The 251,305-nt window shown below is 47.2% G+C and overlaps 4 protein-coding genes and 1 long non-coding RNA gene across 7 annotated transcripts; 3 read left to right on the forward strand and 2 right to left on the reverse strand.

Moving 5' to 3' along the window:
* Window positions 1–324: 324 nt before the first annotated feature.
* On the reverse strand, window positions 325–23,403 carry LOC126528244 (minor histocompatibility antigen H13). The gene is made up of 11 exons (XM_050176131.3): window positions 23,188–23,403; window positions 22,484–22,582; window positions 21,018–21,100; window positions 19,024–19,133; window positions 15,686–15,771; window positions 13,756–13,881; window positions 13,542–13,599; window positions 11,680–11,800; window positions 10,838–10,940; window positions 7,765–7,850; window positions 325–1,492 (listed from the first exon to the last, which is right to left on the reverse strand). The coding sequence occupies exons 1-11, from the start codon at window positions 23,377–23,379 to the stop codon at window positions 1,354–1,356; spliced, it is 1,203 nt and encodes a 400-aa protein (XP_050032088.1). The 5' UTR covers window positions 23,380–23,403; the 3' UTR covers window positions 325–1,353.
* Window positions 23,404–23,680: 277 nt separating this feature from the next.
* LOC129384094 (uncharacterized) lies at window positions 23,681–34,360 on the forward strand. Of its 2 annotated transcripts, XR_011890027.1 has the most exons (3): window positions 23,692–24,143; window positions 31,752–31,937; window positions 33,422–34,360. It is a non-coding gene; the product is annotated as an uncharacterized lncRNA (long non-coding RNA). The 2 variants fall into 2 exon arrangements; XR_008611868.1 differs by lacking the exon at window positions 31,752–31,937 and having other exon boundaries at window positions 23,681–24,143.
* Window positions 24,138–28,067, forward strand: LOC126528246 (protein FRA10AC1 homolog). The gene has a single exon (XM_050176135.3). It carries the CDS (start codon window positions 24,365–24,367, stop codon window positions 25,316–25,318), a length of 954 nt encoding a protein of 317 aa, XP_050032092.1. The 5' UTR covers window positions 24,138–24,364; the 3' UTR covers window positions 25,319–28,067.
* A 90,462-nt stretch (window positions 34,361–124,822) lies between the features above and the next one.
* On the forward strand, window positions 124,823–209,785 carry LOC126528239 (solute carrier family 2, facilitated glucose transporter member 10-like). Of its 2 annotated transcripts, none has more exons than XM_055069216.2 (13): window positions 124,823–125,046; window positions 181,022–181,249; window positions 188,395–188,511; window positions 190,499–190,689; window positions 192,345–192,448; window positions 193,671–193,779; window positions 199,144–199,230; window positions 200,787–200,867; window positions 201,541–201,651; window positions 202,724–203,735; window positions 204,399–204,521; window positions 205,459–205,591; window positions 207,932–209,785. In XM_055069216.2, the coding sequence occupies exons 1-13, from the start codon at window positions 124,995–124,997 to the stop codon at window positions 208,005–208,007; spliced, it is 2,424 nt and encodes an 807-aa protein (XP_054925191.1). In that variant the 5' UTR covers window positions 124,823–124,994; the 3' UTR covers window positions 208,008–209,785. The 2 variants fall into 2 exon arrangements, with proteins under 2 accessions (XP_054925191.1, XP_050032081.1); XM_050176124.3 differs by lacking the exon at window positions 124,823–125,046 and adding an exon at window positions 172,764–174,988.
* An 8,034-nt stretch (window positions 209,786–217,819) lies between these two features.
* LOC126528252 (uncharacterized) lies at window positions 217,820–240,067 on the reverse strand. The gene is made up of 4 exons (XM_050176143.3): window positions 238,661–240,067; window positions 236,079–236,172; window positions 219,844–219,988; window positions 217,820–218,285 (listed from the first exon to the last, which is right to left on the reverse strand). Exons 1-4 carry the CDS (start codon window positions 238,872–238,874, stop codon window positions 218,169–218,171), a joined length of 570 nt encoding a protein of 189 aa, XP_050032100.1. The 5' UTR covers window positions 238,875–240,067; the 3' UTR covers window positions 217,820–218,168.
* Between the last annotated feature and the right edge of the window lie 11,238 nt (window positions 240,068–251,305).

Consider the following 251,305-nt stretch of genomic DNA (forward strand, 5'->3'; position numbering starts at 1 on the left):
TACTGCCTGTAACCGACTTTACGGCAGCATGCACGACCTTCCCGTGAAGCCACACTTCCGGAACTTGTCACTCGGGTGTTTCCTCATTGTACATGCGCTGCCTAATGCAGCATTGCACTCAGGTCCTCCATTCAATAAGCTTCATTTAATTTGGACTCCATTTAATCTGAATAAATTTATCGGCCCCTTCTAGTTCAAGCTAGCGAAATTCAATTGTATAAGGACAAGCTACTCTTATAAGTGTAAAACTCTTCCTGGTGCATTTCACATGTTCATTTTCTAAGTCAAAGAAACAAATGCCTCACTGACATGCAAAGTCGCCAACAGGTGTGAAAGATCTTTTATTCTCTTTGGCCGGAAAGCACACAACCAAAAAAGACAAGTGGTACCATCACCCTCTTTTTTTCTTACAAAATCAAGTAATAAGACAACAATGTCCATCAATTATTCCAACCTCTGGTTTCATTTAGACTCTGGACTGAGGTACAAAAATATTCTGTTCCACAACGAAATCGTATTTTATTTATGAACGGTAAACACAATGCACCGAGAACACAAATTCGACCTAGAGATGACGGACTTGTCGAAATACTCATGTTTCGATGGAACACATATTGTTTATGAAATGAATGCTTTCACAGACATGTGGACAAGCCAAATTCATCATGGAATTTATTTTCACTGAGCCTGAATGTCTTAATAAATTATCTTATGAGCCAAATGCATATTTAGCAGTGTTCAGGCTTTGAGACCTGTCTCCTTAGCTTCAGATATGGCTCTGCTTATAACAGCCTCTCATCAGCTGCTAGGTCAACAGAATGGCGTAAAACAGAACACACAAACAGTTGTCGAGACCGGGCCTTACAAAGCGTAGAATCTTCCAGAACGCGAAAAAAAAAAAGAATGCAAATAAGGATACAACTAACTAAGGCAAAGATTGCCACACGTTTCCAATCATTTAACCAAATGCCAGGACCTTTCAGCTAAAACAAACCCCTCTTAAGGGCAATTTCAGCTTCACAAGTTGGTTCCACAACCAATGATTTCACAAAACTGCCATGCACAGGGACACTTGCTGCACGTGGCATCCTGTCTGCATCGAAGCACATGCTCCCACGTGTCGATGGAAACAAACCTGGTCGAACGAACTGAATCCCCAAAATATTCCTACTGCAACCGCTCAGCAAACTTTAGTCTCGATTCCCTTTCCTCTGTGATTTGAAATGTGTCAGCACAACAACTTGCGGTGGCCACACTTCCTGCACCGCTGAAACTTTGAAAAGAGTGTCCTCAATTAAATACAGCTTCCAAAGCGTTTTCCATGGCCCTGTTTTCCTAGTTCGATGATCCACTTTACTTGTCTTTCCTAGTATTTTTTTTTGCAGACACTGGCGAAGCCTTGGGTGTTTTCTGGTCACTGTCACTTTCAGTTTCGTGCTCCCGCCGCTCATCAGTGCCCGAGGCCTTTTCCTCAGCAGGGTGGTCTTCATACCTGCCACGAAAAAAAAAAAAAAAAATCAAACTTCAGGGCATTTAGGACTAAAGATAGTAGCCGGCTGGCAGTAGCACAATTAGGCCTAAGTGTAACAGGCTGTGTAAATCGAAATATGGGTGCCAATGCTATAAAGCGAATAAAAAAGGAAAACTGTCAGAGAAAAACGAGGAACATAATTTTCAGACTGCCAGCACAACAGTTACGGCTGTGTTTGGAGTAGGTAAACCAGGGGTCACTTCACCGGGCGGCAGGTCACACGCCTAAGTGAAACCTGACTACCGTATTTACTCGCATAATGATCGCACTCGCGTAATGATCGCACCCCTGAATTTTGTCGTCAAAATTCGATTTTTTTTATTTCCCATGTAATGATCGCACCCCGAACTTGCCGCAGCGATATGTCGTGTGCCAAGTCTAGCTAATAATGATCGCGCTTACCATCTGTCGAAAGCTACACGAACGACTCGTCTGCACGCACCAAACATTCTTAAGTAGATGCCTCATTTCATTACTTTCATCCCTTTCCGCACTTCCATGACAAAAAGAGGTACAACCAAACTTTCCTTTATTATGGGTAGGCTTTATAATGGTTGTGGTCAACAAAAACAAAAAAGGCGCCTTTCGATTCTTTTCACCTGCATTCGTGAGCACGCAACAAATCGCGCGCGGCAATGATAGTAGCCACGTTTACACTGATACATTAAAACTGTACCCTATTCATACGTTGACACTTGTAACACAGCTAAGATATTTGCCCAGCCTTAGTGGAAACGTGCCGTGTTAGGATAGTAGTGAAGACAGATGCCGCAGTTTCCGCAACACGCCGGCCATGCGTTTCTGTCACTGGCAGCTAAGTGCGCCCATCTGTTTCTGTCCCCTCAAAGTGGACATGGCTACGTTATTGCCGCAAACTTGCCGATATTAATGATATTATGCATCACTGATACGGAAGAAACTGTTTCAATGCACGTAATGTACTCACGAGAAGAAAAAAAAAAATCGCGTTCGGGTGCTCAGCTCGGCCCCCGAAGACCAACTTCTGGCTGTCCAGCAGGCCGAGGATGCCGCTAGAGCTCAAGGGCTTCTAGCCGCCATCTAGGCGGGGTTGGCCCCCCCACCAATCTGCCGGCTATATAAATAAATGTTATTTCTCTCTCTCGGCGCGTTCGGCTTGCTCCGCCGGCCGCCATTTTTGTTTTGGTGTCCCGCACCCGCATCCCGCAGCAAACGCGGGACGAAAAAAAAATTTTTTTTTTTGCGGGAAATTTAACCCGCGTAATGATCGCACCCCTGAATTTGCGGCAATTTTTCTGACAAAAAAGTGCGATCATTATGCGAGTAAATACGGTACTATACCAAATCCAGTTAAATAGAATTACCTCCTGTGTCAAACAACTTTTGAACAGTTTGCGAAGCTGCAGCAAAAATACACATTGTATGAAATGCTTGGCTACATCGAATGAAAAAAGTAGGGGTGTGTGAATACTGAACAGTAGATTTTGAATCAAATATAGAATCGAATCAAGAAAAAAAAAAAGCCGAATATCAAATTGAATATCAGTAAACTTGACACAAACTTTAATGCTTCCAAATTTTGTGCAAGAAGACTGCCCCGGTTGGTTGGCGGAAGATTTGAATTTCGAAAAGGGTATTCGGACCCTTCAGATGCTATTTTACTCGTAAACTAAGTCGTTTCTTGGCACGAAACAAGCTTTGAGCAGTTTCTGGAATGGTATCTAAACATTCCGTGTCGACTTAGTATTTGCCTTTGGTGTCCCTTTAATTGTGACGAGACAGGCCTATTCTTCATAATGCTGCCGGATCGTTCACTTTCCTTTTCTAATGAGGTCTTACCGCTGAATACAAAGAGCGTGCTCCAGCCGATGGACCAAGGGGTCATTAAAAACCTCAAGATGCACCACTGGGCCTGTTTACTTGGCCGCGCACTCGCATGCTTTCATGACGCGAAGACGTACTCCGTTAACCCGTTCTCAGCACTCTGCATGCTAGCGGATGCCTGGAAGGCTGGTCAGCCTTCAACGATTGGAAATTGTTTTAGGCATGCTGGATTTTACAACTCCGAAGAGACCGCGACCGAAGAGGCAAATGGCACCACTGAAGACATCAACACCGGCGAGCCGCTGATTGCCGACTTGTGCAACAGGGGGATAGACCTTCCCGGTGCTGTTACTTTTCACGAGTTTGCCGCGATCGACAACAACAGAGTTGTGCACGAAGCTTACGGACGATGAGATTGTGTGCCAAGTGACCGCACCGCCGCAAAGCGACTCGGACTCCGACGACGACACCTCTGGCCGCCCGCAACCATCAATGCAAGACATTGTCAATCCTCTAATATTGCTGTCTAGTGCATATGACGAGAACATGACGCTTGCACAGATGCAAGATGTCGTTACAAAAAGCAGGAACTTAAAACAAGAGACCATCCGCGACTTTCTCCAGTCCAGTTTAGCTGGAATAAAGTTCGGTTTTGCGACTCACGGATTTTTCGGACTGTTCTTTTATACTGACTATTTTTCGGTCCCCTCCAGGTCTGGAAAATCAGTCGGCTACTGTACAACGATCCCAAATATAACGATCTATGATTTATAACAACCGCATTTCAGTGCATTTATGATTTTCCGACTCTCCCCATGGAAACTGCTACCAGATTTAACTAATCTTTTTCTTTAAATTGCCGTATTGCCACAACGAATGCTTCAAATCTGGTCACAGTAAAAAGAGCACACGCAAAGTGCCAAAGTGAGAACACTGCATGACGCGCTGCCTCCATGCAATGTTGCAAAGGGTCAGCAGTTATTACGTCATTATCAGGAGACTGCGGCTCAGTGGCACTTCGTTTACGCATTTGCCGATTACTGATAAAGGTTTGTGGTGACGTTTTACCTTTTGAACATCGAATTTTTCTTTTTCTCGCCAGAAGCGACATATATAGGGCAATTTCACGGCGCTTGTTCGGTTGACGCATAGTCGTAATGCCGAGACCATGTCAAAGACCTTCGCAGAATGGCTGCATGCTGCAGTAGTTTCCGAAGTTTATGCTTCCAGCCAACTAGAATGCTTCGCTCTCATGTGCCAGTCATGTTCTGCTGGTAGTAAAATATATCGCAAGCTCTGAAAAAAATGGCAGCTGCCCTTGCAGTTTTGAAACGACAGGTGATCGGAATCGGGCGCTGTCCTAAAAGAGCTACACGATGCCGAATTTCATTCTTTGGATGGTCGTTTCTAATGGACGTTTGCAGCCAGGTGCCGGAATGCACTGGGAACAAATATGACACTGAAAATTTGGTATTCGGACCACAGTGCTGGTGAACTGCAGCTACTGACATCAGCTTCAGTGCGGTTAATTTTCGAGCACCTTGAAGGGCAAGTTGATAGAGGACGAACTACAGATATAATGCCCAGTTTTCGAGGAACAATCGAGTTCGTTATAAACGGGTTCGACTGTATAACGAATGCTTGCAGCCGGCTCAGTCATGCATGTTTTACCTTACATCGGGTGAATCAGCATTTTCCTGCATGCGCATTAAGAATGATGTACACTAATCCCCGAGATTATTCAAGATTAGAGTGATATATCCTTCAATTAGAGTGATAATTTGAATAGAAACTTCATTGTAATGAAGCTTTACTGTACATTAGCATTTTTCTTAGTCACTGTACTGAGAGACATGAAGTCTTACGTATTCATCTTACCCGAAGTCGTGGACAAAGCTGCAGAAAAGAGCACTCCAAATTATGTCTTCCTCTAGGTATACGTAACTCACAGGACCTCTATTAAAAAAAAATTAAACATTACGCTATCTGTCATTGCCAGGGGCTTCAAAAGAGCGTGTTCAGTTCATGATATAGCATTGGACACTAACACCCTTGGCAAGTACCATTATCATGACGCCACTTGGACCCATGAGGACACAGTCGGACAATAATGTTAGCATTCCACCTCTTAACATACTGTACTGTAGACTCAGGCAGCCTACATCGGAACAAAGATATGAAATAACTTTCCAAAGATGAGAAAAGAGAGCCTAAATTTTCACATGTTCTCAAAGCGGTATTAACACGACGGACTTCTTTCAAGGACAATGGGCAGGGCCGTTCATAACATAGTTTCCGGCGAGCTGCATCTCCCTCCCCTGCGTGCACCAAGGCTGGGCGCTTCCCCCCAGCCCCCCCTCCCCCTTCGCCCCTCCTATGTGGGGATGGGGGAGCATTTGTAGCGCTCAAACAAACGCTCCCCTGCCGTCGAGGGGAGCTTCGAGGGCCGCACCGCGCTGTGAAGGCATGATGCAGTGGTCACATGGTGAGCTCTCCTTACAGTGGCAAGGCAGATTTCTCTCTCGTGTGAATACCGCAAGCTACAATTCACAAGAAACATGCTTCAATGGTGTAACGCTTGTGATTTTGCTATTTGCTGGTTTCTTTCCTTTGTGGAATAACAACTTTGTGCCATTCGAATCTGTGCTTTCAACTCATACTGCCTTTCAACCTGAGTTGCATCATGTTTTGTATTAATTGCATAGGCCCAGAACAAACGGTATTGCTGAGGGCCCAGGCAGTTTTGCAGCAATGCTTTTGTAAACATATCGAAATAAACTGAACTGATTTGATTTAGACATGGGACTAAAACCTTTCCGCAGCAGTCGCTCTATCATCTGATTTAACCAGGGGGCCAGCAGATTGCAAAGCGAGGCCGAACTATTCAAGAACTCTGAATGCAGGGATGCTGAAATATGGCGAATAAGTTCTGCGGTAATCCACAAGGTGAAGAAGTTTCATGAAATCATAATAAAATAAAATTACGGTGCTTATTATGCCCCAAAGCAACAAGTAGACTATGAGCAACGCCATAATGGAGGGAGGGGGTTCTGTAACAATTTTGATCACCTGGGGGTTCTTTAATGTGCATCTAAAAGCACGCCAGCATTTCTGTATTCTGTCCAAATCTGCTCCAAATTTGGCCGTGACGGTATGAAGTTTAACCCGTGACTACATGCTCAGAGCAGAAGGCCACAGACACAGCCACTTGTCTACCGTGGAAGGTAAAAGGAAAGACAGTCAGCTCCTCAAGAGTAGTATTAGGCTATGTCCTTTCTCCACCTTGCGTATTCCCGCAGTGCTGGTTTATCGTATTTGTATGAAAGTACCGTTTCAACTACAGTGGACTTCCGTTAATTCGTCTCCAGTTACTTCTATTTTTCAGTTGATACGATCCTGACCAGAGGCCCCCTAGTGCTCATGCGTTTCTATGGGCCTAAACATCCACTATTTTGTTCCTAAAACTGACATTAGCCGGATAATTTGAACTTGACCAGTACGCACACACGTGCTTAACACCGTATGGTGACCGCAATAACAACCCATTAAGTGGCAGAGTCTTTCTCGATGGAGCTTATAGGACAGTGAATGTGTTGAACAAACATCTGTCAAAAACACCTATTTTTGGCCCGCCCTAGGAATATTTTCAAGCAATAACAGTAGCTCACAATTGTCCTTAAGGTATTTACCCAATTCCAACGGGCGCCTTTTGTTCTCCAAAGAAAATGGGCCTAAAATTGCCTGCGCTATGCAATCGGATAAGGAACCAAAACCACCTTCGCAGCTTTCGTATGCTTTACTGATTTGCGTGGCTGTATAACGGCAAAGGCACATTATAAGCCGTGCAGTGAAGCAGACTTTAGAAACCCGGCTATCATACTCAAAAAAATCTAGTGCGAGATTTCATTTATTTTTTATTCATGTACCCTAAGGCCCTTTTACAGGCATTACTTAGGGGGTTACATAACATTACATGACTTATCCAGGTGAATAAATAATGAAAATATAGAAGCAAAACAAGCGCCATGTGACGAGAACATTTGACGGAAAAAGTATAACTACGAGGTAGTGACAACAAGAGAGAAAAATACAATTCTAAGCAGTCAGCACAATACAATTCGAACAGTTGGCACGCAATAAGCACTTCAGTTTGCCACTTTGCTTTAAGCTTTTTTTACATTACTTTTCTACTTTGGACACACAGAAATCTGGCGCACGTTTGATTTAGAAGTGTGTTAAGTACGAGCAAATACTGCAAAATGAATCATTGGTGTGTTCTGGCATTTTTTTCTGCACCTTCTTTGATTGGAGCAGCCGTGTAATTTGATCACTTTCGACAGCGCTGTCAGGGTCGAAGTAATGGAAGTCGACTGTATAAAATATACCAGCTGAGTGTGGTTGCAGTCGACGAGTCGCCTCAAAATACTCACTTGAACATGGCCGTGATGTCACCCATGACGAGTGCAACGCTCAGTGGCACGCCTATGCACGCTGGTACCAGGTACAGGAGAGCTGGCTGTAAGCAACAGGCAACCAGGTAAGTCCTCACCCGCAGTGTAGTACCATACCTTCAACCACGTGGGGGTCGAGTTAGACGAGGTTACAAAATCTCTGCGGACACAACAGCACAACAAAAGCAGTCTTTGGAGTTAAATCGAGGGGAACACAGCTCAAGCTGGGGTGGCATTCTTGGACAATTACTTAAAAGAAATACGTTTGATTTTGTGTGGCTTGCACCAGACGAAATCGATGTGCAACAGCTTTCCCGGCACTGTGATAAAGATGGTCTCTGCTTGGCACTGTGCTATTGTAGCTTGTAGACGCTTGTACCAGTCATGCAAAAATATTGTGCGACACTATCCCCGAAAGTGATTATCAGAGAATATGACCTCTGTATTCATACGATGAAGCAAATTGCTGATTCACTGCATGGACAAGCACGACGTGCCTCAGTGCCACCGAATTCTGTGCAAAAGAGCAGCGGAGGCTAGCCACTTTCAGGGCAGTTTGCTGCCGTTCAGCCGTGCCAGGCTTGTTCGTGAAGTGAAAGAATGGCGGAAATGCAGAAAGAGGTGGTAAACGAACCATTTTCACATATTCAGGTCTATTCATTACGCCCAGCTAGTACTGACAAGGGACCCAAGATTTATCTGGAACTACAGTCGAACACTGCAATAATGAAATTAGCAACGAAAAATTTCACTTTCGCAAGAATTTCGTTGCTATGAAAAGAGACAGCACAGATAGGGAATGAGCTGAAAAGCGAAAGCTTAGCGAAAAAATTTCGTTAGCCTACTTTAGTGAGCCTTGCTCAAGGCTACCATGAAACGCATTGTTGGTAGCACAATGCACACGCCGTGTGTCAGTTGGCGAATGCAGCACTAGCATAGAGTGGCATTCTGAATCACTTTCGGGGATACAACCACTTTTGCAAGAGTTCACATGACTCTGCCCCGGCAGTGTCGACATCTTAATAAAGCTCCTGCAGTGCTAAGTACGTTGGCCCTAGCATCCAGAGCGCTGTTGCCCGTGTCCGTGGAACACTGTCACTCAGGCACTGATGCGTCAAGTGAACGCACATCCAAGTTTCACAGCTTGCACGCACTACACATGGTATACAAATCGTCACATGTCAGTACAAGTCGATGGTGATGCGGCCATGCCGTTTGAAATGGGCAGTCAAACAGGAAGGTAGCCACAATGTGTTTCTGGCAGTTGCAATCACTTCCAGTGTGCAGCTGTGTTTGTAAACAAAAATGGCAGTGGCCACGCAAGCGTGCTGCGACATTTGTGCAATTTAGGTGGGCAGGAAATGCACTTGAGCACTTTTTCGGACTCTGTTAGCATCACGTAGGTGGATAAGATGGGGACTACTATTGCAGCAAGTTTCGTTAATGCAGCATTGCAGCACAGTGATGGTTCATCTTCAAATGATACGTGCTGCATTGAATTCTATAGATGTTCACCGGGAATACGAAAATATTTCATTGCGGTTAGAATCTCTAACTTGGGCTTTAGTTATGACTGGGTTCAACTGTTCCGTCACGCGAGGAGGAAAAAAAAAAAGCTGTGGTTGCCATGGTGGTACCACTGTGTGCTACAAGCAGCTTCTGTACTCGAATAAACTAATCACATTATGCACAGCAATCTTGGGGATATAAAATATAATTATTAGTGAAATCTCTATACACACACTTAAAGGGACTGCGGCAAATAGTTTGTTATTCTGAAAGGTCGTTACAGTGAAAGCTGCAAAATTGACCATTTCGCCCATCAACAGTTTATCAGTTGTCACCTTATGAGCTATCCACGAAAACGTTCCTGTTGGCTCTCAACCCACGCTGTTGCTATTTTCCGCAGATTCTGCTGCCATGCATCACCGAAGCACTGCACTGTATAGAGAGTGGAGCCAACACCAACGAAACCACTGACACAGCAGCAGCTCCATGTCACCTATAAAGCGTAATGTTTCTTTAATGTTTCTTTTTGTTTGTTTTCACATTCCTTGCCGTGGACACCACAGCTGTCTCGCTCAAAGCAGACACCTGAACCATTCCAAAGTCCAAGAGCGCATAAACAACAACGTGGGACATCCCCTTATGCATGTAGGCTGCATTTCTCCGTGCAGACGCAGAAAGAAATTCGACAGAAACAAGAAGAAAAGAAGGGGCGGGGGCAGAAAGAAGGGCAAAAGAAGGAAGAGACGTGCCTACGTTGGTAGGCAACAATTGTTTGGGTGGAGCGTGAACTTGCAAAACCCGATGAGTCGTCGCCTCCGCGATAAAGAAAAAAAAGAGTTCCCTCCTGCCGTGTTTTTTCCTCCGGTGCAATCTCAAGTTTTCCGAACCCATGCACTGTGGCATCTGCTTTTTCTCTTGTCCGCTAGCCTACTGTTCCGGCTGCTGTGAAGGATACACTGAAATCTTAAGAATGGCCAGATTTCGGAATATTAGTTTGTCGTACTGAGGCATTGTTAACATGACACAGAAGCTGAACAATGATCATTATTCTGAAAAGTTCGGTATTCTGAAATTTGTAGTAGTGAAATATTCTTAAATTGGAAACTATAAGCAGTCAGCAGGGGATTTCGGAAGAGTTTGTTAAAGTGGTGTCCATAGCAACAAGGTTTCACTGTACATCATTTGCGCTTTTTAAATGACAGTTCCACAACAATGTACTTAGCCCCCTAAACTGGCAGAGCGCATTCCATGCAAAAATTAAAGCATACTAACACTGATGATGTACAGAAGCCAAACAGAAAAAAAAAAAAAGACTTGTAACAATTATGTGGACATGGTAAGCAAGATGCAGAGGTTTCAGAAATGGTCTTAAATTCTCAGCCAGCTCTTTACCTCTACTGCTGCAATTGTACCACCTCCGACATAGAAAAAGTGTTCTCAAAGAGTTCGGCACCTTACACAAGTGAGAACGGTTGCTTGAGCTGGCTTGCACAATAAAAATAACAAGTACACTGGTGTTTTCATGAACCGTAGTAACCCTCACCTGCGCATGGTTGAAATAGATCATGATGAAGATGGTCAACGCCAGACCCAGCACGTACGCGACGAAGCTGCTCACAAAGTAAAGATTCCTTTGCCTTTTGAGGCTGCAAAAGAAAGAAGAGATTGAGGCACCCAAATCTCCAGAGGATGGCACAGCAAAGCTGGCACTACATTACCGAAAGGAAAGCTGTCACCCAACTTCAAGTAGCACAAACATACAACGTATAAACACGTTCTGGATTAACTCAGAAAGACTTGGAGTCAAAATAGAATTCATTCTCAAGGCATTTAATAAGGAAATGGGCTCTGCAGAAATCGACGATACAGAGGACAATTCCTGAAAGAAGTACAAAGCTACAAAGAAAAGCCAGGTTATAAGTTCAACCTTATAACCTGGCTATAGCCTGCTAGTGTGGCAGGTTGTATTGACACCCAAACTGCTTTCCTGGTGGTAATGCAAGCAAGTGACCCACACCAACTCAAACTCCTTGGGCTCGCAAATTTCCATCTGAACTGCATGAGAACGGTTTCACAGACGAGTGTTGACAAAGAAATCGGGCAGTGAAGATTAATCTGATGAGCTGCACTACGGCGTCCATCATGGCCCACTCTTCGGCAGTTCTGGGGCCTAAAACCTAACCAATTAGTAAGGTTTTACAGAGAATTTGCAGCCACGAGCACCCAACACTCGACTGTGCAAACAACACTGTCCTTTTGCAATGCACGCCTCGGCTGAAGGAGAAAAACGGAAAGGTAAACAGGGGCCACACTGGAAGCGGATAGTACAGGAGTAAGAAACTCCACGCAAACACAAACTTCACTGAAACTCTTCCTCAAGCACACCTGTAGTCAAACCGCAACAGCAGGGCAATGAAGATGCCAGGAATGACGATGTCGCCCAGGCCAAGCATGGCAAAGTGTCTGCCTGCAAACCCACTCTCCAAGAAATCTTGGGGGAACACCACTGGAAGTGAACAGATACAAAAACGTCGGTTATTTTCACATAAAAGATACTCCTGCACAAGAACTGGGCCCCCTTTTCCACAATGAACCTTGTACCAGTAAGCAACCCCTCTAGCGGCTGCCACTTCACCTAAATTTGACGAGAAAAATGTGCAGTATCCTGCCCCTACCCACTTTTCCACAGTAGTAGTGTCTGACCAAGCAGTCTCTCACGACGTCATTGCATTTGCTAATCTTGTGTCAGGTGGGTCGTCCAACTAGCTTCTCACCGTACCTGCTCTAGCGCAGGCGTATTTTCTCACGTGTAGCAATAACACGCTTGCCACGTACCGACGCGAAGGCAGCATGACAAATGCAACGTTCGAGTCATTCCTCTCCAGTGGCATATCCAGGGGGTGGCACCCTGGGCCTTCCCCCTACCTGAAATTTCAGCGCTGATATGCAACTTTCCCAGACTCCTCTCTCTCTTTGTCCCCAGTTAAGTGGGTGGAACTTTCTTCAGGACAAGCTTGTCCCTCTTTTGGAGTGGCTCGACGCGCCCAAATGCGGCAAGTGCTTGCCCTCAGTGAGCAGCAGGTTCTACAAGCAGCTCATCATGCTGAACAAACAACCTGCACAATTTGTGCGTGCACCGCCGCCAGCGCACAGCACGGTAAGTGATGTCTTTCTCTCGAGATGTAACATACGGCATGATATGATAACATAGGGCATGATATGAAGGGGAATGGACGCAGCACATTTTTCAGGCACGTAAAGCATCATCTGCCTGCCAAATAAAGCTCCGTATAATGCGACACCGCGTGTGTGTCACTCTGGTTTCGCACAATGCATTCCGATCGGCTGTGTTGCGACTCTTTTTGGTTTGGCCGAAAGTGACCGTGCCGCTACTTCCGCCGTGCACGTGGTAACAAGTTTGTTAGCCCATGGTCTGAACCCAGCAATATACATATGGGTAGATCAAAATAAAACCGTGATACCCGAGGCTGCCGTCTTGCTGGGTGACTGGGATGCCATTGCTACAAGCATGCCCTAGCAGTCTCACTTTTGGAGGCGATCAAAATTCACACTAAGGAGAACAAAAAAATTTCGCTTAATTTTTATTCCTGCTGTCAGTCAATTTATTGAAGCCACACAACACTAGCAAACGGAGGAGGTGTCCGTTAAACAAGCTCTCAACTCACATACAGAGACAGCACTTCTTCCTCACACTGCTTTCAATTTTAACACCGAGGTAGCATTTAGGGCAACTTTAGAGCCAGACAACAGTGAAACGAACAAGGCTAACGTGAAATTGAACACATGCACAGTATGTGGGTCTCCTTGCCATTTCTACACAGCGAGCCTACATGTAGGCGACTTTCAAATCATCAAGTGGACATATTGCGAGGGACACTTTATACCGCATGTAGACACTCTAGAACAGCTTTGCTGTCGTACCGTGTAGGTATGAGAAGCCAATGCCGAGCTGGTGACGCCACAATGATTTCACTTGTTCTCAGTTTTGGGGGGTGAGATTAGAAAAAAGTAATGCACACCTTTCACTTTCTCAGCTGATAAATGCCACTTCTTGGCACGAAAATACCGCTATTGGGTGATTTATTTGTCTTTCTGCTTTAGCATATGTTTAAGAGATGACGTTCTAACAACTGTGATGTTCTATCTTTCTACAAGCACCATAACCTCGCTCAACGTTGCAATCACGCAGTCATTCCCTCTAATAGTGGAGCCAAAAGGTAACTCACATTTGATGGGTGCTTCGAAAGACTTGGCAACGGTTACCATGACGTCAGTGCCAAAGACCTGCGCATGAAGAGAAGCCCACGAAAAAAAGAAAGAAAGAGAGAAAAAGGTTTTAGCAAGCGCACGTGGCAGCCAAATGAGCACACAGGGAGGAGACGACCCCGACCTTCACAGAGGCAAGGTCTTTCCCGGTCTCCCGGCCCAGAGCCCGCTCACCCAGAAGATGTCGTAGACAAAGAGGCCGCCCAGCAATGTGCAGCCAGTGGACACTGTGTTGATGTGCAGCAGCTCGACGCCGTTGATGGCAAAGGCCAGGCCGAAGAGGTTGTTGGCCACCCAGTGCTGCAAGGTTGGGTGGATGGGCAACAAGGAAAATGTTGCTGAGCAAAGCTTGCCAAGTGGCAGTGCGTATTCCTCGCCAGCCCGTAATGCCCGTAATGACAAACATATGATCAAAAAAGTAGTAACCGAAGGCCTGGCATATATATGACGGGATGGAAATCTCCCTTGGATTTGCCCCATAAACACTATATACGTACTATAGAAGCAACCAGGTTCATTTTCAGACTCGACCTGAATGCAGAAAACAGTGCAAGAAAGACATGGATAAGGGAGCAGACAACCCAAATGCCTGCGTCATTTGCTGATTTGTCTGTGTCTTCTGAGCCGTTTCCAGCATGGAACACATCCAACTAGCCCAAGTCAGTGCCTTGAAGTTCGTTTTCCTTTATTTGTTGACAGCAGCTCCTCGAGATTGAAAGTCCATTATGTACCGCACATCCCTCAGTGCCCTCGCTCACTGCTGTGAAGTTTTTTTAGGCATAAATTTCTCAATTTTCTCTAAATTTTCGTTGCAGTTTCATTCGTTATGACGTGCCATCGGGTGGGGTTTTATTTTACCAGTGTCTGGATGACTATAATAGTATTTAAGCCCTCACATGCTCTCCAACTTGGTAGGATTTCTTCTTGAAACCGGCTGCATAAGCAAAGCAGCGAATGCGAAGCCGGAGTACTCCTTAAGCATGTCCATGTGCAAGCAGCTAACATCATAAATGCTTGACATCGGAAGCATGTACTCGTATCCGTGACAATGCTTCCAGCATCTGCACTAGTTGTGAATAAGGTTGCATGGTGGGAGTAAAACACTGGTTCTATTTCAGGGTGTCTACCAAGTTGACCTTTCCAAATTCCCCGAGTTTTCCAGGCTTTCCCCTGAGTGCCTTTGTAATATTCCCTGAGTGACACAGAACATTGTCTTATGTCAAGACAGGCTCCCTACATCATGTCACCCAATGGTGTCACTCTCTAGTAAGCATGTTAAAAAATAAAAGAACAACTTAATCCAGTTTGTGGTGTCGGTGCCATCGCTGACAGCGGCGAATTCTTTCAATGAAAAACACGGCACAGAACGGCAAGGAGCTTAATGCCGAACCTCAAAGCAGCTAGGCCTAGCATTGCCACGGTGAAGGCTACGGCTACCAGCGGATCTGCGTGCGAAGCGTGCTGGTTCGAGGTGGCGAGGTTATCAAAATGGCGGCGATTGTGGTTTTTATTAATGCCGTTTCGGACTTGCGGTCATGGTAAAAAGTCCAGAAAATCGGACGGCGAATGGTTTTTATGTCAGAAATTTCAGACGTTCTTATACATTGATTTTTAAGGCAGAAAGCTGGGCTAGTTGGCAGACTAGCGTTCGGTGTGTGCGTTTTTTTTTTTCATGTTCCTGTCCGTGTCCCTTTTTACGCGCAATTGCAATGTCCCCTTATACATTGACCCAATGGGGTACGTAGTGGTGCTGCGAAGCCGTCCGTCTGGAAAGTCGCTTGTTGACTGTACTCTGGCAACTCCTCCAGCCAACAACACAGCGTCAAAGATCATTCGTTATGATTCCTCGATTACTCGAGCCATCGTTACCAGGACTTTCGTTCCCTTTCAATAAAATTACAGCAAATTTTCCCTGATAGAAGCATAAATTCCCCGAGTTTTCCCCGAGTCTTTCCATACTACTCAAAATCCCTGAGAATTCCCAGTTTTCCCGGTTGGTAGACACCCTGTATTTGCAACATTGCTTGCCTAGACCTCAATCCTCTCTAAGTAAGCACCACTTCCACCTGAAACTATCATATCTCCCAGAGTGGTGAATGCCTACCTTTTTCCAGAGATACCAGACTCCAAATAAGCAGCAGAAGATCCAACAGGCTATGTCGTCGTAGCTGAAGCGGTAGTCAAAGTACTCTGCGCAACGTCAACAGAGATGGCACCAGCTAACACTTAGTAATTGAAATTGATTTATTCATTATAGATTACAGGTTATACAAAAGAATAATATACCGAAGGAAAACAACGCAATGCTGGAAAACAACACAATGTCAAAAACGACTGCCAATGCTAACATTTTCCGGCAAGTTCATAGTAGATTATGACGATTGGCTTTAACTCAACTATAGTCAACTGATGATTACCAACTGGAAAAAGCAAAACAACAACATAGCAAAGAAAAAAATTGTAAATGAGCCTTATGAACCTTTAATGCAATAAGAAGCCTGAAATCAGAGAAGACTGATGCAAAATTGAGATATTACATAATGACATCTTTGGTGCCCCAGGCCAGGGTTAGACAAATTTTTATGGAGGGAAGTTTTTTGCTTCAACTGTTATTTCTTTTATTGGTAAAATTGCACTATATAACACCAACACAGGATGAGATGACATATGGAAAGCATGCTTCACAATACTATCGTATTTACTCGCATAATAGGCGCACTCGCATAATAGGCGCACCCCAGTTTGGTCGCGGAAAATCAGATTTTTTTTATTTCCGCGCATAATAGGCGCACCCCGAACTTGGCACTGTGATCAGTACCACATTTACATGATTGCAAGCCGACGCCCTGCTCCCCCTCCATCTCGGGTGAAAAAAAAAATGCACGCACATTCCACAACCCAAGCTCATTAACGTATTTGCTGTACTAGTTCTCATTAGTGTTGCTGCCGTCGCAGCTGCTGAGAACCCACAGCACATACAACATCGCGAAAACCAGTTCTTCCGTTAACCATCATTAACTACCGACACCCCCCTCCCCGAACCGCCGCGAAGCCAGCAAGCACTACGACCTAACGTGGCCATAGAAACGTAAAAAGAGAGAAAGAAAAAAAACGCATTAACGAGCGAAAAACAGTTCTTCCCATCAACTATCGATAACACCCCCCTCCCCTCCAAACCGCCGATGTGTAAGCTTTTCACTGCCTTCGCTGAGGCAGCTCGGAAAGCTGGGCGACTCGACACAAGCGACAGTGCCATCGCCATCAATGCTCCACACAGGCTGACACAGGCAAAGAAAAGACAAAACGCCACATTTCGCCATTTTGCAAGCGGCATGCAGTTCATGTGGTCGCGCGTTTCGCAATGGGGAAGTATGCCAGCTACACGGCTGCATTCAAAATGAAAGCTGTGCAGTATGCACTCGAGCATGGGAACCGTGCTACAGGCGGACATTTCAGTGTTGGAGAAACAAGCATTCGCTACTGGCGAGGTCAGCAAGAAAAACTGCAGGCCACAAGAAAGTCACGACAGGCCTTCTGCGGTGCAAAGTCCGGAAAGTATCCGCAAGTGGAAGAGCAACTCATTCAACACATACGGGGCCTTCGACAGGACGGTTGTGCAGTGTCTGTCAACATAGTGCAGACTGAGGCGCACAGAATTGCCCGAGCGCAGGGCATCGAAGCGAAAGATTTCAAAGCAAGCTCCCGATGGACAACGCACTTCATGCGACGCCATGGACTTACCCTGAGAAGGTGCACAACGTTGTGCCAGCGCTTGCCCTCAGCATACGAGGACAAGGTACTGGAGTTTCACCATTTTGTTATATGGCTCCGGCAGCAAAAAAACTTCACTTTGTCCCAACGCAGATAAGACCCCTCTCTGTTTCAACATGCTGAGGAATACAACTGTAGAGGAGAAAGGTGCACGAAGCGTGCTTATTCGAACATCTGGCGCAGAAAAACAAAAGGTGTACTGTCATGTCGGCAGTGAATGCGGATGGGCACAAACTACCGCCTTACGTTATTTTTAAGAGAAAGACGCTCCCAAAGAGAAATTTCCCTCGAGACATCTACGTCAGGGTCCAGGAGAAAGGTTGAATGTCCGCAGAGTTGATGGTGGACTGGATCAAGACCGTCTGGGGCCGGCGGTTGGGCGGCCTGTTGTATCCGGCCATGCTCGTTTTGGACAGTTTTTGCGGGCACCTTGTAGAATGTGTACGAGAGAAGTTGTTAGAGCTGCGTACAGATATTGCCGTGATTCCAGGAGGCCTCACTTCCGTGTTGCAACCGTTGGACGCGTCCTTAAATAAGCCCTTTAAGGACAACGTTCGAAGGCTGTACACTAACTGGATGGCTGGAGGACAGCGTGAACTAACTCCAGGTGGCAAAATTAAGAGGCCGCCTATGTAAATGTTGTGCGGATGGATTGTGGAAGCTTGGCGAGAGATCTCCGATAACATCGTCAGGAAATGTTTCACGAAAACTGGGATCTCCAACGCACTGGATGCGAGCTCAGACGACATGTTGTGGAGCTCAGACAAAGAATACTAGTCTCCACCCGACGGTGATGAGTATGTTCTCTCCTACTCGGACTCGGAATAGTCTTAATAAATTTTGTGTGTGTGTGCAGTCGACATCTCTCGCCTGTTCATTAAAAGGTAAGTAGGTAGCTTTTATTTTTACTTTTATACTAGATTTATTGGTAAATTATGTGAGAGTAGCCATATTCCTGACATATGTTCAAGTTTAAAGTGCAAGAATGCGAGTTAAAAATATTTCATAAATTTTACCCCGCGTATAGGTGCACCCCGAACTTTGAGCCGGATTTTCTGAAAAAAAAAAAAGTGTGTATTATGCAAGTAAATACGGTAACCTGCCCTTTTGGTGCAGCAGAGGAATTTTATTTGTTAACGATGCCTCTGCAATAGCAAAGCAGCCACACTTAATGTGAGAAGAGGCTTCCCAAGCTAGAAAAAGAAATTCAAGAAGGAAGGGCTAGAGACTACATCACTCCGAAGCTCATGTGCCAGTACCTCTTGATGTCAGGCATTTGAGGCATCTGGTCAGGTCTAGTTAACTGTTTATCGTCGATGAACTACTACTTTTCGTTCTAAAGGAATCATAGAGTCAGCCTTTTGAAACGTTAAGTGCACCAAAGAAGCCAAAATACTAAAAAAAACATTACTTGTAGGCACGCGACATCACACCTACGTACCGATGATGAGGCTTCAGAGCAATGTTCAACAAAGTTAAGTTTGGTCTTCGTTTTCTTCCGTAATAGTGAATGCAAACCTAAAGTGAATGAAAGGAGTTCTGAAAGATTGAATAGCCAATGTAAACTGATGTAGTACAACTCTTTAGCATCCATTTGACCTGCTACTTCTTCAGCCGGAATAAAAGGTAAAACCCTTCTGCACTTTCTCACAGCCCTCAATCACGTCTCACCTTCGCACTCATCAGTCTGTGTCGTCGACCACCGCTGGAAGGAGATCCTGTACTCCCAGCGATAAAAGTGACTGGGCAGCAGACTTCGCAGGACGCGGCTGAACGCCGGGCTGCACAAGCAAGAAGTCCAAAGTTAACAAGAACGCATGGAAAATACGTGGACACCAGGTGACACCGCCTACAGAAAAACTGCTTCGGTGCTGCAAGCACACATTCTGAAATCTCTGTACCCACATCAACTCGGGACTTTGAGCAAGATTCTGGCTTGTTTAGATTGCCTCGAGTGTACAGATCCAAAACAATTGATCCATATTCAGGGCGAACTGAAGTTTTATATGCTATTAAACAACGATTTCATTGTGGAGCTAAACAAAGCCAGATCAAATGACCAAGCCGGATACACCACTTTATTGCTTTGCTTGTTGGTTCACACCACAGCCGCTGTGGCTCAATCTGCAAGCCCTGGTCGCTAGAAGTGCCTAATGGAAAGTAAGTTTCAGCCACTTTGCTTTAACACAAGTACGTTTGGCTTGAAGTCTGACACTTCTAACCATGGGGGCACATCAGCTGGCCTTCGGTCAGCTCAGTCTCAAACCCGTTCACGTTTCTTGTACAGGTTAGTACACCTACTTCCACCTTTAAATCCAGCAATCCCTACTTGTTCCAGCTGACATGCCCCAAGTGTATGTGTGCATTGTGTACCACTGTTTCCAGCTTTGTTTATTCGTTACTCATGCTTTGCAGCGATGTCGAGCCTAACACGGGCCCATCACCTGAGCAGCTACTAGGCGAACTGCTACAGGGGCAGAAAGAGATAAAAACTAGGCTAGATGACATTGAATCATGGTTTAAAATGTTTGAAGACTCTGCTTCAGCTATAACTGGAGCGTGTTCTATAGCTCGCAGCTTGGAGAAGAAGGTGCAGAACTTATAACTTAAACTTGCCAATTTAGAAGACTGCAGCCGGCGTAATAACCTTCCTGTGTTTGGTGTTGAGGAGAAAGCAAATGAGACACATAAAGATCCCAAAGAATCTGCCCTCAAAGGTATTTCGATAGAAATGCTGGGTGCACATGCCAGCTCGGCTGAACAGATACAAAGAACTAGATGGAAACAAACTGACAAAGTGTGACCAGTAATCGTAAAATTATATGATCACAGAGAAAATTAATGCTCTATATAACTGCTTCAAGATAAAAACAAAAACATATCTATTTCTGAGGATTTTTCCATAAGCACAAGAAAGAGAAGGAAGCAACTGTGGGACAGTGCCGCTTCTAACAAAAGGAATGGCCAAAAAGTCAACGTAAAATAAGACAATGACATGTTTGAATAGGATGAGGAATGAAACGTTCGGGTTCCACATCACCGGCAAGATAAAAGCTGTCCGTGAATTACACCCCGCGAGAATAAGCTGTTCGTGTGCATTCAGTTAAATGTGCCGAACATCATTAAAATAGCTGACCTGGAACGTACTTTGCTCACACACAAGCCACGTATCATGTGCTTAAACAAGCCTGTCATTTGTGGCTGTGGACATGCCACATTGCACTTGTTTAGCGACACTCTCGAAAGAAAATATGTAGGATTGTTTGCTTACAGACAGTGCTTGTAGCATAGCCATTATGCAGAGTTTGTTACTTTGAATGTTGAAATGTCTCCCCCAACCCCAGTTTTCATGGATTTCAAGGAGCACACGTATTTAGAGGAGTGTTAAAGGACCTTGAACCTCCTTTTCCAAACTCAAGGGTTTTCAAGGCTTTAAGGAGGTGTACAAACCCTGACTCATGACATGGCCAACAATGTTGATGACGCCAGGTGTGGTGGATCAAGACCAACTTGAAATAAAACTATCTTATGAGGCTAATTTTCGTACTTGCACAGTGCCATTTATTTACATGCAAGAGGAGTTTAGTAAAGTTTCTATAACTTCAAGAAGGTGCTTCAGTACTCCTTTAAAGAAAATAAACTTAGACAAAATGACCAACACTCACCTCAATATGTGAGCGAGAGCTAATACTCCAAGTAAAAAGAAGTATCCCGTGAGCAGGAGGTTGATGTATTCTTTTGAGAACAGCTGCACACAAAAAGATCCACAAAAATAGTGCTTGTTACGTGAACACCCCACATATTGCCTTACAGAAGAGAAGATAAAAGCACTGCTTAAAAGACAAATGAAAACATCTCACAGAAGTTTTAACTAGTCATACTCACTCAGCAGCTGCATGTCCTTCACAGCCAAATGCAGAGCGCTGCAATGCATTTAGCAGTGCATGCACCGTAGTTATGTAAACTTGTGCATTGAACCTCAATGCCAGCAGGAACATTAGCCAACCAACAGAGCATACCATCAATGGCTTTCTTTTTTTTTTTTTTTGCATTCTGCTACCAGGTGTCCCAGTTTACACAGGGCAAGTTTTAAAAGAAAGGTGAAGCATTCAGTGCAGGTGAAACCAACAGCATACTGTAAGACAGTTTTATACCACAGAAGTTTAGAAAAGGAAAAAAACCAGTGAATGGAAAGAGCTCATAGAAGACACCCACTACTACTACTACTAGTATAGTAGTAGTAGTGCTTGTCTTTCTGTCCGCTCTTTCACTCTCTTTTCCTTTTCAAAATTTTTGCGCTACGAAATCGTGTCTCCCAGTAAGCACCAACTCCCCCCAACATAGGTTATCTTGCAAACCTACTGTATGTTGTGCTCTCAGAAACTTCCTGGATAAGCCTGCAGTAAATGTCTGTTCTTGTTAATAGAGTAATCAGTACTAATTAACAAACTTTAGCTGCTGTCCTTATAATTTCGAATTGTTTGCAGCTGTTATTTCCTGCATTTAAAGGGAAGCCACAAGTGTGCGCAAACTATGGACCGCATGATCTGTCTAAAGGCATTGCAGGCTTTCCTTTAAGCACAGGAAAACAAGGTACATGCACAGCAATTTAATTTGCTGTTTGCTGTTGTGTGCAGCTGCGTTAATCCCAAGAGTGGCACGCATTCGTCCACATGGCTGCATACGAAAACTACCTCTAGGCTGCCGTTCTCGCTAATAGGCACAGGGTATACTGTTTCGCAGGCACAGCTCATGGGGAGTGCTTTACAAGAAATGAGCATGTTTTGTAAACTCCCACACTACTGGAAAGCAGTCGTGAAGCAGACAAGCTGACTTACGTGTGCACCTAAAGCATTGAAGATTGAAGTGATGAAATTACTGTTAACTAGCTGGCTGTGTACATGGGGCAGAAACTGTTACACGAATAGATATGTGTTAACTTGTGTCAACTAAGGCAAGAGTCGAATTTATTCATAAAATTCACCACATACCTGTCAATCCGTATCAGCTATTGGAAAATCAACATCGCACAATATAGAATTCGGCACCTCGAGGCACAAGAAACGGCCCCAATTACACGGCTATTCAAGGTCTAAAGGTGCAATTGAGTACTCGAACGCCTTCATCGTACCTTGAAGAATATGTACAAGCCAAACAGTGCTCCGCTGGCTATGACTGGAAACATGGCAGCATCCTTCCTCGTCATGGTTTCGGGCTTTTCGCCAGACTCCTGTAAAATAGAAAGATGTTGCGAAAGGCCCCAACGTGACCGACGGGAGAGCTTCAACGTTTCATTCAAGAGACGATGAATGTACAGAAACAAGAGAACGTTTCGTGTAACGGGAAGCGAGTTCGCATTGACGTAAGACCGCACGAACATTTAAAGCAATTTCAACTTGCCAAAGAGAAAAGCGGCAATGTTTTCTGCGTGCCGTTCAGTCGTTTACTGTGCGTCACATGTTTCAGTTTTCGCACATGGTATCATTTAGAGTGTGTTCGTGTGTGAACAAGCAATTGAATTCGGCAGAAGACTGTTTTGCCGACAGTTCTATCAACTATTGAAAACAGTGAAAGCAATAAGAAACCCGTAACGATGTGTCGCAAGGCATGAGCCCAACTGACACGTCTCCTTAGCACCACGACAGGTATTTGGAGTACGGCGCGCTATTACTAGCGGAAAACCCTGACCGATGTCAGAGCCACGCGAGAGAAAACGTATCAAGTTCAAGCGCATACAGACGCTGTCGCCGGCGCCAAATGACGCCAGTTTCGCTGCTTACGTGTAACACACGGCGCTGACATATGTTGCGGAGAGCAAGGGGCGAGCATACTGGCCTTTTGTTTCCGCTGGTGTGTGACGGATTTGAAAGCGCCCAAGACGATGGGGAAGAAAGCCATAAGCATGATGCTGGTGTAGGCGACTGCCTGACCTGCGGGAGTCGGCTGGAACTTGGTAGTTTCATTTTTGACGGCTTCTTTGAGCGTCTCGTTGACCTGAGCTATCACGTCGTCCGCTGCGCCCGCCATGTCTGCACTAGAGAGGTCGCTACCAGCGCGACCAATGTTCAAGAAGCGCGCAAACTAATGGAGTGAAAAATTAGTGATGTCATGGTGACGACTTATTGCATGAAGTTGTTCCTCTTATACCGCCATCATCGGCCACTTGGAAAATATTTTTATTAAACAAGATTCTTGGTGCATTTTTTTTATGTTCTTGCATATGCACTCAAGTGCACTTCATTTAACTTTGTCGTAATCACAAGAGTGTACAAACAGAAAGAACCGACAGAGTCTTGCTCATCCGCCTTTATATACCGTCTTTTGCGGTCATAGGGTTAATATCATAGAAACTCAATGGTTAATATAAACAACTCTATGCATAGCTCTATCCCCAGTATTTCCCAATCTTCCCTGTCCCCTCTCGCTTTACCTCACGCATGCGCGATTGGTTCTTACTTCGCGCTGCGGCCGCGGCCACCAGCACCACGGAGCTAACAGAGCCAGCGCCTCCTAACCCCATTAGCCCTATGTCCTGCCCTCGGCCTCTTGCTGGCGTCTAGTCATGGGCTGGCCAACGTTGCGTCGTGCAGACCGCTTTTGCTCGCTGTTTACTTGATGCAGTACTTTCGGTGCTTCTAAATTGATTTGCAAACTAGTCATCTGCGTGTCGTCCTTGTGGAAGTGAGTAGTGCCGGCTCCGGGATTTCGTTTTTGGTACAGTACTGCTGGTGTGGAGCGTCGTCACTGGGAAGCAAGTGCGGTTTGTCGCGTTGTGTCCTGCTGATGCCAGAGTAAGCGCACATTCGACACCCAGCCAACCTGCGTTTCTCATTTAGAGCACCTCTGCACGTTGGTGATCAGCACGCACCTGTGGCACTGCGCGCTTTCATGAATGACTTTTAAAGAAACGCACATGGCGTCTCGTTGACCCTTTTTTGTGCCGCGCGCGTTCCCCTGGTGCGCTTCGCGTAGCGGTCTGTCATTTCGCTCGAGCTCTGTGCAACCGCAGGCCATGGAGAACGACGGACGCGACGCGGACGCCGACAGCGTCGTCGATTTCGCTCGCCACCGAGGAAGCAACGAGTACGACTCCAACTTTGAGACTGACTCGGAGTCGGTGGTCGCGGGCGACGAACGCTCTCGCAAGGACCTGCTGGTCGCGGCGTCTCCGCCGCGACGCGAGCCCAAGGCTCACCGGGATGTCGTGGTCAAGGAATACAGCCTCGAGGAGAAGCGACGTGAGCGCAACTGCTTCCTGGCGCTGGACGCCTACACGAGGCACAAGAAGCTCATCAACGACTACCTGCTCTGCTACCCGGGCGCTACGTCCAAGCTGAAACGAGACACGAGCCGCGATCGCACCGACTTTGACATCATCCGCGAGAACCACCAGTTCCTGTGGGACGAGTCGGACGACGAGGAGCCGCCGACGTGGGAGAAGCAGCTGGCGAAGCGCTACTACGACAAACTGTTCAAGGAGTACTGCATCTGCGACCTGACGTACTACCAGGCAAACAAGATCGCCATGCGCTGGCGCACAGAGCAGGAGGTGATCACGGGCAAGGGGCAGTTCAGCTGCGGCGACCGGCAGTGCAAAGAGCCCTCGGGGCTGCGTACGTGGGAAGTGAACTTCGCTTACTTCGAGAAGAACGAAAAGAAAAATGCCCTGGTGAAGCTCAGGCTGTGTGCGGAGTGCTCGTTCAAGCTCAACTATCGGTTCCAGAGGAAGGAGCTCACCAAGAATGCGACGAAGAGGTCGTCATCTAAGCATGACGGTGGCTCGGAGAGGAAGAAGGGCAAGATGGACCAGACTGAGGGTGAGAAAGCCGGCGGAGAACCCACAGTAGATGAGAAAGAAACAGCCAAAGATGCAGAAGAGTCCATCTGGAGCAAGCCGAGCACTGCCGAAGAAGAAAAGAGCCAGGAGGAAGAGTTTGATTCCTACTTGGCCGACATGTTCCTTTAAGAAAATGATCTTGATGGATTGCTCTTTTGAGCTCCCTGCTCTTTTTACTTCATCCCTGAATGTTGCTCGCTTACCTGTGATGATGCCAACAGGACAACCTGAGAGTATGCCTTTTTGCCACGCTGGTAGGCAGTGGAAGGACAAGTGTAACAACGTTTGTGCTTGTTGGGACGTGGTGGCGCGAACCGTTGCTGCTGACTGGTTGTCATTCAGTGGCTTGGGACCATGAGGATAATGATAAGCAGTTTTGCTCAATTACCAAGTGCTCAGTGAATTGTTTCAGACTAGCGTATGCAATGGCAAGATTGTCGTTTCTTTCTAAAAACATTTTTTGATTTCCCTCTATAATAGCATGAGCAAAGGGAGGGATTGCGAGGCATAAGCAATGTTGCTCCATTATCAAGTCCTCTGCAAAAGGCTTGGTGCGAATAGTTTCAAACTAGCATTTGCAACAGCAGTTGCGTCCATGAAGTTTTTTTTTTTTTTTTCTACGATGCCACCAAATGGCGTGACACAAAAAGTAGAGGATTGTGAGACAATTAAGCAGCATCAAGTAGCACAAGGTGCTCTGTGAAAGGATACGTGGATTGTTTCATTCTAGAATTTACAGTAGCAAGTGTTTTGTTTATTTCTATAGGTTTTCCCAAAATGTCACCAAACAGCATGATAGAAATAGTGGTTTGTATAATTTTACACTTGCAGGGTGCCCTAGAGGATGCTGCAACAGCAAATTGAATTTGGAGAGTTAACTTGTTTATAAGGAGTGGAATTGCAGTGGGGTAGCCATGTTCCTTGTGGTGGATGGAGTGTGTTAATATGCAAAACCTGCCAGGGCACTTTCACAGGGGTAGAAAATGGGCTGGAATTGACAATTTAAAAAATAGTGAGCACCCTCCACTTGGTGTTTTCCAATCAAGAACTCTCATCAGAGACTGCATCTCACCCTTGAAGTGTGCCCCCCTCCCCCTTAGTCCAGTTCTCCAATGACCATGGCGATGTTGCAGGTTCACCGGACCAGCACTTGCTGAACCTGCATGCTTACATTTCTTGGTAAAGCCTCCTAGCTCTTCCAAGAAGGAAGTGTGAGCACAAAGGCTTTTCAAAAATTACTGCAAGAGTTCCATGCTCTCATAATTATTCCATATCCTATGGCTGGTCACCAAGTATATGCTGCTATTCAATAGGCACAGCCAAACTCTGGCAGAGTATATATATATATATATATATAAAAATTAAAAGAAGGGCAGCGAGGTTTTTGCCAGCTTAGAGGTGCATAAGGGGTTTGGCAGAAGTAAAGGCAAGCTGTTAAGTGGGAAGAATAGTTTATTCTGCTATCCTGTAGTTGAGGTTATTGGTTGGAAAATGCCCTTGCTCATGCATGCGCAGTGCCATTATTAAAACTGGCCAAATATGTGTTATGCCCTTGAAAGGCATAACAATGGGAAGTCATACGAAATGTAAGGATCAGTGCAGTTGGTTGGAGACTGGCCACAATTCAAGTTGGGGCAGTGCTATACACTTGTTTCTAGCAAGAGTGCTAAGCTGCCCACACTTCTCAAATTTAGGAGTACTACATCGCACAGGTGCCATGTTTCAGCTGGGTCACTTTCAGCGAGTGCTGATTGGTTGAGCCGGCGGACGGAATGCCCATTGCTTTGGCCTCTACGCCAAGCAAAAGCGAAGTGTCCTCGAAAGTGATCAGTCAAGGCGATGATCACTGTTTCAATGTGCAAAGAGCTTTCCTTTTTTCTTTTTTTCAAGTGGCTCGCATCTCATGGTGAATAATCAAGCTCACTACTACTTATTGGTGTGCGCACTGTCTTCGGAAACATCCTGAAGATTGAAGGCTGGCAAAGGCCTGGTGCTCGTTTGCTGCATGTGGCTTAATTAACTACAGTACATTATGTTCTTGGCTGCTTCAGTCATTGGTTGCCTGTGCCATAGATTTTAGCACTGCCTGTTCTGTTTTACATCTAAAGAGAATGGATCCCTCCTGCAAGCGTTATTTAAATACACGTGTCCAGGCTTTCAATTTGGCCGTTCAGGCATTGCTGAAGTGCAAAGGCTGGTACTGCCTTTGGTACAAGAGGTGTTTATGTCGGTACTGATTTTAAACAGCCAAGAGGAGATGTTCATTTGTTTATTTTTTTCATACAATCGTTCATGTGCATTGCATGGCAGCCTATCAGACATGTTGGTAAAGTTGGTGCGTGAAGCATTTGATGCTAGCGTGGTGAAATTGCGCTTGTATGTTTGTGTACGTCCACATGGCAGCAGCAGCTTCGGTGTTGTCTGATGCCATTGATTGCGCATTTTAAGTTTGTGCCCAACTTCAGCTGCACTTCGGGAGAAAGCAGCCATACGTGACGCATTGCTTTTCGATTATTATTTACCTCTGTGAAGCAAGAGCACTTATGCAAGTGTGGATGCACTTTACCTGTTTTATTTATTCTTGTAAAGGTGTTTTAATTTTATTTTAGCATTCTGAGGTGATGTGCCAGGCTCATTGTGAGCCTCTATTTTTCAGTTTTTAGTAATCGCCATTTTTCTCGGCAGTAGAAGATAAGCACAAGCAAGTCAGGTGGCAGAGTTTATCATGTTTTCATTTGCTCATTGTGCTCTGTAGCAGCATGCGTTGCATGAAAGCTGCTATGTTTAATTTTAATCTTTTCACAAAGTTGCGAAGCTCTATGTGTATTAAGTGACAATTTTGTGTACTTTTTGCATTGCATTAAACTTGTCATTATGATCCAGTTATCTTTGTTCTGCTAGTGCATGTGAAATGATCAAAGAACAAAATGTAGGTTTGGGCTAGTTTGCAGTCCATTTTGCTATTCATAACAGCATAACCAGCACAAAAGTAACGGGGGCCTAGCTGATGCCATCACAAAGTCAAGCATTGATATTGATGTGAATTATATTTAACACTGAAGACATACTTAAAATGTCATTTGGCAAACTGTACAGTCGGAAGCAAAAAGGAACACAAGAAAGCATAGGAAAGATGGAACTTGTCAAGGAAACTCCGCAGTCATGGTTCCTGTGAAATCTATCTTGGCTCCTTGTTTAAGCAATGATGAAGCAATCATCATAGAGGCTTAAGCTTTCACCTAGTTCCTTCATGTCTGGTACAGTGTAAAAGTGAAGAGTAGTTGCTGCACCTATTTGCCTCCGTTTCTGAAGGCATTCTGAAGACTATAAAGGAGGCTAACAGATCTAGGTAGGATCACGTGTGGCTTAGGAGAAAAAGAAAAGGTGACATTCACTTTAGCATGCACAAAAGAGGATGAAGGTGGAAGCCTGCATGCTGGCGAGACATTCATTAAATTGACATTCTCATTCATAAGCATTGTTCCTATTGTTTCCTCCCACCAAATGTTGTGGGTTCAAGTTCCTTATTTACCTCGATCTTAATTCGCCTTAACAGCAAAGGTCGTGGGTTCTACCATCAATGGTGGCGCCATCAGTTTCGTTGCCATTGTATTTTGGTCCCACCAAATGTTGAGGGTTCAACTCCCTTCGAATGCCGTGGGTTCGACTCCCCCCAATGGTCGCAGGTTCAACCATCAATGGTGGCACCATGAATTTTGGTGCCCTATAAATTTGACGTCACCCAAGTTCAAGGGTTTGACTCCCACCAAGGTCATGGGTTCGAGTGCCTTATTCGCCTTAGCACCAAGGGTAATGTGTTCGACTCTCAACAATGGTGGCACCATCAACTTTGGTGCCATTGAATTTTGGTCCCATCAAAGGTTAAAGGTTCGACTCCTACCAAAGATCGTGAGTTCGAGAGCCTTAATTCGCCTTAACACCAATGGTCGTGGCTTCGACCGTCAATTTAGTGCCACTGAATTTCGGTCTCAGCAAAGGTCAAGGGTTTGACTGCCACCAAAGGTCTTAGATTAGAGAGTCTTAATTCGCGTTAACTCCAAGGGTTGTGTGTTCGACTCCCATCGAAACTCGTGGGCTCGACCATCAATGGTGGCACCATCAATTTTGCTGCAATTGAATTTTGGTCCCACCAAAGGTCAAAGGTTCGACACCCACCAAAGGTGGTGGGTTCGACCATTAATGGTGGCCCGATCAATTTTGGTCCCGCCAAACGTCGATCGTGGGTTCGAGTCCCACAATGGTCGTGGGTGGCACCATCAATTATGGTGCCATAACGCCAGACAGTAAATTTTTCGATAACACCGGACAACAGATTTTTCGATGCATGAACCACTTAAGGCTTTCACTTTAAAAAAGTGGCCATAATCTTATATCTGTATACCTACTCACAAAGGCTCAAAAGTTTTGGGCAGAATACAATCATATATATACGTGGGAGTCTTGGCCCTTGTGAAGCTTTCACGCCTGTGGTAGGGCTATCAAACATTTGATGCAGTTACTGGACATGTCCCGACGATAAATCCTCGCCGTATTTACACCGCCCCTGCCTTCTGGCCCATTTTTTGCCTTTTATGGACATGTTTGACCACTTGACCCAAACACAAGCCAATCCTCTGAAAACTCATGGACTTTCCGAACCCCAACGTACCACATGACTTGTTACAAGTGCCGACAGCTTGGACTACAATGCATTGGTGCCATTGGGACCACGGCTTGGCGCGACGATGATCGAGTTTACTTGGCGAGATGCATATCTTTCCGGTGTATGTCAGATTTGTCCCTTCAGCCACATTATTTTTGCTATACTCATGGAAAGCTTTATCTGGCAATGTTGCGAAAACTGCGGAGGCAAAAAATGCTCGTGAAACAATGCAGACATTCTCATCCACACTAGCTCAAGCTGGGAAGCAAAAACATAAACAAGTTGTTTAAGCTACAATACAAGACAAAATACATTACTCAGTGTTAAACTCCGTTAAATTTTATGCTTTCCGATTCCGCGATTGTGCAAATTCGCAATCGTCGCACATGCATGTAATCTACGCTGATTCTGTATCTGTTCCAACTAAACCCAAAGCGCTTTCAAATGCTGCCGAAATATTTGGCACAGTAACACGTGCTCAAGCTATACGCTCTGTAGCTTTCTCTTCACTGCCAGCGGTGGCAATAGGAACGCGTGCAAGAACTTGTAATAATATTCATTTGACAGTCGGCACTTCTCCATGCTACAGAACATATCTTTTGACCCTATTGTTAGCCGGTAAGCTATGGCTAGTATATCGCTCCAGAAGGTTAACTCGTGTACCGGTTTACATGCTAGGAATGCATTTGAACGTTGCAGTGGTCTACCAATCCGAAACGCTAAACTTTCTAATGTAATCAGAATTATGCCCTGGATTTCTGCTCCATATCACACTATGGCTGCTACAGTACCGAGGCCAACGGCGCATACAGTGCCGGGACGTCACGTACCGCCACTGCTGTTTCAGCGCGATATTTAAGGAGCAAATATTTTGCTTTCAGTTTCTCCGCTAATAACCAAACCTTTTCCACCAAATAAAGGAAACCAAAATAATGTTGAAAGCATTCTTGAAGGAGCGCTAAAGAGAAAAGTTATTTGAATTAGACTTATATTAAACTAAAAAAGGTGCCACTCTTACCTCGAGAAAACGGTTCGTAAGCCAGAAAAGACGCAAAAGGGGTTGGATGGATGGGTGCTATGAGCATCCCGTTTGGAACGTAGCGGCGGGTTGCGCCACCAAAAGATTGTTCTTACTTAGTCTATTAATGTCCCGCCTATCTTAAAAAACTCACACGCTAACAAACCATTCCCAGCATCAAACTTTCTAAACCACTACTGGGAACTGTTTTTTTTTTTTTGCGCCTTCGTTGTTTGTGGTGCCCCTACTATTCTGCCACCAAACCTCCAATTGCGAGATGGGTGACGACGCCATATTGAATTTCCTGCACCGACTTGCTGTGACGTCATAGGTTTTGACGGCATCTGCTTGGTCCGACTCAGTTCTTTACAATTGAAAATGGACTTCATTGTGTAAAAAAAAAATATGGGGTTTTACGTGCCAAAACCACGATCTGGTTATGAGGCACGCCGCAGTGGGAGACTCCGAAAATTTGGACCACCTGTGGTTCTTTAACGTGCACCCAAATCTAAGTACACGGGTGTTTTCGCTCTCATCGATATGTGGCCGTGGCCGGGATTCGATCCCGCGACCGCGTGCTTGGCAGCCCAACACCATAGCCACTAGGCAACCACGACGGATAGTTCGCTCTAAAACCAAAGACTGAACTGCAGAAAAGCTTAATTTTGGCCACAAAGACACAAATGAAAAAAAAAAAGCAAATGAAATCCGCAATGTCACACTGACATACCATTCCTAGGATTCCGGTGCGAAATCTGATAAAGCGGAACTTCTACCTTCACTTTCTCTACTAACATTCAACCTATATACCGCGAAATCAACACAAAATGAGTGTCTTAAATGATTCATTATCAGTTAAACTGATTTGTGTTTCATCTTAGTGTCCGGCTGACGTACGTCCAAAAGCAGGGTACACGGACCGTGCTTGCATTCCGCCCCCCATCGAAATGGGGCCGCCTCGATCGGGAATCGAACCCGGGACCTCGTGCCCAGCAGTGCCACGCCATGAGCCACGCTTCCCCAGCGGCGGGTTTACAATTATATTCAGCCACTGGGGCTTACCGTAGGTACAGTGCGCTGTATTTTTTCTTTGATTTGGCGTTTGCGGCTTAATACTAAACTCAGAGAAATTATTTTCCAATATATTTTTCGGCAACTCGTTTTTTTCTGTCCGCTTGTGCGCTAATTGAATTTTACAATAAACGGTAAGACATGGTATAGGAAAACAACAACAAGAAATAGGTAAGAAAGGTTATGCATAATTGCGTGAGTGCGGAAACTTTTCGTTGGTAATTAGTAATCACTAAGGTAAAAAACACGTGACGGGCCTGCAAGTGCTCTGAGTACCTGCGAACATTGTAGAAGAGGCTATTATGTCGGTTTCCGCTGTATAAACATTTAGTCGTAATTGCCCGTCGTCTCTGCAGCGCTGTCATAATTATAATCTGCTGATCATGATAATATAATTGGGATAGTGACGCTTACAAAGTCTTATAGTCGATAACCATGCCCCATTACAAACGGCTGTATACTGCTTTTTTCATAGTTAAAAACTTTACTAATGCTACCTTTACTAACTGCTGTTGCGAACGCATTGCCGGCATACGAGACAAGCTTTTCCTGCGCCCAATTTATCAGCCCAATTTATCTTACAATGGCAGTGACCGCCAGGTTTACCGATGTGGCTGGCCCTACGTTGGTGGTCAAACGTTGGCAAACGCTAAGATAATGCCAGCGGCCCACGCTTGGTCCTCGCATGGCAGCTGACTTTGAGCCAAGTCCGATAAAGTCAGGCAGCAACTTGCTCACAACACGGTGTTGTGCAGCAACACGGTGTTGCTGCGAACGTTTCTTGTGCCTGGAAGTTCATGATATTGCTGCAGATACAGTGCAAGATATTTTTCAGACAATGACTGATGAGGGCCTGCATTTGTCCCTTGCGTAGATGGACAGTGTTAAACGGATGGTCCCTCATACTCACTCACCAACATTTTTGCAGGCTATGTAATCACTCACGTGTACCCACACTCGTCGGAACCTCGCTCACGTTCCCGCTAGAGCCCATTCGTATTCACCAACACTCACTTGCGTTCATCGTCACTTTAATTCACACTTACAGGCACCAATAACTGACGCTCATGTACTAGCCTCCATACTGCCGCTCACCGGCACTCTCTCAAATACGTACTCACACTCGCCGACAGTCGCTAGCGTCCGGTCAACCTCACTCCCGTGGATAGTGCTGTCCATAACTCACACCCTTTCTCGCCCACTCACGCCTGTGAAGTGACAGTGGAGCAAGAACGAGTCGCAGTGCACTTAACTATGACGTGCCTCGAAAGCTGCCCTGGTTGTCGGCTCTCCCCGAAGCTGGTTTCCCCACAATAAGACGCTTTGAGGGGGAAAGCCCGCCTAAGTGATTGCATCTGTTCATGCTAAAGCGTGTGTTTCATCAATTGCGGGTTAATGCGCACGTCACTCATACTGTTAACTAGATGAGAGTGATTCGTAAATTAAACCACCCGGCGTTCTTTCTTTTTTTTTTTTTCAGAGCGAAGGCAAGGCAGCCTTTTTTGCGAAACCTCCCGGCCTTTCCTGACCATGGCTGCTGGGTGCTGCTATAGTCGGTGTCAACCTAAGAATTACGAAGATGCCACCAACAAAAATCCAACAAAAATGTAGCGCTCCTGCTCTTCACCTGTGAAAGAGAGCTGAACCACCTGGTGCTCGCTCACAGCTTAATAGCGTTGGTCGGCTAATGCAAATGCTACGCTATTTATAAAATAAGAGCTAATTGTTTCGAGCTACACTATTTTCTCCAGCTGAGCACTGACATGAGGATGCCCTATAAAATATGTCTAGACGTTAAGGTTTCAACCTGAAACAAGTGACACAATGATCGATTTGTACGGAGAAAACAGTTGTTTCAAGCGCGCAAAACTGCTTGATGTCGGCTAAATAAGCAAATCTAATTGGCTGGTACATCTCTGAAAATTTTGCTTTAGTTGGACAGTGTACAGTGCTCACGGAATGAAACGCGTCAATTTAGGGCTAAGTAGTGCGCATACTTTCGTTTCAACCGGCTGCAGTTCGTGTCACATCGACGTAATTTTGGCGCGAACGCTTACACCGGAGTCCTCGTCACGTTTGGTGACCAAATTCCTAGCGACATGACATGGTGCTCTCGCGTACTTTGCACATATGTATAGGGTTGTACTAAATGCACCGTGTCCTATTTCATTCCGTGAGCACTGTACATATAACCCTGCAATTCCTTTTGTTGTCACTGAGTACAGGTTTCTTACCCAATACGTCCTGTGCAGGACAGCACTACTATCTTTACTACCCTTAAAGATGTCGTGGTTGCTGGCCTTGTTTTCTACGGAATAACTCCGGGATGAAACAAATGGCACCTAAATATTTTCACTGCAGTCAGTATGCGTAATCAAAAACACAATTCCTTTAATAAAGCAAACCCTTCTTATGCCTATTTTTCTATGGTTTGCGGTTTCACGCACTTCTCGGTTTGGTGGTGTGATCAGTGACAAAGCGCTATGCAATCGTACGCACCTGTGTCTATGTCATCTGTTTTGTGTTAGAACGGCGGTGGCATTTGTACACCGGCGAAGAAACGTTAAGACGTAATCAACCTGGATCGGTCATCAAGACGGTAAACGTCACACAGTTTCTGCATAGCGTTACTTGCTACTAGGAGAGAACTGAGAACTGGGAAATGTGGGCCGATCCCTAAGACGGTTGCAACCTAACACGACCTCTCAACACGATGAGCTGTCACGAGGAAAGAACATGATAAACAGGCACGGGACACACGCGCCAAAAGTGTCAAGGAGCTGTACTGCATTTCAGACACCAGCTGCATCAATGTGGCAGCTACGCAAGAAGTTCGGTCATAAAATATATCACTCCGCTCGCTCCGTCCATGCTTCGCTGCTCGCAAACAGCGTTTACTCGTTTGAGCATGGACGTGAGGCCACCCGCGACAGCTGGAAGTAAAAAAAAAATTTAAACAAGCTAAAAACAACCAAAAGCAAAATGATCTAAAACAACGCATTAGCAGTTGTCTACTACAGTTTGCAATGTGTGTTTCTGGAGATTAAAATGGTTAAAATTCAACTTCATTCACAATTGCGGTCAAGAAACAAGGGACTATTTACGAGCGCGAACACAGCCACTGCAAAAAGTCCCTCGAGCTTACGCACTTGATGTCTGCAACAGATAGTATGCTTTGGAGCGAGAGCAATATTTTTGCGATCGAGGCCTAGTGGTTTGTGAAATGGGCTCTTAATTGTGCTTCAAGGCACGGGTTTGATTCCAATACCACCTATCTTGCCTAAAATTATACAAAGAATGATTCGAAATAGTATTTAACAGCGGAGAAACGTCACACAGCGCCACCACCGACCTCAGCATCTAAACCTCCACATTTCACAAAGCTCTTGCGTAAAAGCATGCCCGTCTTCTCGGCGTTCAGCGATGTACGCGTTCAGCGATGAACGACAATCTTATGGGCATCATTAAGGACTGTCCAATAGAAGTCGGTGGTAACTTCGTTAAACAGGATACCAGTAAGCTATCGCAGGAGACGAAAGATCTGATCAAGAAACGGCAATGTATGAAAGCCTCTAACCCTACAGCTAGAATAGAACTGGCAGAACTGTTAAAGTTAATCAACAAGCGCAAGACAGCTGACATAAGGAACTATAATATGGATAGAATTGAACATGCTCTCAGGAACGGATGAAGATTAAAAGTAGTGAAGAAGAAACTAGGAATTGGCAAGGATCAGATGTATGCGTTAAGAGACAAAGCCGGCAATATCATTACTAATATGAATGAGATAGTTCAAGTGGCGGAGGAGTTCTATAGAGATTTATACAGTACCAGTGGCACCCACGACCATAATGGAAGAGAGAATAGTCTAGAGGAATTTGACATCCCACAAGTAACGCCGGAAGAAGTAAAGAAACCTTTGGGAGCTATGCAAAGGGGGAAGGCAGCTGGGGAGGATCTGGTAACAGCAGATTTGTTGAAGGATGGGGGGCAGATTGTTCTAGAAAAACTGGCCACCCTATATATGCAATGCCTCATGACCTCGAGCGTACCGGAATCTTGGGAGAACGCTAACATAATCCTAATCCACAAGAAAGGGGACACCAAAGACTTGAAAAATTATAGACCGTTCAGCTTACTGTCAGTTACCTACAAACTATTTACCATAGAGCACCCCTTTTCTGCCGCAAGGCTTGGCCTATTAAACGCAGAAATAAAGACGTATTAAAAAAAAAAAACTATTTACTAAGGTAATCGCAAATATAATCAGAAACACCTTAGACTTCTGTCAAACAAAGGACCAGGCAGGATTCCGTAAAGGGTACTCAACAATAGACCATATTCACACTATCAATCAGGTGATAGAGAAATGTGCGGAATATAACCAACCCTTATATATAGCTTTCATTGATTACGAGAAAGCATTTGATTCTGTCGAAACCTCAGCAGTCATGGAGGCATTACGGAATGAGGGTGTAGACGAGCCGTATGTAAAAATACTGAAAGATATCTATAGCGGCTCCACAGCCACCGTAGTCCTCCATAAAGAAAGCAACAAAATCCCAATAAAGAAAGGCGTCAGGCAGGGAGATACGATCTCTCCTATGCTAATCACAGCGTGTTTACAGGAGGTATTCAGAGACCTGGATTGGGAAGAATTGGGGATAAGAGTTAATGGAGAATACCTTAGTAACTTACGATTCGCTGATGATATTGCCTTGCTTAGTAACTCAGGAGACCAATTGCAAGGCATGCTCACTGACCTGGAGAGGCAAAGCAGAAGGGTGGGTCTAAAAATTAATCTGCAGTAAACTAAAGTGATGTTTAACAGTCTCGGAAGAGAACAGCAGTTTACGATAGGTAGCGAGGCACTGGAAGTGGTAAGGGAATACATTTACTTAGGGCAGTTATATAGTGACCGCGGATAGTGATGGTGACAGTGATAATGATGATAGTAACAGTGACAGTGATGATAGTAATAGTGATAGGATAGGTAGTGACCGCGGATCCGGATCATGAGACTGGAATAGTCAGTAGAATAAGAATGGGCTGGGGTGCGTTTGGCAGGCATTCTCAGATCATGAACAGCTGGTTGCCATTATTGCTCAAGAGAAAAGTGTATAACAGCTGTGTCTTACCAGTACTTACGTACGGGGCAGAAACCTGGAGGTTTACGAAAAGGGTTCTACTCAAATTGAGGACGACGCAACGAGCTATGGGAAGAAGAATGATGGGTGTAACGTTAAGGGATAAGAAAAGAGCAGATTGGGGGAGGGAACAAACGCGAGTGAATGACATCTTAGTTGAAATCAAGAAAATGAAATGGGCATGGGCAGGACATGTAATGAGGAGGGAAGATAACCGATGGTCATTAAGGGTTACGGACTGGATTCCAAGGGAATGGGAAGCGTAGCAAGTGGCGGCAGAAAGTTAGGTGGGCGGGTGAGATTAAGAAGTTTGCAGGGACGACATGGCCACAATTTGTACATGACTGGGGTAGTTGGAGAAGTATGGGAGAGGCCTTTGCCCTGCAGTAGGTTTAACCAGGCTGATGATGCTGCTGCTGCTGATGATGATGATATGCAGGAACACTAGACGGTATCGCCCCGCGCTCCACCGTCGATCTTCGCGGTACACCTTGGCGCGCACTGCGCACTCGTGTCGTGTTCTAGGGAGCATACATACGATGCCCGTATTTAGGATCTCTGTCGTGTTCGCCTCAGCCGGACGTGCGGCACTGCTCGAGTGCACTGAAAACGGCACGAGTGACGTCAGCTGAAGGTACCAACTGACTACGTCAGCTAAAGGCTACGATGCCTAGAGCATTTCGTTCTCTATGCCTCGAGTGTCTTGATAATATTTATCGCAATAAAACACCGCACAAATGAGTTCTGCCCTGTAGGCGTGTTATATATTTAAGAGGATGCCGAACAAGACTTTTGCCGCCGAGATTTTTAGGCCAAATGAAAGAATCGGTGGCAAGTTGGTTGACACAATCTTGTTTTCAGGCAGGAACTAGCGGAAAACAATGAATTTCGTGCATTTTCGCAAAATACCACGTCTAGCGGCTGCTCCGTGAACCAAAGAAAGTGACGTTTCTGTGACGTTGTCTGTGGCGGATATCGGCGTGGCAGCCATCGCCACGAGGCGTTCATTTGAGGGATCGTCAGCTGTTTGTGCGCAGGCGCGAGTAAGAGCGGGCGCGAGAGAGAAAATCTGGGGCCTTTTGCTCCTTGAATATATGACGCTGCCTACACTCTTCAGCAAAATTACACCCTTTTGTCACAACAATAATCGTCATCCGTCTTGTCCGCATTTCCTTTCTTTAACTCGGCGAGCCCTGTACTTTCCAGTAACAAGCGGCATGCGCGTTATCAGCATGACATAGCATTCCTGACAGGAAAGTAGCGGGTGCGGCGTTTTCAAGAAAGGAAACGCAAGCAAGGCAGATGATGATTATCGTTGCGTGACAGAGATACACCCCAAAGGGTGTAACTTTGTCTAAGAGAGTAGGCACTACGGAGGAGATTTCTACGTAGGCGTTTGTCCTTAGGCGTGTCAGCATTGCGGGTGGGGTCGTTTGTTTACGCTCGGACGCTGGCCGCCGGCGCCAGTAAGATAGGTGAAGCAGCGGGCACTGACAGCCGATTTGGCGACCGCTGTGGGGGAGAGACTGTCTCGCACCTGCGGCGCTCGTGCTAACTCAATCGTGGTGGATCATAGCTTTCTCGCGCCTTAATTACGGCAATGTACCTTGTAAATAACATCACAGATGTTTCTGTTGGAGCGGTAGCGACCGTAGTAGAGCCCGGGCCGCGTATATTGGAAATATAGAAGGCAGAGCGCCTTAGCAAACCGCCGTTGAACGCAAGTGGGTGAAAGGACGCCGGTGACGATGACTGAACTATGACGAGAACTTCGCCTCTGAAGGTACGTCGGAACGACGTACCTTCAGAGGCGAAGTTCTGACTGATGTTGCAGAAGTCGCGGGGTGCCGTAGTACTGAACTCAGCGTCACAGGTTGGCGACTGGGCGTAATTATATTTACTCAATCGTGTTTTTTCGCTAATTGCAACAACGTGTCATTATTTCGCATTATTGGCGGCGACTCCAGGGCACTAAAGCGGCAACGGGGTCACCGAAGAAGGAACCCGGACTGTTCCGCGGGTCGGGGCCGCAGAGGCCTGCGCGTGCCAGGGGTGTTTAAGATTGGCTATCCACTATCGCGGAAAGCCAATTTTTTATGCGAACATCCCCTGGCACGCTTCGGCCTCCGCGGCCCCAACCCACGGGCCGCCCTGCTTCCAGCTTTGGTACTCCCGCTACCCCTTGGGTGCCCTGAATATCCTGCGCCGCCTGCTTTATTATAACCTCAGGTGCTCTCCTGAGGCATCCGCTTGCCGGTTACATGTGCCCTCCTGGAGCAGTGCTTTTAAATAATGCAATCTATAGTCGCGACTAAAAAATCGACCCGCGACTTAGAACCGCGACAGTCAGAACCTTGCCCCTTCAGACACAGCGATCATCAAATGGGGTGTCCGTGCCCACTGCCTCACCGCGCGGGCAGCGAGCGTCCGAGCGTAAACAAACTCGACCCCACTCCGCAATGCCGGCACGCCTAGGAACAAACGCCTACAACACGAGCTAAGAAACCTCCTCCATAGTGCCTAGGCAGAGTCATATATTCTAGTTGGTTCTTTATTCTATGATATATTTAAGGACCAAAAGACCCCAAATTTTCTCTCTCGCGCCCACTCTTACTCGCGCCTGCGCACAAACGACTGGCGATCCCTCAAATGAACGTCTCGCGCCATCGCCCGCGTTTCTTCACCCGCTAGGACGGCACCGGACGGCAGCAAATGACGTCTGAACAGCGGAGTTGCTCTCGGCCGCATACTTGTTTCAGCAAGCGGAGCTTGCGCCGAAGTTTTAAAAATCGCCATTTGTGTTGTGTGCTGCTTCGTAATGTGATCAATGGAGCACCTGGCACAACGCAGGAGAATGGCTCTACACTGCTATGCGCAAGGGTGTGGGATAAGTATCGTCGGGCGAGACAAACCGTGTCATACCTTTCCGGCAGAGCCGAAGCTTCCAAAGACATGGATTCGCGCTGCGCGCTCATCTCAGCCAAAGCCACCTAGAAAGGTGCTTTGTCTCAGCCCTCATGGGCACCGTCAAAGCGTGGCTTTCTGTGCTCCGAACACTTCGAGGACAGTGACTGTCAGACTTTGCTGCAGAGTTGCGGCGTGTCAGCGATAGGGCAGCGCCCCTCCATTTTCTCCAGAAAGCGGAATTAAGAAAAAAACGGAGCAAGTGGAGGTGCATTCGAGGAGACAAAAAGAGTTATGCTTTTTAGTTCTTCATTGCACAGCGAAAAAAAACGATGACGAGATTGGCGGGCGATGAGCAAAGGCATCCCGCCGTCTTCCTACTGCTGCTCTCTCGGGCGGCGTTCACTATGTCATCATAGTAGCAGGGTTCTCCAATAGTTTCCCTTCGGTCATAAAAATGATGATGATAAAAAAAACATTCGTTATTGACAGGTAAAGGCGAATTGAGAAGGGGCCCATAGGGGGTCCGGGGCTCTAGTGACGTCTTCGGCGATGACCCGTGCCCGTCGGATGAGTGCCCGGTGGACCTCGGAAGTGCCGTCGCGAAGGACGCCTTCCCACTGCTCTGCAGTGCGACATGCAAGAAGGATACGGGCAAGGGATGGTGGTCGTGAAACGTCCGCGTAACGCTATGGGAGAGCTTCATATAGCGTCCCCAGTGGACGCACCACAGCGCTGTCGCAAGTAGAAGGTGGACTGCTGCAGGGAGCAGACGCCGAACGGACGCCAAAGGCGTTCTGTGCGCACGCTCGCTATTGCGCAAGGGTGGACTGCCTGTATCGGCGTGTGAATGTTGCTGAAACAACGTGCATATCGCCGCGCTATTTCTTTGCAGCGTTCAGAAACATCAGCGCGAACAATTTCGAACCAACTACAACGCCTTGTTTCACTTCCGGCTTCAACGGCGTTCGAAACAGCGGCTTAATTCATTATTCGAATTGTACACTTGGACTACTACACGTTAGAAAATGAGTGCAGGGCAAGTTCACGTCGCACTTTAATTTCACCACTCTTGCAGTCGCTTTCACTCGCACCGCGCATGGTTGCGCGCTCACGAAACACTGCGAGGCGGACGTCGGGCAAGCAAGCGCCGGCTGCCCACCTCTATTGCTGTAATTCGGCACACATGACGTCACCGCATACCCTGCGTGCAGCCGCCGTGCGCTCCCAATCGCCCAAAAACATAGCCCCCCGTTAAAAAAATAGGGGAAATAAACACTGCGTATCGGAACAGTAACGTCTCCCGAGTCGAATTTCGATGCTTGCCACATTTTTCAAGCTCAGTCCCTACCACAAACCCAATCCCAGTCACAGGCGCCTCCCTACGAAATCCCTCAACAGTCCATAGCTACAATGTGCCGCGACCTCCTGCATGAGCTTCGACGAGAATTACACCGAGCTAAACAGGAGATACGTAAAAGCATTCATACAGAGGTCAAGGAAATGATTCGAGCCGCCTTCGTCGACTTTCAAAACACGTTGCTGAAGCCTGTGCTACATGAAATTACTAGCGAACTCAAGCAGAACGTGAGAGAGCTCGCGGCACCACCCCTTCCCTCTAAATCATCATGCTCCTCCTCATCCACCCTAGTCGCACGCGCTACACCTACCTGTCACTAACGACAAACGAGCCCGCGAGCCCATACATTCGCTTAGCCCAGCTAGAGAATGATGGCTCCTGCTATGCAAATGCAAAATGGAATGGCGGGACTAACGCTGTGGCAATGAAACTGCAGGAGGTATACCGATCTAAACTGGGCTCACGGCAACGGTACGTTGCCGTAGCGTAAGTACAGCCGGACATCATACTTCTCCAAGAGCCGGGCACCACACTTGCTCCTATCAGTGACTACCAGACCAGAAGGGGCTCAGGTGGGGCGTGAATGTGCGCGCTCGTGTCGAGCAAACTCGCCTAAACACATACTACCCGCACGTCAGGCATTTGCTCATCAAATCATAGAGATTCTCCCCGCGGACGCGTGACCAAATAGCCTGTACAACTTAAATGCATACAATGAACCTCGTGCTCGGGGAGACAATTTTCAATACCTACTCACGGAAGTCATCAAGATGGGCCCGCAGTCGGTAGTGTGCGGTGACTTCAATACCACACATGTGGCCTGGGGGTATCGCAATACCACACCAAAAGGCACCCGACTTTGGGACCACGCACATAATCACCCACTCACCCTCATAACAGATCGTACCCAGCCTAGTTGCCATGGAAATAGCGTCCAGAGGGACAGTTGCCGGGATCTCGTTTCCACGAAAGGGGTCCAGGGTGAGTGGCTGAACACCGGCGAGACGCTGGGCAGTGATCACCATATGCTCGTCATCCGCATCATTCGAACAAGTTACAAACGTCCTGAAAACTTGCATTACAAGTTGGACAAAACTCGCAGGGATCGAACCACAGGAGACGAAAGCCCCCAAAATTATGCCAGTTGGCTCAGTGATTTATGCGAAAATCTAAACGAAACATAACTAGCCGCATAACCACCACGAGAGAGACCCACGAGGTTGGTCCGCATCTCCTACATCTGTGGGACGCGCGCCGAGTTCTCACGAAACGGTGGAAGCGGCAAAAACTGAATAAAAAATTGCGCATCAGAATATCCCAAATAACGAGGGCAGCCCGGGAATACGCGCACCAGCTGACAGGTGCTAGCTGGCATACGCTTTGCGGTAAGATAAGTACTACGCTGTGCACCGCGAGAACCTGGGCCATCCTTCGGTCACTATAATAAATCCGAGAAACACGAAGTTCCATAAATATCGGCAGCTTCAAATACTCCCCCACCAGTACGGAGGAGACGGAGACCAGCTCCTAAAGAACCTGATAGCTTGCTCTAAGCCAAGCTATCAGGACTATCCGTATACAGAAGAAAGTGGCCCGCTAGGCACTGACATAACTGCCAACGAAATCAAAGCCGCACTCGCAGACCTCCACAGGGACACCGCACCCGGTGAGGACGGGATACGATGCATTCTACTGCGAAATCTCCCGGATGAGGGCCTGGAGACACTCTGTGCTATGTACAATCAGCGCTAGCACGACGGCACTCTCCCTCTGGAATAGCGGCGTGCCAAAATCACTTTCATGCTCAAGCCCGGAAAACCACTCTTGATCCAAAATTTGCGGCCAATTTCCCTGACATCATGCATTGAAGAGCTGCTTGAGTATGTAATCCTAGAACGGCCGCAACCTTTCTTGCAGATGCAAAATTTCTTCTGCCGCACACCTTTTGGATTTCACCCCCATTTGTCCACTCACGATGTTCTTCTTGAGGTCCACGAGAATCTCTTTGATCCCCCCACCCATCAGGGCGCAAACAAGAGCTCTTTTGGCACTTGATGTCAAGGGAGCTTTCGATAACGTTTCCCGTAGTCCCATCCTTGAGAACCTGGATCATTCCTACTGTGGCTCCCGTATGTGCAATTACATACGAGCCTTTCTCAAAGACCGTGTAGCCACAGTGGGAATGGGCCCATACGGGTCATCAGATATTAAAATTACCGGAGTGGGGACACCTCAGGTATCGGTGCTCTCACCAACGCTATTCAACATAGCTATGGCGAGACTATCTCTGTTCCTGGAGGTGGTCGAGGCACTATGCCGCCCGATATATGCCGACGATTTGACTCTCTGGACAAGTACCGGTTCAGACGGAGAAATTCAGGACTGCCTACAGAAGGCGGTGCATATAGGGCAGCCTACCTCGCGACTGGAAGCCTCGAAAGTTCACTACAGAAGTCAGAACTATTATTAATCCGATCCCGAAAGAGCTACGAAACACCAGTTCCTGTGATTGAAGTGAAAATCCAAGGCATACCAATTCCCACTGCACAAAGGGTCCGAATCCTTGGTTATCACCTTCAACCCAATGCCAAAGCTCACTTCACGGTAGATCTTTGGTGATAGTGCGAGCAAATCATAGGCATGATGAGGCGCGTCAGTAACCGCTGCTCAGGACTCAAGGGAGCCGATATCCTGCGGTTGGTCAAGGCATCCGTTATCAGCCTTCTAACCTATCACCTCTCTTACCACAGCCTGACCCTCTCGCAGACCAACCGCATAAACACCACCATTAGAAGAGCAGTTAAGCAAGCGCTCGGAATTCCTGTCTATGCTTCCACGGGAAGACTACTTGCACTCGAGGTACACAACACCATCGAGGAACACATCGAAGCACAGAGGGGCGCAGCTCGAGCGATTAAGACTGAACCCCACAGGCAGGCATTTTCTAACATGGCTGGGCTACCCACAGCATTCACCCTTTATACGCGAGAGCCCCGTGCTCTCAAACATCCGAACCTTACTCACTATAGCACCCATGTCGCGCAATATGGATCCAGAGCATCATAATGGTCACGTGGATGCACGTGCTAGATACCTTCGGAAACTCCTCGACGCCCAGCCGGAGGCCACCGTCTATTGCACCGACGCTGCCCACTACGCTCTTGCGATCTGGAGCAAAGAAAGGCAAGTGTCGATGGTGGTGGACGATCAGAGTGATATCCTCTCCTCGTGTAGCGTCTAAACAGAGGCTACGCTCACGGAGAGACGTTAAAAAATTAAATTATGGGGTTTTGCGTGCCAAAACCACTTTCTGATTATGAGGCACGCCGTAGTGGAGGACTCCGGAAATTTTGACCACCTGGGGTTTTTTAACGTGCACCTAAATCTAAGTACAACGGAGAGACGTTGGCCATAGCACTCACCATCAACCACATCATTACTTACAGGAAGATATCACAAAAACACGACGGCGTCATCATTACAGACTCCCATAACATGACTCCCATGACACATGCCGAGCCTATCTCAGAGGTCATGTATACCTCTGGAAGCTAATCATGCTCTCACTAGCACACGCAAGCTCCCCACAACTCCAGATCCCTCAATATCACGCATCAGGCTGATCTTGACACCTTGTCACGACTCACTGTCGGGCATTGACCGCGCCTATGCGGCGGCCCGAGAGCTAAACTGCCAGGCCCCTGGCAAGGCGAGCCGCCCAGATCAAGCCTCCCACAATTTGCCCAACACCCACCGCGACCCTCCAGACTTTTGCAGACTAAAGCGCTTGCGCTATGATCCTCCACACAAATGAAGCCGTTTCCCTCAGGCGGGGGAAACGGCTTCAAACTAACCCGTATCCCAACTTCCTCTTCCTCAACAAGTTCTCCCCAACCTTATACTCCACCACCTGCCCAGGCGGCGGTGCACCACCGACGGCGTTCCGCTTCGCGATTGAATGCCAAAAAATAACAACGGCTATCCCTGTTCTAAAACCCCCCCAACCAGCATATGCACAGTGCGAGGCTATCCTGCGTTGCTCCGAGCCTCAGCTCTGGCTGGACCTGATACGACGAGTACGAGTGGTGGCGGCAACCATTGGGACCCAGGACTAAGCGCCCCCAACCACATCAATCCTTTCACTTTATAATAAAGTTGATTTCTTCTTCTTCAGTGTTGCAACGCACCGGGCGTGCCATTCATTTCGTAGGCCACGCCAAATGGCGCCGAGTGTTCTTAGAGATGAGCGAAAAAAGTATCGGAGCAGCTCACGCGTCATACATAACTCGTTTCGACAGTGGCAATGCGTTGTGTCGCTATACTGATTTAATGCTAAGGCATTACCGTCGACAGTCACCGTGAGATCTGTTCTGCCGCACTTTCTTTAGATTGTTGAAAATTGCAAATTTTCAGAAGACCATCAAGTATTTCATAAATAAAATTCACCCCGAAAGAGAAATTAGGAAAGAATGTAACGTGTGCGGTGGCATCATTGACATCAGACACATGCTGGCGGGATGTCCCGCGACTGTCGCCGACCCCGAAGAAAAATGGCTTTACTGGCACAAGATGATATCAAGCTCTTCGTATCAAGATCAACTACGGGCTGTCCAGAGGGTCCACGATGGCGCCATAAGGCTCGGCCTGACGGTGCCGACGTGGACGCGGCTCGCCTCGGGCTGAAAAGACCGGGCTTCAAGACTCTAATTTATTAAAGTTTTGTGAATGAACGAATCAAGTTTACAGCTCTACAACTAAGCGATCAAAACTGATATCGCGATTCTGTAAATTGCATCTAATAGTAAAATTTATGTATTTTACATGGCTTATAATGTACCACTAATGTGTGAGTAGAACTTCTTCCAAAACCCATGTAAACATTCTAACAAGTTCACTTAAGGTATACATTATATCAAATTTGTCCGCATTGGATGTTCTGACGGATGCAGCTTACAGAACTGTGATATCTGTTCGTGGTACAGAGTTATAGATTTGTAAACTTCGTGGTCTTATTTTTTCATATTTATCGGAATTGGACCATTTTCGTAAAATCATTCAGGCACTAAACCAAAATGCTGCTTTCAAAAGTCACTATAATTTATCTTTCTCTCTCAAATCCAACAATTTCCATTAAAATTGGAAACTGAGATTCAGAAATTCAGATAAGTATTTTCTGTGTTTTACATGTATTTCAATAGGTTGCATCGGAGTTGGGCCCAAGCTAAAGCTCCGTCGTAGCGCTCAAGTCTGGTAAATCCGTGTGGAACAACAGTGTAGAGTGTGGTACAATTGGAATTTAATTCATGTACTAATGACAATAACAACAAAAGTCGTCGTTTATTGCACATCTCGACGTTGGAGCCATCATTGACGTAACAACGCTGCAGATAAGCCTCATGCGGAGCCTCCCTGTACTCAGGCCGGAAAGTTGACGTTTCACAACATTTGCGTTTATCTTTTGCCATAATTTCAAAGCTGAAAAATCCATGATGAAGATTTTCACCGTTTGCGGATGCCTTTGTACATAATAACGTGATTCCATTCAAGAAAGGGTCAAAGTGAGATTTTCTGTAAATCAGAGTTCTTGCAGAAGCAACAGTGATGTGTCCAACAATTTCATTTTAAAGATTCACCTCCAAATTGGGAGGACGTTCAGACTTCGCCTCTAAGAGTAAAACGACGACTGCTTGCCACGCCTCCCCGGCAGCCGTAGCTTTCTTGCGGATGCTGTTATGATTGGGGGCTCAATCCCATCGCTCGTGATCCGTTGTCAAGATTGGAGTGCGGCATGAATTCGAAGGTAGCTGGCCCATGCCGTTGTCCAACTTATCCACGCTGAGGACGTTGATGAAGGGAAGGACTGCTTCTCATCGAGAACGAGGAATATGGGTTTATTTACAGTATTTACATCAGTGCAACATGACTGTTTGAGAAAGTACATCAGTCTAACATGACTGCTTGAGAGAGAGTGACCTGAGCCGCCGCGCAACAGCGGTTTTTAAACATTCGGTCCTCTCCCGATACAAGGTGGTGCGAACGTTCGTTTAGTCATCGCAAACTAGCCGCCTCCCCGCAGAACGGTCTACACACACACATATACACACGCATACACACAGGTGCGAAGGTCCGGAGCCGACGTCAGAGGGGCCCCGTAGAACTCGGAGCCGTTCCGGGTAGCGCGTTGTCTTGCGTCTTGGTCGGTGCGTGGGAAGCAGCGCAAAACGGCGTTCCCGCGGCAACTCGCGCACCCGTAGCAGATCAGGTCAGCGTTGGGGAGTTTGGGAACAATAGTTGGCCTGCCGAACTCATTCTGTCACAACGGTGACGAGGCAAGAGGTTGGCGGCGGTTTCAGCACAAAGCCTGCTTCATGGAACGCATCCTAGCTGAAGCGACGGAGAGTGGGGGATGCGCATCTTGTTCCCCGACACAAAGTCGATTTAGTCACGCTGTGGCTAGAGGTTGGCGGCGATGCTCCCGAGATGTTGCTTCCACAGTCGCAACGGGTTCGCAAAACTTTGCACTGCAGCTGGCCGTTTTTAACAATGCGCGGATGATGATGATTTATGGGGTTTTGTGGCGCAAGGGCCAGGTATGGCCAAAGAGCGCCATGTCTGTGCTAATGAGTTTGCAGTGTAATTATGATTACTATGAAGTTCGTGTGAGGTGGCTGTAAAGAGGCCTTAAAATATACGCTCTAAAGTGCGTAAAGTCTGTATGATAAAATTATGGCGATGACGTATGACTTGTACTATGAACATTTAGATGCATATAAAAAGAATGATACGATAGGTAAAATATATCAGATTATGAGAAATGCCAGAGCACTACTGCCTCCTTGGAGCCCTTGAAATACAAGGGCCTGGAGGCATGTGCTATGCAAAACAAATATCGCAGTGGCATCCTCTCGAGAGAGGAGGCGCTACGAATTCATGGGACTAATAACATGTAAGACCACATCTCTAAGAAAACCTAGCACTGTGTCTGTATTAAAAAGCGGTTCTGGACCAAGAAGCATTGCAGGATGAAGAGGAATGTGCTGTCGGTATGCTAATGAAAAATGACTCTTTCTCTCAGATTCGGCTTCCCGACACTCCAGGAGGACGTGGAGTACGGTCAGCCTCTCCCCGCATCTACCACAGGTTGGAGGCTCACTTCCGGTGAGTAGAAAATTATGGGTGCCAAACGTGTGTCCGATTCTGAGACGACATAACAGGACATCTGTTCGGCGCGATTTTGTAGTAGAAGACCAGAATCCTAACTGTGGTTTTATCAGGTGGAGCTTATCATCCGTTTCCGCGTCCCACATGCGTTGCCAGTGGTCTCGCAATCTCCTTCGCAAGAAAGGCCTCAGATCTGTGACAGGCATCGCAGCGGTAGGGTTAACAGCTTGCAATGTGATTGACGTGGCCATCCCGTCCGCCAGAACGTTACCTTCGATTCCCCTATGGCCAGGGACCCAGCATATTATGATATTCTGGTTAGATGAGTACGCTTTGCACAAGACCGAAAATAGTTCATTAAACACGGGATTTTTATGTTTGCTGAGTGACATTAAGGCTTTCACGACGCTTAGAGAGTCAGTATAGATCGCTGCTTTTGGAAGTTTTGATTTTCTTATATGCTTCACAGCAGAGAGTAATGCGTAGGCCTCGGCTGTAAAGATACTTGTTTCCGGATGCAGTACATCGGATTCCGAAAACGATGGGCCGACGGCTGCATAGGATACCCCGGCATTTGATTTCGAAGCGTCTGTGTAGAACTCTGCGCAGGAGTGCTTGTGCTGTAGTTCTAGGAAATGCATCCGGATTTCTGCCTCAGGAGCGTGCTTTGTAACTTTTATAAAGGATATGTCACATTGTATCACCTGCCACTCCCAAGGAGGTAAGAGCTTGGTTAGGTGGATTAAGCGATGCTCGAGGAGTGGGACATGCATTTCATCGCTAGGCTCTTTCACACGCAGCGAGAAAGGCTGTGTTATAGAGGGGCGATTGCTGAAAAGTGTAGCGCACGTCATATCGGTAACGGTATCAAAACATGGATGTTCAGGATTAGAGCGTACTTTAAGGAAATATGTAAAGCTGTTGTATGATCTCTGTAAGTGGAGAGACCATTCATTCGATTCGGCATATAAGCTTTCAATCGGGCTTGTCCTGAAAGCGCCCGTGGCTAAACGGATGCCTAGATGGTGAACCGGGTCTAGCATCTTTAGCGCGCTTGGGGCGGCAGAGTTATATACCACGGCACCATAATCTAATCGTGACCGGATGAGGCTCTTATACAGATTCGTTAGGCACTTCCTGTCACTACCCCACGTAGTCTGGGATAGAAGTTTCATTAGGTTCATTGATTTCAGACTTTTCTTTGAGTTTTTTAATGTGTGGGACGGAAGTGAGTCTATTGTCAAGTATAACACCTAAAAATTTGTGCTCTTTGTTTACAGGTATCTGTTGTCCACACAGTTCTAAGCAAGGATCCGGGACCAGGCCTCTCTTTCTTGTAAACAAAACACAAGAACTCTTAAGAGGATTGATTTTAAATCCATTTTTCTCTGCCCACCCTGACACCTTGTTCAAACCATGCTGTACCTGTCTCTCGCACACTACGAGGTTACAGGATTTGAAACCTATCTGAATGTCGTCCACATAGATGGAATACAAAATGGCCGGTGGTAAGGATGCACGAAGTGTTGTCATCTTAACAATAAAAAGTGTGCAACTGAGCACGCCACCCTGAGGTACACCAGTTTCTTGTGTAAAAGGACGTGACAGCACATTGCCAACTTTTACCCGGAAGGTGCGATTGGACAAGTAGCTTTTTATTACGTTTAGCATATTACCATGAATGCCCATTTCCGATAAGTCTCGCAAGATCCCGTATCGCCACGTTGTGTCATACGCCTTTTCCATATCGAGAAATATAGATAAGAAGAACTGTTTATGTATAAGCGCGTCCCGGATATTTCCTTCAATACGTACAAGATGGTCGGTTGTGCAGCGCCCTTCTCAGAAACCACACTGATAGGGATCAAGCATTTTGTTCTGTTCAAGGAAATGGATGAGGCGCCGATTTATTATTTTTTCAAATACCTTACACATGCAACTTGTGAGGCCTATCGGGCGGTAGCTTGCCACTGAGGAAGGGTCCTTGCCTTGTTTTAAAACAGGGACCACAATGGCTTCTTTCCATGCGGTCGGAAGGTGCCCTGCGTCCCAGATAGTGTTGAAAAGTGCAAGTAGTGTAACTTGCGTGTCATTGTGTAAGTTTTCTAGCATTTCATACATGATTCTGTCAGATCCCGGTGCAGAGCTCTTGCATGCGCTCAAGGCAGCTCTAAACTCTGCAATACTAAAAGGACGGTTGTATGGTTGATTTTGACGACATTTTCTGTTGAAAGGCTTACGTTCTTCTATTTGTTTGTATTTGAGGAAGGATTGTGAATAATTTGTTGAACTTGACACGGTCTCAAAATACTCCCCAAGTGAGTCTGCCTGGTCTTGCAGTGTATCGCCCTGTGTGTTTACCAGAGGGAGTGGATATGTTTGCCGCCCTCGTATTCTATTAACCCTGTTCCAGGCTTTAGCCTCATCTCTAAACGAGTTAATACTCGATAAAAACTTGTGCCAACTTTCTCTTTTGGCCTATCGGCGGGTTCGCCTGCCTTGGGACCTTGCTTTTTTAAAGTTCATAAGATTCTCTGCTGTGGGAGAAGTGCGTAGCAACCCCCACGCCTTGTTCTGATTCTTACGGGCGATCCTACATTCGCTGTTCCACCACGGTACATGTCGTTTGCATGCCAGACCACTTACTTCGGATATGCATTTTGCTGCGGCATCTATTATGAATGATGTAAGATAATCCACAGCAGCATCAATTTCTAAAGAAGGAATGTCGGCCCATGAGATGCTGGTGAGAGTTCGAAATTTCTCCCAGTCGGTTGTGTCTATCTTCCACCTAGGAGCTTGTGGAGGATATTCGTTTTCTTTACATGTTCTTATCAGTATGGGGAAGTGGTCACTCCCGTAAGGATTGTTTGTAACTTCCCATTCGAGTTCGGGCAGTATGGATGGAGAAACTATGCTGAGATCAATTGAAGAGAAGGTTTTGTTTGCGAGACAATAATATGTGGATTCCTTCTTATTCAGAAGGCACGCACCAGAAGAGAAAAGGAACTGTTCGACAAGACGACCTCGCGCATCTATACGAGAGTCGCCCCACAGGCAACTGTGCGCATTGAAGTCGCCAAGAACAACGTAAGGTTCAGGCAATTAGTCTATAAAGGACTGAAATTCATGTTTGTTTAAATTGTAATTTGGGGGTATGTAAAGTGAACAAATGGTAATGAGTCTGTTTAGGAGAACAGCTCGAACCGCCACTGCTTCAAGAGGCGTTTGTAGCTGTAAATGTTGACACGCAACGCTTTTATGGATGACAATGGCAACACCGCCCGATGATGCGACACCATCATCGCGATCTTTACGAAAGGTTATATACTGTCGGAGAAAGTTTGTGTGTTTTGATTTTAGGTGTGTTTCCTGTAAACACAGCACTTTTGGATTGTGTTGGTGGATGAGTTCTTGTACATCATCAAGGTTTCTCAGAAGACCTCTGACATTCCATTGTATGATTTGTGTATCCATATTTAATGTAAATTGGTGCTGTGTATACGGAAACAGAAATGAATTAGATTACAGAGCTCTTGCGAGGCCCTGTAACCGGGGTTTTGCCTTTTTTTGGAGCGTTCGAGGGAGCCTCGCCGCTCCTTAGGCGCTTGGTGCGCCGTGGGGATAGGTGTTGTGTCCATTGCCTCTTGTGAGGCGCCGGACACGCGCTCTTGATAGCGAGAAGTTTTTCGAGAGTGTCTCACCTCCGAAGGCGAGAACCCTGCGCCCACGAGCCCGGAGGTCGATGGGGCTCCCTGTGGGATTAGGCTGCGCCGGCTGTTGCCAGCGCTGGGAGGGGCCGGGGAGGTCGAGGCAGCCTCGGCTGCGCCTGCCTTCGTGGCCGCTATCGGTACTGCGGGATCGCTGCGTGTAGCGCAGGTTGCTGCAGATAACTCTTGTGGGGCTGGCAACCCCAAGGGTAGCCTGGCCTGGTTGCTGGTTGGATGGAGTAGGCTTACCTACTTCCACCCTGGGGGCAGGAGCCAAAGGTACCTGCTCGCTGCACGCGGGCTGGGTACTTGGCATTGGCCGCTGCGACGCTGCCCCCCGACGCGCCGCATCAGCATAAGGTGTGTTGTGGAAAGGTGAGCACCGTTTACGGGCTTCCTTAAACGAAATATTTTCCTTGACTTTAAGTGTGATTATCTCTTTTTCTTTCTTCCAGTTCGGACAAGAGCGTGAGTAGGCTAGATGGTCACCACTGCAGTTCACACAGTGAGGTGTGCCACTGCAGTTGTCGCAGGGCTGGCCCTGGACTCCACACTTTGCACAAGTTGTTTGACCACGGCAGCTCTGCGAGCCATGGCCGAACTTCTGACATTGGAAACACCGTCTAGGGTTGGGGATAAATGGTCGAACATTTAACCTGATGTATTCTGTTTCGATTGTTTCTGGCAGTACGCTGGATGAAAATGTTAGGATAAGATGTTTAGTGGGGATTTCCTTGTTGTCTCGTCTAATTATAATACGTTTTACGTCAGTAACATTCGGTTCTTTCCACCCTTCCAGGAGTTCAGTTTCTGTCAAGTCTAGGAGATCTGCCTCTGACACGACTCCCCGTGAGCTGTTCATTGTTCGGTGTTGTGAAATAGAAATTGGTATGTTACCAAATTTCACAAGACTGCCAAGCTTCTCGTACTGATGTCTCTGAGGGATCTCAAGGAGAAGGTCTCCGCTAGCCATTTTCCTTACCTTATAACCTGACCCTAAGGCTTCGGTCAAAGATTTTGCTACTGTGAATGGAGAAATAAATCTAGCTTGTTTTTCAGGATTCTCACTGTTTTCTTACGTGGTATTTTGGGTAGGTCTCTTTCGTGCGGTTGAAACAAGTGCTTAAGTCTTCGGTGCGTCCCCTCTTCTGAGGGTGACGATCAAGTAGGCGGGGAAATGCGGGTGTTCCCATAGTAATTTGGTATGTTTTCAGCAGCAATGGCGGCCACCCACCATGGAGCCCAACTTGGGGACGCTGCAGGACTTAACGGGTAAGGCTGCCGGCGCCAACCTACACTGCCACTATAACCTAATATATTATACCCAAGGGAGGGCACATACACAAGGTTAACCCTTGCCGCCGTGGAGAAAGGAAGTACATGGAAGAGAGAAGAAGACAGGAAAGATCAAAAAGGGAGAGATAAAGACGAACGTTTGAGGAGAGAGAGACAGGAAGAGGCGACTACCGATTTCCCCCGGGTGGGTCAGTCGGGGGGTGCCGTCTATGTGAAGCCGAGACCGAAGAGGTGTGTTGCCTCCGCCGGGGGCCCTTAAAGGTCCAAACACCCAACATCAGCTCAACCCCCAGGATCCCCCTTTCCCCAGACACGGCTAGGCCGCGCACGGCTACACGCGGGAGGGTCCGACCCTCGTGTGCTCGGGTACGTGGTGTCGCAACACACCAAACGCCTGCTGACGCAGACGCCCCTGCGGGGAACAATGCGCGGAGCCGAGCGCGATGGTGTTATTGCAAGGAACCGAGCGGGCCGCGCCACTCGGCAAAGGGGTTTCTACTTTTGTGTCTGCGCAACAGAATAAAGTTTTCTGGTATGTTCAAATATAAACTCCGACGTTATCATGTGTGTAGATTGCGTTCAAGTCGTACTTTCCGATTTTTCTGGCGTATTTTACTTTGAGGAGTTCAGTTAGTTCAGTAACGCATCTGCGCCACGCGGAGGGCCTGCGTGGCTGCGGTTCGGGATGATTTTTCGCCGAGCGATGTCCGACGCCGACATCGGATATAATGAATACATCGTTGCGCAAAAAAAAAAGGAAAAATAAAGACTTGGGAGGGAGAGTACGAAACGACAGATTGAGCGCTCAATCTGTCGTTTCGTACTCTCCGTCCCAAGCCTTTATTTTTCCTTTTTTGGCGCAGCAATGTATTCATTAGATCCCAACCAACTCGCCCAGCAACAAGTTCTACTAGACATCGGATATATTGCGGCAGGGCGCCCTTATCGCTGTCGCATTAATACCGCAGGTGCTGTGGACGGTGAGCATTGCGTAGAAGCAAGGAAAGTATAGTGACAAAGAGGTTTTCTAGTATATGACATAAAGACGCACATTAGCCATGGAAGAAGAGTATATGTACGTTTCTAGAACATGGACCAGACGCTTAAAAATATTTATTCGGTTGTGAAACGCGACACAGCGCCACCACTTACCACATCGTCTAATCCTTGTAACGCCGCAAGGGTCTCGCGCGAAAGCACGCGCTTTTGATTTGCGTTCAACGTCGAACGCGACCGTTCGAATACGAACACTGGCTAAAGAACTGAAGGAAGCTAATAACTTTAAAAGCGAAGGAAAAGAATTGATTTTTCAAAAGAATTAAGGATGGCGCTTGAAGGCTTATATTTAGTTGTTGCGGTTTGTAAAGCGTTTTTTGTAATTGCGTTGCGTAATTCCGTAGATAGCAGATCGAGCAACTTGACGAAGCTCACTCAGCGGGTTAAATCTTGGCGGTAGCTTGGCGCTGTGCCTTTATGTAGCAGCTATATACATTCACCGTTAAATACTACCATTGTGCCACTTCCAAGCGCGCAAATAAAAGAGCGTGTCGCTGTGCGTGCGTTTCTATCTATAGACGACATTTGGGAGGCAAAGTTGACTGACCGTGCGCATTTTGGTGTTGGCTCATTCCATGGCAAACGCGCCACCAAAAATAAATAAATAGATATGCTTGACACTGTCCGGTTTTTTCTTTTCGCAGAAAATTGCGGTTTAATACCACACTTGCGGTACCACACTGGAGAAATGCGGTTTCAAGATATTCTTGGCAAATAGTTGTCTTTTTTTTTTTTGCTTGAGCGCCAATTGAATTTCGCATCAACAACCTCATATGCGACACCCATATCCATAACATATGCAACAAAGCATTAAAAGAAACTTAGCTTTTTAAGGAGAAAATCAAGTAGTCTTCATCAACTGTCAAGCTTCAAGCTTGTCGCACTATATTGCGCCATGTCCTTGTGTGCATCTATATAGCAGGTGCCCTACGCCTAAAAAATCAAGCGCACTTAGGCATCCCTATACGTGGTTGAATGCGGAACCATTGCGACATATTTGCGATGATGCCTCGGCCTTGTTCGCGCACTTGCGTGGACGACCAAAGGAGCCGGGCGGAGATACTGACTGAGAAGTCGAAATCGAAGGTTCGCCCATCGGAGCGCGCGATGGAACTCACCGAAATCACCGGACCGACTGGCACCGCCGCGACGCGCGGCGTTAATATAGACCGGCCAAATAGTTGCCGCTTTCCGGCCACTGCCGCTAATGCAACCCCAATCTTTAATGGCAAACGCTTGTGGCGAACGCTATGCGCGAAGGCGGGCTTTCTGTTTTTTTTTTTTTTCTTGTCTTTCCCCCGCATGGCCGGCGCCGCCGCTGCCGCGGATGGATGGATGCTATGAGAGTCCCCGTTGGAACGGGGCGGTGGGTTGCGCCACCTAGCTGTTGTCATTATATGGCCTAATTTCTTACCCACGGTAAAAAAAGAGAAGGAAAAGAACAATTTAGTGCCCTTCCACCCTGTCAAAAAGGATGACCAGCGAAGCTGTGTATGTGGGTCCCTTAATGAAGAGCTGCACCTCCGTCGTAGGTCGGCCCGCTATTGCACCATCCTTCGGGATCGGCGCGCGTATGGGCAATGCTTAATGCCTGCTTAGCTTCCGCCGTGAGTCGGCCCAGTATTGCACTATCTTTGATATCGGCCCACGTATGGGGAGTTCTTAACGCATGCGCCATCTCCGCCGCGGGTCGGCCCGGAATTTCACTATTTTCGGGATCGGCCGACTTGTGTTGTGTTTTGTGCCCACACATGGACAGAATCATAGGGGAACTAGCCCATAACAGCTTCGCTGTAAAATTGGTTACGTATTTGAGTTTCTTAATTGATTAGTTAGTTAATAAATGACGACGACGAATGCGAGAGCGATGGCACGAGCGCGTTCGCGCGGTAGCTCCGAAGGCGGCCAACAAGCCAGCTGTGGAAGAAGAAGACAACACTGGAGCCAATCCTGATGATGACAGTTTTGTGTCTACACATGGACACGATCCCAAAATAACTAGCCCTTAACAACTTCGCTGCAAAACCCCCGAAGAATTCTCGTCATCAAACTTTCTGAGCCCCTATTGGGAACTTTGTTTTTGTACGCCTCTGTTGTTTGTCGCTTGCCTACTTTTCTTCTACCAATTTTCCAATAGCCTCTTACTACTCTCCTTCGCGGACATGTTTACTTTCGCCCTACTATCCCTGAACTCAAGTGCTTCAAGAAAGCCAGAGGTGCCTAAATCGACCGCTGGGCAGATATGTTCACATTCTAAGAAAACAAGCTCCATCGTTTCCCAAGCTTAACAGCATCAAGCACACGCTTCTTCTTTCTTGTTGTATCTTGCTTTATAAGTGCGTGTTCTAAGGCATCCTCATCTCGCTTCGAAAGGTAATGAGCTTCTCTTCGAGTGATCATAAATTGTTTCCTTCCGGATTTTATTTTTCCTCTCAAGTAGTAACTCATAACAAGTTTCTTTTCCATTGCCGAAACCGATGAGATTATCTCAGCCTCTCTAACTTTCCGTTTGATGTCCTTTGTTGCCATGTTGCTCACCATACCGGTCGCATACTTGCTGGTAAGCTTCCTGTAGTTATTTTCCTCCAGTGTGAATCAATGCTTTTCTGTAGAAATATCTGGACACTTTTCCAGTCAATTAACTTTCTTCCATATTCCTCGGTCGTTCTTCATAATCAATTTTACTCTGAACTTAATTCCCTCACTTCAAAGCTTGCCCAGCCCATATTACCCTGCATAGCTTCATTTGTATTTAGTTAATTCGAGTTTAATGGCGCAAAAGAGACTAGGGCCATTCTGCGCCAGTCACAGGACAGTACAAGATCTAATGTTAAGGCGGATTTAGCTGCGTTACCTTCAGGTCGATGTAAATACCCAGTTTCATCTAAAAACTCGAACAAGTTAGTGAATGGCACTAGCGGCCCATCGCCTAATATTAAGGCAGGGTGTAAAGGTATATGCCAGTGATACAAATTGTTGAAATGTTTCTGCTTCTGTGTTTCTGTATGTGGACATGACATAATGGCGTGGTTTACTGCAAGCGAGTCATGACATTTCTCGCAGGTTGGTGGGTTTTCTTATCGAAATAGAAATTTGTGTGTTAGATGCGTGTGTCTAATTCGAAGTCGACATAACATCACCTCATAGAACCGTTCGTGGTGACTGCATGATTTCCACTCGCCAAGCAGGGGTTTAGTCATATGTAGCTTGTTATTTATGCACGAGTTCCATTTCTGTTGCCATTTTGATGCTATAGGACCTTACGAATCACTCGGATACTGTATTTGTATGGAACTAAGTGTTATGTGAGTTATGCTTTTCTGCGCTGTCATGGATGCGCTTATATCTGCTGATTCATTCCCTGGTATCCCAACATGGCTTGGGACCCAGCAGAATCGTATGGTTCTTCCGTATTTCTTATTAAAGACCATGTTTAAGATATCGCTAAGCAGGGGTTCAGACGCGGAGTTTAAGTTTAGAGCTCTCAGGGCACTTCATGAATCGGTATGAATAATAGCATTTTTCTGCTTGTCGGTAGTGATTTTCTTAACTGCCATCCACACTGCATAAACATCAGCGGTAAAGGCTGAAGAAAAATTATTTATCCGAATACTATTTTCCCAATTTTTCATTATGATTCCGACACCTACGTATTGTGCTTTAGAGCCGTCAGTGTAAAATTCCGTGTAGTTTTTATATTTTTCTTGAACAGCTCGGAACTCTTGTATTACATGTGTTCTTGTGGAATGTCTTTTTTCTTTAGATGTGTTAGTGTCCAGTCACATAGCTATGTAAAATTGCACACGGGGGCAATCTTGGTGGCCTTTCAGCAACCTGTAGTAGTTCATGAGGAACACTATAAGTCTGACAGTATTCTTGTGGTAAGATAAATGGTCGAATCATGTTTGGTTTATTTGGGTAGTGCACCCGCAATTTGCACTGTGTTACGATGTTGTAGCATATATGTTGTGGTGATTACCGAATTCTCTGTACATAGCAAAGTGTAAGTAGTGCTCTGCGGTGCTGTAAGGAAAGCTCATTGCAGTCAACGTATAAACTTTGGACAGGCGATGTTCTGTAGGCACCGCTCGCCGTCGTAGGCCGAGATTACAAACTAGATCAAGTCGCTTAATGTAGGACTGCCTTGCTGCACCATAAACTACACTACCGTAGTCGAAGATGCTACACAAGAGACCGATATATACGTACTAGACATGTTCGGTCAGATCCCCAGTGCTTGTGCGATAGAACCTTGAAGATGTTTAGTGCTTTATTTGCTTTAATTTTAGTCGTGCTAATGTGGGCCAGGAACTTCAGTTTTGTGTTAAAAGCTACGCCTAAAAATTTGTAGACTTCTTTGACCGGCAGCGTTGTACCATCCAATGTGAGAACTGGACTGCAGTGTAACCCTCGCTTCTGGGAAAAGAGAACTGTAACAGTTTTGTGTGTTAAAAACAGGAAACCATTTTTGTCAAACCATCATGTAAGATTATTTATCGTTATTTGTAGTTGTCGTTCACAGGTGGGTAAGTTTGAGGCGCAGCAAGCCACTTGCAAAACGTCGACATATATTGAGTGCATAACATATGATGGGATGATCTTATTAACAGAGTTCATTTTGACTATGAGGAGTGTCGTGCTCAGAATGCAACCTTGTGGAACGCCATTTTCTTGTGTAAATCTGCGTGAAAGTATTGTGCCGACACGTACTTGAAATGTTCTATTTGACATGAAATCACATAGGCAATTTAGCATTCTGCCGCGAATTCCCAGGCCAGCCAGGTCTCTCAAAATTCCATATCGCCACGTGATATCATACGCCTTTTCTAAATCAAAGAAAACCACGAGACAGCGTTGTTCGTGTAGAAACGCGTCACGTATTTCATGTTTTAGTCACTCGAGATGGTCAGTGATGGAGCAGCCCTTTTTGTATCCGCACTGCTGCTTGTCTATTAGGCTTCTTGTTTCAAGGATGAATGTGAGTCTTATGTTTATAATGCTCTCATAGCATTTGGCTAGACAAATTGTTAGTGCAATGGGTCTATAGCTGCTAGGGGATGTTGCGGGTTTACCAGATTTAAAAAAGGCACTACTAGGGAGTTTTTCCAATCTGTAGGCATTACTCCAGACTGCCATATCTTGTTGAAAAATTTAAGAAGTGTCTCTACCTATGCTTGAGATAGGTGTGCCAGCATTGTGTAGTGGACATGGTCAAGACCTGTTGCCGTTTTTTTACCGGCAGAAATAACCCTGTTCAATTCCTGAATTGTGAGTGGTTATTATAAATTTCATTTGAAGCCCCTGTGGAGGGCAGTCTCTGTTTCTTCGTCGACTCTTTGTATTTTAAGAATGTATGTGAGTAGTTCGCTGAGCTGGATACGCTGTAAAAGTGCTTGCCTAATAGGTTGGCCTGGTCTTGTAGTGTTGTTTGTGTGCCTTGACATGTAAGTAGTGTTATTGTGTATGATGGGTACTCTCCTTTAAATTTCCTCACCTGGTCACACATTCCTTTTAACGGGACTGTACTATTGATTGACGATATGTATTTTTGCCATGATGATTTTCCTGCCTTTCTTCGAATAAATCGTGCTTTGGCTTTGGCCTGTTAGAAATTTAGAAGGTTGCTATAGGTGGTGTACCTGCGTAGAATTCCCCAAGCCTTATTTTCGCTTCAGTACACCCGTTTGTCCAGCAAGGATTTAGCTTCTTGTGCACAATACTGGATGAGTGGGGTATTGCCTTTTCTGCCGCTAAGATTGTAACCTCAGTGATTGTTTTGTTAAGTTCGTAAACGCTTAGTTCTGGCGGAAAGACAACTTCCAGTTTCGCATTTTCTATAAAAACCGGCCAGTCAACGAGCTGTAATTTCCACTGGCGTGGCCTAGTTACTGAGGTTTGTGGTGATGATAGGAGTTTGATGACTGCGGGTAAGTGATCGCTACCATATGACGTGTGGAAAGCTTCCCATTTAAGATCTCTAAAAAGAAATGGTGAGCAAAAAGCTAAATCTAAACAACTAAAAGTGCGGGAAGTCGGTGAAAAGTAGGTCGGTGCACCTGAGTTTAAAAGGCAGATGTCATTTGACAGAATAAAATCTTCAGCGAGTTGCCCTCTTTGGGCAGTTTTTTGACACTGCCCCAAAGAGTACAATGAGAATTTAAAATCTCCTACTGAAAATGACTCCGGTAACAGATCTGTTAAATTTTCTTTAGTAGCAGAATGGGTGTGCGGTGTAATATAGAATGAACAAATGGGGATGGTTTTGTGAGACAGAATAGTGACGGCTACGGCCTCGAAAGGTGTATTCAATTGGACATTTCGTGTAGGAGTGCTCCCTGCACGACTTTAGCGACTCTTCCTGACAGGCGGCTAGAACATTGACGGTACCTTCGGACAACGGCAAAGCCTTCAAGGAATTGACTTTGTTTAGGGCCTAAGTTTGTTTCCTTTAGGCAAAATGCGACTGGCGAAAACTTATTTATTATGTCTTTAATGTCGCCTAAATTGTGAATCAGTCCTCTACAATTCCAGTGTATGATAAAAGCCATAGTGGCGGAATTGAGAGTGTTAATCCATGTGTATGTACTCAACAATTGTAGGTGACATGGTGACATGTGGTAAAGGTATTGTACTATTGAAAGAAAGGTAAGCGTTCAGGTTACCGGTTCCTTTCTTGGCACACTTACTAAGAGCTTATCTTTCTTAGTGCGCTCCAGAGAGCGCTGATCTTTTGGCGTCGGTGACGCCAGAGTTTTTGCGTCGACCTCCATAGCCTTCTCCGAGGCGCTGGACGGTCGCGAACCAGGCGCTGTGACGCACGTCCTAGACCTTGGAGTTCAGTTTAGCCTAGGGCCCTGTGAAACCGGGGTCTGCAGGCTCGTCTTCGATGATGATGGAGCAGTACTGGCTGCTGTCATGTAGGGGGCGGATAGAGTTACTACTGGGCCACTGACTGTGGTCCCTGTAGATCCCTGAGACCACTGTGGCGCTGCCCCCTGCCGCACAGCACTGGCGTAGGTTGTTTGAGGTAAGTGTGATACCTTCTCTCTTGCTTCGTAAAAGGAGATCTTCTCTTTCACCGTAAGTGCAATTATCTATTTTTCTTTCTTCCAGCAAGGGCAAGATCGCAAATACGCTGGATGATCTCCTTTGCAGTTTGTACACTGTGGAGGAGCATTGCAGTTGTCCGACTGATGATCATTGGCACTACACTTTGCACATGTCGATTTACCTCTGCATGATTGCGGTGCATGTCCAAACCTCTGGCACTTGAAACACCGCCTCGGGTTTGGGATATACGGTCTCACGTTGATCTTCACATACCTTGCATCAAGTGTACATTGTACAATACTGGTACCAAAGGTAAGTATAACGTGTTTGGTTTGGATTTGATCGTCATTTTTTCGGAGAGTTATTCTTTGAACCTTGATTACATCTTGTTCTTGGAAACCTCCCAGGAGTTCTTCATCGCTCAGGTTCAAGAAATCTGATGTCACGCCCCTGTTTGTGTTTAGAGAACGGTGTGCTGAGATTGTGACTTTGATGTCACCGGCACTGGTGAGATCAGGGAGCTTTTCTACTTGGTCTTTGGTTTTGAGTTCAAGGAGGAGGTCCCCACTTGACATATTTGAAGCTTTGTATTGCTTTCCAATTTTTTTCTACGAGGCATTTCGCCACTAGGAATGGAGATAGTTTTCTCGTTGGTATGGATCCTTCACTGTGCATCATATGGTAGCGTGGGAATGGTTCTACGTTGCTTCTTAAGGTGAAATCAAAAATAGCTTTGGTGCGCCATCTTTTGTAAGGACTATCTGAAAGGGGGGGAGGAATGCATGTGACATGACATTTTTAGAATAATCAGCGGCAATGGTAGCCACCACCACCGAGCCCAACAAGTCGACGCTACGAGGTTAGGAACATACCTGTAGACGTCAGCTACACAACGCCGCTATAACATAATATATGTACCCAAGGCTGGGTAGATACACACGGTTAACCCTTGCTGCCTGGAAAATGAGAAGTAAAATGAAGTGAGTAGATTGGAGAGGGGACAGGAAGAGGCCACTACCGATTTCCCCCGGGTGGGTCAGTTCGGAGGCGCCGTCTGCGTGAAGCGGAGGCGAAAGAGGTGTGTTGCCGCCACTGAGGGACCGTAAAGGTCCAAACACCCGGCATTGGCTCAACCCTGAAGATCCCCTCTTCCCCGGACACGCCTATGCCACGCCCGGTTAGACGCGGGAGGGTCCAACCCTCGTGTGCTCGGGTGCGTGGTGTCGCAACACACCAAACGCCTGCTGACGCAGACGCCCCTGCGGGGACAGCTTCATTTGTAGTTTTCCCGTGAGCACCCAATGCGAGGCGTCCCACTGACCTTTGGTTGTCATCGAGTCCTGACTGCACCCCTAATTGAAGCAAACAACCGTAATTTCAAATGTAAGTCCTGGAACCATTACACCTTTCCAAATATCGCGTAGCAACCCATACCTATTGTATCCCAAATAGCGCTCTGTGTTTCATACTGGTCGCATTTCTCTTTCCATATACGCTTGCTTTTTCCTATGTTTCCATATATCTGTTGCCTTCGTTTATCCACGTACCAAGGTATTTATATTCTGTTACCCGAGGTATTACTTGACTCTGTAGTGACACTGCCTGTTCAATGTTTTCATTGCATACCATAACATCTGATTTGTTAACACTACATTTCAGACCTAAATTCTCGCTTTCCTTTCCTCGGACATTAGCCGTACGTTGCATATCACTTTGCTTGTTAATAAAACAAACCTGCAAGCTGCGGCTCTACCACTGTACCCGCCTGTTCGTATGAGAGATTAAACGCGATATTACTTCCCTCTAGCGCCCTTTCAGTCCTCACAGTGTACATCATAAACAGCAGTGGGGATAAAAGGCACCCCTGCCCAGTCTCTTGTTGATATCAACCTTCTGCTTGCTCCTCATGCCTATCCATTCAACACAAACGGCATTTTCTAGGTAAATCGCTCTCAAAACCTGTATACAATCGTCACCTAAGCCTTCCCCTTTCAGAATATCCCACAAAATGTTGCAATCTACGTTGTCATATGCTCCTGTAATGCCTAAAAAACTCATGTATAACGGTCTACTTTCTACTTTGGATATTTCAATACACTGAGTAAGAACAAATAAGTTATCATCCAGACGCCGACCGATTCTGAAGCCATACCGAAGTTCTCCCAATATGTCGTCATTCTCTGCTCATGCTTGCAGCTTTAATTTATTCGCCTGCATTGCTAACCTGCATATTACCGATGTAATTGTCAACAGTCTATATGAGTGAATTCTAACTTTTTCACCCTTACCATTATAAATTAATTTCATTCTGCTCTGTCGACAACTGCCCGGTATTCGTCTGTCTTTTAAGGTTTTTCTTCCGTATCTTTCACCAGAGCTTTCTTACTTTTTGGTCCTAGTTCATTAATCAGCCTAACGGGAACCTCGTCTAGCCCTGTCACTGTGCGCTTCGGAATTTTCTCTTCAGCTTTCTTCCATTTGAAATTTGTCAGCACCAGCTCCTTTTCCATCAGGTTATCTTTCTTTCATGCTCTTTTCTTCCTCAAGTACAACCTCCTCATTGCCTTGGAAAGATTCGGCTGTTATTTTCCAGATGTAATTTAATGCCGCGTCCCCTTCCAATTTGCTTCCATCTTCGTCTAGGATACATTTTTGCATTGTGCCAGGCTTCCTGCCTAATATAAGCTTATGTGGTTACAAAATATTCTAGGCGTGGCCTTCATTTTCTCACGTATTTCTCTCAGCCAACGTTCACTTTCACTGTTTGTCTTTGCTTGACCCAGCATTTGAACCATAGGTTTTTTCTCCCGATACATTTCCCATTTTCTGGTTACTTCATCCTGCGGCAATTGCGCTTCTTTTCTTTTTTTTTTTGCATGCCTGTGCTCTCGTGATGCTTTCTGACGCCCTCGAGTCGGTTCAGAACCGCGCGACACGATTTATTTTGTCGATTTATTTATTTTATTCAATTTATTCGTACAATTCAAACATCTCAGCAACAAAAGCCCGAATAAGCTTACCCGCTCTAGCCTCACGCCGTAAAACAGCATGTCCTAACCCTTTCGCAAATTTTTCTATTCTTTGCATTTTGACAACCCGCACATGAATAGAGCACATCGCATTGCCCGCACGAGTCACTCTAACACAGTATAACCCCCACATGCCCATACCGTGACTTTTCAGCAATCATTTTTCCTGCGCACAGCACGAGACTGCAACGGCCTGCCCACCGAAGTTGCCACTCTCATCGACCCACGTGCATTCAAGCGGCTCGTCGAAAACATCCCATTGTAACTTGTAGTATCTTTGTTTGCCATTAACCACCCTCTCCCTCACGTAATGTCTCAACAAGAGACCTTCGAGGAAATAACTAAATGAAAGGTGTATTCAAAAGTAGGACAACACGGGAAACTCAATCCGAACTAGTCATAGATAGGTGTGATAGATATTATTTGCTCTTTTTTTAGTCAGTTAAGTGCGATTTGTTTATTTATTGTTCGTTTTTGTTTTGTTCTTCGCCATCTCTTGCATTATTTTCCTCTTCATGTCATCTCAAACCTCTCAAGTGAAGTAGGATCCAAGCCCTACATATAGCAGGCCTAGCATCTTCAGTTTCCTTTAAACTCCTTCTCTCTCACGAAAGTTGACTCTTTCATCAATGCCGAGGCGTCCATTTTTTTTTTTTCACGAAAATGTCCCAATGGTCGCTGCGATCGTCAGTTGGCAACCGGATGCTGACAACCTTTGTGCGGCCTTCGACAGGTATGCGTTTGCTCCCGCATGTGGCTCTACCACGAAGCACTAAGGTGCTGAGGAAAAAACAACGTTAAACTTCACGAGAAAGAGCAGCCAAACTCGTTGAACAGGAAGCCATATCCAGTAAAATACTCCTCGCCTACACCAAGGCTAGCCGATGGCCAGATATTGCAGATACAGGTATATTACAGATACGTATGTAAGCCAAGATATGTCTTCTCAACCTGTAGAGAACGTTCTCGCGATATACGCATTCGAGACGTCTCGAACCCTCCCCTCCTCCCCACCCCTCACAAGATGACATATTGCTCTGCGACTTTTGGTATGTTAATCTTTCAAGGTCAGTAGGTTACCCCTTCAAGGCAAAGTGCCGTTAGGTGTCGTGCTAAGATGACCTCTGGTCATTTTCTCGAAAACCTGAAACGATTTCTGAGATATTTGGTAGGCAACTCGAGCGTGACGAGTTGTCGTTATCAACATGCTCACCAGTGAACTAGGCAAACATTGGCGGGGTTTATTGAAGATCCTTGATAACCACCTTCAGCATACTCAGATCACGGGAGAAAAGTAACTTTTCAGAATAGGACTAAGTTACAGTACATGTTCATGTTGAACTATGTCCGAGATCATTCCATGCTGATCAGAAAGTTCCACATCGTTGGCGATGTGATCAACATGCTTTCGAAAAGGTACATCGCACAATGAACACAAAAGCACCCATATTAAGATCATATGCCTCTGTGTTGCAGACAAATAAGGCATATTTTTATATTAAACACATCATGGGTGTATTAAAAGAAGACCGTAATGAGTACTGGCATCTGAACATGTCGATTCAAAGACAATGCTCCGAATATTATGAGCTGTGTGAGGGTGGTCGCTGATTCGATTTGCGATTACCTTAGTAAATATTTTGTAGACAATGGACAGTAAGCTGATCGGTCTATAACTTTTCAAGTCTTTGGCGTCCCCTTTCTTATGGATTAGGATTATGTTAGCGTTCTTCCAAGATTCTGGTACGCTCGAGGTCATGAGGCATTGCATATACAGGGTGGCCAGTTTTTCTAGAACAATCTCCCCACCATCCTTTAACAAATCTTGTTACCTGATCCTCCCCAGCTGCCTTCCCCCTTTGCATAGCTTCCAAGGCTTTCTTTACTTCTTCCGGCGTTACTTGTGGGATTTCAAATTCCTCGAGACTATTCTCTCTTCCATTATCATCGTGGGTGCCACTGGTACTGTATAAATCTCTATAGAACTCCTCAGTCACTTGAACTATTTCATCCATGTTAGTAATGATATTGCCGGATTTGTCTCTTAACGCATACATCTGATTTTTGGCTATTCCTGTTTCTTCTTCACTGTTTTTAGGCTTCCTCCGTTCCTGAGAGCATGTTCAATTCTATCCATATTATACTTCCTTATGTCAGCTGTCTTACGCTTGTTGATTAACTTGGAAAGTTCTACCATTTCTATTCTAGCTGTAGGGTTAGAGGCTTTCACACATTGGCGTTTCTTGATCAGATCTTTCGTCTCCTGCGATAGCTTACTGGTATCCTGTCTAACGGAGTTACCACCGACTTCTATTGCACACTTTTTAATGATGCCCATAAGATTGTCGTTCCTTGTTTCAACACTAAGGTCCTGTTCCTGAGTTAAATCCGAATACCTGTTCTGTAGCTTGATCCGGAATTCGTCTATTTTCCCTCTTACTGCTAACTCATTGATCGGCTTCTTATGTATCAGTTTCTTCCGTTCCCTCCTCATTAATGGACAAACAGTCCGCTGCATTAATGGACAAACAAAAGCGGACTGGCATGACAGGACAAGTAAACAGAAGCTGCACATAATACGCGGATTGAATACGGTCATAACCGTTGACGGAGGTAAGAGGTCTGCTAACCACTTAGTTCAGACGCATCGATCAGCATGACAGTTGTCGTGGTAGCTCACTGTAACGAAAAGAACAGCGTCTTGTAATGAAACAGCCCAGGGAATTTCTTAGCAGCAATAAAAAAAATAGTGCGGACAACACTTACGTGACCGGAAGAAAATTATTATTATTATTATTATTATTATTATTATTATTATTATTATTATTATTATTATTATCATCATCATCATCATCATCATCATCATCATCGCAACTCCAGCTTAAGCAGAATACTCCTTGCCTTTCTCCTTAGGAGTTGAGTCTGCATCCCTGCAACACTGTGTGCAAATATAGAACCACGTTCCTTGCCATAAACAATTTTTTAAGTACTTGGGCTACAAAAAAAAATTGAGAAAAGACAGACAGACAGACAGACAGACAGGAAAACAGACAAACCCATAAACAATCTCTCTCTTCGAATCTATATTTCTATCTAATTGCTGTCTCTCATGTTTTAATAAGAGGGCGGGACCGCCAATTGCACCGCCGACGTTTCGAAACTATTGCTTTTTTTTTCTTATGTTTTTTTCGAAATTATATCTCTTATTGTTCTCTTTTCTTTAGTTCGGAGCACAACAGACTCGCCGCGTGAATTTTCCTGCACCGAGGCGTTGTCTTTGCAGCTCAGATGTTTGATAATGTATGCTGCTTCCGCGCCTAGAATGGCTCAGGCACATTCGATTTCATAATGTGACGACGACGGCTGCCGCAGCGGTTGCGCTTACGAGGAGAGCGAAACTTGGCAAACGGAAACCGGGACAAACCCACGTGCCGCTTTCTTTGTCTTGCGCCTCACTCTGAGCCACGGTGAACGCACGTGGGACTCGCACACGCAGCGATGTAAATTCCGAGTCTCGGTTTTGCATAATGGGCGAAAACAATTGTATTTGGCGTGGGAGCGGTTTATGGCTCGTCGCCAGAGGCGTTCGTATAGCAACGGCAGCTCCTTAATTTGTGCCAGTTTCGAAACATGCCGTATCACAATTAGGCTATCTCTCTTTTGGAAGGGCGTGCTTTCTTTTTTTGGGGGGGGGAGGTTAGCAAGCGTCGAATACGGGAGGCAGACGACAAAACGTATTGAAATCTTGCATCAACGACTGGCGGACGTGCTAGTTTAGCTGTCCGCCCAAAGGTGGCGCACCAAGCTGTTACTTTCTAAACCCAGGAGGCTTATTACGTTTTAGTGTGCCTCAACAGTAACTCTATTACTGTCTAGATTATGGATTCACCTTGCACAACGCTTGCTGACACATAGCTCCAATGAAGTATTGTCGTAATTTCTATGGCTACTGTAGAGTACTGGGCCAGTATTCACAAGAACCTCTCATGCTAGAACTGTTCGTAAGAGAAAATTCTAGCCAATCCTGATGCTGGACACGTTATCAGCGAAGGCGAACGACCAATGGCAAATAACACTTGCGAACGGAAACCTTTCTTAATGCGGGCCCTCCACAACTGCCAGGAAAATAGAAAAGAAGGAATCGCAGGGTTCTGTCGGCCGGACAGACCAGCCGCGTTCTGGCGCTTGCGTTTCAGGCCTCGGCGCCCTCGGCGTGATAACGATGCGAGTGGCGGGATGATGGACGGCATCGACGCGCATGCGCACGCGTGTGCGTAACTATTCGACTGCAAATTCACAAATACGGAGATTTATAAGTGTCCCTCTCAAGTGACTTTCCTTACCTAATAACCTAAACTCCTTTGTACGCTTTCTTTTTGTTCCGTCTTTTTTTGTATCATCTACTCGATAACTTGTGCGCCTGATTGCGTCCCCGAACTTTAGGAACGCCAAGTTAGGGAGTCTAAAACTCCCTAATAAACTTACCTTGCTCCCACTCTCACCTCCTATCCCTCACGCACGTCTTATTTTAGAGCTTCCCTAATAAATTTACCCCCACTCACTCGTTCCCTCGCCAACACACGGCCTTACTCGCGATGGATGGGTGGATGGATGTTATGAGCGTCCCCTTTGGAACGGTGTGGCGGGTTGCGCCACCAAGCTCTTGTTAATATACTGCCTAATGTCCTACCTAGGTTAAAAACGAAAAAAAAAACACTATGCGACTCCAGGTAAATGCTAGCCCTCTAGCGGCCGCATCCACAAACAGCCTATGCAGGTTCAGGCTTGAAGCGAAAGCGGCTGTCCACTGAATGCCTCGTAAGCTCAAGTCGTCGTGATTCCACCGCGCAGAAGCACAAATATTATGCGTGTCAGCCCCATTGTGCGTGCCATCGCGGTGGAAAGACAGCAATGTATGATTTTATCATTTCCAGAAGGAAGCCGACGATGCGCATTGGAGAGCGGCATGGACTATAAACTCCCGCATTGGGAAAAAGGCGACCAATAATATACCGGTTTGTTCGAAACACTTCACTCGGGACTTCTTCCTTCCCGGCGAGCAGAACATTGCGTTTCATATGTTGCCGGCGTTTCAAGTCGCAGATTGTGTTTAGGAGGCGCGTTAATAAATTATACAGATGCACGTTTAAGCTTACTCTGGTTTTGTTCGTTGATAACTTTCTGGCCCAGCCTTAGTGTTGCTAATGCTTTAAGCAGCAGAAAAATTCTCGCTAATGTGATTGTGTGTGCAGGCACGGCAGCAGGGATGATAACTGCCTCGGAAAGTGTGAAGTTCATCATGACACACGTCATGCCACTAGGTGACATCGGTTTTATAGCATACTTTTAGTTCAGCGGTGCAAGCAGGAGAGATGCGACTTGCTCATTCAACGCGGTGAGATGTCAGATTATTCGCTCGCCAGAAATTTAGAAGCAACTGCAAAAAAAGACACAGCCCTGTGCGGCACACGCAGCGCAGTCACTGCGTGAGGAGCTGCTACATAGGACCTCCATTTCCGGCACCACGCACTACAGGTCTTGGCGTCGTTTGCACGAGGACGGTCTGAACTGTTCGCCAGGCGTTCGCGGCGAGCTGTGACTTGTTCTGCTCTGTGCGCAGCGGTCTGCTGAGCCTCATGTTGCCTAGCTGCAGCCGCTCGCTTATCTTACGATTCCCTTCGTCAGGAGCGGTTCATACTTTGCGAGGAGGCGCCATAACGTGTACCGAAGAGTAAACATATGCATGCAGACTACGTGGCGCACATCCCATCCCTTGACCCATGGCACGGTACGTTGCTGTTGAGGATGGTGATTATAATGATGGCATCCCCTTCGAAACAAATAGTCACCTAGCCTGCTTCACCCAGGGTCAGCTACATGCAGCATGCAACTGCTATATGCAACTTCTACACATCTGGATACCCTGTGAGATATAACGGAACTGAAATGCAAAGTTTGCACGTATCGACGCTACGCGACGCGCATGTCAAATGGCGTATTACGATGGTAATGATGATGATACTGATTTAGTGGCGTTCCCTTTGAAACGGAGACCTGTTGGAAACCTATTGGAAGAAACTTAACTTAGTCCGATTGGCTGTTAATCCCTTCTCAAGTTTCACTGGGTTTGAGAATTTCTACGTGCGGCAGTTGTGCACCGTGTTCCCAAGCCTGGTGCCTACCTGGAACGTGCAAACTGCGTGCACGAACAAGCGCCAGTCATCAGACGCATACTTTATCACACGGATCAGCTTGCTATAAAGATGAAGGTGCACCCCGACTCATAAACGAAACTCCCATTCGTTTTTACCCCAAGACACATTGGCCGGGTAACTTAACAGTATTTAGCCTCGTTATATCAGTGCAAAATATCAACATTTGGCTTCTGAAAGCACAACAGACGCTACTGCCTATATATTGTGGGGTGCTATGTGACATACTGCAACACGAGTCAAAGGGCAGCAACGCCGCGAACAAATTCCTGAACTCTTTCGGAGGCCCGCTATGTACGCGCAAGAACTTTCTTTTGTCTCCGGTTCGCTTGAAAGGCTACTAGTCCTTTTAAAAAAATCTGACGCTGCTCGCTGGGCAGGCCGGACGTTTGCACGCACAGCGCAGCTATTTGCGCGATTTCGACGCTGAAATCCTTGAAACCGATTTAATTAAGGTTATCGGCAGCAAAGACCTTCTCGGCTTCGACGAATCGCCTCGACTGTGCGCCATAAAAGAGAAACGTGAGCAACAGCACCACGCGAAAGAGCTACCGCGAACCTGGATGTCGTAGCCATCTTTGTTCATTTGGACAGGGTTGCCAGCACAAGTATCGCATTCTGGCGGTTGTGTGGCGGCTGTTCTCTGGCGGCTGCTAGGGTGCCTCGATGTTCTCGTCCGCCGCTCCGTGCAGAGTGGAGTCATCCGCGGCGTCTACCACGGCGATGTGCACGCGAATGGCGGACACTGTACAAGACGCTTTGGCTATAGTGCCTAGAATATACTATATTCTAGGCACTATACTTTGGCGGACGCCGTAGGGCACGCATTGCCGGCGCTCGTGTGCTTGAACGCGACCTGCGACGGGGCTAAAGTGCGCGCACGCGTGGGCCTCATCTTAAAAGCAATCTGCGATGTTTGCAGAATGCATGTAGTGCCGGTAGCTCCGTATGCGCTGTGCTTTCGACGTTTCGGTCCCGTTGAAGCGAGATATATGCACGAAGGTCAATTCGCTTGCTGCTGCAGCGATTCCTAACTCCAGTATTTTTACAGCGAGTTTCCGAGCTTAGTGAGCGAGATGTGTTCATGCTTGCGTGTTCGCGCGTGACACCGTGCTGGTTAGTTTAGTTAAAACGCGTTGACGGGCTAGTTTGTTTGAATCCATGATACAACGCGTAAGCGCGACTGAACAATGACGTAGAAAGAAGCAGACACACAAAGAAAGCGCTGTCTCTGTGCGTCTGTTTCTTTCTGTCCTCGTTAAGTCACGCTTGCACATCCTATGATTGCTCATTTAGTTAGTAAGCGAATTTTCACAAGTATATAAGGCCGATAAAACTACTACCCTTAGTTCGTACAGCTACCTACTTATTTGCTATCGCAATCGGCGCTTCGCCTTTCGGGTGGAACTGCGCAATTTTTTGCGAAACAAGCATGGCGACCGCCGGCACGAACAGCGGCATGTCGTCGGCGTCGTCTTCAAACAACGCGCTGGCTCGTCTGCAAGCTAAAAACCCTCGGAGATGTTTCATCACTGAAGAGGACCTCTGTGTCCTGCGAGAGGTTTCAGCAACGAGGCCATTTGGCGATGATGTGAAATAGGTGAGGCGAGAATGCTGATCTTTTTCACCGTAAGTCCAGCCTTGTTCGACAGGTGGCGCCACAAAGCACTCCGCTTTTACTCCGCTTTAATTCCGCTCGTCCGAGCGAGGGATCGAAGAGGGATCACTCTTGCTTTCGTGCGACGCTCCGCTGGAGTCTCCGCTCGCTCGCTGGGCTCGCTGACCAGTAAAGCTGCTGAGACATGACTATCTAATGAGATAACTACCTGATGAGCCCACGCGTCTGATTAGCAGATCGGATTTTTAGACCATCGACGAGTGTGCTCACCGTTACAATTATGCTGGGTATTGCTTGTTTTACTGCATGATAAGTCATCAAACAAAGACACGAAGGAAAACATAGGGGAATTATTTGTACCTACGAATAGAATTAAAGAAATGATAAATTAACGGCAATGAAAGTGGATCAAAAAACAATTGCCACAGGGTGGAAAACGATCCCACGTCTTCGCATTACGCATCGAGCATCGCACGCGTAATGCGGAGACGTGGGATTGCCTTCTCATGATATGATTAATAAAAATCGGGCCCCTCGGCTAACCACTCGGTTCTTGTCGTTCTTTTCCTACAGGCACAGGTTCGCCCAATAAACAGTTAATTTTGTTACTGGCGTTGTGTCACTGTGGTTCTTTGCCGTCGCTAAACACGGCAATATTATATACGGCATACAAGCCTAACAGAAAGACAATATGTGCCTTCGGCGTATAGTGTAGATTACAATATGAATAAAACCACCATATCCAATAGCATACACTCCACGCGTTGTTAACAAGTAGATACAAAAGTAACAATACAGGAGTCGTTGCTAGTATCAGCTGCTAAAGATAATTTTTTGATGCTTTAAGGTTTAAGTAATCATGCACCTACGTCCTTGAACATGTTTTGTTGCTGCATATACATGTATACCCCGTTTTCTATACGTACTGCAGCATGGAACGTCCACCTCCATTAAATATGTTACGTTGAAAGACGCAGACGAGAAGCTACACGTAAGTATATTTGCAAACAGATACGCTACACTTGGTCAAAGGTCAACAGCCCGCGCTGGCTTTGAAATCGTCGGACTCGTCACCGAACATGCTGGTCTGCAGCAATATTGCGACTTCACTATGCCTGCATAACTTGTGCATTTTGTTACGCGTGGAAAGACACAGACGAAAGAGGCTATTTACAGGCTATTTACACTGGAGCCAGACCGCCAGGCCGACACTCGCTCGCGCCAAGGGCACAGACCCACTTCGTCGTCGTTCTCGCGGCGGCTCGTCCCTTGAGCATCGCTGGATGATATCGTAATACTACCCCCCGGCGGCAAAAGCGCCGTCACGGTGCTGTTAAATATCCAAGGCGCGTGGGGAGTTCTAGGGTTTGAGTCAGGCGACGTGGACAATGTTACTGGTTGTCACAGCGGAGGACGTAGTGGGCGTGGCTAGAACGATTTCATAGGTGACATTGGTCACTTGGCGGAGCACGCGATATGGGCCTGTGTAGCAGGAAAGCAGTTTTTCACGAAGGCCAACTTTACGCGGGGGTGACGAAAGCAACACGAGGGTGCCGGGCACAAAATAGACATCATGGTGACGGAGGTCGTAGCGTTGCTTCTGTTTGTCTTGAGAGACTTGTAGACGAGCGCGCGCAAGTTGGCCAGCATGGTTAGCATGGGCGATAGCTTCGTGGGCGTAAGCGCTAGCTGAAGCTGTGGTGGACGGAAGCACAGTGTCCAGTGGTAGCGTCGGTTCACGGCCATACAAGAGGTAAAACGGCGAAAAGCCAGCAGTTTCGAGACGGGAAGAGTTGTACGCAAAGGTAATGTAAGGTAGAGCCAGGTCCCAATCACGGTGGTAGTCTGAAACGTATTTGGATAGCATGTCTGTAAGGGTGCGGTTCAAACGCTCAGTGAGGCCGTTCGTTTGAGGGTGGTAGGAGGTGGTAAATTTATGCTGTATTGAGCAGGCACGCATGATGTCGTCAATGACTTTGGCTAAAAACGTACGGCCACGGTCTGTTAGCAATTGACGCGGAGCACCATGCATCAAAATGATACCATGTAGGAGGAAGTCCGCAACATCAGTTGCGCAACTGGTCGGAAGAGCGCGAGTTACGGCGTAGTGGGTCGCCTAGTCCGCCGCGACTGCAACCCACTTGTCTCCTGATGTAGATTCCTGAAATGGGCCGAGAAGGTCTAAGCCGACACGATGGAAGGGCTCAGCAGGGATGTCGAGCGGCTGCAGGTAACCAGCAGGGAACTGGGAAGGCTTCTTACGTCGTTGGCAAAGTTCACAAGCGGCGACGTAACGTCGTACGGAACGGGCAAGGCCCGGCCAGAAAAAACGGAGACGTACACGGTCATAGGTTCGAGATACGCCGAGGTGTCCTGCCGTTTGTGCGTCGTGAAGCTCTACTAGAACGGTTGAGCGGAGGTGTTTAGGTATTACAAATAGGAACTCAGAGCCGTCTGGATGAAGGTTACGATGGTACAGAGTACGGTCGCGGAGGACAAAGAGGCGTAGAGCAGTATCGGTTGGAGAGTGTTCAAAACGGTCGATGAGTGCTCTGATGTAGGCGTCACGACGTTGCTCGTCGGCGAAATGAAGCAGCTGTGATACAGAGGATACGCAAGCAGCACTGGCAATATTGGAGGAGTCAGAGTCGTCAACAGGGTAACACGACATGCTGTCATCGTCTTGGTGCAGGCGGCCAGACTTGTACACCATGAAATATGAAAATTTTTGTAGCCTCAAAGCCCATCGACCAAGCCGGCCTGTAGGATCTTTTAGCGATGAGAGCCAGCAGAGAGCATGATGGTCAGTGACTACGGAAAAAGGGCGACCGTAAAGGTAAGGAAGGAACTTCGCAACCGCCCAGACAACAACAAGGCATTCTCGTTCCGTAATGGAATTGTTGCGCTCCGATGGTGCGAGGAGGCGGCTCGCATAAGCAATAACGCGATCCTTGCCACGCTGACGCTGGGCTAAGACGGCACCTACGCCATGGCCGCTGGCATCTGCACGTAATTCGGTAGGGACATCAGGGTCGAAGTGGGGGAGAATGGGTGGTGAGGAGAGAAAAGTGACGAGACGAGAGAAGGCGGCGGCTTCTAAAGTACCCCACGAGAATTGTACGCCTTTCTTCAAAAGATTAGTGAGGGGTCTGGCAATTACCGCACGATCTTAAATTGGTATAGGCCATCAGGTGTGATGATCGCGTTTTTTTCTCTGTCCATATCGTCAACAGCAATCTGCCAGTATCCAGAACGAAGGTCAATAGAAGAGAAATAGCTGGAACCGTGGAGGCAGTCAAGGGCGTCGTCTACACGTGGGAGCAGGTAGACGTCGTTCGTAGTAATGTTGTTCAGATGCCGGTAGTCTACACAGAAGCGCCACGTGCCATCCTTCTTCGTAACCAACACCACAGGTGACGCCAAGGGACTCGAAGAAGGCTCAGTTTATGTTTTTATCTAGCATTTTCTTCACTTCACTTTGAATTACTCGGCGTTCCGATGCAGAAACTCGATACGGTCGTCGGTGTATAGGTGTAGCATCGCCAGTAAGAAACCGATGCTTGACCGCGAGCGTCTGGCCTAAAGGGCGATCGTCGAAGTCGAAAATATCTCGGTAGGATGATAATACTTGCAAAAGGTCTTCAGCCTGCGCAGGGGACAGGTCCGTCGCAATCATTTTCTTTATGTTGGGATCGGCGGCCGATGCTGGCACGATGGGCCTGCTAAGCTCGCAAGAAGCATTGGTCGATAAAGTTGCCACGTGGTGGTCGCCGAGACAATCAACGTTGGCAAGGCAAATAGCCTGCGGTAGAATTTGCTTTGCCAATCCAAAGTTAAAGATGGGCATGAAAGTGCGGTTCACAGTAATAGTAAGTATACTGTAAGGCACGGTAACGTCATACTGTAGTGGAATGTCACGCCGAGGAGTGACGGGGTACCCGCCATCAGGGACTGGGGGAGGGGGGGAGAGAGACAAGAGTTCAATATAGGCTATTGACTTTGGTGGCAGGCAAAGAAAGCCGGTGGGGCGTTGGCGGCACTGGGGTGCGTCAGAAGGTTCTGCGAGAATCGGCAACTCAAGGCGAAGGGTACTGGCAGAGCAGTCAATAAGAGCAGAATCCGCGGAGAGAAAATCGAGGCCGAGAATGAGGTCGTGGGGGCAATGAGCAATCACGGTTGAGAGGACAGGAATGTGGCGGCCAGCGATGCTAACACATGCCGTACACATGCCGATGATAGGCACAGTACCGCCATCCGCAACGCGGACGACGCGTGCCGACGCTGGGGTGAGGAGCTTGTTCAGTCGTCGTCGGAAGGCAGCACTCGTAATAGAAAGATGCGCTCCGGTATCGATGAGTGCCGTGACAGGATATCCGTCAACGTCAACGTCAAGAAGGTTTTGGTTTGTAGGTAATGTGAGCAGAGGATTTGAGGGCAGGGTGGACAACGCAGCTTCACCTCCAAAAGCTGCAGTGCCTAGTTTTCCGGCAGGATCCGGGAGGCAATAGGCGGCGAAGAGAAGCGACGGGGTTGGGGCGAACGAGACTGGTGGCGTCGAGGTGAGGGCGAGCGGCTGTAGCGAAGGTTCGGGGCAGGAGCATCAGCGGTTATGGGTTCATGGCGGGTGGCATAGGGAACAGAAGGTCCCAAGGTGCGGGAATAAGCGGCGGTGTATGTGCGAGGAGGTGGTGGCCATCGGTTGCGGCAGTGACGAGCGACGTGGCCGATGCGACAGCAGTGAAAGCAGATTGGCCTGTCATCAGAGGTATGCAATTCGGACGGGTTGCGGCGAGATGTGGCAGAAAGGAACTGCTGGGGACGAGGAGGGCTGCTAGAGAACTGGGGAACCGTGGGTGAAGACGTGGAACACACGGAGTTCAGACCCATGTTCTGAAATTCCTGTCTGACGACGGCCTGAATCATCGCAATCGTGGTTGCTGGCGGATAGGGAGGCGTCGCGGATAAAGCTGGCGAACAGACGGGCTCGAGCTCGCGGCGAACAATACGGGTTACGTCGTCACAGGGGGTAGATTGACGCGGTCGGCCCTCACATGTCGACGTAGCAGCAGTATTGGGTAGCCGCGTGATGTGGTGTGCGATACGGCGGCTCTTAGCTTGTTCAAGGTGACGGCATTCTTTTATGATGTCGTCGATAGCCGAGACGTTGCCGAAAACAAGCAAATTGAAAGCATCGTCGGCGATGCCTTTTAGCACATGCTACGCTTTATCTGCTTCAGACATAGTATCGTCAGCTTTGCGGCACAGAGCCAAGACGTCGAGGATGCATCAACCGTACGGCTCTGTAGATGTCTGAACACGAGACGCAAGAGCTTTTCTCGCGGCAGCCTTGCGCCCAATGGGGTCGCCGAACAGTTCCCGTAGCTTTTCTTTGACATTGTCCCAACTGGTTATCTCGTCGTCATGCGTTTGGTGCCACACGCGTGGGGTGCCGCCAAGATAAAAGATGACATTGGCGAGCATAATCGTTGGGTCCCACCTGTTATTAGCACTGGCGTGTTCATAGAGTTTGATCCAGTCGTCAACATCCTGGCCCTCCAGGCCAGACAACACACCTGGGTCGCGATGTGGGGCAACCGTGATGATTGGAGCAGTCGGACAAATCGAAGCCGTTGCAGAGGCGGTCCGTCACCGGGATGCATGGCGACAAGCTCGATGTACCGACCACTCCTCAGTTCCATGGTGAGGACGGGGATCACTGACCTCCACCAGAATGTTATGTGTGGAAAGACACAGACGAAAGAGGCTATTTACATGCTATTTACACTGGAGCCAGACCAGCAGGCCCACACTCGCTCGCGCCAAGTGCACAGACCCACTTCGTCGTCGTTCTCGCGGCCGCTCGTTCCTTGAGCATCGCTCGATGATATCGTAATAATATATATAATTTAACATATCTGTACAATGTATGTTACATAAGCTCTGGCTGAAATTGAAATGTAGAAAATAATGAAGAAAAATTGCAGGACGCTTAACTTCGCCTTTAAGAGTGGAACGCGATAGGATTCAATGATCCCTGGTGACGTTTACCGGGAAACGCTGGCGGGGAACGCTATCCACGTGTGTGTGTGTGTGTGTGTGTGTGTGTGTGTGTGTGTGTGTGTGTGTGTGTGTGTGTGTGTGTGTGTGTGTGTGTGTGTGTGTGTGTGTGTGTGTGTGTGTGTGTGTGCGTGTGTGTGTGCGTGTGCGTGTGAGCGTGCGTGCGTGCGTGCGCAAGGAATCAAGAGGACCCCGCCGCTTCTACTAATACATACCTCAAATGGCAGCTAGAAAACGCTATCGCGCTAAAGGAGGTTTGTGTTTGGGTTTCCGCGTAACAGAATTATGTTTTCGCGTATATTCAAATTACAATTCGACGCTATCATGTCTCTAGGTTGTGTGCAAGTCGTACTCTACAACTTTTCTGACATATCTTACCTTGAGAAATTCAGTTACTTCAGTAACTCCCTTCGCTACATGGAGGGCCTGCGTGGTTGGGTATGCGTCGTTCGAAATTCTTTTTGCCGAAGCGATGTCCGACGCTGGACGCCGAATTTTCTTCGACTCGGGACCCTTAACGCTATCGCCATCTATCGCACTAAAAGGGAAATGAAAGTGGACGGAAAGATAACTTTCGCCGGTGCGAGCTGTCTTGATTCCATCGTCTGTTGATATTACATGGCCGTGTTTAACAAAATTCGAACCCCTCAGTTTCCCTTCTTCCTTCGTTCCCATACTATGTACATAAAGGAATAAAGAAAAGATCAATTAATGGAAATGAAAGTGGATGAATAAACAACTTGCCGCAGGTGGGGAACAATCCCACAACCTTAGCACAACCCCCTTTTCTCTCGTATATATATATATATATATATATATATATATATATATATATATATATGTACACGCCTTGCAAACTTAGCAATTCTTAAACAATTATTAAATTGAAATATTTCCCCTAATGTAATTACTTAAACAGTTAATTAACCTTTTGATTTCTAGAAGGGGTAATGGCCGCCTCATCGAGCAATTTAGCTGGAGGGTTAGAATTGTGCTATCACCACAGGCTTTCTTTTAAATTTGGGGTAGAATAAAGGAAAAGCAGCTGGTTTAGTTCAGCTGAATGTGGCCTCCTCCGGACTACCGTAGTTCGACTTTGCTCCTGGAAGACACAGGACGTGTGCCGAGCGAGTGCGTGAACACCATATTGAAATCTGGGGAACGCGGCTTAAGTCATGAGTCCGGGGCCTCAAAGAGGTGCGACGTCATTCTAACACATTTCTTTCGCATTAAACCACCAAATCGCCACTGTATATTGTTTTGGAGTAATTTTGCTTATTAATAAAGTTTAACTTGTTTCCATATTTCGTGTCTCTTTAACGCGCATACTCAATATATTCATCCCACACTAATATACCCGTTCCACACACACGTTTCCGCCGACCAGCGGCGGTGGCGCTTGGATCGAGGAGCTATCTTGAAAGATATTTTTTTCTTCTTCTTTTTCTTGCAGCTCCATTGGGCTTTATTCTAGGTACACTCTAAGAACAGTTTACACCCTTTGGCGTGCCCCTTCTGCCACACAACAATAATCGTCACCTGCCTTGATGCGTTTCCTTTCTTTATCGCTGCGAGCCCGGAACTTTCCAGTAACGAACGGCACACGCGTTATCAGCATAGAACAGTTTACACCCTTTGGAGTGCCCCTTCTGATAACGCGCGTGCCGTTCGTTACTGGAAAGTTCCGGGCTCGCAGCGTTAAAAAAGGAAACGCATCAAGGTAGATGAAGATTATTGTTGTGTGGCAGAAAAGGCACGCCAAAGGGTGTAAACTGTTCTTAGAGTGTAGCGCCAGAAGCGAATCGAGTCGAATATCGATTTTTTTTTTCGAATAATTTTTGAATAATTTTCGAATTATGAACAGCCATTTCCACATTTATTACAAAGCGATCTTTGCATCCTAGTATCCTTACCGTTGGCGAGTTTCTACCATTCATAGCACGCTGTGATGAGTCGTCTATTAAAAGTGCAAGCGGAGCACTAGGAACAAACAAGCGGTTTCTTGACGTGCACAGAGAGCGGGAATGATGACTGTATGGCCGGTAAAGTATGGCCAGTATGGCTCTCTAAGCAACATAACCTGCTCCACTAGGCAGGTTCTCATGTTTTATGTCTATACTACGTGGTGTAGCCAGACATTTTTTTTTTTTTCGAAAGGAGGCGAGAGGGAGGTAGTTTGAACGGATACAGAGAGGGTAAGGGTAGAGGAAGGAGGTTGGGCAGGCCCCCACATAAACATAAATTTCAGGGTGTGGCAGGGGGCAGCTGCCCGGTGTGCCACCCCTTGGCTGCGCCACCGATACTCCGCCTGCGGGGATGAAAATTTACGCTACTTTTGCTCCAACTTTACGTTCAATTGACGTTGACGTTTTGTAACATTCGAAAAATTCGGAGAGCATTCTCATACGCGAATAGTAATTATTAGATTCGAAGATCGAATCGAAATGGGGCGCTGCTCGATTCGTTATGCAAAAGTTTCGTCTATTCGCACACCCCAGTCACAGCAAGTGGCCTAAACGACAACTTCGGGAAACGGTGCAGGCGCGCACCGGCAGGTGTCGCCACAGATGCGGCAATCGACGCTTCGGCGGCAATCGCGAACCGAACACAATGGCGAGCCGTTCGACTCACGTCGTTTCGAGATGACGTCAATCTCCGACCGGCGTAAACAGGCGCGCGTTATCCACAACTCTTCTTCGACGGGACAATAAGCCGGTAGCGCGCGAACGCTCTCCTCTAATTGTTGCCCACCTCGCGCAAACGTCGCAACTGTTCCGCCCTGGCGATCACGCGCCGTTTCATCGCCGCGAACACGGAAGGACGGTTCGGATGAAAGCTTTCTAATCTGCGAAAGGCTCTGTTCTTGGCAGCTCTACCTCGTTATGGAGTCTAGTTTCGCAAATTATATAATGATATTTGTTTGTCCTTATTTATCTATTCTTTCTTTTTAAACTGACCTTGCTTCGTGTTTAATCAGCGTCATCACTCTCCTATAGTTAAGAAGGGGACGACTGAAAAAAGTAGCTCTACGTACCGGACTGTGGGAAGCCCACGGTCGGCCTTTAAAGGAAAGTACTACGAGCACAAGCGCTGACTAAAAACTGTATATTGCTGGTGAATAAGAAACGTGTTTACACTATAGAAACATAGATGGTAAGATGAAAGAAAGCGTGGGGAAGTGCAAGCTATCGAACACTATGACGTGTAAACGTGGAAGCACCGGCAGATTAAAAAAAAAAAAAAAACGAAAGCAGCCGGAAAGATTCAGAACTACTTTCGATACAAAAGTACAGGTGGCCACAATAAAGGAGAACTGAGAAGTTGTAGAAACTCTACCGTATGCTTCTCGAACGTCAAAGGGCGACGTTAAGTATAAACGCTCCGAAACAACTATAAGACATTTCAGAGCAAACGCATGATTGTCTAAACCTTGAGCAATATGTAAACGAAAAATATAAATCTCGTGGAAAACAGACGTTTTTCAAGTCATAGCAAAAACGTCTGAATATATGTGAGAAGTTTGTATTTGTTATCGGGAAAGGCTTTTTTTTTTTATTGCTTTGTTAAAGTTTGAGGGCTGAAGTTCGTACTACTTTCCTAGTACGAACTTTCCTAGTATGCATGAACCTGTAGTGTTTTTTTGTGTTTTTTCATTTGTTTTCTATTGCTTTTTGTTGCTTTGTTTTATGATCGCCATTGATCCGCGCCCGTGCATAGGCCACTCAGCCATCCTTTTCATTAAAGTTCATTCTCTCTCTCTTTTCTAGTTATCTTATTTTTTTTAATATACACTTTTCCACCTGATCTTATAGCTAAATCTATCTATCTATCTATCTATCTATCTATCTATCTATCTATCTATCTATCTATCTATCTATCTATCTATCTATCTATCTATCTATCTATCTATCTATCTATCTATCTATCTATCTATCTATCTATCTATCTATCTATCTATCTATCTATCTATCTATCTATCTATCTATCTATCTATCTATCTATCTATCTATCTATCTCGCAAAAGTGTATATAAACGCTCAAAAGGCGAAAGCTTTCCATTGCCCACTTCCGTGGAGAACACGCGACTTCCACAGAACATTTTGTAGCCTGAAGGAATCACGTTTCGAGTAAAGTATCCTTACTAATTATGCTGCTCTCAGCTTACTTACAAATATTACCATTCAGGAGCAGGTTTACCGGCTCCGAGGCTTGCAGACGTCACAAATTGGCCCCTCAACATCCCTTAACTGGCTCATCTTTCGGCTCTTCTATAACAAGCCGGAACACAGACTTAGTGGTGAAGCATGTTCCGTCCTGTCTATACCAATCTGGGCGACATCATCCATAATATTACTCCATGACAGCTTTATTTGTTTTTCTTTCGTTTACATTGACGTATACGCTGCTTTGAGAAACAAAATGACCACCTTTATACACTAAGCGGTGCCCGTTAACCACTGAGCAATTGTGTTTGCACGGGGTAGTTCGCCGCTGTAATGATAGCGTTTTTTCGCGATTACAACCAAGAAGGTTTTCCAACGGAAGCAATTTTACATCGTGAGAGCACGTTCAGTGTGGGCGCCGCTTATCGAAAGATGACGCAAAAAGCTCGAGGTCACCTTGAGCGATAGCCGAACGTCCAAATGAAAAAGAAGTTGCTTTAACTATTCTAGATAAACGATACTAACTCTGATAAAAACAACGGTGGGTGCTTTTGTTGTATACATGCTTTTACAGAAAAAAAAAACATATTTTAAATGTGCCGCTATCGTGCGAGTACATCGCCGGTGTTAGATTAGTGGACATAGTTCACTCATTTGTCTTAACTATGTCCTTCTGGCTACAAACGACATTTTTGAAGCTAATTTGTCATGCCAAATTATCTCTTTTTTTTAGCACTCAAACACATTTCATTTAATCTATTTCTATCGCACTGCTATTTAGCAAACGCACTTCTTCTAAGATTATTTGAAATGTCATATATTTACATGCCCGGGTATCATAAATTTGGAGACCGCGAAAGGGAAGGCTTATTTATGCGCTGCAAATTACGTGATAAAAAAGAATTAATTGGGATTGCGAAATACTCAGCAACTCTAAGTAAACATTTTGAGGAGGCCATGGTGCACACGTAGGAATTCAACCACAAATTGCAATGATTGAAAAATCCAATGCGGTTTCTTAACTACACGAATGGCGGACTAATTAATGATGCAGTGCTCAATATTTCCGATGTCGCTGAACAAATGAAGCACCAAATTTTCTTCTAGTAACATTATGATGCAATTGCGCAGCTTCGTTATTACACATATGTTGCGCAGTCACATGGTTCCAATGAAATGCAATTCTTTTTTTTTACTTTATTTTCAACTTATTTGCTGTTGTTTCATTCCCTCGTATTCTTGCCATAGCAATGTTATCACGCGCGGTGGTCATTTTTTAAAGAATACCGCCACCTGCAACACATGTTTTACATCTCTGCGGGGTACACACATGCTATATGTATTGAGATCCGCACATTGTTTATGCGTTTTCCGAGCTTCATTGGGGGACCGGATTTCAGTCGCTAACAACTTAAAGCTGCCGCTTAGCCAAGACGCGCCTGCACAATTTGGAACTTACTCGAACATTATCGTTGCTTCTATCTGTTGTGCACGTTCTCGCCGAACCTTGTGTAATATGATTGCTCGCACGACACGAATATAGTTGCGCATTTTAGAACGCATTCTAAGAGCACTGGCGATAACGCTGGAATCTTCGACGAGTCGTGTATAGATAGCCACGACGCGCTTGACCCGCAGATCAGATTTCGACGATAGACGATTGCGCTCGTGAATATATCGTGGCGCTGAGCATGACCCCTTTTGTGAGGGGCACAGGTACGCCCAATAAAGAGTTCGTTTCCTGAAGCTCAGTTGTACCACGATCCGATTCTTCGCCATCGCGACAATGTGACAGTATATATCACAAGGAGTGTTAGCGAATGCTTCAATGAATTATCATATACACTGCCGAAGAGATAAACAAGTTATCTTTTTTTTTATTCGATGACACGTTAACGCGCCGACGAACATAATGTATTGCGCGATCGACAGTCACTATTCCAAAGTAAAATTCACCAGTCACCTTCATAATTGTCACTTCAAGGCATATGTGACAGAAGCGTGTAGATCGTTCCTATTAATATTCATTATACTGTTGTTGTTGTTGTTCATAATGATGATGATGATGATGATGATGTTGTTGTTTGCTGCTGCTGCTGTTGACGCACGTCCTCGCTATCTTTCTTTTTCTTTTTTTTTCACGTTTTTTCGCGTTCATGGCATGAGTCTTGGAACGCTTTGTCACAGCAGGAAAACCAGCGCACGTTGCCGTGTCGGGGGTTCGCTTTTCTGCCCGGCGTATCGAAGTCTAACCTAAAAAAAGCATTACTCCTTACTCTTCGACGAACTAAGCGCGCCACTTCGAGAATTACGACGTTTCGCAGAGGGCCAGCAAATCAATTGGCACTCTGCTACGAAACTTCGATGCGCTTTCAAACGTGTTGCTTTCTTTTTCTGCTAAACGTTTATTGGAAGCCGCTGTTATTCCAGAGACCTTGAAAAACAGCTTTTAGCTTTACAGCCCAGTGGCTTTAGCGTTGCACCGGTGATCTCGAGGTCCCGAGTTCGATCCCCCTCGCGGCGGCAGCATTTCGATGGGGGCGAAATGCAAAAAAAAAAAAAATGCTAGTATACTTATTTAGGTGCATACGGTAAAAATTATTCTGGGAGTCTCCTACTATGGTCTGCCTCATAATCACACCGTGCTTTTGGCCCGTAAGATCCCCAAATTGAATTTTTAGATCGCTGTTGTAAAGCCGCTTCGTTGTATAACTAGGCAAAGAAAGATAACGCCTACAATACATACCTATCTCGATTTTGCTATTGCTTTCCCAAATACTCAAAAAGTTGCTTTACGAATGGCGTGACGTCTTACAAAAGTTTTTCAGTTTTATCGCCTATAGGCAGTTTGGGCACGTTGCGAATCGGGGTACTACAGCTGCATTAGAAGAATTGGCGGAATAAACGTAACGAGCACGTTATAAAGGAGAACTTGGACCAAAATGGAAAGCTTTGCGAGATGGTATGCGCATTCGTTGCGTAAGCGAACAAGGCGCCAAAAATATACACGGACAACAGAATGGCAGACACCACAAGGACCGGCTCGCAACTGAGCGTTTGCCCTGCACGGGAGATTTAGTGTGCTACAGCCGTTCATACTTTCTTCACTATTTTTTTACCCGATGATATAGTCCCTTGTATATCCACCACGCGTTTTTGCGCAAGAAAGCTTCAGTTGCGAGTCGGAGCATGTGGTGCCCACTCTTCCGTTCACGTATTTTTTCGCACCCTGTTCCCTTATACCAGGTGCACGTATACCACCTCGCCAAGGTCCTTCTTCTGCAGCGGAAACTCCCATATGGTGAAGAACAAGCAAGCTTGAACCTCGAGTATATCACGTAACTGCGAAAATTGTGAAATCCCGTGGAAAGTTCCCTAGATCTAGGGATTCTTACGCATTGTTTATAGAAATAGGGAAATTTGTCCAAATATAGGAAAATTTCGCGCCACGACGCTGGAATGGTAAAAGCTGGTGACGTGACGGCTTGTTTTCACTACAGTGACTATCTTCGCGTTAGCATGCTAACCACTAGTTTTTGCTAAAGCTTTCGCGCAAAGCGACAAGAGAAAAAAAAAATCACGACACCTGAGCGCTCCTATTTTGTTTCCTTGCTTAAAGGGAAGCTGAAAGCTTCTCCAAAAAAAATGAGTGAAGAGCAGTTGGCCGTGGTTTTCAACCCTCTGAATTCGAAAATCGCATCGAAATTGAGCGAAAGAAAGCGCAAACATATTTTATTTCGACGAAAAGTGCAGCAGCAGACACGCCCACTCACGCGCCTCGTTTCCGCCTGTGATTGGTCGGGCTCCTCGTGACGTCAACAATGGCGTTCGTCCGGACCGAGTGCTGCCGCTACACACGAAGCACGGTGCAAAGTAGTTTGGTGGTGTTTTGCTGAGACGGTCATGGAAATTTTCGAGAGCTTGCGTTTCTCTGAGGAGTTCGGCGTTAAGTCCAAACTCTACGAGAGCGATTTTGCGCGCGACGATGGAGTGCGGCTTGCAGACGACGAGTGAACGCGACAGCCATCGCCTCGCTTGTAGCGCTGTCGCTGTCGCGTGCAAGATCACTTGTAAGGGGTTTATACTTGTACATACTACACGTACGTACATACTTGTACATACTACATGTACGAGCCGATTGCGAAGAGCCGGCCTCTCCAAGAAGCAAAAAATGCTGGTGCAAGCACTGCTTTCCACGCGAACGAAGGCGAAGTGTTAGCATCTCCTTGTGTTGGAAATGTTCTTTGGCGAGCATGTTTTTTGCTAAGCTGCATTAAGCGTTCCAGTGAGTACGTTTCCGGGCAAACAACTGTAGTGTTATGTTCCTGCATGCCTCCTCGTAGAACGTAAGCGGTGATGCGATCTTCAGCATTTGTGCGCTGCCCCAAAGCTGTCGGCAATCTACACAGACGGTTTAATCGCGGGAAAAGTTTATCGGCTGTTGTAGCACGTGTAGTATAGAACCTTCATCAGTGCGTCATCCGCACGCTACTCGTAACCGGCGAATTCCGTCGGCTACGTGATATGGTCGGTTTCTTATGTGTGCGAGAGAAGAGGGAGCGCAGCGTCTTGGCGTGAGCAGGCTTTGCAACACATGCAAACTTTACGCTTGCACTACGTTATGGTAGCTGCATGCAGGCTGTTTCACAACACAAGTGCGAATAGAAAATTCGCGGCGCTTGTCGATGAAAACTGCGCCAAGGGTGGGCGATAAACATGCACCTTCCGTTCAGCGTGCTAACTATTCTTTTTAAGAGAACCCAAAGCACGCATTATTGATAAACTCCGGTAGTAATCGTCACGGAAGTGGTTAGAGCACAACACTATTGTTCTTGAGCGCTTGAAGTTGTTTCGCTTCACAGCAGCCTCCCACTTAGCTGAAAGCTTCTTGTCTTGCAGGAACTAATGGAACATCGGAACATCGTCGCGGCCGCTGGTGTTCGTGTAAGCGTAGGCTGCACAGAACGCCGGCATGATCGGCCTAAAGTTGAATTCATGCTGCGCACGTCAACTACCACTCCTATATACACACAAATAAAGGAATGTAGGGTCGAGCGAAGCAAATTAGGACGGCACGCACGCAGAAATAAGCCCGGTCAGGCACGGTCGCGGAGACTGCGAAGGAGCGGAACACCAGTGTTGACGTCACTAGGCCGCGGTTTCCGGTCTCCGCTCCCATCGTCAGCGTCAGCAGCAGCGCGCGGCGCTCGACGGGGGGCGGAGCTACAGCGCAATTTTAACCGACGATTGCGTCGCTCCTAAGTGAAAAATCCCTCCCCAAAATTTTACCTTCATGGTTTATAAGGTTCCCGCGTCTGTATATGAGCGTCTTATTGAATTCGACAGACTCTTCAGGTTCCCTTTAAGTCGTGTCTCTTCATCGCTTGCGCAGCAGCTTTAACTATGTATAACCAACAAGCCCACTGCGGAATTTTTACCCATTACTTTTGATCAAACGGCAGCGCTGTAGACGCATCTCGCCCAGCAGACGACAGTGTGTGGATTTCTATACGGGCCCTGTATAACGAAGTACTGGTACTGCGATCTTGCCATTCGTACTGCTACAACTGGGCTGAACTAAGGGCTCCACCCTGCGAGGAAGTCGCCCAATCTCACGACAAATAAATGTTTTCTCTCTCTCTCTCTCGGCGCACTCCGAATAAAATATCTATCTGTTACCGGCGAAACAAGCGCGTGCTGTGACACCAAGCGAGAAGCAAGACGGGCAAATCATGGCGTAAGCGGACGCACGCCTATAGCTCCGAGCCCAACACTTAGGCCGCGCCGCTAAACAGCGGACAGCACTCACGTATACTAAAATTAACCGGGGAATGCCCATAAGCAGAACAACCTTGGACAAAGTCCCAATGTACACGTGCTCGCGAGAGTCTTACTTTTGGAGGGAAGATAAAAATTGGCCGCTTAACTTGAAGCTTCGCTGGAAATGACGCGCAGACGCGTAAGTGTGGCGTTGTTACGTCGGTACACGGCATTCACATTTGTGTCGTGAAGCTGGGCGCACGGTTGAGACAATGTTACATTCTGTAAAGGCCGGTCCGGTGCCCATCTTATTCACAATTTTAATAAGGTCCCGTGTGATGTTGGCACTTTGGTCTATAGTTGCAAAACAACTTCGGACGAAAAACAAAGTGTACGTACGTGCTCACGTCTTCCTCTGTGACAATGGCTTCAAGTAAGAGGTTGTGTTGCTCGCACGACAACTTGCACTGCGACGTCATTTCTTGCTTGAGTCCCGTGACTTCGTTATTTCACTATATGTAAATACAAGCTTGAGAAATAATATAATTACATATTTCAAGAATAAATTAAATTAAGGCTACAAGATTTACAGTCGCTTTGCATAGCACGAATGTACTTCTTTTATTGCGTAAATTATACTGGCAGACTGAACAACCACATTTCTCTAAAATTTAGGGAAGTCTAGGGAAATTTTCGCATGCGAGTTAGGGGAAAACTGACTTCGGGGGTTCGAAGCACTGTGAACTGCGGCAATGAGAAGTTGGGAGCCAGACGGGGCTATAGATGTTGAGCTACAGTGCAGGACAAGCTCAACTGGCACTGGAAGTAGCATTTGGTTGTTTATTTATCGAACAAATAAATAATGAAAGGAATAAATTAATAATAAATGAATAAAAGACGAAGAGAAAGAGCGGAGTCTGCTGACACCTGAACGGTGGTCAGCAGTGAAGGAGGTGAGAGCGAGTGAAGTGGCAACGATACCGGAAAGCCGAAAAGATAAAGAAGAGAACTATTTACACATTCACGACAAAGCTAAGAGTAAAGGTAAGCAAAGGTAAACGCGTTACCCACGTTTCGCCTACGGAGTGACTTCCTCGAGAGAGTTTGTCAGCTGACTCCGGCACACCACGCACTGCACTGTAAAAATAAGGGACGCCTTTACGAGCGAGAAAAGGGCGTATATGCGTCAATAACTTCTATTTTTTCTTAGTGTAAGGGTGAGTTATAGACAGATTTTACACCCTCGTTCACTCCTAAGGGCGTAAATCGTTTTGCATTGTCTTTGGAGCAACCGGGGTTGACGAGAGTCTATACTGCACGAGGAAGTTCGCACAGCGCCTTCGTGCCACGCATACTCAAGAGTGCGTGCACGCGCCAATGCATTTCGGAGGGAGACGACGTTGCGCGCATGGCAAGATATTTTGAATTTAAACCGCGAAGTGTTTATGCGTCCGGTGAACTGCACAGCATGGCTTACGAGGTGCATCCGCATTTATGGCGACCGCCCGGGGGTTCTTTATGTAGCGTGCGCCCTAAAATCTGAGTAAATCAGCACCTTTCTTTCTTTTTTTTTTTTTGCATTTCGGCCTCATCGAAATGCGGCTGCCGCCCTGGCCTTTCATCGATCACCCCAGACCTCGCGCTAAACAGCGGAACGCGCGTACTCGCAGAACCACAACGATGGCTTGGAAGCAAACTGCGCCGAGTCGATTACAACTTCATGAATTGCAAGCGAGCGTCCGTCACAAAATATTTGGAGGACGCTTAAGCTTCGCCTTTAAGAGCGAAACGGGAAAGCATTCAAAGATCCCCGAGTGCGCCTAACGCTTCCCGGCAATTGCAGCTTATGTAACCGTAATGCTTATACCGGGAAACGCTGGCGGCGAACGCTATGCACGAAGACGAGATTTTTTTTTTTTTAATGGTGCGCGAAGGAACCGAAAGTGTCTTGCCGGTCCTAATAAGAAAGACCTGAAATGGCAGCTGGAAAACGCTATCGCATTATAAGGGGCTTGTGTTTGAGATTCCGCGCAACAGAATTATGCTTTACCGTATATCAAATTACAATCCGACGCTATCACGTCCGTAAGTCGTACTTTGCGATTTATCTGACGCATCTTACTTTGAGAAATTCAATTCGGTAATTTCCTTGCGCCACGTGGAGGGCCTGCGTGGTTGGGTGTGCGTGGTTCGATATTCTCTTTGCCGAAGCGACGTCCAACGCCGGACGTGGGGCGCTGGACGCCGAAGGCGGATTTTCTGCGACGCGGGGCCCTTAATGCTACCGCATTAAAACACGGTGCACCTGCTCTTCATCTCGGAAAGAGAGTCGAGCCTGCTTGATTCCGCTCGCAGCTCAGGCACGTACCCAAGGGGGGGCCTGGGGTGGTCCGGGCCCCACCCTTAAGCGGCATACCCCCCCCCCCCCCCCCGACCCCCCCAATCCACCCAAGGCACCATTCCTCACACACATTCCTAAAGCGTCGACAAATAAATATACTCGGCGGTCAACATTTTGTTGCCTTTTACAGCGAAAGCAGTGTATGACTAACTTCCGTCGTTTCTTTTGGCGTCCGTTAACAGAAAAACAATCATCATGTGGACCGATCCTGGTGATAATGCAAAAAGGGTCCAAGATCAACGGCACATACCCCTGTGGACTCGGGAACCTATAACGCGCCTTTCAGAATGTTCGGGATGGACCCACATATGGGGAGTGCTTAACGCCTGCTTTACCTCCACCGCGGGTCGGCCCGGCATTTCACTACCTTCGGGATGGATCCACATGAGGGGAGCACTTAAGGCCTTCTTCACCCCCGCCGCGAGTGGGCCCGGTATTGCAATATCTTCGGGATCGGCCTACGTATGGGGAGTTCTTAATGCTTGCTTCCACCACCACCGCGGGTCGGCCCGGCATTGCACTACCTTCGGGATGGATCCAGGTGTGGGGAGCGCTTAACGCCTGCTTCACCCCCGCTGCGGGTAGGCCCGGTATTGCAATATCTTCAGGCCGACCCGCAGCGGATGTGAAACACTGCTTTTCGTTTGAGAGCTTTGACTGTCGTGAGCTTTCGCTGCCATTTCATCTTCACGGCGTGGAATTGTCAGTTTTTTCACTCCTTTTGGATGGCGGTATAGTGATTGGCATCTCCTGGGGTGCGGAGGCCATTTTTGTCATCTATTCGGTGCCCGCGCGATTAACTCAAGATGGATTCAGTTGTCGCCATCTATTGCAGCAGGCAGGACGTAGTTTATTATTTTAATTATAATATTTTATTTTATTTATAATGCCCAACACAATTTTTATGTCACCATCTATTCAACGGTCACGCGTATCCCTGTTGGGTTCCTAACCTTCCGCGGTGGGCGCAGTACCTCTAGGACCGCAGCGTCCTGCGCTCTACGCGGTTGTACGGGACTGGTGACCACGCATCGTTACGCAACTTCCCAAATAACAACACGAGTCGCTTATGCTATACTTGGTAGAGGAGTAGACGAGAGATGCAAAAGAACTGTGACTCTACCGCAAATATACATCCCTCTAAAATTCTTCCAGAGCTAATTGAAGAAACGTTACTAGAAATCTTTTGCACTTTCGCTTGTTAACTTGTTCTTGGCAAGGTTCTTCCTGCGCATCTTTCATGCGCGAGTCCGTATTGTGTGGTTCTTTGTTTGCCAAGTAAAGAAGAGGTGCATCTCACACGCGTACCTGTGAGATACACGTTGTTTCACTTCCCTTTTGCGGCTTTACGCGTCTTTATGGCAAATGGCGGGCATTATTCTCATTTGTACTAGTAAAAGGACCCTCCACCTCATTTGCATAGAAAAGTTACCCCCCCCCCCCCGAAAAAAAAGTCCTGCGTACGTGCCTGCCGCAGCTTAATGACTTTGTTCTGGTAATGTAAACGCTAGGCTAATTGCAAAATAAAGGTTGATTGCTTCAGGTTAAAACGTTGCCTATGGCTAAGTACTGATATCAGGAACACCCTTAAAATTTGAAACCAGTGAAACCAGTGACGCAAAGACCGATCTGTACGGAGAAAACAGATGTCTTAAAGGGACACTAAAGAGAAACGTTATTTTGTGTGCATCAGGAAATTACCTTTCTACGACACCAAAAACTTCACCCTAACCGCGATAAGACTATTGGTAAACCAGAAAAAGCGGAAGAACGAAAGACGGGTGGCGACGCCTCCTCGAAGCTCCCGTAGCTGGTCGCTGTGACGTCACGGATTTTTATGGCATCTTCTTGGGCCTACTTAACTATATGGCGGTACAGATTGACTACATTGTGTTCTAAAGGAACCAAATGTTAAACATGGCAAGTTTCGGGAACCTTTACTCAGCCAACGCGGCCCAAATGCGAAAGCACACTTTGGAATCCCTGACGTCCCACTGACGTACCGGCGTCGGGGTTTCGGCGCGAAATTCAAATACTGACACTTCGACCTTCATTTTCTCATCTAATAATCAAACCATTCTTTTGAAATGACTGCCTGCAGAGTTCTCAAACAATGCTTTATATTTATTAGTCTGAACTGATTTATTGTTTCGCTTTAGTGTCCATTTAAACATGAGAGAACGCTCGACGGCAAGTAAATAGGAAATGTACTCAATTGGCTGGCGTATCAAGTTGTGTTTGCATTTGACAGCGTACATACAAACTTTGTAATCTATATATTTAACGGTGACAGAGGCAAATGAGATCCTGCTGCAAGATCTGAACGAGAACCAACAGCGGCAAGCGCAAAAATATTCTTTCGAGCTCATTAGAATAAGACCACAGGCTATTAAAATGGGCTGCGATTAACGAACGTTCGCTGTTTCTTCTTTTCTTTCTCTCGAGCCTCAATGTGCTTTCTTTCCCGAGGACGAAAGAAGGAAACGCGCTGTCAGCGTCAACGTGGAGGACTCCAGAGACCTCGAGCGTTCATTCTCGAGATTGGGAACCAAAAGAGGATTAAGGCGGCGCGCGCCCCCACCCGACTATTGCGTTGTAACGCGCTCCTGTGTCGTCACTTACTTAAGCCTAAAGCTGCCAGGTCTGGCAGCCAGTATTGAGAGACCCGAAAAAACAAAAGTAGTAATAACAAAGACTGACGCTAAATCGTCTGTGACTGTTACAATGACGCATAACAGGCTTTAAAAAGCCGGCACCTGACAGCCCGACGAGACCCGCTAGCGCCGTTGTCTCTCACAGGCCGCCTCCGCCTTGTCGCGCCGCCAAGTGTTTGTTGATCGATAGAGTCGGTCTTCGACGACGAGCGCGCGCCTCAAGACAGCGTTCGATCCATTCGGCGACGCTATTTCGACGCGCGACGGGCAAGTCACAACAAGCGCGGAGACGTGCAACGCTCATTGCATGGGATGTCACGGAAACATAAGTGGAGTTTATTTCGCATACCCGTCTTTTCTTTCTCTCTCTCTCTCTCTCTCTTCGCGATGCACGCTACGGCGACCGTGAAAAGGCGGAGTGGGGAGAGGGCGCAGTTACGCTTCCGGGCGGCCTTGGGCGACGTCCAAGAATTACGCAACCGTCTTCTTTCTTTTTTCTTTTTTTCCTCGTGCCCCGCGGGACGAAGATCGCGCGAGACTGCGGTCGACTCGGCGCGATCGGTTCACATCGCTAGTTAATAATCTTGGCTGGCTCAGCGAGCGAGGCGTGTGTGGTACATACTGCACGCAATCCCCCCCGCCCCCCCCCCCCCTCCCTTCCCTCCTCGTCGGTAACCCTTCTTTCGAAGCGTCTCGTGCGGACCGGGTCTCGCATACTAAGCCTATATATCGGCACCGGACAGAGAGGCGTAGGCGGGACGTACGCGATAAGCATACATTCATTTATTTATCGAGAAACCGAAATGAAATCGGTTTCTTTCTACGAGTGTGGACCTGTTCAAATGCCTCCTGAATACTCCGCGTCCCTTCTGAGAGGAAGGAGGCACTGCGTCTGGCACGCTGGCGGAGCGCCTATAAGTTATATGGGTACGACGGATGATTCATTTGGCATTCGAGACCAGTCGTGTATACGTCTCACGTGCAAATTTCATATGGATGTGAGTGAGTAACCGAGAAGGGCTGTATAAATAAAAAAAAACAGAGAAAAGGTCGACTTCTATTGCGGCGTCTCAGTACAACTGCCCAATGTGCTACATTGTTTAGTTTCTTCTGGTTAGCTTTGCTTTTATTGTGTGTGTGGGTGTGTTTTCTACATTTACTTTTTGTTTGTAGGCTTAGTAAGTGTGCGTCTGTGTGCAAGTATGCGTCTCCATGTTATACAGGTTGCCCGAAAAGTGAGTGTGCAGCGTAAACGGCCGTCTTAAAATTTAAAGCTTAGATTTTGCTTGCGGCAGTGCAGTGATCACTACAGGAGACGCTGAAAATGCCCACCATCGGCTTGAAGAGGTGTCTTGCACGCGACGCTGCCTATTAGTGAACACTCGGTGGAGGGTCGCCGGAGTCACCTGTACAACGGCATGCCCGGTAATGGCTGTCTGGATATTTGCTGCAGTGTGCGTAGATTGTTCTCGTCGTACGCCTCCGTTCTCTCTTTCTCTCTCACACACACACACACACACACACACACACACACACACACACACACACACACACACACACACACACACACACACACACACACACACATATATATATATATATATATATATATATATATATATATGTTGTGAGCAATTACATTATGGACATCTTCCTCTGCACATAACCGCCACCATCGCTTCGCATCTTCTTCGGCGCATACCAATGTCCCGAGTAACCCCACAAAACCCAAGCGCTTCGACATCAAGAAAAAACAAAAGAAATTGAAGGACGTGTTCACCGTGATTTCTGGCCGCGATATTACCACACACACACACAAAAAAGCTATGTATTGCTATTGGTGTTAAAACGTAATTAGCATCCATTGTGACTGAACAGTGCAAGGAAGCACGTGGGACAAGACAATAAGGCGTTGACTTTCGACTAAAGTTTTATTGAAACGGGCACCAATCCACAGGCTGGACAGTGCTATTAACACGCAAAAAATAAATGTAACACGAATAGAGAAAACGGAAATTTTAACGCATACAGCAAGGCCCCCTCTTTTTGTCTTCGTACGTTATGATGTACTTTATTATTTCTCGTCGTTTATAGTGTGTCTGCTTGATAACGGTGCTATCGTGCCCATAGATTGGATGTAGTTGCACGCTCCAATAAAACTTTAGCCGGAACTCAGCGCCTTTGGGTCGGGAACAAACAGCGCTCGGACCGGACGAGTAGCGAGGACGACAAACTACAGGGCGCTGAACTAACAACCGCATGGTTTATTGCGGGGAATGCAATATATGCAAAACACAGACTCGGCGCAGAAGACCAGCAAAAAAAAAAAGATATGGCATCTGCGCATTCCCGGCAATAAACCAGTCGTTGCTAGTTCAGCGCCTATAGTCTGCCGCCCCGACTTTGCGTCCAGTGCAAGCGCTGTTTATTCTCGTCCAAACGATGTAACGACCAGGCCCAGTGCAGCACACAGAAAGCGACGTGCCTTGTCCCTTGCGCAGTTTATAGCCTCAATGAATACATACCGACTAGTCCAACTTTCAATGATTCCCGTATAGTAATGAATTAATTAGTGATTGATTTTTTTCAGGACACCTATCACTAAAACTTCTTTTTGGGGTTTTCTGAAACGCTTCTATGGGTTCTGCCTTAAAGATTCTTGCGCTTATCCGTCTTATCCGCTTGCCCCGTCTCGGTATAGCCCAGTGGCTACGGCGCGGCGCTATACTGGGCTCGTGGTCGCGGGTTCGATCGTGCCCGCGGCGCCAGCGTTTTATTGGGGGTGGAGACCAAGGACACCGAAGCACTTCTTATCAGTTGTGAATGCGGAAGCATTAATGTCCACTTGAAGGCCGCTGAGCAGTCCTTTACAGTTAGGAACCCCTCGCCGGCAAGCGAGCGCGTTGAGACGCCTGGCGCGTTTTGATATTCACCTTACCGAGGCGCAGCTCAAACACAGGCGGCAGCTTGCACGGGCATGCAAGGAAGGCGCGGATAACCAAAGCCGCCTAGGTATAACACGGGCTTCCGAGAGCGAGAACGAGGGTGATTTGGCGTCGCGGCGATGACCTCTCCCCTCAGGTAAAAAAAAAAAAAAAATGCGGAAGAAACTTTGTCGAGACTAAAGTGCGAAACGGCGGAAGCCTGACACCACTGCCAATGGCGATTTGTTGCGTCGGAAACACCTCGGAGGCACACAACTCGTACACTGTTATGTGAATGTTTGTTTGTTTATTAAATGCCTGCAACGTCGTTCTGGACGAAGTGTCCGTTAAAGTAGTTTGTGGCCGCCTGGAACTGTTGCAGCGCCGTTTGTGGACCAGGAGGGGACGCGTCTTCCATGACGGTGTTGGGATGTAGTTGGCCATCCTCATCATCCACTTCGCTCGATTGACTTGTACTTGCTCGGCTTGCCGCGGCAAGATGGCGGTCACGGCGCTTCCGAGCTTCATTTGCTTTGGTACACGGAGATGCAGCGAGTCGCTTCAAACGCGTTGCCTCTCTTGCGTTGGCCCGTCGCGTCCCTGGACTCTGTGGTGTCGGACGCGCCTCGCCACCCTGATGCATGCGACGTATACGCTCAGCCTCTCTTCAGCGCAACTAACAGCACGGCTCTGAGCCCCACATTCGCTTCTTACGTTTTTTTTTTGTCGCCTTCTCCTTTCCTCTCTCCTCATCTTTTTCTCCCCACACCCATTTGCCCGTGCAGTATTGTTGACATGTCCTCCTGTGAGAGACAGTTACGGCACTGCACTTATCTCTTCCATTCTCTCTATAGTCACTTCACACACAGCGCCGCTTGCGTTCAGCGGCTGCCGCACGTCGCGTGTTGGGACACACTGGTTTGGCGAGAGGATGCATTCTTCCCACACGATACCGCAAAGTAAACTGCCGCCACCACCGCCGCCACACCACACCCAAGCAGAGGGTCGCCACGCGCGCCTCGTGACAGTGATGTCAGGCCACACAGCGCCCAATCGGGAGGCCACCTCATGCGCCTGACGACAGTGACGTCAGGGCGCACAGTCGAACACACGGCCGCCAAGCGTGCCGATCTGATGAGTCATCCCGCGCGGCGCCCAACCACCCCGATACCCGCACTTGACGAGAGTGACGTCACGCAAGCGAGCCAATGAGGGGGCGCACACCTGTGCTTAGCGGCAGTGACGTCATGACACAGAGGAGACCAATCAGGAGGCCGGAAAGCTGTGACAGTTTCTGCTAACGGCGGATGACCTTGACAATGAGCCATTATAAAGGCTTCCGCCTTCATACCTGGCGCGCTACTGCGACAGCGGCCGCTCCCTTTTGCCCGTGTCCCGCGCATTGGGGACACGTTGAAGATCCCGTAGCGGTCGAAATTAATCCACAGTCCCCCATTACGGCATGTCTCATAACCTAATCGGATGGTTTTGGTGCGTAATATCCTGGAATTCAGATGTTCCTTTCGCCCGCTTTATTCCGTCGCGGCGCGCTCGTGCCATGGCTTCGCAGCCAATGGGAAGTTATGTGCCATTTCTCTGCTACAGACGCCGCCATTTGACGCTTGTACGTCAAATGACGCTTGAACGTTCTTGTACCATGCTTAGCTGCACGCTAAAGAAACCGAAGTAGCCAGATTAATCCGGAGCACCTCACTACGGCGCGTCTCATAATCAGATCGTGGTTTGGGCTTGTAAAAGCTTCAGTGGAGTCTGACAAATATGTTTAATGCGAAAGCGTCATATACCCCATAAAGCGGAAAATCCGGCGGCCCTTAATATCAATTAAGACGAACATGGCCCACATCCAAAATTGACTTGACCCACCCCCAAAATTTGGGTGGTCCGCCCCCAAAATTGACTATGCCCAATTTGAAAATTGAGTTGACCCACGTTCAAAATCGACCTGGCCCACCCTCAAAATTTCGGTGGCCCACCCTTAAAATTGACTTTGCTCAATTCGAGCACATGACCAAGTGATCACGTCATGTGACATAGTAACGTGACCAAGAACCTTAAGTTGCAAGGTGACATGGCCAAGTGATTACGTAATGTGACAATGTCACGTGACATGAACGTCGAAATAGTATGGACATCGTCGTAGTATGGGACATGAACGTCGAAATAGTATATAGTCGACACATGCAAATGCGCCGTGTCCAGACATGCCGGGGCCTCGCAAAAAATAGCAGAATATAGAAAAATAAACCACGTGTCTGGTGGCCGACGAAAGTACAGAAACAAAAAAAAAAATGCGACAAAGAAGAACGTAAAAAGTGTCGCGCGGAAGAGTCATAATGCTGTCGTATTCAGTGCACGTAGGGAAACTTGAGTGCTTCTGTAACTTTTTTTTTTTTATGAGGAATATGCTAGGCACAAATATATGGTTTAAGTGAGCAATGCGGTAAAAACAAGATTAGGGTCCTCCGTATTCAGAAATGCGACTTAACTTTAAGCTCATGCTTGACTTGATATAAATGACGCCTGCTGCGAACGCGCCGAAGACGCTCATTGCGTTTCTTTTGGTGCGTTGACGACAGGCGTCGTTTAAATCAAGTCAAGCATGGGCTTCAAATTAAGATGCATTTCTGAATACGGGAGTTTCCGACGATATGCTGCCACATAAAAAAAGGGCCCTGTGTTTTCGAAACATGGTTCAGGACAACATTCATTTGGGCTGGATGGTGCATACTTTGGTGTATCTTTTCGCAAAAGATAGATGAAGTTGACATTTAAGATTGCGTACGTGTGGGAATGCAAAAACATTATAGTCCGTTTGGTGAAACGTTAATTTTTTTTCGAGCACTCCTTGTCCGCTCCCGCTCCCGCCTGCGTTCTAACTGCGCCTCGGTGAAGGCAAATCAAAACACGAAAAGCGTCTCAACACGCTCGCTTGCCCGCGAGGAGTTCGTAACTTGAAGGACCCATTCAATTGCGTTCGAATTGACTATAATGGTTTTTATTTTAAACACTCACTTTATACACTCATGACGTGGCGCCACCTTCGCCCCATCGGCTGCGCCGTCAAGGGTGACGCTCGCACTAGGCCACACCTCCCGACGTGACGTGTGCAATGACGCACGCAGTAGGCACAACTTTATTCAACCAGAACCGTGTAGCCTGGCGCCGAGAAAGGAAGGACGAAAAAAAAAAGAAAGAAAGAAAGAAAGAAAGAAAGAAAGAAAGAAAGAAAGAAAGAAAGAAAGAAAGAAAGAAAGAAAGAAAGAAAGCCGCCGTGGCGTCGAGGAATTAAGCGTGCTCGCACCCCGGAGGCTCGGGTTGGATACCCATCCAAACCGAAATTTCCCAGATTTTTTTTGCAAGGCTATTGATTTGCTTCGTTTACAGGGACCTCCGTGAGCAATATGACGTCGATTCGAGCATTCTACAGCGATAGCTTTAAGGCCCCCGTGGCAGAGAAAATCCGGTGTCGTTGGCGTCGTTCGTGAGCTGACTGCGAGCTGACCGTGAGCGAAAGATTTATACCAATCACAGAGCGCTGCTCGATTTTCTACCAATCATAGCGGGGCCCACCGCGTTTCTACCAATCACACGTCTTAAAGCACACCGTTCCTTTGATATAAAGTGAACAGCTCAGATTGGTCCACCTTGACTGACCAAGTAGGGCACCACTGTAGGTTAAATGAGGCGTACAACTCCTGCGGGACCCGCCGTGGTTGCTCAGTGGTTATGGTGTTAGACTGCTGAGCACGAGGTCGCGGGATCGGACCCCGACCACGGCGGCCGCATTTCGATGGGGGCGAAATGCGAAAACACCCGTGTACTTAGAATTAAGTGCACGTTAAAGAACCCCAGGTGGTCGAAATTTTCGGAGTCCTCCACTACGGCGTGCATAATCAGAAAGTGGTTTTGTCACGTAAAACCCCATAAATTAATTTTTAATTTAACTTCTACGGGGACGGTAGAGTATCCGTCTCCAGTGCAAGAGGACCGTGATTCAAACCCCGGTGCCGAGCTATTCTCCACCGGAAAATACAAAAAAAAAAAAACCGTGTGTTGAGAAAATTGCACAAACAGGCCTGGAGTGCGGCCTGATCCCGGTGACCAGAACCGGTAACGCACTCTCTCACCTGAGCAGGATTGGCCACCCTGGTGCAGTACTTGGCCACAACCTCCTATATGAATACAACAATCGAACCCCGGCCCTCAGTCCCCAGCAGCCGCGAAGCAACTGACCACGGCGGCGGTCAGATCTGTGACGCTGCAGAGGGTGCTAAGAATACCTGGCTCCGGACAGGCCGCCATTGGAATCTGAACCTGGCAACGTTTAACGTTAGAACGCTATCTAGTGAGGCGAGTCTAGCAGTGTTATTGGAGGAATTAGAGGGTAGTAAATGGGATATAATAGGGCTCAGTGAGGTTAGGAGGACAAAAGAAGCATATACAGTGCTAAAAAGCGGGCATGTACTGTGTTACCGGGGCTTAGCGGAGAGACGAGAACTAGGAGTCGGATTCCTGATTAATAAGGAAATAGCTGGTAACATACAGGAATTCTATAGCATTAACGAGAGGGTGGCATGTCTTGTTGTGAAACTTAATAAGAGGTACAAAATGAAGGTTGTACAGGTCTACGCTCCTACATCTAGTCATGATGACCAGGAAGTCGAAAGCTTTTATGAAGACGTAGAATCGGCGATGGGTAAAGTCAAAACAAAATACACTATACTGATGGGCGACTTCAATGCCAGGGTAGGCAAGAAGCAGGCTGGAGACAAGTCAGTGGGGGAATATGTCATAGGCTCTAGGAATAGCAGAGGAGAATTATTAGTAGAGTTTGCAGAACAGAATAATATGCGTATAATGAATACCTTTTTCCGCAAGCGGGTTAGCCGAAAGTGGACGTGGAGGAGCCCGAATGGTGAGACTAGAAATGAAATCGACTTCATACTCTGCGCGAACCCTGGCATCATTCAAGATGTAGACGTGCTCGGCAAGGTACGCTGCAGTGACCACAGGATGGTAAGAACTCGAATTAGCCTAGACTTGAGGAGGGAACGAAAGAAACTGGTACACAAGAAGCCAATCAATGAGTTAGCGGTAAGAGGGAAACTAGAGGAATTCCGGATCAAACTACAGAACAGGTATTCGGCTTTAACTCAGGAAGAGGACCTTAGTGTTGAAGCAATGAACGACAATCTCATGGGCATCATCAAGGAGTGCGCAATAGAAGTCGGTGGTAACGCCGTTAGACAGGAAACCAGTAAGCTATCGCAGGAGACGAAAGATCTGATCAAGAAACGCCAATGTATGAAAGCCTCTAATCCTACAGCTAGAATAGAACTGGCAGAACTTTCTAAGTTAATCAACAAGCGTAAGACAGCGGACATCAGGAACTATAATATGGATAGAATTGAACAGGCTCTCAGGAAAGGAGGAAGCCTAAAAACAGTGAAGAAGAAACTAGGAATAGGCAAGAATCAGATGTGTGCGTTAAGAGACAAAGCCGGCAATATCGTTACTAATATGGACGAGATAGTTCAAGTGGCTGAGGAGTTCTATAGAGATTTCTACAGTACCAGTGGCACCCACGACGATAGTGGAAGAGAGAATAGCCTAGAGGAATTCGAAATCCCACAGGTAACGCCAGAAGAAGTAAAGAAAGCCTTAGGAGCTATGCAAAGGGGGAAGGCAGCTGGGGAGGATCAGGTAACAGCAGATTTGTTGAAGGATGGTGGTCAGATTGTTCTAGAGAAACTGGCCACCCTGTATACGCAATGCCTCATAACCTCGAGCGTACCGGAATCTTGGAAGAACGCTAACATAATCCTAATCCATAAGAAAGGGGACGCCAAAGACTTGAAAAATTATAGACCGATCAGCTTACTGTCCGCTGCCTACAAAGTATTTACTAAGGTAATCGCAAATAGAATCAGGAACACCTTAGACTTCTGTCAACCAAAGGACCAGGCAGGATTCCGTAAAGGCTACTCAACAATAGACCATATTCACACTATCAATCAAGTGATAGAGAAATGTGCAGAATATAACCAACCCTTATATATAGCTTTCATTGATTACGAGAAAGCGTTTGATTCAGTCGAAACCTCAGCAGTCATGGAGGCATTACGGAATCAGGGTGTAGATGAGCCATATGTAAAAATACTGGAAGATATCTATAGCGGCTCCACAGCCACCGTAGTCCTCCACAAAGAAAGCAACAAAATCCCTATAAAGAAAGGCGTCAGACAGGGAGATACGATATCTCCAATGCTATTCACAGCATGTTTACAGGAGGTATTCAGAGGCCTGGAGTGGGAAGAATTGGGGATAAAAGTTGATGGAGAATACCTTAGCAACTTGCGATTCGCTGATGATATTGCCTTGCTTAGTAACTCAGGAGACCAATTGCAATGCATGCTCACTGACCTGGAGAGGCAAAGCAGAAGAGTGGGTCTGAAAATTAATCTGCAGAAAACTACAGTACTGTTTAACAGTCTCGGAAGAGAACAGCAGTTTACGATAGGTAGCGAAACACTGGAAGTGGTAAGGGAATACATCTACTTAGGGCAGGTAGTGACCACGGATCCGGATCATGAGACTGAAATAACCAGAAGAATAAGAATGGGTTGGGGTGCGTTTGGCAGGCATTCTCAAATCATGAACAGTAGGTTGCCACTATCCCTCAAAAGGAAAGTGCACAACAGCTGTGTGTTACCAGTACTCACATATGGGGCAGAAACCTGGAGGCTTACGAAAAGGGTTCTGCTGAAATTGAGAACGACGCAACGAGCTATGGAAAGAAGAATGATGGGTGTAACGTTAAGGGATAAGAAAAGAGCAGATTGGGTGAGGCAACAAACGCGGGTAAACGACATCTTAGTTGAAATCAAGAAAAAGAAATGGGCATGGGCCGGACATGTAATGAGGAGGGAAGATAACCGATGGTCACTAAGAGCTACGGACTGGATTCCAAGAGAAGGGAAGCGTAGCAGGGGGCGGCAGAAAGTTAGGTGGGCAGATGACATTAAGACGTTTGCAGGGACAACATGGTCACAATTAGTACATGACCGGGGCAGTTGGAGAAGTATGGGAGAGGCCTTTGCCCTGCAGTGGGCGTAACTAGGCTGATGATGACGATGATGAACTGCTTTTTGAAGTGTCCGGGAACTCGCTTACATTGACAATCATCGTCCGTGGTTTCTACACGTATTTGTTACGGTGCAGGCGCTACACTACGTAATCGTCGTTAGCGTGCATGCAGACACTGTACCACCTGACCGGATTGCTTCAACACGGCCCGGGAGCATCCTGCGTGGCATGGCCGTAGTTGTAACCTACACCACATTCCCACAAAAGCAGAAAAGTTACCCAGCCTATACAGTAACTATAGTGAAAACATGTCACCTTTTGAAAATGTACGGGAAATTACCGCACAGTGCATTATCAGGGGCGCCGCGTCGTCGAGGACTGGGGGGTAATTTTTGGGACCCTTTCTTTAAATGTGAACTCAAAGCAGGACACCCTATCGTTTTTTTTTTTTGGGGGGGGGGGGGGGGGGTAAGCATAGGCTCTGGCCGGTTTTGCCCATTCACATACCCCGCTAAATTCAGCGGACAAAAAAAAATGACAATGAGTGGCGGGAGCACGTCGAAACAGAAGCGCGCAGACCTTCAATCCTTCTCGAAAACTCCGTACATAATCACAATTTTACAAGTCAACGTCGCCGCAACTTATACGAAAATTTTCAAACATTATTATATAGAGGCATTACGCATCTTTTCCTTCTTATCTCGAAGCAGAAAAAGGCACGTTCCATGCATGGGAACAACTTAAAAATGCGCCTTCTTGCGGTATCGGAAGTTTTTTGGGCCGCAGTCTTGCTGCTATTAACGTGCGCGTGAAAAGTCTTAAAAAGCAGCCGAGATACGCCAGCGTTCTTGAGCTCTGCCCCGACGGAAATGTGGCAGCCGCCGTCTGGAATCGAACCCGCAACCTCGCGCTCGGAAGCGTATTGTCACAAGCCACTGCGTGCGCCAGAGCAACAGCAGCACAACCTTGAACCGTCCGTCAAAGTACGGGTGAGCTTGCCGTGCGGTTACATTGTTTTGTCGCGCACGAGACGACGGCGTGGGCCATTGACACTGCAGACGCTGACGGTCTTTGCTGACATGACACAGCCTGATGACATGCACACCTGCTCACGCAGATGTTTTCGAAGGAAGTGGCTGGAACTGAATTGCAAAAGCGCTGAAACATTTTCGTGATCGTAAGCATCGGCCTTCTGCAATTTCTGGTTGCATTTTGGACCTAAGTCCGTGCTCTATATGCAGTTCACACGTTTTCTTCAGGTAGCATGGGTCGATGTCCGAGTAGGTCAACTTTTTTTCCCTTTTCCTACATTCCGAAAGGTTTTGTACGCAGGTGTACAATCATGCATTCGCAGCCTCAGTGAAAGGGCAAGTAAGCACACACACAAACATCAGCAGCTATGAGTCGTTGACATTACGGGAATATTGTCCTCACAGGACCGTGCTTCAAAAGCTATGATGTTTTCTTTTTATTTGCGATGCACCTATAATTAAACAAGTTCGGAGGCTTTATACGTGCCGAAACAGCAATGTGATTAAGAGGCCCACATGCAGTAGTGGGTGGCTCCGGATTTGTTGTCACCAGCAGGAAGGTTCCTTAGCGTGTGCTATAAGTCTAAGTGCACAAGCGTTTTTGCATTTCGTCCCCATCGAAATGAGGCCGCCTGGGCCAGGATTTAACTAGTGTCATCGAACTCCGCAGTGCAACGCCATAGCCGCTGGACTATGGCGTAACCATATATCTCACCAGTAACTCGGTGTAAAATGAATTCTAGTGAAGCCATACACAGGCGCGTGTCAGAATGAGCCAGATGTGCAGGATAGCAGAAACTGTCGCCGAACCAGGAAGGACATTACGCCGACAGCGAAGCTTTATTTATGGACACGAATAAGCCGTGATTGCTTGTTACATCGCAGTTTCTTCGGACCCACGGGGAGGGTCAGACAACTGCTCTCGTTTTATGTTGAGCAAGACAATGGTACTTGCTCAGGTCAACATCGCCAGCAGTCAAAGTGCGCATGCGCGCGACGCAATTTCATGCGCTGAAACTGTAAATACAGTAATCACTTATATTTAAGCAATCATCCTCCGATTAATCCCTGCTAAATTTCATTGGTCATCGGGCCGTTTCGGGATTCGTCGATGAATATGCTTCAACCACCGTAATGGTCGCAACCTAATAACCGAGAAGCGCTTCCGCTTGACGTTATGATAACCAATTAAGCGTGATCGTTACACATCACGCTGGCTTAGCGGCGGTGGCACTCTGCTGCTCCGCACGATGTGGCCGGTTAGATCGCCCGTCATTGCGGCCGCATTCTGGTGGAGGCGGAATGAAAAACAAAACGCTCGTCTACCGAGTTTTCGGTGCACGTTAAGAAAACACCTTGATTAGGCCCAGATTTATCCGAATCCCTCCACTACGAATCTCTCGTCGCCTATATTGTTTCTATTGTTTGGGCAACACTTGAATAATCCTCCCCTCCCCCTCCCGGTTGCAGTTTCATATCTGTATCTAGTTCTTTCAGAATTTTTATGCCCCATAGTCCTTGCCCTTCGTGACCAGATCATTGTTGTCACTTCAGACTGACAGTCAAGTCTGGTCCTAGGCATTTGAAAGAACTTTATTGACTCTCATGTACGAGAGCTCTATGTCAGTATCCGATTCTTCTAAATCTTACTATACGCCCTACAATGCTGAACTTTTTTGGTCGGATCTCTGTCTGTAGGCAGCTGTCTGAGCCGCATCGATGTTTATGAGAAGGTCCACCATCGCACCGCATCCTTTTTCGTTGTGTACAGCAACCAAACCTCGATAGTTCGTGGTTGATTTGTTTTTGTGTGTTCTCACGAGTGATTGCTTTGGCAGGCTAAACTCGATTAATGAATCAATTGTAATCATTAAGGAGCGGGGCTGCTGTAGCTCCTGTCCCATACGGCTGCCTCTTATTAAGCCACGCTGGGACTCGGGAACCACATACACGATTAAAACAAGAGCGCGCGAATCCAGTGCAACATCGCTGACATCGCTATGCGTCACAACGAGCACGATTGTGCAAAACCGGACCTTCTTGCAACCACAGCTTACGACACGCTGTGCTCGTCGCGACCGTGTGCAGTGTTAACCCCAAAGGCCAGGGTCGCGCGTCAAAGGAACGAGAAGACCTGCCCCATACATGCATTGTAGGATCTGATTTCAAACGGAAGTTGGAGCAAAAGCTTTGGTATTTCGCTGCAGCCAAGTCACGTACGCAGCGTATCAAGAAAACTATAAAGATAGGGAGACACAGCGAACTAGCATTAAAAAAGAAGTTAGATATAAGCCGAACGACGGGGACTAGGGAAGGACTCGCTCCCACTGCTTTTCTTGGTGTGTCGGTTACACCGCTGGTCGATATAGAAATGCATATAAGGTGGCAAAGTTTCAAACCATTTTCTAAAATTTTAAATGGACAACGCTCTGCATGTCGGCGTTACATCAGCAGGTCCATTTGATCATTCAACTCTGAACTTCGTGAACTATTCAAGCCAGTTCAATGCCGGTTCTCGTTCATGAACAGTTGGCCGCGGACGCCTCCTGCACGCGCCCTTCGCGCTATCTTTCCCACGAGTGCAGAATATGCTGGGAATTCGTCCAGCATTAAGCCTGCATGCTGCGTGGAACGAATGGCTATGGGTACAGGCAATGCCATACTGAACCGCCAAGAGAGAGAGAGAGAGCGAAAAGGGTAAATGTATAAGACAGGGAGGTTTACCAGGATTGTGGTTAAGCGGACCGGCTGAGTACCCACAACGGGAAAGGTTATTTACAGTACATCACGGAATGTGCCCCTCTGCGCATGCTCTGTCCAGCCAGGTGTCGCTTAGCAACGGAGGCGGGTTGCGCCTGTATATCTTTATAGAAAATTAGCACTAGTCAGATCAGATGACGCGCCTAAACCTGACACGTGGCGCCGCCAAGCCAGTTGGCTGAAAAACCTGTGGTAGGACAGGGCTAATGGGCCACGTTGAAACGAATACGGAACGTCCCGCGACGTGACAGCGGTTGTGTCTGCTACTGTTCCATGTGTTTTTTTTCCCGAAATTAATAGCACAGAACAATAATTTTACGAGCAGGGTCGAAGGCAACAGATTGGGAGCTGCCACTCAGGGGCAGACTGGCTTAACGGACGAGTAACGTTGCCACCGGTCATCTTGCAATATACAGCTTCAGCAGTGTCGTGTTCGCGGAGGGGCACTTCTGCGACCGTGCGCTGTCGAAAGGACGCAAACTTTACACGGCAGACTATCTTTGCGATGTGTACGAAACTGTGTATGGTAGCAACTCGGAATTCGAGATTGCAGCGAAGGGCCATTCGCAAGTACAACAAGTATCGTACGGCGTTAAGGTACGGCTAAGTCTGTGTTCAGCTTGCGAGCGCAAAAGCTTGACTCGTTCTGCTGTCTGCACGTCATGTTGCCACTTTCAAAGATCCACTTTCATAGTTGCCATAGTTGCCACTTTCATAGCTGAGGATGCGTTCGGCCAAGTGGCAGCTGACATTACTTATGTAATGGGTAGTTAGTTTTCGTAGTGCGTCAACTCACTGGTGAGAAGCCGTTTCGTATCGCGCTTTTCTTTGCGATGTTTCGAACAGAGTACGAGTTCTAAAATCAAATCACTCTTACGTAACCGGCATTTACAGCTTTCGTAGCGTGTCAGCTCACAGGAGAGAAGTCGTTTTGTTTCGCACTTTTCTTTGCGATGTTTTAAACAGTATCCACCTAGTCAATATTCGTTTCACTTTCTTCGAAGCTGATGGCGAATCGCGAGGTGTCCGCGTCAACCTGCACATGTAAGGCCAGCATAAGTGGAAATTGCAAATGCACTGCAGCGGTCGTGCTTTGGGCCAGAGATGCTGACTCAGCGCCGTCAGCAAAGTGATTACAAGCATGGGGTCGGTCGTCGTCTAAACCTGACACGCCAATAAAAGAGCCCATTGAGGAACTTTTTGGAGGTAAAATCATAATAGGCCGCCGTGCCATGCGTTGAAGAGATACAGTGTGTGTGAAATGGGGTGGAATGCTTTGCCCACGAGATTTTTTCACCAGTACCTTCTTGGTAACCTGTCTGGAACTGTATACGTGGCAATGTATTGAAATAAAATGTGATTTTACATATACCTAAGGTGTTACGTGCTTGCTAAGTAAAAGTTTTCTTGTGTTTTACAGAGTATCAACCATTGTACATTGGCATAAAGCGACCAAGAGAAGAATTCTCAGGCTATGTTCTGGATTATTTCCCGTAGACTAATCGTGTAATGCCTACATGTAGCACTAGGGAGTCAACGGGCCGGAGAAACTGAACACACTGTTCGTGAAGTGCTAGCTGACATAGTGCCAAAGGCTGCACTGAATGCAGACCTGTGCTCTGTAGAGGAAGTATTGATGGGGGGTCTAGCGTTTACCCCTTTCTACAATGACTGCCAAAAGGCATGTGGCTGCCATGTATGGTGGGACAGACAGCATTGTTGGAAAGCTCAGCGCTGATGAACGGCGATTCTTTTTTAAAAAATTAGCGTCCACTGCAGTTGAGAGCATAGCTGCAGGGACCATCACACAAGGGAACTGCAGTTAGTCTGTTGAGCAGCACATCGCTCAGCGCTTTCAGTATGCATGCCCGCTTGTCTTCTCAGAACTGGCAAATGTGCAGTGCTGGTTCTGATTGGAATCGCAGGGGGTACAAAGAGAGATGTTTCACTATTTCAAGCTCCTTTGCACATCGTGTCACCAGAAAACTATCTTTCGAGTCGCTAGCGGACAAGTTACAGAAATCAAACACCGGTGTACCAGCCATCCTGTACGTTACGCCACTAGCATTTTTATAATATGCTAGCAATCAGCCCAAGGAAAACACAACTGAGTTGTTTTTTATTCATACTGATTCTTAACTTCAGCCTTGATCATGTCCACGATAAAAGAAAATAGAAGAGCCACAGGAAAGATAGGCAGCCCTGCAGGTCATATATAGGCAAAATAACTGGAACTCCCGCATCCTCACTCACGAAATATATCTTTTGCTTGGAGCCTCGCTCAGGCTCAGGCGCACCAGAATACTCATCAGCCTGGCTCACTCGGATTGTGACTCGCCAAAATTTTAGTCAGCCAGGCTCTCTCAGAGTCTGACTTACCAGAATTCTACACACCCGAGTTCCCTCAGACTCGCGGGTCGGTCTGTATTGACTCATAAGGGAGTTCACTGACCTGTGCCACAGACTGAAGCCATAACCACTGCGTTATGCGTTACGCTGTACCAGTTAAGAATGAAGTGGCTGTACCTCCGTTTTGTGGTTATTTAAGATTCTGCTTGTTGAATCTAAACATGACAGTGTGACCTAGAACCACTCATTGAGAGCTTGTCGTCTTCCCGTCCTGTGTGCTTGTCTTTTTTCGTGTGAAAAATTTTCTAATCACTCGCTGAGCATCTGTAAAAAAATTCTTTAAATTTCACTAATTGTGCAATGACTAGTTCTTGATAAACCAGACAAATTTACCTCAATGTCTATTTGCCTTCGTATAGGTACTGATTGATTGATTAACAGGTTTTAACGGCGCAAGAGCCAATTCTGCCCAAAGAGCGCCAAATGCATGATGTAAGGAGGTATTAATGATAACAAAGAATGTCGCAAGAAGGCCGCAAGGAGGCCTAAAATAAGTATCTGTAAATTGCTTTAAGTATAAATATACTAAAATAATAGAAATGATTAGTGGTGTGTGCTATGATCATAAAATCTTTGCAACGAAGGATGATTAACTGATGCCTACAGAAGGCAGTAGCACCTTAGTACCTCAACAAAGCGCTTGGACGCAAGCGTCTAGATGAAAGGGCCTGTAGGCAGGTACGAGCTCTACAAATATGATTGCATAGCAGCTACAACCTACAAGGGGGAGGTAGTGCTACAAATAACCCGGCCAAATGATTTTTAAGGTGCCGGTTTATATAAAAAATTGAAGACCGTGTTAAAATTGAAAAGCTGTTAATTGCCCAGAAAGAAAGCTGCGGTGGAGAGTTACGTGCCCACGATAGAGGGAAGGGAAGTACTTTTTCCTGTCTGCTTGTATTTCAGAGCACCGGAGAAGAACGCGAACAACTGTAAAGCTGTCACCACATCTACTAGCATCTTGGAGGATCACTTCCAGTCACTGGGTGAGAGTGAGTGCCATAAGTATGACCTATCTTTAATCTGTAAAGAAGCACTTCTTTGTGTCTTTCTGTCCTCTGGGATATACAGTTCCACAGTTTTGGCTTCATGATGCACAGCTTATTTGACGCTTCAGTATCCCACTGGATTTTTCAATACTTCCTCAACTGATGCCGTATGAAGGGTTTGAGCCTGAGGCTGCTATGTGTATATTTATATCTGTATCACTGAAAGCTACTGAGGTAGCGTTTTCGTCAGCAGCTACATTGCCTTTTACACCTCTGTGGCCTGGTACCCAGCAAGAAGTAATGACTTGGTTGGACACGTACGCTGTGCATAGCAATGAGTACAGTTCATTAAAAACAGGGTCCTTATGTTTTGATAAGCTGGCTAGGGCTTTAACGACCATCAACGAGTCTGTGAACAAAACAGCCTTAGTGATATTTGTCTGCTGTATATGTTTGACGGTCGTGAGTATCGCGTATGCTCCCGCAGTGAATATACTGGTGCACGGATATAATGCACCTGATGTTTAAAAGGACGCTTCCATAGCTACTTAAGACACATCAAAGGGAGGCTTAGAAGCATCTGTCTAAATTCTTCGCAGCAGTACTCCGCTTGAAGTTAAAGGAAGTGAGAACGTGTACGCGTTTCAGGTGCATGTTTTGATACTTCTACAAAAGAGAACACACTCGATGGTCTGCCATTTTCGGGGTGGGGGAAAGCGAGTAAGAGCCATGATTACGGTTTTTTTTCTAAGTGGGACACCCGGTTCCTCTGTCATTGATTCCAAACGCAGGGACAAATGAGTCCTCACAGCTAGGCGATTATGATAAAGCCTGACAGTGGATACGTCGTAAATAATTGAGTAACATGGATGTTCCACATCTGATTATGCTTTCAGAAAGTACGAGAAACCTAAATATGTAATTTGGAGATGTAGGGACCATTGATTTAACTCAACATACAGGCTTTCTACAGGACTAGTCCTGAAGGCGCCTGTAGCCAGGCTGATACCCAGATGGTGAGCAGGATCCAGAATCTCTAACCCATTAGGCGCAGCAGAGGGATACAGTATTGCGTCGTTTAGTCAAGGCGTGATCGTATCAGACTTTTATACAAGCTCAGGAAGCATCGTCTGTCACTTCCCCAGGATTGGCCTCCCAGAAGCTTCAGTAGATTCACCGTTTTGGGACATTTCTTTTTAAGATGTTTCAGTTGAGGAATTAAAGTTGTTTTGTGATCTAAGGTTACACTTATAGATTTATGCTGACAGCTTATAGAAAGGCTTCCTCCATTCAGAGAAATATCGGGATACGGTAATATTACTCTTTTATTCGAGAAGAGCATGCAGGTATTTTCTGTATGTTTAGACTAAATCTACTCTCATCCGCCAACTTACATGGCATGGAAAGTGACAGGAGTCCTTTTTGTGGGTTTCAGCGTTTAAGTGCCTTTCGTATACGATTCCGTCGGTTTCTGGGGAAGATTTGTTGCAACAGTTCAGTGAAGTCTGAAATTCAACCATGCTAAATGGGCGCTTATATGGTTAGTTTAGTGTGCCTTTCGAATCTAAGGAAAGTCGCTCTGCTTGTCGTTGATATTTTAAGAACTTGTTGGAATAGTGGGATTAACTAAAAATATGTTCGAGGTCTGCACCTAGAAAATCAGCTTGATTTCTGAGGGTATCTCTCTGGTTATTTGCTAGCGGCACAGGATGAAATTGTCTGCCTTTTAATTTGTTTACTCTGTTTGATGCTTTCCCTTCGTCTTTATAAGAATTGATGCTACTCATGTATTTTCGCCAACTTTGCCGTTTGGCAACAGCAGGCGTGTTTTTTTATTATTAAATGTATTTAAGCGCGTTGATCTTGCGTCCTAATCGCCTTGAAGTTAATCAGGTTCTCTGTAGTGCATTCTGTAGTGCAGTCTCTGTGGTTGGGGACCTACGTAAGAGATTGCAAGCTCTGTTTGGCCCCTCCCGCGCTTCCTTACACTTACTCCTCAGTCCACCATGGAATACGTCGTTTCTAAGTCGATCCGTTTGTTTGGAGAATACATACTCATGCAGTGCCAGTTACAAATGCTACAAAGTATGCTACTGCATCGTCAATACCAAGTGCACGGACATCGTCCCAGGGCAAATGTGTTACTTCACGAAACCGCGTAAAGTCAGCTGAGTCGACTTTCCATCTAGGAACATGTGTAGAGCATTCAGCTTGTTTTGTAAGGTTTAAAACGACAGGGAAATGGTCACTTTTATATGTATTATTAGTCACGCTCCGCTCCAAATACGGCATAAGTGCACCAGACGCTGTGCTTAGATCTGCGGATCACTTTTTTTTTTTTTTGTAGAGCCGTAGTGTGTCGGTTCCTTCTTGTAAAGCAAGCAATCACTTGAAGAGAATAGGAAGTTTTGTATTAACCGACATCTCGCATCTCAACCAGAGCCTCCCCAAAGTGTACTATGTGCGTTTATATGTCCGACGACTACGTAAGGGCGGGGAATCTCATCAATAAAGCTTTGAAATGTTGCCCTAGCTTATCACTAGGGGTGGGGGGGTTATGCAGACGTAATGTTCACCAGTTTACAGAACAGCACTGGTTGGACGGCAACTGCCTCAAGCGGGGCTCGGAGTTTTAGTTAGCGATAGGCAACCCCTCTGTCGGCTATTATAGCTACACCACCGGACGATGCGGCAGTGTCTTCTTTGTCTGTCCGGAAAATGGCGTATTGTCGGGGAAAGTTCGCGCGCGTAGATTTAAGGTGTCTCTTGTACACAGTGCCTTTGAGTTAAACCTATGTAAGAGATCATTAACGTCATCAAGGTTCCGGACAATATCTCTTACGTTCCATTGTATAATTGCAGTATCCATGTTAAAAAGAAGTCTGCGCTTTGTGTCTAAGGCAAGGAGGTTAATGTAGCTTAGCTTACAGGGCCCTTTCCGGATCGCGTAATGCCGGGTTCTTCTTTCTTGCCGCGGTCCTCAGACTCACGGCGGTGTTTCGGCGCTGGCCGCGCCGGGTGGATAGGGCTAGTCTTCACTGCCTCTTGCAAGGCGCTGGACGTCCGCTCTTGTCAGCCGTGTGTTCGTCGCGAACGCCTCGCCTGATGAGACGGAGCCGTGGAGCCTACCAACCCGGAGATCGATGAACACTGCTTGAGGGAAGGCAGAGCAGCGCTGGCTGATGTCACCAAGGGGGCTGGCGGCACGGCCGCGGCCACACTCTTTGTGGGCCGGGAGACGCCGGAGTCTCCTGCGGTGTTGCCCCATTACGTGCCGCATCAGCATACATTGAGGTATGAAGGAATGAAACACGCTTCAGTGCTTCCTGGAAAGAAATGTACTCTTTATTTTCTTAGTTATTATTATTCTTTTTAACGTGTTACATGAACGCGAGTGTGCTGCATGTTCACCGTCGCAGTTAGGACAGTGGAGTGTACCACTAATATTGTCAGAGTTGTGCTCGTTTTCTTCACATTTCACACAGGTCAGTCGACAGTTTGCCAATGCCGGCTGTAGACCGCTGCTATAACCGAATACGACATAACCAAAACAAGTTAGCCGTACAAGGTTAACCGTTACCACCAAGGAAAATAGGAAGTAAACAGAGGATAACAGGAGAGAGGACAGTAATGAATTAGAAGTGTAAATAAAACGAGCAAGGAGATAAGGACAGCAAAAGGCGACTGCCAATTTCCCCCGGGTGGGTCAGTCGAGGGCTGTCGTCTACATGAAGCGGAGACCAAAGAGGTAGGTGTGTTGCCTCCACCGAGGGATCATAAAGGTCCAAACACCCGTCTTCGGCTCAACCCACTGGATCCTATTTTTCCATGACGCTGCTAATTCGCGCACGACTACATGCTGGAGGGTCCCACCCTTATGTGCTCGGGTACGTGTTGTCGCAACACACCAAACACCTGCTGATGCAGGCGCCCCTGCAGGGTCTTCGTACGGGCACTGCCTTGGAACCAGAGGCGAGGAGGAATTCCGAGTTGAAAGTTGGCACCACAGTGACACAGGTTTGCTGCAAAATCTATTCGGGCAGCTATTGATAGGAAGTTTTAGAAATAATGTCCACAAGTGGCTTTGCGTACCTAAAAGCCTAAATTTATTTATATGCATTCTGCGTTGTACTCTCTTTGTATTCTTTTGTTTTCGCAGACGATAGCGTACCCTACATTTCGGTCAAGAACATTTAAAACGCCCTAATGTCAGGCAACACAAATAACTCCGGAGGTTGCTGCATCAAATCCCGGCCAGGGTGGCCGCATTTCTATGGGGGCAAAAATGTTGAAACACCCCCATGACGTGCATTGGTTGCATTTAGATGTCCTGGTAGTCAAAATAATCCGGAGTGCCCCGCTAAGGCATGCCTCATAATCAGCTTGTGGTTTCGGCATGTGAAACGCCACAATTCTTTTCTTGTGGTTTCGGCATGTGAAACACCCCATCATCTGGCATGTATAGTGTTGTTCAGTAGCAGTTGAAATGAAGCTGTAGGCTTTTTAGTGCCCACCTGCGATAGAGTGTTGTGGATGTACTTGGTAATTCATGTTCATTTGCAGTTTAAATGACGCTGTGGCATGCTTAGTGCCAACATATGGTAGTTTTTGTTGAACTGACTTCAACAAGTATGACATGTCCTTTCCTGAAGACGATATTAGTACGCACCATTAACGCTATCACTACCTGAAAGTAAACACTAAGGTCTTATTTTATTCACTTCCTCTCATGTGTTGCCCTATCTTTTCTGTGTGCATGATTATTAGCCAGTTCAATTTTTGGCTTTATCCAGCCATTTTCTTACCGCCATGGAGTGGGACCCTTGCAAGGAAAAGGAACTGTAGAATGATGCATTCTTAACTCATATTAAACAAGAATAAATTATGCTGTGTTATTGTTGTGCAGGTTTGCTTTGTCATCAGTCCGCTTCAACCTTGATTGCGCGCAGGTCCTGAAGGGCTCTTCGAGGCCATCAGTGGTGCGACGCCGCTGGAAATTAAATGTCCTTATTCTCGGAGAGACGATTATATCATTGACACAAATTGCAGTAGAGTTATGTAAAATATATTGTTTGCCAGGATGGTAGCTTGAAGCTTGCCTGCAGCCATCAGTATTATTGCCAAGCGCAGGTTGCTATGTATGTCATGAATACGAAGGAATGCTTTTTTACAGTAAAAAGCCGAGTGTCATCATTGTTCAGCGACACCAAGCCTTTCTTAGCGAAAAAATTCCTAAGATACAACATTTCTTTATCTATAAATGTGAGAACAGCGGCGAAAGTCATTCACTGTGTATGTTACATCTACCTGATTGTCCTTTAGTAGCCATATATTGCTTGTCACTCCTGTAAGTAGGCCAAGTCACCTACAGTTTACAATTTTTCGCCTGGACAGGGCTACCATATGAATGCATGACTAACATACAGGGTCCATGATGCACATATGCCTGGCAGCAAAAAACCATTCCAGAAAGTTCTTAACAGCACGCTGTTTTACCTAACCTACTCATTTCTTTCTTTTTATTATTATTGCTAGACGCGTGTGGTATTTGTTAGTTTGAACGAGGCGCGTGGGAACCATCACTCGAGAAAAGAGGAGGAAGAACGCTCTCTGGCTCTCGAGTTGTCGTCTGAACTGGCCAGCGCTGCATTATTCCTTGTAAAAATATTTTGTAAATAGTCTCCGGTTTTAATCCTTCGTTCGCATAACATTATTATTCCAGGTAGTCACATTGAACAAGTGCATATGCTAATGTATACGATACTCAAGTCAGGGACATGTGGATAAAAAAAAAAAGCAGAGCGCAGAGTGAGTGAGTGAAACAACTTTATTTGGTCCACTATGGACGTAAGCAAACTCAGCGTCACCTGGCTAGGCCCACTCGGGGACCATCAGGTGAAACCTGACGGCCCTCTCGCGAGCCCTCTCGACTGCCAGGATTTGAGAGGTCTGATCCTGGGCCCTAATTAGCTTCATTGTTTCCTTTTCGGTGAAAGGGGGACCGGCAGAGGCGCAGCCCCACAGGACATGTTCGAAGTCCGCATAGTCACCACACAGATGGCAGTCCGGGCTTGGGAGCCGTTCGGGGTACATTGTGTGCAGCGCCGCGCGGCTCGGGTAAGTGTTTGTTTGCAGAAGTCTGAGAGTGACTGCCTGGGCCCTGCACAGCGAGGAGTGCGGTAAACGTAGGAGTCTTCTTGACAGATAATTATGTTTGCAGATTTCGTTGTACGAGCAGAGAGGCTCGGGTCGGCCAGGAGAGGACGCGTTACCCAGCGAACGGTCAGTCAAACCTCGTGCAGCCGAGAGGGCAGAGAAAAAAATATTGTTGTATGCCTCATCAACAACTTTGTTTATTACTATGCCTGATTATACTGGAGGAATGTACGTGTCTCTCGTGGTCAAGCCAGGTACGTGAATGCACGCCTTCGCGATCTCGAACGCGCAGTGTGGAGGGAAAACAGTGCAGTGTTTCATCGCTTTTGATCCTATTTAACCACTATTATTGCAGTTAGTCATGCTAGTTGATGCGATACTCAAGCCAAACTTTTTTTTACGTCTTATACTTTCAAAGCTAAAATATTCATGTTTTATTATTACTTTTATTATTTTCAAATACTGTTGGCCGTCTTGGCCGTAACAGGGTGGGCACAGCAAGTTGGCACATAGCGTAAAAATGTAAACACCTTGCAAACGTAAATAGGACATGAAGCAATGAATATTGAAAATACAATGCAAAACAAATAACGAAAAATAAATACAATAGTTTGGCTAAGAAATACATGTTTGTAACATTGTTACAGTGATATTGGAAGCAGCATAAAAGAAAGACTATTGTATGTGTTTCTAGAATAGTGTGACAATGTTTGCACGACACTACTAAGGTTCAATTTCATAAAAGGTTTTTAACGCGTTCCTCAAATATTTTAATGCTACTCGACTGCAAAACAGACGCCGGCAAACTGTTCCATTCCTTAATCGTTCACGGAAAAAATGAATAAGCGTACATGTCCAGATATGCCTTTGGAATTGAGAACATGCACTGATTGCTTGACCTGACGTTTCTAGCCTGCCTGGGAGCAAGATAGGGTGCGGTTTCAACATAGAAGTGGCCTTTTGATAACAAAAAAAGAAATTTAAGTCTATCCAACTTCCGCCGTTGAGCCATTGGAGGCAAATCAAGCAACCGAAGCATTTCGGAAACAGAGTCAGTACGATAATACCGGGAAAGAATCAACCTTGCAGATTTTCTCTGTATCTTCTCAATGCGGTTTATTAATCCTGATTGAAACGGATCTCAAATGACACTGGCATACTCTAACGTCGGTCTAATGTAAGTTAAATATGCAAGTAGTCTGACGGATGTCGTTGCTAGCTTTAATTTTCGGCGAAGGAACCATAACTTTTTTTTCTGCAGCTCCACAAATTCTGTCTATGTGCGATTTCCAACTTAAGTCTTTCGAAATTGTTAAACCTATGTATTTTATCGTTTCAGCTTCGGTTAGAATTGTTGAGTTCATCTCATAATTACACTCAGTAACATGCTTTGTTTTGTTTGTAACTCTGAGCATGACTGATTTAAATTCGTTATTTTTCATATTACTTTTTGTGGCCCAGAGTCCTACAGCTTTAAGGGCTTGACTAAGTGACGCCTGATCGTTTTGGTTATTGATTTCACAATATAATAAACAATCGTCTGCAAATAACCGGATGGTTATGTCGTTACTTATGTGATGAGCAATATCATTTATGTAAACTAGAAAAAGAAGTGGCCCTAAAACGGATCCCTTTGGAACACCGGAGGTAATTTTTAATTGGTTAGATTTGTTACCATTTATTTCAACTTATTGTGTCTGATCTGTAAGATATGAGCGGATCCACAAAACAACATCATAATTTATATTCATTTCCATCAGCTTTTCAATTAATTTATTATGTACGACCAGATCGAAAGCCTTCGAGTAATCTAAAAATATAGCGTCGACCTGCTTTCTATTGTTCAAGGAAGCTGAAAAATCGTTGATCGTTTCTATCAACTGTGTGACAGTCGAAAGGAGCAGTCAAAATCCGTGCTGGTTGTGAAAGAAAGCTTTCTTGTCTTCAACGTAGGTGTAGATTGACTTTGAAACTATGTGTTCAAGTAGCTTGCAGCATACACACGTGAGTGAAATTGGCCGATAGTTTACAACATGTTGCCTTTCATCAGACTTGTGAACCGGAACCACTCATCATCATCTTTGTGTATTCAACAAAAATTGTATGAATAAATGTTTAGTTTCAAAAGAGTTCTGCTATGTGCCACTAAAATGTGCATGTCGTTATGCAAGATTTAACATATAAAAATCGCACAGAATATGCCGCCTAGTGTGTTAGAGCTGGCAAGGTACAAGGCATTGGTAAGAATGCAACACAACACAAAATAAAGAGAAACATAAAACCCCGCATATAAATGCATAACCCACAAGTCAGCATACAAGAGACAATCAAATTTATTAGCACTTAAATCATGATCCAGCATGAACTTGCTATGTGAATGCATTGGAAGGCGCTTGAACAAACCAGTCCAGAATAGTGACAGCCTCACACAAACCAAATTCAAAAAATCTAAATAATGTACAGCGCAGTGGCGAGACGCTACAATAGAATAAAAAAAGCGCTGAATGCAACATTCACTTGTACTGCAGGAAGAATTCATCAAATCAACATGCTTGCTAGGAATTGTCACTTTTCATTGTCCTGAATCACCGGGCTTTGAACATTAGCTAACACGCAGCACATGTGAAAAATGTCACTCATGGCTGAGATGAGAGACGCTGGAGCACGTTGTTCCAATATGCCATGACCCGCTCCACATGTATTCTAACTTAAACGATGTTACAAATAATCTCTAGCTGCTGCTCAGAAAAAGGTTGCTTGCCAACTGAAAATGGCGGCACGGTGAGCACCACGTTTCTTCCAGCCGAAGCTGCTCTAATACCCAGAAAGCCTTTGTCGGTTATAATCAAGTAGGCTGTCTCTACAAGACACAAAAAACCACTATCATCAACGCTTTGTGTATCTGAGCAAAGTCCACCAAACGATTTTGATTTAGAAACATTGAGTCGAGATGGTGCTACAGCAACTAAAAACTACAAAGTAAATCCCTTCTTGTATGTTGAGAACAGCACGTGCTATTGCCTAACTTCGGAAGGCATCTCCGTCCGTATTTCCGTACAATGAATGACAAGAGTGCATTCTGGGTAGTTTACCTTAAAGCATTCTGACATTCTGCCTCGTATTACATGCAACGGTGGCTTAATATCCAGCGCCTTGTTGCATACACCAAGGTGCCCAAAACTACGAAAAAGATTCTGGATGCAGTTGTCTCGTGGACACTAAATAATAATGCAATCGCACTGAATGGTAGACCATGCTTAAGCTTTAAAAGAAAAATGGTCAGTTTGTTCGGGAGACTCCCGACATTTGCTTTGTCTCTCATGCGAGTAAGAAGACTTCGAAGCAGAGGAACAAATAGACGCAGAATCTTCTGTGGGAGTTATCTAAATGGTGCGTAAGCGTTTGCTCCTAATCACCTGCTGGTTTGTCATCGTATGCTGCTGTGTTTGGTATAATTTCGAGAAACACTACGAAAGAATAGTGAAACGGAGAAGCGCGGTTAAAACACTTAAACGTTAGGTGAGACCACCGTGACACGACAAAGAAGAGGCGAGTAGTAGCCATGTTCACTCATGTTATATGATAATGCGTTTGGATGATCCCGCTGCTTCGTTAGATGAGCAATGGCACACGCATTCTCTATGTAGTACGTGACGTAATTGAACATTGTCGCGTTTGGCTAACTTCGTACGTAGACGTGGTCGAAGGCGCTGCCTCCTCTATGCGAACCATTATCAACCGTGATCAACTGTACTCCGGTGGCGGATGCCTCTGGCGCCGCCGCGCGCGCCCTATCTGGAAAGCGATCTGCAACGGGGACTGAGTGCACCGAGCGCTGATAGCTTCGTGAGCTCTATGTTCTCGACACTTAGTTCGGGTTGAAGCGAGAGGCAATACGAAGGTAAATTCGCTCGCTGCTGCAGGCCCTAACTTGAAAGTGATCGTCTTGCGTGACGGACAGACGGATCCTCTCGTTGGGTAGGCACAGAAATGCCTACGCATTTAAGACAGTGTCATCAACCCCAGAGAGGTTCCTTATTGTCCCAGCTGTCAACGAGAAGGTGTCGTAGCCACCGAAGTAACAAGCCCTTGCGTCCACAGTCTGATGGGGCAGGGTTGAGCCGGCCGATGCTGCTGGCGCTGGATCAGCTGTCGGTGACTCTTCACACCCCACGTCCTGATACGAAGCTGAAACGTGCGGCTCCGGTGTTCATCACTGGGTTAATCCAGGCGGTTCATAAACGACGGCTTGGTAGGCTTCCGAATCCTCGGTACGCAGTTGCTGCTTGCGCTCGGCAGCACGAGCCTGTGGTTGTGCCCGAGCTGAAGCCTCGGTACGATGTAGACGAGCTCGTTCCCGGTTCTTTTCGCGGCGTTGCTGATCGAAAGCTGCCTGCTCTTCAGGAATATGTATGATGCGTGGCCTACCCATTTCGGAGCCGGAGGGAAACTGCTGCGTTCGCGCTCGGCTGCGGCGGAGAGCAACGACGTCACTACTGGCACAGCCAATCGCGCACCTCTCTTTCTCTTCATTTTTGCGCATGCGCATATTGGAGTTGCGATGGAGTTGCTTTCGGCGACAGGCGACAGACGGACGGACCGATCGGGTAGCCATATCAAAATTCGCTGTAAGAAAGTCGCAGTTTCGCCCGAAAGGCGAAGCATCGATTTCAATAGCAAATTTGTCGGCAGCTATACGAAGTAAGGATAGTAGCTTTATCGGCCGTATAAATTTGTAAACACAAGCATACTAACTAAATTAACAAGCATACTGTCACGCGCACAAGAAAACATGAGCACGTCTCACTCGATGACCACGGAAACTCTCAAAACGTCGCAGTGAAGAAACGCGGCAGCAGCAGCGAGCGAACTGACCTTCGTGCTACCGCTCGCGTCTACGCGAACTTAGCCGTGGAAACAGCGCAGCGCGGACTCTGTACTCGTCGCAGATGCCTTCAAGATACAGCAGCCCGGCCGGGGGCACGCGGCCGCCCAGGCCGCCCGGAGTACAACGCGACCCCCCCCTCCCTCCCTACCCTCCCCCCGATGGCGGAAGGCGGCGCGCTTCCTCTCCGGTTTCGGCCGTTACGTGCGCTAGATTGAGCACCAATCGCCGGCTCATCCTCGCACGCTTTCACTCGCACATACAGCACACGGCGCGCAGTGACAATTTTGCCGCCCTTGGACTTTATAGAGAACTTCATGGCGATGCAGACGCCGATGGCAAAAATGTGCTTGGAGTGTTCATACGATTGCTATTTCAATAAAAAAAAAGTTGTTGCACAAATGCACCCTTGGAATTTGTAACAATATCATGTGAAGATTGACCGCACGGCGTGTCAGTGGCCTTGTAATGGAGAGGAGTGGCGGGATCGGCGACAGTGTGTGCTGGCGCGAAAGATGATTTCGAGTTGGAATGTATTCCGCTGCGTCGGCTTCACCGCTACAAGTCCGCTGACACACCGGGCAATCGACGCTGGCGCAATATTGTTAAAATATAGCAAGTGTGTCCGTCTTCTTTAAGCACTAGCAACAAGTAGATCGAAACTAAAAAAAAATAGTGGAAGGTTTTAGGAATGTAAATGAAGAAAAATTGCTCCGTTGCAACAAGTGCAAAGCAAGAAGTGCAAAGCAACAAGCGTGCAGCCGACGCGATGATACATCAATAAATTCTCGCCACTGCACAGAGCGTGCTGCTCGTAGTTAATGGCTCTGCATAAGGAAAACTTCCCTGATTTTATCTCTAGCCACTGCTCTTGTGGAGTCACAGGGAGCACCGCGATGGTACTCGGATGGAAGGATCGACGTAAGTCGGGCGGTGCATGGTGTCGCTCTTCTTATTTCCCACGAAACGCTGGCTACATATTCTGGCATTCGGTGTTGGCTGCCACGGTTGGCCGTGTGGCCTGCACACAACAGTGAACCGTGCGTTAGGTTACGTACTACTAACAACATGAGACGGAAGCCACGGCGGAATAAATTATTCCGCGCACGGAGAAGCACGGGCACGGTTCGACTTGCCGCGTTCGTCCGACCGCCGGGATCCAGCGTTGCCGCCGCTCTTTCTCGCACGGCCTCGATGGGAATGAGTAAAAGAAGTTTTTATGGTCGTTTCACTCTTCGTTGTGGCACTTGTAAACGCAGCAGTACCTGCGCTCCCTGCGTTCTCGTTCTTTTTCTTTTTTATTTTGCGCCCTTGCCCGCCGTCAACCGCGGTAGTCACGTTACGGCCGGTCTCTAGGGGAGCGCGCGCTTTCGCGCGCACCCCTCGAGACCGGCCGTGGTCACGTCAACCGAAATTGCAACATGGCCGCCAGGGCAGCGCAACATGTCAACACAAACTCTCCTGCGCAAGCCTCCTTTTTTACCTTGGCTTCTGCAGTACATGTTCGTTTTCCCTCTGCTTCACCACAAGGCCTGCCACGAACAGTTCCTGCCAAGGGGAGCGAAACGGCCCAGCACGCAGCTTGGTAAGGAGGGGGGCGGCTGGCTATTTGCCGATTTAGCGGCCGCTAGCCAATGAATAATTACAGGCAACTGCCATATTTTCTTTATATATGTATTATTGTGACATATCCATTGCCGTCAAGTAGCCTGTGTGGACTTATTAACCAGTTGCCTTCACCGATAAAGATCCCGTACACGTGACGACTCCGACAAAAATGGATGTTCCGCATCCGCCCTCTAGGCCGTGAGGGGTGGCACTGGCTAACACTCACAGGTTTACTTCTAGTAGATAAACATAAATACCCCAGGAAGTGGATGGGAAAACGGCTCCGCGGTAGCTCAGTTGGTAAGACCATCGCACGCGTAATGCGAAGACGTGGCTTCGTGCGCCATTTGCGGCCAGTTGTTTTTTCATCCACTTCCATTTCCATTAGTTTATAATTTATTTAATTGAGTTGATAAGTACGTGTAGTTTCCCCTCTGCTGTCCTTGGTGTCTTTGCTTGTTTGCTTCTTATGATATGACTAATAAAAATCGGGCACTCGGTTTCCTTTCTTCTCGTTCATATCCATTTCAACGTTATACGGAAGTTCATGTTTATAGCTGGGCGGAGCATACGCCTAGCGGGCCTTGCTGGAACTGCACTGCGAAGAACATCCCCCACCCGAAACGAGAAGCGAAGTGCAGCAACTACCGCGCCAGCTCACGAAGTGCTGGCGAATCGAATGGACCTTGAGACTGTGCTGTCCGGCGCGGCAACAGCGGGCACGGCTGTGTACCACATGGGGCGCGTAGTATAGTATCTTCTCGTTCATGTTCTGCGACTCAATGAGCTCCCGCGTCGCCTCCCTGCACGAGGAGGCCTCAGCAGGGGGGCGCGCCAGGCGTTACCTATACTTAGAAGGAAGAATGAGAAGAGAGAAAAGGGACGGCGACGACGTTCACAATGCGGGCCGCGTGCACCGAGCCAACAGAAATGAAGCGAGAGAGAGAGACTGAGCCACGAGGAAGCACAAGGGGGAGGTGCACAGAGCGGTCCGCAATATGAAGCAATCGGATTGGAAACGTGGAAGAGTGGTATTATAGCGGAGAGGTCGGACGCAGGTTCGGGAAGGCGAGCATGGCCAAGAAGTGTAGTGGCAGGTTGGCACTAATACGGCGAGGCCCTCTACGTTCCGGGCCGGTATAAAGTCGTCGGGAAGAGGCTTTCTTTCTTTCTTCTATTTCTTGGGGGTCGGGGTGATGGAGGAGAGTGAACGGGGGAGCGTTTAGGAATCGCTCGAATGACCGGCGCGTGCTGCCGAGCGAAAGAGAAAACGCGGTTTTACAGTCTCGCGTCGGCGGTTCGCCTGATGGATGTTGCCGTCTACCCTTTGTCGCCGGAGCTGCGTAGCATCGTTCGCTGCGCTGCTGTTGTGACGCGCGGAGTGCGAGCGGGACTTTAAAGGGTCGCAAACACAGAGACGCCGGCTTCAGTTCGTAGACAGTTCTTGTCGGAGACGGTTTGGCGCTCGCACTCACGGGCCAGTGTCTCATCTTGTGATTCTCGGCATTTCTATTTTGTTTTTCGGACTCTGTTATTCGATCTCGGAGACAAGACGGCTCTTGGACGACGGTGAAAAGTGACACAGTCTGCGCCTCTCACGCGTGTGATGGCGACGAGCTTCGTGATTCCTATTGCAATGACCTCCTGCAGAAATTCAAGTAAGATCGTTTGTACTCTGCTTGCAACGGGAGACAGTTTTTACGGCATTATCTTGCCGGTAGCGAGCTAAATTAATTTGATTTGACATGTAGATTCTTACGAACTCTACGTATATTATGTGCATGATGTCAAGACTATTCGAATAATGGCATTCATGTGTTACGGCATACAGTGGACTTTTTAGTGCACAATAGACATTACATTGTCTTGCTTAACACGGCTGGATATGAGTGGCTTCACCTGGCTCGTTTGTCTGTTTCTTTCTTTCCTTACAATTATTTTCTTGTAGACAGTATGTTTGGGCATTTGTGGCATGTGCGTGCGTATTTATGGGAGAACTTGTAGTTTCACTTCCTTAACTGTGTATTGGAAGGACACCAAAAAAAAAAAAATTCTGATGTGCTGCCAGTCTTCTTCGACAGGTTAATTATTTGCTTCGTTTCCGCGTTGTGCACGCGCCTCACTTTCATTGGTCGTTTCACGCTGAACCAATGAGTGATATCGCTTTCTATGACAGTTTCATACGCGGTAAAGGGTTGGTGGCAAAGCTTGTGGTCCTCGACAGGCGATGAAGTTAAAGCGCTGGCACGAAGTTCTGGCGCTTGAATGCAGCAAACGTTATGTATAAACTAAAGTTGGCGTGTCCCTGATCATGGAATGGAACAGTGGCGCATTGCCTCACTTTTCCTGGTGTCGCTCTTTTCTTTTTTTCTTTTTTTTTCCCCACCTGGCATTCACTTACGGTGCCGTAGGGTGAACTCTAAGGAGGGAGTTGTCGGTTTGAACGTGATAACACTGCTCACAAAGAAGAATGTTGAGCACACACAAAAAAAGTAACCATGGCTTTACGTGGGTGTTTAGCTCTCCTCCCAATTGGGATCTCGCTTTCTTAGCATTACGCATTAGCATATTTTATGAATAGCAATCGAGCATGTGGTGTTGCTACCAGCACCACTCACGTGACTCCGCGTTATCTGGAAAATCCGCAGCTCTCGCTTCGTAGAGACACTTGACAGCTTGGGCTATTCTTAAGATATTTAATTATATCTCATAGGGCAGCCCGAATGCATCATTTTAACGATGGCGGCTGCTCTACGGATCGCTAATTGATCAACGCGGTGTTGCGTATGCCGGGCTGTCGTCAAAAAAGAAAAAGAAAAGGCGTTGCTGTAAAAAAAAATCTTGTTGGCATTTGATTTTGAACTCACACCTGTTTGGTGGCGTGTAAGGTGATCTAACCACCCTGACGCACCATTTTCTTTTGTTTTTTTTTTTCTTCTTGTATTGCTAGAAGGCACACGATAACATAAATGAAAGAAACTACAGTAAAAATCGGGTTGGCACCAATTTAACGGTTTGGATAGGGCTTGAGCGAGGAGTACTTCTTGTTGGGCTCGTTGCAATGCTAATTAGAGAAGACAGTTCGGCTAGTCGGTGTTTAGTTACTGACTCGAGACATCATTAACCAGCGCGAGAAGGACATCGGAAGACAGTGAGAAGCACACAGGACAACTAGTGTTCTGTCCTGTGTGCTTCTCGCTGTCGCCAGATGTCTTTCTCGCGCAAGTTAATGATGTCCCAAGTCTAGTAATAGTAATAGCTTGAGCCATATTCTGCCTGTTAGGTATTAACTACAACCATGCACGGTACAAGTCAATAGCATTTCATTTTGACGAATTCATACATAACACCTTTAGCACGGCAACTGCACTTAGTTACGTTGAAACAGCGTAACAGTAAAAGCGAGCTATGCAGCTCGAGGCGCGTACCGCTATGTCAATGAGAAGCGTCATTCTACGCGTGCTTCGCGAAGGACTACAGTCCACCGTTGCACGCGGTGAAATTCTATGCGTACAGTGAGAAGGCAGATTTCTATGAGTGCGCAGTCAGATTACTCGTGACCGATAACGCTCGCTAGAGGAAAAAAGTCAATCAACGAGCAGCGTCTAGAAGTCGTACTATGACGTCATCTCAATGCACACGACATCAACCATTCTTGAAGTGTCTGCGTGAGGACATCTGTAAGCAAGAGAAATGGGTTCCCCTTGGCTATCACCGCTAAATCTCGTTCGCTTTCAAAAGTTGTCTCCCGTAGTCCTCGCTTTCTTTATTTACCCTTTCTTTTTCAATTTCCGTTAAGGGTTGTATGTCCTCGTGAAAACTGCACGGGTTCAAACAATTGGGATTTGGGAGGCGTTGTCCCTTTCGTATTCTTAAGAATAAGTTTCCGCGCAGTCTGCACCATGCGTCTGCGCTGTTGAGTAGTCACTGTCGCGACTTGAGCCTGTAGCTGTTACGTCACGTAGCGGGCGGGTGCTCGGGGCACTATGGGCCTGCGTATCACAGAAGGCCGCGCGGTTGCAGTGTTCAGTTGCGAATGACCTTAATATTCATTCATGCTGTAGTATTGATTTCTCTGTTTTTTTTCTCTCTTTCTTCTGTCTGAACTGCGACAAAGTTTGCGTCGCCAGTCTCTAGTTTTGTACCGCAGTCCTGCCTGTCACTATACGTATTCATGCGCGCTTGGTAAATATTTCGCACCGTCATTGTGACATCTTGGGTTGAGTAGACTGGGTTATTAAAAAATATGATTGCGTATAACTTCTGTTCCCTCTGATGTCTTTTCCTTTGATGTATCGTGAAAATCGGGAGGAGTCTACAAAGATATTGGAGCTCTGAGATTTTAAGTTAATATTAGGAAACATTGAAATAAATAAATAAATTAATGAACAACGACATACAGAGAATAGGCACATCGGTCTGAGAAAATGAATTAAAGAATAAGAAAATCAGTGAAAAAGTGAAATTGAAGTAACACAGACATGCACGCACAGAAAAAACTGAGAAGATTAGGTTGACGGGCGGCCTCTACACATGATGGCCTCAACACATGACACGTGCCCACGAGACTGACGGACCACAAATAATGATGTAATGCCGTCCACAGCAACAGACACACACAAAAAGAAAGAAAGTACAAGCTCGTAAGAAAGCAAGAACACAAGCAAGCATGCAAACAAAAATAGCATTATGTCACACAGTGAGGTGAGCTGTTTTCATTTCCCCCCGCTCCCTTGTGATTCAACGTCACTTAAGTGAGTAGCGTTTCCGGTGTGTACAAGTCTGTATGTCATAGGGCCGAGTATCTTTGCATGTTGTTTCCTCTTGTCTGCAAGTCTATGATTTGTTCTTTACTTAATCTGCTTATCTGCGGCAGATGGTGCAGTGTTTTAGGTGCGCGTGGTTCGCGCTTACACGAGCTTATTCTCTGAACTTCTGGGTGGGTTGTGACGAGAGGCTTCTATATTTGTGCGTGCAATTATAATAAAAGGAATATATGGACGTCAAAAGCAGCTGCTTTTCTACGACGCCGATTATACTATGCAGTTTCCATTGCCGAATTTGGATGCTTGCCACAGACAAAGGTTTAGCACTCATCGCGTCGCTACATGTCCTCCGATATTCTTCGTTCCCTTGTAGTCGGAAACTCAGACCACTCCACCTGGGTTGCTTGGTACTCGGCTCTCTTCCCCACCTAGTGCGTCGCATAAAGCATTAACATAAAAGAAGAAAAATGGGTGTACCTCTCGCTTACGCGGAATCGGTGTTTGCTCAAATGTTGAAGCAAATGTTACACAAACGTAATTCCAATGACGGGAGTTTTTGTACAAAATGACGCAAATTGAGTGCATTTTCAGATATTTTTTCGTAGGCGACTGCTTCAATATTCTGTTGCTGACTTTTTTTCCCGCACTTCTCTGTAGCTCAGCGTTCAGTGCCCGCCCAGGTCCCACTTTGTTCACCTCACTTGTTTTTTTCACAGTGGGCTGCTTCTTTTGCCGACTTCACCGCTTCTTGCCTCTTGCTCTGCTTGCCTATTCAGGCTTAGTGCCACAAGCTGCCTACTCAGCAAGACAGCACGCGCAATGGGGAGGGAACAGGTTAAAACGCGGGGGTCAACTGATCAATGCAAAATCGTAGACAAATCCTCGCACTACACTACCACCAATTGATGATAGCCGAACGACTGGATTATCGAGTCTCCCTCTACTTATGGTACTATGAACCACCGTGGATAAAGAATAATTTACTCACATCTGTGTCATTAAGGCCGCGAGCTGCGCTGGCAAGCGCGCCTACTCCGCTCATATGTTAACATGGGAGTCACGACTGCGCGTTAACGTATTGCGTCAGTCTGTCTAATGCCGGGCTAGCTGCGTCGGTACAGTATAGTTATATACCTCCTCACTATAGGCAAGCACGACTGGGTTGCGCGACTGTTGTAAGCTGGGATGTCAATTTAGTCCAACATGGTGAACGGACCAGATGACGGGACAAGTGAACGAACAAAAACAGGTCGACAGAATAAGTGCATTCTCACTGAAACTTACTCACCCCTACTCTTTTGCGTATGTATCCTCCCACACACTAGTATCTACACACATTCAGCATTCACTCCCGTTCGTACTCACTACCCATCTGACATTCGCCGGCGTCCACTCAAGCTCACAGTCGAGTGCACTCACACTAACCAGCACTTACATTCATACGCACACGTCCCTAATCACGTGCGCTCACAGTCGCCCGACAGTCATTGACCTTCAGACTCACGTCCCCAAAAAATCACCGTCACCGACTTCCGTTGAAGTTCACGTTACGCAGCACGCCCTTCTCAAAAAGAAAAAAAACCCACCTCCACTCAAATTCGCCGGTGCTTATTACTCTTCGTACTTATACCTCCAATCACACCCATCGTCTATAACTCACTCTATCGCGAGCCTGCGAAACCAGAGCGGAGCGAGTGTGAGTCATCGTACTCACGAGTGAGTACGCCGACCTATATGAACAGGACAGAACGCCTGCTCTGTTCATTTATTTGTGCCGTCGTCAGCGTTGCTCCCCACGCTCACTGTCGAGTGATTTCATTGATCAAAGCCGCGTTCGCACTTACACGCGCATGCAGTACATTACAGCCTGCTTCATTTTTTTGTGATCGATGCGTGGTACTTTCATTCAGAGTATTCACGAATACAGGGACGCAAATCAGCCCGTATATTTAAGCATTGTCCCGAATGTTACGCGAGTCCCACGTCCAGCCTCTAACCTGTCAGGACATTTTTGGCGTATCCAAAGCTCATTTTTGAACATACGCACATACACAGCGGTTAAAGCGAAAAGGGGGGTGAAAGCTTCAAACACAGAATATTTTGATCCGTGATCTCGTTTGTAAGCGCATACGCGAAATCGGGAACGCCAATAGGCTGGGGTTCAACACCTGTCCAGTGTGCGGCTCTAACATCTACAGCGAACGTTCGTCACTTGTGGTTCTGTCCAGGAACGAGGTATGCTCCAGAAAGTATAAGAGCTGCCAAGTTAGCAGCGCATTAGGCAGGCAATTATTGGCATTGACTCATAGACGATAAGCTCCCTAAGCGTGCACTACCACAATCTTTACATGACGAGGGCCTCCACGTTCTTATTTAATAAAACATCTAAGCCGTAGGGGAAACTTTACGAAAAATAATAAATAACACAAAGGGTTGGCATAGCGCGCTTGAACCCGGAAGGGTGCAACTTCGGTGGCCTAATTACATGTTTTAGCTATGTGATTAAAACCTTTTACTTAATCGCCGCAAAATGCGACAGGCTTATAACCAAAGATACATACTCCTATTTTTTTTTCTTAAGCGAAAGCGATACTCCTCGCGACGCTCATATTGAGGGAGCCGAAATAGCGCTACGAGAGGAGGCATGTCGAAAATTCGGGAACTAAAAGGAAGAGCGAGCGGTAATGACACGGCATTGCGCGCAGTAGGCGAGGTAAGATTACGTTACCTGACGTGAAGTTAGGTTAAGCCAGTACCACTTTTCAGCAAACGTTATCTGCACATTTCTCAAGAGCGCCCACACACACGAGAAACTGAGAGAGAGAGAGAAAGTTCCTGTGTGAGCAAAGAGGTAACTTCTGCTGTTTCATTGCAGTCTGTCGATTATAACGAACGATTCACGTAACCTGCTCGAGGTATCATGTGGCTCTACATGAAACCCAACATCTTGCTTAACGGGCGAAGCCGTGATCGCTACTATCATCTTGAGAGACGATTCTTTCATCGCAATCATAAACAAGGGAAAAAGGAAACAAGCAAAACGCGTCCTCTGCGGATAATCATCTACGCTAATACGATTAGCAGTCAAGTGTTGGTGCAAATATAATTTGGAGATGACAGAAAGAGCACAAGAAACGGAGGGCATATAAGGCGAAGTGTGTACGGAGGTGCAAGGTTCGGTCAGCCTGCCAGAAAAAGCACAACAAACACAGGGCCCGTTACCCCAAGTGTGTACGGTGGTGGAAAATTCATTCAGCCTGCAAGAAAAATTGCAAGAAACGGAGGGCCCTTTGAGCCAAGTGTGTACGGGGGTGGCAAGTTTGCCCGGCCTGCCAGAACAGGCACAAGATACGGAGGGCCCGTTAAGCCAAGTGTGTACGAAGGTAGCAAGGTAGGCCAGCCTGCCAGAAAAAGCACTAAAAACGGAGGGCCCGTTAAGCCAAGTGTGTACGAAGGTAGCAAGGTCGGCCAGCCTGTCAGAAAAAGCACAATAAACGGAGGGCCCGTTAAGCCGAGTGCGTACAAAGGGAGCAAGGTCGGCCAGCCTGCCAGAAAAAGCACTAGGAACGGAGGGCCCGTTAAGCCAAGTGTGTACGAAGGTAGCAAGGTCGGCCAGCCTGCCAGAAAAAGCATTAAAACGGAGGGCCCGTTAAGCCAAGTGTGTACGAAGGTAGCAAGGTCGGCCAGCCTGCCAAAAAAAGCACAAGAAACGGAGGGCCCGTTAAGCCAAGTGTATACGAACGTAGCAAGGTCGGCCAGCCTGCCAGAAAAAGCACAAGAAACGGAGGGCCCGTTAGGACAAGTGTGTACGGGGGTGCCAAGATTGGCCGGCCTGCTAGACAAAGCACAATATACGGAGGGCCCGTTAAGCCAAGTGTGTACGAAGGTAGCAAGGTAGGCCAGCCTGCCAGAAAAAGCACTAAAAACGGAGGGCAGCCAAGTGCGTACGAAGGCAGCAAGGTCGGCCAGCCTGCCAAAAAAAGCACAAGAAACGGAGGACCCGTTAAGCCAAGTGTGTACGAAGGTAGCAAGGTCGGCCAGCCTGCCAAAAAAAGCACAAGAAACGGAGGGCCCGTTAGGCCAAGTGGGTACGGGGGCGGCAAGGTTGGCAGGCCTGATAGAAAAAGCACAAGAAACGGATTGCCCCATAAGCCAAGTGTATACAGAGGTGGCAAGTTTGGCCTGCCTGCCAGAAAAGGCACAAGAAACGAAAGGCCCGTTAGGCCAAGTGTTTATGGAGGTGGCAAGTTCGGCCAGCGTGCCAGAAAAAGCACAACAAACACAGGGCCCGTTACGCCAAGTGTGTACGGTGGTGGAAAATTCATTCAGCCTGCAAGAAAAATTGCAAGAAACGGAGGGCCCTTTGAGCCAAGTGTGTACGGGGGTGGCAAGTTTGCCCGGCCTGCCAGAACAGGCACAAGATACGGAGGGCCCGTTAAGCCAAGTGTGTACGAAGGTAGCAAGGTAGGCCAGCCTGCCAGAAAAAGCACTAAAAACGGAGGGCCCGTTAAGCCAAGTGTGTACGAAGGTAGCAAGTTCGGCCAGCCTGGTCAGAAAAAGCACAATAAACGGAGGGCCCGTTAAGCCGAGTGCGTACAAAGGGAGCAAGGTCGGCCAGCCTGCCAGAAAAAGCACTAGGAACGGAGGGCCCGTTAAGCCAAGTGTGTACGAAGGTAGCAAGGTCGGCCAGCCTGCCAGAAAAAGCACTAAAACGGAGGGCCCGTTAAGCCAAGTGTGTACGAAGGTAGCAAGGTCGGCCAGCCTGCCAAAAAAAGAACAAGAAACGGAGGGCCCGTTAAGCCAAGTGTGTACGAACGTAGCAAGGTCGGCCAGCCTGCCAGAAAAAACACAAGAAACGGAGGGCCCGTTAGGACAAGTGTGTACGGGGGTGCCAAGATTGGCCGGCCTGCTAGACAAAGCACAATATACGGAGGGCCCGTTAAGCCAAGTGTGTACGAAGGTAGCAAGGTAGGCCAGCCTGCCAGAAAGAGCACTAAAAACGGAGGGCAGCCAAGTGTGTACGAAGGCAGCAAGGTCGGCCAGCCTGCCAAAAAAGCACAAGAAACGGAGGACCCGTTAAGCCAAGTGTGTACGAAGGTAGCAAGGTCGGCCAGCCTGCCAAAAAAAGCACAAGAAACGGAGGGCCCGTTAGGCCAAGTGGGTACGGGGGTGGCAAGGTTGGCCGGCCTGATAGAAAAAGCACAAGAAACGGATTGCCCCATAAGCCAAGTGTATACAGAGGTGGCAAGTTTGGCCTGCGTGCCAGAAAAGGCACAAGAAACGAAAGGCCCGTTAGGCCAAGTGTTTATGGAGGTGGCAAGTTCGGCCAGCCTGCCAGAAAAAGCACAAGAAACGGAGGGCCCGTTAAGCCAAGTGTGTACGAAGGTAGCAAGGTAGGCCAGCCTGCCAGAAAAAGCACAAAAACGGAGGGCCCGTTAAGTCAAGTGTGTATGAAGGTAGCAAGGTCGGCCAGCCTGTCAGAAAAAGCACAAGAAACGGAGGGCCCGTTAAGCCAAGTGTGTACGAAGGGAGCAAGGTCGGCCAGCCTGCCAGAAAAAGCGCAAGAAACGGAGGGCCCGTTAGACAGAGTTAGTACGGAGGTGGCAAGTTCGGTACGCGCATCAGAAAAAGTACAAGAAACGGAGGGCCCGTTAGGCCAAGTGTGTACGGAGGTGGCAAGTTATGTCATCCTGCCAGGAAAAGCACAAGAACCGGACGGCCCATCATGTCAAGTGTGCATTGAGGCGGCAAGGTAGACCAGCCTGCCAGAAAAAGCACAAGAAACGGAGGGTGCTTTAGGCCAAGTGTGTACGAAGGTAGCAAGGTTGGCCAGCCTGCCAGAAAAAGCACAACAAACACAGGGCCCGTTGCGCCAAGTGTGTATGGTGGTGGCAAATTCATCCAGCCTGCAAGAAAAATCACAGGAAACGGAGGGCCGCTTAGGCCAAGTGTGTACGGGGGTGGCAAGTTCGGCCGGCCTGCCAGAAAAGGCACAACAAACGGAGGGCCCGTTAGGCCAAGTGTGTATGGAGGTGGCAAGTTCGGCTAGCCTGCAAGAAAAAGCGCAAGAAACGGAGGGCCTTTAAGCCAAGCGTGTACGAAGGTAGCAAGGTAGGCCAGCCTGCCAAAAAAGCACTAAAAACGGAGGGCCCGTTAAGCCAAGTGTGTACGAAGGTAGCAAGGTTGGCCAGCCTGCCAGAAAAAGCACAAGAAACAGAGGGCCCGTTAAGCCAAGTGTGTACGAAGAGAGCAAGGTCGGCCAGCCTGCCAGAAAAAGCACTAGAAACGGAGGGCCCGTTAAGCCAAGCGTGTACGAAGGTAGCAAGGTCGGCCAGCCTGCCAGAAAAAAGCACAAGAAACGGAGGGCCCGTTAAGCCGTGTGTACGAAGGTAGCAAGGTCGGCCAACCTAACAGAAAAGCACAAGAAACGGAGGGCCCGTTGAGTCAAGTGTGTACGAAGGTAGCAAGGTAGGCCAGCTTGCCAGAAAAAGCACAAGAAACGGAGGGCCTTTAAGCCAAGTGTGTACGAAGGTAGCAAGGTAGGCCAGCCTGCCAGAAAAAGCACTAAAAACGGAGGACCCGTTAAGCCAAGTGTGTACGAAGGTAGCAAGGTTGGCCAGCCTGCTTGAAAAATCCCAAGAAACGGAGGGCCCGTTAACCCAAGCGTGTACGAAGGTAGCAAGGTCGGCCAGCCTGCCAGAAAAAGCACAATAAACCCAGGGCCGGTTGCGCCAAGTGTGTACGGTGTTGGCAAATTCATTCAGCCTTCAAGAAAAATCACAAGAAACGGAGGGCCCCTTAGGCCAAGTGTGTACGGGGGTGGCAAGTTCGGCTGGCCTGCCAGAAAAGGCACAAGAAATGGATTGCCCCATAAGCCAAGTGTATACAGAGGTGGCAAGTTTGGCCTGCCTGCCAGAAAAGGCACATGAAACGAAAGGCCCGTTAGGCCAAGTGTTTATGGAGGTGGCAAGTTCGGCTAGCCTGCCAGAAAAAGCACAAGAAACGGAGGGCCCGTTAAGCCAAGTGTGTACGAAGGTAGCAAGGTAGGCCAGCCTGCCAGAAAAAGCACTAAAAACGGCGGGCCCGTTAAGTCAAGTGTGTACGAAGGTAGCAAGGTCGGCCAGCCTGTCAGAAAAAGCACAAGAAACGGAGGGCCCGTTAAGCCAAGTGTGTACAAAGGGAGCAAGGTCGGCCAGCCTGCCAGAAAAAGCGCAAGAAACGGAGGGCCGGTTGCGCCAAGTGTGTACGGTGGTGGCAAATTCATTCAGCCTGCAGGAAAAATCACAAGAAACGGAGGGCCCATTAGGCCAAGTGTGTACGGGGGTGGCAAGTTCGGCTGGCCTGCCAGAAAATGCACAAGAAACGGATTGCCCCATAAGCCAAGTGTATACGGAGGTGGCAAGGTTGGCCTGCCTGCCAGAAAAGGCACAAGAAACGAAAGGCCCGTTAGGCCAAGTGTTTATGGAGGTGGCAAGTTCGGCCAGCCTGCCAGAAAAAGCACAAGAAACGGAGGGCCCGTTAAGCCAAGTGTGTACGAAGGTAGCAAGGTAGGCCAGCCTGCCAGAAAAAGCACTAAAAACGGAGGGCCCGTTAAGTCAAGTGTGTATGAAGGTAGCAAGGTCGGCCAGCCTGTCAGAAAAAACACAAGAAACGGAGGGCCCGTTAAGCCAAGTGTGTACGAAGGGAGCAAGGTCGGCCAGCCTGCCAGAAAAAGCGCAAGAAACGGAGGGCCCGTTAGGCAGAGTTAGTACGGAGGTGGCAAGTTCGGTACGCGCATCAGAAAAAGTACAAGAAACGGAGGGCCCGTTAGGCCAAGTGTGTACGGAGGTGGCAAGTTATGTCATCCTGCCAGGAAAAGCACAAGAACCGGACGGCCCATCATGTCAAGTGTGTATTGAGGCGACAAGTTCTGCCAGCCTGCCAGAAAAAAACACAAGAAACGGAGGGCCCGTTAGGCCAAGTGTGCGCGGTGGTAGCAAGGTCGGCCAGCCTGCCAGGAAAATAACAAGAAACGGTTCGCCCGTTAAGCCAAGTAGGCACGGAGGTGGCAAGTTTGGTTAGCCTGCTTGAAAAAGCACAAGAAGCGGTGAGCCCGTTAGGCCAAATGTGCATTGAGGCGGCAAGGTAGACCAGCCTGCCAGAAAAAGCACAAGAAACGGAGGGTCCCTTAGGCCAAGTGTGTACGGAGGTTGCAAGTTCTGTCAGCCTGCCAGTAAAAGCACAAGAAACGGAGGGCCTGTTAGCCCAAGTGTGTATGGAGGCGGCAAGTTCGGTCAGCTTTCCACAAAAAGCAGAAAAAACAGGTCCCGTTTGACCAAGTGTGTATGGAGGCGGCAAGTTCGGCCAGCCTGCCAGAGAAGCACATGATACCGAGAGCCCTTTAAGTCAAGTGTTACGGACGTGGTACGTTCAGCCAGCCTGTCAGAAAATGCACTAGAAACAGAGGATCCGTTAGGCCAAGCTTGTGCGGAGGTGGCAAGTTCGGTAAGCCTGCTAGAAAAAAAATGCAAAAAACGGAGAGCCCGTCAGGCGAAGCGTGTATTGATGTGGCAAGTTCGGTCAGCCTGCCAGATAAAGCTCAAGGAACGGAGGGCCCGTCAGGCCAAGTGTGTACGGAGGCGGCATGTTCGGCCAGCCTGCCAGGAAAATTCACCTATGTCTATTCGAATAGGTAACAACAGATGGCAAAGAAGAGGTCCAGGTCCAAGATGAGAGACGCGGACGCGGTCGAGGTGTCTAGAATCAAACGTGCGAGTCGCCAAGGCGACAGAGGCAAATGCGCGAAGGCCAGAATCCAGCCACAGACTTAAAAAGCGAAAGAGAGTAAATCCCAAGCTTTGGCATTTACGGAGCTCGGGGATCGGCGGGATGCATGTCGCGAAAACGAGAGTTTCGTGAAGATTCAGGCGTAGTAACCGTGGCCTAACGGCAATGCGTCATCTCATGGTAAGCATATGGACAAACGGAAGTAAAGGAAAAAAGGTCCTGTAGCTGCTAGAACAGCCGGTCACTCGCTGGAGAAGAAAGGCAACTATATAGCCCCTAAGGGAAAAGCGCTCGTGTAAGTCTGTCAATGTACGCTTCTGTCAGTAGTTGGAAGCTGCTGTCCTAATGTTGCAGCTACGAGCTGCGTCCGGCAAATTAGAAGCTTTTGCCTTCTTCACGAGCGCACCTTGCGGGAACCCGAGAATGGACGACCCTCTCGAGCTCGTCTGGAAGGATTCCTTTGAGACCCGCGAATAATGAAATGAGAAAGACGGGTTGCAAAATGGTTTTGTTCTTTTGTACCCATTTTCTAGAGATTAGTTAAACTCTGAACATTTGACAAGCATAAGAAATACCCCAAAATATTTGTTAGGTAGTCAGCCTTTCCGGCTCAGGTTAGAACACTAATTTCAAGTGGAAGTTGCACGTGGCGAAGCGTGTAGAATTGTAAGGCAAACAGGGTGGGTGTTGCGTACAGTTTGGAAGATCACGCGCAAGTTGCGCAAGTTACGCAAGTTGATAAGTTATGCTTTAGCGCAACTTAATAATAAGTCCTGGGGCGCCTTGCATGAACATTTATTAATGAAAATAATAACCAATTTAAGAATGCGTTTTTGTACGCGCTAGGAACATTTAAGAGCGCGTTCTTAAATTCGTCATTATATTCGTTATTAAACGGTCGTGCAAGCCGCCCCTGTCTCACTTGGCAGGAGTGCTTTAAAAAAAGCTATGGGGTTTTATCTGCCAAAACCACTTTCTGATTATGAGGCACGCCGTAGTGAAGGACTCCGGAAATTTCGACCACCTGGGGTTCTTTAACGTGCACCTAAATCTAAGTACATGGTTGTTTTCGCGTTTCGCCCCTATCGAAATGCGGCCGCGGTGGCCGGGATTCGATCCCGCGACCTCGTGCTCAGCAGCCCAACACCATAGCCACTGAGCAATCACGGCGGGTAGGAGTGCTTTTCGACGCACGTTTTGTAGATTGCGTTCATGAGCTCTAATTTCTTTGACGATATTAAATTTTGAACGTTTTAGGAGCTTGCGTCAGACAGAGGACATCGTTGGTCGTTGGACATCGTAGACCTTTTTTCAGTTCGTTTGATTACTTCCATGAAAACGTAACAGCTGAACGCTCGAGAAAGGCAAGCGTGTGTTTTGGTTTTCTTTAGTTACATGGAGATGCAGGCTGAAGAGAAAAAGCCGCAGTGTAATCTTGATAGCGACTTGTTTTGGATAGGTTGCACAATTTTTTAAATACGTTTTTTTTATTATTTGTTAGATTTCGTGACTTATTCTAATCGCGTGGCGTCGTATTATGTAAAGGTTTGTCGCATAAATGCGCCCCCCCCCCCGTCGTATGGAGCGCAGCTTTACATAAGCACAACTTAGAAGTGCGCTAGAAGAAAGTCGAAATAAGGCTTTATGAGCCAGTTTAGGAACGTGATAAGGGTTGTATATGGTTTTCCCTTTTGTTTATTTCGCAATTTGGCATTATGTAATGATCCTGTAGCTATCTTGCGCTAAGTGTTACGGACATGAATTGTTCAAGGCCAGTTGTGCCTTCGCCTTCCTGGTCTGTCGAAGCTCTAATTTACGATTACTTATGTTCATTACAACAACCCCGTTTGTGTCTATTTCCGCGGACACATTTGAATGTCTCTTGGTACTTGTCCGGATTAACGTGCACCTTTCGTTTCAAGGCTTTCTTTTGGGTAGGGGTTCGTCAGATTATATGAATTTGTACAGTCTGGCGATGAGAGTGGCTTGCATAGGGCGCTTGCGGCATTGTGTGGCTGACAAAGGTCGCTCCTTGAAGTTTTTCATCTTCCATTTAAGTAGTCCAGTCAGAGCCCACCTATCAAGACACCTTTGGCCAGGAAATCTTCATTCTCAGAAGCTGCGGCCCCATGGCTTCGAGCAATGCAGGCATAAAGCCGGCCGGCTGCATCGAACAACTCAACTTCCCGATGCGCCATCTGGTGGCGGGGGTGCTGTTGTGCCTGACGATGTTTGACATGCGGCTATCACGGGCGCTAATCACGCCTCATCGTTCACTCAAGGTAGATGAGTCAGCGTCACCTGAGTCTTATGGACAGGAAGTCATGTTTCAGATCTTCGGCTTTTAGAGCGAACAGAAATGGCAGCTCGCTTTAAGACAACGCCGCCAGTCCAAACTGTCATAAAGAGGTCACTGAATGATGGCATGGCGATTGTCGAGGACTCCCAGAGAAAGGCGTCGACAGCCGGTTGACAGTTCGCCACGTGGTTGCTTCGTCTTGTGCAACGTCGGAGACAGGAGAGCCACTAAAGGGTGGGAAGTTGGGGACAGGAAGTGGTGAATGGTTCAGCGTTTGTGATTGGCCAGTGAATTACCTCAACGAGGGACAGAGGGAAATAAAGGGCTTAAGAAGCGCATCCGAACGACTGTGAGAAGGAGGAGGCTTGAACGTGCAAATACTCGATCATATAGCATGCTCCGAGAGTTGTAGCCGATTTTGTTAAACTTTATCGTGTACTTTTGTTCACAAACCTTTTTCTGTTCTCCTAATGTCGCTCGGAATCATTCTTTCCACCGGCACCTGGCACGACACCATCCGTGGAACCTTCGTGGCCGCACGGACCCCCGATTTCACAATAGCGGAGATTCTGGAAATGCATCATAGCGCCAAGTGTTCAATTCGACTAAAGAATGCGTACATGGACAGTGTCAGAAGTCCGACATGCTTCAGGGTACAAAGAAATGTTTAATGCGTGGGTCGAGAGGTGGGAAGACTGGCGCTCACCACTCCCTTGCAGGCGTATCGTGCAAGAGTGGGGCAGACAGTCAGCTGTAAGCACACACGGCAATAAACGCAAACCAACGTCGGGGACCCTCTAATGAATTAGTTAACTGCGCAGAAAATGAGAGGGGGTAGGGGTTTCGAAGCCCAACACGTAAACACTGGCGCCAATAGCCAACTACTTATTCGTGGCATCGACACGGCACATATATACTTTTTCGCCGCTGCAGACGTGCTAAGAGTGGACTTCAGGGACAGGTAGAAGCGAAGTGTTATTTTAACATCGGTGAGCTTCGCGTGGCTGATAGGTATGTAGATTTTATTTTAATTGAGCACTTAACCGGTGTTTGCGCTTCTGTGGCATGACCGCGCGCCTTTTGTGAATAAATTTCAGCTGGCACGACTACTCTTCTTCACCGGCAGCCCTAGTTACTGCGACATATTCCAAATTAAAAAAAATCCTTTCTTCGCCTAACCCTAGCCAAACATGCTAAATCTGGATTACTGGCCTCTATGCGAAGCTAGGGCACCGTAGATTGCGACACAATGCTTTTTGATACAAAGTCCCTGGATAAGTTCATCTAGAAAACTTAGTTTGGAGCGCACACATTGCGTGAGTTGGTGCAGCGACCCTCGCACGATGACGCTCCGCTATGATACCCTAAATGAAAGAATGAAATTGAGTGAAACCTAAAACACCGGTGCGAACCATCACGGCGGCGAACAGGTTTTTTTCCCCCCGTGGACACATCTGCAGTTATTGGCAGCACAGAGTGTTGTGACGGTCAAAAGTACGTCACCTAAAGTACCAAGCCCTGTATGTAGCGGGGCTCACCCCTTAAGCTCTTATTAAACTATGTCTCTCGTTCAACAATGTAGAATGGTAAGCGGAGAATCTTCGTAACCATGCGCATGTATTGCTCCTTTCCCTTTACCTTCCCGTCATGTGCGTTTTTCGCCACGTTCAAAAATCTTAACTTCGATAAGATACTTTAAGCTAACCTTCTTCAAGCAAAGACATTAGGTACCGTGTACAGTGGGTTGTTTCATTGTGAAAGGCAACAATCGAATGTGCGACGTTCGCTTTGCTGGCACTCCGTGCTGAAACTGCAAGACGAATCTATACGTTAATGCACTGAACTAGATATTATATGCTCGTGCAGCTTACACACGCTACACCCCCTGGGTGCACATAGGAAGGAAGATAACACAGCGCTTGTGTTGTCATGTTTCCTCTCTGTCCCAGTCATGATCTCGCAGTTTGGGAGCTGGGCAACGCCAAATAGTCCAATGTATAGTTCACTGCTGCAGTGTATGCACGGAGGTGCCAGGGGCCGCCAACCCCGAGTCCCGTAGCTGCAAAGAGGGCCGATGCCACCGCCGCTAGAGGGAGAGAAAAAAATTGAATGCACTCTACACTCATGCGTTCCCTTTAACAGTGGACTCGCTCCGCACAATCCGAAGTATCGTAATACAACTCCTCGTGTCAGACGTGACATCGCTGCCCGCAAGCAACACGAGAACGCAAAACAAGTCTGCACCGGACGTCCGTCGTAACATCACGAGGCAGACTAGTGATACCGGTGACAAGCACAGCGAAGGCTGGAGAAATTCCGCGTCGCTTTGTTCTCTTCGCCGATGAATATACTTTCAGAGGGCTTCGAAGCACGCGGCGAGGTCGTCAGCCTCAGTTGTGGATGTTTTTGGTCATACCAAGGGCACGGAATGTAGCGTATTGTAATGTTACGCTGATAAGGAAGCAGCAAGCACTGCCAGACGTGTGTGTCAGGAATATATTTATTGGGCAGACTTGTACGCAGAAAATATTCAGAGCCATTTCACTGCGGAGGTGAATGACCAGTGGAGCTGTATATATGGGGATAAATGCGTTGATAATAGATATGTTGCTTGAAAATAAGACACATACCAACAATGAAGTTCGATTTTCGCCATTTTTGTTGTTTTATTAAATTGCATATTCAATGCCTTTCTTTTTGTTTTTAACCTTCTTTTGTCTACTTTTTTAGATTTATTATTTGGTCATCAAGGTGAATATCGCTCTATAATCGCTATAATGTACGGACAATGGTTCTGCAGCGACACTGTAAGGGCTCTTGGGCGATGTGAGGTCTATACACGACCGATCACGCGTCGTGGGCACGCTGACGTTTGTGTAACACTCAATTCCGAACTTTTCCAAGAGAGACGACACGAATCACTTTCCGTCTGGCCGAGACATGATTATGTTGAAATCAACCGCAATTACGATGGGAGTGGAGTCAGCAGGGGTTATCCAAAAGGTGCATGCGCTTGGCGTTTGCGGCACGATCTTCATCCGTATAACGTGCAACCCACCGTCGCCACGCACGTTCCCGCTTGCATTCACGACGGTGTTCTTCGTAGGCGGGCTGTTCTTCCACGGTCCTCCCCGCACGCGGCCTACCCATTGCATGGGTGGAAGGGAACTGAGATAAGATTACGTGGTTTGCCTATAGAGCCCATGACGTCACACCTCAATCCATACTAAACAGCGCATATTCCGGTTTTACTTTTTCTTATTGCAACATTTTTTGTCACAGTACGTTTTGGCACTTCTCGCGTTAAACGCAACTGGGACATGCCTGGAGATACGCTTTTGCTTTATGCTTTAGCTCTTTTAGCTATGGGGTGGCAGCCATCTTTTTTGCCTACGCACACAAACCGTCAGAAGCTAGCGTATATAACAGCTCCGCTGTAAAACGAGGGACACTCAAGCCACTACGATAGCGCCGAGAACGGTCCTCCGTCATCCAATCTCGAATCACGGGTCAAGTACACGTCCACTAGTATCTATACATGTTGCACGAGGCCGTATTTACAGGGTATTTGATTGTGCTCTCTTACATTCGAGAGTGTACAGTGCACGCGACGCGTCTCCTGATAAAAAAACAACACTCTTTCGCCAACTTGATCGCCAACTTGATCGGGGAGCCTTCGGTCCCCCCAATCGAGTTCCTCAGGACACTCTAATAAAGTTCTTGTCACTGTCACTCTTTCGCCAAACAATCGGCGACAATATGCAAGAAACTTCGGATACAGTACAGGGCCACCCGGCCACGGTGGCCGCATTTCCATGGGCGCGAAATGCAAAAACGCCCGCATACCGCGCATTGGGTGCACGTGAAAGATCCCCCCGTGGTCAAAACTAACGCAGAGCCCCTCCCTCCTCCCCCCCCCCCCCCTACCGCGTTCTTCATAATGAGATCGTGGTTGTGGCACGTATAACTCAGAATTTAATTTTCAAGTGCAGTGTAGGCGCCTCTTGCGCCGTACGATAACTTGATATCAGTGATTACCAGCCAAATGTAAGTGTGCGCGTGACAACATGACACTGGGCGTGGTTTGCAGACAAAGTTTGTCCATTTATAAGAACCGCGATGACGAAGCGTTATGGCGCTGTTTTGTAAAACTTATTCTATTAGAGAACCGGCATTCACTTGACACCGTAAATACCTCTTCCGTATGTGCAATCACATCCAGAGGCAACACATGTTTATATATAGTTGTCTTTCGCTTCTGACAAGTTATAGTTGCTGTTTCCAAAGTTTCGCGAAGAGTTTGTGTGACACCTCATATGCGTCATCTGTACAGTGCTCGTGGAATGAAACGCGACAGCCAGCATTTAGTAGAACCGTGCACATGTGCAACGTACTCGAAAGTACCATGTCATGTCGCTAGGAATCTGGTCACCAAAGGTGACGCGCACTCCGATCTAAGTGTACGCGCCAAAATTACGTCGATGTGACACGGCCCTAAATTGACGTGTTTCATTCCGTGAGCACTGTACCTCCGAGATGTATCGTCACACAAAATTGTACCTCTGAAAGCATGTTATACTTGTGTTTCCACTGGCTCATTTCATCTTGTCCGAAGCAACCAATGTGTGGTATGTCTAACTGCACAAAAATAAATAAATAAATAAATAAATAAATAAATAAGTAAATAAATAAATAAATAAATAAATAGCGAAAACAACAAAAATGTTTGCCCCAAAATCTTGGTGGTAACGACCGTATAGTGGCATGTGAGAGATATGGTATGAAGATATCGGCGCGGAGCACACAACTAGCATATGATATACGGTATACCAATACTTCTCACAGCGTCCTATTCAATCTTACCGCCGTACAATATGCGGAGTAATGTCTGCAGGCGTATTTCATATGTCAGCTGCTAGACAAAGCAAAGAGAGATTAACAACCAACCTTAAAAACGTAAAGAGCTGGTACTTAGTTAAGAAATGATGCAAAAAAAAAGGTCCAGCTCATAGCACTCTTACCCCCAAGGCAACCTCAATGTGCTCGTCGACATTTGTGGTTCCTCGCATTTGTATGGCGAATACGCACAAGGCGTCTGCGCAGGCGCCTGACTTGTCGATAAGCGACGAGACAGAATGCAAATGAGCGACAAGGAGTCGTTTGTATGCGCAAGCTTGCGCTCATGTTAGCTATATATGGCACTGTTTGCTCGCCGCATTGAAAAACGCGATGCTTCGTGGGCCAACCGTGGAAATTGCGGAGATCGCGACACGCTGCCGAGCACACCTTCAGTACTTGTGCGCCAGTCTAACACGAGAATTCGTGGGTGATACATTACCGCAGTCCGTTAAAATGAAAAACGCACGGCGGCGAAAAACGTACACTTCTCGCTTCGTTGCCGATCTAATGAGTTACAAATGGGATTCAAATTTTTGGGGCCGCGGGCGGTACGGTCTTGTCAGCGCCGAGAGGTTGCGCAAATGCTTGGCGGGTGCAACTGAGTGGCGCAACGGATCGCGGAGTCCGTGACAAGCGTCTCAGAGGAACGGGATTTCCGGTGGCACTCCGGGAATCCCGTTCGGCTGTTCACGGACGGGATTCCCGGAGGCAGGATCGCTTGCGTGTTCCCGTTATTTCCGATGAGCCGGAAAGAATTATGAGCCGTCAGCTTCGACGTTTATAAGACAGCTGATGCTCCGTGCTTGTATCAAATTCCCGGAGGGAAATTTGATGCTGGTGCCCGTCATAGCCTTGAGCAGACGGCACGTCAGAGAGATTGCATGGCAGCATCGCAAAACAATGAACACCAACCCACCGGCATCATTGAAGACAAGTGCGTGTAATAACTACATTCTTGGAGTCCATCAAGTTTCCGTCCACGGGACGGAAACTTGATGATCGACAAATGACTCGGTGAGGAGCTGAGAAACCCGTTATGAGACGTGGAATTGGAAGTGGCTGGCGCCGCGTTAAGAAGCACAAAACAGTAGCTTGAAATGCGGATAAAACGACAGCACATGCCACAGTAGCCGAGGTCAAGAGGAAGGAGTCGAGTTGCGAATGCCACGCAGTCGCCAGAAAATATAACTGGCGATTTGTTTGCATGACACAGTGGAGGTCGATGGAGAGGAGACATGTCGATGGCGGCAGATAAGGATTAGGTTTAGAGATGAGGTACGTTCTTGGCCGTATGGTGAGTTCGGCTAGCGTAGGACGAGGGAAGTTTCAGGCTTCTGCGATAAGTCTTTGTACTTTGGTGGCTTGATTGCGCGGGTGGTGACATGGCGATGACGACATATGCTGAGTTACGATAATGGGCGTCTGTCGTATTAACGTTAGTAGCCGCTTGGTTGTCGTCGAAACTCGTTACAAATGTTTAACTTCACTGGATTACTGCGTGCGTGTCTGTGGACTGCCTTCGGGGCTTCTGAAACATCTTTTCACTACCTGCAAGCTCTTGCAGTGCCAAAACATTTCGTGGAAAGATACCTATATATGTCTTGTATATGTTTTGCTTTTATCTCTCTTCCTATCCCCCTCTCTATTTGGCGTAGCGGTGTTTACTTGAAACGCATATTTGTTTACATTCTCATCACGTGAGTTTGAATAGAAGGACAAAGAGCAAAAACTGAAATGAAAATCAAAACAAACTGCAATAAGATACAGATGTGGAAAGCGAAAGGTATGAACGAGAGTGAAGGAGAAAGAAAGCAGGAGAGAGAGAAAGAGAAATGAAACTGCATAGCGAGACGGACACAGAAATGTAAGAGAGGAAAAGAGAGGGAACTGCTACAACTAACGGACGTGTTTGCCGAACATTGACTCGGCAGCAGTGCCTTCGGTAATGCGGCGCAAGGTTATGCGAAATTTGGCATCCGTGCTGCTCGGAGAGCATACTAAGGTCTTTGCGCGCGACGAACGACTGTCACTGTGCTCACGGTCTGCGCAATCAATGTCGCTCCCGTCCTTCCGGGACCTCCCGACAGGCAGCGTTCTGCTAGTTCTGCCGTCGTTAGTTTAAGTCCTTGGCCCCCAATCCCGACTTAATGCGACGCGCGTACACGTCGCTGCGGCGGATTCATCTGGAGCACCGCGCGTGAGCGTTAGCTTATCGATCACGGCCGAGCGTGCAAGAGTTTCCCTAGAAACGCTGTCACGCGGGGTGTCAGAGCAAACTCGTCGCTTCGCCAGCACTGCTGTGCCTCGTTAATGGAATGTGCGGGAGCTTGCGCGCGGTCCTCGGCCCACATATTATGCGCTGCGCTCTCCTTAGCCCATTAACGCGCGCCCCGAACGCGATGTGGTCTCGGTGCCGTGCCTCGCACCGGTGGCACGGTCGAACGGCGTCTACGCGAGAAGTTGCAGTAGCGCACTGCTCGCGCGGGCGTGAAAGGAACCGGACAGGCTTCCGGAGCGGAACCGCCACGAAGAGCGCGGGTACTTTTCCAGCCGCAGTATTTATCACGCACGGTTGCCGAACGTAAGCGCTGTGGAAGAAGGGGCGTTGTGGAAGGAGAGGAGGGCGGTGTCTGGCGACTGTCTGGCGCGGAGGGTCGCGACAGTTTCGTTGTGATTTTTAGTTCATTGTAGAGTATAGCAGGACAGCCTACCGACGTCCCTCACCAGTTGTAGGTCACCGAGGGCAGAAATGGGCACGTGAATGGGTTGGCAGGTGCAATCACCTGTTGTCGAGCAATCAGTCAGTCAGTCAGTCAATCAATCAATCAATCAGGATGTCGGGTCAGTAATCAGTTATGATGTCACGACCGACCGACCAACCAATATCGCCACTCAGCGACAAGCCTTCTAGCAAGAAGAGGCTGGACGCCCTCGACGAACATCAAAGACTGCATCTGTAGCGACCGTCCGTCGCTTAGTTGTCCCCACTGTGGGGGTCATTGCCCCTTGTTCCGGAAATCCAGTTTACCTCGCCGTAGGGGTCATTGCCCCCTGCTCGAACCGAATCGGCTACCCGACTGGGGGGCCACCAACTACTGCCACTCGGCGAACCTGCTTTTACTTTTGAATAAAGCCAGTCGACTCTCCGTTCTCAAGCTGTCAAAACGCGTGTTCCTTGCCTCCGCTAAACCAAGCTCCCAACACATTCAGCAGGTTTGCTGTGCATTTCTACATAGCGTGTGAGCGTTCTGGTGCGCAAACATCCAAATTTGCATGATATTAAGCTTGGGACCTTTTCAGTCGATAAACATAAACATTGCATGAGATTACATGCTGCATAGCTTAAAAACAATCGCCCCCGTCAGCTGTATACTTCATCAGCCACTTCACATAGATACACAGAATCCAACATGTGCGTTGGATCCACATATTCTTTTTTCTTTTCTTTTTGAAATCATATAATGATACAACCCTGCTTTGTCTGACAACGGTTGATATGTATCGACGCTGTTGCACGCAATTGTGAGTTCGTCAAAAGATTATGTGAGTAGGATTCACATAGAGTTAACGTACGTTGGCCCTGCCACGTTTCATCCAATGAGACGAAATTATTTGGTTCGGCCATGTGTAGGTATTGGCCGCATAATTCTAGACGAATAAAAATTAAATGGCTTTTGAAACTTCTCTGGCACAGTCACGCATCCCCGCGCTAGTGCCTCACATTCTTGAGGAAAGTACAGGGAAATAAATTTGAGGTGACGCTCCCCCGCAAGCCGAGGTGAGCCGCAGGCTCAGAGGAGAAAAATTAACAACTTGCGTAGGGGTCGAAATGTCGGAACCGAGATTTGCGCCAAGGAGCATAAGATTATCACGTCGCTTCCACTTCCGGAGGTAGTTCCAGGTCATAGCTTTTTTTTTACTTCCTTTTTTTTTTTCACTTGACAGAAGTTGTCCCCTCGAGACGCAGATGGCGACGGTTACAACCAAAGAGATTAACAGATTTTTTGGGGGGCCTCCTTGGTTGGAACTCGCACTCCACTTTCTAGAAATTTGGGCTTTAATGAACGCTGCACCTGCTTTGCAAAGATATAAGCGATAATGCTGTAACATAGTTTATGTTCGCTGCAAAAACCGTTTATTCTCGCGTGACCCTAACTTTCGCCCATTCCGCGATTCGAGAAAAAGAGAGAGAGAGAGAGAGCAAATAATAATGGAAAGGTAGGGAGGTTAACCAGGACTGAGCTCGGTTGGCTACCCTACACTGGGGAAAGGAAAAAGGGGACGGAAAGATTAAAAGAAGAGATAGTCTACTGGGAATATCGTTCGGTCACTCAGTCCGGATCACAGACGCTGAATCAATCAGCTAGCTTTCAAATATCGCAGCAGCGCTTTTGTGGCCTTTTGTAGCTGCGATATGCGAGGCCATGGTCCCAAGATCTTGTTCAAGGTGAACGGTGTTCTATCTAGCTGATTGAGAGCTGCTGCGCAGAGGTCACGTTTTCTGTTTTCAAAAGATGGGCAGTAGCACAGTAGATGTTCTATAGTTTCCGCGATTCGAAATTTTCTGGGACGAATGAGGGGTGCTGGGCTGAGTACTAACTATTTATTTCGCCAGCTAGTTCTGCTGGCCTTTATGCTCCAAAAACTCGGCGCAATCGGTTTACTTCCTTGCGCATGCTTGCGCTACGCCAGTCCTCTCTCAAATGCAGTGCGGGAATCTCCGGCCTCGCAGAGGTGTAGTCATGTTTGTCATCCTTACCCTGTGCCACCTGCAGCATGATATGGCGTCATGCATGAAGTGCTCGTGTGACTGAAGTGCCGCGTAGAAGGCGAAACGGACTGCACTGCTACGAGAAGACAGAAATTGATAAAAATTTGATTAAAGACAGCAGACTTTGGCGCCATTGTGAAATCGCAACTTAATTCTCAACAGCGAAGCTCTTTCTTTCGAGCAAGCGTTAAGAATTTCAGCTGCCTGTAATTAAACAATATATATATATATATATATATATATATATATATATATATATAACATTTTGCCCGCACATGACTAGCCCGTTTGAAACCTTGCCCGTATATAGCACTCTCCAGAACTTGTTAAGGAATATTCTACTTGGCTTATAACATAGAGTTCCCTCGGGACATTGGGAAACGTAGCTGATTAACCACCGTGTGACGTTTTCGAACACTTGCTTATGGCTTTTTCTCTTTTCTTTCTTTTCCTTTTTTTTGCGGAGGATCTGCTTGATCCACTCACATTTAACTTCGCACACAACTTCGCCCTAGCGTCCCCCCGGGCCCCCTCCTTATTCAATAAATTTTAAAAATTAGATTATGGGGTTTTTACGTGCCAAAACCACTTTCTGATTATGAGGCACGCCGTAGTGGAGGACTCCGGAAATTTCGACCACCTGGGGTTCTTTAGCTGTGTGGTTACCTCAGAAGGGTCTTTAGAAGGGAAAAAATTGCATAGTGCCGCTATTTTATGCGTCACAAACGATGTTCGCATGCGAACCGCCATACTTTCAGTTCCCGTAAGGCCCTTTAAGCTCCCGTAGACACCAGCGCCCCCGGTAACATTTAAGGGAAACTCTTTTACACGTCTGGACTTGCCCCACGAGGCGCACAATCTTGAGTGCCGGCGCGCGGCCCCTTCTAGCGTGTTGACGTGTTGACGTCCGCACCACAAAGGGGCAACACGCGGGAAGTGGAGGCGCGCCGATACACGAAGATGGTGAAGCGATTAGCAGCGCTCAAGTGGCTTTCTCCTGCGTGCGCGGGTGTTCGACTACAGATCGCGTGCATGGTAACCTCCGCGCCGGTGTGATCGAGTGCCCGTGTAGTGCACTTATAGCACGCAACCTCGCTCCTATATAGTAATACGCCGTCGCCGACCGACGACCGTGACGCACTTAACCGCCGTGTTTATTGCTTGGTCCCTCGGCGCCATCGATCATTCACGCACGACGTGCGACGGAGAAAACCGTCTCTCCTGTCACAATTTGGAGTTTCAGGCGGAGCCAATGGGAGAGGAAGACGTCACTCGCTGGCACCGAAACGGGGGAGATGGTCGAGCCTGCTTTGAGCCGGCGAGGCGTGTATAATTATTGTCCGCTGGAAAGACAGTCGACGTTGTGGCGAGCGCAGAGCTTTCTACAAAATTTACTATAGGGGGAACTCTGGCGCTGGTGTCTTGCGTGGCAGTGCTGGTTAGTACGACGATTACGCCTAAATTTCGTCCTTCGTGTTTCAAACGCCTTCCTGACTTCGGAAATTGATCATTTTCACAATAGTATTTCGTCACGAATTTCAACGATTCGCAATGATTTTGCACTTACCGATAAATTATTGAACATTGCAAAATTAAATAAAAGAAAAGCTCAGGTATCACGTTTACAACCGTCTGTAATTCGGCAGTAAAACTCTATAGCACAATTTTGTAAACTGCCCCTAATGAGCCATTAAACCGGGCAACGTTGATGTATTGTACACAACCTCGATGTACGCCAATAATATTGTGAGTAGTACTTTGTAAAAACGCTCGTAAACATTGTAACAACTTCTCGCAAGTTGTATTTGTTCTTTTCAGATGCTTTATCAGATGCAGTTCAGAAAAATTCGATTTCTGTTCCGAGTGCAGAGTTATGATTTGCAAACTTGGTTCTTCTATGCTTTTGTAAGGTTTCCGATTTTCGGGAATTACTGTAAAACATTCCGGGCTTTAAATAAAAATCCTGCTTTGTACAATCACTATAATTTAGGTTCCCTTTCAAGTGCGATAAACTTTATTCGTATTGGACCAGCGGTTGTCTCATCAAAGCATTTCCGCGTTTTACATATGTTTGAATAGCGAAATCTGAGTTATGTCCCCGAACTCAAGCAAAACAACATTATTTTTAGCTATTCCCTCCCGGACTTGCCTGACCATGGCTGCTGCCGCTGTCTTACCGAATAGCGCGCGTTCAACGAATCGGTTTATGTGCCCACATCATCAACATACGGATGCACCGGCTCTGTTGGCTAAGGAATTGCAAAACAATATAACAAACGTATTCCAACTGCACGCAGATGTATGCATTCGAGAGCACAATTCCTTTATTGAAACAAAGTTTTCCGCGTCTTGTTCCCCAGAGTTTGGAGTGTCTGCTCGATCGGGTTCTCGCGGGCCGACCTCGAAGACAATGTCCGCGGCAGTCGCGTGGGGGGGGTCTCCGCCGTGGCCTCAGTGATCGCGCGCGTACCTTTGTGCACCGTTGCGATGTTGGAGGGTCGCATCTCCGCCATACAGTCTCCTACAAAAAATTACTTGCAGAGGGTGTTTAGGCACTAATGTGAAGAAATGACGCCCCCTCCTGGAGGCATGGTGTCGCCCGAGATTGCGCTCTTTCAATGCCACCACTCCTGCTCTGGTGGACAAACGTACTGCCGAGCTATGCCTCTTTGGACGCCGCGCGCCATGTTAAATTTAGCTCCGATTGCGCTATGCGGGGAGCGAGAGTGGCGCCATGAGCGCATGCCACGCATGTATGGTCGAGTAATGGTTCCTTTCCTCTACACAACGGTATTAAAGTTAAGTGCGTGGGTAGCATGGTCGGCATTGGTTGCAAATATATCAGCGATAATGCTGTAACATGTTTTCGTTGCATCGGTTTCAGCAAGGGATCCTTCTTTTTGCCTCTTTAAGGCCATTTCACGTATAAAAATGCCAGGTTTGCGGCGAGTGCGTTATTAAGTTAAAAGAAGTGTGTGTTCAGCAGAATCCCTTATCGCTAAAACGTACACCTACGACTTTTGAGAGTTCTGAAAAAGTACTTGGGTAATTCCCACGCAGTTACCCGAAACAAATACAGAGACTGTGAGTAGTTAAGAGCGCATCGATGGCTGAGAGTCGTACGACGCATGTTTGTGAAGGCTTCGTTAATTGACAGCTTTAGAAGAACGGTTGTCACCTTACTTACCTACGTTAAACGCAAGCATTTTGACGGGACAGTATGGTGCGCGTCCCTTCAAGACATTTAGTTCAGCGGACGCAAACGTAAGGAAAACGTTAGAAGACAGGTCACCGTTTGGTGCTTTGTGCCAAACATGTCCAAGGAAAGACGATCCATCAGCAACCGGCCTGTCGTTTCTATGTACATCTACGCGTCTCGTTAGGCTTATAGTCGCCGGAACCACCGAACGATCTCAGAAATTGGACGCGCAATGCGCTAATAACTAACATTTCAGGTGAATTTAGCTGGAGCGAACGCTCATTTCAACTGTTACTGGCCATCAACAACAGCGAGAGCATAGCCGCCGCGATGATTCGCGCTGAAACGGGAGCCATGGGTGCCGCCATGTTCGACAACGCTAAGGAACAGTGTCGTCGAAACGCAGAAGCCCGATAACGTAGGCAGCATCCGCAGTGACGTACGTAGTGATCGGTTTCATTGCAAACACTATTCAGAAACTCTCTAATTTTATGGAAGGTCAACCTTGTTGGTAAACGTGATCCGATGTGCGCAAGAATAAATTACGCAGATCCAACCGACATGTTGAAATCTGAGAAGCGAAGGTTTAGTGCAGCGCCTAAATAAATGTCATGCAATCGATTATAGTCTACGCAACATTTTGCCACATAGCGATTACCAGCCTGCCACTGAAGACGCGGAAACCCCCACCACGTGAACCACGTGACTGCGTATTATACTGTCTGCGGAATCGGCCTCCCTTTGCTATGACACTAACTAGGGTCGGCGCGCGGACTGCAGAGCGGGCCGTTTGTGGAGATTGTGAGATAATTAACTGCACTTTGCTTAGTGAAATATCAACCAAGTAGATGCGCCAAACATAAAACCCTAAGAAAGGAGGCATAGAAAGGGTTGCTCTATTAAAGAAATTGTGCTCTTGACGTATGTATGTGCTGCGACGAATATATTTAGGTATTATTTGTTTTAGCACTGCGTGACTCCGTAGAAAACAAGGCCATACGCCGTGATACCTGTACGGGCAATTAAGATGGTATAGCGCTGTCCTGCTTATGATCTGTTCGGCAAGAGCACCTATCAGCCACGACTAGAAAGGCCCCGGGAGGGTTTTGATTTCCGGTGGGTGCTTTGTGGTGCACTTACAAGTACCTAGGCTAAAATGAATCTATCTCTTCTAATTCCTTGTTCTTTATGTTTTACTTTATATGTACTATGTTGTAAAATAAACCTTCCTTCTGACAGCTCTCCTTGACCTACTGTTGCAAAAGTTCGCGTTGCAAATTGTGTTCACCAAACACTTATGTTACAATAACGATGCCTTACGTTGTTCTTTGTTTGCTGTTGCTCGCAAACAAAGAACAGAGGGGGTTATGGGCTTCCGCAAATTAGGCTCCTTTCTCAGGTGCAGCTTTTTATGCACAGCGTCCACCTAGCGCGGAAAAATATCAGATCTGCCAGGTATGTATAGCAGAAAATTGATCAGACTTTTCTGCGTACAGGCAGTCAGACTTCAGTGTTCTACCTGATCACATTGAATGAAATTATTATTATTATTATTATTATTATTATTATTATTATTATTATTATTATTACACATGCGGAATTACTATTGCCGTTGTTAGCGTAGGCTTTTTCAGCCTGCTACGGCGCAAACCGGAGAAAAAGAAATAGTTTCGCAGACATACACAAGCCAGCGTGCGATCATGCATCATAAACAGCTATCACACACGCCGGAAGGCCTGGGGGTCTGGGTTGCCACAGTGAAATGACTTCATTGAACTGAAACGCTCCAGTGTTTCCTGTGCAACTAACTAGCCCTACCCGAGGTCATTTGAAACTTTTCCTTGTATTCAGTGTATTCGTGCTTTATTTATTTATTGAGAGGGACCCTGAAACGATTCTGACGATTTTGTACAAACCGTACTGAGTTGCCGGGGCGGGTCCTTCTGATCATTAGGTGACCACATTTAGGCGGTCCGCGTAAAGCGTGTAATTTACTATGAGGTTTTTAAAAAAGGTGCATCGCTATCGATTGCAGCGGCGTCGCTCTCCCGAGTTTTCAGCCGCGCCGTCCTTTGCAATGTAGTGGAGGCGCGCGACGTCAGTAGGGCGAGCTATCTGATTGGCTACCCACACAACTGGCAACCCGTAGTTGATATTTTCCAAGTTTATGGTGAAAAAATGTGTTTCGTGATAGTTGGAATATTGATTAATATGCTTGCCTAAAAAAATGTGACAGAAATAGTATACAAGGACAATTTATCACCACACTCAAGCGCTTACCGCGCACTGCAAGTGTCGTCTGCTTATGTGTTCCAACGTGCTCCGTGTTGGTGCGACCTGCGCAGTCAGTGTTGGCCTCGAGGTTTGTGTTTGCGAGGACCATGAATCGCACTTACTGCGTTATGGGCTGCAAATCTCGCGACTGTCGACATGTCAACCTGCAACGTCGCGTCCCCCTGCTAGGCAACAGACGAGCGAAGTGGCTGCAGCGAATCGGGCTGTCGGTAATACCCGATCGGTGACAGCATCTACGCCTTTGCAGCCGTATCGAATAGACAAGGTCAGTTTCCGTATTTACGCTTACCGGTAATCGTTGTCGCCGCCAGGGGAATCCGGAGAGTCTGGCGAGGGCGAATCATTTCTTCCGTCATCAACGTACAGCTGGGGATTGAGAAACGGCGTATCGCTGTACGGCTCAAAACCCGTCTGTTCGCTGAATCGGTACGCAACCGCTCCTCAAGCCCTGGGCCTATTAAGTGAACGACGGTTCGAAACTGGGGTCGAAACAGAACGCTTGCGAACGCATGCTGCTTGGATAGCTTTCACTCGAGATCGACGGCCAGGCGGCTAACGGAGAATTGTACAGGCTTCGCGCGTTGGCTTCAATACAACCGGAAGTACACGACACGACTTCACATCATTACGCAGAGCCCGTGGAGGCGGGGCTTCGCCCCGATCGCTCGGCGAACGAGTTGAGGAGAAAACCCATTACCTATTGGGAGGACGGTAACTTGCAATCGTCCGTAGCTCTCGTAATTGGGACGCTTCGATTGAATTGTGGCGCGAATGTTCCACTGCAGCTGTACCCTATACGCGTCTACAAAATTTCTCTCTCCTCCCCATCTTAAATCCCCCCCATCCCGCTCCCATGTGTAGGGTAGCAAACCACTTGAGCTAAACTGGTTAACCTCCCTGCCTTTCCTTCTCCACTTTTTCCTCCCTTCCTTGTCTAAACCGTTCCAAAGACACCTTAGAAGACTACCCAAAATCCACTGCTGTCTTTGCAAACGCTTCGCTGTATCTGAAGCGACTACTTCGCCATAGCCGAGGTTCAGGGATTCATTGTGATTCACTGTCAAAACTCTGAACGAGGATTCCTTCATTTATTCATTCATTCCTCCTTTGGGGGATTCATTGTAGCGCAGCCAGTGATACTTCTGACCCTACTAGGAGAGCTTCCTGTTGGTCGAATGCTATTGATAGGCATTGCAAAATTATCAACCAGGTCATTCAGACTTTTGCAGTGTATATCGCAACTATAGGGGTGTGCAAACAGCTATTCTTTCACTTACGGTTCTGTCTCGAATTTCAAGCCCGAATCGAATACAAATCGAATAGTGCCGAAAGAAAATCAAATCCAACGTTGAATACCTGTTGAATAGTTTTCGAATATATTTATAAATTATCAGCTGTTTCCACCATTAATATAAAACTATATTCACTTCCAAGCACATTCACAACGTTAGCAAGTTTCTCTCATTCATTACGCTGCAAATTATGAATGGGTGTTCACGGAAAGCACAAATGGAGCATTACAACCCAACATACTCAGGCCTCTTTCGTTAGTGCGCGTGATGGCGGTTTAGCCGATAAACGTCTGGCTGCCTGAGCGACGTAGTGGGCTACACTTCGTGACGTCTCGTGTTTTTACGTCTACTATGACATGTCGGCACTGAACAGATTGCACATTTGCTCGAATTTTGTGTTCGATCGCACGAACAGCTGGCGATTTCAAGTCGTCGAAAAACATACGTACTTACGAAGAGTGCCTATTCGATTCTAAGACCGAATCAAATGGGGCGATGTTCGATTCGTAATCCGAAAGCTTCAAATATTCACGCGCCCTTAATCGCAACCCATGTGCACTGGAGACGATATGATGGTAAGGAAGTAGGAAAAAAAGGCATCAACATTGAACGGACAAGTGTCCGGTCAAGCTGCGGGTCAGCGTTCGGACATAAAGACTCGTCTTCGTCCGTGGAAACGGTAACTCTGACTCAAAAAGCCGACCCCAACTTGAGAGCATTGTTGCTCAATTACTGTTCAACACTTCAAGTGTCAGTGTTCGTGGTCACACAGGAGGCCAGACAAATGGACGGAAGGTCAGGCAAAACCTTATCGTAATCTTAATTCAACAGACCCATTCGTGCTGTGGTCTGTCTTCTTTCCCACGCCTAACGATTTAAATAATTCGTGCACGACCATACCATGCTCACTATTTCCGAATAAGTGACGTTCTGCCAGACCAACATACACTTCCACTCCTACGTGCCAAAGACATCATCCGAATGGAATCACCTCCCCGCCTCCATCGCCAGCAACCGTGAGCATGCATCATTCAAGGCTGCCATTTCGAGCTTCTAATACCACTCCTCTCTCTAACGCCACAATGGCATTCAGAGTATTTCAATAAATAAATAAATGAATAAATAAGTTCAGGGAACTACTTCTAGAAGTGCGGAGGAATGAAAAGCAGACGCATCTTGCTTTTATTTACGAGAAGCCTTTCCTGCCATCTCGACTTGTCACGTGCCGCAGTGTTCTAGGTTCGCGTTTAGCGCCACACAGCTTAAACATAATTCCATACGAAAGAAAATAAAAGTAATTTGCTGACCGCTATTACTGCACATGGAGAGTATTTTCGTATTAGAACAGTTGCACTTCACTTTAGGCACAAAAATGAATTAGTATGGTAAAGGATCAATAATTTATTTTCTGCATTATTGACGACTGATACTTCGCTAAGCCGCGCATATTAAACACCACCACGTTTCCCGGACTTAAGTCAGAACTTCGAATTATCAAACTTGGCGCATAAAGAAATAACAAGAAATAAGAAACGTCGCTAGTCTGCTTCACTCCGGTCAATCAGCCCGTTCGCTTAACCTGTGATTTTACGTATACCGAATCTGCACACGCTTCAGTTTCGTCTGCTCATCCGGGGTTAAAATTATCAAGTGTTTGTGAGGGCTCCCTTTCAAGTGTGTAAAGTTAATATTACCTGATTCTAAATATTGAAAATTATTAGAGCAGCATGCGCGCACGAATTTTCTACGTTTTCTTCCATGGATTAAAAAAAAACCATGGGAGCTGCCCATCAGGCGCGTCTGATACGTCCCGACAAGAACGAGATAAACAGGGAGACGGAGGCTTGAAGTCATCAACTTGATCAAATGAAGGATGTGCAACCGGAGCCAACGTTTCGCCAAGGGGACTTATGGGGACGTTAGTAAACGTTAGTCGGTTAACAAGGGAAGAACCGGTGTGGGACTCCCCTTGTTCGACCACTGCCGATCATGTTGATGACTTCACGCTTGATACGCGCCATCCCTGCCGTAAAGCCCGAGTTGTGCGTATGAAATCAACGAGCGTTTAGCCTTTTCCTTCTGGGATATCTTTCCACGGCACCAAACTATCGAAACACGAGCGATTTAGTTTTTCTTTTTTCTTCTCGCATTGTGCTCCTGCGCAATGCGGCCACCTTGGCCGGGAAACGAACCGCCGACCTCGCGTCCATTCAGCAGGGGCAATGTTGCATCCACCCAGCCATTCGCGGCCGGGGATTTCTTTCGTTTCGGAGAAGGGTCGTCGAAGCTGCGAGTTAACCGCACAGGGGCGTGTCGCGCGTACCCTGTGTGTGTGTGTGGGGGGGGGGGGTTCTTGCTTCGTTTCCTCTTAGAGATCATGCGCGATGCTACTACACGCACGACGTGTCTTCTTAGTCGGGACAGCGCAGACAATCCATTGCGCGCACACGCTCTGCCCGTCGTAGAGTGAGTACTAACAACGCCACCACGTCGCGCTCGTTGTGCAACGAGCAGGATGCTATTCGCGTACCGGGAGATCCCGAGTGAATCTCGGGTGGCGGAGGGCGGGATAGAGAGGAGGAGGGCGAGGGAGAGACGGCGATCCTAGGCACAGCGTATCATTGCGGAAGCGTTCAGTGAGGGCAATAAAAAGCACAATGGATGGATCGGTGCTCCTCCCGCGTTCTCCCCGTTCAACTGTGCCATCGCGAGTGGCGGCGGATAGCGGTAAAATAAAGCTCGGCGGGCTAAGCTGCTGTTCATTCAAATGACGCTGGAAAGAGGTAAGATGCATGCCCATTCTTTCTTCTGCTTTTTTGCGGCGAATATGAATGGAGGAGTTCCGCTACGGTTTTGCGCTGCGAAAACGTGTGATGGAGCGGCCCGTATAGAGGTATTATCGTATTAAGCGGAGCCGACGCACTATACAGGTCATGTGGTGGATATAGCGGAGGGGATAGAGACACTAAGCGCGGATATATGATGAAGCGTTTAAACTCAGGTATAACGTAGGAATCGCACCGTATACAGTAAGGAGTTCTTGAAGTAGTAGCCGGGTCCTTCAATACTTTGAAGGACCCTGCTAATAGCTGTACATTTCAGGGTGGTTTGCGGACAATGAAACCCATGGAAGCGGCCGTATTCCCACGTATATAAAGATCAAGGGCCTAGGCAAGTTGCATATCACCTATTCTTCACGCATCGAATGGTCAAAGTACAGGTCACTCACAGAGAAAAGGTGGCAGGAAAATAAAGAAGATTCTCTTCAAAGCTTAGAAGGCATAATCAAAGCTGCTACTCAATATAACGCCTGTAATTTTGCACCTGTATCACAGTTTTGCGCATATGAAGCGGAATTGGAGCATCTCCGAGCAACCCGTCGTCGTGCTGAATGATGGTATAGGCGCACAAAATCTACCTACGACTTGAGGGAGGCGAGACGTCTGCAGAAGAAGATTCAGCGTCAAATCAATGCACTCCAGCCTCTAAAATGGAAATCTTTCTGGGAGTCGCTTGGTACACACAACCCTCTATCTCAAATGTGGAGAAGTGTACGTGGCCTACGAACATTTCCACAGCGACATCGCCCCCTTCAAGTGCCTTGCTCTCCACCAAGGTCGTCACGAAATTGAACTAGCAGAAGACTTCTACCTGAGGGTTGCCTGAGGGTGCCAGCGTTTGCCACGAGTAATCTATGGAACACGCTTACGTCAAGAGACTCCCGGACGAACAATCTGTTCTCTGCAGAGGAGCTTCAAGCAGCTTTGGCAGCATGCAAGCGTTTCTCATCACCTCGACCTGATGGTGTCACTTACGTGGCCCTGTGTCATATCGGTCAACCAGCTCGGCGTGTCCTTCTAGTCATATACAACGACTCGTGGTGCAACGGGTTGGTTCCTCTCTCGTGGAAGTCCAGCCGCCTCGCTCCTTTGCTCAAATCAGGTAAATCTCCCCTGGGCCTGGTATCATATCGCCCCGTCACACCTGCCAGGTGTTTTGGAAATGTAATGGAGAAGATGGTATTGACTGGCCTAGAGTGGCACTTGGAACATAACGAGATCTACCCTGATGCTATGACCGGCTTTTGGGCGTGGACGGTCCTCGATAGATAACGTGATTGACCTTATCTCGTCTGTACAGCAACAAAGAAGCCTAAAGAGATAATATGCGGCGATGTTCTTAGACGCGAAAGGCGCATACGAAAATCGCATAAAGCTATTCTGGATGTCGTTGCGAACATTGGATTGAGGGCCGTGTCTGCCAATGGATTTACAGTTATTTGATGGGCGGAACCTTCTTTGCCCAAAGAGAAGATGGTACAACAACGCAACCTTGTACTTGTCGCCGTATGCCTAAAGGTGGAGTCCTGAGCCACAGTCTCTTTAACCTTGCGCTCATCGACTTTGTAGATGTGCTTCCGCGGTCCGTGCATCTGTTGATATACGCATACGACATTTGCATCTGAGCATCAGGGGTGACGCTTCTACGCAGACTACATGCCAGGCTTCAGAGAGCGGCTACACTGATGTCAAACTACCTTCAAGGACGGGGACTAGAGTTGTCATCTGATAAGGGCTCGATGGTCGCCTTTACGTGCAAGGCGATGGGCCCATACGACATTAAACCCAATGGAGAGGCTATTAGCTATGAGACGATCCACCACTTTCTGGGAGTAATTATGCATCGCGACCTACCCTGGAGCCCTCATATTGCCTACATGAAAAAGAAACTCACCATGATCGCTAACGTGCTAATATTTCTTGCGGGAAAGTCGTGGGGTGCATCTGTACGAGCGATGCTTCAACTTTATGTTGTAGTTTTCCTCGGGTTCATGCGCTACAGCTTACTTGTGCTGGGCAGGACCCGAAGAACAAACGTACACGTCCGCCAGTCCATTCAAGCTCAAGCACTGAGAATATACCTTGGCCTTCCGAGATGTGCATCTTCAGAAGCGACTGTCGTCATCGCGCGTGATCACCTAATCCCAATTTATATTTGCATCGATGCCTTAGGAATGCACATCAGGCCTGTCGCCCGAATTCCATCACACCGCCTCGCCTCCCTTCCTGCTTCTAGGCCACACTCTGGCGTTCGGCGATATTATTGCTTCCCATCGTGCAGTGCTCCCTCGAACTTCACGCCTGCAGCAAGACCACCATTACCGCCGTGGTGCCTACATGCTCTCGAAGCACTCCTAACCATCCTGGAATCCAAAAGAAAACACAATATTTCTAGCCGTACAACAAGCTACACTGCTGCTCCGGCATGAGAAACACAGCGGATGCCTTCACATTTACACGGATGGTCAAGTTTCTTTTGCAAGCTCAGAAGGAGCAGGGGTTATTCCCGCGTGGTCCGTCACCATAAAATTCAAGACATCGCATTTTACATCATCGATGGCTGCAGAATCCGCAGCACTCAGTGCTGCTCTAGAATTCGTAATTGAAGAACCGTCACATACATGGTCAATTTTCTCCGACTCCAAGGCCGCTCTCCAGTGAATCATGTCGCCATTTCGTCATGAACCGTATGAGCAATTAGTCGCTGACGTAAGACTTCTTCATCACCACGCAGTAGAGAATAAACACAATATAGTTTATCAGTGGATACTGGGCCATTGATGTATTTACGGAAACGACCGTGCAGATGAGCCCTCCCCATCTGCTCATGATGGCCTCCACTGTGTAGCTATATCGTTATCCAGAGCAGACGCAGCCACATGGCTTCGTTCGTTCGCACGTGAACTTGCACTTGCACAGTAGAACTCGACAAAATTTACCAACGCTCGTCTCCATAACGTTGATCCGAATCTACGGCTATGTCTTCCGTCAGGACTATCTAGAGCTGAGGAGACGCTTCCGTGCCGCTTGTGGCTTGGTTCGGCCTTCACGAATGCTTACTTATTTCGTATCAGAATGGCCAACAGCCCTACATGCGGTGACTGTAGCTGCGAGGAAACAATCGTTCACCTTCTCTTTGAGTGTCCCCGCTTCAGTGCGCCCAGGAAAGAAATTTCAAGAGTGTTAATCTTGAAAAACACCCTTTGTCGGAGGAAAGGGTCCTGGGACACTGACCGAGACCGTCCTCAGCACAGAAGGCTTTGAAAGCGTTGTTGCGCTCCTTGCGGGGAACTGGTCTTAAAGGCAGACTTTAAGCATTGCCGTATTCTCCTTTCCTTCCCCCCATGTCTTTTGCTCAGCGGCAGTTGGTGCAGCGTCCAGCTGGTCCTCAGAGTGGTGTATATCGCCAGCATAGATTTTGTGTGTAAGGTTGGCCCAAACCTTGGGTGCGCACGCCAGTAATGCGCCGGAGTGTCGCATTGCTGCTGTTATCTACCAGTGTCTGCCGCGCTACACGCATGCACACATCCTTGGCCCGTCAAGCGCTGTTGACCCAGTTTCACTCGAATGGGCGAGTGCTTCCTCGGCAAGGACCTTCTCGGAAGGCTCGGCACTATATTCATCGATCCCACTTCTACGCGGCAGCAAATACTCTCGGCGTACTCGGTCTCAACATGCCCGAAACGAAATATAGGTCCGCCCAGGATGCCATTTTATACCTTAATATTCCTGGGTTGCACTACAGGCGTCATCTTCCGACGTCCGCTGTTTGATGCTCGAGCAACTGTATGCAAATTACCTCAACTTCCTTCATGCCCACACGGACGAATCGACGAGCGTGTATTTTGAGGGCTGTGCCGCGGGCGCCCGTGTTGGGTCTCGTCTTTCGTTACTACACGGTTTGACCGTTTGGACTGCCTGATCTCTTGGACTGCTGCAGATAGTGCCGGTGTTGCTGCTTCTCCTCGCGAACTGGGAGAACAGACTCCCACAGAACGCCCTCGTGCATACCGATTCCAAGTTGACAGTTCAGCAACGTATCGTGGCGTGCCTCCAAATAAGTTCTGCCATCAATTTCTGGCTCCACTTTAAAACATTCATAAACCCCTCCAAAAGAAAAAAACAACTAAAGACTAAAATAATGTTCCATTGTAAATGTCTTCGCATGTTGGTGTAGCTGGTAAATCGCACTTGCCCATGAAGCGCTTTCAAGCCAATCAACAATGGGAGTGCCTGTGAATCATTCCACACGGATGATTCGTGGCCACTTAGGTGCCCTTGGGACACGCCACACTGGCCCTCTGTTATTATAAACGGCCACTTTTCGTCACAGCAGAAGAACGTGATTGGTTTGTATACACTCCATGGGCATGGGCCTTTAAGGTCGACAGGAGGGCCTCTCCACGCTGCAGTGAGTGCAAAGTTGGAGTTGATATGGAGCCCTTCATCTGGTAATGCAACCGGTTCTGCTCTGAGAGGAAGGAGGTGCTTCTGGACCACCTGAGAAGAAATAGAGTTTCCTCCCGAGCGGGCGGGGCAATTATTTTAACGCGCAAGACCGGACAAAAATACACATTACAGTTTCGTGCATTCTATACTCACATATATCTGCGAGAGAATGGAGTTGCTGTGTCGCCCTGACGCATGTTCATGACGCTGACAGAGACGCTCACGCAGAGCAATTGCCGGCCAGGTCTGCCAGGCTAACTCAGCCAATAGCAACACCATAACTGCCACCCTTGAAAGCTCTGATATGTCATGTTGCCGCACCCAAAAAGAAAACAGTGACAACTAGCGGTATCTAGTGTCCCGAGTTGGCTGTAAACGGCCAGAACCTGACACCACCAACTGGGGGTCAGAACCAAAGAAAGCCAAGCACTCCGTAGAGATGGTTAACCAGCGAAGCTGAAACATGCGACCCCTGTGTTTATCACTGGGTAAATCCTGAAGGTTCATTGAAGTCTTTCCCGATGATTGGTTACGTCTTTGTATTTCTTAATGAGCTTACACACACGTTCGGCTGCGACGGAGAGAACTACGTCAGTGACGGTATACCCGCAGTCCGCCGTTGTCGCTTGTGTTAGGTGTCTGGAGCTTGCTCGAAAGCGTGGTTAGCAGCCTCCGCCTGCCATTACAGCTTGCGAGCAATGGCTCATACTCTAGTAAACGCGGTCTCCCCATTAGGACGACAAAAGTGAAATTCTACGCTGGAATGACGAGCGGTAACGGGCCAGCTGTGGAAGAAGACGACGACGACGCTCGAGCCATTGCTGCTGATGATAGTTTTTTTTCTACACACGGACACGATAGTCGGGAAACTAGCCCTTAACAGCTTAGCTGTATAAAAAATGTTATTAAACGACTGCCCTTGGTCTTAACGCAGGAGAAATGATCTTGCAAATAGAAAAAAAGTGCAACATTTCCGTGCAAAAGTGCTGTATGTGACTAACTCGCTTTAAGGTATCGTAATGGAATGTTGCGCAGTATATATATAATTAAGCAATGGCTGACTTGTACGTGTGCTGTTTATGCGATTCGCCGAATGAAGTGGACAGCAAATCCGCGCAGTGACCTTCGATTATACGAGTGACTTTCTCACTGATACTTAGTCAAGCAGTACTGCGCCGGAGCGTGAGTATATAGTTCAGCACCGGCTTCCTTCTCTAGTGAGAGAACGATTTGATAAGGCCGGTTCGTACGTACGGGAAACGGTTCGTTATAAACAGCGCCAAAACCAGTTGAGGTAGTCGGCGAGATTAGATAGATAGATAGATAGATAGATAGATAGATAGATAGATAGATAGATAGATAGATAGATAGATAGATAGATAGATAGATAGATAGATAGATAGATAGATATAGATAGATAGATAGATAGATAGATAGATAGATAGATAGATAGATAGATAGATAGATAGATAGATAGATAGATATAGATAGATAGATAGATAGATAGATAGATAGATAGATAGATAGATAGATAGATAGATAGATAGATAGATAGATAGATAGATAGATAGATAGATAGATTTAGCATGCTTTCAAATGAAGGGCATGGAAACATTGGTACCTGCTACTTCGTTTCACATCTGTGCGGGCTAAAGCGCTCTGGGTGATAAAAACTACTTGACAAAAAAAATGCTGGTGGACATGTAAAACTATCAAAAAGAAACAAATAGTGGAGGACTCAGTGTCGCCCTGAGGCGAGAGGCTGTTAAGAACAAACACGCATGTACACTGTGCGTGCCATGAGGCAAGGCAACACGTAAAGCCAGCTTTACGGTCACTCAAAGCTAGCTCTGTAATCAAGAACGGCATCTGCTGCTGCAGTTAGAGATTACGACCCCAGGACAGCTGTGGTTGTAAGCATCTAGGCTAACTGGCCACAGCTTCACCTCCTCACTTCGAGCCTGCTCGGACTTCGAGCTGCTGCGAGGCAACCAGGATGGTAGCTGCAGCCCCAACGATTACTTACTCTCGTCAGGCGAAATGCAGCGACCTGGCGGTCGTTTTGTTTTCATTTCTCCCTCCCAACCTGTGATGTCGACATTCTGAGGTGTCTCTGCCGCGTGATTGGCGTGTGAGTTCCTCTCATATTTAGGGGGTTTCCGCTGCACGCCGAAACTCATTTCGTAATGGTGGCCGCGCGTTAAGAACACCGGCATGTGATAATCAATCTTGTAACCATTTGCTAACGCGTGCACGCTGCATCCACCACTTATCTGCCGTTAGGTAAAATGTGTGGTTTGTGGCAAATTACACGAAGAAACAAGCCCTAATCGTGATGAGCTTAAACGTTAATCTGTTCGAACAGAGCGAACGAAAGCTATATGATAACGACTACGATAAACGGAGACGCGTGACCCGAACTTGAGTAGTATTGAGATAAATGGCGCTGATCCAGACTATATTAGGGTAATTCGGCTGATAAACGGGCACGCGCGGTTTTAATAGCGGGAACGAAAATTGCTCATACATTTCTTCAGAACGCTCTAAAAGACTGTTCGAAGCCGGCAATGTGTTTTCTTTTTGTCACATTGGCTTCAACTCACGACATTCGGGCCCAATATATAATAAGCCCTGCAAATAATTTGTAGCCTCGCTCGCTGCGGTAGTTTGCATAATCAGCCACGGACCTCCGATGCTGCTAGCCAGAACAGTTCCATGCCGTAATGTTTCAGAACATTCGCATGCGTTGAGTTTCGTGCGTTGGGTTTTCTTTTCTTTCCTTACCGCCACGCAGGTTCTCGACTGCGCGAGCACTCTACCGCAACTAAAAAAAACAACATAAATTAGAAGGAACGGAATTGATGACGATGTTTGTTAAACAGAATACCGTGAAGGTTTGAAACAAAACTTTTCTCGAGTAGAGAAGGCATCCCCGAAGGTACCACCTACATCTTACTACGGGCAGGAAGAAGCGTTGCCGCGTAGAAATAATCGAACCTTCGGTACGCGTGCGGTACTAGTTCCACACAGGCGAGGACTTGGTAAGGACCAATTTATTTCAACCCGCAAACTTATGTGAAACGACTCACTTGAAAAAACAAATTGTCAAAATTCCATGGGGAGGTGATGGTCAAAGCCAAGCGATAGCTTCCCGGTAAATTAGCTCAGATATGCTGTCTGAACTGCCTTGGTTAACGCTATGAGGCGTGTTGGAACTCTGACGCTGCACAATATTGTGAAACTTGAGGGTCCGTGCGGCCACAAAGGCTCCATGGATGGTGCCGTGCCACGTGCCGGGAGAAAGAAAAAAGGGTTGCGAGTGATCGCCAGGCACAATAACCAGCAATCTTCGACAGTCCCACTTGCGAGAGGGACGAGCGAGGAAAAGAGGAAACGCGCTGTCCTGATTTACATTTGCACAGTGCATGTCTCGCGTTCTCCATGCTTCCCACTTACCACAGGGAACTGTCGTAAGCGGGGCTGTTGAAGATTGTTCGATTACCAAATTGGCCTGACTTGCAATCCTGATAAGTTGCGCAGCCTCCGGGATCGGCCCGTTGACAAACCGCATTAGAACACTTGTGAAGACGCATGCCGTGCACTGCTATCAGAGTCGGCCCACCAGGTCACCACCACCTTTGGTCACCTGGTGGGCCGACACAGTGCCTCCGAGATCGGCCCAATTTACTCGGCCAGATAAATGTCCGCGCAGAAAAGGGTAAAAAAGTTGAGAAAAAGTAATCAGTGGCCATTTAGCGGTAAATGCGGTAGAGGAGGAGGAAAAACATTTATTTAAAAAAACATGACAAGCAGGTGTCTAAAGCGACAGAAATGCGTTAGCGTAACGTCGCGCGTCTTTGAGGTCCCGGATGCATGATTTAAGCGCGTTCAGCGCATTGCAAAGTGTTGTCCAGGAACTCACTCGTCACACGTCCTGCCTCTTCGAGGAGCGAAGCGCAACTAAGGGTTGTCCGGATCAGACCATCGTCAGTTGCACTGTATATATACATATATCTCTACCACGGGAACGGCTTCCCACACTTTACATACACTTCTTTCAACTTCGACACTCTTGATGCTCACGCTTTAAAAGAAGTTTTGCTTTTACAGAGCGTTATAAGTCGCTATCTAATCAAAATGATCGCTGTTTAACTGTTTGGAAAGAGTTGTTCCGACCGTTGTCAGCGTGCTACGGTCAGAAGAGCCAGGAGTGCTAAATTACGACGCACAATAAGTGCTTATGCAAAACCGCTTTGGGCATCTTGTCGTATGTCACTTGTTCATTACGTTTGCATTCCTGTCACAAGTTTTCAGGCAGAACCTTGAGCATCTAGGTAAATTTTAATGAAGACCACGTTGTCGTTGTCTCGGCCAAAGCGATTTATTTTGTCACAGGCATTAAGCTTTTATTTTCTTCTTTTGTTTCGGGTATAGAAGACAATAAATTATTTATTTGGTGCATCAATATGATTGTCAATATAATCGATAGCCGAACGCCTCCAGATAGCTATTCACTTGTTTAAAGGAATGGTGCCCTTTACGGTGTATATTTGTAGTGGTGAGAATATGTTGTTTCATAGGGTGATTTCGTAATGAACTAAACCGTTACTGCGGTAGCAAGTGCGTGTTGAAGAGTTATAAAAGTTGGCGATCGGCGACAAAGCGCTTCGCAACTCTGTTGTGTCCAAAAACAAACGCCTTTTAACATCGCCGCCTGTCAATCACCTGTGGCCGAAGTCCACCACGGGTGTCACACGGCGCACTTTCCATCCCGATCGAGCTTCATCGCGATCGAATTTCTCGGTTTCGATTTGCTCCTGCGCGCCGGCTGCGGGAGCGAATCGATTCCGGTCGAGAATTTCGATCCTGATCTGTCTCGGTCGGAAGTGCGCCGTGTGACACCGCTGTAACCTCCGATCACGAATACGCGCGAAAGAGTCAAAGAAATCTAAACAAGAAACTGCAACAAGAGTTCTTTCATAACTGCCTTAACATAAAGGGCGCAGTTTTGCTCCCTTACAATTAGCGCACTTATGCTTTTTAAGTCTCGGTTTCCGTGCAATGCACGTACTCGCGTGGATAGACTGTTGTCCATGATTCGGCGCCTTTGTAAACGAGATTTTCATCGTGACGACCCTTGTGAGGCGAGCTTCGACTGTGCCGTAAGTTTTGCTACACCTTGAGAAACTTCAGTTCAGTTCAAGTGCTTATGATAGGTAATTGGCCTTCAGACCAGACCAAGTGCTTGTTGCATGTCGTTGGTCTACGGTCTTGTTCAAGTGTTCATGGTTTAGCTCAAGCGTTGCGTGTCGTTAGTCATCGGTATCGTTTATATGCTAATTGCGTGACCTTGGCCATCAGTCTGGCTCAAGTGTTAGTTACATGCCGTTAAAATGCTGTCAGGGCAGTTCAAATGCTACGTGTCATTGATCTTCAGTCTTAGTCTAAATCTTTGTTGTTGGGGGACGTTGCCCTTTTGTCATGCTCAAGTTTTAAGTGCCGTTAGTCTTTAATCCAGTTCAAGGGCTATATATCGTTGGTTTGCAGTCGAGTTTTAAACGTTCCGTGGCGTTGTCCCTCAGTCTAGCTGAAGTGTTTTGTGTCGTTGGTCATCAGTCCAGTTCAAGTGTTGTGTGTTGCTAGTCTTCAGTCTAGTTCAGACGTTCGGTTGCGCGACGTTGTCCTCCCTATATATCTCGAATGTTTGTGTCGTTCGTCTTCAGTTCAGTTCAGTTCAGCTCAGTTCAGTTGTTCGTTATGTGTCATTGGAAGTTGCATAAAATGAGAAGACACACGTTCATTGTCCAGATTCGTACTCCGTCTTTCGAACTTCGTCGTGAATTCAAGAGCAGCAGATAACTAAACTGCAAACTGTCAAGTTTATTGCCACAAGAAACGTATCTAGAATGACACCTGTGCTCGTGTATTTGTGAAAACTACAATCTGTACTTTAGCCACAATTTCTCAGTTCATTCACAGAGTGCCATTGCTTTTATATATTTTATTGCTTGGGTGCTAAGAGGAAGCCTTAGCTCGGGGACTCTTGTCTAAATACATAGGAACGGCGAAATCGTTTCTCGCGGCAAGCACTGCGCCAAATTTGATGAACTCTGTTTGATTTAAAAGAAAAGCGTAAACTCTCGTGACTGTAAGCGAATTTTTTTACTTAGGCGGTCAATTGTTTACAAAAGCTATTGGAAGTTGGAAATTTGGAGAAACTGTAGCACAATGTTGGCAACCCTGTAACAAAAATTTATATGTCAATTCTGTAAACTTTACATGTACATCTAAAGCAAATAAAATTCATACTGAGAGATACTGGAAGTGGGACGTTTGCGAAACCCTGCTAAACATTCAACAATTTCACCTAAACTGTAAATTCATATATCAAGGTTGTCCGCTTTTGACGCTTTAATAGATTCAGGTTAGAGAACTGCGATGTCTGCTTTACGTGCCGAATTACGGATTTGTAAACTTCCTGCTTCAATTTTCTTTACTTGCCAATTTTTGAGAATTCATGCGAAATATTCGAGACCTAAATCAAAATTCTGCTTCAGAGTCACTAGAATTTATCGTTTCCTCTAAAATGGAACAGACTACATTCGCAGCTAACCTTTCTATACTTGGTTCCTACCATGTCTAATGCCGGTTTTTGCGGCTACGAAGCCTTCTTTAGGTATGTTTTCTCCAGAGAACATGGGATGGAAGAAATTACAATCTTCAAGAATTTCTTCGCGACTTTGCGAGCCACCGCTCGAATGAAGAACGCATATTGTGGGTGTGCCCCGCGACCTCCACTTCCAAAGATACTGTAGTCTCAAACTCACAACCACGCCATCTTTTTGACAGACCATCTGTTGTGCTCGTTTTCGTAATCTCACTTCACGTACGATCATGCGAACTTGCACAAATCTTCGGCGCCTTCTTTGGTGCAGTGCACTCTGCCCCAGTCTTAAATACAGTTGTTGTATATTATACCCATGGTTTTTTTTTAATTTTTTTTACGTGTACTGATTGTACACATAGCGACTATTCTAGTCACTCGCGATGTGAATTGATGTTCAGAACTTCAAATGCTGCCCAATAGGTCGCGCTATAACTATAGTTCAGATGAGCAGTTGGAGATGGCAGGGGAAATGAATGAATGAATGAACACAAGTCTGCATTATTTTCATTCATTCATTCATTCATTCATTCATTCATTCATTCATTCATTCATTCATTCATTCATTCATTCATTCATTCATTTCCTGTGCCTACTCCAACTGCTCATCTGAACTTTGGGAGAAGGCCCACTGGATTTATGTACTACGCCAGGCAATCCAGTGGCGAGAAGGCGACACCCGTTCACCGCCTCAATATCCTGGCTGCATCGAAAGCACCAAGAATTTCGTAATCTTGTACGGTATATGCTTCCGCGATTCGTTCAGCCCTACCATTACGGCTCCCTCGATGAATATGTTTTTCTTTGTAATTTTATTGTAAATGTAGAAACACGTGGAGGTTTAGGCTGCGTTAACGCCAGCTATCCCTAACATTCCCTATCTCTAACTATCCCTATCCCCAGCTATCCCTGCCTACAAAAACCAGCCAATGTGTGGCACATCACGTTTCACGATTCGAAAGTATTTCAAGTACCAGGAGCTCGGCTCAGCTTCAGGGGTACCCTTCTCAACAGACGACATATGAAGCGCGTGCCACCGAGTAGAGGAGCCTGTTATAAAACAAATAAACGATACTGGTTAAGCTGGCACGCACATCGTGAACGGAACTGGGACTTAAGCATAAATCCAACAGCAAAGGTTTTCGATACTAAAACAGCACGTACGCATGTTTGCCGTCTCTAAAAGGCGACACAAACGCGATGAATTTCGTCACTCGAACAAACAAAAAAATGGCTTGCACAATTCTCATCGATTCAACGAGGAAAAGTTTCTATACGTGTGCAAACGCCATTTCTGAGAACGATGCCATGTCTTGTCGTCGCTCACCCAGTCATGTTACTGTAGGGGTAGGTTGTTCGGTGGTTTTAACGCACGTTACGGTGTCAAAACCTGGAAAAATGAAGTCGCCGAGTGATCGAGATGGCTTTCCATCACCGAATCACATTCACTCTACGAACCTTGAACGGACGCTAAGCGACATTTCCACCTCATGCTCGCGTCGGCTTTTCGTGATTCTCGACGTTACAGGATATGCGAACAAGGACTGCCGTCCCTGCTAGTTAAACATTACTAACACAAAACCATGGTTGCTAGGCACATATTTTACGAACACATTCAAGTGTACGCAAGCCCTGCGGAAACCGCAAATGTATGCGCAAACCAGAGAAGCGGCAGCCGTCAAACAAACCGGACTTAGGTTAGGCTCGACAGGCTTTGACCGCCTCCTTCGCTATACACGATTTCTCCCCTCTTTCTGTCTGAGTAAACAATGAATGAGTTACAAAGTTCGGTAACACAAAAATAGCAGAGGGAGCTTACAAAACCGCAGCGTGACACGTGACTCAACGCATCCTGTTCTCGGCCCACAGACCGTCGTAAGAATAATTTCTTTCTTCTGTGCCACCCAGACAAGGGTGGTCGTAAAGCCGTCACCAGCAAAGCGCTGCATTGCACGAAGCAACCCAAGACGGCGTCACACATCCTGACAACGAAACTTGCTCATGTAGCTAACGCTTGTCCACGATAGGGGCTAACAGCCTGACACCTTTAGTAGACAAGTGAAAGCGAAGCGAAACGCGCTTCTCGTACGCGTGTTATTACATTTGCGAGCGTGAGTAATGCCTCGGTGCGCAGCTGAGCCCACTTATAAGGAAAAGGCTTATGCGAAAAGTATGGCTCGACGTCTGAAGTGACTCGCTGTAACCAAACTACCCTATAGCGAACTTAGACGAACTTTTGTCGCGCGTTCGTTATACACGCATTTGTTATGCCCAGTGAAGAATAGACGCGAAGACGGGATTAACTTATTCAAAGCAACGTTACGGCCTACTGGGCAGCAACTCGTGCCGGTGCCTTGAACTGATTTTCAGCACCACTATCAAAACGGCATGCACGCTGCTCGGGGTGATGTCCAGCCCTTCTCGAAAAAGAAGGGCTAACGTTAGCGTGGGGTATTTACGGGATCTATGTTACGAGCTTAAAACAGTGGTTAGCTAGTGCTCGTTCCGAAAGAAAAAAAAGCAAAGTAATCAATGCACCAATTAAACTCTCTCTCTCTCTCTCTCTCTCATATTATATATATATATATGTATATATGACAGAGAGAGAGAGAGAGAGAAATAAGAAAGCATGTCATATGTGCTCTTCACCCTCGCACGTCGTTATATTGCTTCGATAGATGTCCCCAGGTCGTATGCAGCAGGACGTACGTTATATTGAGCGCTCAGTTTTTGCCAAAGCATAAGCACCAGCATGTTGTGAGCGTGGGGAGAAGGAAGGGTACGAAGAAGGCGGGGGGCGGCACTTTAGAGGAGGGCCTCCCCCCTGTCGGATGCCCCCCTCTGGATCCGCCAGTGGTTCAAACTCTGTCGTCAACGAAGTCGCAACGCAGATGATGCCGCAACATTAAACCAACACGTTTTTTTTTCTTCTTCTTCTTCTTCTTTGCATATAGAGCGATACAGATGCCTCGCTGTATCTCCCACTTTGCATGCTACGTCTCCGCCCCAGCTGCGTCTCTCCAACCTCCTTGAGCGGCGTCCTTTCTCCAGCCGCTTGACCGATGCCCCGCTGTACTGACTACGTCGCGCCAAGATCGCGTTCTTTGGAGACCCCTCGTCCTCGGCTCCGCCAAGCTGATATGGGCTCTCACTCGGTCGTGTAAGTGCCAAGAGAAAAAAAAGGACGAAGGCAGCACAAAGAAGCAAAGAGAGAAAAAATAACAAGGGACAGAAAGAAAGAAAGAAAGAAAGAGACCTTCGCGATATGGCGCAAGGAACGCGTGCAGGGAGCACCGTTACATCGCCAGAACGTCTCGACTTCCTTTCCATATGCGTCGCCAAAGCGGTCGCGCCGATACAGCGCTTGAGCGTGTCTAGCGTGTGAAAGCGGCCTAGCGCCGAGAGCACCCGTTGAGATGCTACTGAATGACCGGGCTAGCTGCTCGGGAGTGCGCCGCTGACTGCGATCCCCACAGAGAACCGCTGTTTGCCGAGCCAGTTCATCGGTTACACGCTGTTGACACCGTATTTTCTTTTTCTCGTGTGGCGTGAGGAAAGAAGAAGAATATGGTGAAGAGTTGCCAGTGAGGTGTGCGCTACGCAACAAGTGTCAGTTTTCAGTACGACGAGATCGTTCTAGCTCACGTGCCGTGGCAAGGACTGCAGGCGCTTCGAAAGCACTACACGTGGAACATCGGTGGAGAAGCGCACCGCGATATTCGAGTGACCGGTGATAGAAGAGAGAGAGACACTCGGGGAAGCCCCGCGCACAAGGTATAGTGCCTAAGAACAATCTCGTGCGTGAAGACAGCTACTCGCGCGTGTTTTGAGGAAGTCACTTTAGCCAAGCCAAGATCACTTCAACGAGTAAGTTCAGAACGGTGAGCTCCGCTATTAGCCTTGTCGCCTAGCGTAGAGCAGGCGGTCACGTTCCCCAAGTGTCGCCATGGTCGCGACGCCTTGAGAAAGGTCGTAAAACGCCGCAGGAATCTCGAGTGCCAGTGGACGAAGTGCACCGAAGAGGTTGTGGTGCAAGAGAGACCGCGAAATATAAGTGGCTCGGCAAAGCAGCAGCGGGAGCTGTAGGGTTTCAAATTGCCCTTGAGACGCAGTTGAAGAGAGACACTGTTGTCGGGGCAACTCGTTAAAGAAAAAGAAGCCGCTTTGAGAATTCCAACCGCCGAAAAGGTGCTCGACCCGAGGAGTGAAGGAAGACACTAGATGGTGGGGCAACGGCTTCGGGTTCCGCGAACCGCATCGCCGAGCGAACGACAGCACTACTGTGACGGTCGACGGGACGACGTGTGAAGGGTCTAGGAGGAGGGTTGGCCGTCTTCACTGCGAAAAACGGTGATATGTGCAAGGTCCCCGAGGGGCACCGGAAACACAACGTTCGTGGCGCATGTCTTTAGGCCAACGATACAAGAGCAATAATTGTTTGGGTGTTCTTGTTGCTCATTTGGCCCATAACAAAGCATAACCCCTTTACAACAGCGTGTTGTGCAACCCAAACACAAGTTCGAACAACGGATACGCAGCGGAAACCTGATTCGGAAGGTGTGCTTACGTCTTCTTAATACACAGTACCACACCACCTGTGTCCCGCTCTACAAAGCGAGACAGCAGGATTCACGAGTGCGGTCAGTCGCGTTTGGTGAAGACGCAAGAGTGTAGGGAACGAAGATACTTCAAGGGCCAAGCGTTTCGCCGCAAGAAACGTGCTTCCGAGGCTGACTGAAGCCGTCGATTACCCAGCTGGACTGCCCCGCTTTGCGAAAGAGCCTTGCACGACTCGCATCTCGACTAATGCTATAGGTGACGACATATAACGTCGCATCGTCACAGCCCAGGCTGCGGAGGAAGAAAGGCCGGAGAAGCGCGAGTGCCGCGCACTCGTCCATCACGCGCTCGAAGACCTCGACGAAAGGTTAGCCAAGCCACGCGGCAAACCACGAAGTTACTCGCCGCCACCGCCGCTTAAGGTCGGGGACTCTCCCGTATACGTTCTGGCGAGCGACCAAGGAAGGAGTCCGGGAGCTTAAAAGAAAATAATAATCATCAACATTGATCGAAGACAGTGGTGCCCATTATTTCGCCCGAAGCCACCTGCACGCGCCGAGGTCTTCGGGAGCAAAGCTCGCGGCGACGCTGTCGACGCTGAAGGGCCGTGGCTGGCGACAACTGCGTTCGCCTGTCGCCTTTCACTTTGCTGCCACGCGACATAACCGCGGCCCCATCGCACGTCGCGGCCTGGCGCCAGCTGCGAGACATGAATGCTTGCGCGGACGCGGCTGCGGCAGCCGCCGGGACGCCGCTCGTCTTCGAAGACTACCGGGCAAGCGAGCCGTTTTTAGGCAGCGGTGAGTGACATCCCCGCCGGGGCGAGGGGGGGGGGGGGGTGGGGCGTGACACTGACCTCCACACCCGCTGGTCGCTCGAAGAGCGCGCCGCACACGAGCATAGATTTCAATGCGAGCAGGCAGCAACTAATCGGAACGCCTTTTACACGCAATTACACGAAAGTGCCACGTGTAATGGCTCCGCCGCCAATCTCTTAAGCGCGGAATGGTCCCGAGAGTGCACTCTGAAGTCTGACTTGGGCCACTGTTACAAACACGGGCGAATCTGGGAGCGGAACAACGAATGGGAGTAGTTTAGGAATTTGTTTACTTCTGAATTTGTGCTGACAGTACAACCACAGAGTTCCGTAGAAAAATTACTGAACGGAACTGTGGTGCGAGTGCCTACGGAAGTATTCATCCTTCTGGCTTGGAATGGCTAACGCGCCTCTGTAAATTGATCATTGTTGAGAAAATATCGCTTCATAAATTCGAGATTTTCGCGACGATTACACATGCGCGCAGATACTTACTGCCTTGCCGTGTTTAGAAAATTATTGGATTGCCGGAAAATTTAGATAAGTAAAGCGCCACAAACGACGGCACAAGAAACATCTAACCAAAAGAACAGATTAGACAAATGAAAGTGTCTGCCAATCTTCCCACCGCAGAGCCGAACGTTTGAAATACCTGCCGTGGTTGCTTAGTGGCCACGGTGTTGGGCTGCCACGCACGAGGTCGCGAGATCGAATCCCGCGGCCATGGTTGCCGCGTATTTCGATGGGGGCGAAATGCAAAAACACCCGCGTACATAGATTTAGCTGGACGTTAAAGAGCCCCAGGTGTTGCAAATTTCCGGAGTCCCCCACCACGGCGGGCTCCATCATCAGCTCGTAGTTCTGACACGTAAAACCCCAAAATTTGATTTGAACGATTGGAGTGTCAGAGTTACCTGTATATTAATTTTTGTGGGAAACCGTACGTACAACGTTCATGCCAATCTCAGTTCACCCTGCGTCACTTAAAAACTAATTGCTTGGTTCTGCGGGAAGCGTGATTGCGGAACGTCATTATGGGCGCGCTGCATGGATGTGAATGTCGCCGTGCATGATAATTTCTATGTCGGAACAGCTGGCGTAAATGGATTGCACGCTTTCAAGTGCACCTTACGCGAGACTCAAGGTCGTCGTTGGCATATCACCGTGCGCACATTGGGGCCTTTATTTTTCGCTGCAGGTTTTATTTCTCAAGCACGGCCTTCGAGGTTTTCGTAAGCTCTTCACAGCATGCGTTATACATGCATCGCACCATACGTAATTGGCGCGTTGGTACGTTCTCAGAGCCGGAGTGGCGTGAAGAAAAAGGAGTCCCTTAGAAACCGACATTCAATTGGGACGCACTAACTGAAACATTGAAAAAGAAAATATAGCGAGGGCAAAGGGGGAGGAGGTACGAAGTAGACCGGCTTTAAGTAAAGAATAACATCCTCATAACAGCTCCAAGTTCTGGCTGTTTGTAGGGATGCATCACCTACTAGCAAGAAATTATTCTCCCGATGGGATTACTTTGGTTATGGACAGTTTAGTAGTGCACTTTGTACCCGTCTCGCTGGTTCCGCTGTAATGGTTTAAGATCTCACGTGAATTCGTGCTTTCTGGTTTTGCGAGCAACAACGGCGATGGTTCGCGGTCGCGCGAATTTCATGCCAATTTGCGCCTTAATTAGGTGAAAACGGCACATGAAACGGCAGAATGCGTCGAACGTGATTGTATATTGAGATTAAATCGTTGTTTCCGCTGTAGTTTGAGTGTTCGCACGAGTTATAGAAGTTATCGGAATCGAAAGTTAATCGGTCACCATGGAAGCTAAATATTGTAAAAAAAAGTTGTCAATACGTCATTTGTCGGCTAAATATATAAAAATTTGGACGACTAATCAGATCTCGTGCTATTCAATTTCGTCCTATTGGGATCAAATAGTTCTCTTTAGCAACTCGGATATTATTTCATCGCTTCCGGATCATGTTACATCTTAACGGAAAGACTAAAAGCGCGAGTTTGAAGCAGAAATGCGTAAAACAACGGCAGCACGCCATCCAATATTAGTGGAAACACTTAAGTACGTTTACCATCCACACTTCATTAGTATTCAATAAGTCGGAGTGTTCTTATTAATGAGATATTCAATTAATTGTAGCCCCGTGACACATTTTGGAACAGAATACCTTGCCCTTTGATTTTGACGTATCTGGCACTCGCGTTTGCCCTTTGACTGATTTGTGGCTATACGTTTCATTCGAGATCCTTTTACGTTTTATTGTACTGCTGCTCTCCCGTTCTGTTTTCTTTTCCTGCTTTTCTGGTTTAACGTCCGTTTTTTTATTATTATTATTCTCAAGTGCACCATCACGCAAAGAAACCAAAGCAATCGCTGCATCCCATGGGGTTAGGCGCGTTGCTTGCTGACCAGCCTAGTTTTAAGAGCCCGCAGGTGAAGACAAATTTCAGGATCGAAATAACGAAAGTCCTGGCCCATACAAATGTATGGCCACCAGGTGGGTGTGTCGGCCCTGAAAATATAAATGAAATTATGGGATGTTATGCGCCATAACCACAATCTGATTATGAGGAACGCCGTAGTGGGGGACCCCGGAATAATTTGGACCACCAGGGGTTCTATAGCGTTCACCTAAATGTAAGTACACGGGTGCTTTCGCATTCCGCCCTCATCGAAATGCGGCCACCGTGGCCGGGATTCGTTCCCGCGACCTCGTGCTCAGCAGCCCAACACCATAGCCACTAAGCAACTACGGCGGGTAGTCTCGGTCGTGATCGAACAATTTGGATGCTTATTAGCAGTGGTTTACCGCGCGAATAAAAAAAAAATAATGAACACTGGCCTATGAGTGAACTGATCACGCATAAAGAAAAACGAATTGTGGGAAACTTGTACATTTATGTTTGCACCAACGGCTTGGCAAGCAGGATGAAGCGTTCACCACATGCCGAAGAAGGAAACTTGACAGAAATATTTAATCCATGTGGTTAAATATTGTTATCAGATCCATTACGCGTCCTTGAAGCTGGTTTGCGCTGAAGAGGTGCTCATCTGTTTCTATATACGCATCCCCCATTCGTATGAATATGAATATGTGAGGCGTGCCTATAGGCATGCCTAAAGATGTTCGCTTTCTTCTTTTTTTTTTTTCATTCTTTACCGACCTAATGGATAATTTGATCTGAAGTTGTCTCGACATCAGTTTTGTTCAAGATTCAGTTCCGCATTTGCACAAGTTGAGCTGAAATTCTTCCCTCGCTACAATGTTCGACGTTTATTATTTGTCGGATCTGGGATGATATTGTAGCGCACAATTACTGTGCCTATCAGCCTCAAAATATCCGTCCGGCAATGTATAGCTCTTGTCTGGTCGTTTGAACTGATAAAGAAATTTCTTCTTGAATTTTGTATCTTCCGAGCGTAATTTAAAGACAACCACCAGCGTGGCATTCCAAATGTACTGAGAAAATATCCGATTGGTATCCTTTATGTATTTGGCACGATAGCTATTCCGTTCACAAAACTTGTATCTACGTTTCCGTTCGGGCTTTTAACGTTTTCGTTAGTGATCAGCGCGAAGCGACTGCCAGAAGGACTACGCACTGGTCTCGTGCACCCACGTGAGTCTGACCTTAGAATGACCAGCTGGCACATACGCAGAGCATGTCACCGTCTTTGAAGCCACCGCCGTCACCGGCATTGTCACCATCATCATCACCGGCATAACCACCACCACCAAAATCACTATCGTCAACCGAAATAGCGTCAGTTATCCCGTGCGCAATATGGAGCGGAAGCATTGCAGCTTCCATTATAGGTGGCGCGGTCTACCAAGCCTCTTGGGAACAGCTTAAATGGACATTAAAGCGAAATACGAGTCAATTCAAGTATGAAATATCAATTGAAAAATTAGGCTTCTGTAATAACGAATTCATCATTCGTAATAAAAAAGGGCATTTTATAACCGAGAGTACGATGAATTTGGAAACTCGGAGTGGCGCCACCTCTTGTGGACTGTGGAACCTCTCCTATGTGACGTCAGCAATGCTGTTTCGCACAGAATGGCCGCTATATCCCGCCACTGCTAGCCGCCCGCGTCGCTTTCTCTGTGTGCAACTGCTGAGGCTGCCACCGCCCTCACCCGCTCTCACCCCCGAAACTATGGATATATGAATGATACCGAAACTATGAGTGATACCGTATCTGGTATCATTCCTGAGCGCTGAGCGACTCGCGTAAGCAGGAACAGCTGCAGCCGCCAAGCAGTACGCTTCTTATGCGCAGCTAAATGAAGATTTTCTAAAGGACATCTAAAGGTGGCATAGGGGCAGGTCACGTGGTGATTACGTCAACTCATTCGTCTTTGGCGCGGGCGTTCAAATTAAGGAGCAGGAGACGTACTCATCAACGGTCACTTTCGGAGATATCTTTCAATGCAGGCTGTTTGGCTGGTTGAGCAAAACCACTCGAATCATCCAACGCACCGTGTACTACGTCATGCGAAAGTAATAGTATATCGACGAAAGTGATCGTCCGGAAATACTGGCCCCAGCAGCGGGACCTTCGGCGGCAGTTTTTTACGCCGCCGATCTAAATGGGCTTAGTTTTCTTTGGCATCCATGAGCGCAGGAAAACACGCACACACGCATGCATGCATTCGCACAAACACCGAAAAAAAAAACGCTGCCCCCCCAACCCCCTATGTATGGATGTGGTTACGGGTATGGTTTATACTTTGCCTCCCACTACCTTTAAGGTACATTTTATTAAAAGTATTCAATAATACTGTTTTCTAATATCCAAATATTTGTTATCGATTTTCTCGCGTGTGATTTTGTCATTAATTCATCTCCAAAATATTTGTTGTAATATGTCATGTGCCTTATAACTGAAATATTTTGTCCCTGCATGGGGGAAGGAAGGAAGGAAGGAAGCAAGGAAGGAAGGAAGGAAGGAAGGAAGGAAGGAAGGAAGGAAGGAAGGAAGGAAGGAAGGAAGGAAGGAAGGGAGGGAGAGGGGGCTAATATAAATAATGCATTCGTGCCGCCACTTTATAATGTCTGTTTGTGCTTGCTATCTGAACCGAAGATGTCATCAAGCTACTTCCATTGAGCTTCTTGTCTGAGGTCTCTTCCGCAGCTGACTTGGACGAACAAAACCATGCACATTAATTCAAATAGGATTCGACTCAAGCTGACTTCGCCCATGAATAGAAGACAGTCTGTATTGAACAAAAGTTACCGTTACTTCAGCGGAAAAAAAATAACGCCCCACAGTTGCAGTGAAAAGTTTCACTACTAATAGAGCGAAGCCCTTTTCAGTCACAGCTTTGTTACATCCCAGGACGGTTTCCTGTGTTTGTTGAAATCATGGAGGAAAAATATAACTTAGAATGGGGCATTACGTACGTCATACAGCTACCCTTGGCAAGCCAACTTTCCGTGAAACCATTCTCTTGGCTTTTTTCCCCTCGAAAAGTCGGTCCAGCACATGACCTCTGAGACTCGGCGCATTGACCTATAATGTTTGTTTCCGCTAGTTTTTAATCAATGCGCACTTGTGTTGCTTTTCTACCTGCAAACGGGAGCGCTAGAAACCTACTTGGCACTCTGAGGCATCGATCACGTGTTGGCCCGACTCGCATGGCTTCAATAGTGTTGCGTAATGCGCCCTCCCAGTTCTTTCCTTCCTCCATAATAAAAATTATACTGGTCTACGCAGGCACAAATAAATTTGTTTATTAATGCACTCACTGCTTATGCGTTTTCAGTTTCGCGCCTACCTTTGTAAAACTTCGTCATAACGAAGTTGAAGGGGGCGCTAAAATTACTTCGTTATATTCATTACTTCGTTGTACCGATTATTCCACGTACTCCACTTTGAATCTCTGCTGGGATTCCAAGGGTACTTTGACTTACTTCGTTACGTTCATTATTCCTGTACATCCCGTTTCGTTACAACGATGTTTGATTGTATTTCTTTTCTCTCTCGCTACAGCGGCAACTCCGAAGGCCCAGTCCGTGTGCTGCGATCTGCCACCGAAGCTGCCCGGCAACAGCGAGAAAGAGCAGCATGCCAACCAAGAGCAAGCTGCTGCTTCAAACCAGCCGGGAGCCACACGTCAGTCCCCGGCCGGAGCCAAAGCCAATGACGCGAGCTTCCTTCCCGTCCTCCTGGCGGCTAGCATCGCCTCCCTGGGAGGCATCCTCTTCGGCTACGATTCCGGTGAGTCCGGCCACCGAAAGTGCAGTCCTTAATTGGCATGATTTGCTTTGCTTTGTTACTTATTGTTTTGGAAATGCTGGAAACGACAAAGAGAGCGAAAGTTGTTTGATGAAATGCTGGGAATTCTGCCGTCGTATGGGTATAGCCAGAGTGTTTTGAAGGACTCTGGTATAGCCCACACGCTACTCTGCATAAAGAAGGAGATCGGGTCCAGAAACTCCCTAGGAGGAGGAAGAGGGCGGGAAAGGGAAAAGATAGGAGAATATGCGATCATGGTATGCGAAGGTGAGACAAAAGTGATGGTATTGATTTACGTGAGCTAGGAATTCGCAATTTAAACAAACGTCTTGAAGGAATGACATGAGAAAATTAAAGCTTGACCGCCACATTGAAGGATAAAGCCTAGAACGTAGAGTGTTCGGTAGCTCTAGTCCTTGGGAAACAGAGGCTCACTCTACTGAAATAACAAGTCATTTCGTCTGTAAGTCGGACATTCCAGTGTGTTTCCTGGCTTCTAACGCACCACAGTTATCACAGTAAGGCGTTTGTGGTCAATCCAAGACGGCATACGTATAGTAATCGGCGAATGCTGCGCTGAGATGAAGCCAATGATACAATGTCCCGAAGTGACGAGAAAGCTGATGTTGAAAGTTTTGATTTTAGGACGGGATCAATAAAAGCGAGAACGTTGACGAAGCGGCGGACTCCACAGATGACTCCCTTCCGCACGTGCATATCTTTAAATTTGGTTTTCTCATTGGTGCTGCATGTGATATCGTGAAGTATGTTTGCTTGGCTTGAAATTTAGGTGTAGGCCTCTACGGGGCCTTTTCATTTTCTTTCGTCGTTTTTTTTTTACTTTCCCTGTGTGACGCAGTGTCCGGTAAATCACAGCAATATAACAGTGATGCCCAGCGACCATGGTTATACGATGAATGTAACTAATGTTTCGGGTAACTGGAAGTTGGCAGCGTCGCCGGCATGCCTACAATGTCCAGCTGTTGCATAAGCGAAATAATTATGGCAAACGAAGCGAAGCCGACGCCATCGTTTTCACATCATCGCGAGAAGTCCCGCACCGATGCATCGAGTGCGACGACAGAGGAGCCAGGTGTTTGTCACTGTGGGCGTAGGCAGAACGCGCGAATTCGTCAATTAGCGTGCGCAGCTACCAGCACAGTAACTCCAAGAAATTATTTCAGCGCACACGTGGCGGCAAATGCGCAATCGCGATGTGGCCAATTTCTTGTCTCCGCGGATTATCAATAATATAAAAAATTGAAATAGCAGGAGCATTCACCGGCCTTTCAATGACACAACCTTACTTAGCACACAGGTAACGTCGCTGCGTGCCTATAATTGCATAATGCAAATCTGTCGTGCAAGTGCTGTGTGCTTCTTCAAGCAAAGGAACTGAAGAGACGAAAATGTGCCGTCTGCTGCAGAGAGGCTCTTTTTGTTGTTGCTAAATCTGTTAAGGGATCACTAAATATAAAAAAAAAGATAATCTTAGTTGTGCTTGTAAATTAACCTTACACATTAGCAATAGAGCCACTATTACCGCGAGAAGAGCCCTGGTGCGCCAGAAACGACGCAAAAAGAAAAGCAGGTGTCAATGCCGGCTTGAAATTCCCATACCAGCAGACGGCGTCATGATTTTGACGCCGCCTGCTCGGGCCCATTTAAATTAGTGTCGGTAAAAATGAACTGCGCCGTATTCTAAGACAGCCAAAGACTGGACTTTGGAAGTTTCAGGAACCCCTACCGAACAACAACTGCCGAAATGCAAAAAAAGAAAGATTTAAAGATGTTTTGCGATCCGTGACGTCACGCTGGCGTATACCTGGCCCACAAGTTTAGTCTCGAAATTCAAGAATTAAGCTTTTACTGCGATTTGCTCTTCTGATAATCAGCCTGCCACCACGAAATCAACGAAAGAAGAGTCTTTCGATGAGGACTGATTAATCTGAACCCATTCAGCGTTTTCCTTTAGTGTTGATTTTGAGCCTAACGAGAAAAAGGCATCTGAAATATCGCAGAGGTTAGCCAGGTATCCGGGAGTCCCTTAATATATGATGGCGCACTCCGCCGTACAGAAGGCGAGGACTGAGGCACTTAACGCGGTGCAACGAGCATATTTGTTTGTGGCCGCAATTAAGCGCAACAACGCGATGGATCTCGCCCTTTGCATGATACACAAGTAGTTAAACGTCTCGTCTATGAAGCCGACTTCGTTATGTACAAAAGTGGCGGCGATTCCCGCTGAGCTCCTTTCGCACAAGAACTTCCTGGTACAATTAGCGCAACTAGCGCGAGAATAACGTTTAAGGCAAGTTACAAAAAAAGAAGTAGTTGTGCCATAGATTGAACGAGACGAAGGGCAAAGTCGACGGACCAGCTTTTGTTACAAGCATACGAAGCCAACAAATAATCGAGCCAAGGAAAGCATAGGGGAAATTATTGGTTGTTTTGATTGAAGTGTACAAATGAGAAGATAAGTGGGAAACAAAAGTGGACGAAAAAACAAATTCGACTCCCTGCGGCGACAAGTTGTTTTCCCGCCCACTGTCGTTGCCTATTCGCGCGTCATTTCTACGCTTGAATCAAAACAGTGAATAATTTCCCGTGCGCTTTCCTTGGCTCCGTTGTGGGTTGGCTTCATGTGGTCGTGTCTGCCACAGATTGTGACTCGTGTTTTGAATAATCGAGAGATAACGGTCTTTCTTTCTCATTAACGTCGTAAAGGCAGAGCACTTTGGAAAAACCCCATGGCAGGCAAACTCGAGCGCAGAGTGCCGCCTCAGGCTGTGTTCCGTGAGGCTTTGTTCGGCATTAAGAGCTCGTGCTGGTGTGCCTCGGTGGTCGTCCTTGTATACCACAAGTGCGCTGCCTTTACATCAATAAGGGATAAGCAACTAGCCCACTGATATCTCCTCGGCTTCTTTTCTTTTTTGTCAGCTTTCGAGCATTAATCCCGAGGCGAGAAAGAGAGCAGCAAATCTCGAACGCAGTTTCTGCTCGGGCGCCCACATGGGCTTATGCTGCGGAGTCATGGCGGAGTCATCAAGAACATCGCTATGCGCCGGTTAGAACTGACCCGGCGCCACAGTCTGCTCTTTGCCACCATATCAGTGCCGACGCCGCAAGTTAGCGTTCGAGGCAGCAAGGCCCTGCGAATAGCACAGACCACGTGGTCTCCGCGACGAGAGCGCGCACAGGGGACAGCACGCGTTATCTGGGAAACAGAACCGCGTGCAGAACAGGACCGAACCTGGAGTTGTTTCCATCCTCCCGATTCGCGCACCCTCGTCGTCTGCACATCGGCACCGATCGTGGCAAACAACGCGACGTTGTAACACGTCTTTCTCCCCGTTGTAACTGTGCAGTGGGAAATGATCGATGTGTTCTTACAAAGTAAGCTGTTAGGCGAGTTGCTAAACGGATATGAATAGAAACAAAAATGACAGCACAATGACAGAATGGAGACAGTGAAGACGACGGGACGAGCGCTTACTTACAACTATATAGTTGTTTCTTTTAATTCCGGAAGACGCGCAAATAAATCGTATTTCCATTCAGTCAGGCGCAGGTGCAATGGTTAATTGTCATCTGACGTGTGATTAATGAAAGTGGTCTACCAGTGTCTATTAATCATCATTAGTAATTTGCATGAATTTGTTTAGTAATCGTGACTGGTAGATGGTATGAAAGTGTCCATAATGAAAGTGGTATGAAAGTGTTTTTCTATAATCATGCTTAGTAGATACTTGGAATCCCACGTGTTACGACGAGTAACCATTGCTCTCGTCTGAATGGCAAGGTAGCATTTATTTGCGGACCTTCCGGAATGAACAACTAGTTGCAAGCCAGCGCTCATCTTGTCGTCTTCCTTGTCCTCATTTTAGTTTGATATGTCGTTTTCTTTTTTTTTTTTTTTGCCCACTTTTATTTATTCACGAACGATGTGATAATTCCTCGTCTGGAGTAACGCCTATAGCACGAGTGTTCTAATTGCAAAAAAAAATGTTTGCCGAAAACCCACTGGCTGCATTGAATTTGCAACTACGTCTACAGTGATTTCGCTGTAATCTTGCGTCAACTGAATGCGCCGATTGCACCTCGCCCACAGCAATGTACCGGAACCCACACAGCATACTATTGTGCAATGTCAAAAGGTGTCCCACAGGCAGGGGCGGTTATCGGACGTCCCGCAGCGTCCGGTGTTGGTTTTATACATACTTGAACGCTGCGAAGCCTCCGACAACGTAACGTGACGCAACTATAGGTTACACAATTACTTTTTCTTCGAGAAACGCGCCTGCGAAGTCGTACATAGGCAAAGTCGGCGATAATACCCACCCCGATGGCTGTAGTGACAGCGACCCAGGCTGTAGTATAATGACAGAACATTCGCCGTCCGTCTAACAGCAACCCCAGCGGCTCCGAACGAAGACCCTGCTGAATTTCTCCGTGCTTAGTAGACTTCTGCAGACTCTCCCGCGCTGCTGCCCAACTACAAAAGCCGCTTGTGAAAACATCCCCGGACGGTGCATGATACATCGGTGATGTCCGACCGCTTCTCGGCCAGCTGAGTTGGGCTCTTGCGTTTCACGAGGTAGCGTTAACAACGCCTAGAAGGAGCACCCTTGACGACAGGTTAGTAGCTTAATGAAGGGAAAATTAATGGTTAAGGGAAATGGTTAGCAGCTCACGCTGCGTCAAGGTAAAAAAGACAAAACAAAAACAACAGCGTTGTCACCAATCTACGGCGACTCATTGCGGTTCTTAGAAAATCTCGGGACGTCCCGATTAGGACCTTCGATTGGAAAATACATCCCCCACCCACGTGCGGAATATTCTTGTGCAATTGGTCCATTGTTTGCATCCCGGTAAATTGACTCGTAATATCGTAGTAGAAAGTTAACTAGTACGACTTATGCACCTCTCTCCCGGGTAAGTGATTCCACGATACGCGGACCTTGGCAGTAACACACAAGCGCGCGCAAAAGAAAAAAGAAAAAAAAAAAGAAGAGAGGAAAAAAAAAGCACTTAGGTCTCAGATATACGGAAGCAGCGATGCACGAGACCACTTCAAATCGTATAGTGGCGCTGAGCATGATAATCGTAGGGATTTGCCCGCGCAACGACAAACAGGGCCGTCCGCGTGACGCCCGGGCTTACGTGCACCCGTTCACGGCCTCGGTCAAGTTCGGGCTTGTTAGAGAGCGTCCGAGCTCGTCGCCGGGACGTGATAATAGCACACGCGCACACACCTACCTGCCCAGGAGATAACCGCGCACGTTTCGAAACGATGCAAGGCTCATACGGCTCTTGAAATAGTGTAAGGAGAACACCCCCCCCCCCCCCCACGCCTCCACTCCCCCCAAGTATTCCCCTCGGCTTTTAGCTTTCGCTCGGACGGACAGATTGCTGTCGAAGATGTTTGCATAGCTGCCTTCGTACACAGCCACTTAAGTTTGTGGGGCCGCGTGCTTCCGGAAGCATTAACTTTCCTCGTGGTATTTTGTGTTTTTTCCTTGCCGGCGGCGAGAAACAATAACAAGTTGCGCGCGCGTATGCGTGTGCAGCTCATACGCGCCGCGATTCGCATTGAGACGGGCACGATTATGAAGTCGTGCGTCTTGACAACCGCTGTTATCGAACATGTTTGCTCGGAGTACAGGCGCGCACTCTCCTTCGAGAGGGGGAGGGGGGCGGGGCACGTTATGACAAGCATTCGCGCGCGGTGGGCACCGATATTAAACCACGTGCAGTGCGCAATCACTCGACTCACGCGACCTCGAAATCGCTTCGTCTCCGCTCTTCCGGCATGACCGGCGCTCCCCGAAGGTTGTCGCCTGTGCGTATGTATTACTGCGTACGACGAACGTCCGCATTGCTTGACGGCGCGTGGCAGGAACCGCGGGGATGACACTTACGCACGTTCCGGGCAGGCGGAGAACATTCGTAAGATGCTGTTCGGACCTGCTGGGGAATCTGCGCGATGATTAAATTGAATTGTCAGCGGTTTATAACCTTCCCAAGTGGCAGATCGAATGGGCGTTGAGAGACGCTGTATGGAAATGCCGGGTTAAGTATGTCGTACCTACGTTTCTTTTCTCTTTTTTTTAACGTCCACCCAATGCAAGGCACGCGAGCGTATTTGCATTCCGCACCTGTCGGTATGCGGCCGCCTTGTTTCTTTATTTCATTTATTAGGCACAAGTAATTTCCCCTATGTTGTCCTTGGCGTCAGTGTTTGTTGGCTTCTTATGATATGACTAATAAAAATGATATGAATAATAAAAATAAATTATTGCGTATTTGCCTACATCTTGGTTGGTGCAGTGAGTGTTGTATGTTGGGTGAATTTTATGCCCTTATGCCGAAACACGGGAAACCCAATTTACAATTCCCTGTTGTTCACCGGTACACTTGTAGGTGCGCATGCATATGGGTACTGGGCAACGAGATGGTGGCGCGGCCCTGGCGGCATGCTGTGGAGGTGCCTCACGTACCAGTTGTAGCTGACGACGGCGAGCAAAAGCATCGCACGCGCTGCTAACAAAGCATTTTTGCGAACTTTCGCGAGATGTACGCTGATAATTAGCGCAGTTGCGTTTTAATAAGTCAGACACGTTGATACTTATTAATGTGGTGACCCTTCGATCGTAAACGCAATAGTCGCGAGTGCGAACGGGAGAAAGCGCGGTAGAAAACTTGCCTTGGCGGTGCCACCAGAGGGCGTGCCGCGGCGCCCCCTGTAGAGGCGTTTGGAAGATTGGTGTAAGAAAAGTAGGGAAACGACAAAAGACGGAGACGTACAAAAGCAAAGTTCGCAATATAGGGTATCAGAAAATTTGGTCGTGGGAGTTCATAGGACATTAGGCAGTATAATAGCAAGAGCTTGGTGGCGCAACCCAACGCCCCGTTCCAAAGGGGACGCTCATAACATCCATCCATCCATCCATCCATCTAGGTGCTGCATGGTCTCTATATTTATATACAGTCAGTGCTGTTTGCCTCCCAACCTGCCTTGTACCCCGTGGCACAGTACTTTGTCAAGCCTATGTGTGGCTTTTGGGCTGCATCTCCGAGATATGTTGCTCTCATTTTACAGTGGTTTGGTCTCCTCTCCTTCGCAGGGATAATAGCCGGTGCACTGCTGCAAGTCAGGGAGGTCTTCGACCTTTCCTGCGACGTCCAGCAGCTGGTGGTCGGAAGCGTGTTCTTCAGCGCGTTCGTGACGTCATTTTTCGGAGGTGAGTGTACTGCTGCTAAACGATTACCTATACCCCGCCCCGCGGAAGTAACAGAAAGTCTGCCTGGGTGGGACTGACCGCGCGGGCTGCTCCAATCTGGGCTCCGCAGAGGCTTGACTGGTGTGGCGAGTGCTTCGGTCAACGGCCTTGGGAAACGGTGCTGCCACGACTTCAGCTTCTGTCGCATTCTTCGAGCGGATGCGAAATGTAAAAAAAAAAAATTAAAAAGAAGTGACGAAATAAGGTTCCCTTGGTTAGGCTCATGTGCTGCCCGTTAAAGAAGCCCACGCATGGCTCGAACTAATGCGGGGTCCTCTACTATACCACCTCCCCCGTGGCCCAGGCGTCGCTTCAAGACGTCAAAATCCAGAATAATGAACCAGTAAATCGGTCAATAAACCCATATGTGCAATCCACAAATATAGATTCACTCAATGTGACACATTATCGTCGTCCTAACGGCTGCTCGTATGATAAGACTGATTAGAGAAGGTCCGAGTCCAGCGAGCATCAACGATTTTTTTAACGAGTCAATGGGAAACGTGAGCGTAGGTTCAGAATTTACCGCCAGAGTACGATGTTACCAGTGACTTGTGCGTCACCGTACGTAAAAATGCAAGCTCATTCGCTTAATAACGGTGCAAAAGAAGCAACGCCTCTGACTTTGTTGCCGGAAAGCGGAGTTCTACACCTCGCGGGGCACTTCGAGAATTCCTTTTAGTATTCCGGCAAAGAATTCTGGCGTTACAACGACGCACACAGGTGGGTATCACAACGACCACACAAGTTAACGCACAATAGGTTTCGCTGTAGAAAAGGTGATACTATCGCCGAAATTGGTGGCGTGACCTCCAGTGCCACCACACGCACTACTTCACTCGCACTGGCGAGGTTGCGACATCCTTCCCGGCGTCGCATGTCCACTTATAACTTCTTATCACGGAGGTGAAGTGTGGTACCTTATTATCCAAACGAGTTAAGAAAGAAAACATACCACGTCGAACTATGACCACGTTCTGATAATTACCAGAACAATTACTACGTCTGGCTCTGTTTTGTAATCACTGGAATCCTTAGTCAATTAGCAGCCCTCTAAAGGACTACAGCGATAGTAAGGGACGGCGACCGGCTATGAAAAGCCCTGACAGTACAGTGCTCCCGAAGCACGCACTAAGATCAGAGCAAAGTACACATACGATTCATCTCTAAGCTGCTTCACAGAGGACTAAGCATGAGTGAATAAGTAAATAAAATACCCATTGTGAGACCCCTTCCGTTGCTCCTTCTGCCCTGGATTACACCGATGGGGAGGACTAGCGACCCAAAGGAACACAGAGGCTATGAAATACGCCACACTGAAAAGCTCCTACATAATTTTGGCGATCTCGGGTTCTTTAGCGCGCACCAAAGTCACGGTACACGAACGTTCTCGCATACGACCCTCGTGAAATTGTTGCCACTGCTGTCAGCAGTCGAACCTGCGATCTTGCCCTCAGCAGCAGAACGTAATTTCCACTGAGCCACCACGGCAGCTTCTATTGCATCTCCGAGAGCCCGGTCGCACCGCCGGCATCTCGGAGGCCGTACTAATTTTCCAATACCATTCTCCTACTTCAAATGGAGCCATCTAATAGCTGGCGTCCAAATCCACGTCCAAACGACGGTTATCTCTCTGGATATCAGAAACAGATGGAAATGGCCACTCTTTTGCTGACTGCATGCACCGGAAAAGTGATTCGGAAGCCAGAAACACGTCAAAGACGCCATGTTTTAGACACCGCCTATCCTTGCAAGTTCCATGATCTCATCTAATTATGTCTCGTACTGGGACGAGACTCCGGATTGGGAATTGGGTAAGTTAGTTATGACTAATTCCACTTTAGTTGGTTGTCATTACGCTTCCCATTTTTTGTAGCTTTCGACTACGTCCTCGTTCGACGTGAACGCCAATGCGGGTGCCTAATCGCGCGACCCCATTCAATTCAAGGTGTCCTGGTCGACAAACTGGGCCGCAAGAGGGCGCTCCTGTTGGCCACCGCCCTCTTCTTGGGCGGGTCGGCGCTGCAGAGCCTGAGCACGAGTCTCGCCATGTTCGTGACGGCCCGGTTCGTCACGGGCTTCGCCTACTCGCTGTCAACCACGGCACAGTGCACGTACATCGCGGAGATATCGCCAGCCGTAAGTATACCGCTTGTACTGGACGCAGCCTAAAGGAAAACTTCTTACTCGTCATCATCGCGTCATCGTATTTCTATTTATCGTACTCTCTTTTTTTTATTAATTTATTTATCGAGATTGCGTCAACAGCGAACTTTCCGAATCGAATAAGAATATTCGAGACGAGCCCACGTGGTCTCTTAGTAAAAAAAAAAAAGGAAAGGAAAGGAAAGAAGGGCGTGTCAACCAAAGTCGACACGAAAGAAGACAACGTCGACGAGCATGCACGAAAAAAAAAAGGAAAAAAAAGGCGCATAAAATAGCTCATGAAAATATCATGAAATTATGTGATTGCATCATCTTTAATGACCCCCCCCCCCCCCCCCGTCCGCTTCTCCAACTTCAGTACATATATATACGCATACCATGTTCGTCGACCTTGTCTTCTTTCACGTCGACTTTGGTCGACAAGCCTTTTTGTTACCTGATGGCTGTTATCGTCTCTCCTGCAGCAGAATCGCGCACAACAGCAGTCCTCATCTGCATCGACCTTCTGACTCGAGACGCCATTTCTATATTTTAACAAAAGCTAATACTTGACAATTTCGAATAGCGAATTGTCGGATTGAATTCTGTCGTGTTCCAAATTTTGAACATTCGTACACCTCTACTTATTAAATACGAAATTGTTGATTGTGCATCTGGATCCCTATCCATTGGCTAATGGGGTCCAGCAGATAAATATCAATTTATTACAACTTGGTAACATACGCGCGAAGACAGACATGGGCGACGAATAGTAACTATTTCACGCGTGTAGACTAGTCTGCGCGCACTGAATTTGTCATGCACGGCTGATAAGAAAAGCTTGTCATAAATAAGGCGAGAATGAAAAGAGCAGCTTCCTATTGCAGTACAGCATTTTTCATATCTCTATATTATACGGCAAAATTGCCTATCCATCTAACGACTCCAGCTCCATGTCCTTGCAACTAGTTTTTTTTTTTTCGATACTGTAAACGTCTCTCGCTTAATCTCGACCGCTTACCATTTAACGCTTCCCACAAACTTCGACCCCATAAGCTTCTGGAACATGGACGTTCCCCGCGGCTCTGGCTGGGTGGGTACCTTGGCAATTCATTACGACGTGCCGAGTCGTCACCGGGTGATTTTCTCCAGCAGTCACATTGCTTATCCCGTTGCAGATATTGTTGCTGTAGGTTTTTGTCATCAGACAATTATGCTAGTGCCTAAAAAAAATCGAGGCAACCTTTTGTGTTGATTAATGTGTTTTATTAGCGCAAGGGCAGTTCTGGCCAACGGGCACCTAGTTTTAACACCGTCTGTGTTATCGTACAAATGTTCTTTCTTTATGTTTTTGCTTGCCCCTTTTCTTTTTCCTGTCCTTTGCATCCACTTTACCACGTACTAGCATTTCTGCATATGCTCTCTTTGGATACCGTATATAGGAACTATATATGGTCCCCAAAGACGCAGCACCCGAATTGCCCCTAGTGATCGAGTTATGGAACCCAGTGACGTGAACGTCTTTTTCTCCCTCAACTGTGACACGCTTAAGCATCGCTTATTGGTACCTGGGACCATTTGAATGTTATTAGTGACCCAATCTTCCTACGTGCGGTGAATAAAGGTGCCAATGTTTCCAATGATCGCAGGTCCATCGCGGCCTGCTCATGTCCCTGAGCGAAGTGGGCATCACCGCCGGTTTCTTGTTCGCTTACATGATCAACTACGCCTTCATCTCCTACGAGAATGGCTGGTTCGTACACTATCGATCCTCGCAGTTAACGGTGTTACTTTGCGGCGCGGACTGTACGCGGCACTGTACGGTATTGACCGAAATACGGAACGGCGGAAGTAATATCAGCAGCGTTGCCAGCGACATCTCGTGACCACGTTTTCGACAGCGACGTCTTGGAAACGTTGGTGCTGCACAACTTTTGACTACAGAAATAAAGAGAGAGGGAGAGAGAGAAAATAAATACTTTCGTGGTCATTATATCGCCAGGGACACGTTTTTACGCAAGCACACGTGTACTGAGATGTTCACCTCGTCGCAGTTACAGCTGTACCCGAAACCAAGAACAGTAATGTTCCAATACACGTCCTCCGAAATTCCGAAGCGCCTATTGCATCTGTCCTCTCTGGTCAGCTGGCTCTCTCGTAAGCATTAGCGCTTCTCTATGTGTGCTGTACAGTAACTGTGGTAAGCGCTGGTGTGACGGGTTTGGTGGCACCAACCACCTGGACGCTCATCTATCCATCGGAGCAGAGCTACTATATATACTTAACGAAAATCTGGTTGGTGCAGTCGTACAGCCAGTCGTACAGCCAGTGTCAAGCAATATACGTATTTGTTGGGAAAGTGCATGGCATATTATTTTTATGTTATTAGTGGTTCAGTTGTGCTTTGTTCCAGCTACAACACACTTCTTGTCTGGAGCACGCTTGAGGCTTAACAGAATAGTCTTCGCATAATTAATTTTCAGAGCACAAATGAATCTGCGCGCTCTCCAGTATTCGTATGGTTCAATCAGACGTCGCATAAATATTTTTTTTTTCTTTACTCTAAAGGTTATTTTCGTTCGCATTGTTCAGAAACCACAGTAAAGTAAAAAAGACCGAAAGTCGAAACGAGGCCAACTTCCCGCACAAACAGAATTTCAGTGATAAACGAGCTTCGAGGAGGTTATTATCAAGATTGACAAGCTCGCTCGAAGCAACATATAGGCAGGAGAGACAGAGAAGAGGCAGTTTAGTCGAATAAATTAATCGCCCGTGGTTCCTATTTTGGCTGAACAGCTGTAAACTGGCCCACGCACACCCAGGCGGCCACGTGGAAGCAGAAAGAACGAACGTCTTTTGATTCGAGCACGTGACCGTTTGCGCCTGTGGTACGCTACACCAGCGCACCACCCCGTTACGTGTAAGAAAACACGGTAGATATGTGCTGTAGCGACGTGCCCGGTATTTTCTCGAAGGCAGCTGATGTTTGCGGTCGCCGCGTTGCCGGCCCTGCTGGAACTGCTGGGGACGCTGTTCCTGCCGCAGAGCCCGCACTTCCTGGTGCTCAAGGGACACCACGATGAGGTATGTTGTTACGTTTGAAGAAGAAAAAAAAATAATGAGACTATTCACAGCGTGCTCGTTTGGGCTGGTTGGTACACTGTTGTAATTGCCTAGTCTTTTTTTTTTTTTTTTTGCAGCACGGCACAAAACACGGAATGAACAATTTTTTATGTAATGGCGCCACAGAAAACAAAAATGAAGCACGAGACGGAAAGGGGGAAACTGCGCTTGCTTTGCTTTTCTACCATCTCTATATTTTCGTAAATTGCTTTTTCTGCAGTGTCATTACGCCAGAAACAAACCCATAGCAACTAATCCAACATTTCGGAATTCAGAACACAAGGAACAAAATAAGGACAAAACAAAAAGAAAGTGGTCAAGGAGACACGTACGAAACTTAATGCGTCAAAGGACAAAATTTAGCGCCAGACGCTACGAGAAACTAAAGTTAGCGTGCTCAGTGGTTGCTGCAGATCTCGGTAAAGAGCTAAATTAAGACAAAGCGTTCTTTCCTGCTTGTTCCTTGCGCACATCTTGTCTCGAGGTGGAAAAAATTTGCTCTTTACCAGGATAACTACGTCCTCATTTTTGAGCTCGTGTGCTAGTTTCAACTCGTACTGCGCCATATAACCTCCCGTATTTATTGGAAAACCTGCTCAATGACGCCAAAGGGAGGAATCACTCGGAGGGCTCCACTTTCCAGTATACGGCGAGGTTAGGGCCAACTTTCTCTGCGCGTGTGTCACGTGGAAGCGTAAATGTGGCGTAACTTGTCCATGGTTAAAACATCTGGCGTAACTTGTCTGGTTAAAACATCTGGAACATTGTGTTCTGCCGTAGTGCACCTCTCGCTTCCATGCATTTAGGAGCGGCTGTTGCAGTCGTTGCAAAAAGTTCAAGAGGCTTTCGTCGTGGATGCGAAGCGCGTCTCATACAACTCTATGAACGCATTTTTTCGCACATATGTTCATAATACCTCAAAAGTCCCAGAAATTGGCCATTGTATGAGAACCTGTTGACATTACACGAAGGCCTGATGACATCTCCTCCTCCCTCCCTCTTCCTTCTTTCTCTCACACACGCAGAAATATTTTGACTCGTATTTTCCCAGGTGTCCAGTACACTTGCCGTTAGAATGTGCTAGCATTTCAGCACATAAACTACGCAGAGTGCCGAGAAACCTAAATCGTGGGGTTTCAGGTGCCAAAAACCGCGATCTGATCATAAAGTGCCGGGATTTTCACGTGCCAGACCCGCGACCTGATTACGAGCCCCGCCCGTAATGGGAGACTCCACGTCAATATTGAGCACTTGGGGTCGAATGTGCGGTACACAAGCGGTCTGGCATTTCGTCCCCCGCCGAAATGCTGCCACCGCGGCCGGGATTACAATCCGCGACCTAGTGCTCGACAGCTGAGCGCCATGGTCACTGCAGGGCAACCGCGGCGAGCGTGGTGCACCGCTAGATGAAAAAGGGGCACCGTGCTTGCGTTTAACGCCGGTAACTTTTCGTGTTCCTGCGCGAAAATTTCACGAGCAGAACTCTCGGTACGAGATGTATACAGCAAACAGCTGTGACCGCGGTTCTGACTTCACTGGCCTGATTGAAGGTCTTGCATCGCAACAATTCGTAAGAACATATGCTGGCCGACCGTGATGCCGGACTTTGCATTGGCGCAGGCGGCCAGCCAATGACCAAACAGCTCTCATGAGCGGAAACGCGTGTGAATTTGGCCCCAGAAGCGAAGATAGAAGCGCACATGTAGGACAAGCCCACAGCTGTCCCCTGTGCTACGGATTAGGTGTTACCTTTCGTATTGGCCCACATTTGTTTTCACAAGCGTCATGGACGTATAGCCAAATTGTTCTTGTTTTTTTTACAGAAGCACTGTTTGATGCATGAATCGAAAGGGTTTGCGTCAAGTAAGACACCTACTGCCTGCTGACATGAGAAAAAAAGCGAAAGAAAAGTTTGTCTCATCTTGTCAGCGCTTCTTGAGGAGATTTGTCCTGTAAATGGTGGTCTGGAAACACACAACACGAACGAGGAAGGAGGCAGGACGGGTGGCCCACTTTTGAGTTATCATTTCTTGTAAGAAAACAGTGTAATAAGTGAACAGCTGCCCCGTGTCCTTATTAGTACCGATTAATCTCATGCTCGCTCATATATTTCGAATATCTACCAACTTGCTCAACAACACACGTTGCTAGGACGGCTGTCATACGTAGGTGGTGTCCAGACCCACGTCCTATTGATGGCTTTCTCTGGGTAACAGAAGCACATCACGAAGGCCATGCTTTTGCTCAATGCATTCACCAGAAGCCATTGCAGAGCCGAATACGCGCCATACGCGCCATGTTTTAGAAATTGCCTATTGCTGCTCAATCGTAGACAGGATGCTGGAAACTGAGCCATGTGCCCCCACTGCCGCACTCGGTGCCAGGATGTGACTGGAGCCAGATCAAATCTATTCCGCAGAGCGCATTGTATTTTACTGTATTCTATTGCAATCTAACTTTTCCTACATGCGTACAGTCAATCGACCACTTATTTGAAGAGGTTACTTTTGCTGCCTTATGTGCTTTCTTTTTTTTACAGTTCAAGTACATAGCTTTACACGAGGCAGCTTGCAAGTAACTACTCCTCTAACATTAAATTCTGGTGCTCTAACGTTTAAAGATCGCGATCTCATTATGACCCACGCCGTAAGGGGGACGCTGGAATAATTTTGACCACCTTGGGTTATTTCACCCAATGCACATTATACACAAGCGCTGTTCGCACTTCGCCCCCATCAGAATGCGGTCGCCGTGGCCCGGATCGAACCAGCGACCTCGCGCTCAGCAGCGCAACGCCGCAGCCGCACAGCTACCGTGGCGGGTAGCTGCACTACTCCACACAATTCGCGTAGCTATATCATGCCTTCCGAAATCGACGCTTCGATGCCAAGCCAAAAGCATAAAACGAGAAAGCGTTCCGAGTCGCCGTTTCCTGCTAAAATTACTACGATCGTTCAGCCACCATGCAAGGGGAATAGTACGTGGATTTGTCTCATCTTCGTGCTTGTGACTTCAGACGTCTCACGTGGCTTTGTTTCAGTTTCAGTTTATTATTCTTTAAATACAATAAATTGGTAAGCTACAATATGCAGACGAGGGTCCGAAAGTCAAAGACTGCGACGGGACCCTCGGTTAATAATGTTTACTTCGCTTTATCTGCCCCTTATTAGCTCTAATTTCGACGTCCAATTTTTTTGTACGCAGAATACAATAAGACTCGGTGGACATGCATAATCGCTGTGACTAATGGCACTTACAACGCAATATTCCGTTGGAAACGATCAACGTAGGAGCCAGAAGGACGAGGCCTAAGTAGCCCCACGCATTAACCGTCATTCCCATGGTAGCCAAACCGGTTTGCTTGCAGCTCCCGTAGACACCAGCCCCAGAGTTCCCCCTGGCGATTCTTGTAGGGAACTCCATGTTCCGAGTGACTTGAGGAAGCAGAGCGCGCTGCTTCGAATTGATAAGCGTGGTCAAGAAAGCTTCGGAACGACGCCGTGTTTCGTCACAACCTGGAATAGCGTCGCGAGCGCATGCAGTCGACCAAGAGCAGGTTTAGGCGACAAGTGACGGGTTTTTCAGCGTAGCATGCGCGAGCGAAGACCTGGCACGAGGACGGGTTGCGACTTATTGTTACCGGCGATAACAAGCCATGTATGGGAAGCTCAAGCGCTCGTCTGGGAAACGTGCGTGGTTAGGACCGCGACGGTGACAAGGGAGGAAAGAGAAAAGTAGAAGGCAGGGAGGTTAACCAGAATAACGTCCGGTTGGCTACCCTACACCGGGGAATGGGAAAGGGGAAAACAAAGATCACAGGGAGAGAGAGGAGGGAAGGAAAGAAGGAAATCGCGGCGAGTTCGCTGACGCGTGTGGTCTTACAGAAATCGCGTTAATAGTCACAGATGGTCGCACAAACCCGTCGTACTTAAGAAACACAAAAGCGCCTTCACCGCTTTATGGGCCGACGGGCGATGGGGGCGGTGTTCTAGCAGCACCTGCGACGGTGACGAAGCACGTAGAGGACACGGGGAAATAAGGGACGATCGCGCAGTCGCAATTGTAAAAGTTATCATCGAGGCACACAATATAACCTGCGTGTGGCGTAATTACGTATCTATGAGAACGGAAGAAAACAAGCGCGTGATAGATAAATAGCGGTAAAAAGAAACGCATATGGGCGTCCTCTGAGGCCCATCTCCTGCGGAGACGCACGTCGCATATTCACGGCCAAGGCATCCGCGAGCTTTCTTCATGATATGGCGTGCTGCTGTTGCCCGTCATGTCCCTTTGCCCTTGTGACGGAGCAGTACCTCCGTGTGCTTACGCGATTGTCTACAGCGTACATTAATCAGCGAGAGCAAGCGCATTCACATTGCTCATTTCCAAAGAGATTACCATCTAAATGGCTACATCTGCTACACGGTTATGTTACATATGTGCTGCCACAGCTAAGTATGCAGCCCTTGTAAGCCACTCATTCAAGCAGGCAGTCGATCAATATGTGTTGTGATGTGTGCGAGCGCGCGTGCGTACCTACGCTATATATTCCAACAACACTGCCGAAACAGTGCGACAACTTGCGTATTAGGGCAGCACTACAGCCCTATTCCGTTCCTGCGCATCACTTGTTTTATTCACGTACCCCCCGGGACCCTGTTGCCAGCAGCCAGAAAGTACATTGCGAACAGAGTGTTAGAATTTGTGACATATCGGTCAGATCATGATGTACAATTGCGAGCAAAAGTTTGGAGACCAAAGGCGCCGCGATTTTTTTTTATTTTTTTATTTCGCAGACTGGGCATTTCGGCTGAAATCAAGAGCGCACGCCTGCGTGCGCGTGTTTGACCAATACAATGCAGCAAACCAATTCCAGACCGCGGAGCTGCGCTTGAATATATTTCAATTTTTTTTTTTGCTGATGCCGTGGTCCCGAAACTTTTGCTCGCGACTGTACATATAGGGCTGGATAATGCATTGCCTAAAAATTAACCTTTTTCCCCGGCTCAACTATTTTCACTAAGTTTGCCTCCTTGAGTCTTGGCGGAATGTCTGGCAAGTGCCCTAAATCAACAGGGGTAGAACGCAAGAAAAAAAAAAAAAAAACCTTGACGCGAGTCGCTCTGCAGAATCTAATTTTTTAAAGGAGTCAATACTAACTGACTGACATGTTCACCGGCTTGGAGACTCCTGACAAAAAGAGTCATTTTCTTCTCCCGCAATACGTTGGGCAGCTGGCGATACACCCAAATGCTTATATGAAAATTTGCATCTACTCACTGGGTTAATTTTTTTTCTCGCTTCTGCATTGACTCGTCGATACAGGCCCGAAAGGTGCTCGCCGTTATACACGGACAGAACGCGGCTCCACAGGAGTTGGGCCGCATGCAGAAGGCGTTGCTGGAAGAACAGGTTGGTGTTTGCTTCGTTCTCTTACACATGTTCGCACGGTTATCACCGAAGTGCACAAATTTGTTTCGGGGAAAGAAACCGAGCGCTTGTTTTCGGAAGCCTTCTTTTTTTTTTTTTTTTGCAATCACGTAAGCTTTCGAAGTCACCCACAGTGAAAAGAGAAAATGAGAAAAGCGCGACTTTGCTCTAGATGAAATAAAAACGTAAGTGGACTTCGGCAGGAACGTTGTGCATAACTAGATAATTAAAGGCGCCAAGGAGTAATTCTGACGCCGCACAGACGAGAAAAAAAAGGCATTTGTTTTCTGATATCTTTGTCAGCTTTTTTTCACTTCTATTACCAGAGGTGGCGCCAGACGTCAGGGTTTGGCTTAGTGTAATCGAATTCCCTGATGATAATTGACATCAGTAGAGCCGGAACTCCTTATTTGTTTTTATCATTCGAAAACGCTATGATTGTCATTCGCATGTAAATTGTAAAAACGTTCCCGCAGAACATGGTGTCAGTGCTTCGTTATCAGTCGAGGAAACAGTCACAAAAAGAGCCAACCAGCACTGATGCCGAATAACCGATAAAAGAAACCTTAGCGTACGCGAGACCTGCATTGGAATTGAACGAAGTTCCCTGTACAAAATGATGCCCGCAATGAAAATTACGAATATGTCGTTTATTGGCTGATGTAACGTCGTTCCTAGCGAATACGATACGAGCAGGCGACGCGAGTCTGCAAATTCCGAGGTTAATGAGTTGTGGCAGAGTAATGAGCTCGGGAATAACGTTACGGTCAGTGTCATTAAGTTTAATGAGTACGACACGATTGTGAGGATATAACGTAGGATACGTCAGGCGCGCGTATCCAACAGTCACTTAGCCTTTTGCTTGATTTATTACAGCTTTATGTAGCTCCGGTGTGACGTGCGAGATATAGTACGCGTATAAGGCAGGTGACAGCCGAATGAGTTAAACCTGGACAGAATAGGGACGATAGTATGAAATATTATTGAGCGCTGTGGCAGATGATATGCCGGGGAATATGATTTCCGTGAGTTCGGCCCATAACTGCGACTTATACTAGTTCGCCAATCGGTCGCACAGAAAGAAATCAGAATATTAAAAAAAAGATATCGACAGGTTTATTAAATCTTAGTAAGTAATATTTGTACTTGAAACAATGCACTTCTACAAACTAGTTCTCGCGTTACTAGGAAGTACTATAACAGGAATACGTTTCCTGTCTGTTCGTGATTATTCATCAATCATCACCGAGGCACTGGTCAAGCGACCGCTTCGGCCACGTAGGCTGCATTGCGGGACTACGATAAGTACGCCGTCATGTTTCACTGCAGCACGCTGCCGTACAAACTCCTAGCTGACCTCAAACATGGATCCAACGAAATGTGAGATGAGAAACAAAGGTCACGGATTATTGACAAAAAGAACTAACAAAAAAGCGTTATTAAACTGTTGTCTGTTTGAGTGAGGTATGCGCAAGGTAGACTAGCAACGACGCTCTGAAGTTTTGACTCACGGTGAAGGGTTATGTTTCTCTGCTCAGAATTACCGTTACCGCGACCTCTTCGCACCTGAACTGAGAGGAAGGATGTTCGTCGGCGTTGGCCTCGTCGTCCTGCAGCAGGTGCGTATCATTTCTCCTGGTTCACCTCGCGAACGCTCATTTCCGAAATGTCAGTTTGACAGGTTGTGTTACAAGAAGTCTTCGCGCTTTCCTTTTTTTCTTCTTTTTTTTCTAATCTGCTACCTGTGTAGTCGAGTTTTCGTCCAACTCCAATCTTCTATCAACTCCCGTCTCCTATATATCTCCTTCCGTGTCACAGTCGTCCCTCATAACGTCTCCCGTTCACATCCCCCGCCAGTTCCGAAGACAGAGCAGCCGTCATATGGCGTCCTATCTCAGACCGACTCCACTCGCACGCCCCAAACACGTCCATTCTTAGCGCTCGCATCACTCTAAACCCCGCAGCGCTGTCCCCCCTCCCCTCTCCCTTGCCTTCTTTTGGATAGACTAACTCGCCAATGCGTTGTTCCGTGTTAGTAGCCATTGATCGCGTAAGCAAACCACCGAAACGAAGACATCTGCTGTACTAGCCATCGGTCAGTCGTATAGTCAGCGGTTCTTCGCGTATACGTTATCACCAGAAATGGCCGGTCGTGAGAAACGAAATAGTTTATACAGAGGGAGAGAAATTCTTACGTTGAGACGGCTCAGAATGCTCTCATTTTGTAATGTGTGCATTTATTATGGGGCTTGTAACTTTTATTTAAAGCCCGTTGATGTACGTTTCCCGCAGTGCTCTGGCCAAACAAACGTCACCTACTACGCCCCAACTCTACTCCAGCACCTGGGATTCTGCTCCAACGTCGCTGCCACCCTGGCTTCCGTGGGACTAGGCGTGGTCAAGGTACGTGGAATGAAAACTCCACTCTTGTTAGCGAACCCCGTCCTCGCTGACTATACTGAACAAAAGTCGAGCCAGTCTCTCATTTAATGTCAGGGCTTGCGCAAAACCCGACTGACGACAAAGTGACAAAACTACCAAGACGTTTTACCTATTAGCCAATTACCGGCACAAAGATACTTGAGAATGCAAAGAAGAAATCGACTCGAGGACTGCCGTATCAAACGAAGGCTCGCTTCGCGATGGCTCGAACGCGTAAGATGGTGTAATTTAACAATTGCATGGAGTATGACGAATGACGCCAACACAACCCTGGCGGTTCCACACGAGCTCTGGTCTCGCGAAGCGCATCTATATCTTCGTTGCTGAAGTAATGTATACCGCATACTCGACGAAGCCCCAGATAAAAACAGAGAACGAAACAAAAGCAACGAACATACAGAAAAGAGAAATAAGCGAAAATGGCCGCCAAGGATTCGCCGCACAAGGTGACGCACACCGAAACGACAAAAATGCATTTGTAAGAAAATACGGATAAGAAACTGAGAGCACGGAGTCGCCATAAGTTGACTGTTATTAAAATCTTAGACTATATACACCGTTTAACATCGATTTAACGAGTTCGGAGAGACACGAAGGTTACTTCGGTAAATTTTAAACAGCGTTATATCCAAAATACTTGAAACACTTACATGAATAAGGTATTTATTCAAGAGCAAAAATGAGACGCATTTGTTGTGAACGTATGCGGCACTTATCGCAGACTGCGAATACATTAATTACACCTCCCAGCTGAAAGGATTGAAATTAAAATTAGCATACCCATACCTTCTTCATGTAACCCCAACCCCCTTTCCCCATAAAAGAAGTTTCTCAAATTGAGCGAGACATTGAGTTCATTTCATTCCTCCGAAGTTTTCAGCGTCCTAGGCACTGTGAATATGTGTCGGGGAATCGAGAGGACTTTGTTAAATCAAAAGTTTCAATAATCGGAGTTCGTTAAATTTAGGTCTAACTGCACAAGGCAAGCTGTTGCAGCGCAATCACATTACCCCGGCTTCCATTAACCACGCAGGTCGCCTCAGCCATCTTCGCTCTGCTGGTCCTGGACCGCCTGGGCCGTCGGGTCTGCCTCTTCTCCGGCACTCTTCTCATGGCGGTCAGCATCTTCGCTCTGGGGATTCTCGCCAAGTACTCCTACGAGGACGCGGGCCACACCATACCGCTGCGCTGTCGCGACGGACCTGGCCTCATCAACGCTTCCGTGACTCATTACTCCTACGTGACTCCGGCTGAGTACGACTCCGCGGCCACGACTCAGGCCCCGCCGATGGCGTTCCGGAATTCCGACATGCCCTCGCTGAACCGGCGGTACAGAAGGGACAGAAGTGCACAACGTGGTGATTTTCCCTTGATATCGGCCGATCTAGAATCCTCGTCGAGCGCGCAAGTGGCAGTGTCAGGGCCTTCGAGTCTTCCGATGCCTGACCAGTCCTCCAGCGGCGATGGACTCATGGACGTCAGTTACAGTCCGGAACGTGTGCCAGGCAGTACTCGCGGAGTAGCAGAACCGTCGCCGTCGCGGAGTTTCGATCGCGCCGGAAGCACCGCGAAGGCGAGTTCCGACGGTTCAGAACCACCGCGAAGAGACGAAGGAATTGAGCGCCAAGCCGTCGGTGACGACAGTGCCAAAGAAGGGTTGTCCATTGAATTGCTCGCGAACTCGACGGGATCGAAGACGGCACCGACGGTCGCTTCGTACTCGCTGGGAAACTTCTACCCGTCGGACGACGGTCGAGGAGGAAAGCTTTCCTACATGCGAGAAGGACCCTCACCTTCCGCAGCGGCGGTGCAGCTGCATGATGTCATGGAAACGGAAGCGTCTACGCCGTCGCACGGAGCCCCTAGCGTCGAGGAACCTCGCCCGGAAGCGAAAGAGAAGCGTGGCGACAGCCGCTCCTCTGTCGCCGCGGCGGCGGAAGAGTACCAGTGTGCGGGCGTACCTCAGGGCTCGGCTGTCCAGAGGGCGCTCACGCTGGTGGCCCTCATGACCTACGTGTTTGCCTACGGAGTCGGCTTCGGGACAAGTGAGTCTTTCTTGTCAGAGCAGCTTCTCGCCTGTAAAAGGTCTTCTCGGTACGTTTGTTTGGGTAACGAGTGAAACGCCCTCATGGATGCAAGCGGCCATTTTTATCTCTATCTGCACGCACGCACGCACGCACGCACGCACGCACGCACGCACGCACGCACGCACGCACACACACACACACACACACACACACACACACACACACACACACGCACGCACGCACGCACGCACGCGCACACACGCACACACGCACACACACACACACACCCTAACAGCAGTCACTGTAAATGTTCGGGCACTGGGAGGTCACTGGAATCGATGAGGTGTCGCCTGCTGCTTTGAACCTCTACATTCCTTCCTGCCGCGACAAGCAATCGAGAAAGGCAATCTGGATAAAGTACCACACACCACAAAGCGCTGCAGAGCTGTGGTACTGTCAGCGTTTTTTTTTTTTTTTTTGACATGTTGAACCAGCTGACAGAAGTCCATGTTGACAGAAAAGCCTTGTTGAAAAAAAGCGACAGCAGGAGCGAACACACACCACAAACCACTGTGGAATCTACGTTTTTCCGCGCGTTTCTCTATGCCTGCACGAGCCTCGCTGAATTAACCATAGCCCAGCGTCGAAAACTTCCCCAATCCTGCGTCTCGTTCCGCGCAGCGACCTGGCTGATCCTCAGCGAGATCTTCCCAGCTGCTGTGAGGGGCCGAGCCATAGCAGTGGCCACCTCTGCAAACTGGGCGGCCAACGTGTGTGTGTCGGCCTCTTTCCTCACCGTGCTGGGTAAGAGGAGTTAACGCACGCGTGCACACATTGTCGGGCATTTGTGTGTGTGTACAAGGTCTATATAAGTTGACTGTGCTAGTCAGCGCTCAGCTCACAAGTGCGAGAATCAGAGCGGACGACTTCTTTCTGTCTTTCTTCATTCATTTATTCGTGGGAGGTTTACTAGAGAGACAGAAAAAAAAGGAAAGGGCAAGGAAGCTATAACCACACTGCGCGTGGTTTGATTCCCTGCCCTGGGTAAGGGGAAGTGGACAGAACAAGAAAAAATTGGAAAGAAAGAAAGAACGAAGAACAAGCGATGACCGCGCGCGCACATAATAGCGTTCACCGCGCAATCAGAGGCGTTCGCAGAGTTCAGTCGACTTTAAAGAAGTGTGGCAGGGCTCTTGTGGCCTGCAGCGCAGTTAGCGGTCGAAGCTATATATGCTCTGTAAAAATAATTTAAATAAGGGTGTGAGTGATGGACGACTTTACATCCTTATTCACTTTTAATGGATTGAATTATTTCGCAGTGTGGCCCCCATAATATTTTTTTTTTTCCGGGAGCGCTCTATCGTCCAGTCGGCTTGCAAGGGCACACAATGTCTGCATTTCATTGTAAAAAGAGGCACAGTGTAACAGTATTTACAATAAGTATGCCTTCGGGTACTCGGATAAAGGCTACAGTTGCTTGACTAGGCCTCGCCACCCTTACATCTGCATGCAGCAACGAGAGTATACTGGCGTCCCAAAGCTACGAAGTAGGTTATAGATTATAGGGGACGCCGTAACAGAGGGCGCCGAATGGAAGTTTACCTCCTTATGTTGTTTAACGTGCACCTTATGCATGGTACACGAGCCTTCTTGTTTTCTTGCATCCCATTGGCAAGAACTGAGCCACCGGCCAGCTACGAAACGAGAACGTCAAACCGCTCTCTCTTTTATTTTGTCACAGACGCCCTGGGCATCGGCGACACGCTGCTAATGTACGCCGGCGTGTGCGTGCTGTCGCTGTTGTTCATATTCCTGTGCGTTCCGGAGACCAAGCACAAGACGCTCGAGGAGATCACCTCCGAACTTGATCAAGGGTACGTATAGCATACGTCACGTGACGGTCAGCCCCACGAGTATAGAGGCATCGCACGCTCGAGCTTTCCGTAGTGACAGCAGCGCCAGACTACATATAGCCTAGCGAGCTGAGGAAGCATATGCTAAGCAAGAGTTTCAACGTTCTGCAAAATTGCTACGACTGGGCATTCCGTGTACGGTGGTGAACGCCCACGAAATATGCATTCCGACGCTGCTGCGGTTCGAGCAAGACATCAAGCTCAAGCATGCCATGAAACGGGTGCGCATCCGTCGGTCTGTTGTTGTTTAGAGCGTTATCGCATTTTCGTCATAGACCTAGCGACTGACGTCGAAGACATTTGCAGGAAGCTGAAAAAGCTGCAGCGCGGTGTGCTGTCCCGTCCTCTGTGTCTATATGACCATCTGGGTGTTTACATAAAATCGACAGAACCGGGTCGAGTCGGCTTGTAGGGCTGGAATCGGCCTGTCGAGCTGGGCTGGGTCAGTCCTTCTGCATAGAGTACGTTGACGTAGTCCAACCCGTATGCAGCGTGCATGTAAACGCGGACGGGTCGGGGCCAGCCAGCGCCGAGACTTGCACGGAACGGCTGAGAGGTCCCGATTTATGACAAGGCAAAGACAACGGCTATGCAGCGCAACGTGGTCGCAACGTTAAGACTCATGAAGTTTAGCTGTCGCAGACGACGGCGGGAACCAGAGACCAAGTTCTAACGCGCCGCTGTCTCGGTTAGACGCTGCGTGCCACAGTTGTCCAGACTCATCAAAGACGAGTTCACGCAAACATGGTGCCATTAAGCTCACGTCAGCCCGATTTCCGGCTCGACCCGCTCACGTCGCGGCCATGTAAACGTAGCCCATAGCGTGTCGATTTTCTCGGCCAGTCTCAGCTTAGCCTTGGCCTCACGCGATTTTCGCTATGCTGCACCTGCCTTGTTGGTTTGTTTGTCGCCAATGGGCTTGGACAGCATAAGCTATGGCACAAAGCTTTATGCCCGAGAGAGATTTGGCAGTGTCGGCATCGAATGCCAGAACATTCATGAAGACTACAGCGCACAAGTGGAATGAGGCTTGTAGCGTACACGTGGCACAGACACGTGTCCGTTACATCTTTCTCACTCGTCCGTTTGTGCGCCAGAGTCTGCGAGTCGTGGATGACACGGTAGCCCAATTCGTTACGTCGCCAGTGAAGTGGTTCATTCAGCACTGAAATGTTAAGTAAGCTTGGTTTAGTGTTACCGTCCTTGCTCGGAGCAAGGTTTCGGTTTATTATGTTAACATTATCTGCCGTCAGACGCTCACCGTATGGCAATGATTAGCCTTATGTATCCCCTAATTTATACCTGCGTGCTGTTTTCAGAACACTAAGTTTAGAAATAATGACTTAATTTAGCAAAATATCCCCCATGTTGACTGTTACTGCAGCCCGAATACCACCTACATCTATTGATGCGCATGCGCAAAAGTGTCGGCATTTGGACCATGGTCTTCTCCAGACATTGCAAGGAGGGCGCTGTGTGCTTTGCGGAATTCGGTGTTGTCGTCGTTCCGCGCAACCTAGCCTCGAGGTAGTGACAGTGCCCCGTATGCATAAATTTTGCTTTCTTTTTATATCTCGTGCTCGAGTGTGACATTACGTCATCCGGCATGTTTTTTTGTTTTGTTTTTTTGTCATTCTCGTTTCACGTTAATTCGCATTTCTTTAGAGCAGTTCTTCATAGCTTTACGCTCATCGAGTGGTGAAACGGGGTAGCGGAAAGCGCATGCTTACAACCTTGCCACTAGATCATCTCCTAGTCTAATCTATCAAATTTTTTTAATGTTCTCCAAATTAAGCGATAGAATGAATTAGTCACGGATGTGAAATACTCAATTATTCCGAAACATATTGCGGCTGGCATGCAACGCAGATGGTTCACAGGAAACAATGAAAGAAGCGGCTGCATATTTTACCAACGAAACCGTGCGAAATCGCGACCTTCAGATGAGACTCGACGTGACGTCCCGAACGCCGCATTTTTGGCCTCATTCAAAGCGACCATAGTCGCTGCCGGAAATAATTTGGCAGGGATAACAAGCAGCCTCTTACGATGTCCCACCTGTAGAACATTGCGGCGGTCGCGGTGATCTCTGTACGTATACGCCTTGTTCTCTACTCAAAATTGACCTTGCAAGCCCCGTAATCCCGCGTTTGCACTCTGAACTATAGAGTTCTTGGACAAGAAGAAAAGCTCTCATTATGACAATACAGAGGGAGGGATCGCTGTGCATCTTAGATAGCGCCATTATACAGCAGCATTGCATGCACTCACCGTTACGTTGCCGTCTCGCACTCGACGCAGGTTGATCCAGTGGCGGACGATCCTACCGAGACGGTGGGGAAGTTCCTCGGACTACACGTTGCGTGGGCCGGCCTGAAGCGAGCTAAAAGAAAGAATACGTTACAGGAACTTACTTCTACAACGAAGGAACCATCCCGGTTACTTGGCATCGACGGGTACCGAGTGTGTGCCGTGCGAATGGCGGCCGTGCACCTGAACAAAGACTTGCGCGCAGTCCAGCGACTACGGCTCCGTAGTCTGTCTGGGCTTCGCAAGACGTCACGGTGCAAAGTGTGGAAACGCCTGATAAAGGACAGTGCGCTCGTTCGTGCCGAGTGACGATCACGTGACCACGGAGCTACGCTGGAGGGCTGTGTGCGATCAGCGTTCTGGAGATCTTGACATCCGGTTTCCGCGCCGTCGCGAAGGTTGTCGTTATACAGGACTCTCGCCTGTAGACCGTCGGTTGTCCCTCCTTCAGTGATCGCTAGTCGGCGAATGCGGACCGCAGCATGGTACACTGGCAGCCTAACGTGTAGCCCTCGAAGGGCGTTGGAGTTGCCCGTACTGACGTCACACATGCCTATTATCAAACTGTTGAAACTGTCTCTTACAATGTTGTGCTTGAACCAAGTGGCAGTTTATGCAAATGATCGTGCAGTGCGAACTTTATGTGAGAACGATGCGCGCCAAAATATGTCAGCTGTTGTAGTCGGCTTTAAGCGGGGTCGCCAAGATCGGCCAAGTGATCCAGCCGTGTTGTGTGTGTTTTTTGTTTTTTCCACTGGACTATTCGGTCTTCCAAGCTTAACAGAAGCATGCTTGCACAACACAAGTACTCACCCGGTCGGGTGCCTGTCCCCGTGATTTTCGTCTGGTGTCCAGTCTTCTGTTTCACTTTAACAGAAACCGTGTACCAGCAGACGGCAAGGAAAAAGACAGCGAACAAAGCAACACTCTTGCCAGTCGAGGCAGGACGCGCAGTTGCGAAAGACGAGCGGAAAACGCTGCTCTTGTCACGTAGTACCCAGAAAGAGTAAAACCGTCGAACGCACGGTCCCTTTGAACTCTTTTGTTCGTTACTAGAATTCGCCTTGGCGCCAGCTGAGGGCTCGGAGCGCCACGAAGAACGTCGGCTCGATAGTGCACTGATAGCGCCGTACCGCTGAGTTGTATCAACTTCCGGAAGCTAGTGCGTGTTCATAAGACAAACTGGTTCTCGCTCAGCTGATAAATGTTTCCTGATCTATCGATAAAGAAACAACAAAAGGAAAAGGGCTTGCCTAACTGAAACGCTAATCAGAAGGCTCGAAAGCAGAACAATTCGAAAGTATGGCCTGCGGCATAAAACATTTCATGTATGCAAGTTAAATATAGATGTGTGGTTGGTTATGTCCGATGAAATCTAGCAAGAATCACTCATTCAGGGCTAGTAACTACATACAACGCCTGTACATGAAGTGCAATCAAGTGTACCTGTGAATAGTCCATGACACTCCTATGTATGTATTATATGCACCTCTATGTATGCTGGCAGCCTTAGGATTCTTTTCGCAGACTTAAACACTGGATACAGTATTGTAAGTGGCGAATGCCTTTAAAGACACTGGCGAAGGTATATGGTACGCGGTTTATGCCGCTGGTGAGCATGCGTCGACTTGTACAATGGGGTTAGTTTATTTGTGAGCGTAATAAACACCTATCATCAAGCATCTGCCTCCGGTATGCAGAGCTGTACAGCGCTGTTTTTATGCGAGGGTGTGCTGTAGAATGTTACATTTGTCGATCGACGTTGAATTCTGCATCGCCATATTGTAAAGGGCGATTTGGAAAAAAATGGAGCGAGAACTCCCGAATAAAAACTTCTGAAAAGTGGTCAATATCTCTTGTGGTCAATGCGAAGCTACACGAGGAAGAGCCGAGCGACACCCCGAACCTTTTGGTAAAGTCATTACAAGTAGGCGGCAGCAAATGAAACAGACAAGACGTTTTCATTTACTTCCTTTGGTCTAAAACGTTTCTTTTTTTTTCCACCGCGAGTAGCCTGGACGTCAGGCCCCTTATTCTCAAAGACAGTACGTACACTAGAACTGTTCATAGGAGCAGATGCTAGTTGACTGTGACGTTTGACATATTATTAATGAAGGACATCGGCCAATGGCTAAAGAGTACTTACGAAAGGAAAGCTTCGTGAATTGCGTCCAAGGGTAGCTTCCAGAAACTAAAGTCCTGCACTCAAATAAGTTTATGCAATCTTCCGATCATGGAATCAACGTGTACCCTATTTCAATATACTGTCTGGTCGCCTGGCACCATTGCCTCTATTCTAAACATGGTGACTACTATGGAAGCGTAACTATTCTTAGTTTTACAGATTTAGTGGCGCCCTTAACCCTATCTAATAGTAGTATAGACCCTAAGTAACTGTAATTCGTCTTAGCTACTGCTAGCGTGAAACTCTAAAGCTTGCCTCAGTTGCAATAAAATTTACAGGTGTCAGCATCATGTAACTATGGCATCATGGGTATCAGGAGAAGCAGAGGCACCAGGAAAAGTAGCGGTGACTAGTGTACTCATGCCTTGCTTGCTACCCTACACTGGACCAGGGCATAAAGGAATAGAAATAGAGAAAGAACAAAGAATCATGCTAGCTGCCCACGCACTATGGTACACTCCATCTTTTTTTATGATCATCACCATCGCCATCATCGTCACCAGCCTATTTTATGTCCACTGCAGGACGAAGACCTCTTCCTGCGATCTGAGATTACCTCTGTCCTGCGCCAAGCGATTCCAACTTGCGCCAGCGAATTTTTTTTGTTATTTTATGACCCCACCTAGTTTTCTGCCGTCCTCGACTGCGCCTCCCTTCTCTTGGCACCCATTCTGTAACTCTAATGGTCCATTGGTTATCTTACGCATCACACGACCTGCCAAGCTCCACCTTTTTCTTTTAATATCAATTAGAATATCGGCTATTCCCGTTTGCTCTCTGATCCACACCGCTCTCTTCCTGACTCTTAACGTCCACGCCAAACATTCTTCTTTCCATCACTCTTTGCGCGGTCCTTAACTTGTTCTAGAGCTTCTTTGTCAACCTCCAAGTTTCTGCCCCGTGTGTTAGCACTATTAGAATGCATTGATAGTACACCTTTCTTTTCAATGATAGTGGTAAGCTCCCAGTCAGGATTTGGCAATGTCTGCCGTATGCACTCCAACCCATTTTTATACTTCTGTAAATATCATTCTCATGACCAGGGATCCAGGTGGGTAATTGACCTAGGTAAACGTACGCCTTCACAGACTCTAAAAGCTGACTCGCGATCCTGAATTCTTGCTCCCTTGCCCGGCTATTGATCATTATCTTTGTCTTCTGCGTATTACTCTTCAACCCCACTTTTACGCTCTCTCTGTTAATGTCCTCAATCATTTGTTGTAACTCATCCCCGGTGTTGCTGAACAGGAGAATGACATCTGCAAACCGAAGGCTGCTGAGATATCTGCTGTTGATTCTCACTCCTAAGCCTTCCCAGTTTAATAGCTTGAATACTTCTTCCAAGCACGCAGTCAATAGCATTGCAGAGATTGTGTCTCCTTGCCTGACCCCTTTCTTGATAGGTATATTTCTACTTTTTCTTGTGGAGAATCAAGGTAGCTGCCGAATGTTTGTAGATATTTTACAAGATCTTCATGTACGCATCCTGTACTCCTTGATTACATAATGCCTCTATGACTGCTGGTATTTCTATTGTATCAAATTCCTTTTCATAACCTATGAAAGCCATATGGGGAGGTTGATTGTACTCTGCAGATTTCTCGATTACCTGATTGATGACATGCATGTGATCCATTGTAGAGTATCCCTAAGCTTCCTGAAGCCAGCCTGTTCTTTCGGCTGATGAAGTACAATGGCAGTGCCATTCTTCTAGTTCTCTGGAACCCTTGAAGTCGTGAGATATTTCGTGTAAAAGGCCGCAAGCTCTTCAAGCATGATATCTCCTCCATATTTGATTAAATATATATATATATATATATATATATATATATATATATATATATATATATATATATATATGGTGTTTCAGCGAACACTCAAAAAGTTTGACAATTGCCTGTGACAGACAGCACTTTTCTAGTCCGCTAGCTGGTCTGCTCGAGTAGACGGACATTACTTGCAAAAAAATCGATGTGCATATTCGACTAATTAACAATCATTCACTAATTAAGTTCCTCACTATTTACCTTATGGCAAATATTGTAATTTAGAAATTCTAGCGGCTGAGACTGCACCCGGTTATATAGGCAACTTCGGCCACGGGGTATATGCCCAGCCTTGGCCAATCGCTCTGAATGTAAGTGCCACCGATGACAACACTCCACACTTACACCGGGAGAAGCGCTGCATCAGCATCCCTCGCTCGGTCGAGCGGAGTGAACGGAGTGGAGCGGCGTAAAGCCCCTTAAAACTTCGTAAAGTAGCGGCACTCTCCTCCTCCGCCTTCACTCCTCCTCAATTTCTCCTCTCTTTCACGCTCCCCCCTTCGTGGCGCCACCTACACTGCTCGAGCGTAGCAACATGCACTCCTCGCCACTCCGTAGACGCTTATCGAGCAAAAATGGCGCTGAAGCAAGGCGCGAGGGCCCACGTGATGCTATTAGGCCAATAGCGACGAGGCGTGGGCCTTGGCCAGAGCGCACGAGGAGGAGACGGCATTCTTCAAAGCGTGGCACTACTTCACGAAGTTTAAGGGGTTTTAGAGCGGAGCACTTTGCTGCGCCAAGGTTGTAGTTACTGTGAAAAGATCAGTACGCTCGCTGCAGGTTTTCGATAGTGGTCATTCACTTAAAATCGTCGCCAAATGGCCTCGTTGCTGAAACCTCTCGCAGGATGCAGAGGTTCTCTTCAATGGTGAAACACCTCCGAGGCGTTTTCACCTGCAGGCGAGCCAGCGCCGCGTTTAAAGACGACGCCGACGACGTGCCGCTGTTCGTGTGGGTAGTCGCCATGTTGGTTTCGCAAAAACGCTGGTCCTCCAAGGTAAATATACGTGGTAGCGAAGCTTCCATAGAAGCCCATACATTCAAAACATGGCGGTTCATCAGCGGTCCATGGGACTTAGCGCCATCTGTGTGAGGAGGGCACACTTACGGAGGAAGAAAAAACAATGTGACGCCATACTCGTTAAAAACGGAGGTGACGTCATTTCGTTCCTGAAGGCGCGAAATTTGTTTTGATGGTCTGCCATTAGAGCTGCATATTTAAATGCCCCGCCATTCGACTTGATGGGCTTTTCGAGCTCTCAGCGCAGAAAGGGATGCACGAAAATGTCAGCCGTACGGGTGTCGAAATCGCACCCCTGAACAGAACATACTTTCTTTGGGAACCGATGAAAGCTTTAGGTGCAGAGTGCTGGTTCTATCGTCAGACGCCAAGCCCGTTGGCATGCGGAGTCACACGAAAACAACTAAAGTAAGCAATTATCTGGCCGTCGTAACTCACCACTTTTGACTGAACAAGTTGAGAAAGGATGAAGCTACCCGCGTCACCAAATTCAGACAAGCGTCGACAAGCAAAAGAGCACGAGTTGTTAGGGGGGCGTATTGTAACAAGTGAACTTTGCGAGCGCGCCTTTCTGAACACTTCAAGAGCTACATTGCTTTTCAAGTGATAGCGGCCCCCTATAACGATGAGCGATGAAAAAAGGTATTTCTTGATAATAATCAAACAAAATAGATTTGTCTTTTCTTTACTCGTCACGCATAAATAAAATTGACGAGGAATTTCATTTTCGTTGAATGGATCGGTGTCTCGCTTTTAATTAAATAACGCTTTCTTCTTCCCCAATGTTTGTTCCGTCCAAGTATACTCGCGTTTCTATCGCTGCTCCCATAACCCCCCTTGCTGATGTCGGTGACAATTTGTTCTGAACCGCTTTTCGCCCGAAGCTTCGCGACCTACTTGGATCGACCTCGGGTCCGCTGCGCACGCTCCGCTGGGGAGAGGGTACCAGGGAGCGAGCGGCCCGCTCCGTAAACACGCTGGCCCGCTCCGGTACTCTGGCCGCCCCAGCGTACCGCGCATGCGCAGTGGCGTCTCCGCTCGCCCGCTGGCTCGTAAACCCGCCGAGCTATTACGCTCTAGTAAGTTCAACGGACCGAGTTAGGTAACGCCGGCAGCGGCTCGGGGCCTTCAAAACAAGCGAAAAACGCTATGACCACGGTAGATGCGCAGACAAGGAGCAACTCCAACCGTGTGTTGCTTCCACACGTCTTGGTACCATACCAGTTCCCTTCTTCCTGCAGCGCTCAGCGGCTTCATCTTGTGCGGTCATTTGGATGGGTTCAGAAATCAGCTAGAACCCCCCCTTTTTTTTCTAATTCCGAAACAAGCGGTTATTGCCCCGCTTGTTCAGCTGGGCAATAACCGTTAGCGGACTGAAAATTTTGAAAATGAGATGCTCGAGTAGCATACAAAAAATGCTACGTAAAATACGAAGGTGTGAGAAACGCTTGGCGATACTTAAATCACCATTGAGCTTTAGCCACGTATTGAAAAGTTTGAAATAATGTTCGTTGCTTCTTCTGATAGGTAGTCTCATTGCTTCTTGTCACGAAAAAAATGTTCGCTATTTGGGCGTGTCACAGAAAAGTTTAAGAAGAACCGTGCGCAGCTGGTGTGTCTTGTACGGAAGAACGCCACTATAGGACTACTTTCCCAGTCGGCTCCATCAGCTGACGCAATGTCATCATCGATGAATCGGTTGCATCGTCTTTAAGACACTGACTCTTTACGACACTGACGACACAGCACGAGCGCTCGTCCTGTGTCCTTCTAACCCTGCGCTTTCTATTGCTTTCAGGGGTATTAGTAAGTATGCTATTCAACGAAGTCATCAAACGCACGGGTGAATAAAAGTGCGAGTCAGTGCTCTAGCGCCCGCGGAATTTCGTTGCGTGCGTCGACGAACTGCCTTTCCCGCTGCAGATTTCGTAATTTGAAATTCCCTTAGTTACCTACTTTTAAGTATACAAATCTAAAGTCTTACCAACCTTTGCGTATCATTTTTTTTTCGAATGCAACGGCAGAGAGATGCCACACGATATATTTAGAGGCGCGCGGCAAAATACTATAAGAAATTTCAATTTAATTGAGTACAAAATCAGTACTGCGCTGTGAGACAAACAAAGCATTCTCCGTGGTTAGTCTGCTCAGACAGCATCAAGGCTTTAAGATTTCCCAAACGTGACGCGAACTTTTAGCGAAAATTGAACAGCAGTACCATTTGCAGCAGCTAACAATCCTTGCCCTGAACTACCTCATTTCTCAACACATTTCCCAGGAAACCAAAATATTTAAGATGTCGTCTTGCGAAAAGAACAAAGCTGCTAAAGATGCGTTTGTTTGAGGGCATACCGATAAAATAAAGCGTGATTTTAGCCCTTTACACACGAGGCGAGGTCAAAACCTCGCACTTAAGAAAATGTCATCATCTCTCATGAAGAAACTAGTAACCGTTGAACATGTGCGAAGTCGGGCATAAAACAGATCCGGAAACATGAACTGCATGACAGCTGGTGCGACAATTAAACGGGCCGCATAAAACCAAACAAAGTAAGCCCTCGCAAGCCTCAAGTAGCGTTAACATACGACACGATGCAGTCGTGCGCCCCGGCAAAGAAGCGGCATTCGGAACCTAAGCGAAATGCCTGTAATCCGCATGCTGCGCTGCGGACAAATTGAACAAGACGTGGGTAGGCTGTGATCAACTTCTTCACTCACCCGCGGAAACATTATCGACTGCAAAAAACACCGAGATGACAAAAATAAAGAGTGAAAAGAAGAAATTGCCCCCCCCGTTGCTAGCTTTGCTCCCGCTCATGAGGCCTCGTGGTCAGAACCGTATCGCCAGCAAGTTTTTTGCATGTATTTGAGAACCACACCACACAGCAATTCTTCTTCTACGTGACTTGAAGCTTTGGCCACCACACACATGCACAGGGTGTTGCTTATTTTGCCCCGAAAACGTGAATACAATAGAGAAGCACCAGCAAAGATGTTGAAAAAACTACGGCGGACCGCTGCCTACTTTCCCGAGCGTACTTCTCAAGACGCCCACCAGTGGCGCGTCCGTATGCGCGCACTACGCGTATAGACTGCTGACTTATAGAGATATATGATACTCTGATAGAAAGTTGAAAAAGACTTTTGCGTATTAGTAATGGAAATTCGGAGGAAAGGAAGCCAGCTGGCGAAGGATAAGAAATTTGCGAAAGCCGCAACTTCCAGAGTGCTATACAGCGGATTTATAATAAGTAATCAGCTAATTGTAATTGTTGTACCGAAATATATTTAGACAAAAGTGGTAAGTATTGTCTCGGATAAATATGCTATCCACTTGTATATTGTACGTGTACCTTAATCACTTATCGCATCAATATTTTATGTATCTGTATCACGATATATATTGGCGAAGTATCCATGTATCTTGGCTCGGCCCCGCTAGTGTGACACGAGGAGTGTGGAGCCTAAATGACAACTTCAGCTGGGTATACGTGTTCGTTACCTGGCCAATCGCTATGAGTGGATGTGCCACTGTGACGCGAGGTTTACGAAGACTTCAGTCTATTAAACCGAAGCATTCTTTCCCTCTCATCGCGTATACATATAGAGACTGCGATCTTCACACGGAACACCCATCTCGCGATCAGCGAGAGCCAAACACCAGCGCCGACAGCTTGCAGCTTACTGACGGTTACCGCGTGCCAGGCAATGAGCGAAGTTAGTTCCGGCACGCGAGGTCATGGCACGCGAAGTCACGGCATGCGCGAGCGCGAAGTCACATGACAAGTTTTTCAGTTTCGCACACTGTGGGAGTAAGGCCTGAAAAAGAAATTACGCAGGAAATAGCACGCTCAAAACTGCTGACTGGGACGTTTTAGGGCGTAATAACAGCTTTCCCATTGAAAAGCCATGCCCTAATATCGAAAGTTTAAAAGCGGAATAATACAGTTTCTCTAATCAGGCAGGTAATTTGTACAGAAGCACTATCCAGCTTGGCTAACGCTAGCAGCGACACCCTGCATAAAGATATCAGCATGATATACAACACTACATGTAAAAATATGTCACCGTTTTCAACTTTTTTTTCAGTCCCAACAAAGTTTTTGAAACGTCTATCACCTCAGACAGAAAGCGCCGACTTTCTCATCAAATGTATTTATGGAAGATACGGAAATTACCTGAATGAGAAATCAAAATGCCCAGGTAGATAATTAAAACAGATCACTAATTAACTCTTTGGTTATTCCCTGTAAGGCACCTCCAGCAATTGCAATGTTGAAGTCGAGCAGTATAGTGAAGTCAGGCTTGCTTAGCAGAAATCGTAAGACCAGCGCGACTCACGAAATACAGTGCGCTATGGAATACATTGGCGTTCCAGCTAACAGTTTCCCAAAATCATGAGCAAAGCGCAGTTCAGGGTGATCTTAACTGTAAGGCCAATGCATTTTTAGAATATTTTGGGGACGGATATATCGAAAGGGATATATCCCTTTCGATAATCCCTTATATCCTTATATCCCTTTCGGATATAAGGATATATCGAATATATCGTCTTATTATTTCCGCGAGGGTGAGACAACTTCCGATTTGCAGTTAGTACATCTTTCCTAATGTAAATAATGAGAAAGTTCATTAAGGAATCTTTTTTTAACTAGCCATTGCAATTTATGACGCAAGTAACATCCGCCTCTTCAGGTAATCCACCTTTACAGGCACACAACGTTAAATTCTTTGTGCTATAAAAAATGTTTCGACTACAAATATGAACAAACATTGAAACGACAATATAGACGAATATATGCATATACGCGTGCATATGAAAAGAAACGTTACCATGACAAAATCCCGATACGGGCAGAAGTTGCTTTTAATTTCCCAAAAAGGCACACGACCACCTGTCTGGACTGTCGTTGTCCGGCGGCGAGAAGGGCTCGCGGGCCTTCGATTTCGATGCGCGGCGATGCTCATCAAAAATGCGCGACAAACTCCGCAGCGCGGACAGCCTGTGTTCCAGCAAGCGTCTTGGCTCGTGCGGTTCCACGGGAAAGGAGCATCGCGGGCGCTCACGTGGACGCGTCACGTGGTCACGTGGTCGAGCTGTTCTTGGGAACGTCTGGGAGCTGCGTCACTTCCGCGGGGGTGTCGCAGGTTCGCTGCGACCCCCAGGTCTCGATCGAGCGATCCGAGCAGCCTGGATCATCGCGACTGGTACGCAGGCGGCGCGGAGGGCTGCAGTGGACCAGTCGGTGGAACCCTGGGATCGAACGTGGCGTAGTTGTACCGTGGTGGCGGCGGTGGGTAACCGTAGAAGTCCTGCAAAAAAAAAAAGAGAGAGAGAAGGTTCACATTTCAGTATACGCCGTTGCGTGCGCGTGCTCAAGAATTGTAGAAGATTTTGCAAGCATGAACGTAGCTGGCGTAATCAAATCAGATTGTCGGTTTGCTTAAGTATATCGGATCGATTGATTCATGGGGTTTAGAGAGAAAAATAAACAGCTAGGAGAGAAAAGGCGGGGAGGTCAACGAGCCAAGCGTCCGATTTTCTACTGTACACTGGGGTAAGGGTAAGGAAGAGAGGGAACAGAAATAAGAAGAGAGGGAGAGAATGAACGCTGCGCATCCGCAGTATAGAGGCACAGCTGGAATACAAATGGTCGCTGAGGCCGCTGTTCCTCAAAAAACTGCAATAACGCACGAATAGCTTTCTGCGCCGCCGACGGATGCGGCCAGTGTCCAAAAAAAACTTGGACCATGTTCAAGAAAACGTTCCAGTCAAAGGGTGTACCACCACAAAGCAACGCTGGGGGATGGATAAATGAGACGCCCATTAGAGAAGGGACGACCACAGCAACGACACACACGCACAGGACTGACACAGAATGGTTTGCAGTCAGACACAGGGTGCAGCGCCCTGTCCCTTGTCCGGTGCGCTGTGGTTCCCCTGTCTGCGTCGCGTTCTTACTGACACCTATAATTGCGTATTCTCGCCGCTATCTCCTTCCAAGGCCAATTAATTATGTCCACCAATTAAGTTTCCCCCCATTACTTGCATGATCAGGAAAGCGTGCAGCTGCAGTACGGATTGAGAATTTCCATTTTTCCGGCGAGTTTCGGCAAGCTTACAGAACGGGCAATAGCTGTCTTCAGGAACGCCGGATGCGAGAACACGAACTATTTCACGTCTAGCGTACTTGGAAAGCACTTATCCAGGCATTTGAAAAGATGCCTAATGTGAAACAATGCGAAAAGCAATGAAAAAAAGTGAACCCGCTACTTGGCGACATACTGAAATCGCCAGCAAACATCTGCAGCCGTCAGGCTTCCAACTCGCTTTAGTGAAACACTTGACGCATATTGCTCGAACGTAATAGTGTCTTGTTGCCTTTGATCCACTCTACCTTAGGGTGCACACTTGCTCACACAGCGCCTGAAGGAGATATACTACAGTGTGCAGAACATGTGCAGTTCTGTACAGTGGGTTTTTTTTTTCTTTACAACTGAAGTAGCGTCTCGTCATCCTCGCGTTCGTAAACAAGCCCCATCTTAGATGTTCGCAGTGCTCCCAGCCGAGCCTTCATTTAAGGTGTAGACGACGCGCGTTAGGCATTGTTATTTCTCATCAGTGACTTAGCTTTCGACGCACTGTCTTGGCCTTCACCATGGCTCACACGGTGCTTACAAAAATGACCGTTCTTCTAGATATTTAGAGCGCGTTCTGGAGTACTACATCCACTATGCCTCTCATCATTTCTATATATATGCACCCGTGCTATACTCCCAAGCGTAATTGGCTGCACGTATACAAATAAAAATAAGCAAGAAAACAACAACGAAGCGTTCGCGCGACACAGGGATCTGCGACTTCGCTTACGTGTCCCGGGCACCCCTGCTGGGTGTAGGTGTCCGTGCTGGGCGGCATGGTGTACATGGCGACCCTCTCGCCGCACTGCATTCGCCGCAGCTCCTCCAGGTGCGCCCTGGAGGACTCCGTCTCGGGAGAGTTGCGGTCCTGGCACCTGCGACCGAGAGTGAGCGAGTGTTATGCTGGAGCACGCCGTATCGGGTGCCGAGGACAAAAAATCATCCCGCAGATCGAACCCGCCTATTCGAATCCATGTGATAGGAAACTTCGGTGAAGCAGTGCACGTACAATCCTACGTACAAGTAACGGCGATGCGTATGCAGCTGTGCTCGCTTCCATCTTACACGATGCGTAACTAACTGCGCGCAATGTTTGCGTTTATCCACCACAAAAAGGTGGCAACACTATGATGATGCAATTTTTTATTTTTTTACGTTCATACACTACACCTCTCGCTAGCTGTGTCGCGATGGAAACACCAAATCAGGCGGATGCGCAGTGTCCTACTTCGACGCAGCGATGTCACAACACGAAGACGATGTATGACGCTCGTTGGGAGAATACTGGCGATGGCGAGAGTACGGCACAGAGAAGACCGACGCATGTTTGGCTACATTTGAGCGTTATGTACCTAGTGTGTCGCAGCGGCGCATGCTCGATCCTTCTGGAGGATCGGCGAAGAATGGACACACACTCAGTAGTACATACCGCATGGCTAAAAAAGAAAAGAAAACGAACAAACAAATACAAGCAAATAAAAGAATTCGTTGGATACGATAGCGCTTTTTCCCATAACAGGTTGGTATGCTTTAAATGTGCTGATTACCGACATTCAGTGTTCAGGCTCTTCGTAATTTTTTTTTTCTATTGCGCAGAACAAGGATGCTGTTGCTCGTGCTATCCTTTTGTTCATATATAACCTTCATGATTAGATAGATAGATAGATAGATAGATAGATAGATAGATAGATAGATAGATAGATAGATAGATAGATAGATAGATAGATAGATAGATAGATAGATAGATAGATAGATAGATAGATAGATAGATAGATAGATAGATAGATAGATAGATAGATAGATAGATAGATAGATAGATAGATAGATAGATAGATAGATAGATAGATAGATAGATAGATAGATAGATAGATAGATAGATAGATAGATAGATAGATAGATAGATAGATAGATAGATAGATAGATAGATAGATAGATAGATAGATAGATAATCAGGCATAGACAGTAATAGCAGCGACTACGTGAAACCCGGGAGAGAGAGAGAGAGTTAAATGGATGCTGAAGAAGTCAGCCCTGCCGAACCCTGGAGGGATACAGGCAAAAAATGCTTCGCTTTAATGCTCAATGCAAGTCGGCAGGGCACATGGTGAGATAACTCTCCGACGTGGGGGCGGAGTCTGTGTCGTGTCTCGGGTTACGGATAAATGAAAATCGTGAAAGTGGCATTTTTTCCTGCAGTCGATGATGTCATGATGATGATGATGATGAAGATGGTGATGATGATGACGATGATGATGTGGCAGCTTCATGACGTGAAGCGCATTGGCGTTTTATTTCGCATGTCGCTCGCAGGGTTCTGTTTGCACCGACTCGGAACAGCGGCCCACGGGACTCTTCGTACTTCGCAAGATCAATCACGCGAGTTTCACATTCATTGCGTGTAGCCTTGACGGGCGCGATCGGGCATGTCTACAGCGCATTCTGTCAAATGTCGTCAATACAAACATACTTTCTATTTCAATTTTAACGGATTCTTTAGGATAACCAGGACCCGCCGTGGTTGCTCAGTGGCTACGGTGTTGAGCTGCTGAGCACGAGGTCGCGAGATCGAATTTTGCCCCCATTTCAATGGGGGCGAAATGCGAAAACACCAGTGTACTTTGATTTAGGTGCACGTTAAAGAACCCCAGATGAGGGAAATTTCCGGAGACCTCCACTACGGCGTGTCTCATAATCAGAAAATGGTTTTGGCACGTAAAACCCCATAATTTAATTAATTTAAGTTCACCAGGGTGACGTGCGTGCAACTTGCGGTAAGACGCGCGGTCCACATAATCTGCTCTCGTAATCTATTCATATCAGTAAGAACGGCCCTATAATCTCTGTACAGAAGCGTACGCATTTGACCAGATTGGTTCATGGCTTTCGCAGGAACAACTCAAGAACAGGACTGGAAACAGCGCTGTTGTCTGTCCTTTTCTCGCTTCCTGTTTTCGCGCTGTTACCTCACGACTCTGTTCAGAGCGTTCATGAAAAACTGTCACGCCTTCAAATACACGACACGCACTTCTCCCACGGGCCAGCGCTGTCCGCGTCGCGCGCAACTAATACTGGTGTCACACGGTCGCTTTTGATCGCGATCAAGCCTTATCTCGACCACGATTGGCTCCCTCCCACAGCTTGCGCAAAGGATGCAATCACGACCGATAAATTCGATCCCGATCGGACTGAATCGCGATCGAAAGTGTGCTGTGTGAAACCCGTATAAGACACTTCTAACTTTCCTGAGGCACACTGGCCTGGCTGGAATGGGTCGTGTGTCAGTAACGTGTACGGTGCGTATCATTTCGTATCTTATCAATCCCTTCTGGAATAGCGCACTGAACGGTCCGTCCCGCCAGGCAGAAGTCTGCGGGAATAAGAGGAGAGGAAGACAGGGAAAGAGAGAGAGAGAGATTACAACATGTGCATAGACCGGCTGACTCTACCTTGTGCCGGGGCAACGAGATCAAGGGAACCACACAAGGAAGGAGGGATGAAAAAAAAATCTCAAGAATTCATTAAAGAGCTCAGTTTTTCTTCATCGCACTAGCATAATCGACGTTATTTTATTCGATTTAGGCAAAGATTTGCTTTCGGCACTGGCCTTTCCCCAGCTGCAGGCTTAAAGAAGGCTGACAACGTTGATAATAATAGACGATGCTATCGCATTAACATTACCGACAGCACTGTCATCTGAGACCTGCATGGCTACGTGCGCTTTCCTTCAAAGGTCGTCACAAAGTTTCTTGTGGCACTTCCTAGCGAGCTAGTAGGAGTGCATGTAAATCTTTAACCACTTCTCTTGTGAGGATCCTTGTGACCTCGTGGCCTTCATGGTGTCACAGAAACGAGCACGAACTCTCGTGAGAGCTGACTTGTAGAGGTAAGCGTAAAACACCACTTGAGAGACACGCTGAGTCATGAACAGCGGGCATTACAAAGCTATCGAGCGAAATATTTGTAAAGGCACGTTTTTTCGAGTGTAACACAAACTCTTCTTTTTTCTTTATCTCTCCCTCAATGTTTCCTCCTGTTGCCACCTGCGTCTTACATTTTTGCGTGGAAATGCCCAGTACCGTTTGGAACAGCTGCTTTTCTCTAGGCTGAACTGCCTTACCCGCATACAAGTCCCAGTGGCCTTGGTGCAGACCATTCTACGTACCCTGATTTTTTAAATCTTGATTTCTGTGTTTTCATCGAGGTGTAACAATAGACGTCAGCACGTTCTCAACCCGACACCCTTGGGAGCAAGAAATAAAGGGTTATTCAAGAAAGACTGAGACTGATGCTCTGCAATCTTCTGAAGATTATTAAGATAAATACATGTGTTACTATGATGCCAATCTGCTAGTGTACCGAGCGGCAGGCTTATTAGAGCAGTGGAGCGCTCGACCGGCTATCTCTCGCACCATCCCTGCCTGAGCTATGCGCTTATGCGAACCCCTGAGGTACGCGCTAATGCTGACGCTGCCTGACGTCGCTGGTTTCGGATAGCAGACTTTCCCCTTTGACCCGAAAACCGATAAAAGGTATTTCGGTTTCACTCAAAAACAAAACAATAAATGAGGTTTCGGTTACGCTTTTGTTCCGGTAAAAAATATCGGGTTTTCTTTTTTTAGTTTCTCGTTTTAGTTTTCGTTTCGTTCCGACACACTGTGTGGAACGACAGTACAAATATTTTGTTTAGAAGGCGTAATATTATTAAGGCGAAAACCTTAAGTGGCTCGTCGCAATGGCTCATACCTGAGAAAAGCGGCGTCTAGTCCAGTGAGAAAAAAAATACCATCATCAGGAATGGCTCATACCCCCGTAAGCAAGAAAGGACGCAATGACTGAATATAAACGAAGAAAAGAAAAACAGAAAGAACAAAGAAAGAACGAAAGAAAGTAAGAAAAGCGGCGTCTAGAAAGAAAGAAAGACGGAAAGAAAGAGAGAGTGAAACAAAGAAGGAAATAACCTTTAGGTAGGGCGTCATGTGCTCGCTCGTGTCGTTGAGCAGGTCGACCTACAGCGCCGTACGTTTACTTCGCACTGCGTGTCGTTATGTCTTGCAAGAAGTCTGATCCCTCCGATCGTATAAATTGATGCACTACCACGCGTGCAGCACGCGTTCGTCTTCGCGTGTTACGTGAGTGTAACATGCTGCCGAACTTTTGAATTCTCACGACCTGAGAGCGATTTTTCACGTAACTTACAAGGAAATCAAATACCTACCGCGAAACCCATAATGTTTAACTTTGTCCAATAAAATTAAACGATCCACAACGTAAAGTGCTTTTCCTTTAAGTCAAGAAAGATAACACCTACTAGCGTACTGAGTTGCAATGCCACGTTTATTTTCTGCGAAAAAGCCAAAACTGCAGTAGCCGTTGAGAGCCGAGGCCTGAAACCATGTTTCTGATGACAGAGCATGATATACTTATCTAGAAATAATTTGATCCGTGCTGATATAAATTTGTCGAAAATATTATTATACTTATAATAGATATTGGCCTGTAATTTGAAGGGTCAAGCAGATCACGTTCCTTGCGAATAATATATATATATATATATATATATATATATATATATATATATATATATATATATATATATATATATATATATATATATAGAGAGAGAGAGAGAGAGAGAGAGAGAGAGAGAATCTTTATTTGACAGTGAATAGGAATTACGTTAGCATTTTTAATGAAGTTGAATACCTTGCTTGTTCAATAGAATGATTCAACAAACGGCGTAATACTGGTCCTACGATATCAATGTCACCCTTAAGCAACCTCGCAGGAATACCATCGGGCCCAGTAGCTTAATTGTTCTGCATGGTAGAAACTGTCGAAACGATTTCAGCAATTTCTTTCTTTCCAAGAACAAACGAGTTTACTATTGGATGTGGCGGCGGAGGAGGTTCAATATCGATTTAACGAAGCTGGGCTGCTAGAGCTGGACCTACGCTAGTAAAATAAGTGTTGAATTCCTCAACAGTGCCGTTGGTAACGGTCAGATGAAGACAACATTTTTTGACGTGTTGCCCATAACTTCTTTTACTATTCGCAGCTTGGCCGATCCATTCTGAGTAAAAGCATCTTTTTCGGGCCCTCATCATTAGCACCCATTTGTGAGGGAAAGATTTATGTTGACGTAAGTAGTAATTATTGCTCGTATTATGTCTCCGTTCTAATGTTTCGCATAACATTGAGCCTCACATGACATGGGATTACGGTAATTTTTGTCCTTTCCGCGTGAATATAATTTTTCTCACCTAATTACTTACGACGCAGGTCGTTCAGTGAAATTGCAATATATTATTATTTGGTCTGACCCCTCAATCACGGATTACTTGTTTGTCTTCCAGTAGTATTTCCCTAACTTCTTTTCATTTTGTGCATTGATCTTTGTAACGTTTAATCCTACCGCCCGATGTTTGAATGATCTCCCTCAGTGGCTATACAACAACACAAGCAGTCGTTTTACAGCGCGACAACGTTTTACGAATCGGCACACGGCTGACAGAAGTCCAGCGTCGTTTCGCGCAAAAAAAGAGAGGAAAGAACATCGCAGCAACAGAACTATACTGAAAGATGCAACAAGAGTAGTGCCATGTTCCTACGCTTTTTTTTCGAAATGTTTCTCCACTAACTAGCCCAGCAGTGATGTTCGCAATCACCTTTCTCAAGCACTGACCGCTACTGAGAAAGTCGGCTTTCGTATAAGTCGCCGACGATATCAGACTCAGACTGGAGTAAATTCGTTTCGTTTATTCTAGGACGCGCCCTCAGCGCGTTCCAAAATCCATCTTCTCAGACCTTACCCGAAGGTATGCTTAGAAAACCCCGCTGCCCGGGGCCTTACCAAGTTCATTCCCGGCTGTCTATAGCAAGAGTCACGATCCCGCGGTCAAATCACGGTACAGGAACGCCTCCAGCACCGTCGTCATGTAGGACCATGGCGCGCTCAGCAGAGTCGCAGTCCGTGGCGCGCACTCGAAGTCACGAATTGGGGCCCCGCCGCTCGTTCAGTAAACGGTCGCTGCCGCCGCTGGCCGTGTACCCCCGGGATGGATTATAATATTTGAGGAGTTTATTAATTAGTAGTCATCCCCGCACGCATGTACGAGGCGCTGACGGAGACGTTCCGGCCAACACTGCTGCGCGAGCTACGAGGGCGCGCTTCCAGGAGCACCACGCCGAAGCAAGCTGCGACCCGTGTGAACCACGGCATTCCGCCCGCAGCTCAGTTTCGTTTATAGTCACCAACATCGGCGTCAGTGCCGCCGTATTCGCGTATTGTCACAGGCGTCGCGTCGCTCTGCCCGACACCAACTTCGCCCTCTTATTCCCTGTCAGGTCATTTAGACCTGGGAGAGAGAAAGAGCGAGAGATAAAAGGAAGGCAGAGGTGTTAACCAGTCAAGGGTCCGGTTGGCTACCCTGCGCTGGGGGAAGGGAGGAGGGGAATAGAAAGAAGAGGGAGAGAGAGAGAGATGGAGGTAGAGAGACGTGCACGGACAGCACCACAGAGTCAAAGGCACTCGCACAAGCCAGACGTTCTAAGAGAGCACACAAGAGCCTTCATGATCGGTGGGGACGGTGTCCTAATGTTGTCTGTTCACTCAGAAGACGATCATCTAATTTCCTGAATGCATTGGACGTAGATTGTCTTTGTGCTCAAAATTGAGTACAGCGGCACATATGTGGTCAATGTTCTCCTCACAGCCACAGACATCACATGCAGGACTGTCAGCCATTCCAGTTAGTGATGAATAAGCTTTCGCGAAAGCAACTCCCAACCACAGCCGACACAGAAGAGAGGCTTCGCGTCGGTGCAGTCCGGCCGGAGGTCCGAGTTGCAGCGAAGGGTTTAGTCTGTGCAGTCTGGCGAGCGTTGTATGTGCGGTGTTCCACTCAGCTAACGAGAGTGTGCGTGCTAGAACGCGAAGCTGTCTCGCAGCATCTGTCCTTGAGAGAGGAATGGGGACGCAGTGGTTTGACGTCCGAGCTGCCTTATCTGCGTCATCATTTCCAGATCATCACTGACTTAACGAGACACGTCCAGTTACATATTTTGCCGGGAAACTGGTTGAACAAGCCAGTTGGAAGAGAAGAAAGGCGGTTCTGCATGCAAGAAAAAAGAAAAAGAAGAGAAGGTTCGACAGGACAGCGGTATCCGCCGTTGCACGGACAACAGCTGCAGCTGACAGCACACAGCTGTCGCCGATATCTTCGAATACAGAGATGGGTCAACCTTGCTCTCTCAAGAACGAAACGAGCACCCCGAGAGCTGCCGCTCTGGCATTCGTTTTATTTTCAAGAATCATTTTCTAAATCGTTTAGTAACTGCAGCAGCCAACTTCAGCCATGTTTCGTCCCCCCCTCCTCCTACCGCTTGTTCTGTTTAATGTGTAAGCATCAGAAATATCAAACGGAAAAGAAAGGTATACATATACGATCCCACAAAGCCAGCAAGCAATGAAGCCAAGGAAAGCTTAGGGCTAAATTGTTGTGGTTGAGATTGAAATGTATAAAATAATGAATAAAGGGAAAATCAGACATCCACCCGTTCGTAGCAATTGCTAGTCGAATTTGTCGACAACACGAAGCAAAGGCAAGAGTTTGACGTAGTAGTTAGTAAATAATGATAAAAAGGGGGAGATGACAGTTTCTGAAAGGATAACTTGTCCTTGGTGGTGACCGAACCTACAACCTTCGCATTACGCGTGCGATGCACTACCAATTGTGCTACAGTGACGGTCATCCATCCGCCCACTAACTTGGGCAGTTATGAGTACTAGACCCAGCTCCGGGTGTGTTGGCCAGAGCCACTCAGAGTCGTAGCAGGCAAATGTGAAACACCCTTTGTACGCCCGATGACGTCATGTAACACGTGAGCTTAAGACGGCAGGCACGTGACTAATAAACCTTCGTATGCTACCTAATGGGACCAAGGCTACCAGATTCGAGACCCTCGCTATGAATGAGCGGCCCTCGTTGATATACAGTACATGGTGTCCCACGTAACATGTGCCACAATTTTAAAAATATGCGAGTACCACACAGCTAGACTGAACCAAGGTAGTGTTGTTCGCCGCCTCTTGGAGCAAGTCAGACAAGTTTCATTTTGTATTTTGCATAATTATATAATTCGTTATAATTAATTAGGTAACTTGTCAAATATTATAATCGCAGCAAAAAAAAATCAGAGAATGGTAGGCCATCACGAAAAATTCCCGGTACATATTTATGTTGCTCAATACGTGCTGTGTAATGTTTCAAATCATTTTTTTTTTATTCTCCAGCAAGTATCTGGATGGTCACCTGGGCTAAAAGCTTCTTTTTTATGAACTTATTTTTTTTATGAACTTATTAATTCAGGGGTATTACGATTTCATTACGAGGATCGCCGTAGGGGGGGACATCGCATTAATTTTGACCCCCAGGAATCTTTAGAGTGTCCTCAACGCACGGGACAGGGGAGTTTTCTTTTTTTTCTTTTTCTTTTTTTTTTGCATTTCGCCAACATCGAAATGCGAGCGCCGTGACCGAGATTTCATCCCGCGATCTCGCGCTTAGCAAGCGCAACAAGCATAACCTCTATACCACCGCGGCAGATACATAAAATTTTTTTTTAAAGCCCGAAAGAAGCCCAGCGCTAGTCGCGCGGCACTTTTTCGTGTTTTCCAGGCTTTCTTTAACGCTTGGAAAACACTCTTGTGTAGCACGTATTGAGCAACAGAAAGGGGTATCTGGGATTTTTTATGATGGCCTACAATTTTCTGATTCACAATGTTGTTCAGATTATAATATCTCATAATTAACAATTAGTGACTAATTATCTCATTAGGCAAAATTAAAAAAGTTGTCTGACTTACGCTAAGCGACGGCAAGCAATATTACCTTGGTTCTGTCCAGCTACGCGGCAATCGCATATCCTTAAATTTTGACGTAAGTTAAGTGGGACACCCTGTGTCTATAGTCGCTCCTCGAAGAGGCAGGACGTGTGTGGAGGGAGCTCCTCAACAAGAACTTGCAATGAGGCGAACGCGCTTTAAATCGTGAATGCAGGACCTCAAAGAGGTGAGACGTAACGGTGATGCATTTATGTCCCATTTACCATTAGATCGCCACTGAATTTTTTTTTTTTTACAGTGCTTCGCAGGAACATATGCGTTTCGTGTAATTGACCGGTGCTACCTTAGCTTTCTCTTTGCTTGCATCTCTACAAGTTCTTGACTGCTCTAGCCTTTTGATGATTTATTGACTGTTTATTCACCGACACTACTCAGCCTGTCTGTCTCCTTTGTTCCCAGACTGGCAGGTGCCTTTTGAACGCTTCTCTGTGAGAACTTTATGTAGTTATTATTTAGTTATCGTATCAACAACACCACATGTATACTATCTCGAATAATAATAATAATCAGTCAATCAATCAATCAATCAATCAATCAATCAATCAATCAATCAATCAATAATTTATTTATTTATCGTGCCCAGGAACAACCACGAGGTCTAAGTGCTGGCGCACGGATACATAGGGCAAAAGTCGGCAGGGGAACATAAGCCAAATAAAACAATGAATAAAAAACAATCTTGAAGAGTGTACATACAACAAGACGCAAGGTGAATTCAAAATAAAAAGGTGTAGAAGGACAGTTGAACAATATGTCAAAATATGTCACAACATCGCGGAGCCCGAAAAGAATGATGACTGCGAGTTATGAAAAATATCAAGTTCATTAAAATTAGCGATATAATGACTCTTTATTCTATGAACGGTTGAGTGTCGCTGGCGCCAGGCAAGAACATGGGAGAGAGAAATAAACGGGATTGGAAAGGCAGGGAGCTTAACCGTATAAGATTCTGGTTTGCTACCCTGCACTAGGGGAAGGCGAAGGGGAAATTAAAGAGGGAAAGAATAGCGGATAGGATAGGGCAGGTTGGGGAAGGTTGGCGAAGGTCGTTAGGGAAGAAGGATAGGGAAGGTCGTGAACGTCCATGCGAACTACAGTCTCTCCAATAGACCACTCGAACGTAAAAAATTTCAATAGTGCCTTCGCTATCTTGTGGTGTGACGACTGTACAAGTCGGCGTTCCAGGACGATTTGCTCCGAAAGCGGCCGGTCATCGAGACGCGCCAGCGCGGTCGCGAGGGACTGCATGTGTGCGCTGTATCGGGGACAATGACAAAGAACGTGTTCGATAGTTTCCTCGCCTTCGCAGTGGTCTCACGCAGCACTAGCCTCCCTTCCCATGCGGAAGGCAGACGGCTTCGTAAATGCGACGCCAAGCCACAATCGGTGAAGTACCGTTGTTTCGGGTCGGGGTAGTCCATCTGGAGGATGAGGTTGCAGACAGGGGTCTAGTCGATGTAGACATGTGTGCTGGAAACCAGGTGTGTTCCACAACGATTGTAAGGCATAATATACAAGCACTCGAAGTTTCGCTGCTGCATCTGTTCTTGACAGAGGGATTGGTTCGTGCACGCCCTCTTCATGAGCAGATCGAGCAGCTTTATGGGCATGTTCATTGCCCATTATGCCACTATGGCTAGGGAGTCACTGAAATGTGACGTCGTGCCGTTGCTCGACGAGGCGATAAAGGAGTTCTCGGATTTGTAGCACCAGTTGTTCGTAGGATGCACGGCGTTAGGCAGAAAGCAAGCAATGTAGAGCTGCCTTAGAGTCGCTGAATATGCTCCGCTTCTGAGGTGGTTCCTCTAGAATTACGCGTAGTACGCTACGAAGAGAAACAAGCTCCGTGGCTATCGATGCAGTCTTGTGTGACGCCTTGATCTTCAAGGCGGTGACTTTCACAGGAAAAATCACTGATTCTGCAAAATATTCCCCGGTGGTTGAACTATAAGTGTATAAATGGGTATGATAGTTGTATTTTCCGTGCACCAACAGCAGCGAAACATTCTTGAGAGCTGGTGATGAGAGTTGTACCTTCGTTCGAATTCCCGGTGCTTGTACTTCCTGGTACTTGTGGCTGAGTCAAGCACCAAGAGGGAAGCAAAACTCTCGCAGCTATGTAATCTGATGGCAGGTATACACGATATGGTAGTATCGTCTGACAAAAAGAGGTGCGTGGTTGGTCTTCCGGCAGTGAGGCGAGTTAGCGGAGAGGGGCGCGATCAAGGTGCCTGTCATGTGCACTGAGAGCTTCCATAACAATGTGAATCTTGGCTGGGTAATCATGTGCAATTTCAATGGTTTCGGATGTTGATGTACATCGTGGCACCCCTAGGGAAACCCTAAGTATCTGGGCCTGAGCACTTTCGAGTGTACGGATGTTAGTTCTACAGGTATTGGTCAACACTGCCAAGCTGTGCCTCAGACACCCGAGAAACAGCGTCCAGTACGATTGCATCATCATATGTACTGAAGTACCCCAGACTTTTCCTCCAAGAAACTTGAAATGATGAGAGATGCCTGTCAGGCGCTTCTTTAGGTAGGCCACATGGGGACTCCAACAGAGGTCACGGTTGATGATTACCCTTAGAAACCGGTGCGTCCTAAGATAAGAGATATTTTGTCCATCGATGACTATGGCGTACGAAGTCATTAGCTTCCGGCTAATGCCACCATTCCTCTTTTTTTTTTTTTAGAAATGAAGAGACGTTGAACGTATGTAACCAAATCGATGACGTTATCAATGGAGCATCGGTGACGTTGAAAGCTAGCCATGGCGTCTGGGTAAACTTCACACCGTTCGAGGTGTCGTTCAAGTCTGGCGAAGATAATTCGTTCTTTCACCTTCACAATGCCACTAGCCAGCGCGACTGGGCGGTATGAAGTCACCTCTAGAGGAGACTTGCCAGGTTTTAGGAGCGGTACCAAGCGACTGGCCTTCCATTCTTGAGGAACGTTTCAGTCCTGCCAGGTGTCAATGAAGATGTGCAGCAATGGACTTCGCACCGGTTCGCCGAGGTGGCACAATATACGGTAAGCTACACCATCTGGTCCAGGGGATGACGATTGATTACATAAGACAAGTGCCGCGTCGAGTTTTGGAGTGGTGACCGGCAAATCCGTGTGTGAATCCCGTGTGCCTGGAACGTCGGTAAGTGTAAGGGAACTTGTGCCCATTGACTGGCCTGCAATCATAGGACAAAAATCTTCCGCTACATCCAGGTCTTGTCGGCGTCGGAAGAGCGCTAGTGCCTTGGATGAGCAGCCTTGTTAAGAAACAGAACCTCTCACAGTTCTCCATATTTGAGACAGTGGTTTACGGGGGTCAAGGGACTCACAATACTTTGTCCTTCGTTCTGATTCCGGTTTATCATGCGGCGTTGTATGTTCTTTTGAGTGGGCCGGGCTGTCCTTAGATCGCGAATTGTGCGCTGGCATCTTCGTTCCGCGAGACGACGAATCGCGCGAAGTCGCTCCCACTCCAAGTCGAATTGCGAGTGCTTCTGTGAGCACATGAGCATGCGCATAGCAGTCTGCGCGGCTTCTTTAATAGCTTCTTGCAGTCAAGAGAAGAGACCTTCCTGACAAGCGTCCTCCAATAGGTTTTTTAACACAGTCCCATCTATTGTTTGTAGTGCGCTAGGCGGATGAGTGTTAGACATCCCGTCGATCTTAAGGTAAGTGGAAATGTCATCGCTCCCATGTGCCTCAATGTCCAACAACCCCTTAACGCCCGTGTCAAAGCGGCGTGATACAAAGGTGAATCACGTCCAGACAGTTGCTGTACACTACCCCTAGAAATGTAGGACTAGAGACATTCAGCAGCAAGTGGTCATGATTGAAGACCAATGAAGCGAGTCTTCGTCCCACTTCGTTAACTTTTGAGCTTGTCCAAATGCTATGATGGGCGGTAAAGTTCCCTGTGACAAACCAAGGACCAGGATATGCTTTTATTATGTTTGATAGTCTTTTGATGTCAAACGGGCTCAATGGAGATAGGTACGGACCCATGAGTGTAAAGGTGAGCTTTCTTATTTTTGACGGTTGGGGAGACATACTGATTGTCGTCATGAGGGTGCACAGGCTGGACGACGTAAGCAGGCTCACGGCGAATGAAAGCTGCTTTCGTTGTTGCTTGAGGACGTGACTGACTCGCAGACGGATAATGTGATTGGATGGGATCATTTTGGTTCGCAGATAACGATGATTGGAAATCTGTTAACATGCACAAACTGGTGAAAATCAACAATGCAATACCTTAGACGTCTGACGTTCCACTGAATAATCAATGCATCTCTGACCTCCTTACGAAATGACTGGTGGTTGTTAGTCATGGTTCACTCGAGGGTTGCCAGGACTGGGCTCAGCGAGTCCAGCACTTGTAGTCCACTTCGAGCAGATCGAGTTTCGATGCTGATCAACGTTACTCTGATGACGTTGATTAGGGACTGCAGCATCGGAAGGATTTGACGATCTACTGTTGGCACATCATCAACTGAAGTTTGCTGTGATGGAGGCATCAACCATGTAGGCTCCTTGAAAGGGTGGGCGTTCGGGAGCGCCGACCAGTCTCCTACACGGGAAAGCTTTTCCTTTTGAGGCCTCTATAGGATCTCGGGTCTGTTTGTGCTTAAGCTGGTGTCGATGACACAACCTTCCGTCGATGACGACGTCGACGCCGGACCTTTGCAGAAGCTTCACTATGAGATGCGTTATCCCTAACCAATTGTTTCAGGATAGAAAATTCTTTTTCGATACTTGGGCAGTCTTTAAATGTTGCTACATGAGACCCATCACAGTTGTCGCACCTAATATTTGTTGCGCGGCAGACGTCTGCAGTGTGCGGCTCCTCGCACCGGAGCACACTGGAGATTTCGCACGGGTGCCTTTGACATGTCCGATCCTGAAACACTTGTGGCATTAAAACGACGTGGCGGAAGTGACCGACTTTGACATGCGAAGGAATAGAGTCGCCCTTGAACACTACCTTCACGCAGCGGTTGTTTCCAAGGCGGCATACGTCCGTTATGACCACTCCTTCATACGCCGGTTCACTCAAAATGGGCAGGTCCGAATTTGTAATTGCCAGGTCAATGTCGCAGATTACGCCGGCAGTACAGGTTGCTCCCCTTCATATAACCGGTAGCACCTTTGATGTTCCCCAATTCTGTAATCTGTCGGAACTTGTCTAGCGCATTCAGACGGGTCGTGTCGACAGCCAAAACATTCTTCCGCGTGCTTAGTCGGGCCTCCTTAACTTCATTTGGCGCTATTCCCTCAAAGAAAACGGAGATGGCGTGCATGTTTAATCCTCGAAGGCAGACGGAAGAGTCCACATGTATGAAGAGGATGTTGTGCGGCCAGCGCTCATGTTTTGCCTGCAGGGTTACTCCCAGGTGATGACGTCCTGATGAGTCTCCTTTTGGCCTTTCGGTTCCTCACCGACACAAAGCTGTCATCCGACGGGTCATTGCCTGGGACTGAGTAAACTTCAGTGTCTTCGCTGGTGCTCAAAGTGCCTCGCTTCCTTGAAGTGCTTGTCAAAGTAGGCCTGTGGTCTACTTTGACAGAAGTTTGAACAGAAACAGAAGGTCAGCGTGATTACACCGGCAGCGAAGTAAAAGCAACGACAATAATCCAACAGTGTTAGAACAAGGTCCGGTCTCCGTGTTAGCGAAGCGGTGATGATATATGCTTAGAAACTTTTTCCGGGGCCGATCTATAATGTCACTGTTGGATCTAGAAATGTCATTCCTGACGACCGACGCGTATTCGAGTTGGCGAAGACAGACCGCTGTGTGCAAATTACGGGATGATGTAGAAGAACGGAATTATCTCGACAGTCTGCGAACAGAGCCAAGAGAGCGCATACCCCGCACCACAACGCGGTTAGTGTGAGCTCAAAAGAGCAAGGTTGTATCAAAAAGCGCACGGAGGTCATTGATCTCACAGACTTTACCAAATGGTACAGTATCTACACAATAAGAAATAAAAATTCTTGCTGTTTTGCTCATGAAAGTCATGATTTTGGTCTTAGCAGCATTCAAGGTGATGTTATTATCTTTGCAGCTTTTAGAAAAAGAAAGCGAGTCAGAGTGCAGGATGCGACAGTCATCAATAGTATGAATTTCCTTAAAAGCTCGATGTCATCGGCATATAGAAGGAATGAAGAATTCTGAATAGCAGAAAGAACGTCATTATTAAAAATTTCAGAAAGGAGTGGTCCTAATACTGACGCTTAAGAGACGCCGGTAGTTGTCATGTAAAAAGTGGATGCATGCCCATTGACGTTAGCTTACCGTGATCTATCAAGAAGATAACTGCGCAAGAGATTTACAATTGACGAATCAACACCAGAGTGCGTAAGTTTGATCAGAAGCTGAGAGTGGCTAACTACATCAAAAGCCTTGCCACAGTAATTAATAATAATAGTAAGAAGAAGAAGATGAAGAAGAAGAAGAAAAATAAGTAGAAATGTCTATTTCGCCATTGGGCAGAGCGATGAACTGTTTATATAAGGCTCGCCTCAGCATAATGTCGAACTCTGAAATGTCGTACTTTACGCCCTCCTACCCTACTGTCTTTTAAATTTACCCAACAATAATGTTGTGACAGGTTATACTTTGGCCAAAAAAAGCTCTTATTATCTAATGGACAAGCACGAGCAACCATGTAGATGAAAGATGGCAAAATATTTAAAAATTTGACCCACATTCATACAACAAAAGAAGAAAAAGGATATTGAGACGAAACTGCGACTACTATACAGGGCGTACCTATTCTGTGACGACCCCCTTCAAGTACGATATAAATAAATGTGCCTTCTTGGGACTTAGCTCGTTTCGTCGCCCTCGGGTCGCTTCTACTCACAAGCCCACGTGCTCAGTCAAGCAGCCGAAACTCACGTCACCGATCACCGACGCTGGACTCGGCACAACGGATACCACAGCCCTGCCGCAACTCATGCTCGTGTCCCACGCACCGATAATCTTCATCGCAATTCATCGTGCGAGGAAGCTGGTCCTAATAGCATAGCTTCTCAGGCAAGAAAAGAAACTCACCAGTAGCTGAGGCAGAGAGCTATCGCCACCAGGGACAGGGTGATGACGCCGAAGAGAGGAACGTACCGGTTGAAGAAACGCCGGTGCCAGTCATCTGCGCAAAGTGGCCGCGACCTCTACACGATGAGCTCAGACCGTGGGTGTTACAGGGAGAGATAGGGGGGAGGGGGATAACAAAATGCCAACAGCTACAACATTCCACTTCTAAGTTCCTTATGAGTGAGTAGTATATACTGTTGAAGCAATCTTGCGAAATGCAAAAAGCGCTCGTCTACTTCGACTTAGGCGCAAGATTAAAGAACCCCGGGAAGAGAGGGGTGGGGTAAAAATCAATGTGAAGTCCCCTACCACGGCGTACGAGATCCTAATTTTATTTCGTTTTAACTTTCAGTGAAGGTACAAACCTTCTAATTCTTAGAAAAAGAAACGTACTGACAAGCTCCAAAAAGTGCCCTAAATATATGATACTTCCTTCTACAAAAGAACAGAATAAGGCAAACCAGGGATCGATATTTTTGTTAGTTACAACTATGTGAGGCAAACAGACCATAAAGTCAGGGATAGCATAGGTGAAATTTACTGTTGGTAAACTTAAATGCAAGATCAATAAGGAAAAATGAAAGCGGTCTCAAATACAAGTTGCCGCACATAGAAGCCGAACCCAAATCTTTCGAATTAGGTGAGCCGCGCATCACGTAACTACATCTACCATGACGTCTCTCTTTCCGTTAATATTTATTTATTTATTTATTTATTTATTTATTTATTTATTTATTTATTACTATACCAGCATTCAACCAGTGGGCATAACTGTAGGGGTTATTGAACTTTTATGCGCAAAAATATTCGCATATGATAGACCACTACAACATCAGAAAGTACAAAATAATAGAAAACTGTGCAATGAGATTAGTTATAGCGATGAAGACATCGTTATAACACAAAGTTAAGAGACACAAATACACAATGCCAGTCAGGTTCACACATGAACGGAAAGAAAAGCATTGTGTGTTACAACTCATACGTGACTACGCAGAACTGCGAAAAATCCTTCGCTACAGGCAATTTCAATGACGTCACCAGGAGGATGATTCCAACAGCTTACGGTATAGGGGTTAAAAGAATTCTTCAATGTAAACTTCTGAGGGCATTCGGACATTGCACTAGATTAGGCCCTGGGAATATTAGCTGGGGTCATTCACGGCCAAGGCTGAGGGATGTGATGATGCATTCTTTCTACCGCGAGCATAATGTGGTACGTGAACACACCAGCGTGAACCAGGAACCAGTCCCGGTTGCACGCATGTACCAAGGACGCGGATTCCTCATGACGTCACGGCACACTGGCTTGCTCCGTTCTTATCGAACGCTGCAGTGACTACGCGCGAGCGCTGCCTGAAGATGCGTGCGCAGAACATGCGTTGGATTTTTATTCTGAAACAACGCCGCCATACCTAACCTTATTGTTGGACGACGTCACTTGCATCTTCCTCCGTCATGACGTCACGATAATGTCATCGGTGACGGCATCGCGGTGCCGGCATTGCGAGGCCATTATCCCAACCCTTATATACTTGCTAAATGTGGGACTTTATACGCGCGAGAACCGTGTGGCAGAGTTTCTAAAACTCCCAAAATATGCGTCGGCACTCCTTTATGGAAGCGCTAAGGACCTAAGCTGAATTAATTGATGCTTCATAGCTTGTAGTCCAGCTTCTTCAAAATGTGTCTATAGGGCTATATCTCAAACTCTAAAAGTCATTTACTCGCTGTTGGCTTCATATGCTTATGTACCTTTAAGATGTAGTCTTCTGTATCCTGTCATAGATTGTATTGCAGAATTAGATATTAACATTTCATTATTAACCATGCTGTTTGATTAGAAGCACAGAGAAAGATGGAGAGAGAGCGTGTGTGTATACGTATGAATGTTCGCGTGTGTATGTACGTACGTATGTGTGTGCGTGCTATAGCATCCTTAATGCACAGTGTTATGAAATTCTGTTAATATGTGTTCTTGAGGGACGCTTTCCTAGTTAGCTTAATTTGTTCAGTTATATCATATTTTGTACATAGGCTTAACTTGCTTGCGTGTGTTTAATGTGCCTGTGCTTGTTATATCTGCGAAATGAGTAACGTTTATTTCTTGATTATGCCATGGTACAGCCGACGCATATACAGCTAATCTTCCCATTCGTCTGCACTTGCTAAACAGAACAAAAAGAAAAACATGCATTTGTACACTTATTCTTGTTGTTAACATGTACGCCATCTTTGCACGAGCCTGTGGCTTCATTACGTTATGCATTGCGTCGCACTTTCAGCATTTCACGAATTTCCAGAAGCATTTAAACGCGTGTTAGTTATGTATACGTGTATGTGTGTATGATTTTTACCTTACTTAAATGTAAATGTGAACTCGTAATTCCTGTTTCTCGCGTTCGAAAAAGAAAAGAGAGGTGTGAAAACTTCGTCCAGCTGCTAAAAGGAATTTATATCGTAATATCTTTTTGTTTACTGTGCTTGAAAAGAAAGGCCCACAAAACATCAGTTGAACGAAACCTATCGGGGTTCGTACTTACGCCTGTTGACGTCGCGCTCGCCGAGTACGTAGGTCCTGAAGGAGGCCCAAAATCCCGGCTCTCGCTCGTCCTCGGTCAGCGTTGCGGACGTCACCACAACCAGATCGCTCGACGAACTATCGTCCCCGCGCACCACTTCCGCCTGTTGCTGCAACGCCACCAGCGCCGCAATGAGACAAAACACGAAACGACCGACCGGCAGCGCCGGAAACATGGTTTCTCGGTGCAAATGAACGCCTCTTCCCCCTGGGTACCCCGAGCAGCTCCACGGCCGTCGTCACCGATGTCTGTGAGTCCGTCGTCTGCTCGAAGACACTCGAGTCGTCGGCATGTCGTCTGCTGCACGGCACCACCACGAGCAACCCTCGGAAAACACCGAGGCAATCACGCGCAACGCCACCGTCCCACAAGCTGCGTACGGCACAAGTGGCTCGCGATGCGGACCCGGAGTCGAGCGGAGACTCGACAACGAGCTCGCGAGCCAGGAAGAAAAGCTGGCGCGCGCGCCGCTTGTCAGATCGTCGGCGCTGGCGCCCCCGGCGATAGACGGCCTGCGAAGAGAGCAACTGGGGAGCTGCCGACGCTTGACGAGTCTTGGGCTGGCGTCGGCCGAGCGGTTGTCACGCAGGGGCAGCTGCCCGAAGTGCAAGGGTTACTCTGAGGTCTCGGTTTGCGTACGCGAAACGTATCCGTCTTCGGCCACCTGCGCATTGTCTTGCTGCACTAGCCAGGGGCGAGCGAGAACTGCTTGCGGCATCATCGTCACATGAGGAGAAATTATTGTTCAGGAGAGGCAGAGATCTCAGACTCCGTCCTTCTAATACTCATTGTAGTCAAAAAAGAGCAGTCAGTTTCCCTCTAAACCGGCAGTGTAACAGCGGTAACCTCACTGGGTGCCGGACACGAGGTTGCGAGTTCGAGTCCTGTCGGTGGCAGGTGCATTCCGGTTGCCCGTAGCATTGTAACGTCGTGTTGACCTTGTTTCATTGCGCATACTTTGAGCTGGATGCACACGTTTTATAAGACTGACAGCCACGATAGGAGAAAAATAGCGATGACGCGTTTCCCGAATATTCTATGTCAAGGGCGATTGCGCATTCGAGGCCATAAAATGTGTTTATATGCGTAAGAAGCTTGTATAAAGCCTGCCAACATTCGCGTTCAGCTATTCACAAAGTTGGTGCACAAGCTTGAGCTTACCTGGAAGCAATGAAGAGTTCGTCAATGAAGTGAACAACGTCAAGCCACGTACAGTGGTAAATTTCGGTCCAACTATCCCGGAAGGGTGCCCATCATTAAGCTCCGCGAGGGACTGGCGTAAATACATAACGCAAACAAAAACAAAAATAGTTAATCTCGTCGGCGATGAAAGTAACTGAAAACAAGCACAATCAAACGTTTCGAGGCTCACAGCACATACAAAACAGCCAAATAATCCTTCTCAAGTCCTGCAGGTCAGGTGGCAAGCATGCGTAGCTGTGAAATAAATGATCACTAACAAAAGGACACGCTTCCATTATTATTATTATTATTATTATTATTATTATTATTATTATTATTATTATTATTATTATTATTATTGGTGCTTTTCTGCCCACGTAGTAAGTGTCTAATGCCTGCCATGTAAGACAGCACAGCCCCACAAACCGGGCGACATCTCTTTCACGTTTGTGGGACTGGCACGTTTGCCGCCGTAAAGGCGAAAACAACCCTTTCTTTCTGAGAGAATCTCCGTATTTTTTTTTTATTGCTGCAACACCAAACAGCTGCAGCTACGCGGGTCGTTTCTTGAATTCGAACAAAAGAGACAGAAGTGGAAACGAACGAGTTACTCAGAAATCGTCGCAATTTACGAAGACCCCGGCTGACACGGCACATATGCAAGTGCGGCTGCATCATTTCACGCTCAGCTTACTACCGTATTTCCCCGAATTCAATCCCCTCACTGCATTTCGTCTTTGTTGAGGCCGTGGAAACAACAGAGTTTGCAATGAAATTTTCAAGCTACGGAACGCAAACGCTATTCCCTTACGCACAAAGTCAGAACTGAACAGCGAAAACTCATTTCGAACGTTGCTAAAGATAGATAGCTTGGTAAATTTACACTGCTCGCTATCACCACTTCCAGTTAACCACAGACGCGCACGCGCACACTTACAGACACACACGCGCACGTTGAGAAGAGGTCGAGATCGGAAGGAGTGGCGTCTTGAAGCCGAGAAAATGCGGCGCATTCAGTCACGTCCGAAAAGCGCGCACGGCGTGCACGTTGCGATGGCTCGTCACGTGACTAGCACGCAGCAGGCAGGGTCGACGCACCTGGGCAGTGGGCCCGAACACGCGACGGCCGCCCAAGCCACGGCTGCTGCGCGGTGTCGGCGCAGCTGCGAGAGAGACCGTCCGAAACCTGCGCGTCTCGAGTCCGACGTCTCTGTTTTGCGGAGAGACTTGAAGCTGGAAGCACCTGCGCGCGCCGTCCACACGTAGAACCACGTGACGTCGGTGAGAAGCAAAGAAACCCGTGCACTTAAATAAATAAATTGAGTTCCGCTCTTGCAACAATCTTGTCACAGGTCACAAAAAAAATATATCTGTGCCATTCCACTGTGTGAAAGTGGATGACGACCGAAACTATCTACAGTTATGTCTATTATATATATATATATATATATATATATATATATATATATATATATATATATATATATATATATATATATATATATATATATTATTTTCTTGTAGCGGAAGCTGAACAAGGACAACAGCGACGAGAACGGGAAATAAATCTTTTGCTGAAAGTTGGCGCTGTGTGTGTCAGATGTGCCTTTCTGTTGGCCTTGTTCAGCTTGCGCTACGACAAAACAAGACCTGACTAACGCGAACGTGAGCGGTTTTCTTTTTATTTTGTGATGGCACGTGACCATTACCCCCGGTTTTCGTGACGTAACGAGAAGTTCGGTTCGAAGTACCCAGCGACACTCAGCCATGCTCCAGTTTTCGAGCACATTGAAGTGGTCACATCAAAAGATAACTTTAATGATTCGTTATGCATTCGAAAAAACCACGGCTTTGTGCTGCGATTTACTACAGAGCAACATAGTAAAGCGAAAGAACGCGCGAGACGATATCTTTTGGTCAATATAGGCAGCTGTACCTGCAACATAGGCTATAGCAACGCCTTTTCTCGGGCTAGGTTATTTATTCTCGAAGGAACGCTGCTGCGCAGAAGCGCGAGGTTGTGGCGGTGTTGGTGCAACAAATGGGTTTAGCTTATCAGCCAGCATTCGTTTCGGCTGAGCATCAATTACCTCGGTAACGCAGGTACTTCGCAGAACCTTCATCGACTCAACGGCTTGAAGGCAGATGCTTACCTACAATAGGGAGCCGTGGGAGATCCTCCTCGCCCGGCCAGGGCTGGGGGCCCAAAGGGGCCTCTTGCACCAGGCGGAGAGAGTAGCCAGAATCACTGGTGTCCTGGAATAGGGACCCACCCCACCCTCTTCCTTATTCCCCTCTTCCCTCTCAATAAATAAAGTTTTTCCTCCTCCTCCTTTTTTCCGGAGAAAGAGATGGGAGGGAGCGAACGTGTTCAAATGCTGCCTGCCAAAATGCAGTGTGTTAAATTTCAGTGTGCTGAGGACGCAATTAGCAAGTTACAGTTAAGGGAGCAGTCCACACGTTGACGGCCTGATGATAATGCAAAGGTATTCGTGCGGGGAATGATGAAAAAGAAATCAAATCCAAGTTTCAAGTTGGTGATAACGCAGTTGAAGATGACTTCTAATGCTGTCCTCGTTGAAGCTGGGTGACGATAGGTAGTCACCTAGCCAATCAGGCTTCGCTACACCTACTGCAGTCTATCATTTTGCCCATCTCTTAATAAATATACCACATCTATATTGCACCTATGTCTGTAACGGATATTAATAGCTGCTCTGCTTTTCTTTCCTCCGCCAACACTCTAGCAGTATCTTGCTCATATCAACCACTTACCAGTTAATGTTTCCGTCCGCTTTGAATCCCAGCGCTTCTGCAATGCGGACGCTTCCTACGGGTCTCGCTAGGCGAATGTGCTGGCATTCCGTTACGATTTGCCGAGCCATCTCCCGACCTTTGCTACAGCAGACACGTGATTTATCTTGTTGCGAATATTTGCTCCGGCCCATTTTCTTTTTCTTTTTTTTTTCGTTCACAGGCATCCAGCTCGGGCTTGAAGTGACTGTGCAGTGCCCTTTGCGTTATCGAACTACTTTTCTCTCCTGGTGTCTTGCTAGCCGAATAAACCTCCGTGATCTGCCCCTATCAGGCTTTAAAAGGTCGATGTCGACGCATGGGTGAACTTATACTACTATTTAGGCGATTTATGTGCACGTTAAAAAAAACCACAGATTGTCTGAATTAATCTCGAGGCCCCTAATATACCACGTGCCTCGTAGTAAGATCATGGTTTTGGCTCGAAAACCTCTTGAAATTTATGCTTATTTATTTACTACCTTATTTATTTATTTATTTATTTATTTTTGTCATTGCAAGAAACGCTGTCTTCCTTGTACAAAATCTATTGCAGTGCGCTGAAGGTGCGAGCGGAGAGAGAACCCCCTTGTAGAGCTATCAAATGGACACATACATGGATCAAGCTCCCCTTGGGCACGACTCCGAAGTCTCACGTGATTTGCTGCAATGCGATGTGTATGCAAATACGGAGGACGCTGCTCGGTTTGATGCCCAGGCGGAAGGACAGTGGAAGTGACAGACAGCGAAGCACGCCGTATTCCCCATGAATAGGAACAGCGCGCAAAAGGCAACCGTGACCTGAAAAGATGCGGCGTTCGACATTAACCTATACGATTCATGAACCTTAACGATTCCTGACTGGTTGGTCAGGTTCGCGAGGGTTTCATACTCCACGCTAATGAACGAGAGCTCTAAATAAATTATTAAATTTTTGACTGGGAAATTTTAGCGAATTACGCTCTTGATGAGTGTCACTATTCACGCACATTGTTTTCCGAGGAGCATAAAGAACCTATATAAGAGCAGCATTCGTATAGCTCGCATAATTTTTTTGGATAAAGTTAGCCTAAGTATGTTTATTGAATGGTTACGCCACAATCCACAGAAGGCCCCGGAGATCGATGCAACATTGATTGATCGATTTATTCATTTTGTAGTCCAGAAGCAACCCCTGGGCTATTATAAGACGCCGTAGTGAAAGGCTAGATCCGCACTTACTACAGCAAAGTTTTATTTGCTTACTACTCCGCCGTTTGGAATATGGTCATGTTTCCGACGCAATTAACGTTTTTAAAATTGCTTTGCGTGGCAGACGAATCAGCTTATTCACTCATCTACCCTTACTTCTACGTATGTGCCGGTGACTGGCTATGGGATATACGAAATGACGCAACGAATCTACAAGCGCTGCCTAGATATCTTCATTGGAACAAATGTTCACCTTCAAGTGCACGATTATTTGCCTTCCTCCCTGGGGTTTGGCGTGGCTGTTCGGTCCGTTTTTCGGCGCGAAAACTCGCCTGATCTCGTAGCTAACCGACCCAATTCCGGAGATCGTGAAATCCGAGGACTAGCGAATCACGCGGGTCGCGTGGCGGGGGTCCCTGCAGTCCTTGCGGAGGCTCCCGTCAGTCCGTCGTTTTCGCGCCATTGTCGTCATTGTGTTGTCGTCAAAAAGTCGCCGCTAAGCCGCCGTGGTCGTCTTCGCACAGTCATCCTCATTCGAGCATCGGCATCACGTTGTGGTCATGCCATCGTCCCGTCAGTTCGGGGTCGTCATCCCAGGGTCTTCGTGCCATTTTCATCATTGCATCGCCGTCATGCATTCGCGGTCGTTCCATTTGTGATCATTCCTTTGTGGTCATGCGTGTCATATGTGCATGATCAAGCGCAACAAGTTCATGTTGAGCGAGGCTGTTCCCAATGAAAGTATAGCCAAATGGGTCGAGTGTTCTCTACCTCCAAATGTCGTTATGTTGAGTTTAATGGCACATAAGCAACTAAGGCTGTCATGCGCAAAACACTAGGCATAGGTTCTTTTAAAAAGTTGGGTCACCTCGGTGAGTCCATGTCTGGGCAAGAGCCCGGATGGTCCCAAAAAATTATCTAAGGACCTCGGCCTTCTTCTGTACACTATGAAAGTCTTACTGTTTCTTCCCAGCTCCCTTGGACAACTGCACTTCCAGCATGGCCAGTCATTTTCGAACCAAGATCGTGAAACCGCTGTATTTTGCCTCTAGTGAAAGGAATTCCTGAATAATGTGTTATGGTGAAGCTTGTGCTTTACGGAACTGTGTTAGAATGAGACCGCAGGCTTTGGGAAAGATAAACCATAGGGATAGGGGATCATGTCTGTGGGGAATGCCAGGTAATGTGTCCCCTATGCCAAGGTTCTGACACATCTCTTCAAATCGCAGGAGCAGTGCTCTAGTAGTTTGTGGTCCGTTGTTGAATATTATTCTGGAAGGACGTCTTGTTAAAAGTTAATAGCAAATTTGTTTTGGTAGAGATCGTACCTTATGAATATATGTACAGGTAAGAGTGGCTCTCCTACTTTCTAGTGGGAGCTCGTTTGTTTCTACATAAAGGTTGACTATAGGAGACAGTCTATGTGCACTGCATGAAAGATGCAAGCCTGAGTTATGTACTGGGTCTAATTTCTTTAATTATGACGATCTTCCGGATGGTACGCAGGTACTGCCGCCGCCACAAGATGATGTCATTTCTCTCAAGGAGAACAGAGTTTCTCTTCCGTTTGCGAAAAGAAAACCCAATGTCGTTGAGCAGCCTTTGCATTGTACGTACGCACATTTTAGGCATATCCATGTCACTATCACTGGTCGCATCTCGAGCAAGCTTTGTGGTTGTAGGAATTACATTTTGCAGGAAATACCGGTGCACTTTTCTTCGTAGAGAGGCTAGGGAGAAACTGTCGCGAAGCTGCAGCCTCGCACTTTCGGTTCTGGCATTGCTGTGTGCGTCTGGTAGACGCGGCCGTACGCGCATCAGCGACTTCAAGGCGCCACGCTGTGCGTCGCACTTAATCCGGTACACGCTGTGTTCGCTAACCCCAGTCAGTTCGCTCACCTTCCGACATGTGTTTGTGATAGCCAGCCGCGGGTCGCTTTTGGATACTTTTGCAAACGTTGTACACTACTTTCTCGTCATTCGTGGACAGCTTTTCCTTCGACAAATCCGGCCACAGATGCAAGGCGGCTGGAGTCACGGAACGCTGTGGAAGTGCGTCGGCAGGCGACGTTGACGCGCTGCAACCCGGGTATGCCATATTCGTTTAGCGATGATGGAAAAGAGATACGGACACCAGAAAACCGCAAAGCATGGAATAGCGTGAAAAGAAATTCCTTCGTCACGCAACGTTTTTCTTGATTATTAATTTATTATCTTGCATTTAAATATTTTGGAGGACGCTTAAGCTTCGCCTTTAAGATTTTAACATGACAGCATTCAAAGATCCATGACTGCTTCTCACGCTTCCCGGCAACTGGAGCGCATGTAACCGTAATGTTTACCCAGAAACGCTGGCCACGAACGCTATGCACGAAGGCGGGCTTTATGGTGGAAACGCGGCCTCTTGCGTGGGCCACAATTCGGTGGAGGTGAGCGCCAGCTGGAGGTATTGCAAGGAACCGTGGCCCCCGAGACACCCGCGCACCGGTGCGTGCAAATGGCAGGCGCCGCGCCCGGTCTGTGAATTGTAGAAACGCTGAAAAAAAGGGGTTTGTTTGAGTTTTCGCGTAACAGAATTATGCTTTATCGTATACTCAAATTACAATCCGAGAGCTATCATGTCTGTAGGTTGTGTGTAAGTCGTAGTTTGCGATTTTTCCATGTATTTTAGTTTGAGAGATTCAATTAGCTCAGTAAATATGCGTGGTACGAAAATCTTTTTGTCGTAATGATGTTCGACGCCGGACGCAGGCGCCGAAATTTCTGCGACCGGGGCTCCTTAAACGTATACTAAAGGCAAATATTACGTCAAGATAAAGTGATAGATTAGTGCTTGAGAATCTCTATGGCGTCAATATTATCGCGAATAGGGCCTTAATAATAAGGAAACTGAGGTAAACGCAGGACATGATTAGAGACTCCTCCGGGACATTCAAGCACTTGCCCGATGACGAAACCACTCCTCAGTTAAATTCTGTGACTAGTACTCAACCACTCGTTGCAAAAAACATCATTGTACTGTATTACAAGATGAAATAAAATGCTACCTATGCAGTTCTATTTCGCTTTTAGAAAAAAAAACGACTAATTGAAATAACCCTTTATAACGACGCGGGCGGTAGAAAGGTTTCGTTTTCGCTCGACTCTGCGCCGCCCACGCTTTCGCGTTTCAGTAGTTTCGTTATCGCGTAGCGCTGCGCTGGTTTTGATGGCTCGCGAAACTCGCACAAACTGCAAGTAGGAGAGAATTCAACTCTCATGTGATGTCGCGAGATTCGCGAACGGTCTACGCCACAAACCAGCTGCAGCGGCGAATCCACCGCTCTGTCTTGGCTCGGTGTCGCCGTCTGTCGGGCGCCGTTTTACTCACCGATGGCAGCAAAGGGTGGTGATGGCGTGTGCAACGTCACCACTCCCCCGGTTGGGTGGCGGGAGATTTCAATTTCGAAAAAGGTATTCGGACCCTTCAGATGCAATTTTCTCGTAAACTAAGTCCCTCCTTGGCACGACACAAACGTTGCGACGTTTCACGAACGGTATTTAAACAGTCCACGTCGACTTATTATTTGCCTTTAGTGTCCCTTTAACGCTATCGAGTTAAAAGTGCAAGTGACTGTAGCATTTTTATTTAACCTACATAGCGTAAATAACATTTCGATGGGGAACTACGTGCAGTGGCATAGAAAAAGAGGGGCGACTCGGCTCCGTAGCCTTGGCTGCATTGCCACAGAAAGTTGTCGCCAAGTGTAGTGTACAGAAACTTAACCGCGAACAATTCCGAAACAACTTCAACGCCTGGTTGCAACAACGCCTGCTGTTGCTGCTGCAAACCGGCACACATGACGTCACGGCGGTCGGCGCGCAGCCCCGCGAGTGCCGGCGTGCAGCCACCGGGCGCTCATAATCCTCCAAAAGTGCAGCCATACGTTAAAAAATATGTGAAACAAACACTGCGTATCGGAACAGTCGAGTCTTCAGAGTCGAATTTCGATGCTTCCCGCATTTTTTTTTTCATACTTTTGTTCAGTACCCCTTTAAGGTAAATTAACGAGGTACTGCAGGTCATGCAGCTTCCTTATTGCAGGCATAATTTCACGCCTAAAGGCTCAACCAGACGTACGCGTTCCAATGCGTCCGCACACGCCGCGCTGACTCGACGTCGCGCTGCGCCCGACGGAGGAAGAGGGCGCGCACCCAAACGATGCACGAGTTGCCGCGCGTAGCCGCGCGTCTCGTCGCGGCGGCGCAGTGTTGCTAGCTTGCCATGTTCAAGGCAGTCTAGCCTTCGCTTAACGGCCACGTTAAGCAATGTGTTACATATTGCAAGAAAACACAATAACTTTATCTGAAAACTTGTTTTTATATTTCAGAAACATATTTTACGACTCCTTGTGGGTCATTCAGCTCAACAGCGACCTAATATGAGTATTGTGAGCCCGGCGAAACCTGCAGCAGCATCGGCATAGCATCACTCGTGTGCTACGCGCCTCGCGTGTTGTACGGTGTGTCAGACCTCGAACTGCGCTGCAAGCTCTCGACCTTTGTGCTAAATGTTTAATCATGAGACCGTTGTCCAGAAAAAAGAAAGTGTTGCTCGTCATGAAAATGACGACGTTGCTGCTAATGCTGAAGAGAAGGCGACGTCGGTACCAGCAGTACCAATGGTTGGCGACGTTGCACTTCGGCGATCAAAGTTTCATTGTTAATGCAGCCGTCACGGCTGAAGATTTCCGCACCTGCCATGAAGAACGTCGATCTCAACGCGCACAGCCAACAAGGTGTTGAAGCAGCTTGCCCGGGCTTGCCTGAACGTCGCGCGAAGAGTCGTTCCGGAAGTGACGTTGGCTCGCCGTGGTCATGTGAGGTGCGTCATGCTACTGACGCGAGCGGCAGCTTCCGGCGCGGGCGCAGAAATCCTAGTGGTTGTAGGTCTCCACGCCGCCGCGCTGACACGCGAAACAGCCTCCGCGCCTGACGCCGTACGCGCCCAGGCGTGGTGCGGCGCGTGCGGGCGCATTGGAGCGCGTACGTCTGGTTGAGCCTTAAGACTTACGAAGGTAATCTTGGCGAGTTGTGCAAGTTGGGTAGGATTTTTAAAAATTTCTCGTCAATGGTCAAAAACGTACTGATAGCCGCCTCCTGCAATGACGCACCTGCACATTTTAAACTTTCTTTAAGTTATTTGGGACAATTTATGGCGCGATTGGCTAATCCACCGGAAGCCGATCCGGCGGAAGCAATCTTGAGGACAAGCCATGACACGATAGCCACCACTGCTGCTCGTTTAAGCATCCAGTCGTAATGAATGGCGGCCTGGTGACGTCATACCTGCAAACACGCCGGTCCGGCGTTATCTGACGCGGGGCTGGCAACAGCCAAAGCTGGCCTAATCATCAAAGCTTATATTCACGTGGCTCCCTTATCCCTTCACTTGGCCTTCAGCGGCAACAACTTGCCCCGGTGATCATGGCTAGGGGGCGAAACTATAACTACAGCAATTCGTAATCAGAAAGTCTCACATTGGCCCCCGTAACCCAGCGGTTGTTTGCCTCGCTGTAGGGGCAGACATGCTCAGAAATATGTTTCCGTATACCTGAACGATGCACCGTTCAGGTTTACGGAATATATGCAGTGCCTTGCACCCCGTGCTCGCAGAATTCTCCCAGAATAACGGGCAGAGCGTTACATAAGGAGCACCCTTTCCTTATAAAGTGGAAGCTTGGACGAGTTGGCGATACAATATCGACATGTCTGCGCAGCGCAAAAGAAAAACGAGTACAGAAGAAAGACCCAACACGGGCGCTGACTTCAACTAAGCTTTATTTGTCAAACCGCCAGATCTACTTTAGAGATGAACATAAAGCAAGCCCTTTTGCGCATGATGTCACGCATCTCATGAAACCCTATCGCATCACAGCCAGATCCTTTATTTCATTTTTCGTGAGGGGGATGGACGGCATGCTGATGCAGAGTTCACCCAGCCGCTGCATCTTGTGGGCCTCTAAGATTTCACTGATAAGCTGTTCGCGGCGTTCGATTACAACGCATTTTTGAAATTCAGGGACACAAGGGCAGTCTCTGCAGTGAATGCCGAAATGGCCGTGAATGACTGTATGAACATTGTAAAAATGCTATTTCCGTCTCATTTAGACATCTGCACGTTTGGCCAACGTATTTCTTCCTCTCAGAATAACGGGCAGCGCGAGAAAGAAGTGCCCAGAGCTCACCGGTGCTCGCATTTTTTTGCGTTTGTGCCATTTTCGTGAGAGTCATTTCATGAAGTATGAGCAAGACGCTCGCACGACCACCTGAACAAGATCAATCGCCTGCTACATCGCTCATTTGGAGGACGTGCCTTTGGAAGCTCGGAACAGCTCGATTCCTGGGAGCTCAACGGTGGAAATCATGGGCCACCGTATGAAGATGCGCCGTATGTCGACTGTTGACTGAGAAGACTTCATCGAATTTGAATGAACAGGAATCCATGATTTCTTACGCGCCGCCCTCGACGTCCACACAGCATGAACTCCCTCGGCAGGCAATTTCTAACCGAATATATTGAAAGTGGCCCCTAAGCAAATCAACGAGATCAGAATCAACGCCCGCAAGAACATCCTGACGACAGATCCGAAAAAACAAGCAATACTGGAGAACTTAAAGACCATTACGCAGTTAAGCGCAATCCCCAGCCGCTCCTTTGTTGATTACGGGAAGGAGACGACTGGTGTGATTTCCAACGTGGAGCTTGAAATCAAGTAGGTTTACGTACTGTTTAAGAGTCCGATGTGCGTTCTGCGCCGATGTAAAAACTTCCAGAGGCGAAGCTGGCGAGAGAGCAAACGTTCAGGAGCCGATAGACTCGTGTCATATAACGACCACCCTGGATATTTCATGAGCAGGGCGACGCCACACGGGGGTATTCTGCAACTGTCCACTGAGTGATGTCCATTTCGTCTGTTGATGTTCCGATTGGCTCGGCTGCTGTCAGAAAGAGACAAGCGCTCCCAGCCAATCAGCACTTTAGTAGCTGATTAAACCACCCTCCCCCCCTGGTGTCATTTCCTCAGATATGTTGCTTCGTAGCCTGCGTGAAAATAAAAGCGCTAGAAGTGTCCATTAACGTCCACCTCACCTAACGTCCACCTCACCTAACGTCCACCTCACCTAACGTCCACCTCACCTAACGTCCACCTCACCTAACGTCCACCTCACCTAACGTCCACCTCACCTAACGTCCACCTCACCTAACGTCCACCTCACCTAACGTCCACCTCACCTAACGTCCACCTCACCTAACGTCCACCTCACCTAACGTCCACCTCACCTAACGTCCACCTCACTTAACGTCCACCTCACTTAACGTCCACCTCACTTAACGTCCACCTCACTTAACGTCCACCTCACTTAACGTCCACCTCACTTAACGTCCACCTCACTTAA

Source organism: Dermacentor andersoni, chromosome 9 (assembly GCF_023375885.2).
Source record: "Dermacentor andersoni chromosome 9, qqDerAnde1_hic_scaffold, whole genome shotgun sequence".
Classification (NCBI taxonomy): domain Eukaryota; kingdom Metazoa; phylum Arthropoda; class Arachnida; order Ixodida; family Ixodidae; genus Dermacentor; species Dermacentor andersoni.

Excerpts from the sequence above, each read along its gene's own strand:
- LOC126528244 (XM_050176131.3), bottom strand. The coding sequence starts at position 23,379 with ATGGCGGGCGCAGCGGACGACGTGATAGCTCAGGTCAACGAGACGCTC. Across the intron at positions 19,134-21,017 it reads GCTCTCGCTCACATATTGAG|CCCGGCGTTCAGCCGCGTCC; the intron begins GTGAGTGTTGGT and ends TTGCTTGTGCAG. Across the intron at positions 11,801-13,541 it reads TTTCGAAGCACCCATCAAAT|TGGTGTTCCCCCAAGATTTC; the intron begins GTGAGTTACCTT and ends GTTCACTTCCAG.
- LOC126528246 (XM_050176135.3), top strand. The coding sequence starts at position 24,365 with ATGGAGAACGACGGACGCGACGCGGACGCCGACAGCGTCGTCGATTTC.
- LOC126528239 (XM_050176124.3), top strand. The coding sequence starts at position 174,898 with ATGAATGCTTGCGCGGACGCGGCTGCGGCAGCCGCCGGGACGCCGCTC. Across the intron at positions 188,512-190,498 it reads CGTGACGTCATTTTTCGGAG|GTGTCCTGGTCGACAAACTG; the intron begins GTGAGTGTACTG and ends ATTCAATTCAAG. Across the intron at positions 192,449-193,670 it reads ATCTCCTACGAGAATGGCTG|GCAGCTGATGTTTGCGGTCG; the intron begins GTTCGTACACTA and ends ATTTTCTCGAAG.
- LOC126528252 (XM_050176143.3), bottom strand. The coding sequence starts at position 238,874 with ATGTTTCCGGCGCTGCCGGTCGGTCGTTTCGTGTTTTGTCTCATTGCG. Across the intron at positions 236,173-238,660 it reads CGAGCGCGACGTCAACAGGC|ATGACTGGCACCGGCGTTTC; the intron begins GTAAGTACGAAC and ends CACTTTGCGCAG. Across the intron at positions 219,989-236,078 it reads GCTCTCTGCCTCAGCTACTG|GTGCCAGGACCGCAACTCTC; the intron begins GTGAGTTTCTTT and ends TCTCGGTCGCAG.